The 288358-nt window shown below is 29.1% G+C and overlaps 6 protein-coding genes across 16 annotated transcripts; 4 read left to right on the top strand and 2 right to left on the bottom strand.

Moving 5' to 3' along the window:
* Positions 1-77447: 77447 nt before the first annotated feature.
* Positions 77448-81029, top strand: LOC123290569 (protein Star). The gene is made up of 5 exons (XM_044870808.1): positions 77448-77650; positions 77717-77982; positions 79005-79231; positions 79368-79565; positions 80255-81029. Exons 2-5 carry the CDS (start codon positions 77733-77735, stop codon positions 80630-80632), a joined length of 1053 nt encoding a protein of 350 aa, XP_044726743.1. The 5' UTR covers positions 77448-77650; positions 77717-77732; the 3' UTR covers positions 80633-81029.
* Positions 81030-84219: 3190 nt separating this feature from the next.
* Positions 84220-86136, bottom strand: LOC123290544 (WW domain-containing oxidoreductase-like). The gene is made up of 4 exons (XM_044870765.1): positions 85653-86136; positions 85401-85580; positions 84480-84738; positions 84220-84414 (listed from the first exon to the last, which is right to left on the bottom strand). The coding sequence occupies exons 1-4, from the start codon at positions 85982-85984 to the stop codon at positions 84220-84222; spliced, it is 966 nt and encodes a 321-aa protein (XP_044726700.1). The 5' UTR covers positions 85985-86136.
* A 1674-nt stretch (positions 86137-87810) lies between these two features.
* LOC123290540 (gastrula zinc finger protein XlCGF71.1-like) lies at positions 87811-88706 on the top strand. The gene is made up of 2 exons (XM_044870762.1): positions 87811-88456; positions 88690-88706. Exons 1-2 carry the CDS (start codon positions 87928-87930, stop codon positions 88704-88706), a joined length of 546 nt encoding a protein of 181 aa, XP_044726697.1. The 5' UTR covers positions 87811-87927.
* A 1556-nt stretch (positions 88707-90262) lies between these two features.
* LOC123290562 (anoctamin-10) lies at positions 90263-101990 on the bottom strand. Of its 5 annotated transcripts, none has more exons than XM_044870791.1 (11): positions 101872-101990; positions 98296-98400; positions 97301-97533; positions 96377-96773; positions 95267-95442; positions 95042-95200; positions 93970-94189; positions 93445-93665; positions 92420-92803; positions 91389-91637; positions 90263-90551 (listed from the first exon to the last, which is right to left on the bottom strand). In XM_044870791.1, exons 2-11 carry the CDS (start codon positions 98396-98398, stop codon positions 90468-90470), a joined length of 2226 nt encoding a protein of 741 aa, XP_044726726.1. In that variant the 5' UTR covers positions 98399-98400; positions 101872-101990; the 3' UTR covers positions 90263-90467. The 5 variants fall into 5 exon arrangements, with proteins under 5 accessions (XP_044726726.1, XP_044726728.1, XP_044726727.1 ...); XM_044870793.1 differs by having other exon boundaries at positions 98296-98403; positions 101872-101960; XM_044870792.1 differs by lacking the exon at positions 101872-101990 and adding an exon at positions 100675-100695.
* A 1054-nt stretch (positions 101991-103044) lies between these two features.
* LOC123290565 (kelch-like protein 40) lies at positions 103045-108478 on the top strand. 4 transcript variants are annotated; one of them, XR_006534885.1, is made up of 6 exons: positions 103045-103508; positions 103568-103772; positions 104294-104447; positions 105287-105867; positions 106553-106976; positions 107054-108478. XR_006534885.1 is itself a non-coding variant. In XM_044870799.1 (5 exons), the coding sequence occupies exons 1-5, from the start codon at positions 103243-103245 to the stop codon at positions 106904-106906; spliced, it is 1608 nt and encodes a 535-aa protein (XP_044726734.1). In that variant the 5' UTR covers positions 103046-103242; the 3' UTR covers positions 106907-107026. The 4 variants fall into 4 exon arrangements, 1 of the variants encoding a protein (XP_044726734.1); XR_006534884.1 differs by having other exon boundaries at positions 104294-104459; XR_006534883.1 differs by having other exon boundaries at positions 103046-103508; positions 104294-104495.
* Positions 108479-146445: 37967 nt separating this feature from the next.
* LOC123290561 (nuclear factor of activated T-cells 5) lies at positions 146446-283342 on the top strand. 4 transcript variants are annotated; one of them, XM_044870788.1, is made up of 8 exons: positions 211507-211599; positions 270086-270500; positions 272127-272445; positions 272626-272965; positions 273025-273227; positions 273827-273977; positions 278974-281490; positions 282793-283342. In XM_044870788.1, the coding sequence occupies exons 2-8, from the start codon at positions 270094-270096 to the stop codon at positions 282795-282797; spliced, it is 3942 nt and encodes a 1313-aa protein (XP_044726723.1). In that variant the 5' UTR covers positions 211507-211599; positions 270086-270093; the 3' UTR covers positions 282798-283342. The 4 variants fall into 4 exon arrangements, with proteins under 4 accessions (XP_044726722.1, XP_044726723.1, XP_044726724.1 ...); XM_044870789.1 differs by lacking the exon at positions 282793-283342 and having other exon boundaries at positions 278974-280202; positions 280455-282013; XM_044870787.1 differs by lacking the exons at positions 211507-211599; positions 282793-283342 and adding an exon at positions 146446-146477 and having other exon boundaries at positions 278974-282013.
* The last annotated feature ends 5016 nt before the right edge of the window (positions 283343-288358 follow it).

The following is a 288358-nucleotide window of genomic DNA, read 5'->3' as shown; positions in this document are numbered from 1 at the left end:
TCACTAAAATGATCTCTTAATCGTTAACTTTTTTACAAAACGTTATTAACAGTGAATTTTACTACTTGCATATAATTATGAAGAGCCAATTTTCAGCGCAATTATTATTATTTTTCTAAAAATTTTTACATAAAAATTAATTTTCAAAATAATTTTTAATTAAAATTTCATATTTTTTAGATAATTTTTTTCATATTTTCACGGTAATTGCAAAAAAATAATATCATAATTTCTAAACTTTTGTTAACAAATAAGCTATAGTTTTTCTTAGGAAGAAGTGTACTATCGGCATCTGAAAACTCGCAAAGAAGTTACCCGTTAGAATATAACGCACAATAGAAAGAAATCAGATGACGGATTTAGTAAATTTCATTTCTCTGAGTATGATTTTTTTCCTGTCTTGGATTACTTTGCTTGCTTATTGTTTTTCGTACACTTTTCATTTGACTCGATTGTCATTGAATGCCAAAGAAAATTTATGCCTATACACAGACCTGGAGCCAATTCTGAACCTCTTCTAAAAATAACTTTTGCCACAGATGAAACTTTTGTTCTTTAATCTATTTCTGCACAGTTCTAAGGAGCATATCATTATTTAATATTGCGCAAATACAGTTAAATCTATCTCCCTTAAGCCTCATTCTCGCCTCTTCTAAAGAATTATCAATTCCAAGCAAAGTTCATAAGACTTATAAACTTTGCTTTGAAAGGATTTTATCTTATTTTCTCTTGGAATATCTCTGAATTGAATGAAAATCATAAGACGCAATTAAAATTTATTACATTAACTTCAATGAAAAAAATATATACAGAAATATTGTTTGTCCGATGTGCGATATCCTTTATCCTTTGATATAGTGTCACAAGACCGAATTATACAAAAAGAAGTAGAAATCAGGAATAAAGCTGTGTGAAAAATGCTTATGACAGCTGTCAACTATTGGCATCCTGCATGAGTTTTATTTCAAGCTGTTTCCTTGGTAATCATAACCTACTTTATTACTATAATTGAATGGATGGACATATAAGTTTACATTGAAAATTTAATAATTAATTCACATATAATAAATGGTAAATTTGCAAAAATTTTATAATATAACAGCGCTGAGGTAGATTAAGCTGTCCTCTCCATCTACTGTGCCCCCTGCCAATATAGAATGTCTTGATTTTTAAAAGAATAAGCTATTTTTTTTTTAGATAATTTATTCATTCATTTTATTCAGCTGCTGAAGCCTAGTTTTAGCTTTTTATCACACCTTTATTTTCAGCCACCGGTCATTGGTAAAATGATTTTCCCAATAAGGTTATTCATGGATAAAAAAAGAGCAATCCCGTTGATTTTTCATCAGTTTTGTATGTCAGTTTCTTTTAAAATCCACGTCAATCATTTATAAATATTTCATATATTTATAAGACTTTGAATAAATAGTCATTAATAATTTTATAGACAATAATTTACATTCGCTAGTAAAACGAATAGTCAATAAGTGATTGGATAATAAACCAATAATAATTAGCATCAATGCTCAAGCAAATAATGTGTAATAAGTAATAAAAGAAACTTTATAAACATTGAATAATTGCAATTGTTTTACTTTTCATTTGCGTCACTATTCTGTCTGTGCGGTTTTAGCTAAATTGTAGCTAAAACCTACTATTTTTTTTATCTATAGATGCATATATGTAATACTATTTATAGATTTATCATGACTAGTGAACGTAAAGGATTTTCACTATCATAGGTACCATGTTCGAACGGGTGATTCCATGAAAAGTGCGCCTCAATTACTGTTTTCCAATTTTGATAAACCAAGTATGTAATCCTTCTAAATTTGAATCATACTTTTCAAATTTGTGATCACAATTAACTTAGTTTTAATAGGTTTCAAGAATGTGAGGTCCTGGTCCCGGAATAAAGCACATAAGTGATAATTAGCGAAAAACTGACATCACAACTGAGAAGTCTGACCCAAAATTAGTGAGGTTCAAAAAAAATTCCAAAAAGATCGGATCAAATTTGCCTGTGTTATCAAAAAAATTAAATGTTTGAACTTTATGACGTCATCAGAATCCAAAAAATGCAATTTTGCTCTATCACATCCAAATATTATCCAATTATGATAAATCAAGTATATTTTTCTACTAAATTTGGGTCATACTTTTCAAATTTGTGATCAAAATTAACCTAGCTCTAAAAGGTTTCAAATTTTTGCAGTCCTGGTTCGGAAATTGAGCCCAGTAATGAAAGTTTAGCGAAAAACTGTGAACGTAAACGATTTTCACTATCATAACTCGTTCAAACGGGTGATTCCATGAAATAGTTTCTGTTTCTGTTTTCCATGAAAAAGAATCTTTTTTTGATGATAAAATTTTTTCATTTCTGTTCCGAAGTGGCTGGTCAGATTTATCCAATAGTCAAATAAACGATTTAGACATTTTCATTACAGTCAAAATACTTAAATTTAAGGATGCATTTTTTAAAGTATGTTTAAATTATTGATTTCAAGAAAAAATTAATTATTTTGTTGCAGCAGAATTTAGTTCTTTAGTTAAAAATGAATAATTTAATCTAATCGTGATATTAATTGGTTTTTAATATTTAGGAAGGATTAAAATAAATAACTCCAATAAAATCGCAATGTCATGATGAAATAAATTCGCGGGTTTTGATAATTATATTATCAGAGTTAATTTTTTTATGTGATTCGGTTAGAATGAAACTGTAGACAACAAGACTCTATATAGCGAATATCTTTAATTATAGCGAATAAATCCATATCAATATTCTTTTAGTTTACTGCAACTTACTCGTTATTAACTTAAGAGAAATATTTGCCGGCAAATTTAATAGAGCTAGGTTAATTAGGTTAACCCTGTTAGAGCTAGGTTAATTTTGAGCAGAAATTTGAAAAATATGAACCAAATTTAGTAGGATTAAATACTTTGTTTATCAAAATTGGATAAAATTCGGATGTGATAGAGCAAAATTAAATTTTTTTGGATTCTGATGACGTCATAAAGTTCAAAAATTTAATTTTTTTGATAACACAGGCAAATTTGATCCGATCTTTTTGGAATTTTTTTTGAAGCCCACTAATTTTGGGTCATTCTTTTCAGCTGTGATGTCAGTTGTTCGCTAGCTATCACTTATGTACTTAATTCCGAGACCAGGACTCCACATTATTGAAACCTATTAGAACTAGGTTAATTTTTACCACAAATTTGAAAAATATGACCCAAATTTAGTAGGATTACATACTTTGTTTATCAAAATTGGATAAAATTCGGATGTGATAGAGCAAAATTAAATTTTTTTGGATTCTGATGACGTCATAAAGTTCAAAAAGTTAATTTTTTTGATAACACAGGCAAATTTGATTCGATCTTTTTGGAATTTTTTTCGAAACCCACTAATTTGGGGTCTTTCTTTTCAGCTATGATGTCAGTTGCTCGCTAGCTATCACTTATGTGCTTAATTCCAAGACCAGGACTCCACATTCTTGAAACCTATTAGAACTAGGTTAATTTTTATCACAAATTTGAAAAGTATGACCCAAATTTAGTAGGATTACACACTCGGTTTATCATAATTGGATAAAATTTGGGCATGATAGAGCAAAATTAAATTTTTTGGATTCTGATGACGTCATAAAGTTCAAAAATTTAATTTTTTTGATAACACAGGCAAATTTGATCCGATCTAATTAGAATTTTTTTTGGAATTCACTTATTTTGGGTCATTTTTTTCAGCTGTAAATTTAGTTTTTCGTAAGCTATATCTTATGAGCTTTATTCCAGGACCAGGACTCAAATTCTGGAAACAGAATAGAATTGATTAAAAATATTCTAATATTGTGGTTGCAATTGACAATTTTTTTAAATTTCATAATTATTTTTAAAATCAATTAAATTAATTGATTCGCAAACAAAACCAAACAAACCGTTTAAATATTTCAAAACAAATATTTTTTAATTTACCGAAATGTCCATTATTCTTAAAATACATAAAATTATAGTCAAAATTATACCAAAGAATGTTGTCAATCCCTTTACCCCGTCATAAAAATTTTGAATGGCACCATTGTAGACTACAGGATTAATTGATTTAATTTTTCTGTAAACAATAGGCCCACAAAATTCAAAATATATGAAAAAATTAAAATTAATAGATATTTTTTTTATTTAAATAATTACATCAAACATAAACGCGCAGTTACAACAGTACGTAAAAACATAAACTTTTTAAACAAAAATTATAATTGATTTCAAAAACACACTTAAAACCCAAAAAATTTAAAACCCAATCTGAATATTAGATCAGGCTGGAATGAAATAGGTGATCGGATTAAATTTTTTTTATCAATAAGATGAAGAATTCTCTCAAATGTGAAGTTGGTTTTTGAAAATCTTTACTAGTATACAAGATATGAACGTATAAAACTCCTACTTAAACAAAGAGGAAGATACCAGTGACTTCATAAATTGGTATCACAATGGAGATTCATTGCGGAGAAAATTCAGAATTCGGGCATAGTCGAACCAGAAGAAATTAAGAAACTCAGCACTAGGCAAATCCTGGATTTCAGTACATCAGTTGGTTTATAATAGCCACTGAAAAGCGTAGCGGGGATAGAGTGCAAGGGTCTATTTGGCGATGCTAGAGCATGGTCCGCTAACTTCCATACCCATACCCCATAGATGGAATGTGCCAATCACATTATTTTTCATAAACATTGGTTTGGCTGTTGATTTAGGGGCTTGCTCCAGGACTGCCAGATGGAATAATTGGATACAAAAAGGGAATAATTTTGTAATTCTCTGTATTCAGCTAGTAATAAATATAAAATAAAAATGATTGTTTTTAACAAAAGAAATTTAATATTTTTAATAAAAAGAATATTTATAATAATAATATTAAAAATTCAATAAACAACTTACTACCATGTTATATTATGTGGTTTATTTATTATTATATATAGTTAACGTTAACATAACTCCAGTTAGAGTTATTGGTACTGACTTACTGAGAGTATTGTAAAAAGACTATAGTATTCAATATTTATTATTAAATACTATTTTATTTTTACGGGATGCTGAATTTAGACTGGCAAGATGATTGTAAAATTAATGTAAATGAAAGAAAAAAGTTGATTAAATAAATAAAAGTAAAGAAAACGTATTTAAAAAAAATTAAGTTTTAAACTAAAAAATAAAATATAAAATAAAAAATAAAGAACACAATATAAAAACAAATTAAAAAAATAAAAATGTAAACGCAAAAATGAAAATGAAATACAACAACAACAAAATGAAAAAAAAAAAACTAAAATTAATTACAAAACATAATTTTAGAATATATTAATCATAATTAAATCGAAACAACTGAAAAAATTTATTTTTCTTCAAGCTAGGGGATGCAAGTGCTCCCTCTTGTATTCAATCATCCCGGTGCACATGAATTAAGAAGTTTTTTTTCAAAACGTCAATCAATAATGAATAGAAAACTCGAGAAAATTTAATAAGCTTTTAGTCTTGTAAAAATAGAAGTATCATCAACAGTAAACAAGCCATACAATCGCTGTACAAACTAAAAAATATTTCTAACAATGTCTACTTCGAATTATATATTCTTAAATTGAACAATGTACTTGCAACAGTAGAATAAAATAATAAATAACAATATAATATTTGATTTTACATAAAATAATTAACATATAAATTATAAATAGTGAATATGATGTAACCAAATCTGAAATAATAACAATATTATAATAAAAAATAAATAAATAAATAAATAAGTAAATAAACAATTGTTATACAATTATTATAAATGAATATTATTGATATTAACTTAACTGATAGAAAGTATTAATTTAAGAAATCAAATACTTGTTTTATTGTTTAAAGAATTAAGTATTAAGGCTACTATAGCCCTATGCTTGATTAAATAATTGTAATATTAGTTTAAAAAAGACGTACTTCTGATTTAGTAGTCAACCCAATATATGCGTACATTACCTTCACTTGATTTGATCAAAATATTTATTATGGCATATCATAAAATTTCCTTGTTCTTGTTTTAAATTATCTCTACTATGTTTAACTTCTTCTGATAACTCACAACTCATTTTTTTTTTTAATGAAAAACATAAACTTTGCACAAAAAAGTATTCTCAAAATTCATGGCAAGCTGAATTGATTATAACGTGCGATAAGGAACACAGTTCCAATTATAAAATTAGTCATCTACAATTCATGGTTATTTGAGATAATATCTGTTAAGAGTTTTGTATGATTCCGTATCACAATTGACTTGTATGGATCTGTGTGTATAAGCCTATAAGTGTACAACAATTTTTATCATAATTTTACAATGAATCAATAATTTACTCAAATAGAAAGCTATTGCATTGATCACTAAAAGTCAGATTCACTATGCCTTCAATATAATAAATATATTTTTATTAATATTTGTAATAATTGTTGTATGAAGAATAAAAACTATATTAAATAAGTTTGTAAGTTTATTTTAAATCCAAAGAAGTTTTGCACACCATTATTCTAATCATTGTATTACAATTACAAATTTTTAATTACAATTACATTTATTATTGATTGTTGCGTGGTACGTTTAAAAGTTATTGCAAATACATTTTGTATGTAAATGTGTTTACAAGATTTTTTTTTTATCCATTAAATATGAATTTAATGCCCTTTTGTTCTTATAATTACGATTAACGCATTAAATGAAGTTGCTTTATTCAACATATCAGTCCAGTTTCTTTTACTTCTCTTGAGAATATCATTTAGTTCCATTTTTTGTTAAATTCTACTTTCAACTTGCTTGAATTCAACTTTCAAGTTTTTTTCTCAATAATCCTGTTTTCAGTCTTATAGTTACGGTGCCCGCTCCTCACGCAGAAGGTCCTAAGGTCGAAACCCATTCAAGTCGATAGATTTTTTTTTAATTCTACTTTGTTAAATAGTTTTTGTTACTGTTCTAGTTTTTGATTACTGTTCATGGATAGCTATTGACATGACGCGACACTTGACTAAGTTCAGCCCATGATCATCATTTGCCAGGCATTATTAGTAGAAATTTTATCATCTTTTAATCATACATTTGTTTCCTTTTGAAAAATAAACCACATAATTGAAAAAAAAAAATGATAAAATGGATTTTTTATGACTATGAGGATATATTAAGTGCAACAAAAAAAAAGATCAAATTTGGATTTTATTTAAATACGTAAGGTTTGATAACAATTTGGTTTATCTTTATCCGTTAATGTTGTTATAGTTATGGATTTAGTTTACATGTACTTGGAATATCTAATAACTTTAAATATATTCAGCCCTTTCATCTTTTGCCGTCAGCTACAGTTAATACACTGACTATAATATGTAGGTATTTTAATATACTTACCTTGTAATATTAACACACTTTTATAAATAATATCAGTTATCAATCATAATCAAAATTAAATATTGACAAGAAATATTACAACTAATTTAGTAAACTTTTTAAATATCCTATGTATACTGAGTTATATTTTGAGTCATATCTTGAAATTTATTTTAAGAATACAATTTCTGTGTTCTTAACTTAATACTTTTAATTCATGTTTTTATTAGGAAGCGTCTACTCCAAAAACTTATTAAAATCTTCTAAAAGATTTATATAATTTGAATTAAAATCTTCTAATCTTTTTCATCTGCTAGTACGTGTATCTTAAGTTGATAGATTGAAATAAATAATTTATTTATGTGTTGGTGAAAAATGAAAAAAAGAACTTTATATATTTTTCTTTAAACCAGTAATCTCTGTTTCGAGGAAGCTTATATATATTTTTTGATGTATGTTATAAAATTTGTTCTTTTTTTATACTGTTTTCGTTAAATATAAATAGAAAAAGAGAGTCTTATTAAACTATAATGTAGACCTTTTCTCTTTCTTACACTTTGTATACTACACCGATGCAAATAAATACTCTATTGTTTAAATCAAATAATTTACACCCTTAGTATTTTCCATATTTCAATTATTATTTATATTCCATCGGTATTAGCTAGCGCTTGAATATAAAAAAAATTCATTTTCTTTATTTTCCATTTCCTATATTTCTTTTGATTAGAATGATGGATTTAAAATAAGGATTTTTTATTGTTCTTTATTATACTGAATTTGAACAAAAAAAAAAGTTGTCTTATAAAAGATGATCGAAAAATATTTTAAGGCAAAAACTAGATTCCGAGAACTAAAATTTTAGACGGAAATTAAGTGGAAAAAAGATAAATAGGCTTAAAATTAGCAAAGTAAGATAATTTGCTTAAAACTTGAATTTTACTGTATGATATCTACACAGGAACCTCGGACTTTTTCTAAATATAACATCTTACAACTTTTGGAAAATATTTTTCGGAAAGCAGAAATTTTATTCGGTAATTCAATTTAGTCACAATTACTTATCTTTTTGGACAAAATTGGCCATCTATGATAGTATGAGTTGATAACTGACATAAAGGCGTGGCCTAATAAATATGGCTGACTTTAGATTGCAAATATAAAGAAAAAACATTATTAATTTTCTGTGACGTCGTGCTTCGTTTAAAGTTGATTTCGTGTTAGACATATCAATTTGCAAGTTACCCGATGTTTGAAATATATTATCAATTTTATAAAAGGGCAATGAGCAAACTTTCATTCTGGGAAAAACAGACCTGGGAGAAATTTGAAAATAAGATCTTAATTTTCTAGGAAATGTACCACCACAGAACCTTACAGCAAAGATATGTCTTCCATGCAACTTCATTAAAGTTAGAATTTTAACCGTCATGACCAAAATTGTCAAGAAACATTATTTGATATTCAAAAAGCAAATAATTTGTAGGCATTACAAAAATGGTGTTGGCGCATGGAAATAAACTTATTTATCAAAGGATACTGATATCTGTAAATAATACTTTTAATAAACTAAATCATAAATTTCAGGGTAATTGTCGAAATGATGGCAGTGCTAAAATTACTTTTCTCGAAAAGGTTTGAAAGATATTTTTTGTAACAAGATGTAAAAAAAAAGTACGATTTGGATTAATTTTACAATGAATGTTTGTTCAAATATTTAAAATAAAGAATCCACCTGGACACCACAATTGACTAATTGTATCAATACTTGAAATGATTTATGGAATAAAACAATAAATGAATATCTTTTTTGTATTATTTGACTAATAAATTAATGTGGTATGTTTTATGTATTTTATGAATATATTTCCTTCTTTTATTAACAAAACAAACTAACAAAAAGATATATATTTTTTAACATATGTTTTTCTATACTCTTTAAACAGATTATAGAAATGTTTAACTTTAGCAGTCCGAAATATTCACAAAATATTAAAAATCGTTTATTCTAGTTGAAAACCTTAAATCAAGTAGCGTAGACTAAAAACATTAAATCCTCAAAAACAAAATTAAATTTGAGTACATGTCCATTGAAAAGTAAACTTTTTCGATTTTGAAAAGATTTCCAGCTAAGAAGAGTTTATATAGACGTTCTTATGTTAAACCAAAAAGATTCCAATCAAACCAATAACCAATTGAACCAATTCAAATCAACTCTTTTTTTAGAATAAAATTAAGGTGGTGTTTTGACATGACCATTATAAAAGCTTCTTTTTTTTCAAAATACTACTTTAATTATTTCCTGAAAAACAATTGACATATATTTCATACATAAAAATTGATCTAACAGCGAAAAAATGTTTTTTACTATACAATAATTCATTTTCTGCGAATTCACTTTTTTTGGACTAAACTTTTTTTTTAAAACAAGGACTTGCCATGAAAAGCATTTTTATAAGGTTTATTTATAAGAAAAGATCTGTCAGAAGTTAATTAACAAAAATTGTCAGCCAGACAAATTTTTTCAAAAGTGCTTCATTATTTACTAAAAATTATCTGGAGGGCTGAACATGTTTTTCAGCCATTTTCACCTTATAATTTTAAGGTGTTCGATGGATGCCATTTTCTTTTATACGCTCTTATACCATAAACTTTTCTTTATTTTAATCAACACTAAAATACAGTTTGACCCACTGTAAGGTAAGGCAGAATCAGAAAAGTGTGACATTCTAATCGGTCATTGGTCATTACGGACTCTTTTTCGGACCTCGATATTTCTATTTCACACATAATTCATACATTACATATGTAGTATATATAATGTGTAATATGTACATACTTAATATTTATGTTATTACTGATAAGATAAGAAAAGTTGTTGTTACCTTTTCAAAGTATATAAATATAAATATAAAGAACACACCTTATTTTTTATTTTTGAAGAAAAAAATGTTTTTTTTTTGTGTATGTGTGTATATTTAATGTATGTCTTTGATGTATGAAGTAGTTCTAAGGCCTGGCAAACTATTTGACTAGCCAAGCCGTATCATAACAACTTTTTCCTCTACAAAAATATCCGGGACTTTTCTCATAGGAAAGTTAATTAACAAAAATTCTTTGAAAAAATATCTGTTATCCGACTCTTATTCTTAAGGTGATTGTAAACCTACAGTATTGTAAAAAGTTTTGGTTTATTGCATGGTACATACATATAAATCAAATATATGCTTTGCAGTCAATTAATGAAGTATTTTTGGCTTTACAATACCACGCAGCTACAAAAATATATCATATATTGTATGCAAGTGATACTAATAAATTTGATAATATAGATATCTCTCTTCAATCATCAATACTCTAACTATGGTCGTCTCTGTTCATCAAATGATTCATCTTCGATAAATATAAACTAAAAAATTGTCTAAATATTTTAGATAGTTTTTTATCACACTTTCTAGATTTTTTGATATAGAAATATCCAATTGAAAAAGAAATCCAATATGATCCATAATTTTTTTCAGCCAACTTTGAACGATAAAATAATAATAAAAAGCCCGATGACCTAGGAATTTTTTATGATTTTTGGAAACTTTAGTAATCAAAAAATGTATTTATAAAGTTTTGTTGAAATGTCTAGTATTATTCAATTATCTTTGTATGTCTCCTTAATATCTTTATTTAGAGAAATATATTTTTCTTTTTCTAAGATATCGCGGTTCACACCCGATAGAAATACCTTGCAACTGCAATTTTCAATCTGTCGTACAAAATTATTACTTTTTAATTCAATTTTATTTCAATATCAATTATTGCTTCGCAGTTAAAAATTTTCGGATCCGCTGAAAGAGAAGTCACTGGCTAAGAAAATTTTCGTAGTTTAAGCAACAATCCCCTCATATTTCCAGCCGTGCGTTCTTGTTAAGCTATCAAATATAACGTCTGACCGTAGATGTATTATGTATGTATAAGTGTTGATGATTATGTTAACGTTCTTGTAACAAGTAAGCCGAACAACATACTTACATTATGTACACTTATGTTTGTACATAAAAAAAAAAACTAACATGAAATCACGGATTAATGCTCATCACAAGATAAACATTTATGATAATATAATAAATATTTAGAAAATATATATTTTTTTTGTGGTGTATTATATTATGACTGACTTTTTTTGTAATATTTCTTAAAAATGTTTATTTCATATATCTAGAATTTCTGAAATAGTAAACATCAATAAAATCAATCTAAATAGACCATGTATGCGGTGAAAATAAAACTTAGAAAAGTATCCAGAAAATAGAAAACAAGGTTAAATTTGTCATTAAGTTTCTTTCAATAACATGAGTATGAGTAATTAGTATGGAGGTTAGCGGGCCATGCTCGATCATCGGGCCTCGAAGCAATGGTTCAGAGCACTTAGTCAAATAGACCCTTGTACTCTATCCCCGCTACGCTTTTCAGTGGCTATCATAACCAACTGATGTATTGATACCCAGGATCTGCCTAGCGCTGAGTTTCCTAATTTCTTCTGGTTCGGCTATGGCCGGACCAAATCATTTCCTTTGCTGCTGTATGAACGCCGGGCAGTAACAGAGAAAGTGGATCGATGTTTCTTCTGAATTTTCTCCGCATCTATCACACGCGAGAGATTGTCTTTTTCCAATCTGATGTTGGAACTTGTTCAGGTTATCATGCCCTGTGAGTAACTCTACGATGACTCTTATATCAGCTCTGTTTAGTTTCAAGATCTCCTCAGCTCTATTACCGAGCGAGTTTCCTTCACCCAACAGGCTTTTGGCGCCCTCCCTCGTAGCTGGTCCATGCCTTTAATTGTTGGTTTTTCAGATTATCTCCTAATCGGTTACGACCTTCTTGGAATACTTTATTTAAATGTGAGCTATCATACGAACCAGGACATCATTGGTTCCACTACCTTACACTTTAGAGATTACTGCCTTTCTTATTTGCAGTTCTGTCAAAATACATTGCAACCAGTTGCAAGATCTAGATTTAACTCGATTAAGTGTGAAAGCAAAAAATTGTATAGCTTTTAACATTGACCACCCAGGTTTTTTATGGTTTCAAGATATTATAAATTGATCATCTATTATGTTATATTTCTTTCCAAAAAATGAACAAAAAAAGACCCAAAAATATTTGTAAATTAAACAAAGCTGAGGTATGTAATATATTATTTAAAAATAATATGATGTATACGTATTTAAATGAAGTTGTTAACAGCTTAATAAACATGACAAACTCATTAAAAAAACAAAATAAAATTTATTTTATACCGTCATAAATCTTTTAAATATTTAATCAGTTTCATATCACTAAATAATAATGCATGCGTTAAATTTCCTAATTTTAATATGTATAAATTTTGTGGTAAAAAATCTGCTGTTAATATATAATAAGTACAACCTCTATGTGATAAAAATTTCCTACGCTAAACTTGTTGGCATTAAACTGGAACCATTAAACCATTAAACTTTTAACAAAAGGGTATAAATATGATGTAAAACTAGACTTGATACCATGACAAAATTTGAGAGTGAAATTAAAATTGATTCAAAAACATGCATATTAATTTGTTTTGGAAAAGTTTTTTTTTATTTTGTGATTTTTAGTGACTACACTAACTAATTTGTTACTAAAAAAATAATCATCGAAATCGGTTGGCTTAATATTGAGTTATTCGTCCTCTTGTGATGCATTCTTTATGCAAATTTAAGACTTTTATGGTTTTCTCATGGATGCCGTTATCAGAACTAGACCAAAATGAAATGGGACTACACGGGAAGCACCAGCTTTCAAACAGATTAAGAATCATCAAAATCGGTTCACCCAGTCAAAAGTTCTGAGATAACAAGCATTAAAAAAAATACAGTCGAATTGATAACCTCCTCCGTTTTTGTTTGAAGTCGGTTAAAAAAACTGATATTTGATCTTAAATTATATGAATTTGATAAAATTGATTTGCTTAGCTTGACGCTCAAAGTTTTGTAAACAAAAACCTGTGGTTTTATCGAAGATAATGGTTAATATTTGTGACAGTATGGTGCTAAAATAGTTTATAAATAGTTTTTATTTTTTAATCTTTTTAGTTCATAAAATATCAGATAATCATAATTTTAATAATTTACGATCGGCTTTCATAAAGCTCTGATATCTATTGATTACATTTGAAGAATGGATGAAGTATAATAGTGACAATTAGTTTTAAACATTAATTGAAACTTTTGTTTAATTATTTAGCCTTCGTTTTTTCGAAAACCAAGGTAGATATCGAAAAATTATATTCTTATTTTTCGTCTTAATTCAAGAAGCTATAATGAAATTATTCTTCAAAGTTGAAAATAAGGTACAAATAATTTCAATCACAAGTCCAAACTTGGCGCTCGTTCTACCTTAGATCATTCAAACTTTTGTCTAATCATAATTTTTGTATTTTTCAACTAATATCATTGACGCATGAACAGTCTTAAATTATGATCACATCAGATTTTATGCTCAAAAAATCTGTAAATGTCTACGAAACAATCAAAAATTTGATAAAAAAACTCATTTATCAAAATTTTTTTACTCTAATATTTATAATAATTAAACAACAGTGCAATAAACTATTAAAGTATATCCTCTTTATCGTATCGCAATATTTTGAACCAGATGCGTATCGTATGAATGTCATATTAATTAACAAACATTTTGTATATAAAAACATTGTAATTAATGCCTAGCTAAAACAAAAAAAAAAGCTAACACTTCCGTTTAAATTTGTTTGTCAAGCGTAGACTTGAATAAATAAACACTCACTACTAAGTGTGAGTATCCAAAAAAAAAAAATTTAACTGATTATATTTCATGCAAATGTTTAAATATGTTCAGTTAGACAAAGTGTTCCAAAAGACTTAAAAAATGGTTTGTATCTTACATTAAATGCATCCTCATATCTACTGAAAAAGTTGAACAATAGGAAGAAACCGTAATTGCGAAATTTTTCAACATTACATGCCTATGGAAGCTCGGATCAAAAATTGAAGAGAGAAAGATGTTCACAGACAAAAAACTCTTAACTTATTAACCTTTACAATAACAAAAAAAGGAGTTTTTGCTCCCGCAGAAAAATGAGAAACAAAAACTCGTGTTTTACCCACTTCAAAAAATTACGAGGTGAATCAATTATATGCATTTTTTATATATGTTCTCCGAATTTTCTACCACTTGCGGACCTGATTTGGGAGAAAAATTTTCGACAAGGGATTACCTACTCTCGAGGTGGTCCCATAACTGTTTCGTTAAAATCGATTCAATAGTTTTTAAGATATGGAATACGTATAAAAAACTTTGTTTATTACGTACGAAGGTAGATTTAAGGTAGTACCTACACGAAAGTGATATTTCAAGAATTTCTCAAAACTCAGAATATAAAATATTTAATTCATAATACACATGCTGTTAAAATTAGAAGATAATTTACCATGTCATACATGAGATATTAGCAATTAAAAGTGACGCAATTTGTACGTGTACATGGGAGAAGCGTATAAAAGTACACAAATTTACAAATATTATATTTATTTATTAATGAATGACGTTCACCATCTCTATGAAAAACTAATATAATGTAGGCTATATTTAGAAAATATATAAAAAAAAATAAAAATTATTTACCATATAGTTTCGATAAAAAACTTAAATAAATAACTCGTTTTAGCGATGATTTTTTGTGGAGAGGATATAAAGACTAATGGTAAAGGTATATATCATAGTGTGTGTGTTTATACGTATAGGAGATACAGTACTGAGGAACTACTGTCTTGTGAAAATAATATATGGTATAGTCATAGTAGTCATAGCACAGTTAATGCGCTGAATGATAGTATTAGTCCAAAACTTTTTGACTGGACTGTCGCGGAGGAACTACCTTAAACTCTCTAAACAGTATAAAAAGAAATGTTTTCCCAAAAAATAGAACCGACTCCAATCAATAATTTCCTTGTGAACAATTATTAGGCTCTGTAGTCGTCGCTACCATATCGTTAGCCAAAAGTCGACTTCAAAGCACAATTGCTGACATGGAAATTATTGATTGGAATTGGTACTTATTTAAGTGCAGATTTTTGGTGTGTTTTTTTTTAATATAATCATCTTGGCTTGATCTTAACAACTATGCCAGCGGAATTCAAACATTTCTGAGCAAGCTCTTTAAAGATTAGAATAAATTAGATTTCCTATCAATTTTTATCTCAACAGTTGAGCGAGCTTTATTCATGCAAAAAAAAAAACCGAATAATTAAAAATCAAAAAACAAATTTCTTATTGATCATACTTTTTGATCTCACTGTATCAAAATGTCATATTATATCCTTTATTACATTTAAATATAATCAAATTTAATAAAATATATATTTTGTCGCATTTATAAAAAAAAAAAAAATTATTTTTATATTTCATATTAAATGAAGCAGATTAATATTTATGAATAAAACATAGCGAAGCGGGCCATCAGTCTGAATGTAATTAAAAATTAATCAGGAAGCTGTGTTGATGTAATCGACAACTTTATATTTTTATGCGTTGTTTTTCAAACGCAGACGGTTTTTTTTTTAACACGCTTTTATAAGTTTCATAAGTATGTTAGTATGTAACGGAAAATGTAGATAATAAATTTATTTTATGTGGAATAATTAATGTATCTTTGCATTAAACATTAAATTATATCAAAGTTTTAACAAAAATTCACCTAGTAGAGCTTTTTATTGTATCGTACTAACAAGGAGTAGAACATTTCAATATTTTAACCACTTTTCAAGATTTATAAGATAAATTTCACTCAACGATTACTGTCACCGAATAATTTACTCCATGAAAACACGCAGTCATTTTGAGAAAAGAATCGAAATGAGAGAATTAAAAATACTCACTCTAAACTTAAATGTAATTAAACGTAAAATATAAATGGTTGTTCGGAATTTTTTTTAAATTAAAATATATAGAATTAATATAATTTATCTAAAATAGTAATTTATTTCAAAATTGGCTACTTTTAATTTTTAATTTATTTGTAATTTTTAATTATTATTTAATTTTTATGTTATCAAAATTTATAGCGAATAATAATTTTTCAATTAATCGAAATATTTTTACATTTATAAACATGTTCCTAGTATGCACGAAAATATTCGACTGAATGCACTTTCAGGAGGAATTTTAATAAATCTTGTGGAATTCACAACAAAACTTGACTTAAAACCGTGCGAAATGTAAAATTTACATGGTAAAATATAGTTTGTTTTCGTAGAGTACTTTAAGCTGTGCATTTTTTTTTTTAATTTGTACATTCTAAAGCGCAAAGTAGTAATTTATCTTAACGATCAATAAAACTAAACTGTTAATTTGCTGTTCGCGATCTGTTATAGAATTTTAGCGGTTATATCCTAAAAGGTAAGTGAGCCCCCATAAAAACTAACATTTTATATTCGAAACAATTTTTTTTTTTTAAATCGTTCACTTTCGGAAAAATATGTCATTATCGCATTTTATCGAAAGAAAACACACTAGCAACAGAAAAATGCATTGGAAAAAAGTTGTCAGAGGTAATAGACATTCGTCTGTGTACATGACTGATCTGAAATTCTAGTTTCAAGGTCCTTTGATATTGATCTTCAATTAATCTTGAAAATTTACGTGGACTTAAAAGTTATAAGCATAGACGAATGGCTTTTGTTGTTAACTACAAAGAGAGCTATTAGCAAATTTAGCGAACTATAAGCTAATATATTGTTATATTGTTATGCAATATACAACATTGTAAACAACATTTCCTTTAAATATTATATATCTATTCGAGCTAACATATAGATAGTTCTTTCTTTTTCCGCCAGATAGAGTCTCTCTTAGCATTAAAGTCCCATAGATAATACATTGTTTGCACATGTTTTGCATTAGTCAAAATTGAAAGCGCATTAAAATTATGGGACTTCAAACCTTCAAGGATATAATGGTATGATAGTATGTATTTAAAAAAAAATCGAAATTGTTCACTGAAGCGATAAGTTCCACGTTTAATCTCTAAATTTTAAAACCTCACAAACAAACGATATTCATTCTTATATTTTACTTAAATATGATTAATTAAAAACAAGCATATTGTAATTTTAGTGAAAACTATTTTATAATTCTCTTAATTTATGATTATATTTGTTGATGATGTAACTGGAAGAAGAATAAGCAAGCATGTTAACGGAATGAGAGGAAGGAAGTATTACACCACTCTCTGAATGAGTTTCACTATTCTAAATATATTATTATGATTACGTATTTATACATAAAACGATAAATCCTTTCTATTGTTAAACGTGGTATAACGTTATATGGTAGCAGAGAATATCATGATGATGATATGTATAACAATCTATCATCAGGCATTATTGTTGCTTATTTGTTACAATATTATTCTGTGCTACAGTCTCATAACTGAACGGTGATGGATAATAACGCTTCTTGGATAATAACCATAACATTCGTATAACAATCACGGAACTGCAAGTTTTTAAAAAAAAAAATATCCAACAAAAATATCTAAGAATAAAAATTTTTGACATAATATTAAATTAAGTGTGATCAATTCGTTTGTGTCATCGTTAGCTCCCAAGCGAATGAACCGATTTTGACTGTTTTCTTGTAAAGTAATTTGATCGAAAGTATTCTTAGCTAAGTTTCAAGAAAATCTGCTCATCCATTAGAAAATAATCAGTTAAGTCGTACGGTTACACGATAACAAACTGGTGCCTTCTAAAATCTAAAATAGGTATATTGAAATACTTGAAATCTCTTATTAGTCTTATATTCTCAGCTTCCCGTTCCAACCGCAGAAAAATGTTCTAACTGAGGAACATTTTTAATTAGAGCGTTGTGTATCATGAAATACAGAAATTGCATGAAACACATACAAAGTTTGTCGACTGAGATATCCAAAAAGATATTCAAAAATAATACCTACAGAATTTCAGGTTTCATCCCTTCACTCTCAGTCATCTCAACTTTGAAATATCATATAGTACCCTCTACCCTGCGAGACCTCATTTAAAATGGCATAAAATTCTCCCTTCAACTATAATAAAAGAAAATGAAATCGATCGAAAGGTTCTTAAGAAAGGCCACATAGAAGATAAAAGTTATGAATTATGTGTGTTCTATCTTAAGAACCAAGCGATCGTTATCATAGTAAAAGGGAATATTTTATGCCCGTTCAAATTAGGTATAACAAGGGGGGGTGCTATATGACATTTTAATGATAGGGTGGTTGAAACAATTTCTCTAGATACCATTTTTTAACTTTCCCCCCCGATACTTAAATTGACGTTATGTCACTCAAAACAATAATCACAGCAGGTCAAGAGTTTTTAAGGGTGGTTACTTTTGAAATGTAAAGTGATTGTATAAGGAATAACTTTCTTGTTTAAAGAAGTTGCTTTATATCTTTCTGACCAAGTCTGACGAAGCCACTTTCAGTTGGCAAGACAACTAAAGCACAGCCAAGATTCTGCATGGATTAGCATGGTAGTTTTCATAGAAATTACCACCAACGACCGCAAATATACAAAAAAAGGAATAATTGAGAGAAAAAAATGTTGTACAACCTCCTATCGTTGGAAAACGTTTCACTATAATATAATACAGTTATCTAAGCAAACTGGGGAGAACACCAGACGTAGGGATTATAAATACAATTAACTTGGCATGACGCTGAAGATAATTCAAGCCACAAAATCGGAACCGAGATTATTATGAATATTAAGGAACTTAAAAGAGTTTCGTTTTAGACAGCAATGAGAGGAATGCGTTTAGCGGGCCAAACTGTTAACTAGCCCAGACCAAAGCCTTACCATACCTAGTTAAAACGTGAAGGTACATTTTCCAACACTAAAATCAATCATATATACATATATTTTGAATCCATCGCATCGTAATATAATAATATTATTCTCTGATGTAAAATATGAGAAGACCATCATGATATCTGTAGTTAGATGATATACTCAAACCAAAAACCAATGTCGTTTAGGTATTAGTTAGAGCAGCAAAACAATACTCATTCACTCATACGATACGATTGTTTCTCTCTAATACTTTTTTTTACATCATGTTTATTTACGCTACTGCTTGCTCTGTATGTGTTCAGTGTTTGCTCATCAAACTCTATTATTTTATTATATATTGTTATTATTATTAATTCAACAAGACATTCATTATATTATTATTATTATTTATACAAATTATCGTTCGCTAATTATGATTATTGTTTTTAATTCGGAAATAAATTATATGGATTTATAAATATGAAATACATATAAAGTATTACGAAAAGCTTATTAGCAGAATGTCTGCATTCACACCTGTGAAACAATGGTACTCGGGTTCAAATCCCATCCGTGTCATTTGAATTTTTTATTTGTATTAATGTCAAAACGAAGAGATTGAGAGAGTGCAACTGACATAAACCACCTTACGTCCAGATTTTTCTTCTGGAAAAATATTCGAAAAAAAAACAAAGGAATTTCAACAATATTTTCAAACTTTTACTTAATAATAATAATGGTGGTTTAATCTCCTTTTTTTTTGACATACGCCTTATCTTAGAGGCCACCCACATCATTATTTGTTAATCTTTATTTATACAATTACAAACATATTTACAATTACATTTTGGTGTGAGTGGAGTCGGTTACTTCGTTCTTATCCAAGCGACGACAATGTGATCAATTCTGCACTCCCATTAATTATAAGTTTCCACGCTCCCGCTGCCTGGATTCGATCGGTATTTGTAAACTGTTCCATGATACCTCTATATATTTAACACCCTACAAGAACAAAATATGCCATACATATAAATAAAAGTGTATATCTAATCATTATATGCACATGGAAGTAGAATCAAAAGAGAAAAAAATGAACAAGTCTAAGTATAAAATAATAGCACTAAAAGTACAGCCATCTTTGCTTTTTTTTATGAAATGCGTGATATTTTTTTCATAGATCATAAAATATTATTAACAATAAATGTAATAAAATTAAAACAATAAAATTGAATATAGTACTACAATACTACATCGTATATGATTAAGTATACATAAGTATTATATAACGATATCATATTTAATATAATGAAAGGAGATGTTTATATTATATTTATACCGTGTGCTTAAAAATAGGTGCAACCATCATGTAGAATACTGTATAAACCCATAACTGACTATCTTTCTTTTTAGAATACGGAATATCGATGATAATTTTTGTTCTCACTTCTTAACAAAATATGAAAATACGGATAAACAAAACCGAAAAGTGAAATTGAAATTAAAATCAGCCAAGAAATACGACAGATAAGAAAATGATCAAAAACTTTCAAAATATGTCTATTTTATTTCCTCATAAGAGCAATGTATTTTATATTGCATGGATATCTAAGCTAAAAATTTAAGTGCATATATTCTTTGAGTGAAAGAATACCTATAATTTTGAGCCGTTAAAATTGTCATGCTCATACACCCTGAATCAAATCTGTTTCAAATAAAGTCTGCAGCCCTAGACTCAATAAACTTGCTCGCCACTGTATTCAATCCACAATTTTTGAACACACTGTAGTATTGTATTATATACGTTGACAAATAAAACATATAATAGTAATAATATGATGTATGAAAACTATTTTCTTCATATATTCTATACTATATAATATTCATATAGTAATCATTTGCTTTCATTTCAATACAATAATAAATATTAATATAATATAATATAAATAATAATTCAATCTTATGATTGTATGATTTGTTAGATATAAGGCTAGCTACTTTTTTTAAGAACTTTTGTGGAAGTTATCTTTAGGACGTCTAACAACACTGAGAAAGTAGACCCACTTCGATGTTTCCGTTCGACCTGAAAAATGAGAATGTACATTTAAATCGAATGACAATGCAATTTTATGGTAATTATGATCTGATTTTCCCGTCGCTTCCACCATATTTGATATAAATACGTTTTTTAGTTTTAAATTAAAAATTTTAATAAAACATACTTTTTCAGCGACAAGCTTTCATTGCTTAAAGCATTCCAATCATCCTTGGCATTTTGAATTGAGTGCGCCAACTTTTACAAATAGTCATGTATAAGTGACTCGTTATTTTCTACTTTTTTGTACAATAAAAGCTTGTCCCTAAAAAAATATTTTTAATACAAATTTTATTTCAGTTCTGGACCAAGAAAATTTTTTTTTGAATCGCCATCGTAAAATTGATTAATATATGTCTTTTTCTTACTCAAATAAAAAGATAAATCAATAATAAAAATGTGTATCTCCCTCAATAATACCTTTGGCCAGTGTTGTTAAAACTATGATAGAACTTGTCTTGTTTAAACTCACTCCAAAAAAATACACCAGCTTTATACCTACGAATTACTATATTATAAAATAGATATAATATAAATATATGTATGTTATAACTCTTATTGTATTTATATTTCTGATTGATTACTATATTAATACCTTATATTTTAATATCGTCTGTTTAATCCAACTTGTAATCCATGAGAATAATTATTCAGAACAATTCTGAAACTCGAATAATTAATCAGAAACTACTAAAGAGAATAGTCATTATTTTAATTCATTTCTTTGTCACTAAAAGATCTTACTTCTTTGTGAGCACACGATCTAAGTAGTAATATTCGTAGTCATGGTAGGGACAATAAAATCGATGCCAGCGCTTCCAGTGAAAAATTTTGGCTTTAAAGGGCGCTGTTATTACTAATTTGCAGTTCTTTTCATGTTAATGTTATAGAAATGTCAAATTAAAATTATTGTAAAACACGAATTAATTAAACTTAATGCATTAAAAATTGTGAAAATAAGAAATCAAATTGCACAAATATTATTTTTCAAATGTAAATTATCATAATTATTTATTTAAATTTGTGAGAAAATAATATTAAATTTTCAATGTAAGTCTTAAATGCAATCCATGAATTATATATGCATCCATACAATTCTATAATTAAAGTAGTGTATCGTTACCATGGAAACGAAACTCACGCACGGAGCGAATACGTTTTTTACTGAACAGAAAATTTTTAATTTATATTTAACTTCACTTACATTTCTGAGTCGTTCATTTATACAGTAATAATCTCTAAATCGATTACTCGAATACTTTCGAAATCACACCGTAAAATATGGTGGAGGTTCTGTGAAGAATATATTAAAGAGGAAGCTTTGGAAGATTAAGGATGTAAGAGCATAACAACAATGTTTGATCTAAAGGCTCAAAATTTGTTTATAGGTGGACTTTTGCTCAAAAAATATGTGGTTAAAATTCTACTTAAGTATCCTTACAAAATTTAAGAACACGAAACAAATTCTAATGACCTAAAATGTCAAAAAAAATTCCCATATGCGACCCCATATAGGAATTAAAATTTTATACTTCTCACATAAAAAAATTTTTTTAGGACATTTAAGATTGACGAAAAATACTTTTTTCCCCCGTAATCATAACAATAATTGGTATCCCAAATCATAAAAAGAAAAAAATCTGTCATAAAATCATTTCTATGAAAAAAAAGGCACACACAATCATACTAAAATCTATGCTCTGGATCGTATCCAAATTTTTTTACTACCCTTCAAATAAATTTAAAAAAAACTTTTAACAAAAAGAAAACCGACTTTAAAAGAAAAACTTTTCCAAAACAAATTAATATGCACTAAAAAGTAAAAAAATAACGATAATATAATGTAGTTACAATTATTGTTATTTTTGGAGTCGGTGTCAGTCAAGGAAACAGCTCTGACAGAACAGTTTGCTACATTAGCTTGGCTGACACCGACTCCAAAAATAACAATAATTTTAACTACATTATATTATCGTTATTTTTTTACTTTTTAGTGCATTTTAATTTGTTTTGGAAAAGATTTTCTTTTGAAGTCGGTTTTCTTTTTGTTAAAAGTGTTTTTTTTAGTGATTTTTAGTGAATCTGAAGTACACTAACTAATTTGTCACTAAAAAAAGAATCATCGAAATTGGTTGGCGTGATATTGAGTTATTCATCCTCTTGTCATGCATACTTAATGCAAATTTAAGACTTTTATGATTTTCTCATTGATACCGTTATCATAACTCAACCAAAATGAAATGGGTTCACACGGAAAGCACTAGCTTTCAAATAGATAAAGAATTATCAAAATCGGTTCACCCAGTCGAAAGTTCTGAGGTAACAAACATAAAAAAAAAATACAGTCGAATTGATAACCTCTTCCTTTTTGTTTGAAGTCGGTTAAAAAAAAATTATACCCGGCAAGTAAAAAAAAATATATAAAACTTTATTAAAAATTAAAGAACGTACCATTTTTTTTTTCATCATAAAGAGGTTTCTGTCCTAACAATAAAATTATTTTAAAGCGTAATACAAGCATTAAAATGAGAGAATATGTTTGTTCGTCCGTCTGTGTGTGTGTTGTTGTAAATGCCTACAATATAATACAATAGCGGAAGGAAGGGGTTATGTTAATCCGGTAGAACAATCACACTTGTTAAACCCTGGAGGCGGTATTCTAATCCCAGCGGTGCAGTCTTGCCGCCTCATTGTGCTCGTGTGACATAATCCAACCCAAACCCAACCCCGGATATTAGGACATTAAGTAAGGTAATATACAGCTATTACACACTACATATGTTATAAATTTATTTTTTTTTTGTCGTTGTTATTTAAAAATCTCCCCTTCTTTTTCACTAACTACCCTTTTCATCATCGAGTTATTATTCATTTTATTTTAGTATAGAGGGTATTAGAAAGTTTACACGGAATATAAAGCATAAAGTTGTGGGGGAACGGAACCCTAAACTCGCATTTGAAACATATCTAAGAACACTCTGCAGTAAATTTCCTCTCAAACGAAAAAAAAAAATCAAAATCGATTTATCCGTTTAGCCGCTACGATGCCACAGACAGATACACACACACACACACACACACAGCCACTCACATAGCGGTCAAACTTATAGCACCGTATTTTTTAGTTCGGGGGTTAAGAATTACAACAAATTGCTCTGAAACATTGTGTTCATTTCTAAAATTTTTGAGGTTATTGTTGGACAAAATAAGTGCTAAAATTTTCGGACAGTATAGACACGTTGCGTGCAGGACCAAGTTTAGGCGTTCAGTGTGGAAATATTTTACATCTTTTCACAATATAATTAACTAGCTTGATACCCGCCCGTTTCACTGGGCTTAAAATTCAAAAACCACCGCTTTATAGTTTCCACCTCTCTTGATCTCACTTATCCCCCTTCCAGAGCACTCGAAGGTATTGTTTTACACAGCTAAAATATATATGCACAGTTTTCAATTTTCTTAAAGTATAAAATAGTCACAATTAATTGAGTATTTCAGAAAAGATGACCATGATTTGATATTTACTATTATCAATCAATCAATCTTTTTTTTAATCATTATATATTTCGAAGTAAACGTAAATCAGGCTTCGATTTGTTTCTCATTCTTCTTTGTGTGTGGTTTCACATTGTCTCTAAAGCCTCTATTTTTCAAAATATGTAACTCATTAGTTTTAATGATATTATAACATTTGCTCTTATTACTTGATCACACTGTACCAGAATATGTATAATAATATAATATGAACAAGTGAAAACAAACAATTGACTGAGTTAATTGTTGAAATACCATGCATAGTCAGTGTTGATTTCTTTATCACATTACATATACAAAAATGTGACACATACATAACTGATAATCAAGTATAGTACATATTATAAATTTCCGCCTAATTGGCGCCCTCACGGGTAAACAGTGATGTTTACAAAAAAATGTTTCAAATAAAAGTTGTTTAATTTTTGATAAGGAACATTTTTTACATTTAAACTTTTGTTCTATCTCTAACGGTTTACAAGATGGGTCCTAAGGACCCAATACCCAATTGACCTTTGATGCTCATTTACGAACTTGACCTCACTTTTTACGTCCTGAGTACGCTGTAAAAATTTCAGCTCGATATCTTTTTTCGTGTTTGAGTTATCGTGTCCACAGACGGGCGGACGGACAACCGGAAATGGACTAATTAGGTGATTTTATGAACACCTATGACAAAATTTTTTTCCTAGCATCATTATTTTTAAGCGTTACAAACTTGGGACTAAACTTAATATACTATGTATATTTCATATATACATGGTATAAAAAAAATTTTGAATATTATTCAAAAGACAGACAGACAGACGTACAAACAGACACAAGAGGGGTCCAACATGCTGGATGTTAGGTGTTAGATGTATAATATGAATGAATAAAGCACATATAATAATAATAATAATATAATATTATTGTGCTTTTTCAAAAATATTTCTTTGTGTTAAATAAAGCACAACTTTATTATAATATAATACATAATAATAAAAATAATTCTTTGTATTGTTTGTTATTGTGTTGGGTGGGTGCTTTGCTAATTATTGTTACGGATTACTAAAATTGTTTTGGTTTAATATTAATTATTATTATTTCTATATATATATTTTGTAGGAGGGTGTTTGAATGTTGTTTTTTTATATATTTGTTTACAGGTTTATATCTAAATTATAAAATATATTTATATGATAATATAAATTTACGAATGTCCTAACATGCAAACAAAAATTTAGGGTTTGATTGATTTTCAAAAATTGCAAGAAAATTACCTAAAATAATAACAGAAGGTGTCGTGGAACACCCAGTAGGAACTATGTTCCTTTCGTACCTTCGTACATTATAAATATAGTGTTTACTTTTTTATTTACAAGATATTTTTCTCAAAATTTAAAGTATTAATTTAAAAAGTCAAATACTTGTTATATTATTTAAATAATTCTATTTTATAACTACTTTAACTTTTTAATGTGTAAATTAATTATAATATTAGTTTAAAAAAGACATACTTCTGATTTAGTAGTCAACTCAATATGTGTGTTATCTACATTTAGTTTGATCAGACTATTTATTTTAGTTTGTTAATGGTTAAAATGGTTTTGAAGATTCTATTTTGTGTTCTGTAATATGAATTTCTAAGATTTCTTTTAAAATTCAACGCAAAATACAACTATTTTTCAATCCAAAGTGACGGTAGGGTCAGTCAAGATTTATTTTTCTAAAATACTTAAGTCCTTTAACTCATATATGACTATTATCCAATAATTTGTTTTATGTTATTCTTAGATAAAATTAAAAATCATAAATCCTGCATAGAGGAAGATATTCGAACTTTAAACGCACTCTCGAACGCGACTTCCTTTTGCGTGTAGGGTCAGTCACATTTGCATTTTGTTAAATCAATCATATATCATAAGGTTGTGTGAGCACTTTTTTCACTAAAGAAAGATAAATGTAGAATCAACCATAAAAAAATATAATTTGACGCAAAATAAAATGCATTTTGGGTCAATTGTAGTGTCAGTCACATATGAAATCACCCATATACCTTAACCTCATTACTGCACTAAAACCTTAACCCAATACTCTCTCAAGGTAAATAATATTATTCCATATTGTATAAAAACTATTTAAAATATTTATATTTAGGATGGGGTGACAATAAAATAAAAAATATAAAAATAAAAATAAAAAACATTTAAGTATTTATTCTGTTTTGCATGTTTTGAATTCATTTAATAAAAATATAAAAATGATATCTGTTTTAGTTTAAGTATGTAAACATTAAGTGACATATTTATTTGTATGATATAGATAGATATATAAATGTTAAAATGTATTTTAAAAACCACGAATTAACTAGTTTATAGATAGAAATGAAATTGTCTGAAAAAAATAAACTGATCCAAATTATATCTGTGTGTTGTCATAGACTTATAAAATTTACCAAATATATCGGCAGACGTAATATCTACATTTTTCCAAAATGTTCTTTCCTCCTTGTTTTAGTCAGTTTTGGGTAAAACTACCCTTCCATCTGGTCGCCCGTCAACATATACAATACTGTGTACTGTCCGATCAACCTGAAACATTATTATTTTTAAAACCTTACTTCTCCGGCTTGAAAATTTTAACTTTTAGTACATTGGTGGATTCGATGAAGTTGGTAAGTCGGTAAAAATAGGTTAAAGTTTTTTAAAATTTCAAAAAATTACTCCGACAATTAGCAACCCTAGTAGCTCAGTTGGCTAAGGCGTAATCAATTCCGTTCGCAGTATGCCAAGGGTTGGGGGTTCGATCCCCGCCGTTTAAACAACAATTAATTAAACTAATGTTTGAGATGACATAACACAATGGGTATCACAATGGGCTCTATAGAATAAATGTATCCTTCGTGGGCAACCAATAAAGTCTAACCTAACTTCGAAAATTTTGCTTCACATGAAAAAAATTGGATCACTGAATTGCCTACAATGAATATATCAATATTTTGTTAGTCTATTTGTTTTTTATAAGCAATATTTCGTTTATTATCATAAATAGAAAATTAAATAGCGCAAAAGAAAATTTAACAGAAAACAACAAAAATAAAAACAAACAAACAAACGAAAGCATTGAATTTTCTTTAATAACAAAACAAAATAAATGTCACACTTATTATAAACACTTTTCATTCCGTTTATTGTTTTTCATAATGCTATTTTATTGTTATTGTTATTATATCTTTATAGTTATAGCCCGTTTATTTTTTGGAAAATTTAAAAAAAAAAACAATATATACAACAGATTATAATACATATAAAATTTACTTTTCATATCTGTCTATTTCACTTGCGTATCACTAGTATTCGAGAAAATAGAGTGTCCCGTATTCTACAAGACCAGTCACAATCATAGAATGGTTATTAGTGACTGTCTTGGGATGGGACACACTTAGACCATAGAGTCCGTTGTGATACCGAAAGAGGGTTGGCCCATCCCCGGCTACTACTCCATGAACCATTTGTAGGTGTTTAGGAACACCAAGAGTGCTTCAACGTCAACGAACTTCAAGTCTGAGAGAACTTCAAAGAAAGGCTGGCTCAAGTGAGTCCACCTCCTCGTGACAAGAGCTGGGCAGTGACAGAGAGGATAAGACAACGATTCTGCCTCCTCCACGCTGTGACAGCACCTGTAAGGCCCCCGTAAAAGATAAATATGTGTCGAAATATTATCATCGAATTTTCGGGTGAAAAACTTTACCACTATATTATTACGTATATATAGAGAAAAAAATGTGAATTTTATTATGAAAATACAGTATATTTTACGTTAATTTACATTTGATAAAAAAATAATAATATGAAAAGTGAGGTTAAGTATATATAAATGTCAAAAATAAATAAAATGTATGTATTATTTATGATTCTAATATTTATTTCATATTATCTATGATTATTATAACAATAGGTACTGTTCTTTTTTTATTTTATATCAAATCATTTTTAGAATTGTATTTTTTTCGGCATTTTTTTAATGGATAAAATCAATATTTCGGCTTTTTTCAAAAGTATTCGTCAAGAATGAACAAAATCAATTGAAAATTAATGATATTGGTACCTTTCTAATATTGGCTGTACAAAACTAGTTGTTCAACAAAAAAAAACGAACTGTACAGTTTTCTGTACAATCATAGTCATCTTAGACTGGAAAGGAGCCAAAATTTCGCGGTTTTTGACTCCCAAAAGTTATACACACCTCCTGGGACTACATCCATTTAAGATTAAATTAAGGTAATAAAATGATTTCCAACTTGCTGGAAATTAATTCCTCAAAGCAAAAACCAAAACCGTTAATCAATAATTTTATAAATAAAATTATTAATAAATATTTAAAGCACTACATTCCATTTTAAATATAATAAATCTGTCATCAGTCATAAACATAATAAATAATATTTTCGATTTATTAATTAAATTTTGTCATAATATTTTAAATATCATTCATTTTGGTATTTGCTGTTTGAATATTATCCCATTACATCAATAAATTAAATTTTAATATTATTTAGTTATGTTTGTTGTTGTGTTTAAAAGCTGTGTTTAGTTTAGTTTTACTTCATCAATATACCTATCTACCTACTACAACGGGCGATGAATGAAACAAGTACAACCGTTTCATATTCAAAAACCATAAATATCAAATATTGTATCTCTATAAAGGCTATACTGTTCGATAAAACTGTACCGAATTCGATAAAAGTTAAAAATGTAACTCACTTCTGAAATACACAATCCACACTATCACTTTAGTCTAGATAAGTAATTTCCACATTTAGTCTAGATAAGTGAGGTCCACGATAATAGCGGTCTGTGAATCGTAAACGGAGGTCCACGATAGTCAATCTCCTTTAGGCAGGTTTCATGTCTGGAATAACACACACACACATAGTTAGTTTTTTGCCTAGTTTTTACCAGAAAACATAACAAATAGACCAACGAATTTTCCCAGTTTTCTTTTTTGTGACCGATAAACTGCCAAGAATTCTGCTTCGGTTTTTTTAATTTTTTTTCTCTCACGATAATGTTTGCATATCTGTGCATTGGTAAATCTGAAAATTTAAAGAATTAATTTAAGAAGTCAAATACTTAGTTTATTATTTATAAACTTAAATATTAAAGTTACTTTAACTTTATACTTTATGAATTAATTGTAATATTAAAAAAGATATAAGTACTTCTGATTTAGTAGTCAACCCAATATGTGCGTGCATTACCTTCATTTGGCTTGATCAAGAGATTTAATATGACATAATATAAAATTTTATTGTTCTTACTTTCAATTATCTCTATTATCTTTAACTTCTGATAACTCACAACTCATTTTTTTGTGAATGAAAAACACAAGTTTTGCATAAAAAATATAAATTGACAGATTATAAATTATTTTCAAAATATTTGTCAAAATTCATGGCAAGCTAAATCGATTAAAACAGTTTAAGTTTCCTAAGAAACATCGTCCAATTTTGGGCGATAAGGAACATAGTTGCAATTATGAAATTGGTCATCAGCTACAATTCATGGTAATTTGAGCTAATATCTTTCAAGAGTTTTGTATGATTTGTATCAGAATTGACTTACAATGTATCTGCGTTTATAATCATAAGTGTATAACAATTTTGAGCGTAATTTTTCTGATAACCGAACTAATAACCGATTCGACTTTCTATAATCGCTTCAGATGACTAACTTTTTTGCATTTTGTTACCTTTAGTGTACATGTTGAGTATACCTGTACAAGTGTTGTACATATATAAAATAATTATTGTTTTAGTTTTGTACTAACTGGGTTGTATGTAACGGGTGCATGTATTATCTATCCATTGAAATCCATTACCATCAATGAATTGAAAGGTAAAGCAAATAACATGGGCAATATAAAATAGTAATACTATATCTATACATATCTACACCACTGTATAATTTTAGGGTTGATCAAATCTAATCAAAAAAGGGGGAGACAAATTTTTACAATGTATAATTTCGTAATAGAAGAATATTGTTCCGGAATTTCCGCTAGGAACTTTTTATTTTCTAGATATTTTTCAAAGTGATTCCAAAATGGAAAGCGTGACAAAATCAAAAACAAGACCCGGTTTTCCAAGACCAGGACTGATATTATTTTTGATAGACTAAGATCGAGACCTAACTCTGCAAGATCAAGACTTGATTCTGCAAGACCAAGACATATTTTTCCAATACCAAGACTAAGACTACTAATGCAAGATCAATACCAAGGTCAAGATTACTATGATCTTGTTCTTGATCTTCGCTCATCAATAATTTCAGTAATAACAATCCAGAAATTTTGTTAATTCATGATTATTGAAATTATTCTCTTCCACGATGATCTATCTCCAAAACTAAGCAATGTATTCGCTCCGTGCGTGAGTTTCGTTTCCATGGTAACGATACACTACTTTAATTATTGAATTGTATGGATGCATATATAATTGTATGGATTGCATTTATGACTTACATTGAAAATTTAATATTATTATCTCACAAATTTAAATAAATAATTATGATCATTTACATTTGAAAAATAATATTTGTTCAATTTGATTTCTTATTTTCACAAATTTTAATGCATTAAGTTTAATTAATTCGTGTTTTTCAATAATTTTAATTTGACATTTCTATAACATTAACATGTAAAGAATTGCATAATTAGTAATAACAGACCCTTTAACTCCAAAATTTTTCACTGGAAGCGCTGGCATCGATTTTATTGTCCCTACCATGACTACGCACACAACGAATACATAACATGTACGAAGCAGATATATTAATAAGTAAAGTCCATAGCATCATCATTGATTGGCCTGCGATGAATAAACTAACACTACTTATTACTTCTAAGAAATACTAACGATTCTCATATCAATTTCAAAATTTTCCATGAAATCTTTCCCGATTATTTTGGTTTATTCAAGTGATATTAACTATTCTCACGGTTTCTAGCTTTTCCTAGAAATCTTTCCAAGCTCTGTTGATTTATTCTACTTTTATTGAAATCTTCGTCCGAAGAATATTATTGATAGAATCCCTTAATATTTGTAATATTTGATATAACAACCCTTGCTTGTTTAAAATACATAACTAGAATAATCTATAATAACAATACAATATGTATATGCAAAAGAAATCCCTTGACGATAATAACAAAAACATAGCCAACCCGTTGAGTATGAGACAACACATCAGTGTTAACCATAGTTAACCACTCTACGTCCAAGAGTTACGTATAGTTGTTCAGTTTGATCATCTATACAATGTTTTGTGTAATATTATATTGTACAAAATATATAATATTGCATCAACATATTATATTTTCAATATATAGAATATTTATGGGCGACGGTTATACCTTGGGTCACAATTTTATAATATACATATTAAAAGCTTTTATAGTATACAATACATATTTAAACGCTCTAGAAAAAGAATTTCTTTGCTCTCAAGAGGGTTCCCCGTTGATCTCCGTGGTGGCCTTCGGCTTTGGCTCCATGTCACCGAAAAAATCAACACATGAAAAAAAAAAGAGTGTGCTTTAGACCACACACTTCCTGCTTGCAAAGGGGTTCCCCGTTAATCTCCGTGGTTTTCTGATGTTTCAAGCAATTTGTCAGTCAGTCAGTCAAGGCTATATTGTATTTTAGATTATATTTTTATTGTATAAATATGTAATCCATTGTACAATAATAAAATGTACCATAGATCATATCATAGTGTATCTTGGATCACTGCCACCAAGTAAGTATCCTTTTTTCTACCATCTTTATAATATAATGTAGGAGATGCCATTATAGAATGTAGCTGTGTACGAATTCAGCTTATAATCATTCGGAGGATTATCTAATTAAACTCGGCTATAATTCAACATTAAAACCAAATATCCTGTACATATAACAATATCGGATACTGACGATAGATCCAAAAAACACTCGTCAAGGTACAAAAGTTTACCCTATATAGAAATATATACCTACACCAAAACTTACATTTATTATTGAATATATGTATTTATGTATAATATGCAAATTATTATTATACTCAAATAATTACATGAATGATTTCTTTTAATACTTGCATGGCTATTAATATTATTCTGCGGTAGAAATAGCCTGTTGAAAAAAATTTCTTTAATCCGTCAGCACTCGCATCAACCGTTGGAAATCTCTAGTCCTGTGATGACTAGAGAATCATAACCTCTACATAATTGTACATACATTTATTTTTGAATGCATTAGCTAATTAAAAATAGTTTATTGAATGACGTTTGAGAGTGAAAATATTAGAACAGAGAAATGATCTAAATATTTTAAGTAATTTTAAAGTAGTTCGGTCGTGTGAGTTCTTCCAGGGACTGTGTTAAAAATCTCAATTTTAAACTGAAATAATTCTCAATTATGCTCCCCCAAGAGGCTTTAAAACTGTGTTTATTGTGATCAAAGGACTTTGAACAATCATTTACCGCAAAAAAATGAACATTCATAGTATTTGCTCAAATAGCCGAACCACTTAAAAATAAATAATTTCACCATATTCTATCACAAGTTTTTTGTGATAATACTTATTTTGTACTTTTTAGTACATATTTCAATTGTTTGTTGTGTTTGAATTTTCCATGTATGAATTCTTTACAAATAATATTTTACTAGGCATGCCTTTTATTAACTACAGCGTCAACATAGTAGTATATGGACATATAATATAATATATCCCATGTATATGTAAAATTAATATTATTAAATAATAAATATATTTTAATTTTTTTAATTAATTCATACGCTTTATTATAAGTTAATATAAACAAATATTTATTACTTATGTATATCTATTTACGTATCGATATTGTTATTACTTATAAGTATTATAAAAATGTATTTGGTATCAATACGTATCAATAAAAAATATACTGAAAGTGATATCTGAAGAAAAAAAAACTGTAAACATTAAAATAAAAATAACAGATTTCAATCATAACAAAAAACATGTTATTATTATATTACATTTTATACCTTATGTATATTTATACCCTGTCCATGTCAAATACAGCTTATAAAAGGTTATCAAAAAAATTCTTTAACTTCATGACGTCATCAAAATCCAAAAAATTTAATTTTGCTCTATCTTTCCCAAATTTTACCCAATTTTGATTAACCAAGTATGGAATCCTACTAAATTTGGGTCATACTTTTCAAATTTGTTGTCAAAATTAACTTAGCTATAATAAATTTCAAGAATTTGGAGTCCTGGTCCCGAAATTAAACCCATAAATGATAGCTAGCAAAAAACTGACATCAAAACTGAAAAGTTCGACCCAAAATTAGTGGGTTTGAAAAAAATTTCAATAAGATCGGATCAAATAAGCCTGTGTTATCAAAAAAATTAAATTTTTTAACTTCATGACGTCATCAAAATCAAAAAAATTTAATTTTGCTCTATCTTTCTCAAATTTTACCCAATTTTGATAAACCAAGTATGTAATCCTACTAAATTTGAAACAACCACTCCCCAATACACTATATTTTAATACGTATCCAGTTGGGATCAACAATATATTATTACATGTGTTTCAATAATAAATTTTCTTAGAAATATACGAAACACACCCAAAAAAGAAACTTTTTTTGATAGTATATTTTGTATATTAATGACCAATGTTTAATATTCTTAATTCATTTCATTTTTCAAATTATCACCATCATATTCCTGTAATAAATAATAGTTGTTTGTTTTGTTATAAAAAAGTCAAATTTAACAAAAGTTAAAGCCGCCACGGCTACGGTGCACGGTTTAATCAAGAAAGTATGAGGTTTGTATACCTATAAACATGTTTAGATACTCTAAATATCAAATAAAAAGACTATCATGCAATTTAATTCCCTAATGATTGAAGATATTATAATTACTAAGTGGCTCGAATAAATGATAACAGTCGATCGAAACAAAGATAACTTTTTCTTAAGGTAGTTCGAGCACCAAGGCAATTTTAGATTTAGAGTTGAAATTATTTGTACCTTATTTTCAACTTTGATGATGAATTTTGTTATAACTTCATGAATGTAGATTAAAAATAAGAAACAAATTTTTCGATATCTGCCTTCATTATCGAAGTATCGAAAGCTAAATATTTAAACAAAATTTTCAGTTTTCAATGTTTTGAAAATTACTCCAGATATCGAAAAATTGTATTGTTACTTTTCATCTTATATTGTCAAATTATAACACATAATTCACCATCAAAATTGAAAATATATATTTTTTAAATTTGTGTCTCCACTACTTTACTTATAAATCCTAAAATAAAATGCTTTATTTCCCACAGTAAATGAAAATTCTAATCTTAAACTGCTAAAATTTTCTAATCCAAGATATATTTTATAATCCATTTAAATTATAATTTATTCAATAAAGTTGCTCCTTACATTGAAGCCCACTTAAAGACCATATGGTACTTCTATTCTAGATAACACAACAACCCTTCACCACGATATAAACATGAAAACGTATGTTTGTTTTAAACTTTATGTATGATGGTTGATGGTTTGATGATGCGTTGTCTATGATTGTTTGTTGGTTGGTAGGCCACAATTATTAACTAACTAACTCACCTTTTATACACATTTAATATTATTAGCTAACTAACTGTTTACTATAAAGCTTAGTTAATAGCTATTAAAACAATGTATAAACTAGTGAGTGGTTTATTATGATGCCAAACTATGATAATAATCGACCGTAAACCCATAATAAAGTGAAATTACATTAATTTTTTTCTATCTTCCATTATCAGATAAAGGTAAGTTTTCCAATAAAGGAATTTAGATCCAGAATCCAAAGACAGAAGTGAGGCGTCATTCACTTTATATTGAATCCAAATTTATCGGGTAGATGCCTGATATCGAACTTGCCACATTACTCATAAAAATGTAAAAGTAGACTTGATATCATAACAAAATTTGAATGTTAAATTTAAATTAATTAAAAAACGAAGAAGTTATAAGCATTCAAAAATTGTTGCCCATCTATTTCTTGCAAAACAGAGCTTTATCATATAACCTGTATGGACGAATTCCACAATGACGTCACTTTTAAAGAATTTTCCTATTTGTTAAATTAGAAGTTGAATTTAAACGTTCATAATTTGCATACTTCTAAAGATATTAAATCGTTAAGCCACAGTAAAAACCACAGTAAAATATTCTTTATTACCAAACTCACTTTTATTAATCCTCAAAAAAGACAAAAAGTCATATAAAAATTTCGCTTCATTATAGGCTCACGATCTATTATATTTTATAATGAAACAACACTAGATAGATTATCTTGATATCAAAAGTAAAATGACGTTACGTTAAAGTAATGAATCATTTCAGAAATGACATGAACAAAGTTCAGTTTTTAATTAATTTGATTTCTAATTTGATCAAAATGATATTTAATTTATGATAAAAATGTTGGTCTATATGCAAATAATGATTCAATGTGGACTTTGAGTGTGGGAGGAGTTTGAAATACCAAATAATATCGAGAGCAACAGAAAGTATACAAATATAGTTGAACATCGAATATAAAAAAATCATAAATAAGTTTTTCATAAATAATAATTTTTTTCCTATCGAATCGAGATTCTGATTGATGTCCAGCAGTTGTTAAAATCCCAACCAAAACATTTATATCCTACCCCTATAATAGGAACCTATTTTTGTCAATATAATATATAATATATAATATATAATATATAATATATAATATATAATATATAATATATAATATATAATATGTAATATATAATATATAATATATAATATATAATATATAATATATATTATATTATATATTATATTATATATTATATTATATATTATATTATATATTATATTATATATTATATTATATATTATATTATATATTATATTATATATTATATTATATATTATATTATATATTATATTATATATTATATTATATATTATATTATATATTATATTATATATTATATTATATATTATATTATATATTATATATTATATTATATATTATATTATATATTATATTATATATTATATTATATATTATATTATATATTATATTATATATTATATTATATATTATATTATATATTATATTATATATTATATTATATATTATATTATATATTATATTATATATTATATTATATATTATATTATATATTATATTATATATTAAATATATTATAAACATTTTGCAAGGTATTAAAATTACAATTACTGCAATTACACTTATTACAATTACTTTTTTTTATTTTTATTTATTATTTATTAGAAGTAAAATCAATTAAATAAAATTATAACATGATCAAATATAATAAAAATGATTGGTTGTTGCCGCAATCAATTTATCAATCTAATATCAAATATATCTTATACATGTTATGTACTGTATACATAAACAATACTTGTTATCTAACATATTTTACTATAACTGTCCGAATATCGGCTAAAGTTCTAGAAAACCTTAGAATAATTTCTAAAATGTTCGACATCTTTAGTAAAAGTCTTCTATAAATAGGTGGAACATACAAGTAGAATGCAGAATACACATTCGTAATCCAATGCCCATAATTCAAAAACGTTTGCGTTTGAATCGATGCTAGACTTTTGATTAGGATGCCCAGATCTTCAAAATCTCGCAATATGGTTTAAGGTTTTTCGATACAAAAACGAAAGTGTTGCCAAAAAACTGAAATTTTGGAATTAATGAGTGTTTAATACGCCTTCGGTGTAAATTTCAAGTCAATTCCCTATTAAAACAGCCCTTTTTACATGGTGGTATATGAAAAAGTCGTAATAAATGTTAGTTTTTTTGTCAATAAGTGTTTTTAAAAATGTTTTACCATTACTATAAAAACTTTTTAAAAATTCAATGTTTAAGCTTTAAAATCATACCAACATTAAGAACTGTGCATAAAAATGAAAAATTTCGGTAGAAACACTGACTTTGAAAAGTAATTTCTCTTAAATCGTACAGAGAATCGATACGAATTTTACCACAAAATTATCGTATAGGTGGATGATTAATAAAATAAGATTTTAAATCAAAAGTAGATTTAGTTGGTTTCATATAACATTTCGTACTTTTATTGTAAGAAATAAATATGAAAAATTACAATCAATAATATAAGTGTTTGTTTGAAAGATATAAGATGAAATACAGAACTAACTAAACAAACAAATAAACAAAAATTGTTATAACAAAAAAAAATATATATATATAAAAAGAATTATAATGTAATGTCGTCAAAACATTTATCAAAAATAAATTGTTATTAATTTTATTTACTACACTTTACTGCTTACTTGGTTTGTTTTGTTATGTCTTTAATTTTTATATTTATTATGATTGTAATAATTTTATATTTTTTTTATTGAAATTAATCAATATTAACTATACTTCGTAACAAATTAAAATGTTATAAAATTATCTCTTCATTTTATTTAAGTCTAATCTTTTTTTTACTTATACTTATTTCAATCTAGATTATGAAAATTTGATTTTTGACCATTGACTAGGTGGAAAATTTGTAAAATTTCTGGTAATTGGTAAAAGTAACCATAACTGAATTCCTTAACTTTAGAAACTCAGTACATCAATCAGATTTACTTTTTCTATTTTACTATCAAACGATAAAGTATTGATTTTCTATAATCAATTTTGGCTACCGTTCTACGCCTACCGTAAATGGTTCTTATCTGTCTCCTAAATGGTACTCCGATATTAAACATAATAAAACCCATAGATCTCCAAAATCAAACTTTTTCGTGTTGAGAATAAAAGAGAGTTAGTGTGGAAGTGTGGAAGTAAAACCAAGAAAATGTTAGGAAAAACCGACCATTTTTACCTAGGTCACCTAGGAAACTAACACTTTTTCAATCGATTCAGCTTGGTATGAATTTTGTGAATACTCAAAAATATTTTTATAATTTGTCAATTTGAATTTGTTGTCAAAATTTTATATTTTTTCGTAAAAAAAAATGACTTGTGAAAGTCAGTTATCAGAAGTTAAAGATAATAGAGATAACTTAAGAGTAAGTACAAGGAAATTTCATGGTATATCATCATAAATATCCTGAACAAACCAAATGGAATGTACGCACATATTGAACTGACAACTAAATCAAAAGTATGGTTTTTTAAACTAATATTAAAATTAATTCATACAGTAAAAAGAAAAATAGCTATAAAATTAAATTCTTTAAAGAATAAAACAATTTCCTTCTCAAATTAATACCTTAAATTTTCAGAAAAATATCTTCTATTCTTGCAGCAAGGGACATAGTTCCTACTGAGTTTCCCACAACACCACAGAAATTTAATTATACTTTTCAGCAACTCTGTATTGGTATTTTTGAAATCCTTATCAAATATAAAATGAAAGAACTACTTCCAGAATTTTTCTAGAAAGCAGACTGTCTCTTTAGTTACATTGTGGTAATAGTTTTTTTTAAATAAACCTGTGTGTCACTCTGTATAAAGTTAGCCCTTAATCTCCACACACACAGAGAGATAGCCCTTAATCTAAACACACAAATAAAACAAAAGATTATAATGGTCCACATACTATATAATTTGTGTTCCTTAAAAAAATTATATCCAATCTAACTGGAAAATATATCTGTAGTGTTATTATTGTGTGGTCTGCACCAGCAGCAGGTCATACAGTGTGGGAGAGCAGAGGGTGTTCGTTAACTTGGTAGAATGAGTGTAAACAATTTAATGAGACAATGTCGTTTGTATTTACGCAACATTAACCTGTTGGTAAAATGCAGAGTTAACCATTTATGTATTTCTATGTATCCATATTAGACCATTTGTTACTTCATATAATATACAAGTCGTGTACCAATGGTCTTTAGGGGTCATACCAATGCCTTCCTGATAAATTTATCTGATGTATTCATTCTAAAACAATTGGGATTTTGGGAAAAAATGAAAAGATTATATATAAGTTTTATAAAAAAACTGTTATACCATGTATATATGAATTATACATAGTATATTAAGTTTAGTTCCAAGTTTGTAACGCTTAAAAATAATGATGCTAGGAAAAAAATTTTGTCATAGGTGTTCATAAAATCACCTAATTAGTCCATTTCCGGTTGTCCGTCCGTCTGTGGGCACGATAACTCAAAAACGAAAAAAGATATCGAGCTGAAATTTTTACAGCGTACTCAGGACATAAAAGGTAAGGTCAAATGAACATCATAGGTCAATTGGGTCTTGTAAATCGTTAGAGATAGAACAAAATGTAAAAAATGTTCCTTATTAAAAATTAAACAACTTTTGTTTGAAATATTTTTCCGTAAACATCACTGTTTACCCGTGAGGGCGCCAATTAGGCGGAAATTTTATAATATGTACTAAACTTGATTATCAGTTATGTATGTGTCAAATGTTTGTATGTGTAATGTGATAAAGAAATCAACACTGACTATGCATGGTATTTCAACAATTAACTCAGTCAATTGTTTGTTTTCACTTGTTCTTGATAATTTTAAAGTTACAGGCAGTTTTAAAAGAACTTTTTAAAAACGAAACAAAAACATCCGACAAAAAAAATGTTCGTGAAAGATCGTGTAGCGTCATAATGTTAGTTAAGAATTGAATACAGTGTATAATATTCAATTAACATTATTACGTCACAACGATGTTTTACGAATATTTTTTTTGTCGGAGATTTCGTTTCTATTTTGAAAAGATTTTAAACTTTTAAAACTTAAAACTGTCTGTATCTATAAAATTATCATGAAAAAATAAAAATAATTTTGTTATAAAACTTATATGATCTTTCTATTTTTGTTAGAAAATCTTTTTTCACGCACTCCGAATTGACAACCAACCTAACGGAATTGACTACATATGGATCACACCAAATGTGAATAAAATTTGTTTGAGAATAACCATGCAACAAAAATTTAACGCCAGTTGCACTAAATATGACTTAAAAATTTTCATTTTTCGGGACAAAGACAATAGTTTTCTTTGAGAAGATTTAACAAGTAAGTAACATTCACACTAATATGTTGTTGGTTTGTGCAAAAACCATTACATGAAAGACCATAGAGAAGAGATAATACATATATACTAACCAAAAAACCTTACTACCATCGTATATGGGTTTGTTGTCAATGGTCTATGGGTTTTTAACATTATAAGAATTAAACTATATATATATACAAATATATACACATTCGTTTAAATACATATGTGAAAAATAAAGTTACAAATTTTATTTCAGTCATGTATTCAGGATAAATTAAAGTTTAAACTATTTTTGAATCTACTTACAAGTAAAAAAATATACGAAATATGGATTTTTTCGAGTTACATGCTTTTTTAGTTTTTAATGTTTCGGCTCCTAATCAGATTTTCAACAAAAAAAAATCATTCACACTATTCGAAAGTACATAAAAAGCATGCAATTTTTCAGGAAAATTCGCTTTTCTGAAAATTGAGGTTATGTATCGGGCTAAAATTTATCATACTCTTTTATAATCATAAGTTACAACTTTTTCCAGGATTTCAACTCAATTCCTTTATTTTTCGAAAAGTTATCAAAGAAAGTTGAAAATATGGGGTTACTGTGGTTTTCTTGAGATTTTGAGGTTATTATGTTCAGCGCTCGATAACAAGGAAGATCGATACAGAAATTCATAACAATCAATTCTTTTTTTTTATTCGTCTCAATCTGACCAAGTATTCAAGAAAACGTCACTAAAGAATACAATGTAGACATAAATTGTCCTAAAACCACGTGCAGAACGTCGTGCGGATGGTTCCGAAACTGGAAAACTCCTTTTTCGTTCTTTTTACAACGAAAGATATATTTTCCGAATTCATTATCAAAATCCGATAATTTTAACCAACTAATCAAATATATTGTGATTTGGAAAGTCATTGATTTTTTGTGGAATAATTTATGTACCTTTGCATTAAACATTAAAGAATATCGAAGTTTTCAAAGAATTCATCTAACAGTGTATTTATTTAATCGAACCTTCGGAAGAAAAACGTTTACAATATGTTTAAAAGCATGTATTTTCCCGTAATCCAATCCTGTATTTATAAATACACACAATAAGAATAAAATATGCTTCAATTTTCTTTATTATCTTAATTAAAAGCTTGTGCTTGTGTGTTTCATTTACGGCTGAAAGAATATTAACATCGCTGTTCAGTTCACCAAGTGATGTGATGTGTATTGTACTGATAAATATATTGTTACTGGTAACAAAATGTTAACTTTGTTTTATAAAAGATGACTCTTTATGCTGTGGCTGTATTTATTGCTTGCGATAAAGCTTTATAGAGTTAGTTAATAAATTAAGAATTTATAAAATAGTGAAGTGGGACTTAGTTTCAGAGGATCAGGCAATCATTCGATGAACTCAAACAAAATTATTTAAAAATAAATAAATGAATAGAAATTTTTACAAAACCTAAGGCGGTATTCTAGTCTAGAAATTTGAAGAAATCGACTTTTTTTGCATATTTTTAAATTTTAGACCCTTAAGAATATGCCCTTAAAAAATTTCTGGTAACAAGAGCTTGCAGAAATAACATTGCAAAACATTGCATATAAAGTAGAATAATATTATTATCCGAGTAACTCTGCCGAAATTGTCTGTCAAATTTAAAACACGTTTTTCTACATTTTTGGAGGTGTTTGACATGATATCTCAAGTTTTCCTCGGCCGAATCGTTTGAAATTTGGTGAGAATTTCCTTTATAAATCAAGCTATCCCCCTGAACCTTGGATATAAAAAAATTTCAATTTTGAGTATTTTTTAAAAATTACCCTCTTTATGCTACCTTAAATAGCTCTCTTCTGGGGTCTCGTATCTCTACTTCTTATTTCAATTACCATGTCAAAAAGCAAAGAAAATTATGTCGAATCAAATTCTGAAACCCATGAAAGGTGACTAAGCACTCATCGAAATACCGAGAGAAAAAAAAAAAATCGAGCCAATATTTGAAATACATTTTAGTTAAAAAAACATACTCAAATTAGGGTCCTATATTTCCCCAAAGAAAAACTGATAATCATAAAACGCTTGGATCTCATCACCCATTAAAATCAGACTGCCGAGAGTTCATACACCACCACTAGATTCAAAAACAATTTAATCAAAGTAAATATATAATTATGGTGGAAGCGCAATGAACAGTTTGTTTTATTATAAAATGGATATGACCAATGTACTTATCTGCGTTTCCACCATATATGAAAAAATACCTTTACTACTACTTTCAAAGCATAATATCAAGGCTGAACTAACATGATAACAACTTTGCAATATTATTCTTGTAATATTTTATAAATTCTCTGTACTAAAACTATAACATTATATTAGAATGATACATGAATGTATGAATATGTCGTCCATCTCTACTATAACTGTTACTTTATCATTGACTCATCATTTGTTAAAAGAAAAACATTTTAACAAGAACATATAGAAATTATATATTACTGACGTTAGTTTAAGTACGTTTTATAATGTCCACTCACTAGGTTAGCCAAAGCTACTACATTCGGGTAGATAGGTACTTAAATTAAACTGATATATATAAATGAATTTATTCTATTTTATACAAATTAGTATCTAACATTGTAATTCTATGTTTTAGACTACAGGACAGCTTTTATTTTATTTTATAAACGATTACATTTCGTTTTTGTATAAGTGTAGTTAGTTTTAAATGAACTTTAAAAAGCATCCTTTTATAAAAATTTCAATTTATTTTTAAATAAGTAACGTGGTTTTATTGACTTTGACTAAAGCTTTGTACAAGTAAATTTAATGATTCATTTATAGTAAGCTTTTTGAGAAAGAAATAACGGTATAATGTATATAAATAAAAAAACTTTTGACTTTATTTCAATTTTTGCCTATTTTGACTCGTTTTTCATCAAAAATTGTGGTATTATTTTTTAAAACAGGTTAAATTTGCAACAATTTGATAAAGACCGGCTTTCATAGAACCGATATTTTAAAACATATAGCTTTTCAAAGTTTGTATATTTTGTCAGGTTACACGATTTTACACAAAATTTCATCTTGTAAACTGATGGAGATAGAACAAATAATAAGTAGTATCTTCCAAACTTTCGGTCCGATAAAAACCAGTTGCAAATTTTTTTTTTAAATAAAATACTGCAGCTTTTGATGAAAAACCAGCCCTTCCAGTTCAAAATTGTTACCATTAAAGTTTCACAAAAGTTTGCCTCACCATCGGATGGCTAAAGGTCAATTTTATGCCGTCTCTTAGATCTAAATATGCTCTTCTGGTCAATTTAATCACTTTTTTGGTATGTAAGTCGCTGTGGTATTTTCAACCCCCCCCCCTATTTACACTATGAATCAATTGACATATAATACAATTGTACACAATCTTCTTTTATTGTAAAATTTAAAATATCTGGTGGACGTGCTTTCCAAATGTGCTTTGGAAAGAAATGTGCTTTTGGATTTCCTTTGTCTTGTTCTGTTGCTCTCAGCCAAGAAATAACACCAAGGTTTATATACCATGAGTTATAACATGCAGCCAGAAAAATTTGTATACGAAAAAAAAAATATTCAATTGTTTCCAACTGTTTTAATCGAACTGTTCCCAATTCAATACACAAAATAAACCTTTGCCAATTATTATTTAAGCCTAAAACCATAATTACAATAAACATTTTACTAAAAGCCCATCACTACAGCAGCTATTGTAAGGATAATAATGTCTACATCAAACACATAGTTTTATGAGGTTAGGAGTTGAATTGGAATGGTTTTAGAGAGAGTATTATCCTTGTAGGTGTAGGATAAAATAATGTTAAGTAGACTAAAGACTTCATGTAGAGAGTTTAGAGTGTATAGATGGGTGGATAATATAGAAATGATTACTTCAAATTTGAATCTGTATATAACATACAGAATATATTGGTTTATATAACCTGAGGTTGCTATTATATAATAATTATTTAAATGAATGTTATCTTACAATCTTCTTCAAAATGATTCTATACTGATCATATATATAAATGCTTTTATAACCAAACCTCTTCTGTTTCGGTACCCATTCTACATCCTATTATTACTTATTACTCCCTTTTCTATTTGTATTAATTCGATATGGATGTTGATACTTCTATGGCCAAAGTTTAATAATATTCTAGCTGTATGTCCTGGCTAATAAATCTGAAACGTTACGGAAAACAATGAGCCAGTGTACATACATTCAGTTCTTGTAAAAGATTTAACTTGGCTTCAGTAAAATTATATTATTTAAAAAAATAAAATAGAAACAAAATTAACAATTTATCACAGATTTGTAGTTATTTTTGTGGCTTACCATGGTGAGCTAACTGGTAGAAAACGTCACGTAACCGTGTGTGTGTCTGCTATATTCATGGCAACCACTCTATGTTCACCTATTTTACACTAACAAAATTCATTACTATTCTGTTTGTCAAACGAACAACAGTTTATAAACGTGAAGTATTTATAATAATAATAATAATAATAATAATAATAATAAAGAGGTTTAACCTCCGTTTCCTTGACATATATGCCTATAACAGAGGACGCCCACATCATTATTTCTCTATGTTTATTTATTAAACTATATCTATATATACAATTAAATTTATGATGTGGGTGGAGTCAGCTACTTCGTTCTTATCCAACGACGACAATGTGATCACTTCTATGGCCTCATTATTTACAATTGCTCACAGTGCCGCTTCTTGGATTCGAACCCGCATACTGAGTCTCAGTAGACAAACAGATAATCTTATATCTCTCTTATATCTTTATTTAGGTGAGCAATCAAAAACCGATTATTTGTATAATACATATTTAGAAAAGTAAGTATTTATTGAACTGTTTCATTTGCTTTTGTACAGATTGCCTAAGGAACTTCGTTTCTAAAGAAGTCCCACAACCGCAGTCTTTTTTAATCAAATGAGTAACGCCATCAAGTGTACTTAAACTGCACACTATGCATATTGCATGAGACATTTGTAAAACATCGAACGCTTTAGAATTATGAGCAGACACAAAGTTTCTAATAGAACATTAAAAACTATTATAAATAATTTGTGATCTTATAAATACATATGCACATTTATTGTTCACCCCTATTAGATACGCACATATTTTATTCAATTGCAATGAGGGGTAGAAAATCACCCCTTTTTTATTATTTTTTGTTAATAATATATTTTACATTACGACAATGGTTATAAATGTCAAAGCCTAAGGTTTTATTCTTTTGATTCATCATATTCCTTTACGTAAAATATGTTCCACTTGTTCTCGTAAACGGTGGTTTGCTGCTTGGCTGGTCCACAGAAAAATTGGCCGTGTAATTATGGTAGAAGTGTTAGGCACATTCGGATCAGAGCACTACTCCCTCAAATATAAAGATTTCTACAATAAGATGAATATTGATACAAACTTTAGCTAACTAGACCCCGCACGATTAGATAGGAAAATGGCTTTCTGTGAAACTTTTTCAAATCACCGCCAAAATGTTCTTCGGACCGTTTTGATCAAAAGCTATCACGACCACAATAATTTTTTACTAGTAGTTTTCGAGCTACGGGTGATCACAAAAAAGCTACGGGTGAGCTACGGGTGTATAATTTTTTTGTGTTGTGCTGTCTTGTTAGTTGGTGCTACGATGTATTATTATTAAGACGGTAATCATATACTATAACTATAACATATTTGTAGCTTTGATTACCCGTAACTCGAAAATAACTCTTTAAAGAAAATTGTGGACGCCCGAGCTTTTGATCAGAACGATACTAAGAATATTTTGGAGGCGGTTTGAAAAAATTTCGCAGAAAGACATTTTCCTATCTAATGGTGCGGAGTTCTTAAGTTCACCATTTGGGAAATGCCACTGACAAGCACATAAAAACAGATAAAAACTTCAAAAAAACAAAACTTATTCTTTGTTCGAGGTTCAAAAATGTAAGAAGAAAAATGAACCATGAAAAATAAAATTATACATCTTCATATACAAACTTTCACCAAAATATTTCACAATTTTTTAACTTTATTTATTTGTTAAATTGATTGAAAACAAAAAACTGAACAAATTTTTAAAGTTCAATTCAAAAGTTATGGTAGGTATATATTGCCAAACGGTGGTGAATAAGACCCGCATAAGGTCAAAATATTTAATTTTGCTCTATTACATCGAAATTTTATCCAATTTTGATAAACAAAGTATGTAATCCTACTAAATTTTCCATATTTTTCAAATTTATGATCAAAATTAACCTAGCTCTATTAGGTTTCAAGAATGTGGAGGTCTGGTTTCGGAATTAAGCACATAAGTGATAACTAGCGAAAAACTGACATCACAGCTGAAAAGAATGACCCAAAATTAGTGGGTTTCAAAAAAAATTCCAATAAGATCGGATCAAAATTGCCTGCGTTATTAAAAAAATCGAATTTTTGAACTTGATGACGTCATCAAAATTCAAAATATTTAATTTTGCTCTATTACATCGAAATTTTATCCAATTTTAATAAACAAAGTATGTAATCCTACTAAATTTGGGCCATATTTTTCAAATTTATGATCAAAAGTAACCTACCTCTATTAGGTTTCAAGAATGTGGAGGTCTGGTTTCGGAATTAAGCACATAAGTGATAACTAGCGAAAAACTGACATCACAGCTGAAAAGAATGACCCAAAATTAGTGGGTTTCAAAAAAAATTCCAATAAGATCGGATCAAAATTGCCTGTGTTATTAAAAAAATCGAATTTTTGAACTTGATGACGTCATCAAAATTCAAAATATTTAATTTTGCTCTATTACATCGAAATTTTATCCAATTTTGATAAACAAAGTATGTAATCCTACTAAATTTGGGCCATATTTTTCAAATTTATGATCAAAAGTAACCTACCTCTATTAGGTTTCAAGAATGTGGAGGTCTGGTTTCGGAATTAAGCACATAAGTGATAACTAGCGAAAAACTGACATCACAGCTGAAAAGAATGACCCAAAATTAGTGGGTTTCAAAAAAAATTCCAATAAGATCGGATCAAAATTGCCTGTGCTATTAAAAAAATCGAATTTTTGAACTTGATGACGTCATCAAAATTCAAAATATTTAATTTTGCTCTATTACATCGAAATTTTATCCAATTTTGATAAACAAAGTATGTAATCCTACTAAATTTGGGCCATATTTTTCAAATTTATGATCAAAAGTAACCTACCTCTATTAGGTTTCAAGAATGTGGAGGTCTGGTTTCGGAATTAAGCACATAAGTGATAACTAGCGAAAAACTGACATCACAGCTGAAAAGAATGACCCAAAATTAGTGGGTTTCAAAAAAATTCCAATAAGATCGGATCAAAATTGCCTGTGCTACCAAAAAAATCGAATTTATATACCGAAATTAGATATTTTTTAACTGTTGGGTTGGGTTGGGTTGGGTTTATGAAACTTCTTACATTAAACTAACAAAATATTCCCGATTATTTCTCGGGATGCAAGAAATGATCACAATTTCTGTGAGACTTCAAAAAAAATTTCTTTTAAACTGTGGATTAAAGTCTGAAGAATTTATAATTCGAAAATAGATAAAATTATAGCAAATCTCTCATCACGCGACTAAAGATTACCGAACTAAAGTTTACGCGAGTGCTGCAGGGTTATAGAAATTCGTTTTATATAGAATCTTAAAAACTATAAAATTCTTGATTTCGATATTTAAAATTAAAACAAAAACTTTCTATAGGAAATTTAAAAACGTATTTATTTAAGAACTAACAAATTTACATTCATATGTTGAATATCACAGAATTATTGTCGCATGATTATACAATATTATAGATATAGTAACTTCTTTCTCCCCCACGGGTAAAACAAAATATTATGAAAGAGTAAAACCATTTTAGAAAATCATCAAAGAGAATTTAAATCAGTTAAAAGTTTGAATTTTGATCAATAACCATTTTACATGCGAACAGACACACAAAATGAATAAAATATATTTTTATGAAATATTAAAATATAACGAATAAATGAAAATATTTATGCTATTTTCATATAAAACGATTTTCCGATTACATAAATCCATGCACACGGCAGCTGCAATATCAAACATGAAAATCAAACAAAATTTGTTGTGTATTTTTAAGGATTTTATTTGATTAAACTTGCAAAATACGCTTCAACCAGAGGAAATTAATGAACTGTCATCGAGAGAAATATTCTAACGCTTATCGAAATTAAAGGATTTCTGCAGCATCTTTGAAGGAAAGGCGTTACAATTGAATTTTATAGGTTTTGTCATGCTGTTGTAAGGAAGACAGGCATATTTCCTGCTTGAAAAATTTCTAGCAATCATAAATATGAAAGGCTCCTGCTTGTGGCTCACAGAAATGCAGTACAATCAACCCACCAAAAAGTCAAATAGAAAGATAAAAATGACCAAAAAGATAAAAAAATATAGCCAGTAAAAACTTAAAACTTTGCAATAACTGGCCTCGCCAATTATTGGAATATGCAAGGATTGAATAATACTAGGCATTTCAAAAAAACTTGATAAATACATTTTTTGATTCACAAAGTTTCCAAAAATCACAAAAAATTTCTAGAACATCTGGCTTTTTATTATTATTTTTTGTTCAAATTTGGCTGAAAAAATGATGAATCATATAGGTTATACTTTTCAATTGGATATTTCTATACCAAAAAATCTAGACAGATTGATAAAAAACTCTCGAAAATATTTAGACAATCTTGTAGTTTATAATAATACCATAAAAATATAAGATTGTCGATGATATAAAAACAAAATTTTAATTTAATCGAAGATCCATCATTTGATGAACAGAGACGACTATAGTTAGAGTATTGATGATTGATGAGCGATATCTATATTATCAAATTTATAAGCCTCATTCGCACACAATATATTATATATTTTTGTAGTTGCGTAGTATTGTAAAGCCAAAAATAACTTATTACTTGACTACAAAGCATGTATTTGGTTTATATGTATTTACCGTGCTAAAAAATCAAAACTTTTTTACAATACTGTAGGTTGACAATCACCTTAGTATACTCTCCGATCAACCTTAAGATTCATAGTTTTACTTTTGCCAGTGATACTTTTGTGAATATAAAATTATCAGAACCATAATAATAGCAATACCAATCTTCTCGGGTTGTAGATAATACGACCATCTTTAAATGTATAAAATTATGTAGACGATTTACACAATATGATCACCTTTGCTTTCCATTCCATTTGCAATGCAAAGTATATTCAATAACCGCAATTCGTAACAACCACACTTACTATAGGTATAGGTACTAAAATACTACAACTCGTGCATTATAGCGTAGACTATCTTACTTTCTATCATCATAATAAAAATTATTAAAATTAGTAAAAAGTTTGATACTTCTGTTAGAATAAAATCCGTTTAATAGAAGTGCTTTTATTGAAAGAGTTACCTGTTTTAAATATCCTGGTCAAATAAACATTTTATTGACAGGAGGTCATAAAAATGAGCTAAGTTGTTATTTTCTCCATCCAAATAAGCAAGTTTGATACTTCTCGTTTAATGGAAGTGCTTTTATTGAAAGAGTTACCTGTTTTAAATATCCTGGTCAAATAAACATTTTATTGACAGGAGGTCATAAAAATGAGCTAAGTTGTTATTTTCTCCATCCAAATAAGCAAGTTTGATACTTCTCGTTTAATGGAAGTGCTTTTATTGAAAGAGTTGCCTGTTTTAAATATCCTGGTCAAATAAACATTTTATTGACAAGGGGTCGTAAAAATGAATTAAGTTTTCATTTTTCTCGTTCAAAATAAGCTTGGAAAATTATTTTTATAAAATTAGATAACAAAAGTATTTGTCCTCAATTATAATAAAACTCATATTTTTAAGTCTTCTCTCAGAAATTATGAAAATCGACTTAAAAATTAGATTGGAACAGTAGTTTTAAAAATATTTCTGTTTTTAGGATTTCGAGCTCGAATTTATGGATCCGTAAGGGTTATACAGGCTGTAATTTAAAAACTTCAAACGTAGCATTAATTTAGATTGAATTTTCGTTTTGTTTAAGTTCAAATCTGCTTGGAAAATGATTTTTACAAAATTCGATAACAAAAACATCAGTCGATCTTTCGAATTTTTCAAAGGGGTGTATCTTTAAAAAAATCGAAAAATTCGAAAGAATTATTTAATAGCCAATTATCATGAAAAGAACATTTTTAGACCATTTTGGTCCAGTAATTGTGTAAATCCACTTAAAAAATTGACTGGAGCAATAGTTTTAAGAAAATTTCCGTTTTAATGTTTTCGATTTCGAATTCGAATTACAAGTATATAACACTTTCGGATCCGAAAGTGTGATATAGTTGTAAAATTTGGTGTATTTTAACATGTATCAATAGTACATCATGTTGTTTGATTCAAGGTACATTACCTTGCCTATCAGAAATTTTACCTCCTGCAAAGAAAACTTCAATTCACGATGTGGAAATTGTTATCCACGTAAATATATTCCACCTACACTGAATACAATCCCACCTAATACGATGATGATGATAATATGTTGATGGGCGTCGCGACGGAAGGCGTAGGAATGGAGCGTTATGAACATAGAAATACGCTACCGTAATATGGTAGGAATTGTTCATCTACATACATACAAACTAAAATGAAAACTCACATACACAGATATTACATATATTATTATATATATATAATGCTGCCATATCAGCAGTAAATGGTACCTTTGGGAAAACCAGAATCGGTTTTCCGGGTTTAGATTGAGTGAATTTTCCAACTAGTCGGTAGGGAAATTCATTTATAGGTATATACATATACATATATAAATATATGCATTCATATAATATTGGATCACAATAATGGTGGTAACACTTTTTTTTTATGATATAGTATGATTATAAAGTTTCTGTACTTCTTCAAATAATCGTTTCAACTATATTTATAGACAAAGGCATAGAAAAATAAGCACTAAAAACGAGTCAACTGTCAGTAGAGTAGTAAGACAGATTGGGATGCGATTTTTATACCATGTATACATGAAATATATCAAGGTATACTAAGTTTGGTCCCAATATGTGTGGTATAGGTGTTCATAAAATCACCTTATTAGTCCATTTTCGGTCTAATGTCTGTCTGTATGTTCGTCTGTCTATCAATACGATAGCTCAAAAACGAAAAAAGGATATCAAGCTGAAATTTTTATAGCGTGCTCAGGACATAAAAAGTGAGTTCGAGTTCGTAAATGAGCAACATATGCCAAGCGAGTCTCCGTATTTGTAAACCGTAAGAGATAGAACAAAACTTTAAATTTAAAAAATGTTATCATAAATATAATAAACAACTTTTGCTTGAAACATTTTTTCGAAAGCATCACTGTTTACCCGTGAGCGAGCAAACTCAGCGCAAATTATATAGTATGTATTAAATGTGAATATCAGTTAAGTGTGTGTGACATGTATGTATGTATGTTTGGTTATTTTTCTTTACTTATATGACGTAAATAAACAAACGATTGCGTAATCAACACTGTTTTTACAGGGTATTTCAACAATTACCTCAGTCAATTGTTTGTTTTCACTTATTTGACTTCGATTTGTGAGGGTGTCTACAAACTTTGTGAACAAAAATGATGAGGGAGAAATGAAAAACTGGATGGAAATCGATGGAAATGAGTCTAATTTTGTTACTCGGTGGTTTTTGGGTTCGCTGGTCTCGAATATCAAAACGAAAATGGACTTCGAGATACCTGATGCTCAGTGCTGGCAGTATGCACCTCGTACCATCATCAATACATAGTATAAAACAAAGTCGCTTTCTCTGTCCCTATGTCCCTATGTCCCTATGTCCTTTGTATGCTTAAATCTTTGAAACTACGCAACGGATTTTGATGCGGTTAATAGATAGAGTGATTCAAGAGGAAGGTTTTTATGTATAATACATCCATATTATAGTAGAGTAAGGTGTTGAAATAGGGGTTGAAAAGGATATGCTTCAAAAACTAAAAAAGTTGTGTATTGATTTAGCTCAAATATTGACACGATATACAACCAGCTTCAAAGATCTATTGTTTTTATCTACTTTTAACCTTCGGAGGGTAGAAAGGTGTAGCGAGAAAGTGGGAAGGAATTATCGAATATTTACAAATATACCTAAGTGGGGTATCAAATAAAAGAGCATGACGTGTACATTACAAAACTGTTATCCCACGCAAGGAAATGTGGAGGGAGGGGTGCAAGTGGGGATGTTGCCCAGCAAAGCGGGTAGTTCACAGCTAGTTTTTTAATAAACACTTAATTTCCATTCTTTCGAAATATTTTCGATGCTTTTTTGATAGAACAGAGGCAACAAAATACTTAAATATTTTCTCTGATCGGTTAGAAAAAACATCCTGTGTATAGAATATAAATATGTATATATGATATTATGAAATGATATGATATTGCTTTGCGCGTTTCCCATAATATAGTCAACGATATTATTAATTCAATTGAAATCTTTACGGCTGTTATAACATTATAGTTAGCTATATATGATACCACTGGTATTATTATAGTGGTATCAGACTGACTAGATGCAAAAATCTACGCTATAAATGCTAATATTCTGTCTATGAATAGATAGAAAACTGTAAAAAAAAATATATAAAAAATAACCAACCAAAATGTAAGTGAAAATGAGTGTACTGATATCCAATTTATATATTTCTTATGTTATTGTATAGTCAAATGTTGATTTACACAGTCAAAACCGGTTTTAATGACATCGGTTAATAAGTATGAGCCGGTTATAACAACAAAATTGAAATGTCCCGACTGAATTTCTATATAGCACATATATTAATGTTTCAGCTATAAGAACATCGGTTTTGACGACGTTTTATGTTATGTCAAAATGGATATCTTGATCAAACCGAATGAAGATAATGTATGCACATATTGGGTTGACTACTAAATCAGAAATATGTCTTTTTTAAACTAACATTCCAATTAATTCATCAAGTTTAGAGTTAAAGTAGCTATAATATTCTTTAAAAAATAAAACAAATACAAAGTGATATTTACAATTAAGGCTGTATGAGCATGACAACAATGTTTGATTTAAAGGCTCAAAATTTGTTTGTAGGTAGTCCTTTACTCAAAAAATATGTGGTTAAAATTTCAGCTTAGGTATCCGTGCAAATTTTTAAGAAAAAAGTCATTAAAAATCGATATAAAATACATTGGCTCTTATGGAGGAATCTCAAAAAACGACATATTTTGGAAGTTTTTGATAATTTTCATTTGGAATGAATGAAAACAAATTAAAAAAAACTTTTTAATAGAAAGTAAACATATTAGCAATGAATTAGAAAAGAAAAAAACTAAGTGTCACCGTCCATATAAGGGATGTAAGAGCAGGGTAGATTAAGGGTTGAAATTATTTTTATCTTATTTTCAACTTTGATGATGAATTTTGTTATAACTCATACTCTAATCGGTTTCCCTATGGAGGCAAGTTTTTCCTATTCTATAATTCAGGATTGAATATTTCTCCTCCTCCAGCCCAAAATTCAACTGACCTACGACAACAAAACGTATCAATCTCCGTCATCGAGAACAGTCATAATTATGTGTATTAAAAAAAAAAATATCAGCATTATTAAAATGGTGAGAATATATCTAGAAAAGTAAATAAAATTATTTTGCAATCAGTTTAAGTGGCAGCCAATTATTTCTAAAATCTGATATTTGATATTACATTTTGTTTTTTTTTTTTTTTTTTTAATCTGTAAAATGGAGTTATAAAACTGACATCATGTTGATAACAAGTAAGTATAAAATAATATATAAAATGCGATGAAAGTCAAATGGATTCGACCTAATAATATTCCATGTATTTAGTATGGTTTTTTATTATATTCTATTTCTATAACATTCTATAACCATATATATTCTAGATTTAAGTTTTTTTTTATCTTTAAGTTCGAATTCAATTAATTTTATAAAATATTGTATGAAGCACTGTGAAATCAATGAATATGCAGTTCATTTAGGTTTTAGGTGACGAAATGCTTTTACGGATGATCAGATATTATGAAATTAGAATAAAAACAAAACGGTATAAGATACCAAAATGATTTCATTTTAATTTTTTATCTTTGGATCATAGTATTTTTTACAAGCTTTTATTTAGTTTCACCTTTCCGTTTTTTGTAAACAAATCTTTTGATCTTCTGCCCGGTTTCCCATTTTTATGGTAGGTATGTTTTGATTTTCCCATCGCTTCTACCATAATTGATATACATACGTCTTTTAAGCTTAAATTAAAAATTTTAAATTTGTAATTTGAAGTACCTCCAAAGTTGCAATTTAAAGCTGTAAGTTTTTTTTGAGTGTTACCCTTATTAATCCAAAAACACGAAAATCTGATTGATTCTACACTTTAGTGATAAGTTACTGTGGTATTGTCTAGAAAAATTGCTCCGGAATATCCTACGTATACCATTTGAGGCGATATTTCAAAAACTACGCGCCCAAAGGTCAAAAGACTCCTAGCCCCGTATGTCTTCAAAAAATCGAGAAAAAAAAATTTTTCGATTTGTATACCGTACGAAAAATTGGTATTTGGGGGCGATTTCAAAAAATACATTTTTAATCATCGATGAAGTGGATTTTTTGGTGTTACATCCTATAAGGACCTTAAATAATCTATAAATACATAAATCTTGTTGATTTTGAACATGTTTCTAGGGTATTAACTGCAGGAACAGCTCCGAAAATGATACATTCCTTGTGTAAGAACTATTTTACAAATTTTCGTTATTTTTTTCAATTTTTAAGCAACCTTTAAAACAAACAGAAAAAATATCCAAAAACACATTTCAGGTATTCTGTTATAGGCTTGGCCTCTGGTCAAAATTTATTTTGTTAGTATAGTTTATTTCCTTAATCTTTATAGGAAATCTTTATACTGATTCCATATTTCTATTTCATATACTTTAACTATAATATAATATGTGAAACTTTGATGACTTGTAGCTCCAAAACTACTCGTTAAACAAATTTTGAAGTAGTGAGAGTTTTTGATCAGAACCATTCGAAGTATATATTGGGGACGGTTTCAAAAAGTTTCACAGAAAGCCGTTTTTCTATCTAACTGTGCGGTGCTCTTTGTCCCTGAATTGTATTTTTAAGATTTTGGCCAGTTATAGTACGAAAAGGGATTTCACCAATGGCTAAGAAAAAGTAAAAAATATCAGTGTATGATATAACTCTATGATTCTAAAAAAAATAAAAGTATATGATATTAACTTTCCAACCATACAACAGCATCGTATAATATCAGAAGGGACAACAAAATGATAATTAGGTTACCAGGAACCCTGATTCCTGATAATATCATGTATATTGAATATATCTTCTATACCAAAACGATGATAACATATATAAAACGTACTCCCTGATTACAAAAACTCACAGCTGGTACATTTTGGACTCAGGTGCACTTTGTAAACATATCAGGCTTTTATCATTCCATATCATACAAGCCATTGGTATGGTACGTATATACCTACAGTACGCTTAATTCTGGATTGTCTAGAGGTATTTATTACTTTTAACATAAATTTGATTTTCTTCCCCCAAAAAAGTTCCAAATTTTTATAGAAATTCTTTAAAACATTCTATTATGATAATCAGTACTAGCGAGATACAGCCACACTTGGCTGAGGGACAGTTGCATGGAAATAGATAAGAAGTATCTATATGAAATTTGATAAAACTCCAGATAAAACAACTCAACTTAAACACACAACTTAAACGGCTGAACTGATTTTCATGTAATTTACAGATTTTTAACCGACTACAAACAAAAAAGAAGGTTCTCAATACGACTGTTATTTTTATGTTTGTTACCTCAGAACTTTCGACTGGGTGAACCGATTTTAATAATTCTCTTTCATTTGAAAGCTGGTTCTTCTCGTGTGGTCCCATTTCAATTTGGTTTCAATTAACAAAACTATGTTAAATTCCCATACCTTTCACCATTTTAGTTGGCATTCTAATCCTTATAGCTAATCCTGAACTAAACATGTTGTGTATGAACCAAGCATAAGTTCATAAAACAAAAGGTTTTATTGAGAATGTATCAACATTTTGTGCGATGCTTTTTTTTATGTTAAAACAGATTTTTAATCATGATAAAACTTAAAAAAAATCTCCGTTAAAATTAAAATGACAAACAATATTTTAGTTAAGTTAAAACTTTTTTAAATTCTCCATCAACTTATTATTATAATTACTTATAATCATAACAATAAAAATTGGTGGATATGGCCAGTGGCGTGCATTACATACAGACAGAAAGGCACTACCTACTCTACATAATTTTGACAAATATGTATAATCTTGTTCAGATATCCAATATTATTTATTTACGAGCACTATCAATATGCACAAAATCTTAACGGATATCATCTATAATTGTATACGGCAGACGTTGAACTTTAAGTAACTTCACATTGCGCTGGACTAGCGCTGCTGAGTACCTCCAGCCAAAGACACGAACTATTCTTGCCTAAATGTTTATATGTGTGCACTCATAGTCATACGTGTGTACGTTCGTATAAATACAATAAAATGCCACACAAACGAACGCATGGAAAGACAGTGTCTTTTACAATACGACAAATTACGACATTTACCGAAGTAGCTTCGTTTCTTATTCATTTAAATACACCTACACTAAAAGTATTTGATTGATCAGTTGTGAGTTGATCTCTTAATTTATAACGATTAGTGATGAACACGCGAAAATCACTATTTCTTTTTCGTTTTATTGCTTTTAAACTGAATCGAGTTTTGGTTTGTTTGTGGTTATATTATCAGGTGTTTAAGATTTTACCGTTGATAATAGATAAAAATGGATTATAATTACTGCCAAACTTGTTCAGATAGTGTGTGTATAGAAAAATAATTTGACTCAGGAAACTACCCTATTTTAGATATCGGTTGTTTCGTCTTATTGCTTTTAAACTTAGTCGAGTCGAATATTGATTGTTTTGGAATTGATTTGTTTGAAAATACCCTATCTTAGATTTCGGTGATAAAACCATAAGTTTGTATCAGAAAGTTTAATAATAATTAATGGTTTAAATAAATATAATATTCACTTCATAATAATAATAATTTCTATTAAGATAAATGATAAATAGTGTTTTATTGTAAGTATAATAATTAGTTCAATTAATAAATAGTATGAAATCTTTTAAACTAAGTTCACTAGATTCGCACGCTCTTTAGCGTAGTCACCTCCCTCCAACTCCAAAAACTCCACCAACAACGAACTTAAAACTTTATAAAATTAATTTATATATATATTGCAACATATCCTTATATATTATAAATGTGAAAGTAAGAATGTTTGTTTGTTTGTTTGTTTGTTATTACGCTTTCACACAAAAACTAATGAATAGATTTGAATGAAACTGATCAACAATTTAGATCATACATCAGAATAACACATAAGCTATAATTTATTAAGATATATCTTTAAAATAAAATTAAAAAATAGTCATCACTTTGAACCATATATTAAAAATTTCTGTAAAATTTAAAATAGTAAATGTCAAACAATTCATGACCATCTTTTCTGAATGAATTATGACTATTTTACACTTTAAAAAATTGAAAACTGTATATATTTTAGCGGTGTAAAACAATCTCTTCGAGTGTTATGGAAGAGGGATAAGTGAGATCAAGAGAGGTGGAGGCTATAAAGCGGTGGTTTTTACTTTTAAGCGCAGTGAAGCGGGTGGGTATCAAGCTAGTATATTTATAAAGTTTAAAATGTTATGTTTATGTATTTTATTATATCACATCAAGTCAGATTAAGTCAAGTGATGATTCCCGTAATGACATCATCACAAGAAGTTTTCATCAATCACATAAAGTATTTCTGAGAGTATTGTTTTAATCGAATTATATTAAATAAGTATGAAATTATAAACTGCATAAAAAGTTATTCGGGGAGAAATGGCGTACAAATTTGTGGACAAGAGATCCTCCTTTGTTCTCTCTAGAAATTTTTGCTATTATAATCTAAACCTTAATCCTATCCCCGTGGCAGCACAAAAATTTACTCTAGATAATTCCTCTAGATTATACTCTTTGTTGCGCCTGCCTCATTCATCGACCATCCACAATTGAATCGTGCTGTACACAAAAAATGTAACGCATTTTTTATTTGTTTTGTTTATCAAGATTAACTTATTTATTTTCTTTATGTTTGTTTACTAAATTTTGTATACAAATTTTGAACGTCAAAGGCTTTCGATTATAATTAATGTTTTTTATGACGTAAACTATATAGACAAATAGCTTAATTAAAAAGAATTGATAAAAATACAAATATACCAGGACTTGAACTTCTTCTTTTGGGTTTATGCCTAGCGCCAACTCGTTCAAACGTGCTTTAGACTCAATGTGTAATTTTTTAAATCCAACGAATTTAAAAACCCAAAATGAAAACCAAAACAACGCTAAAGAAGTTTTACTTCAAAAAAAACAAAACAAAATTATATTTTTAATAAAAAAGCGGTCACCCATCCAAGTACTGATTGTGCTCAATGTTGCTTAACTTCGGTGATCGGACGCGAACCTGTGTTCTGACTGTGATATAGTCTTACGAATTTTCGATCAGGTCACTTGTCCTGTCGCCCTGTCGCGAGTTTAACATTTTTTACCCATTACAAAAAAAGTGTACAACGCCGCTAAAGAAGTTTTCACTTCAATAATATTTTGTTAAAATCATAAATAATAATTGTAAATAATTAAAATTATTTTACAAACACAATTGACCTAACCTTGTGATGCTGTGTGTGTGTGTGTGTGTGTGTGTGTGTGTGTGTGTGTGTGTGTGTGTGTGTGTGTGTGTGTGTGTGTGTGTGTGTGTGTGTGTGTGTAAAAGAATTAAGATTTGTGTAATTTTATGCTCTTTTATAATAAGTTTCACACGCCTGCTATAAGTCACTTGTATACTTGTGATTCTATTCTATGTCAATTAAAGTATACTTTATTTATACTGATTGTGATGAGAGTTAAAGATACTTTATTTAACAATGTTGACATGATCATTTAACTTAAAATAAATTAACTTTTATCAGAATGATGTTATTATATATATATATTGTTTTATATGTTTGATCTATCTATAAAGAAGTGGAAAAAAGAAATACCGCACAAATCATAATTCATTTTTTTAATCAAAAGATGATGTTGCGAAAAGACTTTGAAACATTACTAAAGTTTTCGGCGTTTCTACAGAAAAAGTTGAGCCATGATGAAAAATTATAAAAGATACAAATAAGGCGTTATTAAAAGTATGATAATGAATCAAATCAATCAATAATTCTTCGGTCTTCTTCCTGTTTAATTAGTACGAATTTTTATCGCCAGTTGGTGGATGCATCTGATTTGAATTTGAATATTTAGATTGGCTTTTAAAAATGCTTATATGGTATTGAAATCTGGTAGCCTTATTTCTACTAATGAAAACGATTTCTCTTCCTGTTATAATCAGTACGAATTATTATCGCCAATTGGCGGATGGCAAAAAACCATATTTTCAAAACAATTTAAAATAAATTGGTCGAAATTGAAATGAGTGAAGTAACAAATCTGCACTTGATCGTTTACAAAAGTTGGTCTTTGAGAATAAATGTTATTGTCTAGAGAAAATGTTTGAAAATAAACAAAGAAAAGCGTAATTTGGTCAAATTCGTTCAATCTGTAAATCACGTTCAAGTCGCAAGCAACGATAAGCGCATGAATCAATCAGTATTAGTTTATTTAACAACAAACAGCAGAAAATCAGAACTGTGCATTCCGAATGAAATATGTTTTGATTGGAAAAAAAAATAAACACTCGTTTTAAGGTGTTTGTTTCCTTAAAGTATTGTAAAAAAGTTTTGGTTTATTGTACGGTTAATACATATAAATCAAATACATGCTTTGTAGTCTATTAATGTGTTATTTATAGCTTTACAATACCACGCAACTACAAAAATATATAATATATTGTGTACAAATGCTGCTTATAAATTTGATAATATCGATATCGCTCTTCAATCAGCAATACTGTAAATATAGTCGTCTCTGTTATATATATATACTCGTCTCACACTCTCTAGATTTTTTGATATAGAAATATCCAATTGCAAAGAATAACCTGATGATTAATCATTTTCAGCCAACTTTGAACGATAAAAAAATAATAAAAAGCCCGATGACCTAGAAATATTGTATGATTTTTGGAAACTTTGTTAATCAAAAAATGTATTTATAAAGTTTTATTGAAATCTCTAGTATTATTCAATCCTTGCATATCTCCTTAAGTCAAATATAATAATTAATATTGATAATAATGAAAAACTTGCTATTAAATGATTTAATTTTAGTGGATATCCTTTAAAAAAATAATGAATAAATATATCTATGTAAAACTATGATGACTAATATTTTTTAATAATGTTTTGTTCGTTTTTATAACATAAATACAAAATGATGAAATGATATATCATCCAACAAACACATCCTACACGAGAATCTCAACAACATTGGATTCTCACGCCCGCGTTGCAAACGATTCTTCTCTAATTCTCTACAATCATTATTACATTAATTGCTAGTGGTGTAGTTTCAATTAACGCAAATTTTCAAATATACTAAAAATTTGATCTAGTTTTTTTTTTATATAATAAATTAAATATGATTATATTGTGTTGTTTACTACTTTATTACTCCTGTTAAGTAAGTGATTCATCCATTCATTCACGTCACTGAGTGTTCATTTAATGAAGTGAAAACTACTATAAACGATATGTAAAATTAAACGATAAACGATATGTTATATATAATAAATAATATGTAATATATAATAAATAATATTTGATTGGGTAAAATCTTGTGGTTTCGCGCCAGTAACATGCTGTGAATATAGCTACGGATATAACACGGTAATCTAGGAAACTAATAAAACTTTTTCCCATCGAAAAAACGCTATCTATGCAATAATACTTAAAGCTATGCAATTAACTATTAAGTAGGTAAATGATTCTGATCTTTGATAACTTCTGATTACTGTTTATAGATGGCGTTTGATATAAAAATTTGATTTTAATTATTCATACTATAATTAAATAAAGGATTTTCCAATAAGAGTTTTCATTTTGAATAGTTATTACAGTTATCATTTTTATTTATACCCAAAGTGTTTATACATACTTTGCATCTCGAAGTTTTCACGGAAACGATTGTTTAAAAAAAATTTAAAAAAGGGATGAGTCATATAACGGGTCTTCCAATAAGAGGTTTCATTTTGATAACCCCACTTTTGAAGCTGTTATCTTTCGACATTTAACAAGTAAAAACTACGCCATTACTGAAAATGTAACGATACACGCTTCAACAACGAATTGAAATTGTTAAAATTCACTACAAAAATGGTTTACAAAAAAATCACCACAAAAATTTTTATGACCTGAATTGGAAAACGGCGTTACGTGTCGTACAAGCAACGAAATCATCGAAATTTTGCAAGTTTTCTGACCGTTTTATTTCCACCGAGAACTTGTGATTTAACATCTTTAGACTTTTTCTTCGGCGTCACGTGAAAGATAAGGTCTATGCCAATGCTATACAATCGATTCAAGACCTTAAAGATGAAATTTGTGAAGTTATCGATAACATACAGACGCAAATGTGAGAATTGGCCATGGAAAATATCATGAAAAGGGTACGGGTACCTTCCTCTTTACAATGAAATAAACATCCATTGATTTCTCTTTAAAAATACTCGTTTTTTTATACCAAAATGAAACCTCTTATTGCAAAACTCCGTATAATCCAGTCATACCAAAGTTTTAAGTTTTTACTTCCGTCGACTGTCCCAATGACTGGCTATTTTTTTTTTTTTTTTTTTTTTGTTTAAAAATCTATATTTAGTCCATCAAAAATAAAGCTAATGACAGCCCCCTTTCTAGAGGAGGAAGAAAAGCCCGTGAAGTTGCCATGGAAATCATATTAGAATGTGTTTGAAAGAAGGATTTTAAGACGCCCAGTTGGTTTTTGAAGACATCTTAGTTAATTTATGAACCTATCCCATGTAGGTTCCAAGGATCTGCAGTTAAATGGAACACATCTAGTACGAAAAAATTGATTTTTTTAAAGTTGAAAAAACACGCCTTGAGATTCCTTGTTCTCAATACGCCCTTTTTTTGAATGTCGATTGTAGAAATACTTTTTATTACAATCAATAACATTTAAGTAAGTATGGCTACTTATAATAATTTATTTTTACTTCTTCAATAATGATTTTCTATGTTTATTGTAAAACTTATTATAATGTTTAAATATTGGCGCCAGTTAAACATATATTTGTAAATAGTATTTATTCTATATTATAAAAGTTTTTATCATACATACATAACCTATATAACATTATTTTATTCTTTAAAACAACAAAATTCGATTTATAAATTTTATAATTTTTGTGATCACAATAAATTGACCATGAAATTTTAAAAAGTATATGTATGGAATCAGTTTTTATCAAAATTCAATTTAATAATTAATTTATTGAGTTATGTTTGATAAATAACTGTCTCCTTCATTTTTAAATAAAAATAATGTACTATAGATTGTACTATGGTTTTTTTTTATATCTAATTTATGATTTAATGGATATTTTATTTATGATCAATTTATTCAAATCTATGAAAATCATAGATGGTATGGATGGATGTTTGATTTTTTCTCACCACGTTTCTACGAAATTTTTTGTTTATTGTTTTTAGCCACGTGTTTTGGTAACTACGAGAGCGGAATCCCGCAGTAGAGCTAATTTATGTTTAATGTAACAAGTACCTATTTACTGTACAACACTGCCCATGGACAGCAAATTTTTTTCCCGTTTTTGTGGCATCAAAGAAATTAGATATCATTATTCTCTGCTCTCGAATAATTAAAAATTTAATTAAAATTTTTTTTGTTTAAAGTTGATTGTACTTTAATTAAAATTATTATTAATTATAATGTTTACATGCTAGAATAATAATACTTCAATGAGATCTGATGCAGTGCTTCAGTTTTTATTCATTTAATTTTTTGTTTTTAAACAAATTTGCGTGTGTTAATTAATCACATCCGTTTTTGTTTGACTATTTTATACTTAAACATTTTATTATTACTCAGTTAAGTATGGATGTACTAGCTTGACTCGTGCGGATTACCACAGTGTGGTAATCATGGCTAAAAACAGTGATATGTCAACAGTAACTAACTTAATTTTTAATTTATAGGCAATTTTATTACAGATATGATATACAAATTACATAGTTTTTTTTTCCTTAACGGTACGTTTTTACACCGTTAGTATTTTATGTCACGATAAGCTTGAAAATGAGAGGTAAATCATGGAATTTGATAAAGCAATAAGGAATAAGGAAGATATCGAATGGACTGGAAAAAACAGGCTAAAGAAATGGAAACAATATACAATACAGGATCATCTCTCTATTTAAATAGGCTATTTCGTTAAATAAAATTATATTTATGATATTGGATGATATGCGTTGCCTAAATATATGACGTCATCTTAAAAAACTATAATATAGGGTGGACATAAAAAAGAGAGAATGATAAAAGATGAAAGAAATCACTCAAAAATGATATTGTTTGTTTGTATATAGATCTAAAATGATTCTAAAAATACAATATCGTATGGCCGGTGGGCCGTTTCATAACTGTAAACAAAATTCCTGTACATATTATCTAGTTTGGCCACTGATTTAATTTTGCTCTTACTTAAATAAATCTTACCATTTTAAAGTTAGATATTTCATGATATCAAAAAAGATTTTCTATACTAAAAATTATACAAACATGTAATGTATATTGCCTATAATTGATCAGAAACTTCACTACCTGCTACTACAAAATGAATACTAAACAGCCTGATAATTTTATATATACAACAATTTTACATGCATGTAATGTGTATTGCCTATAATCAACCAGAAACTCTAGAAATTACAAAAAGAAAACTTATCTATCTTCAACGGTTCTTCCTGGTTTTTGAAGGAGGTAAATGACCAGGCAGTAAAGGCCAGCCTGTAGAGAACGAACGGCACTTTTTAATATTTACAAACATGAATTAGTTGAATATAGGCGCCAACTCAATTGATAAAATGATAAAAGAATTATAATCCGTTTTAATTTTAATTTTTTTATATTGTGTTCATTCATTTATTTTGTTCGTATACTTACTGTATTTGGTCTAGAGCCAAACGTAGTATTTGACAAGCATTTCAAAACTGCTGAAAATTTCGAAGATTTTTGTCTCGAAACTGTATGGTAAGCTTAAAATGTATGAAAATTCATTGAGAACGATATTTACATAAATAAAATAACTGAATAAAAAATGTAAAACTCGCAATCAAGCCCCCTTTGAAATAGAAAAAAAGCCTTAATTAAACTCGGAATGCTTCAAGCAGAAACATCGGTGTGAGAACACGATATTTTGGAAAGAGAAAATATATATTTATCTAAATAGCAGTTGTATTAGTGCAGTAAATTTCTTTGTTTTTTTTTTGGTAAACTAAATAGTCAATTACATCCTATTTAGGCTCAAAGCATCCCTTATTTGTTTATTTTGTGCTTTTTCCAAATTTCTAGCTGTTCTGAAATTGGTATCAAATACGGCATCTGATCCCAAACTTATATGTATCATCACACCGATGACGCTGACAAATAACGACTAACTAAGTAACGTTAACTAACTCGATTAATGTTGACTTGAACTTTAATGTAATATTATGTGGGATATTTGTCAATAAAACACTGAGTGAGGATTTTTTAATTTTTATTAATTTGCTTTTTTTAAACGAAAAAGATTTCTCTTCATCAAGATAGTGTGGGAACACAATATTCAACATCTTCTCGATGAAGTGATATTTCTATCTCGAAGAGGGCTAGACTATTTCATTTTTGGGAAATTGTTTTTTCCATTTTTCATCTCATAAAACTTACTAACCCATTTCATACTTTCGATAAGTGATGCGCCTCGAGTCCGATATTTATTTGAGTGATTCCAGCGAGTTTATCAACGTGTCAACGTCTGAGGTAATTGCTTGGGTCAAATTCATCATGACAGCAAATGTCAAAACAAAGTTGTTGTCATACTTGTCATTTTAGATTCGTAAGAAAAAATGTAAAGTGATATGTGATAAGTATTTTTTTAAGCCAAAAGCGATAAAGTTCAGTGAAATCACGCTGTTTTATGTAAAACATTTTGTGATATGAAAATTTGACATTCAATAATGTATGTTTGTTTAATAAATAAACCTTAACTGACCCAAGGAGTTACCTCAGATGTTGGCACACCTCTGTACACTGTACGAAGAGATAGGCGATGCTCTATATACTTAATGGTCGAAAGTTTTTTCTCATCATTTCTACTATTAGAATATCTCGATTGTTTAAAATCGTCGTTAACGTATATCATAAGAGAGTTTAGATTCCATTCTCTTCATTTTTGTGTTTGAACTCCTGTATAAAAGTATAAATGTCATATCAAATAAAATAAATTTGATATCAAGATCATAAAAATTGTTTAAACCAAATTAAATGATTTGATTTTCTTTATTTGGGCACACGTACATACAAACACTTTATACACTTACACTTAACACTTACAACGCAAAAACTTATAATATAATTATTGTTAATAATTCCGGATGATCTCATTTATGTTCGACCATGTATTTTATTACCTTACAAGTCCGAAATATTGTCAGTCAAATTTAAGAAGTTTTAGTGAAGATATATTAACATAATTTTACTCAAAAAAAAAAAAAAAAAATTGTTTACAGCAGTTAAGGATGTATGAGCATGGTAGTGGGGGCACAAATTTAAAAATAGATATTTTCAATTTTGATGATAAATTTATATTATTACTTGACAATATAAGACGAAAAGTAAGAATAAAATTTTTCGATATCTGGCTTAATTTTCAAAATATCGAAAATTGAAAATTTTGTTTAATTATTTAGCTTTCGATATTTCGAAAACCAAGACACATATCGAAAAATTTTATTCTTATTTTTCGTCTACATTCATGAAGTTATAACAAAATTCATCATCAAATTTGAAAATAAGATAAAAATAATTTCAACCCTTAATCTACCCTGCTCTTACATCCCTTATATGGACGGTGACATTTAGTTTTTTTCTTTTCTAATTCATTGCTAATATGTTTACTTTCTATTAAAAAGTTTTTTTAAAATTTGTTTTCATTCATTCCAAATGAAAATGATCAAAAACTTCCAAAATATGTCGTTTTTTGAGATTCCTCCATAAGAGCCAATGTATTTTATATCGATTTTTAATGACTTTTTTCTTAAAAATTTGCACGGATAGCTAAGCTGAAATTTTAACCACATATTCTTTGAGTAAAAGACTACCTACAAACAAATTTTGAGCCTTTAAATCAAACATTGTTGTCATGCTCATACATCCTTAAACGATTGAGAATAGTGAAGTTGGTTATAAGGAATGTAAACTAAGCCTATTTCCCAACAACAACGTTGGAAAGTATTTTTGGTGGTTGGAAAAGAAATGGAAAATTGTATTATTGCGTTTTCTGACTAAAGTTGCGGTCAAAATGAAATGTGTTCAATGGCCTTACGGCGCTTTCCAAAAATAAAACATTGGTTTTTGAAACTTTTACGATATTCTTAGAGCGTTTTTTTACATTTAAGCCATACAAATTGCGGTGATACAAATCTGAATTTTTTACCAAGATGGTCCATACTTGACGTGAGTGGTCCAGACTTGTTACAGAAACATTAGGCTTCAAAAAACTCCATGGAAATAATCCAATAATGTTAAACTCGATGATTTGGGCGGTCTACAAAATCTTTCAGAATATTTTAACTTTTGATGAAATCACTATTTCAAACATAGTTTATACGAAAATTGCGAGCTGTAGCTGCTTAAACTTTACTATTTTTAAAACTTTTTTCCTTCAATTTAGAAAAACCTAAATTGCCAGCTGTCAAACTGTCTTTGCTTTTTCATTGTCAACACGTTACCACGCAAATCGGGCAAAGATTCAAATCTTTCATTAATTTTGATACACTCTATATAAAATTTACAACTTTCTTGTGAACTATTGAATTTAAATACAATGAATTAAAAAAAAAAATGATTTGATTATATTTTGACTTGTTAGAAATAATATAATCAATATTATTTATAATTTTATTATAGTATAATCAATATTCATTCAATACCTGCAGTGTGTAATCAATTAAACAGAATTTTATACAATAAAATAGATATGTCTACATAAACAAAGGTTTTTGTGTTAAAGTATTGAGTTTACTGGTACGAGATCCAGTAGCGTATCCACCCATATGGCCACGAGGGACATGCCCATCACTCTAATAGACTTAAATTAAAAAAATTAAAAAAAAAAAAAAACAATGAATTGCAGTCAAAAAGTTGTAGTCTATTGATTCTAGTTAATTAATTTTTGGGGAGAACATATTTTTTGTTTAAAAATTCGTTTCAAAGCATATAGATTCCAAAAATCCTAGAAAAATAAAAAAAATATGTCTCATCTGGTTATCAGATTAGAATATTAATGGTGATGTGAAAAGCACCGTAGGGTTGTTTTATGTTTACTGACTTTTGATTCATTCTGTATTTATATATTACTAGCTGTTAAACCCGCTTCGCTGGGTTGTTTTTGCACATTTAAATATCAAAATTGTTAAATGAAAGACTTTTTTTTTAATTCTCTCTGTGTGTACGGAACAGTAAGATTTTTTTGGCCGATCTCAATATTATGTCTACACTCTCTGTGTGTACGGAAAAGTAAGGGAAAGATCGATAGAAACCCATGGAACATTCCAGAATATTCGAGAAAGTTCTAGAAAATTCGATAGAAATCCATAGAACATTCCAGAATGTTCGAGAAAATTCTAGAAAATTCGATAGAAATCCATGGAACATTCCAGAATTTCCTATTGTACTATTAGAACTATTTTTTTAATCTATTTTCTATGAATTTCTAGATCATTTTTAATTCCACCCCCACCAAACTCCCTTATTCACAATGGGAGCCTAAGGGCTACCCAATGACATAATCCCCTACCGAAGGTCAATGGTTAGTTTTAGGGAAAATCGGGGACATACAAACAAACACTCTTTTTATATATATATATAGATTAGTTTAACCAAAGACAATATAATTTAGTAATGAAAGTCAATCATACCATTAAAATTAATTTTTATTTATTAAGCTAATACAGAGGGTTTGTTAATTAGTAATAATTGATTTTATTTTTATATCATTTAACAATCTGACAAGTTTTATGGCTATTTTATGATTCTCTTTCATCCATTATTATAGAATATATTTTTCTTGAAAGACGAGGACAATAAACCCATTGAAAAGTTAATGGTAATCTTTTTCGATATCAATTAGAATGATTGCATTATATACTTCCACCTAGTGAAAGGACTACATTTTGTTTTGTAAAACAACGTTTTTGTTGTCTCAGTGTATGGTAAACCTACAGTATTGCAAAAAAATTTTGGTTTATTGCACGGTACATACATATAAACCAAATACATGTTTTGTAGTCAAGTAATCAGTTATTTTTGACTTTACAATACCACGCAACTACAAAAATATATAATATATTGTGTGCAAGTGATGCTTTTAAATTTGATAATATAGATATCGCTCTTCAATCATCAATACTCTAACTATGGTCGTCTCTATTCATCAAATGATGGATCTTCGATGAACTCATAATTAAATAAAAATTTTGTTTTGATATCATCGACAATCTTATATTTTTATGGTATTATTATAAACTACAAGATTGTCTAAATATTTTAGATAGTTTTTTGTCACACTCTCTAGATTTTTTGATATAGAAATATGCAATTAAAAAGGATAACCTATATGATTCATCATTTTTTCAGCCAACTTTGAACGATAAAATAATAATAAAAAGCCCGATGACCTAAGAATTTTTTGTGATTTTTGGAAACTTTGTTAATCAAAAAAATGTATTTATAAAGTTTTATTGAAATCCCTACTATTATCCAATTCTTGCATATCTCCTTAAATACGGGAACACTGACCAGAGTTTATTCAAGATCTTCATGTAATCATATATAACATTATCAGATGATCAATTGACTATTATAAATATCCAGACACATATCACCACATTAATATATTTGGGAAAACAGTAGGGTTTTTAAGGCACTTTATTACAAATTAACACAATTAACTTAGTATTTTTAATTAAATTTTGGAATGGACGAAAAAAAAAACACACTAATTGTTAAATTGTTTTTGTATGAGGGAAGGATATTAATAATATTTATTATTTTTATATTATTAGTTCTTTTTTTTAGATTGTTTTTACGATAATGTAATAAAATTAATATTTATTGAATTTCATATAATATTGGTTATTTCATTCTTGTTATTAGTGTTAAATATTTGTATACCCTGTATATATGAAATGAATATCAAGGTCTACTAATATTTGTCGCCCTGTTAGCTCAGTTGGTTAAGACGTAACCAATTCCGTCCGCGGTATGCTAAGGGTTGCGGTTTCGATTCTCGCCGTCGCAACAAAATTTATTTAATTAATAGTTGTGATGGGCTGGTGTAGTGCATGGTATATGCATGAAAGAGGTGCACTCAGCCTCTGAAATTGAGGAGCTGATAAACGAAATTATCAGCGGTAAAACACATATATTGTATCACAATGGGCTCTATAGCCTAAGCGTGTCCTTCGTGGACAGCCAATATAAAACCTTACTTAATAATAAACTAATTTTAGTCCCAAGTTTGTAACGCTTAGAAATATTGATGATACGAACAAAATTTTAGTATAGGATGTTCATAAAACCAAGTAGTCCATTTCCGGTTGTAAGTCAGTGACCACGATAACTCAAAAACAAAAATATATCATACTGAAATTCTTATAGCGGTCTTAAGATGTAAAAAATGAGTTTGAGTTCGTGAAATAGTAAACATAGGTCAGTTGCGTCTTGGGTTCGTAGGACCCACCTTAGAGATAGGGAGAGAGACCGTTAGAGATAGAACAAAAGTTTAAATGTAAAAGATATTTCTTATAAAAAAATTAAGAACTTTTCTCTGGAACATTTTTTCGTAAATATCATTGTGTTTATCCGTGAGAGAGCAAATTAGGGCAAAACTTTATTGTCCATTTTTTTGAAAAAAATAAAAAATAGGAAATTGAAAATTTGCATGTAGCTTCAACTAGTGGTTTTGTAAAAGATTCTCGAAAAATTCATCACTTTTTTTTACAGGGTATTACAACCATTAACTCAGTCAATTTTTTATTTTCATTTGTTGAAGTATATATTAAAAGTTTTAATTTCTTTTTGACATTGAAAAAATGGTTATTATTATAATTAATAAAATCATTTTGGCTAATCAATCTTGTTATTCTTATTAATAGAAACAATAATCTTATTTATTATTTCTGTAGCCAGGTTTTTCCTGTCCGTGGGAGAAAATTCCATGATTTTCTCCTCATTTTAAAACGGGTACTGAAGAAAAGTAGACTCACGGAAAAAAAAGGCTAAAGCAATTTATTAGGATTTAATTTTGTTGTTATGCAATTTTTACGTCATATCTGTAATAAAATTGCCTATAAATAAAAAAAGTAAATTACTTATGTGTTTTTAAAGAAAATTTCTTTAACGAAGTTAGAGGGGCGTACCAAGAAATTGATTCAAGGAACCGAAGAGGAACCAGTATGTTTTGATCTAGAAGAGGGAAAATCAGAAATTTTGGCACCCCGTTGGGTCACGACATACAATTTGAAAAACATTGTTATAGGCGAAAGTATGTATTCACTGGAACCAAAAAAAAAGTATGTATAATTTGTATGAAATCGTTAATGATGCTGCTAGTAACCGCTGTAGCTGGTTTAAAATAAATTAAAATTAATACAGTCTTGCTATTATTTTGGACATATCTATGAATCATTCTAGAAAAGAGGAACACACTGCTATTATACATTGCATACGAAAAAAAAATTTATAAAAACAATGATACTTCAGGAATGATAGATAAAAACGACTATGCGTCCCTATGATCTATAGTCATAATCACAATATAATAGATTATTCTAGTTCAGAATCAGGACCGAATTAAGGAGATATGTAAGTTCCTAGGTCATCAGGCTTTTTATTATTATTTTATCGTTCAAAGTTGGTTGAAAAAATTATGAATCATATTGGTTATCCTTCTCAATTGGATATTTTTATATCAAAAAATCTAGAGAGTGTGATAAAAAACTATCTAAAAATATTTAGACAAACTTGTAGTTTATAATAATACCATAAAAATATAAGGTTGTCGATGATATAAAAACAAAATTTTAATTTAATTATGAGTTCATCGAAGATCCATCATTTGATGAACAGAGACGACTATAGTTATAGTATTGATGATTGAAGAGAGATATCTATATTATCAAATTTATAAGCACCTGCACACAATATATTTATTATATATTTTTGTAGTTGCGTGGTATTGTAAAACTAAAAATAACACATTATTTGACTACAAAGCATGTATTTGGTTTATATGTGCATATGTACCGGGCAATAAACCAAAACCTTTATATAATACTCAGAGAAAAGAGAATATCTCGTTTATTGATGAATCCAGCCCTGCTTACATTTTACTAAACTGTTTACACGCTCTCGTCTGTTCGGTTGTTACTCAATAACATAGAAAAACAACAACTACAACAAAAAAAGGAATAAACGAACGAACATGAGAGTTGTACGTGTTTCGTCTGCCTGTCTGCCTGCCTGCCTTTTATTTGATGGCAAAATTTCATAACGAAAATGTGCAGCAATACACAACAAATTTGCTGTTTAGTATAAAACGAAGTGAAGTAATATATAAATCGGACCCTCATGACATAAATTCATTGTTTTTTTTTTCTAGTTAAAAAACAGCAGTTTTTTAATTTAGTTTTTTTGTTTTTGGGCGAATTTCCTCTTCAAGCAAAATTAGAGCTATTGGTTTTAGTTTTCGATAATGGAGCTGCGTTAATTATAGTTTTTAATTTTTCCATTAATGTTGATAATATGGGAACAAAGGATTTCAATAAAACTTAATAAATACATTTTTTGATTAACAAAGTTTCCAAAAACCACAAAAAGTTCCAAAGTCACCGGGTTTTTTATTATTATTTTATCGTTCAAACTTGGCTGAAAAAATGATGAATCATATAAGTTATACTTTTTAATTGGATATTTCTATATCAAAAAATCTAGAGAGTGTGATAAGAAACTATCTAAAACATTTAGACAATCTTGTAGTTTATAATAATACCATAAAAATATAATGTTATCGATGATATAAAAACAAAATTTTAATTTAATTATGAGTTCATCGAAGATCCATCATTTGATGAACAGAGAAGACTAAAGTTAGAGTATTGATGATTGAAGAGAGATATCTATATTATCAAAGTTATAAGGAACACTTGCACACAATATATTATATATTTTTGTAGTTGCGTGGTATTGTAAAGCCAAAAATAACTCATTACTTGACTACAAAGCATGTATTTGGTTTATATGTATCTACCGTGCAAAAAACCAAAACTTTTTTACAAAACTGTAGGTTTACAATCACCTCAGTAGGTTTGTAAACCTACAGTATTGGTTTATTGCACTAAACCAAATGATGCATTGTAGTGAAGTAATAAGTTATTTTAAGCTTTACAATACCACGAAACTACAAAAATATGTAATATATTGTGTGCAAGTGCTGCTTATAAATTTGACAATATAGATATCTCTCCTCTGTTCATCAAATAATGAATCTTCGATGAACTAATAATTAAATTAAAATTTTGTTTTTATATCATCGACAACCTTATATTTTTATGGTATTATTATAAACTACAAGATTGTCTAAATATTTTAGATAATTTTTCATCACACCTTAAGCCTACTATCAAGAAGAAAATTCGTTTAGTTTCCACAGCTGTAGCGTAACGTATTTCGTTTTGCTTATTATAATATGTGTAGTATAACAACTCGTTTAAATTTGTTTTAATTATAGTCCCAGTGAGAGTCGCATTGCAGCTCCAAATTACAATGTACAGTATTAATAGTTAATACAATAGTGACTCCGTCCGACGTAGTGTGTCTCCATTTATTTGTCTCCATAATGTGTCATCCATTATACTTTACTCTAAAAAACAAAACAAAACAAAAAAAAAAAAAAACAAACATTAAACTATTATTTTTATCTAGTTTTCAAAACTTTTTTTGTATTTCGTTTTGTACCACTGTTTGTTGTTAGTTAGTGTGTTATTTATTACTAAGTATAAATTTTATTAAATTAATTGTAAAAAGAATTTTATATTTTATTTACAAATTGTTACTCTTCACAGTCAATAACGTTTTAATATTTATTTTGTACAAAATAGCGAGGAAATAAAACTGTTATAAGTTTGAATAAGAAGGAGATTTATCACATATTAGTTTTTAACCGCGTTTTTGCCCTTAAATAACTGGCAAAGCTCATTAAATATCCAAAAAATAATAATATGAAACAAACAGGGTGGTAAAGATACAATTTATGGACATCTATTCAACCAAGGTTATCAGATATATTTGTTCCAAAAAATTAATTTGTTTAGAAACATATTAACAAAAATGGAAATTAACTGCGATATTCACCAATAGATGTCAGGAATAGTCGTATTTTGCAGTTTGTTTCAGTTTTCCATGAAAATACGGGTAAAACGAAATTTTTTAAAAATGAAACTAGCTCGATCGATTTTTCGTAGTTTGTCTGGTAACTATGGTTAAACAGATGTCCGTAAATTATATCTCCTTCACCCTGTTTTATGAATTGTCAAAACAATAAATATAATTTTTTTTAAATATTTCTTTATAAATTATAGCTCGTGTGTTAATCTGATGAATGAGCTATATTATTGTAATATTTCATTCAAATTCATTCAGTGGTTTTTGCGTGAAAGTGTAACAAACAAACAATCTTACTTTCACATTTATAAGGTACTAGGTTGATACTGGGCCGCTTCGCTGGGCTTAAAACTAAAGACTTCCGCGTTATAGCATCGACCTCTCTTGCTCTCGCTTATCCCCTTCCATAACACTCGAAATAGAGGTATGGACTGTTTTACATAGGTAAAATATATGTACTGAATTCAATTTTTTTTCAGAACAGGTGGCCATGAATTGTATATCGTTCACAATTTTACCCAAATATTTATTTTGTTAGGAAAGAGACAAGCAAATTTTGATAAAATATTGCGATGATTCAAAAATCGATTCTGTAAATATGTCAGAAACAAATCGATGTACGGCATGTAGATTTTACTTATAAATACTTAGAAATAATCTTGAATTACTGAATCAGTCTCTATATTCGAGCGTCTATTTTGACACGAGCCTTAGCTTTCGCAATTCCATGTCGTAAACATCGCCGATTTCGGTCCCGATTTAGGAAATTTTTCTGAACTCTTCTCCAGCGTTTTCTCTTCTTTCAATCAAAATTTACCAAAAAAAGCATTTACAGTAACATTCGGAGGTCCATATGCATGACCTATACGACACGAGTCTACACCGGTGCACTATTACAAGACCTTATGTCCTCCTATCATATCATTTCAAAAATTAGTCAACCAAATGTTTTTTTTTTCGTAACATTATCTTCAAAGAAAGTTTTTAAAAAAAAACAGGTGCATATTTTACCTGTTGTTAATTAAGCATGAAAGAACTATGACTTAAAAAAAATAATAATTATACATTTAAATATGACGACGTTGTTTTTAAAAGAAAGAATAAAAAAATAGCCTTCCAAAAAATTATAATTTCTGTCAATTATATATATCATAATTTATGGCTTATGAGAAATCAAAATTTGCCTATGATTAGTAAAGAGAAAGAAAAAAGTTTAACACAATAGAAATAAAGGTAAAGATATAGGTATTTTAAGTCCCTTTTTGTTCAATGTAGTTCTGCAGAAAAGTGAAAAAAATTCACTTAATTATAACAGTAATTCTATTTTTTCTTAAGGTTAACCGGAAATTAAGAAAATGTTTAAGCTACAGGAAAAGGCAGAGTAATCAGTAGCGGATCCACCCATACGGGCATGATGGGCATGTCCATAACCTAGATAGACCAATGATTTAATAAAATTAAAAACAAATGAATCGCTTTAAATAGTTAGTCTATTGTTCCTAATTGCATACAAAACCCCCATCTGATAATTTTTGGAGGAAAGATTTTTTTACATTCAAAATTGAAAAAAAAAAAAATAATAGCAAAATCGGTGGAAGAGTACTTTCGGAAGTCAATTTACATACCCGTATATTAGATTCCGTTATCAATGAACCAAAGGTTGGTGTCATGTACTTCAAAATCGATATCCAGATATTGAAAAAAAGTGGCCAAATGGAAAACAGAATGTGAAAATAATTCCGCCATACCTTGAGTCGGTAGCTTATCTCATTGAAGCGTGCGACCAAGATTTGGATAGCGTAACTCTTCTGGCCAGCGTAGCTACCGCATAGAGATCATTTTCTACACTTCACGGGGTAAAATTTTAGTTGCTTGCCTCAATGGGATAGGAAAGATTATTCGGGCTTGCTTTCCTAAACATTTGATTTGAAGTTTTGAAGTAAAAATTTCATCAAAATTGGTTCAGTAGTTTAAAGTCTAAATGTGACACTCTGACACAAACGGACATTTACCTTTGTATTTTTTGTGAGCGAACAAACAAATATTTTACAGATTTATTAATTTACAAATCCACTGTACAAAATCTTGGTCATGGCGTCATATATTTTGTCAAAATCTCCTTTGTAGGAATGCACTATATCGATCATGAGAGAGTTCATACTCCGATTCGTATTTGGCCGATTTTCGGGTGCTCTGCCGTGCTCATCACCTTTTTTGTGGACTGGGTCCACGCTTGCCCTAACCCAGTGAAAATGTAGTTTATTTCACCTATCTGAACTATTCATCAGCGAGTTCATACTCCGATTCGCTTTTGTCGATTTTCGAGTGCTGTGCCGTGCCCGTGACCTTTTTTGTAGACTGGATCCACGCTTGCCCTAACCCAGTGAAAAAGAGGAGCCTGTTTTGATATAAATATAAAAGGTAGTATCAAAAATGTATTTTATTTCAGCTATCTGCAGAACTATTTTAGTTAGATTGTAAAATGACTCATAAACTTTATCGTTAGTAGACACCTGCGCTGTAGACACAGCATTTTACATCCTATTCAATTCTTTTTGTTGACAATGTAAGAAACACATACAGGCTTGGAGCAAGCATATCGTAAAACGTAATGGTTGAAATGTAAATACATGCATTCATTGCCTCCCAGTGCATAAGACAAATAAATACTAAATACATGACATTCCAAGAATCTTTTAAAAAAAGTTATGTCTCTGTGAAAAAGTTTACGAATTAAATTTTATTTTCGTTTAATATTTTAGTTTATTTTTTTTGAAATGTAAGTACCATTAATTTATTTAATATCAAAGTAATATAAAACCATGTAACATGAATTTATTTACAGTAGCAATGAGAAGAAAATGACTGATTTAACAAATCGACCTGGTGTTACAATAAATGTACCAACAACACAACAACAAAATAATTCAACACCACAAATTACAAATAAATCATCGGCAACAACAGTAAATACGACAATATCGTCAACAATTTGTACAAAAATGGCAGCTAGTGAACCAAAAATTGTCCGGAAATTGTTACCATTTGCCGCATTCTTAATAACATTTGCAACGGTTATGACTATATTAATTGTTTATATGGATACAACAGGTAAAAAAAAATTTATTTACTTACTTTTTATTAGTATTAAATAAAAGACTGATAAAAAAAAAACAGTGTCGTATAACTAGGTGGCTACGGTTCAAACACTCGAATGTAAATGAAAACTAATGAATTGAATCCCTATTTTTAAGAGTTTTATTCAAACTTTATGTAGTTTTGGACATTTTACTCACTAGGGAATCACCTTTACATTTTTCATTCCCAAATATTTTCATTTTAACAGGATTTTTTGCCGATATTTGGTACTGTTTCAGACAGTTGTCAAAAAAGCTGTTCAAGTAAAGAAAATACATGTATTTTACCTTTTATCAAAAAGCGCTTCTTGACAAAGATAATAGACATGTGACATGTCTTTACTTGAACAGTTTTTAACTGACTTCAAACTAAAAAGGAGGAGGTTATCAATTCGGCTGTATTTTTTTTTTATGTTTGTCACCTCAGAACTTTCGACTGGGTGAACCAATTTTGATAATTCTTTATCTATTTGAAAGCTGGTGCTTCCCGTGTGGTCCCATTTTAAACCTTTTTTAAACTGTTAAAAACGCGGGCATCCAATTTGATGACGTCATATGGGTATCACTATACGAAATAACACAAATATATTTGACAGATATATTCATAGACATCTGACTATAATCAATATAAATACTTATTATCTATGAATATATTATATCCAACTGTCTACACTGACCTAACTGATGGTCTATGACTCATACCGATATGACATCACAGCAAGGCTTACTCGCGTTTTAGGTCACGTGATTTACAGTTTAAAAATTACGATTTTTAATTTTAATATTTTAAAAGAAAAATGTGCTTTTATGACTCGAAATCAGAATATTTAAGTAAATTTTAACATAAATTTTAACTTTTTTCAAATTTCATGATTTATTTTTGACTAACGATAATACCCTATTCTTCTCCTGAAGTGTTTAAAAAAAACTTTCAAGTCACTTTAGAGAATGGGAATCATTTTAAATGATTGTTAATGAATCGAATTTAATTTCTAGCAATGAGACATCATCAATTTCAAATCAACATGACGCAAGATTATGATATTGGTGTTGCACAAGATAATGAAAAATTAATATTATTCATTCGAGAATTTTGTATACGTCCAGCAATCGATTCGTCAATGAGTCACAAGAGTTTTGATGTGATGCATCAAAAGCAATCAGAAAAAACTATTGAACCTACAGAAAAAGAAAAATTTGTTGCTGATTTACTTGACAATAAGGTAAAATTATCGAAGTAACATTTTTGTCGATTAAATTTCGAATTTCAAGCACATATGTCAACTTAAAAAAGAAGCACCCTGTATAACCAAAATGATTTTTTTCAGTATAAAATTGTAAGCTATTTTATAATTTTAGAAATATGGAACGTTTATTGAAGCTGGTGCATATCGACACGATCGTATTTCAGACACTGAATGGTTGGAACGAAATCTTTCATGGACTGGTCTTTTAATACAAACATATTCGAAAGATTTATTTAGTTTATTAAAACGTGGCCGAGCTAAATCCAAATATATTCATGCGTGTTTAAGTACTCAACCACATCCAAAAGAGGTAAATATATTTTTAAATCTCTTCCACTGTAATAAAATCTGGCATATTACATATTCTGAGATATTTTTCCCCTGGTGAAGATCCTTTGGCGACAGCCTAGGCTACTTATCAGTGTTCATTTCAACGAATTTTCATCCCACGATGTGTAGGGCTCTCTAAAATCCTCATTTTTTTGACCATCGGACACAAGCATCACTAGGCGTCTGCGAGCTTCCTTTGCGAATGGCAAGCTGTTCTTGAATGAAGACATCTTAAGAAAAGCTAGTCTAAGATGGAGGCTCACTGCAAAGGCTTATTACAGAAAATTGGCTCGGTGGCAGGCACGCTAAACGACTGAGCCTGCAAGTGCATCACGATTATTGCCGGAATTGTCCCAGTGGGGAAGAGAAGCAACGATGTCTCATCTTCTCTGTCACTGTCTATCTCTTGTCATGAGGAGATGGACTCATCTGAATCCGCCTTTCTTTTTATAATCACTCCAATCTGAAACCCTTTAACGTCGAAGCAGTCTTTTCTCTGTTTTTAAGCAGCTCCAAATGGTTCATTTAGTAGTGATCGGATTCGGGTCACGGTCAACCCACTTTTCGGTATCACAACAGGCTCTATGGTCTGAGCATTTATCAACCCCCTCCCCAACTTTCTTCTTGTATCAAGAATTGAAAAACTTAATTTAATTTTTTTCATTTTAGATTACTATACCTCAAGAAACACAAGATGGCGTTAAAATTAACAGTGTTCAAGCAAACAGTGTATTCTCCGACGAATCCGAATGGTTTAATACACGTATCAAATGTTTCCCCCTCTATTCGTTGATATTAGCAATGAATGCAACGACAAACTTAGATTTTCTTAGTTTAGAAACGGATTGTAATGAATTTGAAATATTATCAACGTTACCATTCGATCGTGTTAAAATTAAAGTAATCTCAATACATTTTCCACCGTGCAATTTATTTGCGGCACAACAGAAACCCACAATTAGTAGTTTAAAACGATTTTTTGCATCGAATAAATATAATTATGTGAAGCATTTTGGTGATGATTATATATTTGTAGCGAAAGTATGAAAAAGACATGGGAGATTTTTTGTTTTGTTTTGCAAACAATGTTCCTTAGGGATTTTCTCTTTCTCTCTCAATTTTCAACTGAAAATTACGCTTTAGTAAGTGAGTGTAAAGAAAAATTTAGTTAAGTGAGATTTCAAAAGATTTTCGATGTAAATTTCATTGAATTGTTGTCCAGATTTGTAGCTTCAAGCCTAATTTACAATGGGAATCACGAGGTACTTACCAAATCGATTAGGTTTTATTACCGTCGTTGAATGATTATGTTTTGGTAATTTTTAATTCAAAAAACTAAAACTTCAGAATTGTTCTTCACAAAACATTCTGTGGTATTCCTGAAAATGAATCATACAAGGATGTTCTATAACTGGCTGCAGACCTTTCGCTTCCTGAATAAGCTAAGAAAATGAAGAAGAAAATGTTCTTTTCTTCACACTATAATAAAACGGATCCTCTGTTTAAGTAGTGTTTTATTGGAAGAATGTATTTTTGATTGATTTGGTTAAACTTGCCATGCGGCGCGAGTTTATTAATCCGATATTCTAGGCGTATACAGGGTGGTCCGTTTTAATCTATTATTGACCTCTATCCACTTATATATCATTAAGATTTTGTGCTCGCCAAGAGAGTTTAAATTGATTTTCTTTTCAAATCTCACTTAACCAAATTATAATCAAAATTCGAAAGAGGTAAGATCTCATTACAATTATATTTTGTAAAATAAATTTCCAATTATTACAAAACACTGTGCATTTAAAATTAGAATAGGATACTAATAAAAAATTTATTAGATTAATTAAAATACAGAATGTGGCGTAAGTGAATGTACAGTTGTATTAAGAAATTATAATTATGTAGAATAGCGTCTAGTAAACGAACATGTTTTTAGAAAAAATATGGGTCAATGACACGGGTACTACAAAACTCGCACCAAACTGTCATTCGTTGTGGATGGAGAGGTTATTCGACTATTTTCCTTGAGTTTTCAGAGCCACTTGAAGTCTTGTAGTCTATAACACTTCTTGTTGAAAGATCCATATAACAGCCATCGTAACGAGCAATAATTTTCACAAGAAATTGATTCAAATAACTATTTCAACTGTATATTCACTTACAACTCACTCTGTATATAATAATTTAGTGTGACAAACTCACCCGGTGATATATAAACAACAGAAAATCTTCTCACAAGAACAGATTTTTTTCTTCTAGTACTTAAAAATTATTTTTGTAGTTTAATTCGTTCGAATTTTTTTTTCATTGTTTTCATATTATGTAAGTAAAATTTCATTTCTTTTAAATATATCTTAGGTTTAAAGTTTAGGAAATTTAGGACCGTAGAATACGGCGGCTATTTTTGGGTAGTGCGTCGTATTGTGTAAAAGACCTTACTTGTTACCATTTTGTTTTCTTTATCTGAAATAAATTAACCTAGGGTCGTAATTTTTTTTTGAATACATTACACCTTACCTTATTAATAATCTCATAGACTTAATTCACAAATAAAAATATGGCGGCCTCACTCAGAGAATGTATATCCAGTTGCGAGTCGTCAATCATCAATCCGCGGGGACCCTGTATTAAGATCCGACTAATCTTGAAGTCCTTTGGCAATCGTTTATAAATTTGGAGATTAGATCTCTATGGTAAACTACTTTCTATTTGATCAGATTCGTTGAATATCCGTGACTAATCGTAAATCTTCCTGCGTGGGAAAATCGTATTGTATTTGAGTGAGGCTTTTATAAGATATTTTAAAAAAAGTCTAAAACATTGATTGAAATAGTGAGGCTTTATCTCGAAGCCTGTGAGTCTCAAATGTTATCCTAAATGGATTGTACCGCTTAATTTATTAACCAGAGATCTACTAATAATAATCTCGGAAATAAAATCGAAGGAAAAATACAAAAACCAAGATTATTTGGCCAAATTTTCTAAAATATTAGTGAAAATGATAAAATTAAAATGAGAAATGTAGAATTATTAGGGAAATTTAAGCTGATTATTGTGGCCACCATTAAAAAAATAATTCCACTATAAAAAATTTAAATTTATAAAAAAAAAAAAGTTTACACAGAAGCCGAGACTCGAACCCCGGACCCCTAGATGTCAGGTCTAGTACGTAACCAACTCCATTATTCCAGTTCTGTGAGAGGTACTCAAATTATTCTATTTGCATGTTTGTGTGTACAGAACGTGATACAAATTACATATTTTATAAGGACGCGAAGAAGTTACATATAATTTGCATCACTTACAAAGAACAGAATTGACGGAATTAGTTACGTCCTAGACGTGATATCTAGAGGACACTCGAGTCTCGGCTGTGTAAAATTTTCGTTTCTTTCTATTTTATTCAAGTTAAAAGTGTAATAAATTTCACTGGAAAATCGAGAAAAGAGAAATTTAAGATAATTCTTGTGGCCACCATTAAAAAAAATTCCAGAAAAAAAATAAAATAATAAAATTAATATTATTTACAAAAAAGGCTGAATTTTTTATGAATATTGGATTTGAAAATTTTGATGAATAGACTTTTTTTATAGTAAAATGGGGAATTTTTCATTTCATCCAATTAATTCCATGACTTAAATTTACAGTATTTTTAGTTATTAATTAATATATATTTATTTGACCAAAGGTTTTATTTTTTGCATTTTGTTCATATAACTTGTATTAGTGATTGTTTTTAAATTTATTAATTAATTAAGTTTTAATTAACAATTTTTTTTTTATTTTACACAATCTAATATAAAAATACTTTAAAAGCAATTTATATATTTGACAATATAGGTATACCAATTTTTTTTTTTTTATATTTTTATGTATTTGCATTCGTAAATTAATTAAAATAAATATTATTTTTTTCAAAAAAATTTCTTTTTAATTAGAACAACCACAACCACAAATTTCATTAATATTAATCATTCTCTTCTTGAAAAATTGCACAAAGGGTATGTATTGCTATATTATTTTTAAAATTTGTCACTTTATGTCAGCCATGTTTTTTTAGCCCCGTCCATATGTCAGATCCCAATAGATAAATGGTAAGTAACCTAGTGGTCTAAATTGAAAGAACTGAACATTGCTCGATCCAGGGGCAAAATATCTAAATCGATTTGAATTTGAATATTTTTATTGGCCGTTAAAAATGGTAAGTACAAGTATTGCCATCTGGTAATCTAAATTGGAACCACTAAAAACAGGTCCACTTTCTGTTTTAATTAGTACGAATTATTTTCGCCAGTTGGTGGGGTTGCAACTTCCAAGTTATCAATATTAGGAGAGAAAATTTTGTAATTTTCCTTGAAGGGCCCCTAAATAAGAAATCGAAGTCAGGCTGAAGCGTCACCCTAACAAAACTTTAATTTTCATGAAAACCACGAACAGGAATGACTTCATATTTGGGTAGGAATTTTATTATATCAATTATTTATATAATAAAATTCCAGCCAAAATAATTGATTGTCAATTTTTGGAAAATTTGTCATTAAATAGAATTTTTTTCACAACAACCATAAAATTTTATTTAGTAAAAATATATGTATAAAAAATTAACAAAATATTTATAAAAAAATATATATATATATTTATTCTAAGCAAGATTCTGCACCAACTTTTGCTTTAATCATATCGTTACTAATTTCCCATAAAGCTTTTGCTAATTCACTATCTTTAGCATTAGCGGTTACATCACAAACAGAACAATTATTAAAATATAATCCAGATGAACTAGATAATTCCGGTACCGTTGCACAATAAATAGTTGTACTAGCACCTTGTTGCTGAAAAATAAAAAACATAATTACGTAATTTGGAATCAAACATTTATTTAAAAGTCGCAAATTACCAAAGATTTAGTAAACGGTCGAACAATAAAAAAAATCAGCTTCCAACCCCACCAATAGCGACTCAAATCTGTTGCTATCAAATTACCAGGATGTACTGCAAACACAGATATTCCACGATTTTCCCACAAACGGGCTAGTTCCTTTGCAAACAAAATGTTACATAATTTTGAATTATTATACGCCATCATACTCCAATATTTATTTTTTGGAGGTGATAATTTTTCAGCAGAAATATTATTCTTGTTTAAATTTGCTTGTCTGTAAATTTTTAAGAAACAATTTTTAAGCCCATTTTTCGATCAATTTGATCCGTCAGTGTAAAAAAAATACTAATTCTAATACTTTCTGGAAAACAATTGTTATTAGGCGAGCGAAGCGAGCCTCTACTAGATTAAAATGTAATTTTTTGGTGGTAAACTTTACAAAAAAATACAAAAGATTTAGACATGAAATGAAATGTTGTAGTTCCATATTTATGTCTAGATGTGTTATCAATCATTATTTTTAGAAAAAATTATATAAATAATAAAAAACAACATTATTTTTTATTTATTACATGTATGTATATATCTATATATATGAAGATACAGTGGCACCATCTATGAGCTACATCTAATACTAATATATAATTGGTTGCATTTACTATGACCATCAGTAAATCATATGTACATCTCTCTAACTAGAATAAGTTTGATAAGAAACAATAAAATGAACCTTACTGAGAGCAATTATTTTATTTTAATATTTTCGATATAGAAACTTATCGAATATTCGATATAAGGCCAATATCGAGACTTGTATAATGTTGGTACGCGTGCCAACGAAATAAGCGGGAAATTCAATTCCCACGAAGTTTTCAAAGTCCCTCTGCCTGTATGGTAAATCCAGACCTGGATGTAATCTTTCAGTAACATACATACCTATGTGACTCTGACGATAAAACCATGACTCGGGATTTTTCCCCTAAAAGTTTCGAAAGTAATCGAGTCAAATAATAATGACTCAAATGATTTACTTGAAATGTAATTTCATAACCATCTTCGGTTGTAGAATAATCCATGCCAAATACTCCAGCATTCAAAATGAGCATGTCAATGCGGCTAAAAGACCAATTAAAATAAGTAAATATTCAAAAATTTGATTCACAATACTTGCCAATGAAAGTTACAAACCTATATTTTCCAATAACTGCTTCTGCAAAACTTTGAACTTCACTTAACGACGATAAATTTAAACGTATACAATCACAATTCTTTGCCGCATCGGATTTCTCTTCAGCAATTCGTTTTACAGCCGCTTCAGCTGCATCCGTGTTTCGACATGCAAATATTACTTTGCAACCATGTAGCACTAAAGATCGTGCTGTTTCAAAGCCAATACCAGTATTTCCACCGGTAACTAAAGCCACTTGCCCTGATAAATCTTTTCCTTCCAAAATTTGCAAGGCTGTTGAAGATCCATCAAATTTTTGTTGTAAATCATGTTGTTTTTCTTCAGTAGCCATTATTTTAATCGTACAATATAAAAGAAACTACGTATTAGAGTGCACCGCCCCAGGCTCCTTTCTATGGAAAATCTAAAACTAAATAATTTTGACAACTCACTGTCAGTCACCAGTCAACAAACGTGAATTTGACAGAATATTGATGGTCTCTATCACAGACCTATATATTAGTCTTTGAAAATATACTAACCAGAACTGGCAACAGTGTGAAAACCACCTCTCCAAGGTGATTGAGAAGGGTAATAAATGACGAAGCATAATTAATATATAATATAATACTTGGCGCGTATTTACAACATAATAATTACCGCTTAATAAATATTATTATACCATGCATATATGTAATATGCAAGGTATACTAAGTTTAGTCCCAAGTTTGTAACGCTTAAAAATATTGATGCCACCAACAAAATTTTGATATAGAGTTTATAAAATCACCTAATTAGTCCATTTCCGGCTGTTCGTCCATCTGTGGGCACGATAACTCAAAAACGAAAAAAGATATCAAGTTGAGCGTACTCAGGACGTAAAAAGTGAGGTTGAGTTCGAAAATGAGCAACATAGGTCAATTGGATCTTGACCTATGGGTCCATAGGACCCATCTTGTAAACCGTTAGAGATAGAACAAAAAATTAAATGTAAAAAATGTTCCTTATAAAAAATAACCAACTTTTGTTTGAAACATTTTTTCGTAAACATCACTATTTACCCGTTAGACATTAGGCGTTAATTTGTATAGTATGTATTATATAAATTGCATATGTATGTTCAATGTGATAGAGTAATCAACACTATTTATGCATGGTATTTCAACAATTAACTCAGTCAATTGTTTGTTTTCACTTGTTTAATAATTAAACTTTACTAACTTGTGATACATGTCTACTTTAAAATATTCCTTGCAAATAAAACGACACCTAACCATTTTTTTAGTTATAGTTTATTTATTATATAGTTTATTTTTAATGGACTTATACGACGGACCCTTTTACGCTAATGAATCCGTCCGGAATTCCGCTCCCGTTGCTACCGTAACCCATGGCTACTTTGTATTCGTGAAAACAACAACAAATTTCGTAGAAAACTGGTGAAAAAAAATCAAAAGCTATTAAATTAATATTACGAGAATATGTTTTAAAAATAGTTTCATTTGAAATATCTTTACAAATTATTTACTTGTCTAGCCTGTTTTTTCTTAAGCGGTACAACTTTAGTTCATGAGGATATTTTTCGTCAGAAGCCAACATGATAATCTTGAAACTGAGGAGTGAAACATGGAATTTGATAAAGGAATAAGGAAGATAAGGGTAAGCCAGAATATATAAGGATTAATTAAGTTAATAAATTAGAATTTGTGAGCGCTTCATTTGAAAGTTAACATTCGCATTCGCGAATATTAGAAATAAACATTCGCGTTCGCGAATGTATAAAATTCAACATTCGCCCCATCACTACTTGGTACATGATGGGCCTATCTAGTAATATATGATCTAAGATATTAGTACAGGAAGAGGAGGTTCATAATTTAAAAAAAATAGCCCGTCAGCTTTTCAACGCGATAATTAGGAGATAATCGAAAAAATACTTTAAAAATCGCAGTGTATTTTTGTACGTACGGATCTTCTGGGTTATCCCGTGGATTATGCTAGATTTCGGTTAAGCCACGGTGGAAGATGTTCCTGCTTTAGTAAGTTTGTGTGATACACTTATAAGGGGATATGGCAAATAATTTATTTCAAAATGTAAATAATCATTCGATCAAACTAAGAGAAGAATTAAATACAGAAATTATTAAAAATGAAATAATTGATGAAAGTAATATAATTGAACATATTTCAATTAAAGAAGAAATACTAGAAGAAACTGTTACAACCGAACGTAACGCAGAAAATGATACATTAGAACATAAACCAATTAAAGAAGAAATATTGGAGGAAACGGTTATGATCGAGCATAATAACCTCGAAGAACAATTAAATACAGAATTTTTAATTAAGGATGAAATCTCAGATGAAAATATTTTAGAAGATCAATCAATTCATCATAATGAAGACAAACGTTTTTCATGTAACGAATGTAATAAAACATTTACTTGGAAACATAATTTAACTAAACATCGACAAATTCATTCGGAAGAAAAACCATTTGTTTGTGATCTTTGTGAGAAAAGTTTTACTAGACAAGATAGTTTAATTAGTCATCAACGGATACACACCGGAGAAAGACCATTTTCATGTGACGTTTGTGATGGGAAATTTACTTTGAAAAAGAGTTTAATTCAACATAAACTAATTCACACGATAGAAAAACCATTTTCATGTGACATTTGTGATCGAACATTTACTCAACAAAGTAATTTAGTGCGACATCAAAGAACTCACACGGGTGAAAAACCGTTTCAATGTGAACTCTGTGATAAGAAATTTTCTCAACAAAGTAATTTAATTAAACATAAACGATGTCATACCGGAGAAAAACCGTTTTCGTGTGAAATTTGTGAGAAAACATTTTCCCAACAAGGTAATTTAATTCAACATAAACTTATTCATGGAGAAAATCCGTTTAAATGTGAGTTTTGTGATAAAAAATTTAGTTTTAAAAGTAATTTAATTCGACATAAATTAATTCATAGTCAAGAAAAACGAATACCTATAGAAAAACCGTTTTCATGTGAAAATTGTGATCGAAAATTTTCACTAAAACAGAATTTAATTCAGCATAAACGGATTCATACGAAAGATAAACCTTTTTCGTGTGAATTTTGTGAGAAAATGTTTATTCAACAAAGTCATTTAATTCAACATAAACGAATTCATACCGGAGAAAAACCATTTTCATGTGATGTGTGTGATAAAACATTTAGTCAACAAAGTAGTTTTAATTTACATAAACGAACTCATTCGGGTGAAAAATGTTTTTCATGTGATGTTTGTGAGAAAAAATTTAGTCAAAAACATAGTTTAATTAGACATCGTAAGCAAATTCATTCGTAGAACGATCGCAAGATTGTCCAGGGGCTGTTGTTTCGTTTGTAAACAAAAGTTTGTAAAAAATAAAATTGGTGTAGCTTGAAATGTAAATAAAAACATTAAAACTTATACAAAATTGGATTTTTGTACCTAATTCATGCTCCTTCTGGTCCACATCATAAACTTCACAGATAATAACTAGTACCTGGATGCCCGAGCTTTACTCGGTAATTTTTAAGTTAAAAAGTCCTCCTTATTTAAATACCTTCACAGAAATAGCAATTTTTCAGAAATAGAAAAAACGACGCTTTCTAAAAATAAAAACCTAGCTAGATCGATTTTGAGACCCAAAAACCCTCTAACATACTAATTTTTAAGAAAATCGTTGTAGCCGTTTCCGAGATTGTTGATAATTATATATACAAGAATTGTTCGTTTAAATATATAAGATTAATGTTATAATTATTATATTTTTATAATCGCCGTGTAGCGTTGTAACAGCTGTTCTCAAATACTGTTGTCTTTTAGTCCTCGAATAAATTTAGTACGTAGAAAGATATCTGCGATGGATATCTTACAGTGGCATGGAGATTCATAACCTCTGATTTCATTACGTAGAGCGGCAGCGAAATCCGAGATTGACTGCTGCTCGGTTTGTTGAATTGATAAAAATTGATGCTACGCGATAAGAACGTTCCTTTTGGGCGCTAGATGAGCTAAGAGTTTAACCAACTTCTTGTAAGACATTCCCCCGGGCTCCTTGGGCGCGGAGAGTGCTACCACGGTATTGAAATTCACGGCCCCGATAGACTTTAAAAGTATTTTACCGCAATATGGTTGATTTGTGATCACGTTTTTCATTTCCAGATAATTTTTGAATCGTTGTATAGAATTTTTGAATGATTCTTTCTTTTGATCATTTGGTCTAAGTGTGTCCCACCCCAGGGCAACCTTCTTAACCCAACCTAAAAACAGGGCACTGTATCAAAGAGGTTATATATATAACATAGAGGCTTAAAAGCATAGAAAACGCAATAAGTGAATTATTGACCGTTAAAAAAAGGACCGCCTTCCCTTTTTGTCCCTCAGCCTGACACTGTACCGAGGTTTCAAGACCCAAATATCTTAAAAATACAATCGACAGGAAGTTTTAACAATGTGGCAGAAGTGTAGTGTGTCGTGGGGTATTATATCTAGGGAATGAAACACAAAATATTTTTATTTCAAAAATAAATCAATTATATTTTTTTAAGTACTTTCAAAAAAGACATTAATTACTTTTTCAAAAATTGGACGATAAAAAATATGATTATAAATCATAAAAATGGTTTTACTTTTTTACTTGTTAACTTTGCATTCATCTTGAATGTGTCCACAATTATACAACTTGTTGGGGCATTTCGTATAAAATGCGGTTTAAAACAGCTATCGCCATTATTATTAAATAAATAATTTAATAAAACAAATAATTTAAATAAATTAGTTAAGTAATATTTTATTATTTGGAATTCTAGCTAAATACTATGTTCATGAAGTCGTTTTTTCGTATGTTCTGTGTTAAACTTCCGTACAAGAATTCGTCTACTTTTAGAAGCTCTCTAAAATAAAAATTCGAATACATTAATAATAAACAAAAATTTAAGATTCAGTATCAGTGTTTTTCTTAGTCGCACTTCTAAAACAATTTACTCAAAGGCAGCGACAAGGGACAAATGTTGTCCACACAGGGTACTCATTTTAATCTATCATCGCCAGCATTTAGTCATACATCGATCCTAACCCGGTACGTTAACTCACTTTCATCATTAGGTTCATGGAGACTAGAGGAAGAGAACGAGCTCCATGTAAACAAAAGCTTGCCACGAATAAGATGCCAGTAGTGTTCCTTTTGCACCGGGATCGTGGAACGAGTTTAAGGCATGAGTTTGATTGAAAAAATATGACGTACTTATGTATTATTTCTATGGAGGGTAAAAGATAAGGAGAATCGTCTCTGTATATAAAAAGTGTCTACGATAAGCAGAAAAGTGGTGGCGTTGCTGTAGCAAAAGTGTACGCTTTAGAAGAAAGTAAAAAGAGAAATATATAGATCTAAACAAGTTTTTAGAGAAGGATAAAGAAGTTCACATCAAACACAAAGTAATAAGAGTAAGATAAAGATCTAAACAAGTTGTTAGAGAAGGATAGAGAAGTTCACATCAAACATCTTTTGCTGTTTTCAGGTGGACACTTTTTTACTTTGGCTCTATTTATGATTATCTTTTTACCTCCTTGCCAAATATAGAGTTTCTAGTTCCCCTTCGAATTTTTATTCATTGGGAACTCTTCTAGCGAAACTTAATGCTTTGGCGGTGATCGATTAAAATTGACTTGCTCAAGTAAGATTTTGTTATAATTGCTATTGATATGAAAATAAAAAATTAATTTTGTTTTACCTCATGTTTTAACGCTTGTTTAGATTCATAATTTCGTCTGGCCAATGCAACTCGTACCCATTCTGGTTTATCAGGTATTACAAGATGAATAATATATTGAATTAAAAGTAATAAATGTTCCAAAAATACAAAAAATAATATCCATTGTACATTCATCTCAATTTTTGTATGACTTTTATTTTTTAAATTAATTGCAATTAGACCACAATTTGTAACTATGGATAAGGCACCCAATACTTCAAATGCTTTCTAGAAAAAAAACAGTCGGAACGTTTTATTTAAAAGGTTTCCCCAAAATAAGAACTATTTGGAGCTTTATGACAACAAGTTTGAAGCGGAAGCCATGATAGCTGCCTATCGAATTAGGAGTTGCAGACAGTGGCACTGTAGAACAAACACAGATCGATATTCATAACATGGGGATCTTTGATAATGAGGACGACGAAACTTATATAGACTTGCAGAAATCTGCAGGGCGTTTGACTTTTAATGTTTGTGTAAAATTTATTCATCAATTCTGTGATTCCTGGGAGAAATCCCGGAGGAGAAGCGGTGGGCTTTCTGAGAGATGTCTTGCCTCGACAGAATTTTATACCTTCATCAGCTTAAAATATAATCTCTTAGCGGGAGACGTCGCAGCTTCGGGTGAGAGGTTGTTTGCAAGGAGGGCACAAAGAACTCTGGGTTTATTCTAGATGCTAGAGATCCATTTATGGTGACCTATTATGTCAACAAGTCCGCAACCATTCACGAGGTAGTTAAGAGTTGTATCAAAAAAATTCAGTCACGTTTAAGCAAAATGTCGAGGAAAATTTCGACAAATTGTTCAAATTTTTCATCAAATATTTGAAGTTTTATCCGATAGCCTATAAAATTTACCGGATATGCTTTTCCATACATAGCCCTACACTTTTGGAATCCATAAAAAATTTGCAAACTTTCAATTATAAATTTGTTTTTTCTATAAAAATTACTTCTTGCGTTCATTTTGGGACACCCTTTATAATAAATTTTAAAAACAGGTTACCTACCTGAAAAGCTCCTATGTCTTTAACTTTCCGACTCAGAGGTCGTTGATAAACCATACACAATTTAAATGCATCCGCACGTATTTCAAAAATATTATTTAATATGGCCCAAAATGCAGCCAACGGATAAACCGATGAGAATAGAACGACATAACCAAATTGCATAAACATTTCTAGATAATCATCGTATGTTCCTTCATAACTTTCCATTTTACCTTCTGCATTTGCAGCTTGTATTCGTGAATCATCTACATGCAATGTTTGAATATAATCAAATTGATCTTCATGTATTCCATCGCCCATTGAATTACGATCTGTTTTTGTTTTACTCAATGATCCAAAAGCATCTTGTACTTGTTTTTTTAAGTATCTTTTTAAATTTTTCACCTGAAACAATCCAAAAACACACGCATTGCTTGGAGGGATTTTATATTTCAGAAGACGGAATGTAGGTGGATTCTAATTCACGACTGAATCTCATAAAATCCGTCTGAAAGCAGCCTAAATGCATGCCCCCAAACTGTAGGGGTGTAAAAAAACTTCAATTTGACGCATTTAAATGCGTACGGCTACATTTCTGCAGATAACTGTGATAATTCTAATTCTAATACATCGACCAGAGATGGAAGGAATGCTATTATTAGATCAAAACCAATCGGTGTAAATTTTAATTTTGTGGCTCTGAACAACTTTAAGCTGATCGCACGGTCTCGTACCGGCAACGCAACTTTCAAATGCCTGCCTTCAACTGTAGGTTCTGCGCCTACCACATGGTTGTAACGGGTAACGGTGAATCAGGGTTCAATTCCGGACAGGTAATCTGAGAAATGACTACCATATCCAAGGAAGAAATGGTTACCACATCCAAAAGTGGGTCACTTATTTTACGGGGCGGCATATATATCGATATTTTGACCGAAGATCATCACTCACATATGATTCGTAAATTCAATGCCTAGATTTTCGAACTATCGTCTCTTGAACCTAGTCATTTGGGGTCCATTTCGAAGCAATTCAGTTTTACTTACCTTTTCTACATAAATTCGAACAATTAACGGTAGTATAGCTTCTTGGAAATTATTAATGATTTGTAAAATAATTAACATAATGACTAATTGATTTTGTAGCATTTCAATATCTTGAATAACAAATGCAATATAAAATAATGCCATAAAATTATTAACAAATTCGAAAAGTAATAATTTTGTAACACGATGACGATCATATTGTGATTGAGTTCGATGATTTTCTAAAAGAAATTAAAACATATATTAAAGTATTTTCTAATAGGGAATATTCGTGTATTTTTTTAATATTTTTAATTCATTATTTACACCGTTATAACAAAGTAAAAAAATATAAATACTGCTTAAAAATGCTGTATTTAAGTGTAAAAAAATATTTAAAATACATTATAATTTTGAGATATTTAAACGCAGTTTTTTGGTGCTCTCTGTTGATGACGTATATGTACGTTAAATTTCATGAATATTCCCTATTAGTAATATCATTAAAAAAAGCAGGTTGTAGTGTATTGATTTAAAAAAAATTACCCCATTCAGTCAGTCTTGTTGCCAATTTTCGATAATAAAAGTTCATAACATAAACCAGAGCCGCATAAATAACACTTGGTAAATAAACTAAGTACATTCGATACTCGTTTAATGGCGATACTTTCGTTTTTATATAATCCTCAACCCAAAATGATACTAACATGATACCAAATCCAATTGACATGCAAAATATTACAATTGGCAGCGAAATACAATACATCTGAAACCGAAAAGAAAACAATTTAAGATTTTCCTTATTATATTTATATGGGTCTTATTGTCTTATTTTTTAAAAACTTTGATAAACCAAATATGTAATTCTACTAAATTTGGGTCATACTTTCCAAATTTGTGATCAAAATTAATCTAGCTTTAATAGGTTTCCAGAATGTGGAGACCTGGTCCCGAAATTAAGTATATAAGTGATAGCTAGCGAAAAACTGACATCACTGCTAAAAAGAATGACCCAAAATTAGTGGATTTCAAAAAAAATTCCAAAAAGATCGGATCAAATTTGCCTGTGTTATCAAAAAAGTCTAATTTTTTAACTTGATGACGTCATCAGAATCCAAAAAATTTAATTTTGCTCTATCACATCCGAATTTTATCCAATTTTGATAAACAAGGTATGTAATCCTACTAAATTTGGGTCATACTTTTCAAATTTGTGATCAAAATTAACCTAACTTTAACAGGTTTCCAGAATGTGGAGACCTGGTCCCCAAATTAAGCATATATGTGAAAGCTAGCGAAAAACTGACATCACAGCTGAAAAGAATGACCCAAAATTAGTGGGTTTCAAAAAAAATTCCAAAAAGATCGGATCAAATTTGCCTGTGAAAAAAAGTCGAATTTTTCAACTTGATGACGTCACCAAAATCCAAAAAATTTAATTTTGCTCTATTTGAGAGATAATGAGACATTCTTCACTCTGCTCCATTTTGTTGGCAGTAGATACTTTGTTTTATATATTTTGCATGGGGCAGAGTGAGAGTGACAATGAAACCCTCTTTCAGTTTCGTAACAACCTTAATTTCACCCTATTTCTCGAATAAAAAAAAAATATTTTTACTTTTGTATAAGTTTTCCAGCGTGGATACTGTGGTGTCACTCTTCCTGATACCGGATCTTTAATCATTTGACCATAATAACTGGCACGCGGTTCATCTAAACTTGTCATACCAATAGTACCCCATTTATAAGCGTATTCACTGCATTTTCGTTTCCAAACCTTAAGTTGGAAAATTTGCAATTAACATTATTTGACAAGATTTTGGATAAAATATTAATTTTTTACCTCTAAAAACACTGTTGCCCAAATAACATTAAAAATGCAAAAGAATGGAAGCGTTTCAGATGATAAAAATGTTTGGATAATACCTAGTGCCGTTGGTAAAATTAATGCCATTGTATAAAAACCCAAAAATATAAAATATAATGCAATTGCTTCGCCAAAATATGTTCGGATATTTTCTAAAAATAAAAATTTTCTCATGAAATCAATTGCTTTATGGAAGTTTTGAAAATTGTTTATTTAGAATTCATATTCCGAAAATTCCAGTAAATTATAATGTATTCAGGTTCTTCTAGTAGCGGAAATCTTGAATGCTGGCGTTAAGATAATGATGTATTAGGCTTTTTGCTAAGCATACCTAAATCGCCCCCTCATTAGAGTCTGTTATTCTTAATTAGAAGCAAAGGAGAAACCCGGAATACATCTTGGCCAAGAGTTTTAACTGTGCTCTAGAAGGTATTTTAAGTTGCTGATTACGAATCCGATGTCAGATTACACGGATTTTTCCACGTTTTCCGAAAATCGTCACATTCTTGGTCAAGAAATTCATTTTTTGGCACAAAAACAGCAAACTTAGAATTTATCGTCCAAACTGTGCTTTAAAGGATATTTTATCGGATTCGGATTCGTAATCAGCGGCCAAAAATACTTTCTAGAGCGAAGTTTGGACGATAAATACTTAGATTGCCGTATTTGTGCCAAAGAAGTGCAATTTTTGGCAAAAAATGGCACATATTTCGGAATATGTGACAAAATCCGTTAATCTGACATTAGATGCGAAATTAGCGGCCAAAAATTCTTCATAAATAACAGTTTGGACGATAAATACTTAGTTTTCGGTTTTTGTGTTAAAAAGTGGAAGTTCGGGTCAAAAATGATACGATTTTGGAATACATGACATAATTCGTGTAATCTGACATCGAATTCGTATTCTGGCCTCGACAGAATTATACAGCTTCCTCTGCTTAAAATAGTATTTCTTACGCGGAGACCTTTCACCTTTGAGTTACTGGTTGTTCTCAAAGAAGACTCCTTAGTCTAGATGCTAGGAACCCTTTTGCGATACCCCCTCTTATGTAGTATTATTATTATTGAGAAATAAGAGAAACTTACCGAATGGTTGCTGTTTTAAAACTAATGGCTTGTACCAAATTGAGCCTAATTTTTTTAATTCTTCCAGATCGTGTAACGGATAAATTAACTCAATTAAACCAACTTGCACACATAATTCAATAATTGATTGTCCTTCGTACAATTTATATAAAACGTAACCAGGTATGTGAACATCTTCGACTAGTGCACGTAAATTATCTAATTCGTGTTTAACAATTGTTTGACGTTCAGATGTGGTAAGAAAATCATCAACATGCATGCCAGGCTCCAAGAAATCTTCTAATTGATCAACAGTAAATTCACGCATTACACCAAAACGATCTTGTTTAACAATTTCCATTTCTTCTGCTAATTCTAAGAATTTGATTTTTGTAGCCGAAATATGTAGTATGAGACCCTAAAACAATATTTTAACCTATATTACAGGATATTGGCTAGGCGGCAGGCACGCTGAACGGCTGTCGATAACAGTGCATCACGATTATTGCAGGAGTTGTCACAATGGGTAGAAGGAGAAAAAGATGTCTTATTTTCTTTGTCACTGCCCAGCTCTTGCCATGAGGAGGTGGACTCACTTGATCCAGCCTTTATTTGACGATTTCTTCGGTCTGAAGTCCTGTGTGATTATAACGAGTGGAGAGGGTAACAGGAAAAAAGACGCCTATCCTTGTCTTTTTCAATCAATTAAAAGTGCAATACAAGGGGCAAGCTGAAGATGTGACCTCAGTATACGGGGTCAGGTTTTATGTAAGACAGTAGTTCACTAATGCATCAACAGATGGCAATTGTTGATATAGAAAATCTCATACTTATCGACTTCTTTCACTTATACAACAACAGATGGCGTTAGTGCATTTAAAAAAAAAAACTATTACAAAGGAAAACATGGAAGTATCCACGTCAAAAGTATATTCTTGTAAATACCTCATTTTTATCGTAAGGCTGTTTTTGAATAAGCAATTCAGCACCCCCATTTCGTTTATTCCCTTTAATTTTATCCACAATCCATTTCAGGGTGGTTTTATTGACATTTTCCGCAAATTTTATAACAATGTATGTTTGAGGATACGTTTGTGACTCGTCTGATGATTCTGGTTCTGATATCGATTCCATAATTTCATTTTCAATTAATGGCTGTTGGTATTGCGTCATACGACCTGTTTAAAATAAATTATTGCAATTTTAGTTGACTAAATCTAAATCAATTCTGAAAATTCTAGGCAGGGGTGGCCGAATTTTCCCTAAAACTAAGTGAATTTTAAACGGCTTGGTGAAAAATGTAGGGGAATCTCGGTGGAAAAAATCTAGTATTCAAATCTAATTTTAAGGGGATTTGCGCTGTTGAAGTTTTCAAATTTTGTTCATGAGAAGCGGATAAAATAAGCCGCAATTAAGAACGATTAAAAGTCGTTTGTATTGTTTTCGCCAGGTTTTAAATAGACTAAAATTTTCGATTCAAAAATTACTAAAATCAATTTATTTCAATGTATTGCCTGTTTATTTCTATCCTATTGGGCACTATGGACAATTGTCCAGTAACCCATGATCCAAGCGGCCTCATAATTGTTGCCAAATCAGATGAAGATTACCTGTTAAAAAATGGCACCACGTATGAGACAGAATGAACCACAAAAAAGTTCCCGGTTAATGATGTTGAAAAAGTTCACCATCAATAGGTCATGGCGGTTGTTCTACAGCTATATCAAAGGAACTCGATGAGCCAAAGCGCCCAAGATAAATAATTAATTATAATAAATTCAGTTCTCAGGACCCATAAAATCATTGCTCCGAACGTACAGAAATAAGATAGAAATACTCTTAAAGGAAAAACTGTTTGATTTCCTTTTGGGAATCTCTGCTCTAATAAATAAATGACTTCCTAAAAAAAACTTAAAAAAAAAAAACTTAAAATTAATTACCCCGAATATTCTCTAAACGTTCGTGTATTCCCCATAATTTTTGAATTGTTACTGGTTTGTTGCCTACATCAAAACATGATTTCGAACGCCGAATATCTCCCATTTCTTCTTGTTATAAAAAAGCAAATTTGCAAGCACACATGAAATAGAAGCCATTAAATTAGTTTGCAAAGTTAGTAAATAAAACCATTTTTTAATAAGCAATAGCTGTAAAATAAAACTGTTAATTAACTTGTTAATAAGTTTAGATTTGTTTAACAATACTTACACTGCAATTTTTTTTAACAATATGTTAATTACTTCATTATCTATTGATGAATCATTTTTGTTTAATAAACTTTTGTCCCCAATTTTTGTTCAATAAAAATTTTGTTTCTTTATTTTTATATGAATTTTATTTCAGTGACATAATATTTATCTTAATTTTTCATAATTATAAATCGAAATAAGTCGAATGTTGTCACAGTTAATAATCGGAATAATATATTTCAAGCAGAGTTAAATTTAGCTACATCTAAATATGAAAATTTATTTATGTTATATAGTGTGGTGTAAATAAAAATATACAAATGATATTACGAAAATGCAATAATAAATAAATCATGGTTAGTGTTCCGTACCAAAAACGTCCGGGTGGCAGAGAATTAAGAGGGCCTATCATCTTTGGATACTTCATTTTTTGCACGTTTGCCTTTGAAGATATCAAAAAGTGTTTAGGGATTTGTGAAGAAAAAGCGTGGCTGACGCGTAAGAATTTCAAGAATAAATTCGTCTTCCAATATTCAGGACCCTGATTTTACTAGGTCATTTGCAGACATATCAATTCGACTGTACACTTTGTCTTGCAGAAAATTATGTTTCTTTAGAAAATCAAATCTATATTTCTAAATTAGAAGAGTAAAAGTATAGTTTTAGAGAGTAAAAATATTCATCACATCTTTTCCGTGATAAAATTTTTCGAAAATTCAACTTCGGTAAAAATCCAAAAAGGTCCGCGTAATTTATAACGTCTGTAGCCTCACAGGTAGCCCTTTTAGTACCCAGGTTTACATGAACTTTTTGTAATGCTTTGGTGTCAAGAATCTGCACTTTCAATGGGGGATACTTATTATAAACCACATTGTATATCTCCTACTTAGAACCAGATTGATTTTCATTTTAATTAAGTAGAGACTGTAAGTTGGTGTTACGCCAATGTTGCTTATTTATCGCCTTTGTTTCGGTAGTGGCTTTGCTTTGTTTTCGGAAAACGATAGAAAAAATAGTTGAGTTAAAGATCTGATTTTCAAAGGAAACAAGGTCTTTTCGGCGTTTTATAAGTATTTAAAAATCGAGCAATCGATAATATGAAAACTACCATGAGCCCCACAAATTTTTTTGTCCTAATAAAGTTTGAGATCTTTAAGTGTGAGCAAATAAAATTAAGGACCCGGTGCCTTCATGCGCTTTCTTCCTATTTGGCACTATAGACAAGTGCCGCAACCCAAGAAACACCCTCGTGGATATTTTATAACATACTAGCTGTGAACTACCCGCTTAACTGGGAAACTTCAATTTTAAATACAAAGATTATTGTATTACAATTCCTAAACTTCATTTGCCGGCACTTACCCTCCTTTTGTTCACAATTTCATTTAATCTCTAAAATTATCAGTATTTCTCTACTATAATATGCATGTATTATACATTAAAACCTTCCTCTTGAATCACTCTATCTATTAGATAAAACCGCAACAAAATCCGTTTCAAAAACCGCATCAAAATCAGGAAGCGACTTTGTTTTATACTATGTATTGATTGATTGAACATAATTTTCTGTTAATATTAAAACATGTTAAAAATGTCCTAATACCCCCCCTCCCAGTATTGAACCCTTTAAAACCTCTCCCTCTGTCTAAATCATTTATCTAACAGAACTCAAAGTGCGATATTTTGGCGAACTTGTATGCATATCCACAATAGAATCTGATTGTTAGATATTATCAGGCCCCACTTTCTCAATGAGCACTGTGTGAAAATGTCCAGGGTATTCATTCCGCCTCTAAATTGTAGCGAAAAAAGTCCACGCGGATTGTAGATTAACTCGGCCGATCAAAAAAGACTCCTATAGTGTGAAGATTGTATTCATAGAGACCCCATGATAAAAAAGTGAAGTGAGAAAATGAGGACCCAAATCAGTCACTATCTTACGATCTAAAAAGTTCACCCAGTATTCAAACTAAAAAAAATGTCGCACGTCTGCTATACTTAAAATATATGTTTCATAAATTTTTCAAACACAGTTGGTTCTTTTGTATCGACTTATTTGTGAAAAATAAAGCATGTTTTTAGTGTTTCCAATACATACTAATTAGTTAAATGCATAATTTCAATCATTACCTCCTCGTCAGTTTGATTTTTTTTTTATCAAATAAAAACAATTTTTCCAAGTGAAATATGTAAAAAATTTTTAATAAAACAGCATTCCTTACTTATATTTATGTTTCAAACTGACAAGAATTATTCATTTATTTATTTATAATGCGAAAATTTTAAATTATTGTTACTTGATTCTAATTCAGTTAAATTAATACAGAGAGTTCTCAAAATATTGGAGAAATAAAGAAAATGACATGTAAACACAATAGAATCTCGGTAATCGGAATAGTCGATAAGCGAAAACTTTCATAGTCCAATTAACCTTCCAAAACTGTAGAAAAATATAAAAGGTCATTAGATAAGAGCCATAATTTTTTAAATTGATAAGAATTTCATTGATATGAATAATACATTTAGTGTTTTTATACTCTGTATATATGAAATATATATAGCAAGGTATACTAATTTTAGTCCTAAGTTTGTAACACTAAGAAATATTGATGATACGAACCAGATTTTGGTAAAGGTGTTCATAAAATCACCTAATTAGTTCATTTCCAGTTGTATATCTGTCCGTCCGTCATCACGATAACTCAAAAACGAAAAGAGATATCAAGTTGAAAATTATCATTGACCGTTAGAGATAGAACAAAAGTTTAAATACCACTGTTTAACTGTGAGGGGGCAAATTAGGACAAAACTTTAGTGTATATTTAACATAACAGCGATGAGACTTTTTTGGGTCTAAGCTATCTCCAATCCGCAGAAACTTTTCCAAAATAATCCTCGATTTTCAATATTTTTACTGAGAGGAGAACAGATCTCCAGACCCTACAATTATCTTGTAAAAGCCGATGAGCCCGTCTAAGGTATAGTTTTCTTATGACAACCAGAGTAAAAGTCATGGTATATTATCATCTATAAAAATATCATGGGAAATCATTTTATTATATGCGAGTATCGTACAAAAACTATCGAAGATATCGAGATATGGTTTATTCAATTTGTTTATAATACTTTAAAAGTATAGTGGTCATTTTAAAATTTATATTTAATGACATCAATTCATTGAACAGATCAATATCTATCATTAATGATATTGATTATACACAAAAGGTTAATGAACCATAAGATTAGTGATTAGAGAATATGTATTATAAAAACTAAAATTAATACTTTTTAAAAAGTTAATTAATATGAATAATTTATAATTCTAACCTTGAGAAATACGACTGAATTTTATATTCCTTATCACATTTTAGCTTCATTAAATAATTAATTAAAGGCACTAGAATGACACAGGTTTTTAGGACATACTTAAGTATAATAATTCTAAGAATAAATAAAGACATCAAAACATGCAGAAAGTCGTTTATGAAAGTATGATATATGATCTACGGCATGAGCCATGTTTAAAAAGATTTAACTTCTATTTAATTAAAACAATTTTGTTGTAATTCATACAAATTCTACAAATTATTCTAATATAAAACTGTCGCTTTCTTTTAGTCGTTCAGAAAATTTATTATAGTTTCCATTTTCAAAAGTTTTGAAAATGAGATTAGTTCAAAATTCAAACGTCAGATAGCGTTGAAAATCAAATGTCAAAACTGATGTTTGTTGACAATCGCATGTTACCGGATTACTTCGTTTATTTATATGAATAGGGTGATCGCACACATGATGGACATTTAGACATTTAACAGAATGATAGTTTTCTTTAACTTAATTCTCTAAAAATTTAGTTTTTATTTGATTTATATAACAAAATTATATTTATATCTTGTATATATGTAATATATATCAAGGTATACTAAGTTTAGTCCCAAGTTTCTAACGCCTAAAAATATTGATGCTACGAACAAAATTTTGACATAGGTTTTCCTAAAATCACCTAATTAGTCCATTTCCGGTTTCTGTCTGTCCGTCTGTTAACACGATAGCTCAAAAACGGAAAGAGATATTTTTATAGCGTGCTAAGGATGTAAAAAGTGAGGTCGAGTTCGTAAATGAGCAGCATAGGTCAATTGGGACCCATCTTGTAAACCGTTAGAGATAAAAAGAAAGTTTAAATGTAAAATATAAAAAATGTTCCTTATAAAAAATTAAACAACTTTTGTTTGAAGCATTTTTTCGTAAATGTCACTGTTTATCCGTGAAGTAACAAATTAGAACAAAACTTTAGTGTCCATTTTCCAAAACTTTCTTGAAAATTGAGGAAAAAGGGTAAAGTAAAATGAATTCTATTTACTTTGCGAAAATCTTGAAAGTTATCAAAACAAAAATACAATTTTTATCCATTCAACAATTACTTAAGTGTCTTGGAATATGTTCAACAGTTGGAAGGGCCACCCTATCGTCATCAGACAGAAAAAGCAAACAATACTTGAAGGTTGGGTTGACGCTTGAAATAGAAAATAGAAATAGATTTCGATGAGAGCATACGTATAAATAGTGACGTTTAAATTACAAAATAAATTTATCACGTAATTAAATGATCTAAATATTAATTAACACAAATAAAGTTATATACAAAGTTATAAGTGCATTTCAGCGAAATATTTTTGTATTTGCTCTAATCAATCGAAAATGAGCGCTACACCTTTGGATTGGCAAATCAACAAGAAAAAAGTTAAACAAAGGGGACAACATCTCCTGGAAACTGGATTATGGAGTGATTGTAGTTTTGTTGTGGGTGTCGAACCGAATAGTCAAGTATTCAATGGGCACAAATTATTCTTGGCTATGTCTAGTCCCGTATTTGAAGCAATGTTTTTCGGACGAATGGCAGAAAAGAATGACACACCAATACCAATTTTAGATGTTCAACCGGAAGCTTTTAAAGCTTTATTAGAGTACGTCTTGTGGAAATTTTTATAAATATTTTTGTGACCTAAATTTTCTTTGATTTTAGGTATATTTATACCGATAAAATCAATTTGAATTCTTTTGATCAAGCTTGTGAGTTATGCTATGGAGCGAAAAAGTATATGTTACCACATTTAGTTGAGGAATGTACTAATTATTTATGGTCGGATTTGTATCCAAGAAATGCTTGTCGAGCCTACGAATTTGCTAAGCTGTTTGAGGAACCAGTTTTAATGGAGAAATGTTTACAGGTTAGTTGATACGATACAAATTTTATTTTTACGATTTTTACGGGATCGGACGCAAGCTGTTCGTACGAGGGCCTGTTAATTTGTATTTACAAGTTCGTACGTGAACCTAGCTGTAATTAGATGACGCACAATTGGAGTTTACTCTTTAACTGATGTATAGTGTGCTGTGTTCGACATGTTATTGTCAGTTTCAAACAATAGAGGCTTTGTCTGTTTTCCGTACTATGCAGTATAATTTATATATTGTAACCCGAAAAAACCCGAAGGCATACGATGTACGTTGGCTATGTAGCTATGTATTCATTCTGTATCGGTGGGCAACAACTACATTATGTTCCGTGTCCGTCATGTTATTGTTAGTTTCAAACAATAGATGCTTTGTTGATATAGATTGCGCACCACAAAACGTAATGAAGTCATTCGATCACTAGATTTTACTCCTCATATTTTTTTCATGTCGAAAATCGATTCTTAAGGAGTAAACTCCAAGAAATAATTTGTAAACTTTTGTTTTTATTTAGATCATTTGTATGCAAACACAAGAAGTTTTGAACGATAACAGTTTCGAGGATGTTGAATTGTGTACATTATTAACGATTTATTCGCAAGAACATTTAGCAATTGATTCCGAATTAGATTTATTCAATGCGTTGGTGAAATATGCAGCGAAACATGGTAACAACTCAGGTGTGAGTGCAAAAAGACCTAGATTAGAAAGTAACGGTAATTTATCTAATCAAGTTTTCGTTGATTGTTTTTTTTTATTGCTATGTACTAACATTTACTAACCTGAAATTTTTGTATATACACTGATCCGACAAAGAAAGTGTTTCTATTTTCTGTGTTTCTAAGTGTATTTGTGTGTAAAAATAAGATGGACTCTCAGTAATTAAATCTAAACGACCATTAGCATTCCTGTCGAACTTTTTCAATTTGTGGACACTCTGTACATTTGATGACAAATAAACATATCATTCCAAGGGCCTTTGTTCGCAAAGTTGTTGCGGCTATCACAGGACACTGGCTGGGCGGCAAGCATGCTGAACGCTTAGGCCTGGCAGTGTATCACGACTACTGCAGGAGCTGTCACAGTGGTGACGAGGAGGAAACAATGTCTCATCTTCTCTGCCACTGCCCAGCTCTTTTCATGAGGAGATGGCCTTACTTGAGCCAGCCTCTCTTTGACGACCTCTCCGACCTAAAGTCCGTCGACGTCAAAGCCCTCCTGCTGTTCTTGAACAGCTTCAAATGGTTCATGGAGTAGTGGCCGGGGATGGGCCAACCCATTAACGGTATCACAACGGACCCTATGGTCTAAGTGTGTCCCACCCCAGGACAGCCACTCTAACCTAACCTAAACTATCCAAATAAAGTAGCACCCTGTATATTTCATTCAGATCCAATCATTTGATATATTTGTTTGAAATTTCGAGAAGTGTGCCTTTTTATTATTGAGAGTCTGTTATTTGTTAAGTTTTTAACTTCGTCTCGGTTAATCTAGAATAAAATTTTAGGAACTAATGAAGAATCGCCAGCAAATAGTGAATCAAACACACCAGCAAATGAGGTCCCAACAATCCGCGATGTATTAAAGAAAATCCGATTTTTAACATTAACACCACAACAATTTGCCGATGGACCTGCACTCTCGGATTTACTAACACAAAGTGAAAAATTCGATATATTTATGAATATTTCATCACAGTTACATAGTACACCAATGCCACCGGGGTTTTCTACATCGACGAAAGATCGTAAGAAAAATTGTGGTCGATACTTGAATACACCGCTTCATCAACCTGAAGCGGATCCACCGCATTATCTGAATCCATCGTGTAGTACTGGTGTACGTTTGAGTGATCGATTTGCTTCGTTAGATAATCGAGGTCGTGGATTACCTAGTAGCAGTATATTAATTGTTGATGATATTACGAATACTGGATCATTTAATCGGGAAGAAGATCATGCACGAAATATGCCGAAGTATTATTGTACAAGAACGTTGGTACAGAAAACTGATTGTTTAAATAGTTCAGTTATTGATTGTTCCGTTACGTTTTCCGTGGATAAAAATATTTGTATTTTGGGTATACAGGTAAATATAATTTTCTTTCTTCTTTCTCTTTAATTTTTCCATTATTAAATAGATGAGGTTACAATAAAACGAATTTTTAATTTTTGTGGTTTTTGGACTTAAATTAGTCAGAGATTTTTATCCGATCCTGATATTTGTGCGGGACACAGGGACATTCCAGGAAATTGTGAAGCCGATGAGCTTGCCAGAAATGGCACGATGCTGCCGGACACAAGCATCAATAAATACCCGGGAGTTCCATTTGCGAACTGCAAGTTACTCCTGAAAGAGAATATTCTGAAAAAGGCCAATCTTAGATGGAGGGAAGACCGTACTTGTGGTACTACAAGACAGATATGGTCTGAGTACAATCGCAGGCGTTCCGAAGTTCTCATATCACTTCCAAGGGCCTCTGTTCGCAAAGTTGTTGCGGCTATCACAGGACACTGCCTGGGCGGCAAGCATGCTGAACGGTTAGTCCTGGCAGTGTATAACGACTACTGCTCGAGCTGTCACATTCATGACGAGGAGAAGACAATGTCTCATCTTCTCTGTCACTGCCCAGCTCTCTTTGACGACCTCTCCGATCTAAAGTCAGTTGACGTCAAAGCCCTCCTGCTGTTCTTAAACAGCTCCAGCCAAAAAATTCATGGCTTCTTTAATTTCGTTATAAATGATTTTAGCTTGACCACATTCCTTTTTTTAGGTTCCAGCACAAATTCTATGCGATATTGGTGATCAATCATCATCTGGTACAATGAATCATGGAATGTATTCCGAATTACTATACGCACATCTCGTGGATGCGGACGGTTCACGTTTAACATATTTACATTACACAGCTCGTGTTGATTATCGTTCAATAATCGAGTTAATGTTTTATCGACCTGTCTACATACAACGTAACAAAGATTATAAAGTCGGTGTTGTTTTTAATCGTAACGGATGGTATCCGATTGGTACATGTACACCACAAACGACGGTAGCATCTGTAACATTTTCATTTAGTAATGATACCGTACGTGATGGTTTAATACGATCGATTATATTCTCGTATTAAGTCTTTAAAAAAACGAAAAAACCGTTCAATTTCGATGTTTTCTTTCTCTTAAGGATGTACGAGCACCGAGGTAATTTTAAATAAAAAGTTTGCTTTTTTTTTTCATATGAAGTTGGACTAAGTCTAAATCATTTCTGAAAATTTTAGAAGGGGGGTTGCCCGATTATTTTAATAAATCAATGACTTCAAAAGTAGAAATATTTAATGCTGGTTTTATTGGATTTGTCGCTCGTACTACCTTTCGAATCGTGGCATTTAATTTGTATCATTTTTGTAAATATTATATTAATATAGGAAGTCTAGGATCATGCGTAGTATTTGACTGCTATTTTAGAACTTCTGGGAAGGTGAGTGTAGAATTTTTATACGGATTGTTTTTTTTTCTTTCGACTAAATGGGCTGAAAATTGGAAGCTATTCTCCATACGAATTCTACAATCTCCTTTCCAGTCGTTCTAAAATTAAACTCAAATGCTACACCCGATCCTAGTACTAACACTTTTAATCAAAATTCACATAAAGGAAGAGGGAATCTGGGATATCGGAACTATGCAATAATGTTTCAAAATCATGATGATTAAATTATTTACATCTATTTGTTAAATAATTTGTTTCCGCTCTGTTTACGAGCGCATGTCTGTTACAAAAAGCTTCAATTCTTAATAATTTTTGCTCAAAAATAGTAGGCAGCTTTCATAGTTCTGAATAATACTCCAATAATCGAGGAGAAAAAAAGAGGAAATCTCTAAATTTTGACCTAAAGCACCGATTTCGATGAAAATTTGGGATTAAGTTTTGTTCAACCTCTAGATCAAAATTTATATGGTACCTAGTGATGCTTTTATTCAGGGGCTGGTAACCAACCCGTCTAGGGGATAGAATAACACATGTTGAAAATGACAATGGAAATCTATAGAGCCATGAAATCTAAGCAAAAAGTGTCATTTAAGTATATTTCGAAAAGTCAATACTTTCCTAGTTATTTTCAATATATATATATACCACTCCCTAGAAGGAGTGGTCATAGAGTGGTTATATACCACTCCCTAGAAGGAGTGGTTATCATCCCCTGGGCAAAAGCACCACAAGGCATTATTTAACTTTTGATCTAGAGGGTGGACAAAGCTTAATCCCAAATTTTCATCGAAATCGCTACTTTAAGAAAGAATTTAAAGGTTTAAGCCTCGTTTTCTGGAGTATAAAATTGTCTGTGAGTTTTGATGATTGTAAATATTTATTTCTTTTTTTGTGCATAACCAAAAAGTTTTGGAAATTCAAATAAACGAACCGCAGAATTTTTATAGGGAATGGCTTCGAGGTACGAATTTCGATGATTTTACAGATATAGCATAATTACCGGAAATTTTATTGCAAGCTATTTCCCAAAAGGTTCGTCAACGGATTTTCCTATAACTTGTGTGTTCTAATTAAACAATGTTCTCGCTTTTTAATAATTATATATAAATGATACTTTAAAATTTATTTAAACGAAGAAAATACGACTTTAGAAACAGTATTAAAAGTAGATACTTGCAAACAAAGCTTTATCGTTTCATAATATTTCAAAACTCGAATTTTCAGATTTTTTTTGTTTAAAACACTATTATTAAAAAATTTTTGGGACTAAAAAGTTTAAAAAGTCTGATAAAAACTATTTTAACTTAATTATAATATATTAACATCACGTAAAATGTAATAATTAAATCGATTATTGTAAATAAAAATTCTTTTTCTTTTGGAAATTTAATGTTTGTAATTATTTGTAAAGCCCTTTTTAGAATAAATTGAACTTTTAGGCAATTTTGATTACAATAATCGAGTGGCTATATGTTCGAAATTATTTGGAAATATTGAGAAAATCAGGAAAGTATTTAAGTATTCAAAAAAATCTTAAAAACTTTAATAAAACTAGCTTGTACTCGCGGCTCTACCCGCTTTTTTGTCCGTAAATAACTGGCAAGATGTAAAAAGTGAATAAAATAGTTTGAAATTTCTTCTTTTTTTTTTTAAAAGGTGGCATAGAATTGGAAAAGGCCATAAATTGTATCTTTTTTTAAATATAAAAAGTATGTTTGATAAACCTTATATGGACAGATGTCCTTAAGTTGTCTCCTTCACCCTGATTTATGAAATATTAAAAAAATAAATTTAATTTTTGCAAATATATCTTTATAAATTATAGCTCATGTGTTATTCTGATGTTTGAGCTATATTTTTGTATAGTTTCATTCAAATCCATTGGGTAGTTGTGGCGTAAAAGCGTAACAAACAAACAAACATCCTTACTATCACATTTATAATATATAGGGATGGTTTTTTGAAACATTTATTCTCCCCAATTTGTGTAAGGTAATTTTTTAACTAAACCATTCAGAATCCCATACGAAGGCTGAAGAAATATTTCTTGAATCGATTTCAAGCAATACTCTAGAAAAATATTTTTTTGAAAATATAATAGCCATTTTCTACCGAAATTTCGTGAAGAGTTCTTTTGGTGGTTTAATGTATACTTTCTGAGATATTCGAATAAGGAGATCGAGTTCTAAATTTATTTCAGAATTTACAAAAGAATAAAATCACAGAGAGCGATTTATGATTCTAGTCTCTATATTCTATAGTCTCGATAGGATGAATTACGTGATATGACGTAGTAAAACGTAATTTTACATTAATTTTCGACGAATTTCTAGGTATTAAGATTACATAACGCAAGTCTTGTTATGTAGCTAGTAATGTTTTGAATAAACATAACCAAAATCTACATGTGATTATGACGTTCTAAGTGACGATACTTTAGTTGTCAATTTTTAATAAATATTTTCATTGAAAAAATATTAAATATTTATTTTTAAATGTTTTAAAACAATAATATTGTGTTAAATTAAATGCCTTATCACTGTTAAATGTTAATTTTTTATAGAAATACGAAAAAAAATTCAATAAAATGCCTCAACGTGAAACGCGATCATCTGATAAAAAATCGAAAAATAATGGAAATCAAAATAAAAATGTTTCTACAAAGAATACCGGTAAGTAAATTATTAGAAAATTTTTTATTTATTACATACAATTAAAATATAGTGAGTTTAAAATGTTTAATACTTTAAAAATATTATTGTTTTGTTTTTAAAATTTACATGAATGGAAGAACATTTTATTGTTTTTCTACGGCAACAGATTGTTTTGGTACCACTACCAACTGATAGATTACGGTCACAGACTTATTATTTAATATAAGTCTATCATTATTGCATACAAATTTAAAATAAATGAAAGTAAAAACATAAGTTTTAAACAAGTGAACATAAAAATTAACTGAGTTAATTATTTAAATATTTTAAAAAGAAATACTTATTTTTGTAACTTTTCATATATATACGGCAACAGATTGTTTTGGTACCAACTGATAGATGACGTTCATAGACTTATTATTTAATATAAGTCTATGATTATGGCGTATATATTTAAAACAAATGAAAGTAAAAACAAGTGAACATAAAAATTAACTGAGTTAATCATTTAAATATTTCACAAAAAAAAAGATTACTTATTTTTGTAACTTTTAATATATTTCTGCATATAAAGTTGCCTATCAATATTTATATACAAGCAGGGCCAGATCTGACTATTTAGCCGCTCCGGACAAAAATAATATTTGCCGCCCTTTACACTCATACCATATACAGGGTAGAATTTTTAAGTTTACATATTCTTGAAACTCGATAAATAAATTTAATCGAGGGCAATGCTTCAAACAAAAATATTATTTTCAAAGGGACACATCTTATACCGGCATCGAATTCGAGCTAAGTTTTCAGGTTCAATTAAAACCTCACCCTGATTCATAACTGACAAACAATAGATGAACGCTTTAAATAAGAAAGTTGTTCTTTATAAATACTGCAAACATTTTTTGTTTGAAATATTTTTTTGTAAACCGAATAGTTTAGACAGTAATTGATATCAAAAATCTAGCTTTTTGTGCGTTTATTCATTCAATTTGAACTAAAATGGTCTTTTTAGAAAAACGAATCACTTTTATTGGATTTATTTGAAGAGTTTCGACGGTTTGCGGAAAAATATTTCGAACAAAAAATGTTAGTTTTTTAATCAATACAAACTTTCTAATTTAAAGTGTTCATCTGTAGATTATCAGTTATGGAGTAGAGTGAGCTTGAAAACCCAGGTTAAGTTTAATGTCTACGTAAGATGTGCACCTCCACTTTTTGCTTTCATCTTTTTTATCGATAAAACTTACTTTTCGAGCTTCAAGCATTTGTCAGCTTAAAAAAGATACTCTGTATACAGGTTATATGTCTTATTTGTACAGTTTCGCTTAAATACATAGATTCCAATGGTGTCCGGCGGTTGCCCCATTAGCCCTCCCCCTCCCTGGATTGGGCCATGCTAACACATTTTTTTAAAAAGATAAGGTTTATGTGTTCCCTTAATTATTTTAACTTCAACAGAGATCGTAGAAATGTTATTAAAAAATGATTACAATTTGTATGATAGGCAACCGTTAATACAAATCGTTAATTATATTGCTTGTATTGCTTGTATTACAGTGGACTCGAATTATTTTTTTAACCAGAAGCTAAAGTTTTAATCTGTAAATTAGATATTTAAATTTAAATAATACCTAACCAGTAATAGGATTTATTAAATTATTTAATTACTGAAAATAATAATTACTTGTCTTTTGAGATTAAATTTTCGTGAAGACAGACTAATTTAACGTAATGTATGAGATTTAATTTATAAAAGTAGAAGTTTTTTAATCTATAGAAAGTAGAGCAACATTATCGAAAAAAAAAATTTCAATCTTTGATGATTAATTACAATAAAACCCTTCATCAGATTTTTTTAAAATTATTTGATACGTATGAGTTTGCAATTTAATAACCATATAAAAAAATTCAGATTTTTATCTATAAATTGCGTTAATAATATCCGATCAATCTTTTAAATTATAATTAAATAAAATAATTTCATTTTATTTATATCCTTGAAATGTGTGAAATCAAAATATTTATAAACATGTATTTTATAGTACGTTTTACCGGTTTCATTGTTGCGATGTGGAAAAGACGATCAGAGGTGGTGGATATCATCAATTGACGTCAATGTATAACAAAGATAATGTAATATTAATAAAAGATAACACGAACGTGTTCTAATAAGGTGGAAGTAAGTTAGACACTTTTAACCTCTAGAATTATCTGTCGTCCATGCAGAATATTTGTCATATTGGGTTATCCAGCTGATAGCGTTTTTAATTGTTATTCCTGTTAAATTGTTATTAACTGTTATTCCTTAGCAACTTTTGTCTCCAAAAACGTCTTGTTTGTAGTAAGTTCCAAATGGCTCGTGATAGCCATTTTATTATACAGAATTAGCCGAGGAAATATTGGCCTCGACACCATACCCATAAAGTGACATGCGCCCTGGAAAATTAAAAAAAGACTCAAAAACTGAAAAACTGAGATATTTAGAGAATCGCAATGCTTAAGCTTGGTTTTTAGAGACATGCTTTTTATATGCAATGTATAAATTGAGAGGGGGTTTTTCTGGATTTTATTTCTTAAGAAAGTGCTCAATTTACTTCCAACCTTTATCAATTGTATCCTATTCAATATGTGTAAATTCGTCTACATATGGTTTTTCTTCACTATCTCGATGAAAAATCGTGTACAACTTCTTCCAATAAATTTGGTTCTGTTTTCTTCGATTTAAGAAAATTATTTTGATAAGTTTTTTCATAGATTGTACCTAATTTTTGAACACGACAGTACATTTAATTATTTCTTTACATAAAAACAAAGTTTTTCTAGAATCAACAAAGTTTAGGTTTTCTTGGGTTTTATTACTCGAGAAATGTAAAAGTTTTGTTGGAAATTATTAAAGTTATATTTCAAGCAAGTATCGTTTTTCATATAAAGAAAATAAATAATTCTTAGATGTTTCAGAGTATGTTCCAAAGTTTAAAAGGTCTCAAGTTCAATCGTGCAGTCTTATTTACTGTCAACGGGCTGTTTCTCATAAAACATAATTATTGTTATACCATGCATATGTGAAATATACATAGTATATTAAGTTTCGTCCCAAGTTTGTAACGCTTAAAAATAATGATGCTAGGAAAAAAATTTTGTCATAGGTGTTCATAAAATCACCTAATTAGTCCATTTCCAGTTGCCCGTCCGTCCGTCTGTGGACACGATAACTCAAAAACGAAAAAAGATATCAAGCTGAAATTTTTACAGCGTACTCAGGACGTAAAAAGTGAGGTCAAGTTCGTAAATGAGCATCATAGGTCAATTGGGTCTTGGGTCCGTAGGACCCATCTTGTAAACCGTTAGAGACAGAACAAAAGTTTAAATGTAAAAAATGTTCCTTATCAAAAATTAAACAACTTTTGTTTGAAACATTTTTTCGTAAACACCACTGTTTACCCGTGAGGCCGCCAATTAAGCGGAAATTTTATAATATGTACTATACTTGATTATCAGTTATGTATGTGTCACATGTTTGTATGTGTAATGTGATAAAGAAATCAACACTGACTATGCATGGTATTTCAACAATTAACTCAGTCAATTGTTTGGTTTTACTTGTTTTTATTTACGATTGAAAATAACGATTCATTCATTCAAATAATATATAAATTTTGATTTTGATTGAATTTTATTTGCGAACATCAAAGTATCTTAATAAAAATAAATATAAATTTTCATTTGAATGACAGACATATTTATTTTAGAAAGAATTTCTTTTTAGAAAATAAACATTTTTAAAATGGGCCATCGTATTTTCTAAGAAAACTAAAATTTCTTAGTACCTACTTGAGGTAATTCTATTTGGATAAAACGGTCAAATTTTTTTTAACTCCCAGTAAAACCTTCTTTATCCGAGGTAATGTGAGAAGGAGGAATCTCTAATAAGTCTCGCACCGTGCGCGAGTTTCGTTTCTATGACAACGATACACTACTTTAACTATAGAATTGTATGGATGCATATATAATTGTATGGATTGCATTTATGACTTACATTGAAAATTTAATATTATTGTCTAACAAATTTAAATAAATAATTGTGATAATTTACATTTGAAAAATAATATTTGTGCAATTTGATTTCTTATTTTCACAATTTTTAATGCATTAAGTTTAATTAATTAGTGTTTTTCAATAATTTTAATTTGACATTTTCTATAACATTAACATGTAAAGAACTGCAAATTAGTAATAACAGCCCCCTTTAACGCCAAAATTTTTCACTGGAAGCGCTGGCATCGATTTTATTGTCCCTACCATGATTACGCACACAACGAATAAGAAACAAAGTAAATTTTGAAGAAGTTGCCGCTGAAGGCCGGATAAACGTAATAAAAGTTTAACTGTAATCTGTTTTGAAAGATAAAATTCAATTTTTGGGGTAATAATCTGCATCAAATACATTTGAATTGCTGGTATCAAGTTGTTTTTTAGTAAATTCCACCTATCAAAAAAATGTCAGATAATAATTTTTAGAAATGCAGGTCATAGCTATAGGATTTTCCACCAAAATATTTTTCCAAAATTTATTTTTGTTGATAATATTAAATTTTGGTATTATTTTCATTAGATATATGTTTCAATTTAATATTGATATATTACTCAGACAATTACTCAGACAAAATAGGGTATTAAATAAAACAATATAATCAATTTGAATTCCTATTTACAATAATTTAGAGCATTATAAATAATTAATTATTTATTCAAATGATAAAATTTGTTTTTAAATTCAGGCAGAGTAAATAAATAATCACTTTCCGCATTTTTGTTTCAGTTTTTCGTTGCTACAAATAGTTAAGGATGTAGAATGCACTAGGGCAATTTCAAAAAAAATATTATACGTTTTAAATCAATTCTGAAAATTTTAGGGAGATTTGACCGATTTCTAAGATTTCAAATAAATTTGTGATGAAATTTTAAAGATTGATTTGTTATAAATATAAAATTTTGTTTAACATGAATTTATTTTATTTTCGGTTAGGTTATTTATAATGGCTTTCCACGAAGGACACACTTAGACTATAGGACCCATTGTGATACCATATATGTGTTTTACCATCTTTTCCGATGATAATTTGATTTATCAGCTCCTCAATTTCAGAGGCTGCGTGCACCTCCTTCATGCATATATCATGTACTACACCAGCCCATCACAACTATTACTTAAATTTAAATTTTGGGGTGACGGCGGGAATCGAACCCGCTAACCTCGATATACCGCGAACGGAATTATTTACGCCTTAACCAACTGAGCTACTAGGGTTTACTTATTTTGTATTATGACATAAAAAATAAAAAATGAACACAAAAAATTTGATTAACGGCGCCATTTCATTTACCTACTGTACATAAACTCATAAAACTCATGCTATATAATATAATCATATTTTAATAATATATTTATTAAAAAAAAATAGATATATTAAATCGTGATAATTAAATCATCAATTAGAAAATATTTTTTTATCTCATTATAATGATTACATTAATTTTTATGATTGAAGGACATTCAAATACTACTTGTTACTTATTACGAGTCAATTCGAGTGACTTTTTTCAAATGTATTTATTATATAATTATTTATACACTAAGTTTCATGAGAGTTTACCAATACAGGGTGAATCATTGAATCTATTATGACTAATATCTCATTTTGTAGCTAACCAATCAAAAAATAACTCGGACAAAAAATGCAGAGTTTGATAGGAGACATCATGTTCTGGACCTAGTTCTCTGGGTTTAGATAGAATGACACTTTAACTAGAAAGTTGATCCTCAAAAAAGGCCCTGAACTGAGCGCCATGAGCGTCCAGTGCTGGAATCTCAAACTTTCTGTCCGTGTGACGTATACCATTTTCTTTATTTTCGGCCGAAAGTACGTCTTTGCTGATTCTGTTGGGAAGATGATAATATGGTATCAAAGCAAAAATTTTGGACTTTCAGCCGCCCAAAGTTAGTTTTACTCGCTTTTAAAATAAGCATACAATTAAAATTAAATGCATACTTAAATATTCTAGAAGAATATTATTAATAATAAAATAATGTTTAATTGTTTTTAATGATTAGTTAATAATCAATCAATAAACACTATATTTTAATATTATTGGTATTATCTATAGTTGATTCATATTTACCAACATAATTTATCATTGACAAACTATTGGCTTTAAAAATTACGAGTAGTACGAACACCAAGGCAATTTTAGACTTAGTTAGAATTTATTTTTATTTAGAAAAAAATCAGGCTTTTTATTTAAAATCGCTCGTGGTGCTCGTACATTCTTAAACTATAAAATATATCAAAGTTTCCAAAGATTTATTCTAATGGTGTGTTTCTATTGTATCGAATCTATATAAAAACGATACAATATCCATTGTTTAAAGTGATTCGGCTGTTTGAGCAAGCACGTTGAATGTTCATTTTTTTTGTGGCGGAAAATGATAGTTCAAAGTCTCTTGATCACAATAAACAGAGTTTTAGGGCCTCTTAAGGATGTATGAGCATGACAACAATGTTTGATTTAAAGGCTCAAAATTTGTTTGTAGGTAGTCTTTTACTCAAAGAATATGTGGTTAAAATTTCAGCTTAGGTAACCGTGCAAATTTTTAAGAAAAAAGTCATTAAAAATCGATATAAAATACATTGGCTCTTATGGAGGAATCTCAAAAAACGACATATTTTGGAAGTTTTTGATAATTTTCATTTGGAATGAATGAAAACAAATTTTATAAAAACTTTTTAATAGAAAGTAAACATATTAGCAATGACGTAGAAAAGAAAAAAACTAAGTGTCACCGTCCATATAAGGGATGTAAGAGCAGAGTAGATTAAGGGTTGAAATTATTTTTATCTTATTTTCAACTTTGATGATGAATTTTGTTATAACTTCATGAATGTAGACGAAAAATAAGAATAAAATTTTTCGATATGTGTCTTGGTTTTCGAAATATCGAAAGCTAAATAATTAAACAAAATTTTCAATTTTCGATATTTTGAAAATTAAGCCAGATATCGAAAAATTTTATTCTTACTTTTCGTGTTATATCGTCAAGTAATAATAAAAATTTATCATCAAAATTGAAAATATCTATTTTTAAATTTGTGCCCCCACTACCATGCTCATACATCCTTAAGGGGCAATTTTTTGAATTCTTTCTTTTTAAAATTGTGATTTTTAACATAGTACCTTATATACAAGAACTCACAATAATGTTATCTGTGCAAAAATTAATCTGTGAATGAGCTTAAAAAAAAAGTATTTTCTTACAATTTCGTTTTACAAATTGCCTAGATAACTAGTCACGTGACAGCTGAACCACTTTAAAGAATCTGTTGTTATTTTTGAATCAACTATATCCATATACACACATCTATACACATAGTGATGTGATGCATGTATATTTATTGTGATATTGATTATATTAAGACTTATATACTACTTATTGTTCGTACAAAAAGAATATAATCAATAAATTATTATTTAAAGTTCATTGAACTAAATTATATTAATAATAATGATTATGATTAGTAACATAACATAACATTGTAAATGTTTTTATATCTCATATAACACACAAGAGTATACTACAGAGTACAGTACAGAGTCATGTATTATAATATTAATATACCGGGTGTTGTTATAAAAATGAGGGAAGACTGTGTAGTATCCAGCCCAGGTTCCTAAACCCATTCTTTCAAAAGTTTTTTAACTTGTATACTAATATTTCTTTATCTTTAGAAAAGTACCAAATATTATACTGTGTATTCATTTCAAAAGTATCTACCTTTAATTACTATTGACCTGATATGATTATTGTTTTGTGTGAAAACATGTCCATTTAGATATCGAGGGGGAAGTTCAAAATTGGTACCTATTGTTTTTTAATTTAAACAAATAATATTGCGCATTTTATGATATTCTTTTTAACCTGTCAACACTCGCTTTATGATCATTTTGCTCACGCTCGATTTAAAACATTATATAATTTTATTTTCCAAATGATTTACGTGGTTGGCACTTTTTCTATCTTTATAAAATTTTATCTATTTTAAAATTATTATAATAAAACATATAGTCGTTAAACCGACATGTTTAAGGCGTAGGTCTGAGAAAACGGCTCATGAAATTTGTGGGCCTACAGTGAGAGCATTCAATTTTACTAATTTTTATTAAATATTTCTGTAAAAATTAGCCGGTTGTTGATCAATTTTCATACCCTCGCTTTTCCGACATATTGGGAGTGAAGGTCAAGTCAAACGGTCCAAAATTTTGTAGGGTAAAAGTAAACGGTTGGTCAACAAATTTGGGTCAAATTTTTCAGTCCGTTTTTGATTAAACTGTACGGTTTGCGGAAAAATATTTCGAACAACAAATGTTACTTTCTTAATCAATAACATCTTTCTAATTTAATTTGTTCATCTGCAGATTACCAGTTATAGAGTCGAGTGAGCTTTTCATTGAGTTTGAAAATCTAGGTCAAGTTTAATGTCTGCGTAAGATGTGCTACATTGAAAACGTCCCAATTTCAAAAGTTTTCGTAAATGTAAACGTTGTGGGTTACACTGAAATGAAGCCACTCACGCAGTTTCGTAAGAGTGTTATTCACGAAACCATACTCCCTCTACTGTAGACTATTATTCAACATAACAATATTTTTATTAGATAATCAAAATAATTGTTTTTCTTTATTCAATTTTCTAGAGAATTTTATTGAAACATTCTGTATATATTTAATATCAATAATATTTTCACTATCACTATGTGTATATAATAATACTGTAATAGACTTTATAGCGAACTGCTAGCTGGTAGCAACGATATGAATATGATATAGATAGATATATACTAAAATATTTACAATTGATATTTAAAATCATTCTAATAGCACTTATTTATTTATTTATTTGTTACATATAGAGTGTTTTATTTCAATCACCCTTTTGTCACATCAGACTCTATTTATGATTTGTCTACTAGTTAGTTCAGCTAGCTACAAAAGTGTATTTTGTAGTTTTTAAAAGATTATTTATTAATATTATGAAATGTTATTTGCGCTTCCACTAGCAAAAATTTTTTGGTAATGTTTAATCCTGAAGATAATCAAACCTATAAATAATAATTTAAATTATTGTATTATCATCGGTTTTTGATTAGTGTGCAAAGTTTCAATTCAACCTAACGTTTTGAAGTGGGGGAAAATTACGTTCGAAGATTCCATTACATAGATACCTACATAGCAAGCTAATAAAAAAAGCTTGTTTTCATTTATTTAAGGATGTATGAGCATGGTAGTGGGGGCACAAATTTAAAAATAGATATTTTCAATTTTGATGATAATTTTATATTATTACTTGACGATATAAGACGAAAAGTAAGAATAAAATTTTCCGATATCTGGCTTAATTTTCAAAATATCGAAAATTGAAAATTTTGTTTAATTATTTAGCTTTCGATATTTCGAAAACCAAGACACATATCGAAAAATTTTATTCTTATTTTTCGTCTACATTCATGAAGTTATAACAAAATTCATCATCATAGTTGTAAATAAGATGAAAATAATTTCAACCCTTAATCTACCCTGCTCTTACATCCCTTATATGGACGGTGACACTTAGTTTTTTTCTTTTCTATGTCATTGCTAATATGTTTACTTTCTATTAAAAAGTTTTTTTTTAAATTTGTTTTCATTCATTCTAAATGAAAATTATCAAAAACTTCCAAAATATGTCGTTTTTTGAGATTCCTCCATAAGAGCCAATGTATTTTATATCGATTTTTAATGACTTTTTTCTTAAAAATTTGCACGGATACCTAAGCTGAAATTTTAACCACATATTCTTTGCGTAAAAGACTACCTACAAACAAATTTTGAGCCTTTAAATCAAACATTGTTGTCATGCTCATACATCCTTAAACTATTATTTATTAATATTATGAAATGTTAGTTAGGCTTCCACTATCAAAGATTTTTTGGTAATGTTTAATCCTGAAGATAATCAAACCTATAAATAATATCCGTTACATAGATACATAGCAAGCTACAAAAAAAGCTTCTTTTCATTCATTTAAAAAAAAATTAAAGTTAGGAAGCTCAATTTGGATCATCCTTTACAAGGGAGTAAAAATATTGTTTTTATTGGTAAAAAACGATTTCTCAGAATCAAACATGCAATAAATAGTATGAGCAATTATTTTTTCATGGAAGAAATATGCAATTTTAATAAAATTTCTTAATAAATAATTAAAAAATTTTTTTTTAATGAATGATTTCAACGAATATATTGTTCAAACTAAAATGAGACTTTCATTTGGTCTCATTTTAGTTTTAAACGATCTATATATATATAAATAAATATGAATCACCTGTATATGATATTTAGTATTAAAATAAAATTAAAACTCTTAATTTAAAGCACATTATTTGCAACGTGCTTGCATTCATCGTATCGTAACATTATAAAATTATTATGATTATGTTTATTATGAATTACCTACCTATCTCTACCTAGCTATGGGTAATATGTATATAGTTCAATTCAATTGGATTCATTACCTAATTGTTTAATTTTTATTTAATTCAATTCATTTAATAATATTTAAAGATTTTGGACAATATTATTTAATTAGTTTAGTCATACATTATTGGAATAACAACAAAATTTATTAAGTTCATCACCAAAATTGGGCCAATTTTTGAGGGTATCAGGTGTGTTTGAAACATCCCCGTTTTACCTTAACAGATTAGGAGATAATCTGAAAAACCAACAATTAAAGGCATGGACCAGCTACGAGGGAGGACGAATCGCCCAAAGCCTGTTGGGTGAAGGAAACTCGCTCGGTAACAGAGCCGAGGAGATCTTGAAACTAAACAGAGCTGATATTAGAGTTACTCACAGGGCATGATAACCTGAACAAGTTCCAACATCAGATTGAAAAAAGACAATCTCCCGCGTGTGACAGATGCGGAGAAAATTCAGAAGAAACATCGATCCACTTTCTCTGTTACTGCCCGGCGCAGTTTTTTTCTGAGTACATTTTGATAATCATTGTACTGGAAATATTTTAGGATAAATGGCCATGAGTGTTTTTCGACGGATTTGAGACATTGTTGAGACATATCGCTGTTTATCACTCATTTCAATAGAACCAAAACGTTAATAATATACCATCTAGCTTAAATGTAAAACTGCTCATCGATTCTAAGGCATTCCCGGTTAGTACGAATAGAAAGAAGAATTTGAAAAAAAATCGAACCATCTGTACATAAACTAAAATGCCTTGGAATCGGCGGACTTTTATGTTTTCAATTTAGACGATAATTAATTAACATTGAACATATATATTTTTTATCTTTCGTAGAGATTTGGCACCCTGCGCTTCGAATAAATGCCTTAGGGGTAATTAATAAGCAAGGTTTAAAAATAATAATAATAATAGTGCAAAAAAGGGGATACCACAAGGTCCATAGTATCTAGACCAAGGGGCCCTTCTCAACTGTATTCTAGCCATTTTTTGGCAAGACATATTTTTGTAGCCACTCCTACTAACAAAGGTCATGAAAATTCCTCTTGACCTAGCTCAGTAATATTCTGCTTGACCGATTTCCGGTAATATTATCTGCAGTTTACCATAAAGATTCCAGATTTTTCTCCAGAAGTATCTATTTCGACTATCCTTTCACATTTATTTTTTTAGTTTAACTAAAAAATCAAATGCTATCCAAAAAAATTTTCTCACCGACACTAATCGACATTAAGTATAAAATAATATAGGATTAAATATGATTAATGTTTTGACAAATTTTTTATAATCAAAATAGACTGAAAATATATTTTTTTTTTTGAGTGCATAATAATTTTATATTTAAGACAACCTTGACATAAATAAATCTTGTGATGATAGATAACATTTCGTAGATGATAATAATTTTATTCATACAGATTTTAATAAAAATCATTTATTTTTATTATTCACAAATTACGAATATTAGACATTATGTGAAAAGAAAAAATATAATTATAAAAATTTGGCTATGAAATTAAAGTAGATTCTTTCAAAGACCTGTTCTAACTATAATATGAATTTCTAAAATAATGGTTTATGATCTCAAAAAATATCTGTAACAAATCTTTCTTTCAAATAATTTCACGCAAAGTACAAATACATATCGATAAAACAACAAGTGCAAACAAACAATTGACTGAGTTCATTGTTGAAATGCCATGCATAGTCAGTGTTGATTTCTTTATCACATAACACATACAAACATGTGACACAAATATAACTGATAATCAAGTATAGTACATATCATAAAATTTCCGCCTAATTGGCGCTCTCACGGGTAAACAGTGATGTTTACGAAAAAATGTTTCAAACCAAAGTTGTTTAATTTTTGATAAGGAACATTTTTTACATTTAAACTTTTGTTCTATCTCTAACGGTTTACAAGATGGGTCCTACGGATCCAAGACCCAATTGACCTATGATGCTCATTTACGAACTTGACCTCACTTTTTACGTCCTGAGTACGCTATGTATATTTCACATATACATGGTATAAAAAGAGGAATCGAATCGAGATACTTACTGCTTTAAAAGTTAATATACTTGGTGGGAGCGCAAATAAATGTATATTATATAATAAGTATTGATATGCTATATAATTTTTTTGCGTTTCTACCATTTATTTACTAAATCTAGAAAAAATATTTAATCGTTTTAAATTTTTAAAAGCTTACATCTAAAAAAGTTTTGTATTTGTGTAAAAATATAAACAATTTGAAAGTAATAAATTTTCAATCTAATTTTCATATATTTCTTTTGATTAAAGTTTTAATATATTAATAGAGTATTAATATATAAATCAAAGAATAATTTATCTTAAGTAATAGTATCTTTAAGTAATTTTTTTAAAAATTAATAATTGCATTTTTTTTATTAATTATTAATAAAAAATGGTTATATTTTTGAATAAAAAAAAGCTTTTAATTGGTTGTGACGTCTTTTTATTGGTTGAGGCTAGGAATCAATCGGATTCACGATAAATTCACATTTTTCGGCTTGTTTCTATGGAAAATTATGTTAAAATATTGTAAAACAAGTTGACAGACAAACCATTTATAATCCTGAATTTTATTTCATCCTCAAGTCCATTCTGTTCGATACATAACATATAGATATGGTATATAATTGACTATTATTAAAATTTGTTTTTTTTAAACATTATAGTTATTTGATTTTGTTTATACATACATTCAAATTATCTATAATTAAAAGAAATTTACTTAAATTAAGTAAATCGTTTTAGAATAAACAATAAGTCAAGTTTATTGAACTATTGTTTGATACAATTATATTATACATACAAAAACAACACACTTTAAAATACAACGTGCGTATGATTTATGCGTTTGTATATCAACGTCAAAAAAATATTGGGTCATCTTTAACTGAATTGTTTTTAATTTTGCTTTTTTGTGTCACATGAAATTTCCACGAATTTGTCTATGAATATTTATTTCAGTACATATTTACAATTCTTTATATGTTATATAAAATATCAAATTAAAATTATTGAAAAACACTATTTAATTAAACTTAATGCATTAAAAATTGTGGAAAAAAAGAAATTAAATTGAACAAATATTATTTTTTAAATGTAAATTATCATAATTATTTATTTAAATATGCTAGACAATAATATTAAATTTTCAATGTTAGTCATAAATGCAATCCATGCAATTATATATGCATCCACATAATTCTATAATTAAAGTAGTGTATCGTTACTATGGAAACGCCTCCAATAAAGCTCACGCACGGTGCGAATATGTGAAAGTAAGGCTGTTTGTTGTCGCCCTGGTAGCTCAGTTGGTTAAGGCGTGACCAATTCCGTCCGCAGTATGCCCAGGAGAGCGAGTTAGATTCCCGCCGTCACAACAAAAATTAATTTAATTAAAGAGAATTGAAAAAAATACACTCGAACCAGGACTCGAACCCGGACTTCTTGGATTCATGTCAAGCGCCCTACCAATTAGGCTATTCGAGTTCTAGACACGAATGCATAGCCTAATTGGTAGGGCGCTTGACATGAATCCAAGAAGTCCGGGTTCGAGTCCTGGTTCGAGTGTATTTTTTTCAATTCTCTTTAATTAAGATTGCTAGACAAGACATTTGTCAATAATTAGTTTACGATTGAATTTAACATATTATATATCAAAATTAGTCGAAAGACCATGATGTAAATATTGTGTGCATAATTAAATGTGAACAACAATAATAAGTAATAAAATTAATTTAATTAATAGTTGTGATGGGCTGGTGTAGTGCATCCTCTGAAATTGAGGAGCTGATAAATGAAATTATCAACGGAAAAGGTGGTAAAACACATATAGCTTAAGTGTGTTCTTCGTGGACAGCCAATATAACCGAACCTAACCTAAGAATGTTTGTTTGTTTGTTTGTTATGTTTTCCCACAAAACCTAGCGAATGAATTTTAATGAAACTGTACAACATTATAGCTCGTATAAATAATTTTTAATAACTTGCTAATATTTATGAAATATTAATATAGTTAAATTTATATTAAATTTAGAATATTTATTTTTAAAAATATACCTATGTATGATCTTTATGTGTGTAGGTATATGATTAAATTAATTACTAAATCAATATGTGACGTCAATCAAACCAAATAACAGTAGATTCATTTTTAATAGCAAACTAAATGAAGCTATTTTACATTTTCATCATTTTATATATCCGATAAATATCATAAATTTTATTTTTATATACAGTAAAACTTTAATAAACGATCCTTAGATTGTAAAATACTAAATAGTAACGCATATGTTTTGTAATATTTCTTTGTTAAACAGTAAAATATATCAAAGTTTCAAAGAATTTGTTGGTGTATTAATTGTACTGAGCATACGGATAATCGTTGGACTATTTTAGTAATAATCGTTAGTACTAAATATCACGAGGGACGTATTTGTCAGTTATTAATGAACTTTATAATATATATCTTTCAAATCACACCAAAAGAAAAAATAGTGCCTCAGAAAAGAGGAAAATTTTACAATTTTGACTTAATTTTGGCAAGAAATTAATAAATAATTAGTTTTCTACACTTTTATCAATATTTTTCTTTATACTTTTATCAATATGAGGTTTCTTCTATCAATATGAGCGAGGTTTGACTGTAAAAATGAGACAATTTTTTTTTTTCGTATTTACATAACTCTAAACAAATAATTACAATTATTTTATAAAAATCTGTGTTGCATCATTTTTTTATTATTTATTTTGGAGGATTATAAAATAATTCAATTTGTTACTAATTTGTCTTTAATTAAGACTATGAGGTATTTAAAATTCTTATATTTATGACACTTTTTTTTAATTACATTGAAGTATTTGAAAACTGCGAGAAGTAGAAATAAGTAATAAAATTCGAGTGGAATTTGATGAACACATTCAATTAAGATGGTGAAATTAAGTATTTCTATTAAAATTTAATCAAAATGACTTAGAGATAGTCCTAAAGTATATTTCTATTGAAATCTAATAATAATAATGATGGGGTTTAACCTTCGTTTCTCTAACATTTACGCCTATAACAGAGGCCACCCACATCATTATTTGTTTATCTTTAATTACAAATATATTTACAATTACATTTTGATGTGGGTGGAGTCGATTACTTCCTTCGTATCCAAGCGACGACAATGTGATCAATTCTGCACTCCCATTAATTATAAATTGTTCACACTGCCGCTGTCTGGATTCGAACCCGCAATCTAAGTTTAAATGAAGAAACAGTCGAAGTCAAACGCCTTAGACTGCTCGGCCATTTAGGCTCTGGTTTAGAAACAAATCAAGTGGTGGCACTGTGTATACATAGTGTATCGCGAAACGATCCCTATTATAAACGAAAACATAGAAAGACTATATCCAGATATGATCAGGCAGAGCTGACTATCTTCGGTTCTTGGACCATAAACTTTTTTCTTTACTATATAAACATTAATAATAATAATAATAATAAAATGTACACAAATATCGCACACTTCGATACAAACGATGTCTATTACTAAATTTAGAATAACCTTGTGACCACCATAACACACCATCAACAATATTAGATATTTTCTACTTCTACCAGTACAGCTTGTTGCTGTTTCTGTCAACTATGTGTCCGTTCCGTTGTCCGTCATCAATGAAGATATAATATATTATTAGTTGTAATCTTATTGTTAAAAGCTTTTTATTCTATTAGACCATTCATTCCTCCCAAAGTGGTCGATATCGGTCTTCAGAGTTCGATTCTGGGACGCAAGGGAAAATAAAAATAGGGTGAATTACGAGAAGTAAGTTGGTATGGATAAGACAAAATTTTTCGTACATCCTAAGATTCTGGGTTGCCGTGGGTTAAAAGTTAGATGGGTCCATAATAATGTCACCGCGTATCATGATTGAGCAGGAGGTCACAGTAGTTGTATCCTCGATACAACACCTGTAAGTTTTACGTGGATACGCCTATGTACTGTTTAAAAAAAGGTATACTTAATTCATTACTTAATGCTTTTTTCGTCCATTGCTAATTGTCGATATAGTAGATCTCATACTTACCGACTTCGTTTACTTATGTTCCAATAGATGGCCTTGTCGATACAGTAAATCTCATTGTTACCGACTCCGTTCACTGATGGCGAAAACAGAGACGTATCATTTTCAGGACTATTTTGAGAACTATCTGATCCCACAATGAAGCAAAAGTTTTCTGATTGATTTTAATCCTCGGAGCTGCGGAGGGTGAAGATGATATTCAGATAAGAAGAAAATTAACATCCAAATGAAAAAATTATTTTGTTCGACTCTTGAAAGGACAGGATTGTTAAGAGTTAATTTTACGGGACATTCTGAATGATTAGAAGCTAGCTTAACGATAACTTCCGCAGAGGAAAAAGTTATTGATACAATCCTGAAAATATCTAAGAGCAAAGTGCAAATACTTATTTTTCATTTGTTACTTTGGACTCACTATTTATTATTTTCCCTATATAAAAATACTCTTTGGAGCCATTTAAAGAGGTATTATAATGAATAGGATTTGATAGTATAACTTTTACAAATACCTACATGACATAAACATAAGGAGGTGGAGAAGAAAGCATGTGTTTAAACACTAAAAACACTAAACATACAGACGCACTTTATTACAAAATATGTATATGTTGCAGCTAACTAGCTTAATTAGCGAATTTTTACTAAACAATGCCATTCAATTAGCGACCTGACAGATATTCAACCGTTGTGTCCAATACAACATTTAATGACCTGGCTAATTGATGCTTAGGCCATTCATACAATAGGGTGATCATTTGCCAAATAAAGATGAAATCTCTGACATTAGAAATTGTCAGAATCAAAGTTCACATGTAAATAATTAAAATATTATTTGCTAACGCAAGATAAGCTTTCATGGCATTTGGATCTGCAAAGGACTCCGTTACAGAATCCGCGACATTGATTCATAACAAGCTTAAAACTATAGTTTTGGAATGCCTGATCATCAAAAAGTGACTGACTTGCCATAAACTCTCTCAAAAACTTTGATTTTCTCAAATTTCGTGGACATAGTTTGTATCTCGAGTACTGCAACTCTTGCCATGAAAACCAGTTTTTAATAGTACCATAGTAGGTAGTTCCAACTTTTTGTCACTAAACTGTGAGAATAACCAACAATATTGTTGCTTGCCGGCGCCATATTAACAGTCTGTGGGTTTCAGCGCCAGGTGGCAGAAGGTGGAACTAAATTACATGTCTAAGCTAGGCAAGTAATTAAAAGTTATCCACCCAAGTCATTTGCTTACCTGTTTGATTCAATTGCTGAATCAGGTTGCTAGTTGAAGGCTAGACTGTTAATTGAACGGCTAATTAAGCCAGTTGGCTGTGACATGTATTTATACATATAATGTCTTGTTTATATAATATTGAATGAGTAATAATAATAATAATGTTACTTTAGGGGTCAAATCTTTATGACTTAAATGCAAATAAAATTAAATATTAAGTATGTTTATACAAAAACAATACGATAAAACTGTTTTTAGCGAAATTTTGAAAAATAAAAATTTAACTATTTACTGAATGTTGTACTAGGTCTAGAAGTACACCTTTTATGCGTTTAAGAAGTTTTTCTTCTATTAATAATTTTCGGAATAAATTAATTTAATTAATAGTTGTGATGGGCTGGTATAGTGCTTGGTATATTCATGAAGGTGGTGCACTCAGCCTCTGAAATTGAGGAGCTGATAACAGGTTTTAAATTGTATCTAATCTCTCTGAATTCGTTTAAATTTATTTTTACACATTTTGATAAATTTAAATTTTACCACTCAAATGAGCAAACATTTCAATCTTGCGTTAATTTTGGGACACTCTTTATTTAAACGATTTAAAGATGATCTTAAAAAAACACGATTTTAGATTTAAGTCGTTTACTACATCGAAGCACAAACTTTCAATGTCTAAAAAAAAATAAATTTGTTCTTAGAATGATATCTCAGATCTTCTTGAAAAAAAAAACTTTAGACATCAAATCAGGATGGAGACATTAATAATATCGTATTTCCTCCTTCGTGATGTACGTCTGGTCATTCGCATGTAAGTGTTAAAATCATAAGTAAAAAAAGTTAACAATGATTTCCTTTATTTGTTGGCAAAAAGTAATAAATAGATTTGAAAACAGAATTCTGTATTGTTAAACGATTTTTTTAGAAAAAATATTTACAATATCTATTTGTATATTTCTAGAATTATTTTTAACACTTTACTGATACTTGTTGAAAACTTAACAGCACAAATTTTCTCAAACAGAATTTAAAAATTGGATATCAATTTCGGGATTAAAATATTATCGTTTTGAGGATGCATGTTATCAAAAATTTTCGAACGTTCCTTTCTTAATATACTTCAGCTTTTTTTGTATTCAGTTTTTCCTACTGCCGATTTCAATTACTGTTGTAACCAATCGAGTCTTATGAATTATATTACTTAACTCCGCCGTTCGTCCATTTGCATAGGTGTCAGCAGGGTGTAATAAAATTGCAGGAAACAGTTAGACAGCTGAAATTTCGACAGAGTATGTATTATTTTTGCCGCTATAATAAAAAATAAAACATCGGTTAAGTGATAGTTAAGGGTTCTGTTCCTGAAGGGTAAATATCTTGAAAAAGTACATAGTGTTATATCTTGTATGATGGTATGGGACCCATCGTGTGCGAGTCTGACACGAAGGGCATTCGTATTTCTTCGTATTTGACCCTTGACTGAATTTTAAATGCTTCATTCCCAGTTTAAACCTTTTCGATTTACCTCTATCCAAATTTCTACTTTGTACTCTTCGAAGAATATCGAATATCGGACAGAGGGTATACAAGAAAATTATATACATAGATTTTTGAGAGACTTTTTTGTAGACACATCAATTTATATCAAGGTTAGAAATAATTAACAAAAAAAAAAAACGAGTATTTAAGAAAATTCAATCATTGTTTACTTGTTTTAAAATGACATTGATTAACCTTTATGGAGATTTACATCGAAACTATAATAAACAAGTGAAAATAAACAATTGAATGAGTTAATTGTTTAAATACCATGTACAGACAGTGTTAATTACACTGTCACATTACACATACATAACTGATATTCCTATATAAAACATACTATATAGTTTGCGCCCAATTTATGCCCTCACGGGTAAACAGTGATGTTTACGAGGAAATGTTTCAAATAAAAGTAGTTTATTTTATAAGGAACATTTTTTACTTTTGTTCTATTTATAACGGTTTACAAGATGGGTTCTGTGGACCCAACACCCAATTGATTTATGGTGCTCATTTACGAACTCGACCTTACTTTTTACGTCTTGAGCACGCTATAAAAATTTCAGCTTGATATTTTTTTTCGTTTTTGAGTTATCATGTATACAGACAGACAACCGGAAATGGATGAATTATGTGATTTTATGAACACCTATATCAAAATTTCGTTCGTAGCATCAATATTTTTAAGCGTTACAAACTTGAGACAAAACTTATTATACCTTGATATATATTACGTATATACATGGTATAAAGATGTAGGGATCAGCGTCAAAAAACTGTAAAGATTTTAAGAGATTAACTACAAAATTATTATCGACATGCAATTTAGTAGTTCTTGGATATTTCTATCTTGCTGGATTATTGATCATCACGAATACACTGCAGATGACATTCGTACCTCGCGGCAACGTTGGCTTCTAGCTTCCATATTATGTGATAGCTTTTACGGATTTTTCACAGGTTTCCATTTAAACATACTATTTAAAAGTATTTTAAAATATACTTCAAATCAAACGCGTATTTCAACTGTTGCATAATTTGTTTGGCTTAGTGCAAAGTCTAATAAAACAGTCAACAAACACACAAAAAATTACTACAAACACAAAAAAAATTCTGTTTGTAAAATGTTTCTTGAAGGTTTTTAAAATGTAAGTCGGTGGCATTTACATTTACACGCTACGCTGCAACTAATTTGTGTATTTATTTACACGTTCAAATTGTTATTCGTATTCATTCTATTTGAGTAACAGAATAACTATTTCGCGTGGTTTTGTGTTATTAAAATAATCAAATCTTGAGTAGATAATCAATTAGAGTTTGGTTAATTTTGATCACAAATTTGAAAAGTATGACCCAAATTTAGTAGGAATTTAGTAGGATTACATACTTGGTTTATCAAAATTGGATAAAATTTGAATGTGATAGAGCAAAATTAAATTTTTTGGATTCTGATGACGTCATACAGTTCAAAAATTAGTTTTTTTTTATGACACAGGCTAATTTGATCCGATTTTATTGGAATTTTTTTTGAAACCCACTAATTTTGGGTCATTCTTTTCAGCTGTGATGTCACTTTTTCGCCAGCTATCACTTATGTGCTTCATTCCGGGGCCAAGACTCCACATTCTTAAAACCTGTTATAGCTTGGTTAATTTTGACCACAAATTTGAAAAGTATGACCCAAATTTAGTAGGATTACATACTTGGTTTATCAAAATTGGATAAAATTTGGATGTGATAGAGCAAAATTAAATTTTTTGGATTCTGATGACGTCATACAGTTCAAAAATTAGTTTTTTTTTATGACACAGGCTAATTTGATCCGATTTTATTGGAATTTTTTTTGAAACCCACTAATTTTGGGCCATTCTTTTCAGCTGTGATGTCACTTTTTCGCCAGCTATCACTTATGTGCTTCATTCCGGGGCCAAGACTCCACATTCTTAAAACCTGTTATAGCTTGGTTAATTTTGACCACAAATTTGAAAAGTATGACCCAAATTTAGTAGGATTACATACTTGGTTTATCAAAATTGGATAAAATTTGGATGTGATAGAGCAAAATTAAATTTTTTGGATTCTGATGACGTCATACAGTTCAAAAATTAGTTTTTTTTTATGACACAGGCTAATTTGATCCGATTTTATTGGAATTTTTTTTGAAACCCACTAATTTTGGGTCATTCTTTTCAGCTGTGATGTCACTTTTTCGCCAGCTATCACTTATGTGCTTCATTCCGGGGCCAAGACTCCACATTCTTAAAACCTGTTATAGCTTGGTTAATTTTGACCACAAATTTGAAAAGTATGACCCAAATTTAGTAGGATTACATACTTGGTTGATCAAAATTGGATAAAATTTGGATGTGATAGAGCAAAATTAAATTTTTTGAATTCTGATGACGTCATAAAGTTCAAAAATTTGATATTTTTGATAACACAAGCAAATTTAAACCGATTTTACTGGAATTTTTTTTGAAATCCACTAATTTTGGGTCATTCTTTTCAGCTGTGATGTCAGTTTTTCACTAACTATCACTTAAGTGCTTCATTCCGGGACCAGGACTCTAAAATCTTAAAATCTATTAGAGCTAGGTTAATTTTGATAGTAAAACTGAAAAATATGACCCAGATTTAGTAGGATTACATACTTGGTTTATCAAAATTGGATAAAATTTGTACGTGATAAAGTAAAATTAAATTTTTTGGATTCGGATGACGTCATAAAGTTAAAAATTTCGATTTTTTTATAACACAGGCAAATTTGGTCCGATCTTATTGGAATTTTTTTTGAAACCCACTAATTTTGGGTCATTCTTTTCAGCTGTGATACCAGTTTTTCGCTAGCTATCTCGCCTGTGCTACATTCCGGGACCAGTACTACCAATTCTTGAAACCTATCATAGCTAGGTTAATTTTGATCACAAATTTGAAAAGTATGACCCAAATTAAGTAGAATTACATACTTGGTTTATCAAAATTGTATTAAATTTGGATGTGATAGACTAACTCAAATCTAATCAACACTACATGTTAATTTTTTTATGTCCACGCTAGCATGTAAATGCACATAGCGTTAAATGTTGAACCCCATAGCAAAATAAGTGTGCAGGGGGTCAATGAAAACATAGTGAGCACACACGACATTTTATATTTTATAAAATACAATTTTTACTACAGACATGGAAGCCTGATGATTAATTATAATTGCGACTGAACAATTTTTTTTTTATACATAAATATTTATTTATTTATTTTGTGTGTTAAATCCTTACACTTTTTTAACACTAAATCCACATGGCAGGCAACGTGACTGTATTTTCTTTCTTTAAAAAAAAAAATATAATCTAATACTAGCGGACCCAACAGACGTTGTCCTGTGGAAACGTAACTACAATTCATTAATACCTATACTACGTTTAGCCTGTCTGCTACACTCATCCCGCTAAACCCCAATTTAACTCCCATTTATTGGACCGGCCTGAGCTTCGACCTTTGGCCTGGCCTTCGGCAGTGGAGCTCGCTGCGCTCGCATATGGCTCTAATAAATGCCTATTGACAATAAAAAATACATAGTACACATAGTAAGTTGTAATATAATGTGATATGATTTATATGCGCTCCCACCATTTAATGAGATTTAACTTTTTTGGTGTGGAACCCTTAAAAACAGTTGTAGTGGACCGAATGGTAAATCTAAACCATTCTCCAATCCCCTTGAACTCACACAAAAAATTTCATCGAAATCGGTCCAGCCTTCTAGGAGGAGTTCAGTCACATACACACGCACACAAGAAATATATATATTAAGATAATTATTTTACTGAAATATTCAACCTTTTTATTATCTTTGTTTAATTTTTTTCATCTGTATTGACAAAATATGTCACAAATAGTGGTCCTTCAATGATTGTAGAAGATCATTTCAAAGTTATAAATGAATTTTACTGCCCTAGGTTCCTTTTTGATTAACTTGTAACTAGCTCTATAGTAAAAGTTTTTTGATTCTAATAACAAGTGAAATTTACAAAATTTAAGAAACCCTTGACAAATTTTTCGGGTACGGAACCCTAAACTCACATTTGAAACATATCTAAGAACACTTTCCATTAAATTTCCTTTTTCCAATAAGCTTTTTCCACACTGATCTGATTTTGAAGATCATCACTAATTTTTTAGTTTTTTTTTGAGTTCGGAACCCTAAACTCGACTTAAAACATAGCTAAAAACACTCTCCATTAAATTAACTTTCAAACGAAACAAAAAAAAAATCGGTTCATCGGTTTAGGTGCTACGGTGTCACAGACAGACACACACACCTAGCGGTCAAATTTATTACACTCCTTTTTGTAATTCGGAGGTTAAAAATAGCCATTTTGACTATTTCTGATGTCTCTTCTTTTGACGATCCATTTTAAATTGATTTTGACAAGTGTCCATATTATATTTGTTTTCGCTGAAGATCGAACAAGCAAAAACATTCAGTGTCATTTTTTGTGGCAGTCTCAAGCTATGAAAAACTAATTTATGCTAGTTTTTATTTACTAAGTTACCTTCTATAGCAAAAAAGTGTCCGAAAAACGTTTAAAAATTTCTCCTCTTCAGAGGCGGTCAATGTTTCTACCATTTTTTTTACAACTAAACGTCGAAAACTACCTCTTGGCACAATTTTGTGCAAAACTTCTTTTAGTATCATGTCGTTAGAAATATCTTAATCGAAATCTTTCTTACTACAGAAATACTGCCCAAACTTGACTATGTAAACGATGTACGAAAGTTCAGTTCCGAAAAAAACTGATGTTTTTCAAAGTGCAATTGCATAAATACATTTGTGGAAATTGCATGAGCGTGTATGCCTGGCATTAGTAATAAAAATAAAGTTCATTTTATTTCTAGACAGTTTTATCATCTAATAGCAAACAAGTATTAAAATGTAATTAGATGTAACATATTTCGTGGTTTAGAGGTTTGTTTATTTATAAATTCTGAAATTCTTGTGGTGTTTTTTTGGTAGGTTATTACCTAACAAATATTTGGGTGATGTCAAGGCTAAATTCTTTTATTCTTGTCTATAGAAAGAATGTACATATACTGTAGTGAAAATAATTTTACTATAAACTCACAAATCACAGCTAAAAAATAAGTCCAATAATGAAATTAGGGTTTGCAGAAGATTCTCATTAAAATTTATATTAATCCGAAATTATTACGAAGAATTAATAAAGACTCGGCAGATAGATACAGGGTAGGCCACTTAAAAAAATTTCAGAGTTTTATGGGAGACATCATGTTCCGACATCAGACTGGACCTAGTTCTCCGGGTTTATTTAATAGTCAATGTAGATTCTAAATGGTAAAAGTTGAATCAAAGTTGATCCCTATAAGCAAACTAACATTGTTTATGCAAACATTTTTTTCGAAAATAGAGGATTGATTTTGATCTAAAATACTTGTTTCAAGGCCATTCAATGTTGATCTTCAAATTATCTTGGAATTTTATCTGGGCTTAAAAGTTATTAACACAGACAAATGAACTTTATTGTCTTAGATTACTTTTGTCTAAAATATTCTTCTAAAACTAGCGCATTTTTTTTCGATTAAATGCAATAATGACATAATTTTTAAATCGTATATCCTCCGAAAGCTAACGAATTCTGAAAAAATATTTGGAATAAAGAATGTTTACTTTTTTCATGAGGATCAACAGTGCTATCTCTTACTTTTTAGGATCTACATTCACTATTAAAGCAACCCGGAGAACTAGACCCAGACCCAATCTGATGTAAGAGCTTGTTGTTATTCATCGTCATTCCTCAAACTCTGCAACTATTGTAAAAGTTATTTTTTGGTTGGTAAAATACAAAACCAGGTATTATCCATAATTGATTAAAAAGTTCCAACCTGTATATTCCTATACAGGATACTAGTAAAATGGAAATACATGTGTATTAATCTGAATTTTTGTTGAACTTAAAGAAAATTATACATGTAGGAGTAAAAAGTAAATGAGTTTCAGATTAAATAATATTGATAATACCAGGAAATATTGTTTTTCTTTAACTAATTATTATTTAATACGTACATATTGAAACTTACGGGGAGATTAGAGAAGATTGATTGTGGCAGAGTAGTATATAAATATACGCAGTAATGTTATAAAATGATAACTTTGAATAAAATTTAACATAAATCCGATCGAGCGCTATACAAATTCATTTATTTTAGAGGACAATAGCAGCTATTGCGTATCGGTGGTTAAATTTAACCGAGCTGTTTTCTCATTAATGGTGGTTTTTTAGGCGAAATCTAATGGTTTGATTTTTATAATGTACCAAGTTTTCTAAATAGTATCAATAGAGTGTTTCTCTAGACGGTCTCTTCTTGCTGCAAGCTTTCCTTTACATCTCCGTGGCTGGAAATCCAACGAAAATTGGCTTAGCGTCGCGTATTCAGGAGATCGTTGTCTATTTTTCAAGTTAGCCGATTTTACGCAAAATTTCATCATAAATTCGCGTTCGATTGCAATAACTCAAGTTTTAATAGAGATAGAGCAAAAGTTTAAATGTAAAGAATCCTTATAAAAAAATAAACAACTTTTGTTTGAAACATTTTTTTGTAAAACATCACTGTTTATCCGTGTAAGCGCAAATTAGGTGCAAATTGTATAGTATGTTTTATATGGGAATATCAGTTATATATGTGCGACATGTATGTATGTGTAATGTGATCAACACTGTCTATACATGGTATTTTAACAATTTTCTCTCAGTCAATTGTATGTTTTCACTTGTTTTTCTAATGAAATTGATTCTAAAAGACCAAGGCTCTTTTTACCATTTTCTAATAATTTGTTTTATGTAAGAATGCGACTTTTTTTTTGCATATAGTGTCAGTCACAGTTTTAAGAACAAATTTTTTGTGCAATATAAAACGTAAAACTATACTAAAACCGTCAAATGTAGTGTCAGTCACATATAGAATCACCCAGACATACACAATATTAATTAAGTTTTTATCAAATACTAGCTGTGAACTACCCGCTTTGCTGGGCAACATCCCTACTTGCACCCCTCCCTCCACATTTCCTTGCGTGGGATAACAGTTTTGTAATGTACACGTCATGCTCTTTTATTTGATACCCCACTTAGGTATATTTGTAAATATTCGATAATTCCTTCCCACTTTCTCGCTACACCTTTCTACCCTCCGAAGGTTAAAAGTAGATAAAAACAATAGATCTTTGAAGCTGGTTGTATATCGTGTCAATATTTGAGCTTAATCTATGCACAACTTTTTTAGTTTTTGAAGCATATCCCTTTCAACCCCTATTTCAACCCCTTACTCTACTATAATATGGATGTATTATACATAAAAACCTTCCTCTTGAATCACTCTATCTATTAAAAACAGCATCAAAATCCGTTGCGTAGTTTCAAAGATTTAAGCATACAAAGGGGCATAGGGACATAGGGACAGAGAAAGCGACTTTGTTTTATAATATGTATTGATTTAATAATGACTGACTATTAATCATTTAAAATCACTTACATTCTTTTTGATATTATTATTATTATTATGATTTATAAAAATTAATATGTCATAACATATAATTTGAAATGTGAACTTTGTGTATTAAAAATATAGATATAGAGATACAGATAGATATTTAGAATATTGTGTGTTGCGTTGGATATCCTGTGATTTTCACGTGAACATTAACAACTAAGTAGTGTTTTTATTTATTATTTATTTATTATTATATTATTATCATAATTATTAGTATTATTTTTCATAAGTATTTCAAATATCAATTAGGAACCGGTAATATCTGCTTGTACTGTTCTGTTCATAATTAATTTATTGATTTTGATAATGTTTTTTTGTTAATTACATTTATTATAGTACTAGCTGTTACCAAACCGCTTCGCTGGACATAATAAGCTTATCGGGTGTTGAATAAGAGCCACCCACATAAGATTTCTCGAACCTCTACCCTCCCCCATCTTACGTAAGATTCAATCTCGGTTTTGCAGAATAATAAAACTCGCTCACGCTGTGTATAGAAGAATGTTTTGTACAAATGTTCCTTAAGTTACGTAAGTGTACACTAAGATCCGAAGGATTTTCGGAAATTAATCCCTTCAATGAGTGTCGCATTGTTTTGGTCTTTAAGGTTTACCTTTTTAAAAATATAGAAAAACGTCAAAAAAAATTCCAAAACAATTTTGTTTTGGAATTTGATGCAACTCGGTGGATGGGGTAATTTTGATCCGAAAAGTATAAAAATCAGGTTAATTTAATGATTGGATGCAAAGTTTCCGAGATATTGCAAAATTTGGATCGAATTTAGTTCGTATCTCAAAAACTATTCGACCAGTCATCAAATGCACCCGATTTTTGTACTTTTTGGGTCAAAATTACCTTATAAACTGAGTTTTATCGAAATTGAAGATATCAAAAATTTTTCGATTTTTTGCAATTTTTTTAAGGGGCACCCCTTTGAAAAAATCGAGAAAATCGGAAAAAAATTTTGGTTTTGGAATTTGATGAAACTTTCTGGATGGGATAATTTTGATCCAAAAAGTATAAAAATCGGGTTAATTTAATGATAGGATGCAGAGTTTTTGAGATATCGTAAAATTTGGATCTATTTTAGTCCGTATCTCAAAAACTATTCGACCAGTCATCAAATGCACCCGATTTTTGTACTTTTTGGGTCAAAATTACCTTATATACTGAGTTTTATCGAAATTAGAGATATCAAAAATTTCTCGATTTTTTGCAATTTTTTTAAGGGGTACCCCTTTGAAAAAATCGAAAAAAACCCAAAAAAAAAATTGTTTTGGAATTTGATGAAACTCGGTGGATGGGGTAATTTTGATCCATAGAGTATAAAAATCAGGTTAATTTAATGATTGGATGTAGAGTTTCTGAGATATTGCAAAATTTGGATCGATTTTAGTCCGTATCTCAAAAACTATTCGACCAGTCATTAAATGCACCCGATTTTTGTACTTTTTGGGTCAAAATTACCTTATAAACTGAGTTTTATCGAAATTGGAGATAAGAAAAATTTCTCGATTTGAAAAACCCCTTTGAAAAAATCGAGAAAATCGGAAAAAATTTTTATTCTGGAATTTGATAAAATTCAGTGGATGGGGTAATTTTTTGATCCAAAAGATATAAAAACCAGGTTAATTTAATGATTGGACCTGACCTATAGAAAGTTACAATGTCAGCGTTTTTCATGGACAAAACTTCATTTTCATAAAAAATTAAATATAACGTGATAGTCTTTGTTTTCAAAGGAGAAATTGCCTAGCAAAGTGGGTGGGTATCTGCTATTACAGGACAAAAATTAAACTTGTAAATAAAATTTGACATGCTTATTCCCTAACATCTTGTACAAGATATATAATGTAAACTATTCAAAGTAAAAAAAAAATCAATCAAACATTGCTTTAATAAAACTATTGACCTTTAAAGATGGCCAATCATTAAAATCAAATACTTATTTCTTTTGTTTTCATTTGATTATGCAATAAAATGTATTAATCATTCAAGAGAGTTAGTTGTTGATTTGATAAAAATCAATAAAAACAAGTGAAAACAAACAACTGACTGAGTTAATTGTGGAAATAACATGTATAGACAGTGTTGATTACTCTGTCACATTACACATACATAAATGTCACACATATATAACTGATATAGCCATAACATACATACTATACAATTTGCGCATAATTTACGCTCTCACGGGTAAACAGCGATGTTTACGGAAAAATGTTTCAAACAAAAGTTGTTTATTTTTTATAAGAAACAATTTTTTACATTTAAACTTTTGTTCTATCTCTAACGGTTTACAAGATAGGTCCTATGAACCCGAGACCCAATTGACCTATGTTGCTCATTTACGAACTTGACCTCACTTTTTATGTCCTTGATATCTCTTTTCGTTTTTGAGTAATCGTGATGACAGACGGACAGACAGACGACAGACGACAGACGACAGACAGAAAATGGACCGAAATGGTCTAATTAGGTGATTTTATGAACACCTATACCAAAATTTTGTTCATATTATCAATATTTTTAAGTGTTACAAGCTTAGGACTAAACTTAATATACCTTGCATATTACATATATATGCATGGTATAAAAATCAAGTGAAAACAAACAATTGATTGAGTTACTTGTTGAAATACCATGTATAGACAATTTTGATTACTCTGTCATATTACACATACATACATGTCACAAATATACAACTAATATTCCCATATAATACATACTACACAATGTGTGTCTAATTTGCACTCTCACGAGTAAACAGTGATGTTAACGAAAAAATGTTCCAAACAAAAGTTTATTTTTTCATAAGGAACATTTTTTACATTTAAACTTTTGTTTTATCTTTAACGGTTTACAAGATGGGTCCTATGGGCCCAAGACCCAATTGGCTTAAGTTGCTCATTTACGTCCTAAGTACGCAATTTTTTTACGTCCTAAGTACGCTATGAAAATTTCAGCTCGATATCTCCTTTCGTTTTTGAGTTATCGTGGTGACAGATGGTCAGACAGTCAGTCGGAAATGGACTAATAAGGTGATTTTATGAATACATATACCAAAATTATGTTGGCAGCATCCATATTTTTAAGCGTTACAAACTTGGGATTAAACTTAGTATACCTTGATATATTTTATAATATACATGGTATAAATATTTGATGACTAACACGCTCACTTTACTGTGACTGTCAATAATAATAATTACTATTGATTATTTTGTTTTTATTAATTTAAGCAATACTTAAATTAAGACGTTAAGTTTATGCTGTTAAACACAACACAACAGTTTTAGGCCAAGGATACATTTGCTATTATGAAGTCGTTGAATAGAATTATTGCTAAGTCACATTAAGAATATACGAACACCAAGGCAATTTTCGATAATAGGCTTGATTTTTTAGATAGAAAGTTAAACTAAGTTTACAATAATGTATTCTAGGCAGAGCTGGTAGCCATCATGAGATGTGCTGACCACCTCCAATTGGCCAATTGGAAGGATGATGTGATTAGTATCTGAACAGACAGTCAAGCAGCACTCAAAGCGCTATATAACTGTACAGTGTCATCGCAACTCGTCAAGGAGACTAGAAACAGTCTAAACAACCTGGCGAGGCACAATAAAGTCAATATTACTTGGATCCCCGGACACTCTGGTTGGAACGGTAATGAGAGAGCAGACAAGCTGGCCAAACTGGGAACCACCATGGCTCCCACTCAAGAAAAGCTTGCGAGGATGCCATACCAAGAAGGTCTTAACAGATTAGGAGATAATCTGAAAAACCAACAATTAAAGGCATGAACCAGCTACGAGGGAGGGCGAATCGCCAAAAGCCTGTTGGGTGAAGGAAACTCACTCGGTAGCAGAGCCGAGGAGATCTTGAAACTAAACAGAGCTGATATTAGAGTCATCGTAGAGTTACTCACAGGGCATGATAACCTGAACAAGTTCCAACATCAGATTGGAAAAAGACAATCTCCCGCGTGTGACAGATGCGGAGAAAATTCAGAAGAAACATCGATCCACTTTCTCTGTTACTGCCCGGCGCTCATACAGCAGCGAAGGAAATGGTTTGGTCCGGCCATAGTCGAACCAGAAGAAATAAGGAAACTCAGCGCTAGGCAGATCCTGGGTTTCAGTACATCAGTTGGTTATAATAACCACTGAACGTAGCGGGGATAGAGTACAAGGGTCTATTTGGCTAGGTGCTCGGAACCATTGCTTCGAGGCCCGATGCATCGAGCAGATATTCAAATTTTTTTCGTCATATCATAATTCGTCATCAAAGTAAGTAGCAAGTTTGTTCTCGGTCCATTTTGTGACTTGGAAAATTTTATTAGAAATATTAAGTAAACAAAATTTATAAGTAATTTGAAACAAGCGAATCCCTTGATTAAAGTTTTCTTGAAGTTATTTTTTTTTTGACCTTAAACAATGAGAAAACATGTCGTTTTTGCTAATGAATCACTTCAGAATACTATGAATAAAAATGCTTAATTTAACTACTTAAATTTTAATGTATTTAAAAATTTTCGCTTAGAACGTCTAGACCACTTAAATTCGGTTTTGAAAACAAATTTAACAGGATATGATAATTTATAAAATAATTTTAATCAATCGATTAATATAATTTATTTTATTAAAATTACAATCAATCAAATTCATCGTTTATTTTAAACTGTTTGGTAAGTAAGTAATACAATATATAAGTTGGTCTAAGAGCCAGTCTATTGAAAAAAAATTACTTAATTCTATCCTGTCTTTAGGTCAACTTAGATCAACATTTTCTATTATGTCAAAAAAAAAAAATTGCAGCCATTTTGTTAGGGCTAAAACAATGCAACAAGTATTTTCTTGTTTTTACAACCGTTATAGCCACTTTTAGGTATTTGAGTTTCTTTGCTAAAGAAATGGTTAAATTTTGCTCCTAATTATCTCTAATTACTTTTGACCTAATTATCTGAACGATCAAAAATTCGGGATCTCACAGCTAACAGTATTTTGATCCAGTGTAAAAAAATAGGCCAAATCTGTGAAAAAAAACCGAGAGGTGTCGTGGGACACCAGGTAGGAACTATGTTTTTTTCGTATCTTCGTTCATTAAAAATGTAGCGCTTACTTTTTTATTTACAAGATATTTTTCTGAAGGCTTTTTCTGAAGGAATTTAGTTTTATAGTAACTTACTTTTTACTATATAAATTAAATGTAATATTATATTTAAAAAAGACATACTTCTGATTTAGTAGTCAACCTAATATGTGCGTACATTACCTACCGTTGATTTGATCAGGATATTTATTATGACATAACATAAAATTTCCTTGTACTTACTTTAAATTATTTCTGTTATCTTTAACTTCTGATAACTCACTTTCTCATTTTTTTTTTAATAAATACAAATTGACAAATTAAAAAGATCATTGGTTTTTGATGTCGTTGTTTTGTTTTGTTTTTTTCAAATCAGAACGATAACGTGCGATGAGGAACCAACGCACGGTAGGTACCAACGTGTGGGTACCACCGTACCCACAAACCAGACTTATTAAGAACAGGCTCTCAAAATATATTTGATTATTAATCGTTAATACTAATGTAGTTTTAGTAATTGATATGATAAATTAATATTAATTGTCATTTATTTATTATTTGTGTATAAATATTTTTTTAATAAAATATAATATTAATGCTAGACGAGCCCTCACTGACGTCAATAATATACAGTAAGCATCTAGTTGCTCCATTTAAATATATAGTATATATATTTATAAATATAATACTTTTTAGGTGACGAATATGAAAAAACCTTGCAAATTTAAACTTTTTGTGGACAATGTACAAAGTCAAAAATAAATTAAATTAATTATTAAAGTCGATAAGATTAAAGTTATTAAAATAGTTATGATTTAGGAATTTTTTATTAAAACAAGCTTGAAATCACTTCGATTTTTAACCTTCGAAGTTTGACAGATATGTGAGTGTGTCTGTCTGTCTATCTATGGCATCGTAGCGCCTAAACGAATGAACCGATTTTGATTTTTTTATTTCGTTTGAAAGGCTTTTTAATGCAGAGTGTTCTTAGCTATGTTTGAAGTTCAAGTTTAGGGATCCGTACCCGAAACAACTTACTATAAGCGATGATCTTCAAAATAGGTTCAATTTGCCGAAGGCTCTAAGCAAAAAGGTAGTTTAATGGAGAGCGGTTCTTAGATATACTTCTCTAGTGCGAGCTTAGGGTTCTGTACCCGAAAAATTTGTCAGGGATTTTTAAATTTTGTAAATTTCACTTAGTACGGATATAAATTTGTAGATGTATATTGTTTTATCCTTTTCAAGCTTAACATTTGTACTTTAAAGGTGTTTACTACAATGTGTTACAAAAGTAACTACAATAATTTCTTCAATACACATTACATAGCTCTAATCAAACTTTCTGTAAGTTAGTAACAACAATCTTCATGTAGTTGTCACAATCATATTTGGACTAGACATGGCAGGTATGCGTTTGTAATAACCAGATCCCATGTTTAAAGCAAACTCAAAGAAATTTTCTTTTAATTCATCGATTCGCTTTATTTACACGAATATATATTCCAACTAAGTACAATTTTATTTTCCATCAATCAAATGCATGATTTAAAACTAAAATCAATCTCTTTCATAAAAGTAATGATTTTGTTTATTTAACTTCCATGATTTTGTATCAATGAATTCATATTTTAAATTTAATCCCATTTTATTGCAAATACAAATATTTAGCTGTACTTGTTACAATCATAATGAAATTGTTTGAAAGTATTTTTACTTTATTTCAGTATGAGACAGCCAACTTCGGGATGAGGTTGTCATTCTTTTAATTTCTTTTCAATGTATAAAACAGATTTAGCTCAAAACTTTTTTGATAAACTGTTTCAATTTAATTATTTTTTCTAAAGAATGCCCTTCTTGTATTGTATAATATTTGAAATTATTTAAAACTTAAAGAGCCATATTAATTAACTATTTATGGCCATATTTTTATAGGTATCTGTCTGTAATCACTATCACTACATAGTATAAAATAAAGTCGCTTTTTCTGTCCCTATGTCCCTATGTCCCTATGTACGCTTAAATCTTTGAAATTACGCAACGGATTTTGATGCGGTTTTTAATAGATAGAGTGATTCAAGAGGAAGGTTTTTATGTATAATACATCCATATTATAGTAGAGTAAGGGGTTGAAATAGGGGTTGAAAGGGATATGCTTCAAAAACTAAAAAAGTTGTGCATCGATTAAGCTCAAATATTGACACGATATACAACCAGCTTCAAAGATCTATTGTTTTTATCTACTTTTAACCTTCGGAGGGTAGAAAGGTGTAGCGAGAAAGTGGGAAGGAATTATCAAATATTTACAAATATACCTAAGTGGGGTATATCAAATAAAAGAGCATGACGTGTACATTACAAAACTGTTATCCCACGCAAGGAAATGTGGAGGGAGGGGTGCAAGTGGGGATGTTGCCCAGCAAAGCGGGTAGTTTACAGCTAGTAAGAAGTAATTTGTAAAACATAAAAATGGTAGTTTATAATAAATTTTAATATGCTTTTAATTATATATGATATGATAATCACACAAGACAAACAAACATACAACATATTATATTTTTAATGTCAATAAACGTAAAAGTGATAATTATTGTCAAAGTAAGTAAATTATAAAAAAGATGTGATGATCATATGTGTATGTATGATATGTATCATACAAGTATGTATACAATTTTAAAAGTTATGTATCTTTTACAAGGTTAATTTGTTTACAATCATTATCTTTGTTTAACAAATTTTATTTATTTTTTTTGTTATAAAGTCTGTTCCATATATTCCTTTTTCTTCCTACCCTATGTTGCGTCACATTTTATACAACCTTCGTAACAAATTTAACGTCAAAATTTCTAGAATCAAAAATATTTAATACATTCCCAGTGGCAATGAATTGCAACTATCACGTTTCCTTGGGCACACTCTTCTTGCTGTCCCATTTCGTCATGCAAAAAACATTTTTTATTTTCTCTTGTTTGCGTAACGTATTTTAGGCATGCAAGTTTAAAGCTTGTCAATTTTTAAATCACAGTTGTGATGGGAAACTTCACGCTCAGAAGGTAAACCTGAATTTGCCACTATTTGCTGTGAAATGTGCAATTCTAGGAAATAGTAGGTATCACAATATATTTACTACAGTGCAACCTTAATATAACGAACCTCAATATAACGAATTCCTCGATTTAACAAATTTTTCGCAATCCCCTTGAATTATCCATAAGAGTCAATATAAAATATACCTCTACATTTCGAATATTTTTTGCGAACAGTCTCTTTATAACGAATTTTCAACTATAATAAAAAATTTAAATACCTCTAAATAACGAAATTCGTCAATTCAAAACCTTTATATAACGTATAAAGTCCCACCAATATATGACAGTAAGTATGCTCCATAGTATGTAATTCACGTCGAGAGAGGTTCCGACACTTTTTTCCTCTTTATACCGAATTTTAGACCAACTTAACCTCAATATTACGAACCTCAGTTTAATGAATTACTTGATATAACGAATATTTACTGATTCCCTTCAGATTTGTTATATCGAGGTTGCACTGTATATAAGGTTACTGCAACTGTAAGTATATCTGTGTAATATTGTATCTCGCGTTATTATTAGTCATCAGCGGTTTTTGGTTCAAAGTTACATGTGGATCAGGCATATAATATTTGCCATACTATTAATTTTATATTTATTTTTCAATTTTTCATATGTATTTTTTTTTGGTAATTCTCTAATTATATTTTAAAACAATGCGTTCTAAGATTGACTTTGAAAAATAACACAAATATAATTTATAAAACGATTTAATTTTATATTTATTTTAATTTTGATAACAGAAAAAATTTTTTTGTGTGTATTCTAAAAAAACTAAAAATGTGTAAAATATTATTATTATACTTTCATATAATTTAATATTACGGGACCGGGGACATTAACGAATCAAATTTTGCGTATAATTAATTGTATTCCAGTGTGACAATTAATTATAAATTGATTATTGTGCAAAAATCAAAGTTTTTTTAATTTTTTTTTTGTGTAACCACTTTTATTGACAATTTTTTGTTTTGGATTTTTTTAAATAAGAATTTTTTTTGTTTCAAGTAGTGTTTCTTTTAAAAGACATGATAATTGTGGAACTTAATTTTAAATTATTATTTTATCAAATTGTATTATATAAAGAAAAATATTTTTGGTATTTATTATTATACAAAAACAGATAAAAAAAAAGTCGTGCCATTTTATGCGCGGGATTTTTCAAAGTGCATTAATTTTTTTTCTACAAGAATTTTGTGTTTTGTGAACGAATTTGAAATAAAATACAAAAAGTTGATCAAAATGAATTATATTGTTCAAACACCACGTCCGGTAGCGTATAATAATTGTGGAGTTAATTATTATGGTTTAATCGATAGTGGTTATATGTCAATGAAGAGATATCTGAATGAAGAATCATATCAGGGTATTTACTCAATTATTTTCAAATTATATTTTTTAAGTGGTTCGGTTGTCACGTGAATAGTCAACTAGGCATTTGTATGATGTAAATGTAAGAAAAGGCTCTAAAAATATCGTAAAATAGGCAAACTGTATGACGCAAATGCAAAAAAATGGTCTAAAAATATCGAAAAAGCGTCAAAAATCAAAGTATTTTTATGTTTTGCTAAGCGTTAGAAACTAGGGCATAAAAAAATTAGTATGCAACTCACGGCCAGAATGTTGAATGGTCTGGTACCACGCCAGAAAATCCAACTTTCTGGCCTAGACTCCACAATACTGAGCTGACCTCTACTGGCATCAAAAGGCAATTCCTTCTAATTGGCTTACGAATTTGAGTATATATTCTATGATTTTTTGTTTGTTTATACCATGAAGATATATGTTTATATCCTCTTCAAGTGCCATTACAAAGCTTCTTGCAGTTTTTTGGAGTCGTAAATTGTTTTACAAAATATATCTTCTCTAAAATTAGTTTCACGCTAAAACTTTGGCAACATATGTAGCGTTAATGATTGAGAAATGAAGTAATACGCAGTAGAATTACTCAGTTTCTAAGTGATTTCAAATAATTGTACAACAAAATTTTGTTACTAAGTGTTGTATAAGCTTAACAAATAAAGTGCTCGTATATAACATGAGATTATTCATAATTTATAATCATAATTTTACTCATTATAATTATATATGTATCAGAAAACTCAGAGACAACATAATCTCACACTAAAATACTATCAATATATTACGTAAATACTAAAAGGACATTAGCAAATGTCATATGATTAGAAAAATATATCTCATAAATATTTAGAGATTACATGATTTCTATAGATATAGATTACCTTTTTGAAAAAAAATAGATTGTTTAAATAAAAATATCGGAAATTTTGAGTTTAGAGAAAAATTTAAAATAAAAAATACTTTTTAGGGATACGCTTTTATTGTAGCAAAAAGTAGAAAATAAGTTTTCTTATAAATTTTAAATATCAAAGATGATTCGAAACACCTCAAACTATTACAAATAGCCCTGTTTGAGTGATTTATAAGAAAATTGTGTTTCTGATTTTAAATAGAGAAAGATTTTAAGTAAATTTTTTCAGCTAAAAGGATACGAAAGATTTTAAGGTTGAAATTCACGCATTGGGTAACCAGATGAGACATATTTTTAATCAAATATTGAGTTTGGAAAACCATGATTGGAGTGTTTAAGAATCAACAAAATTTCATAAAAAGTCTCATCTGGTTATCAGATGGGTGAAGTTCGACCTTATATCGTCTGTTAGGTCATGACAAGGATGTTCGATTCGAAATTTGAAGAGATATCATATAAAAGTATATCGTGTGAATTTATTTTTAGGAAACGATGAGTAGATACGTTTTAAATATCAGTTTCTCATTAATTGATAATGAAATCAATAATTGAAATAAAATTGATAATGAAATCAAAACATTCCCACGACCTAGCTAATGTTACTACGTAAAGGGTGTTTTCTTAGTCATTTATCAACGTACACTCACTGTCAGAAAAAGTGCCACAGTTAAAACATTCTAAGCGTACGCATCATATGTTATGTTATAATAGTAACACTTAGAATGTTTTAAAACGAGCATTTTTTGTGACATTGAGTATACCTTGACAGATTTTAGTTTTACGTATTTACATAATAACCGTAATACTATATTTTTTCAAATTCGAATCTTACAAGCGTGAATTTAGGTACGGCATCCTACAATAAGCACCGCGTTTAATAATATAAATCTTCGATTCAAATTAATTTAAATCAATAAATAATTCAAGTTAGTATTTACAATGGATAAATGTTTGATGTAATGAAAATTTATGAAGATTGACTTCTTGCTAATATCCAACACATTACAAATACTATCTCATCTACCATTTAGTTCGAAAATATTCATTATTAAGGTTGTTCTTAAGGTTTTAAACCTATGATTTAAACATAAACATATGAATGCTAAACCAATAAAAGAGTTGGCTATTCTTTGTCTGATAGTTTTAAACACTATTGCTATAAATTACTATGATTTCTTAATATGCATCTATTTAATAGTAATTTTTCCAATAATCGTAATATTAAAGCTCCAAAATGAGTAAATTGATTTTAAACTACACTTTTTCTACCAAGAACTTATACTAATACGTCTAACTTATGGTACCAACACTACCTTGAGTATTTTAGTGTTTAAGCTTAAAGTATGTAAGTATATATCAGTATATATGCGTGATATATGTATGTGTAATGTGATAGAGTAATCAACACTTTCTATACATGGTATTTCCACAATTAACTCAATCAATTGCTTGTCTATTCTTAACTTATAATATCAAGTCTACCTTAATGACTTAGTGTTTAAATTTTAAACGTTCTCATATTAAAGAATAACAGTATAAGTATATAGTATATAAGTAATGCAATACAAGAGATTGTTTCGTTATCAACATTAATACAATATTATAAATAAAATAAAATATTATACTTAATCAAATATGACCTTGATTTTAAAATTATTGTATTGATTATTTTAAATTATTACAATAATTGTCTTGTAATAATAATATAGGACTATAGTATATAGTACAGTAAAAGATCTTACAGAAATAGGCTAATGCAGGAAAATGAATGAAACCGCTCGCTTTTTGTTAAAACCTCATGGAATGTGTTTCTGTGAACAGCATAAGATATTATAGGACCACAGTTCCAGCCGGGTGTCCCACGATACCTCTAGTTTATTTTAGTTTATCCATTATAATTCCTTTTATAGACAAACTTTTGACATCTTGGGTTATATGATTGTAATTTTCGCATAAAAATATATCTCTCCTATAGATTTTTGAAGACAAAATGGCAGTTCACTTCGACACACAGGTCTGATTTTCCGTTTTTTAATTATTTCATACCTACCCTTTCATATTCTACCTTTTTTTCTGGCAACACTGGACACTTAACTTTTTTTACTCCCGAACAAAAAAAAGGGTCTTATAAATTTGACCGTTATGTGTGTCTGTCTGCGACTACTAAAAAATAGGCGATAATCCTCAGAATTGGTTTGGAGAAGGCTCTAAGGAGAAAGGTACTTTAATGGAGTGTTACTAGATACGTTTCAAGTGGGAGTTTAGGGTTCCGTACTCGAAAAATTTTTCGGTTTTTTTAAATTTTATAAATTTCACATGTTATGACATTTCATTCCTAGATTTTTTCCACTTTTCAAGCCAAAATAGAACAAATGTCTACAATTATTCTTAGCATTGATAATCCTGTTAATATACCTTATCGATTTTCCATTTTAAAAAACCATTCCTAACGAATATAAACAAATATGTTTATATTAAAAATAATATTTTAATGTAAATAATCTTGCTTAAGACATATTATAATTTTTTTATTTGAAATTGAATGCTTTTAATAACAATTTATTATTACCACATGTGGGGTAAATCTATGACGTCAAATATTTAAAATATAAATTATTCTGGTTGAAATGGTGCAAGAGCTGATAAAAAAACATAATATGGCTTGATAAAATTGAAAAGACATTTGTTTTAAGGAAATACGAGCGCCAAGGCAAGTTTAGGCTTGTGCCTGAAATTATGTGTACCTTATTATAATAAATAATGGGGGTTTAACCTCCGTATTTGTGACATATGCCTAATCACAGAGGCCACCCACACCATTATTTGTTAATCTTTATTTATTTAATTACAAACATATTTACAATTACATTTTTGATGTGGGTGGAGTCGGTTACTTCGTTCTTATCCAAGCGAAGACAATGTGATCAATTCTGCACTTCCATTGATTATAAATTGTTCAGGTATTTTCGTTTCCACGATTCTGAAACATAAAATTAGGAATATCTTTCGAATGAAATGGAAATATTTATCACGAACAAATCTCTAGATAATAATTTATACATTTACTAATTATATTTACTCTTTGAAATTCAAACCACATAGCAAAATAAATAATCGACTTTTCTTTAAAAAAAAAAAAATTGATATTTTTCAATAAAATAAAATTGACATATTTATTGTGCGGTTAAAATATTACCAATTAATTAATATTCCTTAGATTCTAGAATATACAAGGCAAAAAAAAAAAAAATATTTCTCACTTGCTTTATTAAATTAAAAAAAAAGTAAATGGACTTGTTTTCATTTGCGACATTTTTATTAAATTGCTTTATTCATTAGGTTGGTTAAACTGGGTAAATCCAATTCATAATATTTGTTATATCGGATTAAACACTGTCTTAAACTTACCTAATTGACTAAGTGGCTAATTGAAATGGTCATTAAAATTATAAACTTTAATCTATTAAGTAATTCGTACGTAAGTCTCATTAATTATTAAAGTCTGCTGTGTTTAGTTTTTAACTTGTAAGAGTACCTAATTGAAATTTAGTTAAATTGTCATTTGACTAAATATTAAAGTGAAACGCTCAACTATCAAAAACGAAACACTAAAGGTGAATTGCTAAAAATAGGTGAATTCATCACAATGGAATTTTACGAATTTTAATATCAACCGATATAAAGTTGTCTCATTCTCATCGCGAGAGCAAATACGGCCAATGGGGCTACGAATGTGATACAACTACCGTACGGGATTGAGTGGTGAAGTTGACACAAGCGCATGAGTTGTTTGTATGAAAGTGATAAACCGTCTAACAAATATTGTTGTTTTGAAATGCAACATAGTTTGAAACAATCTTTTTTTGATTTGTCCTATCACTTATTAATATTATAATAAAATACTGATGTGATTGATACAACCACATGAGCTGGTTTATTAGGTTTATTTGAAAAAATAACTAACTGTGTGTCTTAACTCCACCACTGTACCAACTGGGCTACGGCTGGTTGATATTTATGTAAAAAATTTGTTATATATTATAAATATGATCAATTAGTTTATTTGAAACTCACTGTAAATTAGTAACAACATTCTTCATGTAGTTGACTCAACCTCACATTGGCTAGGCATAGAAAGAATGTTTTTTTAATTCGTCTATTCGACTTATTTACTTGATTATATATTCCTATTAAATACAATTTTATTTTCTATCAATAAAATGCATGACTTTAAACTAAAATCAATCTCTTTCATAGAAGTAATGATTTTGTTTATTTAACTTCAATGATTTTGTATCAATGAATTCATATTTTAAATTCAATCCCATTCTATTGTAAATATAACTATTTAGCTGTACTTGTTCCAATCATTAGGAAATTGTTTGAAATTATTTTTACTTTATTTCAATTTGAAACGGCCAACTTCGAGATGAGACTATCATTATTCTATTTTTTTGTCTATACTACGATTTTATCGACTTTCTATTGGTAATAAGCAGAATCGAAAAATGATAAGAAATAGGAGTTGCATGTTGCAAAAGGATTTAAATTCAAAGATTTCTACTAATCGAAAATATGTAATTGAAGTGGAAAATGATTTTTCGATATGTTTACTAGTGGTTTATTTGCATAGTTTAGTTAACTTTGAAATACTGTCCAGAAGTGTCACTAACCGATTCATGAACATAAACATGCAAGCGCGTGTACAAAATAATCAATCAATCTATAAAATATTTATGATAATAATCAAAAATTGATTGCACAAGATGTTTTTGTTTGTTTATGTTGATATTTATTTTTTAATTTATTTAAATGCAGACAGTTTAGTTTAGTTCAGTTGGCTTGGTTTTAATAATATATTTATATTAAAAAATAAAAAATTCAAAACAAAAACATATTTAGAATAATAAAATCTGGGTAAACTTAATATGGACCAATTGGTTAGTGTATATAAATAATTTGTTCTTTTTACATCGGTGCACTACACCATAGGTGGGTACCGGTTACTCTATTTACTCAGTAAACTCTGCAGGTAGTTCAGTCGTATCCTCCAATGAGAGTAAGCAAGAGCGATATGTTCTGAGGTGAAACTCACTCAGTGTAAATACAGAATATCCTATCAATTATTTTTTGATGGGGTAATTTTGATCCAAAAAGTATAAAAATCCGGTTAATTTAATGATTGGATGCAGAGTTTCTGAGATATCGCAATATTTGGATCGATTTTAGTCCGTGTCTCAAAAACTATTCGACCAGTCATCAAATGTAAACGATTTTTGTAATTTTTGGGTCAAAATTACCTTATAAGATGAGTTTTATGGAAATTGGAGATTAAAAAAATTTCTCGATTTTTTGCAATTTTTTCAAGGGGTTTGAAAAAATCGAGAAAAACGGAAAAACAAATTTTGTTTTGGAATTTGATGAAACTCGGTGGATGGGGTAATTTTGATCCAAAAAGTATAAAAATCACGTTAATTTAATGATTCGATGCAGAGTTGCTGAGATATCCCAATATTTGGACCGATTTTAGTCCGTATCTCAAAAACTATTCGACTAGTCATCAAATGCACCCGATTTTTGTAATTTTTGGGTCAAAATTACCTTATATACTGAGTTTTATCGAAATTGGAGATTAAAAAAATTTCTCGATTTTTTGCAATTTTTTTAAGGGGTACCCCTTTGAAAAAATCGAGAAAAGCGGAAAAAAATTTTTGTTTTGGAATTTGATGAAACTCGGTGGATGGGGTTATTTTGATCCAAAAAGTATAAAAATTAGGTTTATTTAATTATTGGATGCATAGTTTATGAGATATCACAATATTTGTATCGATTTTAGTCCGTATCTCAAAAACTATTCGACCAGTCGTCAAATGAACTCGATTTTTGTACTTTTTGGGTAAAAATTACCTTATATACTGAGTTTTATCGAAATTGGAGATTTAAAAAATTTCTCGATTTTTTGCAATTTTTTCAAGGGGTACCCCTTTGGAAAAATCTTGAAAAACGCAAAAAAATTTTAAATTTATTATTTTTTTTAACATTAAAACATTTATCTGAGAAAAACTATAATAATGTAATATAAATTTAATTCTTTTCCATTATTAAAATCATTTTTATACCATGTATATATGAAATATACATATTATATTAAGTTAAGTCCCAAGTTTGTAACGCTTAAAAATAATGATGCTAGGAAACAAATTTTGTCATAGGTGTTCATAAAATCACCTAATTAGTCCATTTCCGGTTGTCCGTCCGTCCGCCCGTCCGTCTGTGGACACGATAACTCAAAAACGAAAAAACATATCGAGCTGAAATTTTACAGCGTACTCAGGACGTAAAAAGTGAGGTCAAGTTCGTAAATGAGCATCATAGGTCAATTGGGTCTTGGGTCCGTAGGACCCATCTCTTAAACCGTTAGAGATAGAACAAAAATTTAAATGTAAAAAATGTTTCTTATCAAAAATTAAACAACTTTTGTTTGAAACATTTTTTCGTAAACATTTCTTGTAAAAGCGCCATAGAGAGTAAACCAAAGTCAAAGCCTGTCCAGCTATATGTACTACACTAAGTAGAAAAAGATTTTGTTAATATAGGTGTAAAAAATGTATACAAAAAGAACATAAAAAATGATTGCGTTAAGTTATTAGTAAGTTGTTTCAGTTGAAGCTGAGGCCAGTATACTTGAACAGGGTCGCAAATGACGTCAATTAAAAAAAAATATATAATAATTAATAGATGTGTGTTTGTTTGTATATATAGTGGCCAGCCAGTCAATAAATATAATTAATATATTGGGTTTGTTTATACGCTAGCATGGAAGTTATTTCCAAATTATTTACACGATAAAATTATTACTTGTATTAGTGTAACAAGAGCCTAAATGGCCGAGCGGTCTAAGGCGCTATTCTTAGAACGTTAGACTATTTAGTCTTAGGTTGCGGGTTCGAATCCAGGCAGCGGCAGTGTGAACAAATAATGGGCGTGCAGAATTGATCACATTGTCGTCGCTTGGATAAGATCGAAGTAACCGACTCCACCCACATCAAAAATGTTATTGTAAATATATTTGTAATTGTAAAAACGAGGAGGGGAGGTTTAACCCCCATTATTATATTATTATTACTAGTGTAACAACTACACGGTAATAAATTTCTTGTCAATACTGTATAATTTTAGTAGTTGCTATAATTTTTAATTGCTACAAAATTTTAAACATAGATGATTTTATCATTACTATATCAAAACATGAGCAACAATTAGGGCGCATGAGCCATTGTCAGTATGCGTGTCAGATTCATACTGACTGAGTGATATCCACAATACTTCTGGCAAGTAGTAATCGTTAACATTGTAATGTCACTGATGCTACTAATGGCATACGAGCAATATTTATTCAACTGACGATAAATAGGTTAAGAATAATATAGTGATGAACAGTGTGACAACAAACATAGTGCTTACATCTATACTGAATAGAATCGTAGTTCAATAATGCGTATTGATAAATCGTATCGGGAAAAACAAAGTAACATTGCGACATCTGCAATGTAGTAGAAACTCAAGACCATACTGTCGATTTACTAATGTAAGTGGCGCCAAAGGTTTTATACCATACAGTAATACAAATAAGACCATAGTTATGGATCTTACAGATATCATTTTGAGTATCTTATCAGATACATTTTGAGTATCTTTCCCTATACCATACCAGCATTGTAATAAACGCCATGCATTACTTACCGTATGCTAATTATTAACACGCTTTTATTAGCTTCACTGTTAACTTACTAACTAATTAATATAAAAAATTTAATTTTATCCTACTTCTAATTATCCAATTAACTGCAATGTTAGCAAATGGTAGAAGCGCATAGAAATGCATAGTATTTTGAATTTGTTAGCGTGTAACTGGACATGGCGTTATAATATATACATATATACATTTTTAAATAGTTGTTGCCATAATTTATTATTTACTTGTTGTATGGGTATATAAATATTTTGTTGTTGTTTTTTTATTTTAAATAAAAATATTTACATACAATCACTTTCTGATTGGTTCTTGATCGAATTTTATATAAAACTAACTCGACCCGTGCCGGATTCTGCAGTGCGGTACTCGTGGCTAACAACTGACTTGAGAAATAATAATATATAAGTGATAAATTACAATAGTAATTTACTCTCTTTTTATTTATAGGCAATTTTATTACATATATGATGTACAAATTACATAATGAACAGAAATAAATCTTAATATTATGTCTCTTGCTTGTTTTTTCCTAAGCGGTTCATTTTTAGACCATGAGCCGCCACGGTAAGCTTGAAAATGTCTGATAAATCATTGAATTTGATTGATAAAGGAATTAAGAAGATCGCGCTTGAAGAACACTGATTCAAGCTGCCTTGGAAACGCATCCTTTACTGGGTTGTAACCACTACTCGACGTTAGGACTAAGTTGGACTAACGTCTGAAACATCTAAACCATTTTCCGAACCTTCATCCAAACCAATCGTATCTCCAATCATCCCACAAAAATCTCTTCCCCGCAATCAACGAATTGCGGAAATTTGATTCGAGTACGTTGCTTTCCAGGAAAAGATACTGCATGCCACATGATGCCGACCACAACTGATTCGGTGTAAACTAAATTGTAAATATTTTTCCTTAAAATCTAGTTTTAGGAACGGCTTACCCGTCAAACTTAGGTTAAGTTTTGATATATGCTTTTTTTTATAAGATTTTCATTTTATTTCGATGTATTTATTTAATAAGATGATGTATTATAGAAAAAGTGTAGGTTAGGCATTATAGATTCTAAGATGTATTGGGTTTTAACTTTGTAAACTGTTAATAATAATTAATAATTTTGAACTTGAACTGATTCTAACTTTTTTTAATATTATATATACATATTGAATTCCCGCGGAACATTTCATTTTATTGTAAAGCTTTCATTATGCGATAAAATGACTCGTCAATTTGGTATTGCCATCAGTTTGATCAGATACGAATACTAAACACGATATTCAATCGCTGTACGTGGATTCAAAGTCGTATCTAAAATATATATAATTCTACCTTTAGTTTTTAATGAACACTTTGTCTTATTGTGCATAGCTAATCCATATATTGCATATTATTTTTCTTTTACCTTGTATTTTATACAAAATTAAAGCTTCTATAATTTTTTATTTCAATCAATTTACATATTATATTGTTTTAAAAATAATAAAACAAAAATGTTAAAAAAATGAAAAAAAAAAAAAAAAAACTTTAATTAATTTGCATTTAATAAGTCGATATAATTAAAGAGATTAATTTTAATAATTATGTAAACTATTAATTAAAGTTTATTAAAAGTCTATAAATTATCTATGTATGTTACAGGAAAAATGCAGTCATATCAGATAGAATCTCGATTTATAACAACTTAATTAGTCAAACTTATATAATCAAATGATGTAAATTGTACACTGAAAAAAAAAATTAAAATAATGACAACATCATCCCGAAGTTGACCGTTTCATGTTGAAATAAAGTAAAAATACTTTCAAACAATTGTCTAACGATTGGAACAAGTACAGGTAAATATTTGTATTTACAAAAGAATGGGATTGAATTTAAAATATGAATTCATTGATACAAAATCACTGAAGTTAAATAAACAAAATCATTACTTTTATGAAAGAGATTGATTTTAGTTTAAAGTCATGCATTTTATTGATGGAAAATAAAATTGTACTTAGTTGGAATATACAGTAGAATCTCGATAACTTAAACCTCGGTAACATAAAAACCTCTGTTACTTCAAAAAATACTATGTTCCCTTCCCATCAGAGCCCAAAACCTCTATAACTTAAAATACGCAACCTCTATAACTTAAATAAATAATCTCTGTTTAGGCCCTCAGTAACTACATAGAAACATGTACATACCTCTATATTAACTAGGGTACATAGAAACCTCTATATTAACCTTTACCTAACATAGACCCTTGATAACTTAAAACCTCTATAACTTAAAATATTTTGTGTTTCCCTTGGACTTTAACTTATCGAGGTTCTACTGTATAATCGTGTAAATAAAGCGAATCGATTAATTAAAAGAAAAATTATTTGCGTTTGCTTTAAATAGAGTATTTTATAATTATAATCGCATATCTATCATGTCTTTTCCATATGTGATTGTGTCAACTTCATGAAGATTGTTGTTACCAGTCAGACTTAGGACACTAAAATCAATAGTAATCCAATCAATAGATAAATTTTACTCATAATTTTCATCCTATTTTCCCAAGCTCTAACAAAATCCACCCTCTAAATTTGAAACGTAAGTTTCAAATATTTTCATACACTCCTCAAATAATACTCAAATATAACTAATTATAACGAAATACAAAGTTCTAAGTTTAGTTACGTTAATCAAAAATTTATTTTTAGCTCTGTTTAATTGCGTAGAACTATAAAAAAAAAATTTACACACAATTTTTTATGCGTATAACAAATAATAAATGTGAGTACAATTAATTATTATTTTTTATTAGATAACATTTTATCTAGAGTTAATGCCATATAACTTGATCCTTCTAAATATATCCAGTTTGTTGAATTTGCTGATTTTTTTTAAATTAAAAGGTCAATCATGTGTTGTATTAAAACAAGAGTTTAAATTTATTGTATGATAATTTTATTTACTGTAGTCTTTATTTAAATGTTTGATTTATTTATTTTCTATTTTGGTTTTTAGTACTATTTTAAGACAATCGATGAATTAATGTCACGGGTCTAAATCACATTGAAAAATGTGAATTATTCATCATCAATGATTTAATAACACCTCTCACACTGTAAAATGTAAAAGGCGTAATTTCAAGAAATTGGTTCAACATATTTCCCAAGCATTTCCAATAAATCCTCATACTAATTTTCTTTTTTGTACAGGGTGTCTCGTGACTCGATGGACAGCTTAAGTGCCTACTCTTTGGAAGTTTTAGTCCAAAGTGGTCAAAATGGGAAACGTAGGCATAATAATCTCGTGTTTTAAACGGTCAAAATTTCTGGAACTTTGGAATTGAATATTAAGCACTATTAAAGCCCTGTCGAGAATTTTTTTATCATAGCTTTGGCATAGGAACTGCAAATACCATGTTGGAAATACCTTAAAGTATATCATTTTCTTATCTTTTTTACAAACCTTTACCTACTTAATTACTACTCACTTATCTTACATAGTTTTGTACTTACACATTTCAATACTTACTTAACTTTTAATTTATTGTTCTGAAGGTTTTAAAAGGTACAGATTAACATATCCATTATTATTAATAAAGTCTAACGGATTGCGTCACTTGTGAGACCTCTGTAACTTAAACTAAAGTGGGCTGAAATTAACAAAGATATCAAGAACATATATATTAAGGATATGAAACCTGCTATGCTGAGCTATAAGCGGCCATGGCTGAATTTAAGGCGCCTATCTGGGTAGGGTCCAGTCATTGATAGTTCCGTACTTTGTACTACGCATCAGGCTGCCTAAGTGATTCAAAATAATTTAAATTGTTCAATTGATGAAGACAAAAGACAGATTAATACGCAGTACAAACCTGCTATCTCTTTCCTCCTACCCTCTCCACTCTAGTTTTACGTCCTTAATATAAATGTTCTTGAAAGACATCCTTTCTAACAGTCTAAAAGTTCGAGTAAAATTTTTACAAGGTCTCTAGATGGGAGGGAATAACACATCCGGACTGAGGGACTAACTATCTAAAAAGGGCTGGGAAATATATTTCATTATTTATTAAATTGCGCACATTTTTGCTCCGCGTGATCCGAGTGTAACACTTTTTGAAAGTTTTCTTCCATATTTCGAACCTGGCTTCAACTTTTCTTCTTTTTAGTTTCCTCTAAAAGTAAAAAAAAAAAACCTTTCCTACGGTCAAAAAGAGCCAAAACTTTTTTCATAAAAAAATCTTTTTATAGTGTATGAAAAAAATGACATTCAATTTACGCGTATAAGGGTTACAGTTCATGAAATCTTCCCTATCATATAAAATTTTTATAGATGATAAAATTCAAAAATTAATAGTTGGAAATTCTTGTTACAACCGAATTTTTTGTGTTAAAATTTGTAGTAAACATTTTAAATTACAGTTTAAACAATTATTAAAAGAATTGTGTTTTAATTTAACAATATATGTTAAAATTAAAGTAAAGATTCTTGATAACCTTGGCCTCTCAAAACACATTATACATCATGTCCTTCATTTAAATCTTACACGGGCAGGCAAAAAAAAAATTTGTTTACAAACACTCTTTGATATCAAATACAAATAAATAGCGAAATAAACAGGTGATTCAAATGTCCTGTTTCACCTGTGTGTAAATCACTAAGTGATCAAATAGTCATTATACATGTATAAAGTGGATTTTTTTACACTATTTTCACCCTTAATTAAAGAGAATTGGGATTTTGAACCAAATTTTTTTTTGACCGAAATGGGAGGATCACATAAGTTTTATAGCAAAACTGTCTTTAATTTTTATTTTTTCATGAAAGTTTTAAAGTTACAGGCAATTTTAAAAGAACATCCGACAATAAAAATGTTCGTGAAACATCGTTGTGACGTAATAATGTTCATTGAATAGTATACACTGTATAAATTATTAATTAACATTATGACGTTACACGATCTTTTACAAACATTTTTTAATGTCGGGCATTTTCGTTGCCTGAAAAACTGAAACTTCCAGAAACTTTAAAAACAGTTTTGCTATAAAACTTTTATGTGATCTTTCAGTTTTTGTAAGAAAAAAGAAAATAAATTTTTTTTCTAAATCCCAACTTAAAAAAATATAGTTGCAACAGGGTTTGAACCCGGACCTCTTGGATTCATACCAAGTCACTTACAAATTTGTTTACTTAGTACGACTTATACTAAACTGACGATAGTACACGAACAGGCTCGAAAATTTCCTCTCGTGATGATTTTTACGTAATGATTGATCCTCTCGTGCTTTACTCTCGTGATGAAAGAATTTCTCACAATTCTTGAAGGGCTAAAAAAAATTATATTTAAAAAAAAAGTAGATAGGTTGAACAAATCTGAAAAATTCATAATTCGAAAAAAGAATGATAAAAGGTAATTATGTTTTAAATCAACCGTGAGCAAAATGCTCTTGATGCGAGTGCTGGCAGGTTAAAACTTTAAGGTTGATTTTGTAATCACCTGTAGATTAACTATAATTTATATTACCTGTCCTATGCTAGGCCATCGGCTGTTCTCGGCGTTTGTCTAGTAGTCAAGTATTTATAATTTTTTATTCAAACAGATACATACACTACGCGCTATTAATATTTAGTCCAGTAAAAGATGTTACAAATAAAGGAAAATGAAAGAAATCGCCAAAATTTTGCTAAAATGGAATTTGCTCATGGAATGTGTTTAGTATGTGTCAAATATCATTATTAAGCCATGCGTTAGTGGTGTAAATGTTTGTATTTGTTAATAAACAATAAATTTTTAATTCAATGAAACGATCAATGTTATAGGTGACTTACATAATTAATAAATAGGCAACTTTAATTACGTATACGTTATAAATGCTTAAAAGTTTTCGAATATTTGACAAACACTTAAGATTGACATTATACAAGTTGCTCTATTTACAAATATTTATACCATGTATATATGAAATATACATAGTATATTAACTTTAGTCCCAAGTTTGTAACGCTTAAAAATAATGATGCTAGGAAAAAAATTTTGTCATAGGTATTCATAAAATCATCTAATTAGTCCATTTCCGCTTGTCCGTCCGTCCGTCCGTCCGTCAGTGGACACGATAACTCAAAAACGAAAAAAGATATCTAGCTGAAATTTTTACAGCGTACTCAGGACGTAAAAAGTGAGGTCAAGTAGGGCCCATCTTGTAAACCGTTAGAGATAGAACAAAAGTTTAAATGTAAAAAATGTTCCTTATCAAAAATTAAACAACTTTTGTTTGAAACATTTTTTCGTCATCACTGTTTACCCGTGAGGGCGCCAATTAGGCGGAAATTTTATAATATGTACTATACTTGATGATCAGTTATGTATGTGTCACATGTTTGTATGTGTAATGTGATAAAGAAATCAACACTGACTATGCATGGTATTTCAACAACTAACTCAATCAATTGTTTGTTTTCACTTGTTTAAATGAACTTTAACATTGATCGTTTCATTGAATTAAAAATTTATTATTTATTTCCAAAAAGAAACATTTGCGCCACTAACTCATGCCTTACTTATGATATTTGACAGCTAAGAAACACATTCCATGAGGTTTACAATGTGAGCGATTACTTTCATTTTCTTTTATTAGCCGATTTTTGTAACATCTTTTACTGTACTAATACTGCTTTAAGTAAAATTTATTTTATAAAAACTATTTAAGCTAGTTTTTGTTCAAAATGAATCAGCAACCATGACAAGTTATAAATGTTGTGGGATTAAGTAACTTTGAACTGTCTTAAATCTGATACGAAATGTGTTTTTTTGTTTATAGGTATAGTAAAGTTGTAGTATTTTGCATGCTATAATAAAATTTTTGATATCCTTTACAAGTTCAAGGTCTACTTTTTTATTGAGTTTTGAAATACGAAAAAAATAAAATAAAATGTTGTGATTGTATCTGAAATACTGATGAAACTTAAAAAAGTAAAAGAACCTATAAATTTCTATAAAGTTTCAAAATTTAGACAATAGTCCCCACAAATATGTTTGGAAAATTCAAATTCGTTCTCGCGTATAAGGTAAATTGAGCGAATAATCATGGTTGATCACGGTTCGGCCATCAAAATCGTGGTGTATACAAAAAGAGGGCAATAAAGTAAAAACGAGAAACACAATTTTGAGAATTAGTTTGTTTTATCAGGCGAGCGGAGCGAGCCTCTACTAGGTTAAAATTTAACTTTTTGGTGGTAAACTTTTCAAAAAAATACAAAAGATTTAGACATGAAATGAAATGTTGTAGTTTCATATTTTGTCCAGATGTGTTATCAATCATTAGTTTTAGAAAAAATTATATAAATAATAAATAATAAAAAACAACAGTATTTTTTATTTATTACATGTATGTACATATATCTATATATATGCAGAGACAGTGGCACCATCTGTGAGCTACATCTAATACTAATATATAATTGGTTACATTTAATATTAATTTTAATTGAGTGGTTATCTGTAGATTCTTTCAAGTATTAAAAAATTTCATAATGAAAAATACAAAAAACGTGATAACAAAACATAAACAATTAACTTTTGCAATTCTACAGTAGAATAACTTAAAAAGTTAAATGATATTAATACAAGTAATGAAAATTTTAATTATAGTTATTATAATTTTAAAGTTATTTATTAACTAATTGTAATTTAAGCTATAAAATGCCACGACGTCGTACGGTGACAGGTCGTAAAGAGCGTGATCGTAATCGATCATTAATGCATGATCATCGGAAACGACGCAAACAAGATCAAGAAGAATTATATCGTTATCAAGATGATATTAATTTTAAAATGTATGCAGAAAATTTTGAGATTGCTCCAAAGAATTTGAATTTTGAAGTATGTAATGTATGTGATCGTCGTTGGTTTGATTTACAAATTAATAAAGATGGGTTTTGTTGTATTTGTCATAAATTTAAAATCAGAAATGAATTGAATATTTTCACAGCGGATAATAACATGGATCACGGATTTACAACCTCATGTTTTAAAGAAATTAACGTTTAATGAGGAACAATTAAAAAAAAAATGTTTGTCAATAATTGAAGTATAATTTTATTTTAGTAATATATATTTTATATGATACCATTCGCGAGCCATTACAAAGTTATGCTTTTAGCTAGTATAATTTCAAAATGATAATAGCATGTAAAATGTAGTTTCTACTCCCTTTCAAATAAGCCGTTCAAATAACATACCAAAAAACAGTTTTACATTGCGTTTTACTGGCGTAAATCTTAAGGTAGTACCTACACGAAAGTGATGTTTCAAGAATTTCTCAAAACTCAGAATATAAAATATTTAATTCATAATACACATGCTGTTAAAATTAGAAGATGATTTACCATGTCATACATGAGATATTAGCAATTAAAAGTGACGCAATTTGTACGTGTACATGGGAGAAGCGTATAAAAATACACAAATTTACAAATATTATATTTATTTATCAATGAATGACGTTCACCATCTCTATGAAAAACTAATATAATGTAGAATACTATATTTAGAAAATATATAAAAAAAAAAAAAAATTATTTACCATATAGTTTCGATAAAAAACTTAAATAAATAACTCGTTTTAGCGATTATTTTTTGTGGAGAGGATATAAAGACTAATGGTAAAGGTATATATCATAGTGTGTGTGTGTATACGTATAGGAGATACAGTAGTGAGGAACTACAGTCTTGTGAAAATAATATATGGTATATGTATAATAGTCATAGCACAGTTAATGCGCTGAATGATAGTATTAGTCCAAAACTTTTTGACTGGACTGTCGCGGAGGAACTACCTTAAAGGTCCAAATTGTTTAAATGTCAACATCTAATAATCATCCTCCAAATTGTCTTTCAATGACCTTTTGGCTACTAAAACATTACTGTTATAAAATACACAATACAATAGTTTGTTCCTATAGTATATATATTATATGCATATAAGTTATTTATACTTACTGAGTTACCTACCTATACAAGTCAAAGTCTTAAGGTTAATTAATTTTAATATACCTATGTATGTTTTTTTGTTGTTGTTGTATGTTTTATCCATTAATTTTAATATTTTTATAGTAAATTCCACCTTGAAAATAAAATTATAACTACTTAGGTAGTAGTTATAGATAGTTAGTTACACTTGTTGTTCGTTTGTTAGTAAGTAGTATCTAACTGCTATTGTCAATCTATGTATGCTACCACATTACTAATCTAATTTTAACATTGTATATATTTATACATACATATTAATTATTAATAACTAATAATATAGTATATTCCATATAATATGAACCTATTTTGTAGGTGGTCTAGTCGATAAGTTCAAATTGATGAAATATAGAAATACTGATCGCAACAAGTGAAATATAACAAAATTTAAAAAACTTCGGACAAATGCGATTTATTCCTTGTAAACCGATTTTTATAAATAAATGCTCTCAATCGAGTCGGTTCGTCCGTTTAGGAGCTACGATGCCACTGAAAAACACACAGACGCACAGATAAACACTTGAAACTTCTTCTTCTTAAATCAATATCAAAGTGATGGTCAAAGAAATCAGATGAGATGAAAAGAATACTTAAGGATGTATGAGCATGACAACAATGTTTGATTTAAAGGCTCAAAATTTGTTTGTAGGTAGTCTTTTACTCAAAGAATATGTGATTAAAATTTCAGCTTAGGTATCCGTGCAAATTTAAAAAAAAAAAGTCATTAAAAATCGGTATAAAATACATTGGCTCTTATGGAGGAATCTCAAAAAACGACGAAGTTTTTGATAATTTTCATTTGGAATGAATGAAAACAAATTTAAAAAAAACTTTTTAATAGAAAGTAAACACATATTAGCAATGAATTAGAAAAGAAAAAAACTAAGTGTCACCGTCCATATAAGGGATGTAAGAGCAGGGTAGATTAAGGGTTGAAATTATTTTTATCTTATTTTCAACTTTGATGATGAAGTTTGTTATAACTTCATGAATGTAGACGAAAAATAAGAATAAAATTTTTCGATATGTGTCTTGGTTTTCGAAATATCGAAAGCTAAATAATTAAACAAAATTTTCAATTTTCGATATTTTGAAAATTAAGCCAGATATCGAAAAAATTTTATTCTTACTTTTCGTCTTGTATCGTCAAGTAATAATATAAATTTATCATCAAAATTGAAAATATCTATTTTTAAATTTGTGCCCCCACTACCATGCTCATACATCCTTAAAGAGCTATCTTTTTTTGAGACACATTTTTGGAAATATTTTTATTGAAATTGAAATATTTGAGTTGACTTTTTCTTTTGAATTATTGTTTTGAATTACCTTATTATTTTACCATTTTACTTTTCGAAATGAATTGAACCAGGTTTATTTGAACATTCATTTCCATAGTAACTATTTATATGTCATGCTTTTTCCAAACTGAATCGATTTTGAAGATCATCGCCAATTTTTTAGTTTTTTCGGGTACGTAAACCTGAGGTCGTACTTGAAACATTGAAAGCTAATCCTTTCAGGCGCTACGATGACAAAGACAGCCAAACACACAGACACACACACACATAGCGGTCAAACTTGTAACACCCCTTTTTTAGTTCGGGGGCTAAAATTACGCGTGATCGATCGTGTGAACGAAAAAAACTTTAGACACTAAAACCAGTAGAAATACATATGTCGCTGGTTCAAATCCTACTCAAAGAAATCTAACTTTTTTTAAAAATAAACCTAATTACTCTGCCCATGCGGTTGTGTCAATCACATCAATATTTTGTTATAATATTTATGAGTAATCAAAAAAAGTTGTTTTCAAACTATGTTGCATTTCAAAACAAAAATATTTGATTTGATTTTCGACCGGATTAAAATTCTGGTGTTTCCGTTTATATGGAATATTGCATATTGCAATATATTATATATATATATTTTTATATTGATTTTATATTTTTTTTATTGATTTAAATTGATTAAATTCAATGTAATGTGTATTTTTTTATTTGTGTAATAATTATGTAAACAAATGCGTAGTTTACATAAATTATAAAATAATTTTCATTAAATTTCAAGGACAACATTCATCAGTAATTTCTACATAGCGATATATATATGTTCTAGAATCTAGGTACAATCTTTTTATAAAGATATCAGAAATTTCGAACACACTTTATAAATGTAAGAAAGTTTGTAAATAAATCTAGAAAGTTAATTTTTTAGTTCCTTATTAAGGGTAGTACGAACATCAAGCTAATTTTAGATTTAGGCTTAAAATTATTTTTACCTTCTTTTCAACTTTGATTATGACTTATGTTATAACTTCATGAATGTAGATGAAAAATATGAATCAAATTTTTTGATATCTGCCTTGGTTTTCGAAATATTTAAAGCTAAATAATTAAACAAAATTTTCAATTTTCGATATTTTGAAAATGACTCCGGATATCGAAAAATTTTATTCTTACTTTTCGTCTAATATTGCCAAATAATAACATAATTCACCATCCAAGTTAAAAACATATTTTTTTTTTAAATTTGTGTCCCCACTACCGTGCTCATAAGTCCTTAAGGTATTTCCAGCATGGTATTTGCAGTTTCTATGTTAAAGCAATGGTACAATTTTTTTTTCGACAGAATTTAACGAAAAATTAAATTTAAGAATTTAATAATGCTTACTATTAATTCCCAAAGTTTCAGAAATTTTGACCGTTTAAAATGGGAAATAATTATGCCAACGTCCCAATTTCGATCAATTTACGTCAAAATTAATATCTCGAAAGTGAAAATTAATTTCTAAATTTTTTTTTTAGAATTTTATTGTATAAACATTTTTTTCTACTTTTTCTTCAATATATAATAATATCATAAAAAATAGTTGGAGAGACCGGACATTTTACATGCTTTAAATGGGACATGACCCTCAAAATCGCGAACTTTGTCTTTAAATATCTCGCAATCTAAACGGTCAAAAATTATGAAATTTTAGGAATTCATAAATAAAGCTATTATAAACCCGAGAAAAAAAATTCGGCCAAATCTGTCGAAAAGTGATTTCATGCTGGTACTACCTTAATTAGTCGAGCCCAATAGTTTTTTTAACAAAGGTTTTAACTTTAATTTAAATAGTTTTTTTTAATTTCCACCGACTAGTTTTGAAGAAATCTATGAAAATATATCATCCATCTAATGTCTTACCATAAAACCAATGTTAAATATGCTTAGTTTTGAACTATAAAAGTCTCAGAATTGATTTAGGCTTAGTCCAACTTCATATAAAAAACAAGTGAAAACAAACAGTTGACTGAGTTAATTGTTGAAATACCATGCATAGTCAGTGTTGATTTCTTTATCACATTACACATACAAACATGTGACACATACATAACTGATCATCAAGTATAGTACATATTATAAAATTTCCGCCTAATTGGCGCCCTCACGGGTAAACAGTGATGACGAAAAAATGTTTCAAACAAAAGTTGTTTAATTTTTGATAAGGAACATTTTTTACATTTAAACTTTTGTTCTATCTCTAACGGTTTACAAGATGGGTCCTACGGACCCAAGACCCAATTGACCTATGATGCTCATTTACGAACTTGACCTCACTTTTTACGTCCTGAGTACGCTGTAAAAATTTCAGCTCGATATGTTTTTCGTTTTTGAGTTATCGTGTCCACAGACGGACGGACGGACAACCGGAAATGGACTAATTAGGTGATTTTATGAACACCTATGACAAAATTTTTTTCCTAGCATCATTATTTTTAAGCGTTACAAACTTTGGACTAAACTTAATATACTATGTATATTTCATATATACATGGTATAAAAATCAAGCTTTTTATTTACAATTGCCTTAGTGCTCGTATATGTACATCCTTAATTAAATTATTAAATTAATTAATTTATTTATTTTTATAAAAAAATAAAAGTGTACCTATAAATATTAATTCGATCGACTTACCTACGTGCTTAATCATATTTTAGCACATATTTGTATAATAATTAAGGTCGTGGTCTCGTATAGCTATGTGTTAATATTAATATTCGTTGTGTGCGTAGTCATGGTAGGGACAATAAAATCGATGCCAGCGCTTCCAGTGAACAATTTTGGCGTTAAAGGGGGCTGTTATTACTAATTTGCAGTTCTTTACATGTTAATGTTATAGAAAATGTCAAATTAAAATTATTGTAAAACACGAATTAATTAAACTTAATGCATTAAAAATTGTGAAAATAAGAAATCAAATTGCACAAATATTATTTTTTCAATGTAAATTATCATAATTATTTATTTAAATTTGTGAGACAATAATAATAAATTTTCAATGTAAGTCTTAAATGCAATCCATACAATTATATATGCATCCATACAATTCTATAATTAAAGTAGTGTATCGTTACCATGGAAACGAAACTCACGCACGGAGCGAATAGCAGCAGTGTTTGCGACATTTAAAATATTTCATGTGAGAATTTATATTAATTTTATGAATTGTCAATTATCATCCTTTGTATATTGTATGATATTTATTTTTTTTACATAAAAATAAATTTTTGAACTTTATAATTTACGTTAATCAATTTTGTAAATAAAAATAAAATCCACACTTAATAAAAATCAATTGTTTTTTTTTCTTTGCTCCATTTATTAATATTGTGATGTGCTGGACTTTCAACTTTCATGATTTTTGGTCTTTTACTTTGGCTAGTAGAACTAGACTGAAAAAAATTCTTAGTATCAAACTTATGAGGTTGTCTCCACCCCATCGCGAGATAAAATATGGCGAATGGGGTGAGGAATGTGATATAACTACCGTACGGGGTTGAGTGATGAAGTTGACAAAAACGCATGAGTTGTTTGTATGAAAGTAATATACTGTCTAACAAATTTCATATATTGCTGTTTTGAAATGCAACTAAGTTTTAAATAATCTTTTTTTGATTTGTTCAACCACTTAAAAATATTATAACAAAATATTAATGTGATACAAGTCGGATTTGAACCAGCGACATTTGGATTCCTATCGATGTTAGTGTCTTAAGTTCACTGCTGTACAGAAATATGATATTAATATAAAAATGATCAATGAGTTTATTTCAATCTCACTGTAAGTTAGTAACAACAATCTTTATGTAGTTGACACAATCACATATGGACTAGACATGACTACTATGTGTTCGTAATAACCAAATCCTATATTTAAAAAAAACGCAAAAAAATTCTCTTAATTAATCGATTCGCTTTATTTACACGATTATATATTCCAACTAATAACAATTTTATTTTCCATCAATAAAATGCATGACTTGCTCAGATTCTGATTGTTTTAAGACCATTTTACTAAATTTTTTTCAAATTTTGCATCAATTTGAACGATTTTAAGAGGAGTGTTTTTTTCAAAGGAAGTATTATATATATGGTAATGTAATTTATAAGATATAATGTCTTTTTACTCTATCATTTATTATTTTTATTATAATTTTATTAAAATTTTAATTATTAATAAATCATATCAAAAAATTATAATTATTACCTGGTTATAATTTATTTATATTATGTTGATCAAAAATACTATAATTTTAAACTATTAAGAGAATAAATAAATTATATTTTATATAGAAGCTTATTAATTTATTAGGTTTTTAATTCTTATTTACAATAGACACAAAATTTTGATGGTTTTACAATAATTAGGCAAAACAAAATTGGTTACAAAAACGAAAAAACTTTTTATTATGAGTGAAAACACGTTATAGTGCGATATCCGTGGCTAAAAAGAAGCTAGAGAAATGAATATCAACAGTAATTTACTTTTTGTTTATTTATAGGCAATTTTTTTACAGATATGATGTACAAATTACATAATGAACAAAATTAAATCTTAATATTATTTCTCTAGCCTGTGTTTTCCTAAGCGGTTCATTTTTAGACCTTGAATCTATTTTCGTCGTCACTAGCCACCACAATATGCTTTAAAGCAATTTTAAAATGAGGGGTCATGAAAATTGATAAAGATATAAGGAGATTTCGAGATTTGACAGAAAAAAAGACGAAATGATAAAGGGTTTTTTTTATAGTTTAGCTTAAAGAATTGTTCTAATTAATTTTTAGTTAAAAATTATATAATCTATTCCAAAAAACAAATTAAAAATCATAAACTAATTGATAGCTAAATTATAATTATTTTAATTAAGTCGATGGCCTTAAACCCGTGTATGCAAATTACTAATTTTGGATAATTGAGTAGGTAATTTATTCAAGCACGTGGATTTTTTGGGAATTTTATTAAGTCACAGTTCACTTGTAAACTTATTTTTTTTTTTAGCAAAGATATTTTTTTGTTTCAATTATTAATTTCAGTTAAAAAAATTATTCGTGTTGATTAACATACCAACTATTTTAAGGACGAACAAAAATTTGTTTAGCACAAAATCGGCTTGAGTGGTAAGCAATTGATTAATCAAAGAAAGAATAATATTTGTAATTATATAGAATTAATATTATTTACATTAAAAATATTTATTTTGGCCAAATTATATATTTTTACGTTGAAATATTAATAAAATTTTAATATTTTATCATAAAATTTATATTAAAAAAAATTAAATTATATAAAAAATGAATTTTTATTTATTTTTAAATATCACCTTCGATTATTCATTTTAACGACTTCCTATCAATAATTTTTTCATCATAGTCGAATTATTATTTAATTGTGTACTATTTTTAACGATTCTGTGACCACCTATTCAACTTTTGAGAGACATTTTCGCAAAAACGGTACTGTACTCCGGACGGGAGTTAAGTTCGCTATACCACTGCATTCACTGCTGAAAGTCGCCGACGTAGTTATTTTTTGCCAAGTAATTTTCTATACGCTTACCTGAAACTTTCAAGCGTATAATACGAATGATAAACGTCCTTCTACCGTAAGTAATACTTTGTCATTTTTGTATCAAAACCTTACCAACAAATTCTGTGATGATATTTATAGTATGACGTAAATAGGTAAACCTATTGTTTATTTTGTAACATTATATTTTTATAAATAATAATTAATTATTTTTATAATAAATATTATGGTTTAAACTATTTTTTTTTTTATAATTTAATTTTTATTGTTTATTATTATATTATCTCATCGATCTCTGTAGTTAATTATAGTATTTTTTTTAATTATTTCTATTTTTACTATTTAGATATTATTAATAATTTTAAGTGAGTTACTGAAGCGAAATAATTATTAAAAACATCTTTCGCTGAATAGAGGAATATTGCATTAATTTTTTAATTTCAATATTGCTAAGACCACTCTCTATTAAATTGCCATCCGTTTAGGCGCTACGATGCTACAGACAGACAGACAGGCACACACACACAGCGATCAAAGTTAAATAACACCCCTTTTTTGTGAAATCTTCGCTGCATTACGAGTACATGGTCAGTTTGAGAAATAAGACATTAATTCATAATCAAAGTAGTAACAAAATAAAATTTGACACGATACCTAAAAAGAACGCATGATAAAACAATAGATAAAAAGATTTTAAAAATTAATTTTACAATCATGTATATACAATTGGTCATATAATATTATATTTTCAATGAGTTTTTAATATGCATTGTTAGTTATCGATATTTATCAATTAAAATAATGAGCTATTAAACATTTACTACACACAATAAAATAAAATATATTACAAAAAAAGTACATAGAAATTTTTAATAAAACACAACTTCAGTTTAACAATTGTTTAACAACTCAGTTAAATGAATGTATACCCTGTGTAAACGGTAACATAAATTTGGGTATCGCTTTTTTACGATAATATTATTTTTTTTTTAAATTTAAAGACATTATTTTCTACCTTTTAGTTCAGCTAGTTACAAAAGCGTGTTTTTTAATTTTTATACCATGCCTATATGTAATATGCAAGGTATACTAAGTTTAGTTCCAAGTTTGTAACGCTTAAAAATATTGAAGTAACGAAAAAAAATTTTGGTATAGGTGTTCATAGAATCACCTAATTAGTCATTTCCGGTTGTCTGTCCGTTTGTCCGTGAGTCTGCCAACACGATAACTCAAAAACGAAAAGAGATATCAAGATGAAATTTTTACAGCGTACTTAGGACGTAAAAAGTGAGGTCGAGTTCGTAAATGAGCAACATAGGTCAATTGGGTCCGTATGACCCATCTTGCAAATCGTTAAAGATAGAACAAAAGTTTAAATGTAAAAAATGTTCCTTATAAAAAACAAAACAACTTTTGTTTGATACATTCGTAAACATCACTGTTTACCCGTGAGGGCACAAATTAAGCGTAAATTGTAAAGTATTTATTATATATGGGAATATCAGTTATATTAGTTATGTAAGTGTGACATGTATGTATGTGTAATGTGATAGAGTAATCAACACTGTTTTTGCATGATATTTCAACAATTAACTCAGTCAATTGTTTGTAATCACTTTTTTAAAATATTATTTTTGTCTTATAATCCTATACTTATTCTTCACTTTGAGTCAGTCTTGAAAACCAATCCTATTGTTTTTATACCCTTCACACACAGGGTACATTTAATAAAATTAACATATATTTCATATAAAATTAATAAAAATTAATTTTCATATCACATAATAATTTTGACAATATAATAAATTATTTTTAATGTAAAACAAAGTAGCATTTTAAATCTTTCAAAAAATAAATACCAATCACGTTTATCCAATAAAATTACAATATTATGGATATTTGAACGAAGAATGAAAGGTAACTCAACTACCACCAAAACACACATGCATGAATATATACAAAATATTATTTATTTAAAATATCAATTGTTTATTTATAATCTGTTCTTTTTGCTTTAGTACAGTAAAAGATGTTACAAAAAAACTCATGGAATGTGTTTCTTAGGGGTCCAATACCATTAATAAGGCATGAGCCAGTGAAGTTAATTCAATGAAGCACCAATGTTAAAGTTGACTTAAAAAATTAGTTAATAAGCAACTTGTGTAACGTAAATGTTAAGTGTTTGCCTATTTATTAATTTTGCAAGTCAACTTTAACATTGATCGTTTTATTGATTTAACAATTTATTGTTTATTAACAAATAGAAACATTTGCAGTACCAACTCATGTGCTTTTATGACTCAAAATCAGAATATTTAATTATATTTCTACATAAATATATCTTAATTTATTTTTCACTACCGAAAGTGCAGCAAAGATTAGATTACCAAGGTACAAAAATTACTTAAAAAGACATTCTAAATAATATTTGATCAATTTTGGGTAGGGTTGATGGGGGCTGACCACTTTTGACGATCCTTCCGACAGCTCCAGTGGGAGGGGTCCCAGAGAGGAGTTATATCAAACCTAGGACCTTGTTGATATAAACTCTGATACGAAGTTTCACTGCTGTCCCCTCATCCATTCCCTAGAAAATACCATTTTCCTGCATTTAACATTTTCTCGAATTTTCCCGGATATGTGGCTTATACCAATTATAGGAACACTTTAAGGTCTAGCCTTGTACCAAGTTTAATCGAAATCGTTAGAGCCATTTTTGAGAAAATCTCAAAAATCCTGTTTTGGTCTCGAGAAGTATCTTTGAAAAAGGCCATAGAGAAAAAATTGAAAAAAATCGTCTGGAATTATGACCAAACTGAACCTATGTACCGAGTTTGAAAAAAATCGGTTGAAAATTGAAGGCTCCAGCTTGGTAACAGACGACATACCGACATACCGATGGACGCAACATTTTTTAAAAATCACTTTTGTGGAATCAGGGACCCTCAAAACGTGTATTTCCGTTGAAACCCCGATATCGATTTTTTTTTCGATCACAATACTTTATTGTATTTATAATATAATAATAAAGTAAAAAAGAACATATTTAATAATATTTTAAGAATTCATTTCATGTAATTGAAATAATTGTAGGCGGTACCATAAACATTTATGTTCTTAATGTTGATTGGGTACATGTATTTATTATTACTTATGAAATTAAATATAAAAGGCTTTTTTAAAATGAATAAATAAATAAAACACGCTTCAATCAATCAATCAATACCAACCAATATGTGTTGTAATTTGATTTTATTATTATTTTATTTTGCATAATGGCAACTTTGAAATTAAAAAAGATGAAACACTATAGTAATAAAAAAAAAATGGAAACATGAGCTGAACAAAAACAATCAGATATTAAATGCTAATATATTTTTTATATTTTTTTAAATAATTTATCGAAACAGTGAAATAAAATACTTTTATAGTTAAAGATTTGAAATACGTTTTTTTATTTACTTTTGTCCATCTATGGGTCAGACGATAGCTCTTAAACAAAAACAAACATAAACAAAATATAGGTAAAATTATCTAAATATAGAATGCATTTTCCAAAATAAAACTCTTTGTCAGAAAAATTCGTTTTTCCCAAAACTGAGGTTTGTTCTCGTATGTATCGGGCTAATTTACCATACTTTTTAATAAATAAGTCATCATCTTTTTACAGAAATTCAACTCAATTCTTTCATTTTTCGAAAAGTTATCAAAGTTGAAAATATGAGATTACTCCGGTTTTTTTGAAGTTTTCAAGATATCTTACTATATTCGATAGAAGGCAAGGCCTCAATCCAAGCAATAACAGCAGAGATATTCAAGAAAACGACACCAAAGAAAACATAGTAGAGATAAATTGTCCCAAAATCGGGTGCAGATGGTCTTCTTTTCTCTGCTGTTTACATCGAAAACAATGAAAAAAAAATTAGCCTTCTCCCAAAATTTTCCGAATTGATTAACAAAATCCGGTAGATTTATTTTCAGGGATCCGCTTTTTACAGAGAAGTTCTTTACTTCGAATAAATTAATTTATCGACAAAAATTATTTTAACCTTCTATTATTATTTTTGCAATAATTAATTGAGAAAATTAGTATTGTCCAAGAAAATGTCTAAAAAGTGATTGCAATGTATATAAGTTGTTAAAAATTTAATTTCTTCGATTTGATCTTAATTGCTTATCTCGAAAATCTATTCGAATTTTGATTGATTTATTTAAAATTAATATAATTTTTTTTGTCTGTTACAGGTATGTAATATTTTATCTTCAAACCATTCGATGCCCTCGCAAGTATATTGAAATTTTTTATATATTTTAAAAAACAAAATTTAATAAAAAGGATAAAAAAATGTTCGAGTCGATTTTCGTTTTCGTTATATATCATACAGTTTCCTCATTTTCTCCAAAAACAAGGATTTTTGTAAATTGAAACTGAAATTTTTTCATCTTATGGTCTAAGAGACGGTATTGAATCGATCTTCACCCATCTGATAACCAGATGGGTGAAGATCGATATTTTTTATAGAATTTTATTGATTTTAAACATGGCTATCATAGTTTTTCTATCAATAAGTGTTCATGGCTATTTTTAATTTAATTAGTTAACAGATTGGTGAAGTTACCTCATAAAGTATGAATAGATAAGTCAATATAAGTAACTACAGCGATCTGTTAGCCAATCAAAATTGGTATCAGAAGAAAGATAATTAATTTTATAACCAAAATAATGGTATAAGTTTGTCTGAAAAAAACTGTCCATGGAGAAAATAAAATATAATTAATACAATTAAAAACAACCATGAACACTTTTCGATAGAAAAAATATGTTAAGCATGTTTAAAAATCAATAAAATTTCATAAAAAATATGTCTCAACTGGTTATCAAATGGGTGAAGATCGGCCTTGTACTATTATATGAACTCCTTAGATTAACAATGCTTAATAAACAAATTTTACTAGCAAGTAAAGTATTTTATTTAATAAATGTTTAAAATTCATTTACCTATATAATTATTTAATGTTTATTTTCGTAGCAGACACAGGAAAATTACAAATAAAAAAATAAAAAAAATGATACATACATAAATATTTTTAAAATATTAATTTTTTTTTTTTTGTTCGGTTAATAATTCATAGTATTTAATAATAATAATAAAATTAATTGATTATTAATTTATAAGTGATGGTTTTTAAAATTACAAATGTTTGTATATATTTTTTATATATAGATATTTTTACCAATATTAATTTTTTTTTTTTTTTTTGCTTTCGGCTTTGACTTATAACCGTGAATTTTTAATTATTTTATGAAAGAGTAAATTGTTCTGTTGATAATAATTATTATAGGTTTAGGGTCAGATGTAATGTTTGAAAGTCATTCCAGAATAGCTGAAGATTTGATTATTGTCGTGGTTATGTGTAAAGGATTAAAAAAACGAGAGGTGTCGTGGAATATCCGATAGGAACTATTTTCCTTTCATTATAAATGTAGCGCATATTTTTTTATTTACAGGATGTTTTTCTGAAAATTTAATGTATTAATTTTAGAAGTCAAATACTTGTTTTATTCTTTAACGAATTTAATTTTCTAGCTACTTTAACTTTTTATACCATCTATATATGAAATATACATAGTATATTAAGTTTAGTCCCAAGTTTGTAACGCTTAAAAATAGTGATGCTAGGAAAAAAATTTTGTCATAGGTGTTCATAAAATCACCTAATTAGTCCATTTCCGGTTGTCCGTCCGTCCGTCTGTACGTCCGTCCGTCCGTCTGTGGACACGATAACTCAAAAACGAAAAAAGATATCGAGCTGAAATTTTTACAGCGTACTTAGGACGTAAAAAGTGAGGTCAAGTTCGTAAATGAGCATCATAGGTCAATTGGGTCTTGGGTCCGTAGGACCCATCTTGTAAACCGTTAGAGATAGAACAAAAGTTTAAATGTAAAAAATGTTGCTTATCAAAAACTAAACAACTTTTGTTTGAAACATTTTTTCGTAAACATCACTGTTTACCCGTGAGGGCGCCAATTAGGCGGAAATTTTATAATATGTACTATACTTGATTATCAGTTATGTATGTGTCACATGTTTGTATGTGTAATGTAATAAAGAAATCAACACTGACTATGCATGGTATTTCAACAATTAACTCAGTCAATTGTTTGTTTTCACTTGTTACTGTATGAATTACTTGTAATATTAGTTTAAAAAAGACATACTTCTGATTTAGTAGTCAACCTAATTTTTGCGTAAATTACCTACATTTGGTTTGATCAGGATATTTATTATGACTTAACATAAAATTTCCTTGTACTTACTTTAAATTATCTTTATTATCTTTAACTTCTGATAACTCACTTTCACAACTCTAATGAAAAAACATAAAATTTGGCCAAAAGGTACATATTTACATTATAAAAACACTTTTTTAAGTGAAAATGGTTGGTTTTTAGTGTCCATTTTTTTTATACAGTTTTTTTTGGTTTTTCCTCCCAACCAAAAAAATCAGAACGATAACGAGCGAAAAGGAACGTAGTTCCAAAACTTAATTGGCTGTATCCTTGATACAGTTTGATCTGACCGACCAAATAAAGGTTTCTATAACTAATTATAGAAACCTTTGTTGAGACTGATTAATTTATGATAAGAACGGTATTTGCCTTTCTTTACATTATTTTATGAGACTGATAATTAATTAATTAATTAGGTAATCATGCATTACTAACTACAATATAAAAAATCGCAATAAAATTTTAATTAAGTCTTCAGAATGTTGTGATTGTAAACGCAATTAAAATTATAATTTTCAATTAATGAGATTTTTCCTTTATAATGTTGATTATTGACAAAATTTTGCCTCATGAAATATTTATGAGCCCGTCAGAAATTGCGTATTGACCATTTTGCTCACAAGTTTTACGTGGATATGTCTTTTCGCCCACAAATAATTTTCGATATAGTAGATCTAATACTTATCGACTTCGTTCACGTATGCGCCAACAGATGGCGTTAGTTCGTCAAAAGTATCAAAAAACAAAATTTCTATCCGTTCTGAAATGACTGACTCCGTTCTCAAGTTCAACAATTGGTCCTAGTCCCAGTCCTATTAAGCGCTATATTCATAAAAGGGTTTTTTTGTGCGTATTATTATTGTACGTAGAAAAATTATGGCGCCAATTATCCTGAAGGTAAATTTTATGAAATACCTATATTAAATATTCGAATATGTAATTCCAAATAATTCCCCCGTAGATTTAATTATAGAATTACACAGAACAAGAAATGATACTTTTTTTTACCAAAGATTTGCTGAGAAATGCATAAAAGTATAATAACTGTGAGAGTTAATTACTTAAATATCCTGTGTATAGTGTGTTCAACTATATTTTTTGCATTTTTATAAATCATATAATAACATCAGTGTTTTCAATACCTGTTATGAAGCAATATTTTGGGTAAATGACCCACATTTTGGGTCAGAAAACTCTGGAAATCTAGTTTTGGATCTTTTAACCTCGAAAGATTGTTTTTAACGCTAAATTTTTAGAAAATATTTATAAAATTTGAGCAAAGTTGTTTTAACGTTGAAATATAGCCTCAGAAAATAGATTAAATTTTAATCTCAACTTATAATGATCGGATATCTGATACATATTTTGATCGTGAAATTTTGCAAAGAGATAGATTAGTCTGAAATAGGTTTCTTTTTATCCCGCTCAAATGTATCGTTCCCGTGGGATAGATTTGTTTTAATTTTGTACAGGGAAAAGGATCGACATGATTTTTTGCACAGGTGATAGTGATAGATTAGAGGTCAGAAATTGAAATAGGTTAATTATTTTCCCCAGAAAAGTGCACGGTTCCTATGGGATAGTATACAGGAACCGTGTTTTTAAAAGTGTTTTGTTTAAGTTTGTGAAATAAATTTTTAGAGAATTTTTCTCAAGAAGGCTTGATTAATTTACATAGTAACGATAAAAACTCTCAAAATTTCTTTTAATCGCGGGTAGCAACACTCTCTTCTAATCGTGGGTAACATCGCGTTGAATGTAACTCATATATGTATCCTCATTTCAAGAAACATTTCGGGACTTCATATCTTCTGAGATTGTTATAAAATATTAAAGAATTGGGATCAAAATGCCTTAAATTTTTAATGAAAATAATTTAATGGTTCGAATTTAACAATTTCGAATTTTTAATACGTAAAAAAAGTACTTTTTATTTTTTAATTAAAATTAATTAATTTAATTATGCAAGAATTCATTGGGAATTTTTTGTCATATAAATCAAATTTTTTTGTCATAAACACAAGATAATTTATGTAAAAACGCCAATGCGTTTGACGTCATAAAATTCAACTTCAACTCTAAACAAGTTGTTAAATTTTAATATTTATAAATTCATTAAATTATAAATAAATAATAAAAAAATTGTTAAACGTAGTAAACAAAATTCACTACCTAAGCAGCAAAAAAAGGTAAAAAAGAAAAACAGAGAAACAACAACTTTAGATAAGTATTTTCTATTTTATTTATATATAAATTTTTATTTATAAACACGCCAATCGAATTGGTTTTATTTTAATAACAATATATAACCTTCATGCTTGAAGTTAAGTAGTTTAATTTAGAAAAAAAATTTATATATTCATATTTACCAGGTGTTAACTGAATCTCTAAAGCTTATCTGAATATTGATTTTTTCAATTTTTGAATTGAAAGCTTCTCTAGGCGTGTTGAGATCTTTTGGGATGAGGAAAAGACACTGAACTCAAGTGACCGTCTTGCTAAACGTGTTAAATACAATATGAAAAGAAAGAAATTCAGTAGTTTTCATAGCGACTTCGGGACTTATTATTGAAAGATTTGAGCCTGTCTAGATTTTAATCCGACTGTAGACGATCACTATTTAAACTGCTGTATTTATTTCAGATTTTATTTAACGTTTTTAGGTTTTATTTTAGGCTTTTTAGTGTACGGGAACTAAAAAAACCTTCTTATTCTACTAAATGAATACTTTTTAACTCCAGAACTAAATAAGAGAGGTGTTAGAAATTTGAGTGTTTTATGTATGTGTGTGTCTGTCTGTCTGTTTGTGGCATCGTGACACCTAAACAGATGAACCGATCAAATTTTTTTCCGAAAAATTTATCGGGTTTTTTTTTAATTTTGTAAATTTAACTTGTTAAGGATGTATGAGCACGGTAGTGGGGGCACAACTTTAAAAAATATACATTTTCAATTTTGATGATAAATTATATTATAACTTGACGATATAAGACCAAAAGTAAGAATAAAATTTTTCAATACCTGGCGTAATTTTCAAAATATCGAAAATTGAAAATTTTGTTTAATTATTTAGCTTTCGATATTTCGAAAACCAAGACACATATCGAAAAATTTGATTCTTATTTTTCGTCTACATTCATGAAGTTATAACAAAATTCATCATCAAAGTTGAAAATAAGATAAAAATAATTTCAACCCTTAATCTACCCTGCTCTTACATCCCTTATATGGACGGAGACACTTAGTTTTTTTCTTTTCTATGTCATTGCTAATATGTTTACTTTCTATTAAAAAGTTTTTTTTTTAATTTGTTTTCATTCATTCCAAATGAAAATTATCAAAAACTTCCAAAATATGTCGTTTTTTGAGATTCCTCCATAAGAGCTAATGTATTTTATATCGATTTTCAATGACTTTTTTCTTAAAAATTTGCACGGATACCTAAGCTGAAATTTTAACCACATATTCTTTGAGTAAAAGTCTACCTATAAAAAAATTTTGAGCCTTTAAATCAAACATTGTTGTCATGCTCATACATCCTTAAATCAATTGAATTGAACATACAACTTTTCGATATTTTTTTAATTTCCTTTATTTTACTACCCTACTCGATAGGCTTGCTTAATGTTTTTTAATTAACGTTTTACTATTTCGCTCATATTTTGATTTTGCTACGAATATAACGATATCTTAAATGTCGAAATTCATTGAGTTATAAACATAACTACTCCTTGACAGTCGGGTAAAAATTCAATCTGAATTCAACGTGCCTAGTGGATCACTGGTATCGTTGCTGGACTACCATTTAAAAAAACCTGTGTTCGAAACCCTACTCCAATATTTTATTAATTATTTATAATTCAAAAAAAGACACAGTTATTTCAAAGTTTTAAGTTTTCGACTTCTGTCATTTTTTTTTTTAATAATTTTTGGATGGGTAAAATCGAGTGCCAAGAAATGAAAAAAAAAGATTTCAACTAATTGCTCTGAGAATCGAACCCGGGTTCTTCACGTGAGAGTCTAATGCCAAACCAACTGAGCCCTAAACATCGTCCATTGACAAATCATGTAATTGTACTTTGAAGTTGAATCGACCTTAATTTACAAATTTTAATTTTTGATTGTGCAATAATTAGAAAAATGGTTAAATCGAACTTACAAAATTTGTAAGTTTTCCTTCAAAATATCAAAGCTTGAAAAAAGCGATATTTCTAGCTGCAATAAAAATAAATTATGGGCATTCGTATTGATTTCCTTGATACCCTGTATAACATTGTTAATTTATGGTGACTCCCTGGGATATTCCCGATTGCATTGAAGATTGTTGTTGACAACAATCTGATCTTGAAAATTAAGTAAGGTCAGTTTCTTCAAAAAATTTCCGTTCGTGGAAATTGTAGTTATGTTAATTGAAATTTACACATAACAGACAGCTATAATATACACAGAAATAATGGTTTTCTTTGCCGATAGAGAATGAAAAATTTTTCTTGCCCCAATGAATTTTCCTTACCAAAATTAAATTTTTTTTGCCTCCAGGAATGTTTTATGTTTTCTATGATTCTAAAATCTAACTTCACCGTCTCTGAAAATTCTTGCCTAGTAAATAAAATAGTAATATTTGACTGATTTCTGAAAACCATCTAAGCTTATTAGATAGTTTAGAGCCCATAAAAAGTATTTAGTTTGAATTATTTTACGGATAAATTCACCAAATAACAAGTAAAAATACTCGATTTAAATACTGTTAAAACCACAGCCGATCCAAATCGTTTTTCATAATGTGAAAACAGTTTAATAAATTTTTTTTAAAGTTCAACACCGTGGCTTGCGAGGGTGAGAAAACTGCTACAAAAAAATCATCATACAAGAAAATTAAGTATGCTGAATGTGTGCCAATAAATTTTATTGGATTAAGATTGGACTAAGAAATTATAGATCCATCGAATTGAAGTTTTTATTTATATGTAGTTAGTCTCTTTTATAAGTCAAAGTACCATGTAGAAAACACCTATAAATTAAGTAGTATTTCTAACTCTCTAACTTACTCTCTTTTTTTTTTAAAATAATGCTTAAAAACAATGATGTGGGTGGCCTCTGTTTTAGATGTCTGAAGAATGAATCTTAAGCCCCATTATACTTTTTATAATAATGCAGTAGTTTTGGTCAGATTGCAGAAAAATGAGTTTAAATCTCATAGTTTACGCAGACATCACAGAGTCTATTATTATACTCCGATGTTAAATTATTTGTACGTATAATTTATGACTAAGCTTTAATTGGTATTTTTTTGAGTTAAAAAGGCACAAATTTTTTCACTAATATAAGAACCATTAAAAATGTCTCCACATAAATTTGAATGTCTCGGTGATGTACTTTATTTTGTCACCAATAAATGTCACGAAGAGTCATATTTTTCAGTCAATGTTTCAGTTTTCCTGAAAACATGGATAAAACGACGTGTTCTAAAAGTAAAACCTGGCTAGATCCCCTCCCTCTCAAATATTTCGCCCAAAAAACTTTTAGTGGACAAGCGAGTAAAGGCGCAATTGTCTTTAATCGTTTGATTTATGACTGGGACTTACTGTTGCGTTATATATTTAATTGTATATTCGAATATGGGTGGCCTGTGTTATAGATGTAAGCCTGGAAAACGCAGGTTAAACTCCATTTTTATTATTATTATTAGCTTGTAGGTATATTTGAATAGACCATAGCTACCCATCGCTGTTTATGTAATTATTAAAAATTATAATTTTACACATTCTGTTTATGTTATTTTTTTATGCCTGTAAATTACAATTTTATTCTAGTAAACAAATATCAATTGTAATATCTACAATATCAATTAAAAAATTATTTTTATTATCATTATTAAACAATAGACTTGGAGCCAGTGACAGTATAAAACTGCATTTACACGTATTTCGAAATTTCGCAAATAAATCAATACTATTTAACGATAGGTACATTATGGACTAAGAGTGCCAGGATTTTTTTATTTTTACTGGTGTGGCATATATTTTGATCAAGTTTTGAGCTGTCACACCGAGGTATTTCGAAAGTAAAACTCAAAACGAACGAAGTAATTCTGCAATAAGGGTAAAATTTTATGGGCTTTATATTTTAAAAATCGGTGTGACAGACCTTTCTATACCACGATAAGAGCTTTTACATCAAATTTTCTTGAAAATAGATAAAATTTGCAATAAAATGGTCTCTTTGAAATTAATTTCCATGAAAGTGCAAAATACTTGTAATTATTAAAAATATAAAAAATATTTCTGCCAAGATAAACCCTAGTCCATACCATTTGTCCATACTTGTACCTATCGTTAAATAGTATTGATTCATATGCGAAATTTCGAAATTTCGTGTTATTCTAATTTTACTGTGACGGGCTCCCCGTTTACAAGTTATATAACACAGAAATAAAACATATTAAAATAAAATTATTAAGATGAGTGCATCCATTAATCGAGGAAAAATATATAATTCTAATTAAAAAAAGAATTGTAAATCTATAAATAAAACTAGTACCTTGCAGCTTTCAGTTACTAAACACGTGAGCTTTCAGTGACTACATATATCTGTGAGTGATTTATATTTATAACGAATGAATATTTTAAAAGAGGATTCTAGATTATGTAATAATGTCACTCATATAGATATTTAACTCCTTATACCTCCCGATGTGCCACTTTTTACAAACTCTTATTAAACTTGCAATGCATATTCGTTAGGGTTAAATTTTGCAACTGAATTTTAAAGCAGGTATTCTCAACTTTTTGAGCTGAAATTTTTCATACACGTCTAGTTTGGATGACAATTTATGATTAGGTAAGGGATGCCATTCTATAAATCCAATATGGCGAATATCCACTGTCCATGATATGGGTATTAAGGAGATATGCAAGGATTGAATAATACTAGGGATTTCAATAAAACTTTATAAATACATTTTTTGATTAACAAAGTTTCGAAAAGTCACAAAAAATTCCTAGGTCACCGAGCTTTTTCTTATTATTTTATCGTTCAAAGTTGGCTGAAAAAATGATGAATCATATAGGTTATCCCTTTCATTTGGATATTTCTATATAAAAAATCTAGAGAGTGTGATAAAAAACTATTTAAAATATTTAGACAATATAGTTTATAATAATACCATAAAGGTGAAAGGTTGTCGATGATATAAAAACAAAATTTTAATTTAATTATTAATTATTAGAAGATCCATCATTTGATGAACAGAAACGACTATAGTTAGAGTATTGATGATTGAAGAGCGATACCTATAGTATCAAATTTATAAACAGCACTTCTACACAATATATTATATATTTTTGTAGTTGTGTGGTATTCTAAAGTCAAAAATAACTCATTACTTGACAACAAAGCATGCATTTGGTTTATATGTATCTACCGTGCGAAAAATCAAAACTTTTTTACAATACTGTAGGTTAACAATCACCTTAAAATGGACATTAATGAGAATGCATATACACGATTTAAAGATGATCCTAAGAAAACGTGATTTTTTTGTCGTTTCCGAGGAACGTCGTTAAATTTAAAAATTAAATGATCTAAATATGTGTGTGTGTGATATAATATTATTCAAAATTAATAACAATAATTTTCCATGAAACAATTATTATATAATTATTATCTACAAATTGAAATAATTACTAAATAACAATTTTTGGGATTTTCCAAAATAGACGAATTAGAAAACAGTGGCGGTAGCTATTCTTTTCTTCTTTACATTGAAACAAAAATATTCAAAAGAATAATGAATGCTGGCACAAGTCACAGAATTAATCATGTAAGTGGTAATAAAAATTGAGAATAAAAACTTTTATTGCCAATTTTATTTCGAGTATCGTGGTATTTATTTCATTAATTATGTCTCAACTCGAAGTCAACAGAATTTAATTCTTACTCTAACACGTGCTTTTCAAATGTTTATTATACCATGTATATATGAAATATACATAGTATATTAAGTTTAGTCCCAAGTTTGTAACGCTTAAAAATATTGATGCAAAAAAATTTTGGTATAGGTGTTTTTAGAATCATCTAATTGGTCCATTTTCGATTATCCGTCCGTCTGTCAACACCATAACTTAAAAACGAAAAAAACATATCAAGCTGAAATTATTACAGCGCTCTCAGGACGTTAAAAGTGAGGTCAAGTTCGTAAATAAGCAACATAGGTCAATTGGGTCTTGGGTCCGTAATACCCATCTTGTAAACCGTTAGAGATAGAACAAAATTTTAATTATAAAAAATGTTCCTTATCAAAAAATAAACAACTTTTGCTTGAAACATTTTTTCGTAAACATAACTGTTTACTCACGAGGTGACACATTAAATGCAAATTTTATAGTATGTATTAATATGAGATTACCAGTTATGTATGTGTGCCATATGTGTGCCTTAAATTCCCAACCATTACTGAAACCTTAGAGGCCCTACGGCCCCCACGAGATAATAGGACATAAATATATATATATGTGTACCACTTATAGGTATATGTGTAATGTTATAGAGTAATCAACACTGTCTATACATGGTATTTAAACAATTAACTCAGTCAATTTCACTTGTTAATGTTTATTAATTCAATTGTATGTAAACTATTTTTGATATAAATTAGTCAAATGAAGGTATATAGGATTTTGTAAATAAATCTATTATATTTATTTACACGTCATGTCATGCTAACTAACTAACAACATTGTCATATATTGACATATTTAGGTCAATAAATAAATACACAAACAAAACTAATTCCTCTGACTCATCAAAATACAATTCAAGTTCAAAGTTACACTAAAGTTTTAAAATAATCATGGAACACACACAGAATATGTATGTATTATTTATAATAATAGAAGAATAATTACAATAATAATAAAAATATTGACCTTTTACTTTGTTATAGTTTATCAAATTTACATATAAGTATTGATAATACTTACTAGGGTAATGTATAGTACCTTGGATATAATGTACTTTGAATATAATTTATATTGTAACAAGTGAAAACAAACAATTGACTGAGTTAATTGTTGAAATACCATGCATAGTCAGTGTTGATTTCTTTATCACATTATACATACAAACATGTGACACATACATAACTGATAATCAAGTAATAGTACATATTATAAAATTTCCGAATAATTGGCGCAATCACGGGTAAACAGTGACGTTTACGAAAAAATGTTTCAAACAACAGTTGTTTAATTTTTGATAAGGAACATTTTTTCATTTAAACTTTTGTTCTATTTCTAACGGTTTACAAGATGAGTCCTACGGACCCAAGACCCAATTGACCTATGATGATCATTTACGAACTTGACCTCACTAAAAATTTCAACTCGATATCTTTTTTCGTTTTTGAGTTATCGTGTCCACAGACGGACGGACAACCGGAAATGGACTAATTAGGTGATTTTATGAACACCTATGACAAAATTTTTTTCCTAGCATCATTATTTTTAAGCGTTACAAACTTGGGACTAAACTTAATATATGTATATTTCATATATACATGGTATAATTACGGTGTTCCGATATCAAAACGAAAATGTTACCAAAACTGAAATTTTGTGTGTCGATTAGTTAGTATTTAATACGCCTTCTGTATAAATTTCATGTCGATTATATGACGAAGTCGTAATAAATGTTGGTTTTTTCGTCAATATAAGCGCTTTTAAAAATGTTTAACAATTTACTTAAAAAACTTTTATCAATATTCCTCAAGTTTGAAGCTTTAAAATCATGCAAAAATTAAGAACTGTGCATAAAAATGAAAAACTTTTTTATATATATTTGCTCCTAAACCCTTCAGAGGGCGTTTTTACGGTATCGAATTACCTTATGGAAAGTAGAATCGTAATGATTTGAGTTGTATTTTTATATTTGTGAGAAAATATATTTTTTAAGGTTGATAGGACATATGGATAAAATAAAAAGTAAATTTTTGGGCGGTTAATGTGACTGACACTACATGCAAAAAGAAGTGACTTTAAAGAGTGATTTTATACTTCGAATATCTACTTCTAGACAGGATTTATGATTTTAAATTATATCTGAGGCCAAATTACTTAAAACAAATTATTGGAAAATGGTATAGAAAAGAACCTTAGTATTTTAGAATCGAATTAAGTAGCAAAATATATTGTGACTGGCACTACCGGCATTTCGGATTACAAAAAAGTGACACCTTAGGAATTAATATTACAGGACATAAGATAGAAACTTTAAAGATAAATAAAATGTGCTACGTTCTTCTAAATACATAAAAGTTAATTTTAATACTTGGTACTACAATCTCCCTAAAAATTGCTTCCATTTTCAAGCTATTGTTTTCAATAATTTTAAATCAATTGTTTGAAAATGTAAAATGAAATGTTATTTTTAGTACAATGTTAAAATTGTATAAATAATATCAATAAAATTTATAATAGAAATATTTATTTCAACGTGACGTGGATTATAACCGTCCTAAAAGAGTAAGTATAGCTTTGCTAAGAGGGTCTTATACTTATCTAAGTGTACGGCAGAAAATCACCACATAATAAGATATGTTAAATTGTACACTCAATTTTCGTTGAGATATTTCAAGATTCAATTTCAAAATTTGAATCCTCAAAGAATTGAAAAAATTAATTATTGTTCTTAAAGTTGATCAGCAAAAATCTAGAAAAATTATAAATATTCTCTTAATGACGTCAGTCAATATGGCAGTCAAAAGCTAGCTTGCGTTAGCTCGAATATTGTATTTTTAATTTTTCAAGAATTTTTATTTCGAAAACTAAGCTTCTACAGAAAAAAAAAGAGTACTTTTTTGTTTAAAACTGATAAATATCAAAAATATTTTTTATTTTGAAAAATTCAAAATGTTGTACCTACTTTGCGGACCCCACACCCCTTGTTTGTCGGTCAATTTTTCTCATTAACGTACTTGACCTTTCATATACCAAAACCCTTCTTGATACCAAATTTTATTCAAATCGGACTTAAATTGCGACCGGTAGAAAAGTTTACAGACACATAAACGTATTAGCTCCGTGCGTGAGTTTCGTTTCCATGGTAACGATACACTACTTTAATTATAGAATTGTATGGATGCATATATAATTGTATGGATTGCATTTAAGACTTACATTTAAAATTTAATATTATTGTCTCACAAATTTAATTAAATAATTATGATAATTTACATTTGAAAAATAATATTTGTGCAATTTGATTTCTTATTTTCACAATTTTTAATGCATTAAGTTTAATTAAATAGTGTTTTACAATAATTTTAATTTGACATTTCTATAACATTAACATGTAAAGAACTGCAAATTAGTCATAACAGCCCCCTTTAACGACAAAATTTTTCACTGGAAGCGCTAGCATCGATTTTATTGTCCCTACCATGATTACGCACACAACGAATAGATACATATACATATACATAATATGTATATATTTAGCGAGTCGGTCGACACGCTAGATCTGTAATCTGTAACTTCTCAATTAAATTTGTTTTTTTTATAAAGGTAATAAATCAATAAAATAATTTAATCGTGTTGTTTATTACATTGAATTTTTCTTAGTAAATAATAATTACTAATTTCATATGATATGTAAACACTTTATAGATGTAATCTCTTAAGCTTATACCTCCATATATAATGTACGACCGCCAGAATTTTCGAAAAATAAAAGTACCCAGTGCAGGTAGAATATGAATAAAGTTTCAAGCCAATCAAAGAATGTTCACGCCAATCCAAAACTTGTACATAACAACCTGAAGACGATAAAGAATAGTTCCCTGGAAAATTATTTAGCAATTTCACTTCGCTGGAATTACTTCGAAAATACTTCGCTGGAACATTATTAAGCAATTTCACTTCTTCTACAATTTTCTTCACTTCCATAGCGTATGCGTATATAGACGTTATTTGACGATCTATAACTGTTCACACTAAATTTAACAAACTAAATTATTTAAGCTACACATTTTAACTAACTTACTGATTATAAAAGAATTTACCTATTTTAATTATTAATTATAATCAATTTGTTCCTCTTGATTTTTTAAACTTTGTTTTTATTTTGATTTGTTTATTGCTTGTTAAACAAACTAACACTTACATAATTTTTATTACCTGTAATACATACTATATTACAATTAAAATAATAAAAAATAATTTTATTATTGGACTACAAGTTACCATGACTCCCACTCAAGAAAAGCTTGCGAGGATGCCATACCAAGAAGGTCTTAACAGATTAGGAGATAATCTGAAAAACCAACAATTAAAGGCATGGACCCTCTACGAGGGAGGGCGAATCGCCAAAAGCCTGTTGGGTGAAGGAAACTCGCTCGGTAACAGAGCCGAGGAGATCTTGAAACTAAACAGAGCTGATATTAGAGTCATCGTAGAGTTACTCACAGGGTATGATAACCTGAACAACTTCCAACATCAGATTGGAAAAAGACAATCTCCCGCGTGTGACAGATGCGGAGAAAATTCAGAAGAAACATCGATCCACTTTCTCTGTTACTGCCCGGCGCTCATACAGCAGCGAAGCAAATGGTTTGGTCCGGCCATAGTCGAACCAGAAGAAATTAGGAAACTCAGCGCTAGACAAATCCTGGGTTTCAGTACATCAGTTGATTATAATAGCCACTGAAAAGTGTAGTGAGGATAGAGTACAAGGGTCTATTTGGCTAGGTGCTCTGAACCATTGCTTCGAGGCCCGATGCTCGAGCATGGCCCGCTAACCTCCATACCCATGACTACAAATTTTATTATTTTATCTAAAATTTTTCGAACTTTCGTTCATTCTCAAGAGATTAAATTAAATTCTGTCGCGATATTCGTGTTCAGCGACTCCAAAGGCCTTCCAGTAAAGAGTTTGGACCGATTATATAACGAATTTCCCAAAAACTCCGGGACACGACAGAGATACCGTTTACCCTGCGGGCACCAGGTACCTTGGAGACCAATTTTGCGATATTCGTGTTCAGTGACCCCGAAACACCCCGACCCAACAAGTTTGGAACCATTTTCATTACTATTAACCGAATTATAAAATGCATATTATTTTGCAAATTGCATATTTTTAATTTCTTATAAATCAATTTAGGTCACGAAATTTCCAGACACTCGAATGAATGCCGAATGCCGAAAACCGCATACAAATCCGACCTACTGTTCAAATTTTTCGTATTTTACCGTTTTTAGTGTTTCGTTTCTGCGACTATATCATCATTTTAAACACACACAGCATGCTAACGCTCTTTGGGAAAAGTGTATTTACTAATTTTCAATCAACTATTACTAATGTTTTTAGTAAGAGTTTACTCTGCCTAGGTGAAAAGTCAACTCTTACTAACAATCGAAGTATAAGTATATGTTTCAGACCCCATTTTTATGAACTTGACTGTAATGAACATTCTACTTAAAGATAAAATTCATATTTAGGCAATATCATTAATAATTCCCATAAAAAAATAGCAAAATTTTCCAAACGATTGCTTGAGAAGGTGTATTTTAAATTAAAATTTATAGTTTTTACACCCTGAGGTAATGCCATAATTAAATTTATGCTGTGGTTTAAGTACATAAATAACATTTTTCCAAAATAACCCCAGATTTCAAATAATAAATGGAATACAGCAATTTGTTTTTTTTTTAGTATTAAGTTAATAATTATGAGACAAAGTGCGTCAATTTAACGTCGCCAATGAAAAATAATATGTTGAACGTTATTGAGACGGCCTTAATTTATAATGAAATATATGAATATGGTTTGGAAAAACCAAACCATAGATTTCAAATTTTAGCAAAAACATGGAAATGTTGATTTGATGTATGGACATACATCATGTAACTTCCATAGTATATGTAAATTATAAATAAATCTAGAATGAGATGACGTAAAATATATACTGAAACAGTAGTGTATATAAAGACAGTGGGCTTGTACTTCTTATGTAAAATTAAGTAAAAAGTATTCAGTAACTTTTTTGGATTTATCCTTAGCTGAGTCGTATTACAATAATTTTTTTACGCTATTTTGTTGTTTTTAAACACTGGAAATTTCTTCTTTTAAGACAAAGATTTTTTTTCAATGAACTAACATTTTTTCACTTTAAGCGCTAGGAGCGAAACGAAAAAGTTAATTTCAAGACAATTGGATGTTGGATATTTCTTTTATTATTGAAACTAGGTAGGGATGTACGCCCAGCTGATGAGATAGGTTGCGTTTACAGCCTTTACTAACGTGTATTCCCGGAAAAAGATAAAAAAATTCTAGATTTTAAAATCCTTTAAAAATAATTTTTTCAATCTCCAGGATTTCAATTATTTAAAATCAATTTTTTAAGATTCTAGCCAGATTGGCTGACGCGTTATGCATATTCGTAAAATATATCGCACGTTAAATATTCTTTAACTTTGTAAATCATAACCTCTACATAATTTTTAAAAATTTATTTTTTTAATGCAGTAGCTAATTAAAAATAGTTTCATTACGTGATTATTGAATGATGTTTGAGGTTGAAAATATTAGAGCAGAGAAATAAATCTAAATAATTAAATTCATTTTTAACTAATTTCATCATTTTTCTATCACAAGATTTTTCTTTTTAATTTACTGAGTACGACTTATATTAAACTAGCAAAAGTACACGAGGAAATCCGATAATTTCCGAAGTTAATATTTTTTTGCTTACATCTTTACTCTCATGGTGAGAGAAATACTCACAATTTTTTGAAAGACTTAAAAAAAGGAATATTTTAATAAAACTGTAGATAGAATGAAAAAATTTGAAAAATAAAAGTCATTTGGGTTTTAAATCGAGCTTGAGTAAAATGATCATAACGCAAGGGGTGACGAGTTAAATCATACCTTAATTACTATGGAAGTTTTAAGTAGATATTACGAATATTTATTATTAAAAAAAAATTAATTCTATATCAAAAATAAACTTATTATAGAAATATTTTAATCATATTGTTGACTCACTTCCTTCAGTAATTAATTTATATCTTACATCTCTTTTATAATTCTTGGTATTTGAAATGTTTTTATATATTAATAAATATATTAATACTACCTACTAGCTACAGGTTTATATCAAGGTTTTTATTATATATTGTACAAATTGGTTCACAAAAAGGTTTCTATCTTACCAGATACTTATAACAGGTACACTTATTAACCATATAAGAAATATAAATATTTTTTAATGGAAAGGTTAAGTGAAGATTTATAATTTTTAAAGTTTTATTTTTTAAACGAAAGCGCCAGAAAAGAAATCTCTCAAAATAATATAAAATCCTTAAAAATACAAAAACTTTATACGGGGTGTAAGTTGGCTACTAATAGAAAACTTTTTTATTATAAGGTTTACGAATAAAAGTTATTCTTCATAAAAATCTCTACTTTCAAAAAAATTAACATTCAGCTTTTCACTTTTGATATCGAATGGGTGCCACCACAAATTGAAAAAGTTCGATAGGAATGTTAATGGTTTTTTAGAATTGTCGACCATTTAGATCAGATAATAGAGGAAACCGTTCAAGAAATCACTCTCGAGATATGTAGGAGAGATATTTAAAGAATTTTGTAAAAAAACAATTACGTTGAGTCTAAAACGGGTTGAAACACACTGGAAAATTTGATAATTTAATGGTGTTATGTATTCAAATATTTCAATAAACTTAATAATTTTGAGTGCAGACCAAAATGGGTAAAAAAAGAATATTCTTAGCAATTTTTTCGATATTTCTAACCATCTCCGACAAAATATTAAGAAGGGACCATAATTTTTCAATTTATAGTACGTTGAGTTTAAAGTTCTTATTTCGTTAGGATCTTAAAAAATTTGACCCATCATCCTGTCTGACACTGTATATCAAAAATTCAGATTTTTATCTACACATTGCCTTAATGTCCAATGAACCTTAAATCGTAAAATAAATGTAATAATTTTCATTTTGGTACTTTTTTAAGAGCCATTTGGTATTTTGTTGATACTTAGAAGAATTATTTAGTAATTATACCAGTTGTTATAATAAAAAAAAGACTATGAAATCGGACTTTGAAATCAAAAGTAAAAAATACTTGATATGTAGGAACATATAGGACCATGATTCATATCTTTACTAAGAAAAACTTGTATAGGGCCCATGTGAGTAGGAGTCATAGGACTGATGCCTATTTTACATAATGGAATTCCCTTAGGTTTTACGTAGTTTTATTACTTATTTGCGTGGCATTTAAGAAATTTTTTTCATATACTTAATTAAAAAATTAATACAAATCGTAAACAATTTTTTTTTTTTCGATTTTCTAACGACTTTTGTGACGACAAGTTCTAGAAATTACTCACTCTACCCCGTGGGTTTATTACATACCTAGTCTCGGGTTTTAAAAAAAACTCAGTAAAGAAATTCGCCTGTGGCATCGTAATTTTGATAAAAAATCATTAAATTATGAGTTAGTCACTTTTAGATAGCCACAGTCGTGGATATAAAACAAGGCATAACTGATATTCCACTATAATCCATACTATATAATGTTCTAACTTTATTTGGGCCCTCACGGGTAAACAGTGATTTGCGAAAAATTATTCCAAACAAAAGTTGTTTATTTGTTATAAGGGACATTTTTTACATTTAAAATTTTGTTCAATCTATAATGGTTTACAAGATGGGTCTTACGGACCCAAGACTCATGACTTGTGTTGTTCATTTACGAACTAAAACTCACTTTTACGTTCTGAGAACGCTTTAAAAATTTCAACTTGATATCTCTTTTCGTTTTTTATTTGTCGTGATGGCAGATGTACGAACATTCAGACGGACAACTGGAAGTAAATTTTATGAGCATCTATGCAAGAAACGATGAAGAAAAACTCCTAAATTTGACTCACTAATTCAAAAATTGATTTTATATGCTTCAACGCGTGGAGAAACGACAGTTGCGTTTCTCTCGTCATGTCAGTTATCTGGAATGACACTAATTTAGTATTACCTACAACGAAGTTAAATTAAAATCAATACTAATTAAGTTATTAAATTAAAAGCATAATAAACATGTTTTTCATAATTATGAAAATTTCACTCAATGTATAATTAATATAATATTTCCTGACTAATTAATAATAGTATATAAGAAGCATAATATATTTTTAGGAGCGTAGAATTTTAATTTATAGTACCTAATTATCTCTATCTCTATATATCATAAATGCGAAAGTAAGCATGTTTGTTTGCTTGTTACTCTTTCACGCTAAAACCAGCGAATGGTTTTTAATGAAACTGTACAGCATTATAGCTCATACTTCAGAATAACCCATGAGATATAATTTATAAAGATATATTAATAAAAAATTTAAAAAAAATTAAAAATTAATTTAATTTGACATTACCATAAATTACAGATTTCTATAAAAATAGTCAATATAAAATATTTCACGGCCATCTTTTCTGATATACTCAATGAATAATTACGACTATTATACATTTAAAAAAATAGAAAACCATACATATATTTTACCTGTGTAAAACAATCCTTACCATTATTTCGAGTGTTTTAGATAGGGGATAAGCGAGAGCAATTTTTATCAATCTTTACTTTTAAACCCAGCGAAGCGGGTGGGTATCACTCTAGTTAACTAATGAGACGTTTTGAAATTTTTTTTTTACCTTTGAAAAACATTTTTCTTATTTCTAATTTTCCTCATAGATAAAGATAGCAAAGAATGGTATAATTCTGATTTTTATATCCTGTGAAGGTCGAAGGGCATGTAGGCACGTTATCAATTGATCGTTCTCTACATAATTTAAAACAAAATGTATTTTTATTATAACCACTTATCGGGCGATAGTTTCATTGCAACTCACGTAGTAAAAAATAAAATTATCATAGCTAAGAATTTTTTGAATTATGTTCCTTCTCACACCAAGTGTAACAGAGGAAACGACCCCAAAAACCGACCATTTTCACCTTGATCCCCTAGGAACTTTAAGAATATGTGAAAATATTTTTATAACTTATCAATTTGTATTTACCGTTGAAGTTTTATGTTCTTTCATTTAAAAAAATGAGTTGTGAAAGTGAGTTATCAGAAGTTAAAGATAATAGAGATAAAGTAAAAACAATGAAATTTTATGGTATGTCATAGTAAATATCTTGATCAAACCAAATGTTCTAACGTGAATTTTAAGGCATTCAATCTTTTATCCAAACCATCTTCTAAAAGCAGTTCACATCATAATCTGTATATATAAAAATAAATTGCTGTGCGTTAGTCTCGCTAAAACTCAAAAACGGCTGGACCGATTGTCAAAATTTTTTTTGTTTTGTTCGTTATAGTTCAGGGATGGTTTAGAAAAAAAAATCATTTTCATTTTAAAAATTGATTGATTACCTTTTGTTTCGGACAGTTTCTTAAAAAACTAATGTAATAAAATGAATAACAAATACCTTGGGTCTTCCAACTTATTACTGTGTGTCCGATACAGTAATGAATCGTAATTGAAATGAAAAGGACAATTTCGGAATAATTAGATTCAATGCGGAATAATTTCAGAGACTGAACGGAATGAAAATGTTGGCTCTACAGTCAGTTTCATAAAATATCTCGAAAATTACTCATTTAATGGTCAAATAAACACGATTTTTGTAATTTTCGGGTCAAAATTACCTTATAAACTTAGTTTTATCGAAATCGGAAACAAAAACTTTTTTTACACTTTTTGCAATTTGTAAAAATCGAAAAAATCATAAAAAATTCAAAAAAACACAATTTTTGTAATTTTTGGTTGGGTTGGGTTGGGTTGGGTTAGGTTGGGTTAGGTTGGGTTAGGTTGGGTTGGGTTGGGTTAGGTTGGGTTAGGTTGGGTTAGGCTGGGTTAGGCTGGGTTAGGTTGAGTCGGGTTGAGTATGGGTGTGGGTGTGGGTGTGGGTGTTGGTGTGGGTGTGGGTGTGGGTGTGGGTGTTGGTGTGGGTGTGGGTGTGGGTGTGGGTGTGGGTGTGGGTGTGGGTGTGGGTGTGGGTGTGGGTGTGGGTGTGGGTGTGGGTTGAGTTGGTTTTTTTTTTCAATTTTATTGATCTGTATATATAAAAATAAACCGATTGTTAAATTCATTAGTTTATTTGTAACTTTATTAAGTCATACTATCTTAAGATATTTTATTAGTTGTGAGAATATTACCCTTTTAACCTTAAAACAGGTAGAATGTGTAATTTTTTTTTAAAATTAATTTTTATAATTTTTATTAATAATAATTAATCATAAAGTAATAATTATTTAATTGATGGATCAAATTTTTTGCCAATAACAGGAAATATTAAATTATAATTAGATTTAATATAAAGTGCATGATTATACAGCGTGTTAAAATAAATATATTTCCTTCTAGTAAAAATATTGTGCTGTTTAAAAAGTTCCTAAAACGTTTTTCTTTTTATAATCCAAACTTCCAAGAAAAACTTTATATAGTTAAAAAGAGATGCTATAAGATACAGCAACAAACAAATTTTTAATTTGAAAATTATTTGGAAAAATGAAAATTGCTTGTTTTGAATTCCCAACCACAGTGATTTGAAAGAAAGAGAAACATAGACTGGCAAGATAAGCGCAGCGGGAAAGGATTTTTGCAGATTTTGGACTTAAGACTCAGGACTATCACCAATTAGGGAGTAAAAGAATCATTAAGAGGTAAAGAATTCGAACAAAAGCAGAAAAAGATATGAAAATTGTAGCCGAAGATTGCTAGCAGTGCGATCGATTGACTAATTAAGGTAATTCCAGAATGAAAGCACTTGTCGACAGATTTGGCCTATTTCTTTTTCACAGACTCAGAATAATGTTAATTGTGAGAGCCTGAAGTTGCAGCATTTTTGGTCATTTAGATCGCAAGATAATTAGCTACAAAGTTGGCGACTTCGAGGATCCATGTATGTAAACTTCCTCTCAGTTATTTCTTACGATCGTAAAAAATTCTCTCGACTACAAAAAAAGTAGGAGAGTTGAAACAAATGTTTTTAGAATAAAAAAAAATAGTTTCCCGTCGTTTTGTTTTCGAGATATTAATTTGGACGTAAATTGATCAAAATGAAAACTTAGGCATTAATAATATCGTGTTTTAAACGGTCAAAATTTCTGAAACTTTGGGATTTAATAGTGAGCTCTTTTGTTAGCCTGAGAAAAAAAATTCGTTAAATTCTGTCAAAAAGTGGGTTTTACCATAGTTTATTAAGGTAGTACCAGCATGAAATCACTTTTCGACAGATTTGGCCGAATTTTTTTTCTCGGGTTTATAATAGCTTTATTTATGAATTCCTAAAATTTCATAATTTTTGACCGTTTAGATCGCGAGATATTTAAAGACAAAGTTCGCGATTTTGAGGGTCATGTCCCATTTAAAGCATGTAAAATGTCCGGTCTCTCCAACTATTTTTTATGATATTATTATATATTGAAGAAAAAGTAGAAAAAAATGTTTATACAATACAATTCTAAAAAAAAAATTTAGAAATTAATTTTCACTTTCGAGATATTAATTTTGACGTAAATTGATCGAAATTGGGACGTTGGCATAATTATTTCCCATTTTAAACGGTCAAAATTTCTGAAACTTTGGGAATTAATAGTAAGCATTATTAAATTCTTAAATTTAATTTTTCGTTAAATTATGTCGAAAAAAAAATTGTACCATTGCTTTAACATAGAAACTGCAAATACCATGCTGGAACATCCTTAAGTATAAACAGAGCTTAAGTAAGTTATTTCCTATACTGTTGGGAGCACTCTCATTGATCGTAGAGACCTGAAATTTGAAGGGTGTGTTCTTTGTATGGCGTAGGTATCCGATAAGAAAGGATTTTCCGAAAGTCTACCCCAAAAGGGATGATAAACGGGAACAAATTTTTATGGGACAACGTGATTCCTTGATTCAATCTACTTAAAATTTTGCATAAACATTCTTTGACAGTTGCTCAGCGAAGGAGGTAGTTCACAGCTTATAGTTTCACTTCCGTCCTGTGTCCCGAGGTCCAGTCTATTTTTAAATACAGGGGAGTCTATTGAACCATCTGAGTGACTACCAGCTCTCTTGAACGAGGCTTTACCTATAGCCGTATTCATAACAATGTTTTAAAACGTGAACTTCTCTTCTGCAACACAACTGCAACGATCCCATGAAGGTTATAAGAAGGAGAACGATCGCTATAGAAAATATTGTCCCCGAAATATGGATAAAATAAGTGAGGCGCTGCGATCGCTAAGTAGTATCAATAAAAGCGGGCTGTTGTGCGCTAATTTGAAATGATATATCAATTTGTACATTATGCAACTAACTTCATCTACTTGTACTCATAAACAGCTAACTTCGCAGATACTACTGCTTGATGACAGCGCGGCTGGCGGCTGAAAAATGAACTATAAATTCTACAAATTTTCAGGGACAGGCGCGCTAATGCTTTAACACGTAGCGATCGTGCTCCTTCTTTATAACCTTCATGAACGATCCCACAGATAATGGAATGCAGTGTACTCAATCCTGATACTTCTTGTATATTTAATGCGTTCTCCTATCAGTTGGTATCTATTAAATATAGATTTAATAATAATAATAGGTATAATATAGTTAAGTTTTTCACATTTTTATTAAAATAAATTATTCAATACTTATTTTTTTGCTTAATAATTTGCACATTTCTGCTACATATGTTTATAACTCTTGTATAAGAATTTTACGTTATGTACACACATAATTTGTTTTATAGAATTATTATAAATTGATAATAATTGTTATAATGTGTTATAATTTGTGTTACATTATTATTATGATTCGAAAGTCGAGCTTAGTAAGCTCTTTTTAATAACTATTTAAAGCTTTTTTCTCGCCAGAGGTTGGCAGAACTGACTGAATAGGGAATATCGACGATTTAATATGTTTCTAAAAATGTTTCTTTTCTATGTCATTGCTAATATGTTTACATTCTATTAATACATTTTTTTTTCTAAATTTGTTTTCATTTGTTCCAGAAAATTTCAAAATAAGAGCAATGTATTTTATATCGATTTTCGATGATTTTTATACCATTTATATATGAAGGAGGTATACTAAGTTTAGTCCCAAGTTTGTAACGCTTAAAAATATTGATGCTAGGAATAAAATTTTGGTATAGGTGTTTATAAAATCAACTAATTAGTCCATTTTCGCTTGTCTGTCTGTCTGTCTGTCAACACGATATCTCAAAAATGAGAAAAAGATATCAAGCTGAAATTTTTATAGCGTGCTGAGGACGTAAAAAGTGAGGTCGAGTTCGTAAATGAGCAAAATCAATTATTACTAAATCAATTATTATAAATTTTGGGGAGTGTCTAATAGAATCGATTCGCCTATTAAACCAATAAATGGAATATAATGAATAAATTGTGTTACATTACATTATATAACGAGTATATAATAGTTATACAATCAATTCAATCGATTATATTTGTTATGTAAAATTATTATTATCAAATAATAATCGTACCAAAAATTATAAACAACGAAATTGGGCACGAAAGCGGAAATAAGTGATGGCAAATGAAGTGAAGTTTATAACAAAATATTCTTTATATTTAGAATTGCAATTGTCCAGCGAAGCGGGTGGGTATAGTTTCTAAGATATCACAATATTTGGATCGATTTTAGTTCGTATCTCAAAAATTATTCGACCAGTCATAAAATGCACCCGATTTTTGTACTTTTTGGGTCAAAATTACCTTATATACTGAGTTTCATCGAAATTGGAGATACAAAAAATTTTTCGATTTTTTGCAATTTTTTTAAGGGGTACCCCTTTGAAAAAATCGAGAAAAACGCAAAAAATAATTTTGTTTTGGAATTTGATGAAACTCGGTGTGTGGGGTTATTTTGATCCAAAAGGTATAAAAATCCGGTTAATTTAATGATTGGATGCAGAGAGAATCCGATTTTTGTACTTTTTTTGACAAAAGTAACTGTTTTTTGATTAGTGAAGAAAGAACTATTCGATTACGATTACAGTCACCGATCTAGTTTGATCAAATATGAAAACTTTTATTCTACCTTCAATATTTAAAGGCCACTTTGTATTTGATATTATTTTATTATAAAAATAATAAATCGAAACATAAAGCATATATTTCAATAACAAATTATTTATTATTTTATTTTTCAATATTGTAAATAATTTCATATTCTTTTCAAGTTTCAAGTTTTTCATATTAAATTCAAATTGAAAAAAGTGAAAACAAACAATTGACTGAGTTAATTGTTGAAATACCATGCATAGTCAGTGTTGATTTCTTTATCTAAATACACATACAAACATGTGACACATACATAACTGATAATCAAGTATAGTACATATTATAAAATTTCCGTCTAATTGGCGCCCTCACGGGTAAACAGTGATGTTTACGAAAAAATGTTTCAAACAAAAGTTGTTTAATTTTTGATAAGGAACATTTTTTACATTTTTTACATTTAAACTTTTGTTCTATCTCTAACGGTTTACAAGATGGGTCCTACGGAGAGACCCAATTGACCTATGATGCTCATTTACGAACTTGACACTTTTTACGTCCTGAGTACGCTGTAAAAATTTCAGCTCGATATCTTTTTTCGTTTTTGAATTATCGTGTCCACAGACGGACGGACGGACAACCGGAAATAGACTAATTAGGTGATTTTATGAAGACCTATGACAAAATTTTTTTCCTAGCATCATTATTTTTAAGCGTTACAAACTTGGGACTAAACTTAATATACTATGTATATTTCATATATGCATGGTATAATCATTACATCCATACATGTTATATGTAATAAAATTATTACATGTAAAGAAAAATTTTGAAAAATAAAAAAAAATTAAAAAATTTTCAAGGTAGATGCGAAATAGAGATAAACTTGATTTGTTTATGTTGTTTTTAGTTGCACATATTATTGCAGTGATGATTATTAAAATAATGGTAATGATTAATTTTTTTTTTTTTTTACAATAGTATACTTTACTATTTGTTTTCAATTATTTTATTTGAGTTATTAAATAATTAGTTATTAATATTAAATTAGTTCATGATAAGCAAATTATTGTGCATGTCTAATCCACAATAGGTATTGGGATTGTATCACTAATGACGTCAAACAGTGAATTAGTCGATTATAAGCAAGCTTAAATCTTAAAAAAAATTCAGCAATGGTCGGTCAATCTGGAATAAAGCAAATTTCTTAATATGAACCGATATGAGGTTGTCTCAAACTCATCGCGATATCAATTATGGCGGGGTTGAGTAGTGAAGTTGACACAACCGCATGAGTTGTTTGTAAGAAAGTAATATACTGTCTAACTATTGTTATTTTGAAATGCAACATAGTTTTAAACAATCTCTTTTTAATTGGTTCTACCACTCATAAATATTAAAACAAAATACTGATGTGATTGACACAACCACATGAGCAGGTTTATTAGGTTTATTTAAAAAAATTGATTTCTGCGAGTTGGACTTGAACCAACGACCTATGGATTACTATTGATTTTACTAAGCTACCGATTATTGTTATATGTATTAAAATGATAAATATGATCAATAAGTTTATTTCATACTCTCATTAAATTAGGAACAACAATCTTCATGTAGTTGACACAATCACATATTTACTAGACATGACTGATATGTGTTCGTAATAACCAAATCCTATATTTAAAGGCAACGTAAAGATACGTTTCTTAAATTCGTCGATTCGCTTTATTTACACGATTATATATTCGAACTAAGTACAATTTTATTTTCCATCAATAAAATGCATGACTTTAAACTAAAATCAATTTCTTTCATAGAAGTAATGATTTTGTTTATTTAACTTCAGTGATTTTGTATCAATGAATTCATATTTTAAATTCAATCCCATTCTATTGTAAATATAAATATTTAGCTGTACTTGACATTTGAAACAAGTGGAAAGTATTCACTGCATTATAATTTACAGAATTGCAAAAATAGGAAATTGAAATTGGGTCATCCTTTAGAAAGTTATTGGTATGCGAAACTTTTTGCCAACCAATTGTAATTATATTAGGAATTGATTCTCTTAGATTGCCCATCAAACCTGGGTGCAGCCAAGGACAGTTTTAGGGAAAAAGACACAAAATTTGGAATTTCTCGTAAAATATCAAGCGGAAAATTTTTTGTTTTTTTGTAATTTACTAATTTACCATCAGAAAACGTGTCTTACATTTACGTGGTGATTTAAATATTTAAATTTTTAGGGGAACTACACAAACCTTTTTTATTGTTTTCCCTAATTTTTCCTTATATGCTAATTCAAGTTTATAATTCAATGCGTAGCAAATAAATAACTGAATATTTAAATGATTTATTTTAAATTAAATTTGAATAATTAATTATAGTTCATCAATTTTGGACATTTCAAGTTTGAATTTTTCTGTCAATTATAAAAAATTCAAATATTTATCATTGGAATTCTAAAAAAAAAAACTAGGCTACACTATGCCTTTTGTTAAAATATATCCGTTTCAGGACTCGATTGGCAATCCTCTTCAATAGTATAAAGCCTTAAAATTATAGTCAAAATAAGATAAAGTTCAGTAAAATATAATTAACCATTTATGTTTCGCGAACTCAACTGTTTTTCGAGCATGCGGGGATGTTGGAGTAAGAACTAATACATGAAAATTTTGGAAATACCTTTTCCATTAAACAATTGCTTGAATGAGATATGTCATTCTATTTGAGATATGTCCCACTTATATATTGGGATCATTTTGTTATGCGACAAGTGGCTTTCAGCAAATGTTGGATATATAGATGGATATTAAGAAAACAAAGTAATTTACAACAATACTGCAAAACATGTATGAATAAATTGTCTAATAAAAAATAGCCTCCCTATGACTGCTTGTTACTACATAATATATGTCAGGCATTACAATCAATAGATATATGTTATTAACAGACAAAAACAAAATAATTTTTTTACAATTACTTCTTTATAAATGATAATTATTGAATAATGATAATTAGTGTATGTATTTGTCCGTGAGCCCATAATGCAACGAAGTATTTATGATTCTTTTTATCTGTCTTTTTGACGATTGATAAATGTAACTTCACAGCATGATAACGCCATATTTAAGCTAAGGGCCTGAAAAACATAACAAGGAAACTTGTCAAACACTATGACCACTTGATAACATTAATAATTATTAAACAATTCAGCAAAAGTGAACCATGTATCTATTCAAAAACAAAAATACCTATTTACGGCATGTTCGAGGTAATAGCCAAGCTCATCGGTGCAGTTTTTTGTCGGACAAAATATAGTCTTTTATTCGCTCCGTGCGTGAGTTTCGTTTCCATGGTAACGCTACACTACTTTAATTATAGAATTGTATGGATGCATATATAATTGTATGGTTTGTATTTAAGACTTACATTGAAAATTTAATATTATTGTCTCACAAATTTAAATAAATAATTATGAAAAATTACATTTGAAAAATAATATTTGTGCAATTTGATTTCTTATTTTCACAATTTTTAATGCATTAAGTTTAATTAATTCGTGTTTTACAATAATTTTAATTTGACATTTCTATTACATTAACATGTAAAGAATTGCAAATTAGTAATAACAGCCCCCTTTAACGACAAAATTTTTCACTGGAAGCGCTGGCATCGATTTTATTGTCCCTACCATGACTACGCACACAACGAATATAGTCATAGTGTCCGATAAATTCCTTCCCTGCTCATTTGAAAACGCAGCACTTTCGAAAAAATGGTGGAGAGAAGTTTGGTAGATTCAACAAAAGGAAGCCATTCATAAATCATTTTAAAAAGCTTCGTTTTTGTCCCACGGTCTAGATAATAGCGTAATGAAAATTTCGCTTCAATATGAGCTTACGGTCTAACTTTGTATATATGTGTTTTAAGTATTTTTGATTACTCATGTTATATTAAACTGAATTTTGTATCAGGTAAACACTAAAACACGTTGTATTAATAATTCATCTTTGTATTTAAACTTGTTTTTTTTTTTATACAAATACCTGTACTTACTTATTGATTGTTTTTATAGTTTTGTTATTACGCCTCTGGCGAAAATTGTTAATCAGCAATTATCTTTATATTTTATGAAAAAAAATATATATATTTGATACTAATTTATTGTAGAATTGATTTTTGAAAGTGGCGCCAATTTTAATTAATATAAATAAGTGCATGTACTATATTAATGGTTCCTAGATTTTAACACTTAATGGTCACTCAAAAAAAACCGATCAAGTATGAGTAGGATTCGTATATAAGGGGTTCCGTACCATCGTATAAGATGTAATTCTATGTGCTTTTTAAATACTTTTGTTAAATAAACACGAGAGAGCGCTATAACAATATGTAATCATTAATCTAAAGTAATATAAATGTTTAGTTATGCAACATATACTACAAGTATGCATTGTAAGTAAGCTACCATATACAGGATGGACCGTTTCAACCTATTATGGTTAATAGTCCGTTTTGTAGTAAACGAATCAAAAAATAATTTTAACAAGTTGCAGAGTTTGTTGGAGACCATCATGTTCTGACATCAGATTAGACCTAGCTCTGCGGGTTGTTTTAATCATCAATTTAGATTCCAAAAGAAAGTTGATCCTCATAAAAAAATGAACAATTTTTCGAAAATCGTTAGCTTTCGGAGGACATGCAACTTAAAAATTTATCCTTATTACATTTAATCGAAAGAAACAGACTAGTTACAGAAAAAAGCTTTAACCAAAAGTTGTCAAGAACATTAGAGGTTATACGGGGATGGGCCAATCCTTTTTGGCTATCACAACGGACCCTATGGTCTAAGTGTGTCCCACCCAAGGACAGCCACTTTAACCTAACCTTACCTATTTTATGGCCTTACAAAAATTAAAAATGTAAGTGATATTAAAAACTGCGCAATATTTGCTTTGATTTTCTGATATCTGTCAAGTCATTAATAAGATAATGATAACAAGTCATTAATAAGAAATTAATGAAATTTTATTTTTAAGAAAATGTTTTACAAGGTATCAAATAGTACAATTTTATCAGAATTTTAGATTTCCATTTCCCACAGAAAAATAAAAGTAACTATTTAGAATTTTACAAATAATTTCATTGTATTTTCTAGAATCTAGTCAATTTTTTTAAAAATAATTTTGACTGCTCAAAAAAAGTTTATACCTACATTTTTTGAATACATTGTATTTCAAAAATGATTTCAATATACACATTTAAATTAAATCAATCATATGGTCTAAATTAAAGTTTTATTAATAAGTTGAAATTTATTAATAGATAACCAAAACCTTTGATCTTTTATTTAGAATATATATATCAAAAATTAGGTTTTTGCTTAATGTTTTTAAGTAATAAAATACGTATCAATCAACTTTTAAAATTCAAAACATATTAATTACGCAATTTTCAATATAAATGTTTTCTATGTTTTACACATAACCCAGAAAAATAAAATAATTAAACAGCCGATCCTTTTAAAAAATCCAAGTTTTTTCACCGGGATTGTTTTTATTTGGATGCAAGTAATGAACCTGTGAAAAGTCCGTTGCTGTGTTACTATTAAGTTTATGGCAGTTTTAGATATTCGCACCGTGTGTGAGTTTTTTTGGAGGCGTTTCCATGGTAACGATACATTACTTTAATTATAGAATTGTATGGATGCATATATAATTGTGTGGATTGCATTTATGACTTACATTGAATATTTAATATTATTGTCTCACAAATTTAAATAAATAATTATAATTTACATTTGAAAAATAGTATTTATGCAATTTGATTTCTTATTTTCACAATTTTTATGCATTAAGTTTAATTAATTAGTATTTTTCAATAATTTTAATTTGACATTTTCTATAACATTAACATGTAAAGAATTACAAATTAGTCATAACAGCCTCCTTTAACGCCAAAATTTGTCACTGGAAGGGCTGGCATCGATTTTATTGTCCCTACCATGACTACGCACACAACGAATACACAAAATTTGTTTGTGAGTTAATTTTACGTAAAAACGTTCTTGTTCAATAAGGAAAGCTCGAGCCACAGAACTGTCTCGAACATCCAACTTTTGTGATTTCGAATTTGTTCATTCATGAATTGATATGCCTTTTTTTATCTTTTTAGAGAGCATTTTTCGAGTTGACTTCTTCTCAAATATAGGAAGGAAATGAATTGAGTGCAATTATATACTCCGTTAGAGAATTATCTTTTACTTTGGCATTGGGATTGAAATATTTTTGTCCTTGTAAAGGAATTTAATCGCAAATGAACTTGAAATTAAGTTTTTTTTTATCTCGTTAATGCACCTCTCAAATTCTATTCGCCGATATAATTTATATTATATAATAGAAATTAATCGTAATTTAAATTGAAAATCTACGCAAGTTTTTATTAAATAATCTCTCATACAAGAAGATACCAGGAATTTTAAACTGTTTGAATTTAATTCCTACAGACAATCTAAATTATTTGTTAAATACAATCAGATTACTTTTATAATAAAGGTGACCATATATACACGGTAGCTAAAAAGGAGATACTTATCTTTCTTTTGCGAACATGTTTTTTTCGCGCAAAATTGCAGACAAACGTTGAATTAAAGTTCCCTTATCACTACAACAGCGAATTGACAACGGGCAATTGTTTATTTATTAAAAGTTTTATAAATGAAAAAATAAATTTTCTGAGCTTGAATGTGTATGGGTTGTCAATTGACTAACGTAATATGTTATGATAAAATTGATAATAATCACATATAATCAATTTATACAGCTCAAATAATGATAGCATGGATAATCTTGAATTAAAATGCCTGTTAACAACCAATTTGATCCTGGGAAATGAATGATAGATCGATACAACATTTGCATGGGTTATAATATTAGTAAAAGTTGAAGAGCTTAAATGGCCGAGCGGTCTAAGGCGTTTAACTTTGGCTGTTTGTTCATTTAGACTTAGGTTGCGGATTCGAATCCAGGCAGCGGCAGTGTGAACAATTTATAAATAATGGTTGTGCAGAATTGATCACATTGTCGTCGCTTGGATAAGAACGAGAAGTAACCGACTCCACCCACATCAACAAAATGTAATTGTAAATATGTTTGTAATTAAATAAATAAAGATTAACAATTAATGATGTGGGTGGCCTCTGTTATATGCGTATATGTCAGAGAAACGGAGGTTAAACCCCATTATTATTATTATTTACCCCCACTTAACGTAATTCGCCGACTTGTATTATTTTTCTTATTCACAATTTGGCGTCTGGTTGTAGTCATATTGAATTTGCATTACTTCTATGTCTTTAATGTTACTCTAACAGTTAAGACGCATCTAACGAGACCTCTCATGCTAAAATTCAACCAGCCGTTTAGGCTACAGACGATGACAAAGAAATATACATACATGGGTGGTATGTAGTACACATATCCCACCTTCGGATAATCATATTTTGATAATTTATTTTTATCTTTAAGGTTTTAAGTAATTCTACTGAAGAGGGTTGCCAAAGCAATCGAAACTGGTCTAGCTAAATAAAAATAATTGTTTAATCTACCTATTTTTATTGTGGGCCTTGAAGGGGATATATTTTTACAAAATGTAAAATGAATATGGTTGTAGGTTCTTCAGGTCAGTATATCCAAGTATATTATAATATTTCATGTCTAATAAGTACCTAGTGCTTTTCAAAACGCTCTAACGAATCAAATGCTGAAAATCCCATTCGAATCCGTCTAATTGTTCAAGTTTTACGAACTTTGACTGTTTTTAGTGTTTCGTTTCCGCGACTATCTATAGAAATTCCTTTGTTAGAAATTAAAATCTTTAGTACTTTAGAATTGCCTTGGGTTTAAAGAATTTTGAAAGACATGCATTTCTTCCTCCGAGCTGGATAGATTCTTTGCTGGACGAAGCTGATGGTATCTTGCTAATAACTTGCTAATAACTTGCTTTTTCGCCTAGGCATCCTACTAAAATATTTGATGTACACACACATACTCCATGGATTTTCATATAATTCGCTTAAGTACGTGAAGTGATAATCATAAATGTGTGTATATCGCGTCAAATACAATATCATCATCATCATCATCATACCAGGCAAGTAAACAATAAAGTAATTTTATTTGCTTTAAACGTATGTTAGTGATTATGAATTATTTGTTGTTGTATTTAATCTTCAATCAAGTTGCCGATCTATTGAATGCACCAGAAATCAATTCTTCATCTTTAAAAAAATCACAATCTTATTCCTCTGCTGCAATTACCAAATATTTATTTTATCTCCATTTTTTCTCTTTTCCTTTCTGTATAGCTCAAGAGTTTCAAAATTAAATAGCCTTCAATTTTTAGAAATCAGTACGCTGCGCCAGTTGCCTGATGTCGAATTTGCCATATTTCTCTTTAACATGTTAAACTAGATTTGATACCATAACAAAATTTGAAAGTGAAATTAAAAAACGAAGAAGTTTTAACCTTGACGTCACTAACCTATATCTTCCTCTTTGTTCAATTACGAATTTTAAACGTTCACTTCACTTTTCTGTCCGTGCAGTGAGAATTCTTCACCTGATGTGATAAAAAATGCCTATTCCCTATAATCATTTGCCTCTACTGCAGTTTGCAAATATTATATTATTTCCATTTTGGTCTCTTTCCCGATTCGTTTTTGTCGTAAGAGTTCGGGTCGATGTGCCACTTCTTATTTTTGGAAGGAAATTGCAAAGTTAACAATTGAAAGTTCTCTCATTTCTAGTTTTCGATTTTAGGGAACTAATTGCAGCAAATTTTTGCATATAATCGGTTGACAAAATTGGCATATTTATTAAGCACATATACTGTTTGTATAAGCGTTAAGGAGAACCGGCTATTGTTCGTAAATAATTTAGCTTTTGCGTTTCAGTCGCTGCTAGACCATGACTCATTCGAGTTCGTGTTTATAATCGAATTCAAACTATGCTTTAGTCACGTTGACATGGTCAGGAAAATTTTATTTACTTGCATTACTTAGTATTATAAAATACTTAAATCTTGAGTGGGGATAATTGTCACGTTGTTGACTTGGTCAGGAACATAGTGCATGCTTTTTTGTTATGTAATAATTGTATTCGAGTGGGGATATAATAGCTTAAGTTGAGTTTGCACAAATGTTTTTAAAAAAATAAATATAGGGTGCTTTGAGTTGGTTTTAATAAAAACTTCGACGATTAATTGCCGTATTTATTGCTTTTGTAAAGTATACTCTTTATTAAGCGTAATTTGTTTTACATCAAATCATACTCTTGTCTATTTTCTTGAGAGAACACAGTTTTAGTAAGAAACCCGAGAGAGTCGTTCAGGCTTTGAAAATCATCTTTCTCAGTTCCCAAAAAGAATAAATTAGACTTTTCATACATATTTGAATGGCTCGTAATGTTCTGTCATTTTATAATCTTATTTTCTGAGCGATTCTACTTATATCTATAATTCAGAATCAGTCATTTAATTTTTTCCAGTGGATGTTTTCCAAACGATTCCTTAGATGTGTCTTGTAAGGTGCTCGTGAGAAAATCTAAATGAAGTACTTTTTCTGAAGCTCATACCTGATCTGAATGCTTTCTAAGGCAAGTGTTTGATAAATAAGATTAAGGTATTGAAACTTTTTACAATTCCTCGTTCATTTTTTTCCCTCGATTTATGTTCTCAACAAAATTGTTAATACGCCCACGCTCGGTCATTCTAATCTCTCTTTTCTTAAACTATTACTTAACAGCGAGCATTAGTCTAGGTGAAGTTAAACTACCTTTGAAAAATAAGACTAATCTGCAAGAGCAAGATAAAAGCACAAAACTCAGTTTTCAAAGACAAAGACAGCTAAACGAGGGTCTTAGTTTTATTTTTGCTCATCACTAATTCTAATTTGAGTTCCATCTTCGTATATCTTGAAGAACATTTTTAATCTGTTTAAGTTCTTCTTTTCTTCGTTGATAGTGTCATGCATTTTGACAAATAAAACGTAGCTTGCAGAATTGTGACAGACAGGTACTTCCTGCATCTGCGCAGCGGCCGAAAATGCAAAATTGTGAATAATAGACAAGGAATTATTCTATTTGAGTTCTGCCATAGTATTATTTATGTCATTTCATAAACTCTCTGTATATTTTTATAATAAACACCATGAAATGGTGGCTGATAAACTTGGCGCACATCTTTTTATAAGTGAAGTAATCATAACAAACAAACACATCATCACGATCACCAGCAGCACCACCACAACTATATACGACGAATACGACATACACAAATAAATTGTATGAGTGAACATTGATACATACCTACTTCAAGCCCCACTCTTTTACGACACTAAAATAGTACAAGTCACATTCTGAACATAACAGAACAGATACACCACATATTATATTCAAACATTGTAGCAAGCAAGTTGAGTTTGTATCATCATCAAAAACATATTTTAACATTTCAAATTCAAAAATAAATAACAATCGAACTTTTTTTAAACACAAACAATAACAATAACAGTTGTGTGTTATTTTGAACAAACGGTTTTTTTTTTTTAAAAACATTTTTACACAAACAAAGTGTGTTATAAGAGTGTGCTTTTCTTTCTTTCGTTTTTCCGATTTTCAAAATTCAAATGTGTTCATAGTTGTTCAATTTATATTTGATTGCAAAAAATTATTATAAATGTATTCTCGGGTCAGATTCAAACTACCTTTTTTACAATATTTATTAAGAATTTTCATCAATTGTTTGAACTGTTAAAAGAAGCTTAACTACACCGTTTTTTTGAATGTGTCGTTAAATTGTGCTAAGTTTGTGTGATTTTAACTCGAATTTCGTTTTTTTTTCTAATTAAACAAAAAAAAAGTGTTCCTAGTCACAAAGAACTTTGTTCACAAAACCAAGTGTAAAAAATACTGTGATTTCTGTTACAAAAAAAAAATATTATAATTGTTATTACAAAAGAAAAATTAAAGGCTGTGATTTGTTACAAAAAAAATTATATTAAGACTTTTTACAAATTTTTGTGTGGTGTTCGCTTTAAGAATAAGATTTTTTTTCGTTTTTTTTTTATTATTTTTTAACTTTTTTTATTTTTACCAACAAATTTTTTACCTAATACGTAACGCATCTGTGATAATATCATTTCTGTTTATAAGTAAGGTAAGTTTCGTTTAATCTTGCATCATTTATAAAATAAGAGTAAATGTTTTTTTAAATTTAGCGATAATTTGATCGGTTTTATCTGCAGATATGATATTTGCTAGAGTAATTCTAAACTTACTCTTACGACCTTAAGGCCATTCTCGATTAATCGAAAGGAGGCGGTTATATGTAAAACTCTTTTATTTATCGCCAACGTTTCGTTAACTTTGTTGACTTCCTCAGGGTTACTACTTTATTATTATATTCATTTAGAGAAGGAACCGGCTTATGTTTATATATTGTTTAGCTTACCAATCTTCATGAATTAAAGTATACATATATTTACAAGAACAACTTTTAAATTTAACAAACCTACACTTTCCAGAATTAGTCGATTCTTTGTTAAGGAAAGTAGATGAAAGTTTTAGTTTTGCTTTTAACGGTTTGATAATTATTGACGTGTAACTTTATGCTGAGACTCCTTTCATGATAGCGTGCAACTAGAAATAATCGGTCTTATTTTAATCAATTCAATTCAATAAAATCGTATGATTAATATAATAAATTGTATTGGTGTTATTTGATTGAGATAGAAATTATGTAAATATTATTGCCAACACTTAATTATTTCGTAGTGTTATGAAATAAAAAATTCTAAACATTAGGTTGTTGTGACAAAACTATTTCTTCCGATTCATCAAATCGATTTATTCCTTATAGACCGTGGGATAAAAAGGGAGCTTTTGGCGAGTCTACCAAAATTTTCTCGATTACTTTTTCCGAAAGTGCTGCGTTTTCAAATGAGCATGATAACGTTATATATAAGATATCGATCAAAAAAAACGCAGCAGGAAATTTGCCGGACACTATGACCCCTTGATAACATTATTAATTATTAAATACGACGTTATCATGTTCATTTGAAAACGCAGCACTTTCGAAAAAAGTCGTAGAGAGACGGAAAAAATCACATTATTAAAGTTTTGGTCTTAATAACTTTTGGAAGACTTTAAGACTTCGTTACTCGTTAAAAAAAATGGGCTATACAGTTTTCCGAGAATACATGCACTCAGATCGAAAATTATCTAAAGGCAGGTTTCTTTGCCCTTTCATATGATTTTCTTCCTAATTACTAATTAAAATCTAACATGGTTTAAAAATTATATAAATAATCATTAAAACAGCTTAGTCCAAACAAATTTGAAGTCTTTAAATGAAAGTTGTGTTACTAATTATTCATAAACTAATAATTAAGTTGTTAAAAGCCTTGGAGGACACAGACAGTATACTTTATAGTTTGTGGCGTGTTAATTAATGTTATGTAACTGCTTCTTTTTTTTTTAATGATAAATAATTTATAAGTTAAGTCTTCAACTTTTAAGGAACTAATAACGGCCAATTTTTGACTGCGCATATCAGTTGAATAAAATTGGTAAATTCTGCTTGTATAATCGTTAAGAAAAACCGGCTAATGTTTGTTAATCATGTAGCTTTTGCTTTTTCATATAATTTTACTTCTCTCACCCTCATTAGAATATAGTTTGGCCTTCAATCGCTGTTAGGTCGCGACGCATTAGTTCGTGTTTAAAATAGAATTCAAACTATGTTTTGAAAAGTCAGGTTGACTTGGTCAGGAATCGTTTATATACTTATCATTATATAATGTTTATAAATCTGAGTGGGGATAAAAGTCACGTTGTTGAGCTGGTCAGGAACAGTATATATAATGCATTATATACTTATGTAATAGTTGTATTAGAGTGGGGATAATAGCTTAAGTTGTGTTTGCTTAAATGGAATTTAATAAATATCAGGTGCTTTCAAGCTTGTTCAATTATGTTATCAGTAGTTAGTTTTAATTAAGACAATGAAATTGCATTAAGTAGTTTATGTCTCACTTGTCAGGTATTTATTCAGAAACATATTAAACTTAATACAAATAGACATTGTCTAGATGATATATTCCTTTAAAAGAGAGGATTTCGGCCATTAGGTAAAGCATATATCAGCTGCGACATCTTTCTGTTAAAGGAGATTAAACGAGAAAGACCAATTTATATAATTTTATCCCTTTTAGTTTGTGTAAGACTTCTCTAACCCTCTCCTCTTTGATACATTATTATACAAATTGAATTTGTGGTCTTTGTGCGTGTTATTAAAAAGCTTGAAAAGATATCGAGATGCCACAGGATAAAGAGAAGTGTTTTCTGTCTAAAGTCTGCTGTAAATTCTACTAGAATTGAATAAAAGCAAGTTTTTAGTAGATGCGTTTCAGCCCTTCGAGCTTATGTAAGACTTTTCTAACACTCTTTTCTTTGATATATTATTATACGAACTAAATTGTGGTCTTTGTGCATGTTATTCAAAAACTTGGAAAGATATCGGGAAGGCACAGAAAAGAGAAAAAGTGTTTTCTGTCTAGAGTCTGTATATTCTATTAGAAAAGTATGAATGCATTTGGATATACTTGGAACTTAACCTCAAAATTCTATATAAAAACAAACAGATGTTCTATATTTTGGATATTGAATTGAAAATCGTTGTCAATAATGATTATGTATATATAACTGATCATTAAATTCAATTTTTGCTTGCTGTTAAGTTCATGGTCACCACTCATATATTTTGATAAGACGCCAAAAATATTTTTGTAACTTTAAAATTATTACTTATAGTGTTTTATTGTATCCTTGTATCAAATAAGATTATTACATACCTCGGTATACATCCTACAGTTTTATTATGGTATATTTATTATCTGTGACCATTGTTTTGAGACGTTTACGGCGATTTATTCAAAGTACTTTATATCGCTCTTCTTTTCCGAGTCAATCTATTGAAACAACAAAATGGTTAATTTAACTGACTTGGCTCGGATTATTTCTTTCAAACGTAAAAGGTTTTGTCATCATACAAAGTGGATCTATACCTGTCTGTGTTCTGTAAATCCACGCCAATGCCTCTGATTGACGTTTCTGGTATCTCTTTTCCAGTTCTAAGTAAAAAACATGTGGTAATACGAATTTCCCCAAGGCTTCTGTTTTTAAATTGGATAACATACTTCCAATGTTGTCTCTAACATATAAATTCCTTTGATGTCCTACTGTAGTTCGTTGGTGAACAAGAGATTAAAAGAGCTTGAAGTATACCAGAGATCTACATGATAACTGCAAGCTATTAACTAGATTAATGTCTTTCAAGTAGTTTACATTTTAAATCTGTTCTTAGGAATTTGCGTCTTGAACCAGTTCAATCAATATTATAACCATTTTATTTTAAGAGACTCGAAAAGAAGTTGTTATGACGTCAATCCTTTTCACTTACTTACAGAGGTCGTGTGAGAGTTTCATAAAACTTTTTTGTTCACTTACATTAAATTCTTATAAACTATATTTATTTATATAAATAAATAAATAATTATTTTAAATTAATTTGAATTGACGTAGGTTAAATATTACAATTATACGATGATTTAAAACTTTTTTTATTTATTTATTTATTTCAATTGTTTGTAATTTTGTTTACAAAATAATAAATAAATTACACAAATTTTACATTCTTTGTTAAACTTTTTTTAAATACCCACAAAATATTCGAAACATTTTTTTGAATTTTTCATTTTATTATTGTTTTGCATAAGTAAAATATTACTATGATAACAAAATTGATTCGTATATTTCCATAACCAAATTCTAAGTATAGAATTTTCTTACATTCTCATAATTCTTTGTTCACGAGTATGTCAAATGGCTTTTCCCAGGCTACTGCTGCGTGTGCAGAATGTTTTATGTTTCTCTAAAAGTTTGACAGTGAATAACTCTTTGCTCTCTCACTTTTAAGGCGAGATCTAAAAGAATACCAACACTTCAGTGCTTACTTTTGCAATGCTTTTGTTCTTCCAGAAAATGGAAAATATGACCATTTGATTTGCGATAGCTTTTAGCCATCTTTCCCTGTTAATCGACAGAATCAGGATATGTCATGTCGTCATCTGAAATAGTTTTGAGTATCAATACCAGAACAAAGTTAATTTCACAGTCTTTATCTTACACACTCAGGCTTGAACTTTGCTCTGTGCTTTGCAGATTGGTCTTGGTCCTTTTGTAATTAACTGCTTCTGTCTAGCATACTTCATATTGTACTTTAATTTTGCTCTTACACATACACAAGACCAAACAAGACTTGAAAGAGCAAGACCTATGAGTAAGACAAAGATGCTAGAGCTATAACATAAAATTCGTTATACAAAGATAGTCAAATACAGTCTTAGGATTGGTCTTGGTCTGCCTTAATCTGAAATAGGATGCCTTTAAATATATATTTAGAGTCTGATCAATCGTTCATCAATGATTGTGTTTTTTGCAAATTAGCCAAAACGAAGTTTCCATAGTTCTAAGATACAGATAATATATTATTTTTCGAATGTCTTCTGTTAAGAACAAGATTCTATTAACACAGATGAAAGCCCGATATTAATAAAGGGGTGGACTGTCGAGAATAAACATGAGGTTTAAAAATGATTATCACTCATAGCAATAACGAACAACAGTTATTATTAGACAAGCGTTTATATAATCTATAAATATAAATATAATATGATTATATCATATTATATTATAATGCATGTTAATATTTGTATACATTATGATATAATAAATATGTTTTATATGTTCTTAAAAATCGATAATATTAAATAACTTTATATATACATAACTGGTATAGGGAGATTTAACTTGTTCGATCCACGAGGCTGTGTTGGATAATTCTATGTGTCAAACTTTGTGAAAGCGGTGGAAATACTGATTAAGGAGAAATGTTTCATCGAAGGTTTAAGGGAGTTTAATCGATGGTTCGTAGGACAGAAAGGGTGCTTTGTAAACTGTTTAATACATACTTGAAACTTCGTGAGTGGCTTCCTTTGGGCGAATCAATCGCGAAAGTTCAAGTATGTATACTGTCCGACGGTATAAGATACTGTTTATCGCATTTTTCTTTCGTCTTCCAAACCTTTCAGCCTGGAGAATAGTCGTATATTAAGGATTATCCACCGCTCTTCCCATTTTCTTTCTTGAGCTTTAAATCGATCAGTTTTGCCAACATTTTCTTCTGAATTTCTTCTTTTGATTAAATAATAACAAAAATAGAATTATGATAAGTCCTGTCTTAAGTAACTTACTGATGGACAAGCATTGGGATGAAGAGAAGAAATTACCTATAGGTTAGGTGATATTAGTTGTCCACGTGAGACACACTTAGGCTTTAGAGCCCATTGTGATACCATGTATGTGTTTTACCACCTTTTCCGCTGATAATTTCATTTATCAGCTCCTCAATTATTTTTAGAGGCTGAGTACACCCTCTTCATGCATATACCATGCACTACACCTAATTTTTGTTGTGATGGCGAGAATCGAAGCCGCTACCCTAGGCATTCCGCGAACAGAATGAGTTACTCCTTAACCAACTGAGTTACTTGACAAAATTACCTCTATAATGGAGTAACGACATGGCAATTGCAATTCAATTTGTTGTTTTCATTCAGAAAAAAGTATCGGAAACCGAAATTCATATTATTCTTAGTTCGTTTCCAGACACTTTTTTTTCTTTGGCCCGGGGAGGCAATGTAACGACATTGCAATTGCGTTTTAATCGAATGTATGTTGTACATTCGATAGATAATACTTTGCTTTGCAGACAAATATTACCTAAGCTACGCCTGTTGTTTTTACTCCATATAATTGCGGAATAAATTATCAAACATAGTTAGTTCTTTGATTTTACTTCGTATTTTAGATATCAGCATTTTCAGATGTATGAGCAAACTCTTACATATTCTTGTTAAATGAGAAGTTTTTATAAGTGTGATTTGAAATAATTTGTATCCATTTGAATTTTGAAAGGATTGTCGCCCGGTAAAGAGTAATGTTTCTATTTGTTACAATCTATATATTTATTAAAGGTGATGTAAATGTATTTTAAGTTGTTCGGTTGGTTGTTGTCTTATATTATATAGTTATTATAATGAATTGTTTACATTTTTTATTATATATTCAATGTATGTAGTAAGAGTTTAATATTAGTTTACTACCTATTCGTAATATAAGTATATAAAGACACACAACACAATATATCCTTGAAAGTATTTTTGTTAGTATTATATGTATTAGAGAAAAACTATAACAAAATCAATAAAGTTTTATTTTCTTATTTTCTTTTTGAAGTTTTATTTATATAAAATTTGTACAAATTTTATTTGCCAGAGAGAACTTTTACACCGGATATTTAAAATTAGAATGTTTCGGTGAATGTTTTTTCAGCCTTCAACTTTTATTATTAAAAATTCTAGATCATTGTCATGGAGATTATCAATGCTTTAGAACTTTTATTAGTTCTAAAATATTTGCCAGATTTGGTTCGAAAATGGATGATGTTGGAACAACTCAAACTTGATTGTGAAATCAGAGGGATCATTCCGATTATGAAAAACTTCTGTATCTGTTTTGTACAAAAGCCAGACCAATGACTAATGGCCTCACTTCCTAATGGAAAAGAAGTCCTTTCTAAAGAAGAAAAACTTCTTTCTAAAGAAGAAGCACTCCTTTTGTAAAGAAGAAGATCTTTTTTCTAAAAAAGAATAATATCTTTCTAAAAAAGAATAACTTCTTTCTAAAGAGGTAGAACTCCGTTTGTAAAGAATAAGAAGATCTCCTTTATAAAGAAGAATAACTTCTTTGTAAAAAAGAACAACTTCTTTCTAAAGAAGAAGACCTCCTTTCCAAAGAAGAAAATACTTTTTAAGAGAAGAATACCTTCTTTCTAAAGAAAAAGAATTCCTTTTGTAAAGAGGAACTTCTTTCTTAAGAATAATAACTCCTTTCTAATGAAGAACTTCTTTCTAAAGAAGAAGAACTCCTTTCCAAAGAAAAAGAACTTCTTTCTAAAGAAGGAGAATTATTTAAAAAAAAAGAATAATTCCTTTCTATAGAAAAAGAACTGTTTTCTAAAGAAGAAGAACTTCTGTCTAAAGAAGAAGAACTCCTTTCTAAACAAGAAGAATTCTTTTTTAATGAAGAATAACTCCGGTTTATAGAAGACAGGATTTCGTTCATTTTGAATTTAGTTTTGATTATGAAAGCTAGAGGTTGTAGATTTCATTTCTGTTCTATTGTACTTTCTTTCATATTCAGATACCATTAATGTCAAAAACGATGATTCAGGCATTGCTTAATGTCAAATTAAATGTTGACACCGGTTTCAATTAAGCTGATGATGTCATAAGATATTTTATCATTAAATTTGAATAAATTATCTTCGACTTTCTGTATCAATTTTTGAAGACAATTCTTTCAGCTTTAGAGTTATTATTTTTAAAATTTTTGTAACCAAGTTTATTCCAAAAAATCACATCGCATTGACAATATTCTAAGGATCAACCCTTAAATCCTTTTATTTCTTACCTGTATAAATTACATCATCATAAAAGTACTTAACAAAATTAAACCAGTATATAAGTTATTAATATTATCAATTTTTAAAATCTTTTGGTAAAACCATAATATTTTCGAATTAATAACAAGATTTTTATGATAAATGTAAAAATAAACAAAAATATTAACGATATTTTATTTATTTATTTTTAATATTATTGTTTAAAAACAAACTAAGTAGTTTTAACATTTTATTATAAATATATTGTAAATAAACAAAAACATTTATGTATGATTACTCCATATTTATTATTATTATTATTATGGGTTAGTTAATGTGTCCATAAATTATTTTTAACTACTATCTGTATTATCGAGTTTTATCATTATTATATGAATCACTAATAAACAAATATTAAGGATGTACGAGCGCCAGGGAGAATGGCTTGCTTTTTTTTTAAAATATGAAGTTGGATTAAGTCTGTATCAATTCTGAAAATTTTAGGGAGTTGCCCGATTATTTAAATAAATAAATGACTTCAAAAGTAGGTATATTTAAAATTGGTCTTATGGGAAAACGGTGGATGGATTATATGTTTTCATAGATTTCTCCAAAACTAGTTGCTGGGAAAGAAAATATTTAGATTAAAGTTAAAACCTTAAGAAATTATTGAAAACAAAAAAAAACCCGCTGTGCCCGAGTAATTAAGAATGTATGAGTATGTAGTTGGGTGAATTAATTGATGGTGAATTATGTTATAACTTAACAATATAAGACAAAATTCATCATCAAAGTTGTAAATAAGGTACTAATAATTTCAGCCATAAATCTAAACTTGTCTTGGCGCTCGTACTACCTTAAGTTGAGATTTTTATGTAAATATGTTTTAATACCATGCGTACAACTGACTGCTGGTCTTTTACAAATACACACTCAGGAGTTGACGCTTTAAGTAAGTATTTACCAAATCAATTATCAAAATATATTTAGATATTTCTTAGAAACTACTTACGCCAAGTGTTTAACAATTTGGAAGGAATTTGTTCGTAGAAATTGTTTTATTGAAGATTATTTGTCTGTGAGATAATGCAGTTTTGAATCCTGAAACGAATGGTTTAGTTGAGAGATCTTTATAACTTTGGGGTACATCAGGTCTTCTTTTCAAGTATCTGCGGGATAAAAAAACCGTGATTCATTTTAAAAAATTGTAGCGAGGTTTTAGAATTTTTCTTGAAAAGAAAAATGTTCTTTCAAATAGAAGTTACTTGAGGTTCTAGGTAAAAAAAAGTAATGAAGTTTTAGTTAATGCATGATATACTATAAAAATACATAGTAATTAAAACGATATCTCCTTATGGAACCAAATATTCGTTTGACTTTTCGATTAAATATAAAAAAATAGATAAATTTTTCATATACAGGATGAGTCAATTTAATTTTAATCCTGTATATGCATGCATTCTCATTAATGCCTTTTTTAAGCAGGTTAATTATTAAATACTCCTTACGATGTTTAACTTATAGATTTGTGCTATTATAGTTTGCGTTGAACTGTTAAAAGGCTAATTTTCTTAAGAAAAATTTTGAAAACTAACATTCATTAGTTAGGTTAGGTTAGGTTATATTGGCTGTCTACGAAGGACACACTTAGGCTATAGAGCCCATTGTGATACCATATATGTGTTTTATCACCTTTTCCGCTGATAATTAAATTTATCATCTTATCAAAATTTCAGAGGCTGAGTGCACCTTTTTAATGCATATACTATGCACTACAATCTAGCCCATCACAACTATTCATTAAATTAATTTTGTTGCGACGGCGGGAATCGAACCCGCTTCTCCAAGCATACCGCGAACGGAATTGGTTACGCCTTAGCATTTGTGTGTTATTTCTTCTCTAAGTGTTAGTTTTCTAAATCTTTAGGCATCATCAATATTTCATAAACTATGGTGTTTATGGAAAAATTTGACTTTTAACTTTCGTCTAATTTTCCCAAGTTCTAACAAGAATTTGTAAATTAAATTCGAAACAGAAGTCTCAAGTATGATCATACTTTCACTTTTTAAGGAACTATCGATTTTTTACCCATTCCTGCTTCATATTTTCGACCCAAACAGTATTACTTTGTATTTTATACCCCAATACCAAAAATGTCATAAAATTTTAATCAAGTTATTTCTACATATGAGCATTTTCAATACATGAAGAAAAGTAATAAGATGTTATTTCTGATTTAAAAATGAAATTAACATATTCAAAATAATTAATAATAATACTTAATATTAAATAAATATATAAAAAAAACACAGTATTTTATTTGTTAATTAGTAAATTGTTAAATGAAATGCAGTCACACAAGGTTATCAAGTCATAAATTTTATACTAAAAATGGGGGCACACAACATGTCAGTTTTTACAGTCATTTTAAAACTAAAGTTATATGTACTTCTCTTAAAAATGTGTTATCACTAATAATATACTCAATAATACTATTTTGAATTATAAATAAGAATAATTATTTAATTTTTTACTTAATTAGAAATTTATTTATAATGTATACTAGCTGGCCGGCCACGCGTTGTTGTGGCTCAGTTATAATATATTAAATTTATATTAAAATTAATTATTTAGTACAATTAATTTTAGTATAAATTATTAAAATACCATCGTGACAAGAGGGTCTTAACAGATTAGGAGATAATCTGAAAAACCAACAATTAAAAGCATAGACCAGCTACGAGGGAGGGCGAATTGCCAAAAGCCTGTTGGGTGAAGGAAACTCGCTCGGTAACAGAGCCGAGGAGATCTTGAAACTCAACAGAGCTGATATTAGAGTCATCGTAGAGTTACTCACAGGGCATGATAACCTGAACAAGTTCCAACATCAGATTGGAAAAAGACAATCTCCCGCGTGTGACAGATGCAGAGAAAATTCAGAAGAAACATTGATCCACTTTCTCTGTTACTGCCCGACGCTCATACACCAGCGAAGGAAATGGTTTGGTCCGGCCATAGTCGAACTAGAAGAAATTAGGAAACTCAGCGCTAGCAGATCCCGTGTTTCAGTACATCAGTTGGTTATAATAGCCACTGAAAAGCGTAACGGGGATAGAGTACAAGGGTCTATTTGGCTAGGTGCTCTGAACCATTGCTTCGAGGCCCGATGCTCGAGCATAGCCCCCTAACCTCCATACCCATACCCATCGTGACAAGAGATTTTTTTATTAGTCGATAGTTGAAGTTACATACAAATTTTCAAAGGAGGAAATAGATACCAAAGTTTTGTTCTAATTTTTGCTCTCACGGGTTAACAGTGTATCAGCAAGCATTGAATGAATAGATTAAAAAACCATAGTAATTTACTACAATACTGTTCAAATGTACAAATAAATTGCCATTCCATAGACCCTGTTGTTTTCTTTTTTAAAGGTTCAAGACTTTTTAGTTTGACTTGATTAATAATTTTCCTAGTTTAAAATTTCAGTTGATGATTTCATTGTCTTTTTTGCTCGACTGTCAAGGAGTGGCTATGTTTTTCGCACGTATCTTATATGTATGTGTGTATATTTGTTTGTAAATTTCTTTATTACCTCGTATTTTCCAAATGGCTCGATGGATTTCGATATCGACAGGTATCGTTATATTCGTCTTAAAAACCCGAGTGTCTTAAATCTGAAAAGAGAGAAACAAGTCCAGCAGTTTACTTATAGCGACTAAAACAGTCGGGGCCAATAAGAGATTTGAGATTTGAGCCATTTTTAATTATTTATTTTTTGCTCGTTTAGACAAAAATGATTGAAAAAGACTTGAGCTTGAAAGAGAAGACAATGAATTATAATTATTTATTCATTGAAAAAAATCTAGGCAGGTGTTAATTAAAAATATATAAACTGAATATCGAACAAAGAATATTAAAACAATCACGTAAAAACTATTGGGTATAAATAAGAAGATACATTTATACGCATGTTTCTAATGTTCAAGTGTCATCTGATGAACACGTAGCACGTAACAATGTTCATATTGTGATTTGCATTGAATAATATCTTATATATTATTTACTCTAGCAAGTTTTTTTCTGTCCCCTCTTTATCTTTCTTATTTCTTTATCAAATTCCATGATTCACCACTCATTTTCATGCTTATTATGCCATAGTTTTGATGAAAAATATACTCACGGTCTAAAAATGTACCGCTTAGGAAAAAATACACGAGACAAATAATTTGAACGAAAAAATATCATAAATTTAAATAATAAGTTTATAAGGCAAACATATTAGTTTTTACAGATGCTCTCCTAATACTCTAAACATATAATACTCAAAACATTATTAGGCAAACATGCTAGTTTTTACAAATGCTCTCCTAATACTCACTATTCTTAACCACTTTTTGTTCACCACTTTTCTACGAAATTGTTTGTTTGTTGCTTTTATCTACGGGTTACGGTAACTACAGGAGCGGAATTCCCGCACGGGTAGAGCTAGTTTTTATTATTTTATCAGTGTACTTTATTTTAAAATTACCTGAACATTTGCCAAAATGTCTGTTAAAACATTTTATAATGAATGTGATTTAAACATTAATGTGCACCGTGTTATGCTGGCTGCCGTGTGATGAAATTGTATAATTAGGTTGCTAAATAATTTAAGTCTTAAAAATTTAAAACAAAAAAAATACAAAACTTATTTTAATCTAAACTATTTTGTAGTTAAAGTCCTTGTAAATGGATTATAATATTTACGTATTCATAGACAAAAAAAATAAAGAATTTATGATATTTTTTGTATTTGAATGAATCATTGTTTTGCAAATATTTGGATCCAAATAAACACTAAGTTATGTAGAAGATTAAGGTAGTTGGACCGCCATGGCAAGTCTAAGTTCAGAGTTAAGATTTGTTGTTGAATTTATTTATACCTTATTTTCAATTTTTGTGATCATTTTGTTATAACTTCATGAATGTAGACGAAAAATAAGAATAAAATAACTTTTTCGATATTTGCCTTGGTTTTTCAAAATATCGCAAGCTAAATAACTATAGAAATTTTTCAATTTTCGATATCTTGAAAATTACTCCAAATATTTGGTACTTTTCGTCTTATATTGTCAAGTTATAACATAATTCACCCTAAAATTTAAAAAAAAATATTTTTTTAAATTTGTGTCCCCACTACCGTGCTTATACATCCTTAATTTCCGGACACAGCGGGTTGTTTTTTGTTTAAATAGTTTTTTTTTTTAATTTCCACCGAATAGTTTTGGAGAAATATGTGAAAACATATCATCCATCTACCGTTTTCCCATAACACCAATGTTAAATATGCCTACTTTTGAAGTCATTTATTTATTTAAATAATCGAGCAACCCCCCCTAAAATTTGCAGAATTGATTCAAACTTAGTCCAACTTCATCTAAAAAACAAGTGAAAACAAACAATTGACTGAATTAATTGTTGAAATACCATGCATAGTCAGTGTTGATTTCTTTATCGCATAACACAAACATACATGTGACACATACATAACTGATATTCAGGTATGGTACATACTATAAAATTTCCGCTTAATTGGCGCCCTCACGAGTAAACAGTGACGTTTACGAAAAAATGTTTTAAGCAAAAAATGTTTATTTTTTGATAAGAAACATTTTTTACATTTAAACTTTTGTTCTATCTCTAACGGTTTACAAGATGGATCCTACGGAGCCAAGACCCAATTGACCTATGATGCTCATTTACGAACTCGACCTCAATTTTTACGTCCTGAGTACGCTGTAAAAATTTCAGCTCGATATCTTTTTTCGTTTTTGAGTTATCGTGTCCACAGACGGACGGACGGACGGACAACCGGAAATGGACTAATTAGATGTATGCATAGTATAAAAATTATGCAGTAGAAATATTTTGGCGTAGAAAAATAAAAAACTAAAATTCTTTTTTGACTATTTTGTCCAACATATTAATTAAAAAAAATAAAGCAAGTCATTAAACAACAAAAGTAGAATTTAATTTTAATTATTATTTTATTTTTTTTGTATCATTATATTTCATAAATTTTTAATATACAAATCTAATTTTAATTTATAATTTTCTGATAGGAATTAAATATACATTTTGTATATATAAAATTCAAGTTAAATCAATAAATTATGTTAAATTTTTCACGTGAAATATACACGTGTATAAAAAATATCACGTATGCACTTTCAAGTGTTTTTGATTTAATGATCGTTAAATATTTATAATCGAATGTATTTTTTTTTTTATTTCTTTGTAGGATATTAAACTTAAATAACCTATTGACCACTCTCTTTTAATAAAAGTTGAATGTTCATTGATTAGGTCGATACTTACATAGTATACTCGCTTTATGAGCATTTAGCTCATGCTTGATTTAAAGCATTACTTTTATTTTTCAAATGGTATATGTGCGAACAGCAATTTGCACCTCAAAGAGGGTATCTTTCTTGCGGTACAACAAGAAAGATATGGTCTGAGTACAATACTAGGCGTCCCGAAGATCTCATATCACTTCCAATGGCCTCCATTAGCAAAGTAGTTGCGACTAATACAGGGGATACAGGATAATGGTGGCAGGTAAGTTGAACGCCTGGACCTGACGGTGTATAATGATTGTTGCAAGAGCTGTCATAATGAGAAAGAGGAGGAATCGATGTTTCAATTCCGCTGTCACTGTCCAGCTCTTGCCACGAGGAGGTGTACTCACTTGAGCCAGCTTTTCTTTGACGATCTCTCCGACCTGAAGTCCTTTGACATCAAAACACTCCTACTGTTCTTAAACAGCTCCAAATAGTTCATGGAATAGTGGCCGGGGATAGACCAACCTCTTTTTTCGGTATCAAAACTGAGCATTTCGCGCATGCTCGATTTAAAGCAAAAATTACTTTTATTTCATAGAATTTTATCTATTTTTGAATTATGAATTTTTCAGATTATTTTCAACCTATCTACAGTTTCTTTAAATATATATATTTTTTGATTCCTTGAGAAATTATGAGAATTTCTCTCATCACGAGATTTATATAAAATTATGTAGTGGTTTTGATTTACAAAGTTAAAGAATATTGAACGCAAGAGATATTTGACTATAAATTAGACTTGAAAGCTTGACTATGATCGATAGTCTGTCTAAATCGATGATCCAAATTTATAGAAAAAATTGAATTAAGGAAAAAAATTTTGTTTAGTATAAAAAAATATTTGAATGTTTTTACAAATTTTTTTAAAATAATTTTATTTTATTTATTCCAAATCCATCAACATGATAAAAAAAAAATTGTTATATAAAAGATACAACGACCTTGATAAAGATCAAAATATTTATTTAAAACAAACACATAGCAAATGTACTAAATCTAAATCCTACAGCATAGCTGGGCAGGCTTTGCCTTTGTTATACTCTTTATGGCTTTTGACAAGAAATGCATGTTCCGAAGTGTTGAAAATAATTTAAATACAACAGAGTGTCTGCCGGTTTAGAATCTAAAGCAGGCATGGGCAAACGTGGTTTAGAAAAGTCACTCAGACTTCTGTATCTAAAACACGAGTAAGACAGTGACAACCTAACCAGTGACAACCAAAAATACGATTAAGACAAAGAGACAACATTTTTGATCTCTTATAGTAATGAGATAGGTATCATTACTATAAGAGGAACTGAGATAGGTAGAAGAGTCGTATTAGCGTCTGGCTTCCTTCTCTACACACATTAAGTTTTTGGCACACAATAAAGCTATAACAATGGTGACTTCGACTTAAAATAACTCGCCCTTGCCTGATCAAAAGTCTTAACAGATTTTTTCCCCATTAAAAAAAATAATTGCTAGGATACTCTGTATTTACACTGAGTGAGTCTAACCTCAGAAAATGCCTCTCTTGCTTACTCTCATTGGAGGATACGAAACCTATCTGCAGAGCTTACTGAGTAAATAGAGTAACCGATGCCCACCGATTCGTACAGGACGCCTGATAATCATAAAATACACTTACATTACACCTGTGTAGGTGTATCATAGTAGAGCAAATATTGTTGACTAGACATTGTCTTTTTATAAAAATTTGTTTTCACTAAAACATTTGTGTAATAATAAAAAAAAAAAAAATGTGTATATATTTTTTAATCTTTTTAATAGATTAGAAATATATTATTATCAAAACAACAAAACATTTTTAATAAATGATTTTATTAGTTTTAAGTGGTTTAAATGATCCGTAGGGAATTTAAGAGCATCATATTTGATAGTTTAAATATAATCCAAATCTGGATTAACACAAATGGTTCAAGTTTGTTAAAAAAATGTATTTTTTCGAGTCTTTCAGAAATTGTGAGATTTTCTCTCATCACGAGACTAAAAGTGTAAGCGAAAAATAAATCGAGCTCAGTAAATTAAAAACTTGTGATACAAATATGGTGTAATTAGTTAAAATGAATTTAATTATTTAGATTATTTCTCTGGGAATTGAGTACAATCCTTCTAAATATCCTACCTATAGTGCTTAATATCTCTACCACTATTGGTGATTAACTGTAGATGTTTTCTTTTGATTTTGATTGTGACTTCCCGTACACTTTGTCTTGCTTTGACTATTAATGTTAAATGGCATTGCTATGGAAATATGGAAATAGAACATTTATCTATTATCGCTACTTTTGAGGAAATCCAAAAAGGCTTCGCAAAAAGTGAATTCCAAATTTTAAATTTCAATATCCCATCGCTAATAATTTTTGAGCTTTTATTTTTTTCTCATTAAAACCTTCTAAAACATTTTGTTTCTAATTTAAAACCTGTTGAATCTCAGCAAGTGTGGTAGATTCATGCTTTCTAGTTTAATTTTTTTCTAATTAATTATTATGTAGTACAAATTTATGTTTAATTTTATTTTTTTCATTCAGCCTTGAAACAGCACAAAATAATGTAGCTTAGACTTTTTAGTAACTATGTTACAGAATTTTATATATTGTACTTAATTGATAAGTTTGAGTACAATTTAAACTACTTAACTGATTTTGTAAAACGAACATCACATTTTTTTTTTAAATTACAGAAAAAAACTACAAATTGACAATTAGGGTCGATTCTTTATATTTTGTCTAGCGTCAGAGATGGTTAAGAGAGAGATGGTTAAATAAATTACTAGAAAAGATGCTTAGAAAATTATTTCGAGTATATTGAAATATTTGAAAACATAACACTATTAAATTATCGATTTGTCCAGTTTTTACATTCCATAGCAGTCTAGTTATAAAAGTTTATTTTTTAATTTTATACTAGTGTGCTGTGGAGTGTAAAAACTGGACAAACTGATAATTTGATAGTGTTTTGTACTCAAGTATTTCAATAAACTTGTAATAATTTTGAGTAAAGAAGTAACTTTTTTAAAAATCTATAACCATCTCTAATGCTAGGCAAAATATTAATAATCGGCTCTATTTGTCAATTTGTAGTAGGCTGAGTTTAAGGTTCAGATTTCGATTAAGTATCTCGAAAAATGTGACCAAAGTTTCAAATCGATATTCCTATAAATAACGAAAATATGAAGGATGTCTTCATCTTAAATGCGACACACTGTATAATCTATCGGTTGTAGGATTTTTGCTGGCTCGAAAATCAAAGCTGATTGGTTAGTTATTTAATTTTCCTGACCTGCGCAAGAAAAACAATGTTCTATGAACATTTGTATCAATAATTACCACGGGAGCAATTATTTCTGTATACGCCTATTTGTATAGAAAAAATTTCGTCATGCCTCAATATAAAAAGTATTGTCATAATTAGTGATAGCATGCATAGATTATGGGATTTTTAAAATCTACTTATTATCTAGTTATTTATCTAAAAAAACCCGGGAAATTGTTTTTATATGTTGTCACGTGATTGAAAACGATTTGAATTGGCTGTCATTATGACGAAATAAATAGTCTTGAAATATTAGAAGTGCTAAGGGGAGAGCTAAGTGTCAATACAATTTAAGTTTTGGTTTCTATTCGTTGTGTGCGTAGTCATGGTAGGGACAATAAAATCGATGCCAGCGCTTCCAGTGAAAAATTTTGGAGTTAAAGGGGGCTGTTATGACTAATTTGCAGTTCTTTACATGTTAATGTTATAGAAATGTCAAATTAAAATTATTGAAAAACACTAATTAATTAAACTTAATGCATTAAAAATTATGAAAATAAGCAATCAAATTGAACAAATATTATTTTTCCAATGTAAATTATCATAATTATTTATTTGTGAGACAATAATATTAAATTTTCAATGTAAGTCTTAAATGCAATCCATACAATTATATATGCATCCATACAATTATATAATTCAAGTAGTGTATCGTTACCATGGAAACGAAACTCATGCACGGAGCGTTGACTGAAAAGTACAGCCATTGTCTTAAAATTCCTGGGTTACAAATAACTTTTGATGGATTATTTAAATTAAAACACTTTTTATGGGCTCTATTAATACCATCTTAATAATCTGAGACTGTTTTCAGAAAGCGTTTTGCATCAAACACTAGGTTAGTATAAAAGCTTATACAAAAGATAAAGGCTATCTTTGCGTTCGATATATCAATTATAAAAACATCTTGCATATTAAAGAGAATTTAACAAAAACACCCTCGAACCCGGATCCCTTGGATTCCTGCCAAGCCCTTTAGACAATTTGGCTTATCTCTTTAAATAAAGATTGATTGAAAACGTCAATTTTAATCGAGAAATAAAAAAAAAATTCACTCACTTCAGGATTCGACCCGGGATGACTTGCCTAACTGCGCTTGGTATGAATCCAAGAGGTTCGTATTCGAATCCTGGTGTGAGTGTATTTTTTTCAATTCTGTTTAATTAATAATTTGACTAGACAAGATATTTGTCTATATATAGTTTACACTATTTGTATCATAATAAAAGCTTCAATTTTAATCGAGAGACTTGGAGGCGGTAGATAAAAATTTATTTTACACCTTGTAAAAGTTACATCAAGAGTTAATTTACTGTTAACATATAAGAATTAATATTGCAAATGCATTTGTTAACTTGAGTTAGAAATATGTTAGTTAAGTACAAGGTTAAATGTTTTTGTAATAGAATAAAAAAAATTAAATAGATATTTTATTTACATAATGTCAAACGTGATTGCCATTACAAAATTTTATGTAATTTTTTTACATAAACTTGTTAATTTTACTAATAATAATAATAATAAAAAATTTCGTAGCGCAAGAGAAACTGCGTTAGCTAAGCGAAATCCCTCAGATATTCAAAAAATAACACATTTTTCTTCAAATCGAACTTGCATTTTTATTTTTTCAATATTTTTTTATTTCGAAAACTAAGAGACTACAGAAAAAATCAGAGTGTCTTTTTGCTTAAAACTGATCAAAAAATAAAAAAAAAATTTTGTACTTTGTTCTTAAATTTTTGTTATGACGGCAGGAATGGAACCCGTTACCCTAGGCACACTGCGTACGAAATTGGATACGCTTTAACCAACTGAGCTACTAGGGTTAAAAAGATTTATATGATATGGAAGTTTAGAAAAAAAAATTAATTTTTAAACGAAAGACACAATGTCTGTAAATTAACATTATTTAAAATATTTAACGTCCAAATTAAATTTAAATTTAACTTTTCAATTCAAAGAATTTTAATAATTAAAAAAAAATTGCCCCATTACTTCATTATAAATTTTGAAACATATATATTTAAAAATAGATTTAAAACACCTACATTTGGGAACTTGGGACAATATAATAAAAATATTTTAGTACTGTGTGCCAAAAATTTTACGAAAATTTACTTAAAATAATGTATCATTTGTTTTGTCATACATAAATAAAATATACGGAAGTCGATGAAAAATTAAATTGTGCTTATCCTTCGTTTAAAAAATAAAAACAGAAAATATTTTTAGTTAAAAAACTAAACATCTGTCGAAGTCTTTGTCGGTTGTTATTTGTAAAGAAAATGTGGACTGTTTTTGTTGACTTGTTTTGTAAAATCAATATAAACGTACAATAAAAACACAGCTTGATGAATCGTTTGAAAACTTTGATATATTTTAATGTTTACTACAAAGATATCTTTCAGACAATAAAATTTTAATACGATTAGAGTAATACCCACCCGCTTCGCTGGGTTTAAAAGTAAAGATTGCTCTCGCTTATCCACTTTCTATAACATTCGAAATAATGGTAAGCATTGTTTTATACAGGTAAAATATATGTATGATTTTCTAATTTTTTTAAATGTATTCGTAATTATTCATTGACTATATCAAAAAAGATCGCCGTGAAATATGACTACTTTTACAGAAATTTGTAATTTATGGTAATGTCAAAATAAATTAATTTTTGATTTTTTTATTTTTTTTAGTAATATATCCTTATAAATTATATCTCATGTGTTATTCTGAAGTATGAGCTATATTGCTGTACAGTTTCATTAAAAACCATTCACTAGTTTTAGCGTGAAAGCGTAACAAACAAACAGACAAACAAAAATGCTTACTTTCGCATTTATTTCGCCTTCGTCATGCTCATACATTCTTATAAATATTTACTTCAGGACACTTGCCTAATTATTCAGTGTTTTTTTATAGATTCTTGCAAATTTTTGTAGCTTCAATGGTTCATTTTTCTTTCTCTGTTACTGCCCGGCGCTCATACAGCAGCGAAGGAAATGGTTTGGTCCGGCCATAGTCGAACCAGAAGAAGTTAGGAAACACAGCGCTAGGCAAATCCTGGGTTTCAGTACATCAGTTTGTTATAATAGCCACTGAAAAGCGTAGCGGGGATAGAGTACAAGGGTCTATTTGGCTAGGTGCTCTGAACCATTGCTTCGAGGTCCGATGCTCGAGCATATCCCGCTAACCTCCATACCCCTACCCATACCCATGGTTCATTTTAACAAGAATCTCCATGTTATTGCAAAAACTATATATATAATATTCTTCAAATTCTGTAAATTCATTGACTCTGTTTCCACCCATCCCAACAATCTTATAATTATCTATCATTAAAAATGATTTATAATGTCAATACCAACCAAAATAAAAAATACAAGATCGCAAACAGATAGAAATCTATGCTAATACAATTCTGTACATAAAATTCATACATGTATATATTTTTTTTATTTATTTTTAGATAATATCTTTTGCATGTTGGATTATTATACATTATTTTGACTTTGACATTGAAAAATAATGTCATTGTGTAAACGATAATTATTGTTTGAATAATACCGCGCTGGCTGCGGCCATGTTGTTTTAATGTCAAGAGTTTTTTTGTTTTGTTTTTTTTATTTATTTTGTATTTATTTCATAACATCATTTTATTTGTTCATTTGGAATTATTTTTATTAACCCATCATCACTTGCGTTATAAGCATTTAGCTCACGCTCGATTTAAGGTAGTACGAGTGTCAAGGCAAGTTTCGACTTGTGGTTGAAATTTTTTGTACCTTTTTTTCAACTGTGATGATGAAGTTTGTTATAACTTCATGAATGTAGACGAAAAATTGGAATAAAATTTTTCGATATCTGACTTGGTTTTCGAAATATCGAAAGCTAAATATTTAAACAAAATTTGCAATTTTCGATATTTTGAAAATTACTCCAGATATCGAAAACTTTTATTCTTGCTTTTCGTCTTATATTATCAAGTTATAACATAATTCACCATCAAAATTTAAAATCGATACCCACCCCCCTCCACAAATGTATAATGTATGCATGATTAAATAACCAATAGGAATGAAGCTATCGTAATATTTTCATTTTAACATAAATAATAATAATAATAGAATTTATGATAAAACCATATTCGTGACATAAATGAAACTTGCAAGATAAAATAACTAATGCTTAAAATACTTTAAAATTATATAACATACATAAATCTTCATTCAGTGAACAACAACAGCGCAGCGTTATGGACGAAGAAATATTATTAGAACAACGATTGTTTAATAATCCTTGTATTGTATTTTCATATAATATTGAAGGATTGAAAAATATTGAAGGTAGAATGAAGAATTCTTCCTTCACGAATAAAAAAGTGAAGTTGGATGTTAAAAATCTTAACTAGAATGCATGATATGAACTTTTATAGTCCTAATTAAACAAAGAGGAAGATATGTACTAGTCACGTCATACGTGAGGATTGGCATAGAGACTACATACCAAACTTTGTTTTGCTAAAAAAAGATGGATAACCTAGTTTTAAATATCTATGGGTAATATGGTCAATTCGACATCACGATTATCCTCTTTTTTCTATTCTCACATTCGCTAACAATTACTACAATTAGCCTTCGAAACGGAATTACGATCAATATTATTCGTTCATATATTGATCGTACGCTGGTTGTCTTTTTATATAGGCGGGTCGCATAGCTGTACTTTAGTACGATAGTCTAACGAATTAGGGTCCATGATAAGACTTCTAGTTCTCCACGTCTTCAGATTTTTCTAACGCCATGAGTTTTTGGCATATAAACAAACTAGGGATGTTTTGCGCCTAAATAGAGAAAAACAATGAACAAAGATTACTTTTTGACGAATATTTAGTGAATGGTGCAAGCAGCAACGTTGTACAATTCACTTTTGAATGTGCGTTCTAGCGTTGCCAGATTTATTGTGTCAATACAATTCTATTTAAACGAATTCTTCTGTTTTTCTAAAATATCTTGTTCTTCGTAACTCCATTAGAAATACCCTAAAAATGATGATTCTATCTAAAATATCATTTGAATACTCTGTATTTTAATATAAAAGCAATAAATCCTTTTATATCTATGATTGGTACCAATTATATTTCTATTTATAAATATATTTATAAACTAATCAATTATTGTATACTGAATTAAAACTAATATTAGTTTTATTTTACAATAAAATTGTTTTGAAACTCAAATATAAAACAAGCTTGTATATAAAACGGTATATAACATGTTATATTCTGTATTATACTACTCCAAAACTTTTCTACTTAAGGATGTATGAGCATGACAACAATGTTTGTTTTAAAGGCTCAAAATTTGTTTGTAGGTAGTCTTTTACTCAAAGAATATGTGGTTAAAATTTCAGCTTAGGTAACCGTGTAAATTTTTAAGAAAAAAGTCATTAAAAATCGATATAAAATACATTGGCTCTTATGGAGGAATCTCAAAAAACGACATATTTTGGAAGTTTTTGATAATTTTCATTTGGAATGAATGAAAACAAATTAAAAAAAAACTTTTTAATAGAAAGTAAACATATTAGCAATAAATTAGAAAAGAAAAAAACTAAGTGTCACCGTCCATATAAGGGATGTAAGAGCAGGGTAGATTAAGGGTTGAAATTATTTTTATCTTATTTTCAACTTTGATGATGAATTTTGTTATAACTTCATGAATGTAGACGAAAAGAATAAAAAGAATAAAATTTTTCGATATGTGTCTTGGTTTTCGAAATATCGAAAGCTAAATAATTAAACAAAATTTTCAATTTTCGATATTTTGAAAATTAAGCCAGATATCGAAAATTTTTATTCTTACTTAGTCTTATATCGTCAAGTAATAATATAAATTTATCATCAAAATTGAAAAAATCTATTTTTAAATTTGTGCCTCCACTACCATGCTCATACATCCTTAAATAAAAATACTTTAAATTATTTTTACGTTTAAATTTCAATATCTTTCCATTCCACTATATATCGAATTTTTTGAAAATTATATACTTTTATTAAATTATACTTTTAAATAACCAATCTGATTGAGTATTTTTGTACTCCATAATAATTCTGCATTCAAAGATTTATGCTTTTTAAATATCTCTGCTTGTAAAAATTTTTCATAAGTAAAATATAATTTACATTTACAAGAAACGAACAACTATAAACTTCTATAATTTTTAAGATCATAAAAAGATAAAATGAAAATTTATTTAACAATTACGTCATAATTGTACAATCATTGAAATTAAATGAAAAACATATGTTTCAGAAAAGAAAAATATATAAATTATCCACTGATTTTCCTCAAAATCATTATAATATGGACTAGCTCGATTTGTGAGGAATTCTGCTCGCGTAGGTATCGTAAACCCCAAAAAATTTCGTAGAAAAAAGGTGAATAAAATCAAAAGTTACTAGCGGTACTTTTTTAGACATGAGTATATTTTTCGTCAAACCTAGACATAAATAAGCTTGAAAATGAGAGGTGAATTATGGAATTTGATAAAGCAATAAGGAAGATAAATTTTTAAGCCTTTAAATTGTTGCCATGATCATATATCCTTAAACTAGCACGATTTTGATAATTTCCATTTATCATTGTGTTAAAAAATTGAATTTTTTTTTTAAAGAAATATGTTGTTAATTTATTCAACCTTCAAAAATAAGAATTCAACAAAAGTTTCATGTAAAGAATGCTATATAAAATTTCAGGTAAAGTCTGAAACAAATTTGGGACGTGAAACCAAGAAATGTTAACTGAACCCGTACCTCTGAAATCTATCAGGCTTTATGACACGCTCTAACGTTAAACTTCGTAGTATTTAAAGAAAAATTTATGAAACATAATATTTTTTCTATAAAAATTTACTTAGCCGGGTTTTGAACCCAAGACCTGTGTAATTCGAGTCGGACTCGCTATACACTATGCCATACGTTAAGAGCCTAAATGTCCATTTAGACTTAGGTTGCGGGTTCGAATCCAAACAGCGGCAGTGTGAACAATTTATAATTAATGGGAGTGCAGAATTGATCACATTATCGTCGCTTGGATTAGAAGGAAGTAACCGACTCCACCGACATCAAAATGTAATTGTAAATTTGTTTGTAACTAAATAAATAAAGATTAACAAATAATTATGTGGGTGGCTTCTGTTATAGGCGTATATGTCAGACAAACGGAGGTTAAACCCCATTATTATTATTATTATTACTATAAAAATTTAATGCCAGTCCCAAATGGTTGACTCTATAACATAAATAATGCCATAAATATTGGACTGGTTTGACCTGCAAAACAAGTTTCAATGAATAAGTGTGTAATTTAAAAATGTTAATAATTTTCAATAAATTTTTTAGTTATTAAAAAAAAATAAGATGTATCTTATTTCTCTTTATTAAGCGTATTATTGGTATTTTATTCAAAATTTCTATTGATTTTATAATTTAAAATTTAAGAAAAAAATTAGTAAAGTCATTAGCCCCATTTCACCCACACAAGAATTATTGTTTTTTATTGAAATTTTTTCTACTCTGTTGACATAAAAATTTGTTTGGAATAAATAATCAGCTGAACATGCTTAAACTTTATTTTTTAAGGTTATTCAATCTCAAATATTGGTATTATTTTGGCATGTGGTTTTAAACAGGTTTAAAACATCGTTGTGACGTAATAATGTTAATTGAATAGTATACACTATATACAATTATGAATTAACATTATGACGTTACGCGATGTTTTACGAATATTTTTCTTGTCGGGTGTTTATGTTTCTCTTTTGAAAATTTCTTTTAAAACTATCTGTAACTTTAAAATTGTCATAAAAAAATAAAATATCAAAATTTTCAAAGAAAACTTTTAACAAAGTGAAACATTTCAAGGACTTTTTTCTTGAAAAATAATTTCTTGAACCCGGTGTAGTGTCATTATCTTTATTATATGAGCAGGTAAATAATGACTATTTTTTCTTTTACGAAAAATAACATATTAAGGTTATTCGGTCACTACCGTTTTATTTAACATGTATGATGGAATATCAATGATTTATTTCTTGCTTAAGGTAGTCTGAGTGCCAAGGCAAGGACTGGTGATTGAAATTATTTTAACCGACCTTATTTTCAACTTTGATGATGAATTTTGGGGAAAAATAAGAATAAAGTAATGTGTAATTTTCTTGATGATCAAAATAAACTTGAAAATGACTATCTATTGTGTTTCATCATCATCACTACATATTATAAAACAAAGTCGCTTTTTCTGTCCCTATGTCCCTATGTACGCTTAAATCTTTGAAACTACGTTTTTTTTAATAGATAGAATGATTCAAGAGGAAGGTTTTTATGTATAATACATCCATATTATAGTAGAGTAAGGGGTTGAAATAGGGGTCGAAAGGGATATGCTTCAAAAACTAAAAAAGTTGTGCATAGATTAAGCTCAAATATTGACACGATATACAACCAACTTAAAAGATCTATTGTTTTTATCTACTTTTAACCTTCGGAGGGTAGAAAGGTGTAGCGAGAAAGTGGGAAGGAATTATCGAATATTTACAAATATACCTAAGTGGGGTATCAAATAAAAGAGCATGACGTGTACATTACAAAACTGTTATCCCACGCAAGGAAATGTGGAGGGAGGGGTGCAAGTGGGGATGTTGCCCAGCAAAGCGGGTAGTTCACAGCTAGTAAACAATAAAACATGAAAAGATTAAATAAAAGAATGCATTAAAATGTATAACAAGTTTACTTAAAAAAATAAATCATGATTTTAAAGTGTTTTCCGTCAATTTATATACTCAGTCATGTTTTCTCAACATTAAATTGATTAATTACGACGGAAGATGATTTTATTGAGGTTTCATGCTAATTAATAAATATACACAGAAATATAATATTCTAATGTAAAATAATTATCCAAGGTCGTTCGATGACAGACTACACAAATTCTAGTAACCGAGCCGGTGGTTTTGAATATTGTGTTTTATGTGTGTCTGTGTGTGACAAAGTAATACTATTGAAAACCACAAATCCGGTAAACGGAAATAATGATAATGTAAAATCTTTAAAAAATTTAAGACTATTTTCTATTGGTAGTTTTGAAGCAAATAAGATTAACATTTAATAACCCCCCTTAAATCCCGAAATTTTTTGAAAAAGAATACTATTCCGATAAATTTAATATCAAAGTGATAAGACTTCAATCATTTTTTAACTTCAAAGCATTCATGTTTTTGTCTGATTACATGAGGTGCGGAACATCAATCCACTTTCTCTGTTACTGCCCGGCGCTCATACAGCAGCGAAGGAAATGGTTTGATCCGGCCATAGTCGAACCAGAAGAAATTAGGAAACTCAGCGCTAGGCAAATCCGGGGTTTCAGTACATCAGTTGATTATAATAGCCACTGAAAAGCGTAGCGGAGATAGAGTACAAGGGTCTATTTGGCTAGGTGCTCTGAACCATTGCCTCGAGGTGCGATGCTCGAGCATGGCCCGCTAACCTCCATACCATACCATACCATGGGGTGCGAAATTAGACCGAGGCCGGATTACTGTGGTTCTATTGTAGAACTGATCCTTATCTTACAAGTGTTGCTAAATAGGCAAAGTATCCGAATAAATCTGTTCCAAAAAAATATATTATTGTTTTTTTATTATTTAACAACGGAAGAATATATAAAATAATAATTTAATGTGGACACACATGGCCCCAAGAAATAACAGCTCTATAATTCAATATTTTTTGTATATACAGTCAAACCTGCTTAAGCGAGCATTGAAGGGACCATGCTTTTTTTTTCGCTTAGTCGTTGTGTGCGTAGTCATGGTGGGGACAATAAAATCGATGCCAGCTCTTCCAGTGAAAAATTTTGGCGTTAAAGGTGGCTGTTATTACTAATTTGCAGTTCTTTACATGTTAATGTTATAGCAAATGTAAAATTAAAATTATTGTAAAACACGAATTAATTAAACTTAATGCATTAAAAATTGTGAAAATAAGAATTCAAATTGCACAAATATTATTTTTCAAATGTAAATTATCATAATTATTTATTTAAATTTGTGAGACAATAATATTAAATTTTAAATGTAAGTCATAAATGCAATCCATACAATTATATATGCATCCATACAATTCTATAATTAAAGTAGTGTATCGTTACCATGGAAACGAACCTCACGCACGGAGCGAATAGAGGTTTCTTACGAGTTTCTAGCTTGTAGAGGTACATGAGAAGTCTGTCTCACTTAAAGAAGTCTTCGAACTACAAAAACAAAATAACCCAATCCAAAACGCATGCAGTTCCTGAAAAATAAAAAATGAGTCATACATAGTAAATGTTGAATTGTTGTCGCTTATATAGAGATTCAGGCAAGAGAGACTCTCAGTTATAGAAGTCAGGGTAGGAAAATCGACTGTCACTTATACAGGTTTTTGTTTAGAAGTTTTTGAGAGATCCGGGATCTGAGAAATAATATCGCTTTTCTCGCTTATCCAGGTTTGACTGTATTTATGTTTTGATAAAAAAAGGTCTATAATTATAATCTTAGATGTATGTATTAATAAAAATAAAAAATTGTTTATAATTAAAATGCAAATATAATGTTTATTACTAAGAGAGGAATCATCAACATAAGTAATATACAACAATAATAAAATAATTGTAAATTATATGTATTTTTTTTTTTTATATGCAACTCAACAATGATTACATTTACAAACAAACTCATACATTTTTAAAAAACAACTTTCTAGACCAGTTCAAGATATTCAGGTACTTATTTGTGTGTTTAAATGTTTTTCATTAAATTTCAAATTGTAAATGCTTATTAAATCTTTAGTTTTTGGTTTAAATGTAATGCTTAGAGTGGCATTTTGTAATATAGCCGGAAGGATAGGCTGAGTGCACTAATCACGAGCATTATATTTTCATTTGTAGGGCATAGGCCTCTCCCCGTGAACTGGAATGTATATCGGACATAGCCCAATTACTCACTGACTTCCATAAAAATGATGTAATTTAAAGAATCCCCGACAAAGTTTTTGGGTATAGAACCCTAAACTAGCACTTGAAACACATCTAAAAGTACTTTCCATTAAATTGCGGTTTTTCCTTAAAGCCTTTTCCAAACCTATTTGGAAGATCATCGCCAAGTTTTAGCTTTTTCGGGTACGGAACCCTAAATTATCACTTGAAACATAGCTAAGACACACTCTACATTAAATTTCTTTCAAACAAAACCAAAAAAATCAAAATCGGTTCATTCGTTTAGGCTCTACGTTGCCACAGACAGACACACCTCTTTTTTTTAGTTCGGGTTCTAAAAAAAGGAATTATTTTCCCTGAATCGTATTTCTTCCTTAAATTTGGTCTTACATTCTATTGCTAATTTTCATGCTTACGCTCTTAGCTGAATGTGGACCGGTAGCGGATTATCTACCAGAACTGCTGATATAAATTTTGCTTTTAATAAAACAGAATAAATAGATTCTTGTACTTAGTTAATTAGTTCAACGTTTAAAATGTCGTTGACTTCTGAATTTAAGGTTGAAATAAAATTTCTCTATTACTTTCTCTCATCTACCAGCATCTTAAAAAATGTAACAGATAAGAGCGATCGGAAAATCAATTCATTCCATAGAAATGCATTGTCATTCGATTTATGGAATTTCAGCTCAATCAGAAAGCAGGAAGTGGGCCAAATTAAACTTGGAAGATTTGATTACAAATAACGGAAAAGGGAAACTAAAGAAAACCTTTCAAAAATTATAGTAATCTTCTTAAATACCTATTTTACGAATTGAGATATTTTCTTTATCGCATAACCGTTAAATATAAAATTTAAACATCTAACCAAAATTTATTTCAACATAAAAAAAAATTTATAAAAATATGTTTGTGGAAGAAAAAAAAAACCGATGTAAATAAAACATTTAAAATAATTGATTTGATGAGATTTTTGACCATTAATGTTTAAATATTTCAGGTCGAGTAACTTATATATATAAATTTAGAGAAAGACTTTCACCATAAATGAGTGAATACAATTTTTTTTCTTTCTAAATTTAGTACAGTTAAAGTAAGATTAATTTTAATTAACCTAATCTTTTTTTTTTATTTATTTACAGGTATGTCAAATTTTTCATGTCTTCATTTTATTGGATAAATTAGTTAGTTAAAGTTATTTTAAAAAGAAAATTAAAAAAACACAAAACAATTCAAAAATTGAAGCAGTTGCATTCAAGGCAAATGTCTTCATCACTTCACCAAATGCGAAAATGGTCAAGTTCCAAATGAATAGTATACAATAACACATCGAAAACTGTTACAAAGAGAGTTCCCCAAGGCTCAATTATAGGACCATTATTTTTATAATTATATATAAATGATATCCTATATTATCATTGATTTACATTTTTAAAGAATACACAATTAACTTGCATAATTTTTCGTAATTATTTTACAGAAAATTAAAAATTATGTAAATCTAAATTAATTACAATTAAATCCAAAAATAGAATATTACATCCAATTACTTGAATTAGATATTATTAATATCTAACGTTATTTAATTAATTTTTAATCAAATTCACATAAATATTTCAATAGTATCTATAATAGATATATATTTATTATATTTTTATTTATATTATATTTTAGTAATTTGATAAATTTTTGGCCTATTATGGTATCTATAATTATAATTTATTGTTCTAAGAATTTAGTGCAACAATAATTATTTGCCATTCATATAAATATTATAAACATAGTCCTGACAGCTGTTAAAAAAATCATATAAAGGATAAAGGGCCTGGTATTGAACCTTGAGGAACTCCTTTTACAACCATTTTGATTTTGAGTTATTTTTAACTGTTTACATTAATTAAAATCAAGAAAAAATTTAACATTCATTGTACAAAAAAAAGTTTAATTGGTCATTATTATTAACTAGCAGTTTCCCACCCGCTTCGCTAAGTGGGATAAAACTTCAATTACCGCCCTAGTTATAGATTTCAGTTTCCTGGCTCTCACTTATTCCCATTTTTGTTCATATCTTCAAGGGTTTTGATTTGGAACCCTTAGTTTTTGAAAATAGATCACAACCCATGATACTCGGGGTAAATGTAGCTTTCAATAGGTGAGAGATTTATTAAAATTGTTCCAGTAGTTTTTGACTTTATTCATTACAAACAAACAAAAAATCTTATCTTTTCTCTTTATATAATTAGTGTAGATTTATGTAGCTAGATGAATAATTTTAAAAAAAATAGAGCCTAGAGTTGAACCTTGGGGAGTTGAACCACTATAATCGTTTTCCACTCCACTAAAAACTTAAGGTTGAAGAAAGATAAATTGAAGTAAATTAGGAGCAATTTCGAGAATAAAATAGCTAAAAGTTTCGACCAAACTGTAGTTTCACTCTGTACGAATACAGGGTATAATTAAAAACGCCAACACCAATACAAATATTTATTAAAAAGAAAAAAAAATGGAAAAATAATTTAATTACTGCTCTATTATTATTTTTTTTACAAACAAACCTAGATACAAACATGAGTAGCTTACTGAGCTAGAAATTGTAATAATACTATGACCAGTAATCAAGTATTATTATTATTATTAAACAAGTGAAAACAAACAATTGACTGAGTTAATTGTTGAAATACCATGTATAGTCAGTGTTGATTTATTTATCACATAACACATACAAACATGTGACACATACATAACTGATAATCAAGTATAGTACATATTATAAAATTTCCGCCTAATTGGCGCCCTCACGGGTAAACAGTGATGTTAACGAAAAAATGTTTCAAACAAAAGTTGTTTAATTTTTAATAAGGAACATTTTTTACATTTAAACTTTTGTTCTATCTCTAACGGTTTACAAGGTGGGTCCTACGGACCCAAGACCCAATTGACCTATGATGCTCATTTACGAATTTGACCTCACTTTTTACGTCCTGAGTACGCTGTAAAAATTTCAGCTCGATATATTTTTTCGTTTTTGAGTTATCGTGTCCACAGACGGACGGACAGACGGACGAACAACCGGAAATGGACTAATTAGGTGATTTTATGAACACCTATGACAAAATTCTTTTCCTAGCATCATTATTTTTGAGCGTTACAAACTTGGGACTAATCTTAATATACTATGTATATTTCATATATACATGGTATAATATAAGGGTACTCTTCGCATTGGTATGCAATGGGTATCTACACTTCCTTTCATAAGTAGCATCAAGTATCTATCTCTAAAACAAATAGTGATGGTATAATTAAACGTTAATTATATAATCAATATTATATTCAACATTTTTTATATAATTTATGTTTCATTTGATGTATACAGAAAGTCTCAGAAACTGAAATACTCTCGGATTCGGTAAAATTTTACAAATCAAAGCTTTTAAATAAGTTCTGTTTAACTACAGTGTCAGATCTTTACAAAATTAGGAAAGGACTAATGATACCTAAAATGAGACCGGTAAGTCGTCTATTGCTTTGTCATTGCTTCGCCTGGAAGTTACAACGCTCTGACAGATGCATAAACCGACTTACTAGACTTAAATTAATGTTTTCAAGTGGTTATGGTTTCCGAAAAATTCCCTGCTGCGTTGTTCAGACTGATCTAGCTCATTTAAAAACGCAGTACTTCGGAAAAACGTCATAGAGAAAAGTTTGGTAGACTCGCCAAAAGGAAGCCACTCACAAAGTTTTACGAAGGACCCTTTCGGACCCACGGTCAATACTCTGTGTCGACTTCTTAGCTAAGACTTTTCATACAATCGTAAAAAAAATCTATTGAACCATTCGGTACTCAAAACAGGCATTCCAGGAAAAACATGGCACAAGTTTGATATTAATTTAAATTCTTTGTTTAATTAATATAAATTATACAATTGCGTTAGTATATAATACAACATAACCTGTTATTATGTATTAGCAAAACGTAAAGACCTTGAATCTCAATTCTAAATATTCGCAAAGTTATTTTTAGATGCGAATATTATTTATTATATGATATAAAAATACAGTGTGATAATTGTCACCTGGGTCAGCTGAATAGTATTTTAAGAGTAAAGAGAACTCAACAGAATTTTAATGTTGTTGTAAAATGGGTCTATTTTCGAAAGGCATTTCGAAAACTTTCTTTCCTACAGGGAGATCCGTGTCACTTCAACAAAACGATTCCTGAAATTCTCAACTAATTCTAACTGAATCCCTGCTTGAACACATACACCGACTGTAACTGGTTGATTAAAAAAATTGTAACTGGAGTATTTTTGAAACGTAAATCTTTCCTTACTTTATGAATGCTTACACTATTATGTATGAATAAAAATCATAATGAAGCAAAATTAAATCATACAAATTGAATTACATATTTATTGAATAATAAATATAATTATTATTATTAATAATTTTTCTCTTCTTTATTTTACAATAATTCCAATATGTATGAAAAATGTTATTAATTACTTCATAATACAAATTTCATCATAATAATATATGTAAATTTTATTTGATCTACGCTCGTGAGATAAGAACGATTTAGTTTACTCATTTTGCGTTGGGTATATTGTCAAATTAATCAAATTTCCGTCAAAATGTGTGTGCGTTAATCATGCTCTTAACCATCTTGTTTCTCCGTAAATAACTATTGTAATACATGATGCTACTAGATTCGGCTCGAAGTAACATTCTTTATAGACCCTTATTTGGTAATCCAGAATAACCTGTGTTAAAAAAAAAAACCCTATGTTGGGTGAAATACATTGAATATATTTCCGGTTCAATTTTCAATTCGTGAAGAAAGCCTTATTTCAAAATATCAGATCAGATATTCTCAAAGAGATGATGTACGCAAGATCATCTTGCCGTTCTCATTTCGTATGACTTGTAGTGGGGTTTATTCTTTTCATTTGGGATGTTCCATTTTATGAGGTTCATTCCAAAAATACGATTTTTCATGGTTGCATTGTACTGCCGTCAAATTTCGAGGTATGACCGTATTTCCATTCATAATTCCACCCTTTATTATCCTCGATAGTGTTTTTTCTGGTTGCAGTGACGTGTCGTATTTTTTTCTCCTAGATAGACTTGTTTTTTCGTGCTTAACACTTCTGTAGTAGATCTAAAGGATCTTTACTAATGTGCATCCAGAACAGCGGTTCCTGTCTATATACCCATTATATTAAGTTTTGCGAAATATAGAATTGATAACTGTCGCCATTGCTACTGTTGTGCGAGACAATAACATCTTATTTTTCGTCTTGTCTCGGCTATATTTCCAACTTTCGCCTTGACTTTGTACAATTTTATTTTAATTTATCTCGTAGTTCTTGCCTACATATATTTTTGGGAATATCATAAAACATAGAACCATTTATTCAAAAAAACATTAGAAATCACATTTATATTTGCGGCAAGTGGTTTATATTAATTTGATAAAAAACTAGACGTTAATGAATTTATTTATTTATTGAAAGTGTAATGAATTCTGTATGGACTTTGTGCTAATTAATTATAAATCATATTTAAATAAAACCGCTTACAATCATTTTATTGATATCAAAATATATATTTTTTTCTATAATTTCAATTTATCTCATTTAAAACTGTCTGTTCCTCTTCACTGATCTAATGAGGTTATGATCTATATACCCATAGGCACATATCCCGAATCTGGCCTCAGATCGAAATTTGGTAAAGAGCTTTTTTGTTCGTCTTTATGAGCTTATTCTGTAGGCCAACGATCTGCAGTTAATAACAGAACGCCCTGTATATATTCAATTTTGATGGTGAATTATGTTTTAACTTGGCAATATAAGACGAAAAGTATTTACAAAATTTTTCGATATCTGAAGTAATTTTCAAAATATCAAAAATTGAAAATTTTATTTAATTATTTAACTTTCGATATTTCGAAAACCAAAGCAGATATCGAAAAATTGTATTCTTATTTTTCGTCTACTTTCATGAAGTTATAACAAAATCCATCATGAAAGTTGAAAATAAGGTACAAATAATTTCAAACACAAGTCAAAACTTATCTTGGCGCTTGAACTACCTTAAAGATTGTGCGGATAGACAACATATACGCATCTAATTTCATTCAGTGCATTCGACATATTTATATGAATGAGACTTTCTTCGTGAAAGTCCTTTTTTTCAAAATATCAGCACTGTGTCAAACTCTAAACTATACAGAATGTTCGATTTACATCTAGGCATATAAATATCACGAGTATGCGTTAAGCAATGCATCTAAGTGAGAGGTATTATAGGTGTTATATGAATTTGCAAAAGTGACTTGTATCGCGGCTTATCTGTTGTAGTTCATCTATTCAACTAAGAAACTCCCACTCTCCAAGAGTCTTACAACTATCTCAACGCATATCGCAGCTTTAACACATTTGTATAATACCTCTCACTTAGATGCATTGCTCAATGCATGTATTCTGTCATACTCGTGGTATTTATATGCCTAGATGTAAATCGAACATTCTGTATATCAGCAATTCATTAAAAGTGATTTATTTATTTGAGGAGACAAAAGACAAGCAGTTTAAAAGTATATATACATATAATAAAAGTACAACTTCAAGGAACTTGATAAGATATACGAATAAATAAATTATTATTTGATATTTGTAAAATATTGAATAGTTTTGATAAAATCACATTATTATTATAAAAACATTTTAATATATTAACTAAAACTTATTATCATATTCATATATTATTATTTATTATTTATTAATATTTATTATTAATAGTCATTTATTAGAGAGAATTATTACACTGAAAAAAGCATTCTTAATATCAACCGATATGAGGTCGTCTCAATCTCATCGCGGGATCAAATATGGCGAATGGGGTGACGAATTGGGACAGGGTTGAGTGGTGAAGTTGACACAAGTGCATGAGTTGTTTGTATGAAAATAATATACTCTCTAACAAATTTCAAATATTATTGTTTTAAAATGCAACATAGTTTTAAACAATCTTTTTTTGATTGGTTCTACCACTTATAAATGTTATAACAAAATACTGATGTGATTGTCACAACCACATTCGAGTTGGATTTGAAGAAGTGACATATGGATTACTATTGAAGAGTTGAGCGCTGTACCAACTGCTACGGATGGTTGTTATATATGTACACAAATATGCTATATATTATAAAAATCACCAATAAGTTTATAACAAACTCTCTGTAAGTTAGTAAAAACATTCTTCATGTAGTTGACACAATCATATATAAACTAGGCATGACAGGTTTGTGTTCGTAATAACCAAATCCTATTTAAAGTAAACGCGAAGAAATTTTCTTTTAATTTATCGATTCGCTTTATTTCCACGATTATATATTCCAACTAAGTAAAATTTTATTTTCCATCAATGAAATACATGACTTTAAACTAAAATCCATCTATTTCATAGAAGTAATGATTTTGTTTATTTAACTTCATTGATTTTGTATCAATGATATTTTAAATTCAATCCCATTCTATTGTAAATACAAATATTTAGCTGTGATTATTCCAATCATTAGGAAATTGTTTGACATTACAAGTATTTTTGACATTATTTCAATATGAAACGGCTAACTTCGGGGATGAGGTTGTCATTATTTTAACCTTTTTTTTCAGTGTACATTTTGAAATTCTATTTTATTTGTTCAATATATATAAATTATATTATTTACAAATATCATATTGATAATTGAAGGTTATATATTATTTTATTAATTATTTAAAACAATATTTGTTTAATATTAACAATACTGGTATTGTATAATAATATGTAATACATGCTTCTAACAATAGACGAATTCGAAGGTTTTCTAACAAGTGTATTTTGACATCTTAACGCGGTCGTGATAATAAAACAACGGGGCTGGCAACAAACTCAATTAAGAAAGACATTTTTTAAAGTCCAGAAAACATAACATTAATCTTTGATTACACTGAAAAAAATTAAAATCTTGAAAACCTCATCCCGAAGTTGGCCGTTTCATATTGAAATAAAGTATAAATACTTTTAAACAATTTCCTAATGATTGACACAAGAGCAGCTAAATATTTGTATTTATAAAAGAATGGTATTGAATTTAAAATATGAATTCATTGATACAAAATCACTGAAGTTAAATAAACAAAATCATTACTTCTAGGAAAGAGATTGATTTTAGTTTAAAGTCATGCATTTTATTTTAAATATAGGATTTGGTTAGTACGAACACATACTTGTTATGTCTAACCAGTGTGGGGTTGTGCCAACCACATGAAGATTGTTGTTACTAATAGTCGAAGAGTTTGAAATAAACTTATTTTTCCTATTTCCACAATTATATAACTAACAGGAGAAGATAAGTCTTTAAATTGTCGTCAAATTTTTTTAAAATTAAAATTGCTTTCAGTGTTTATACCACCCAGTTTTACACATTATAATAAAATAATCTTACACTTTTTATCAACGCCATTAATCTTGAAAATAACAAAATATTGTAGACATAAATATGTCAAAATACTCATTTAATAAATATATTTTATTTGTAATCTAATTTATTTATTTTAGTTATCTTGTTACAAAATATTAATTTTTTTTTTGAAAATATATTCAAAATTTACCCCTTAGAGCTTAGAGCCCTCCAGAGGTTTTTTTGTGAATTCAAAACATTTTTCTGTCATTCGATCCCAAAGAATGTGAATAAATTTTACTTACTATTATTAGTCTCCAATCAAATTGGAATCGCTAATACCTTAGTGGTATAAATAGCATTTTTATGTTTGTGAGAATTTAAAGAAAATCCCTAATTAAGTTGTAAGAAAATTAATTTGTTTAACTTTTAAAAGAAATTAGTTTTTAAAATCTATTATTTATCCTTGCTTATTAAATTTTGTGTACAAATTTTAAACGTTAAAGTCTTTCGATTTTAATTGATGTTCTTTTATGATACAATAGCGTAAAATATAAACTCAAATAGCTTGTCTAGTCAATATCTGAATAAAATATAATTGAAAAAAATACACACATTGGTTCAAGAACAATTTTCAATTTTCGCTGAAACCTCGAAAATTGCTCAACATTGCAGTCAACTTTGAAAAAATTATCAGGTTTCCCCGAGTCAAAAACGTTTTACCACACGGCAATTTTTCAATTCCCATGTTGGCCAATTAGCTTCGATTTTCAATGAATATTTTATTTCCAAATTAAATTTATTTAAAATTTAAATATTAAGAAATCAAATTTATAATCATTGGACGAATTTTAAAATTTCACCTTGAATTTATTACTGTCTAGAGACCAAAATACTTTATTCTTTTGTAAAATTGATTTGATTGGTTAAATATTGTTTTATTATTCCAACAAACACAAAAGCGCATACATTATTAATTTATATATAGTCGTAATTACAATAATAAGTAAGCCCTAGCAGACAATACTTTGAAAAAAAATATATATATATATATTATAATCAATGATAAACTTTAACCGCATATTATTTAGACCTAAAAGGTCATTGTTATTTGATGATTCTATATTGAGCAATCAATTATTGTGTTTCTCATTTATTTTATGTTAATTAGATAATGAAAAATTTTTGAAATTCTTTTATTTCAATAATTATTAATTTTTTTCAAAAATATATTACACACAAAAGTTAATGAACAAATAATTGACGGTGGTAGAACTAAAGTGATCCAAGTATTATTTATCTTAAAACTAGCGACCCGCCCCGGCTTCGCACGGGTGCAATGCTGTTACTAAATATACTACAGAAAAACTGTGAACGTTGTATATAAAAACATAGCGGCCCGCTCTGGCTTCGCACGGGTATAAAATATATAGCCTATGTGATTAAAATCGATCCAGTAGTTTTGATTTATTCATTACTGCCCGTGGCCCGCACGCGTTAAATTTGGAGTAAAACAATCCCCCTTTCCCTATACCATGAAGATTTCCTGCTATCTTTGGAATATCTAAATTCATACTTTACGACATTATTTACGACATCACATTAGAAACCTCAAAAATAGCAGTACTTCTCCATTATTTAATGGATGTTATTATACATATAAACCTTCCTCTTGAATCACTCTATCTATTAAAAAAAACCGCATCAAAATCCGTTGCGTAGTTTCAAAGATTTAAGCATACAAAGGGACATAGGGACAGAGAAAGCGACTTTGTTTTATACTATGTAGTGATAAGGATTTTGGTATATGGGTACGAGAAAAACGATCATGATTCCTCCAATTGTAATTTTTATCAAGAAACTTCATAAAACTTCATAAAAAATTGATTTTTTAATGAGTAAAAAACGAATAATATATATTTTCATATAGTTTACGGTATTGTATCGTAAAAAACATCAATTATAATCGAAAGACTCTAACGTTTAAAATTTGTATACAAAATTTAGTAAACAAACATAAAAAAATAAATAGATTATAAATAAATTTCTTTGAAATCAAAATAGCATACTTATTGACAGGTACACTTTAATTTCTTGACCAATAAATTAGTAAAAGAATATTTTTTGTCGTAACAAATTTTGTGTAATAAATCAAGAGTAATAAAAAATTTATTTGTGTTATTTTGGTTAAAATCGTGGTCATTGAACTCTTTGTAAGATATTTCAATTTTTATTTTTATTGCATATAAACAAAACAATACAGGGTGGCTTCTTCTTTTTTAAGTAGACATATACTTGAAACTCGATAATTGAAAAAAGCTTCAAACGAAAACATCTTATACCGGCATTGAATTCGATCTAAGTTTTCCGATTCAACTAAAATTTGACTCTAATTCATTAAGGACAAACATTAGATGAACGCTTTAAATTAGAAAGTTGTTCTTTATCAATACGCAAACATTTATTTGCTTGAAACGTTTTTTTGCAATTCGAATAGTTTAGACAGTAATTAATGTCAAAAATGTAGACTTTTAGTACGTTTGTTTTCGAAGAATACTTAGATTTCGCAGAAACAGTTATACGAAATAACAATTTTAATATAAAAAAAAACAATTTTGGTAAAAACTTTTCAGTCCATTTTTGCCTAAACTGTACGATTTGCGGGAAAATGTTACGAAAAAAAAAGTAACAATATTTCTTATTTAAAGTGTTCAACTATCAATTACCAGTAATGAAGTAGAGTGAGCTTTTCATTGAGCTTGGAAGCCTATGTCAAGGTCGGCGTATACGTAAGATGTGCGTTTGTGCACCCAACATTTTTAACTTCCCGCTAAGAAAATAGGGAAGTTATTGTTTTCACCCCGTTTTGCCAAAATCGGGAAGTTACAGGGATGACCTGCAGGGTCACCCGTTTTCCAAATTTTTTTTGCTTGCATTCAAACTAATTTCAACATAAAAAGCCGTCCTGTATACACGTATGTAAATAAATTGTAACTCTTATAAGTGATTATTGTTTAGTTATTGGAGAGCTTGCAAGGATTCCTAAATAAACTTTCCGATTTAAGAGAGTGTATCTACCACTCCCCCCCCCCTCTCAACACAAAGTGCTCACTAATCAATATTATGGCTACAAATAGTAGAGAAAGTGTAAAGTATTAAAATGGTAGTCGAATGAATAAAAAATATGTAAAGCTTCAGAAACATTCATCTATGTTAAATCAACAAGTAGACACTTTTATACTTCTATACGAAACACGCTTCTCTTTAATGTAGAATTAAGGTTGATGGGACATTAAAGTTGTTTTGAATAATGCATAAATTGAAATAATTTCAATTTGCAGATTAAAATTTGGAATTTTTTTAAAAAAATTCGTAACGCTAGAGCTGCGTTAGCTAATCGAATTTCCTCAGAGACTGAAAAAGGAATACATTTTTCTTAGTCGAATATTGCATTTTTAATTTTTCAAGAACTTTTATTTCCAACTTTCTGGCTTAAAACTAATCAAAAGATATTTTTTATTTTGAAAAAATTCAAAATTTTAAACTTTGCGCTTACACCCTCCCCTCATCCCTTATTTAGCTATCGATTTTTCTCTTTAACGAACTTGATCTTTCAAATACCAAAACCCTTCTTTATACTAAATTTTATTTAAATCGGACTTAAATTGCCACCACCACTGGAGAAGGTACAAACACATATATCAAAGATGCATATATATATACAGGGTGTCCCGTAAGTACCGCACGCTTTTCTGGCATCAGGTAGAAAATAAAATTCTAAGACGAAAAGTCATCTTCCATTTTTTTGATCCGATGCACGGATATTTAGCTATTAATTAAAGTAGGAACCCAATCAGAAGCATTGTAACATTGTAAATTAAAACCACTCGAATTTTATTTTATACCTGATGTATTAAAAGCGTATGGTACTTACGGGACATCATTTAACGATGGTCATTTTTGACATCTATTAAGGACGATCGATGAACATTTGAAGAAATTTTTTCGAAAATCAATACAAAAGTAATAGCTCCATTTCTGTGCCTACTGCGTAAAATTGTAAAATTTTCGAACTACTTTTAAGTAGAGCTGTCATATTCAGACAAATAACTAGACAAATAAATAGAATAATTTTTTTCAAATTGTAATTATAGCCTAGAGCTAACAACATGGCTGACTAGTCAGCATAAATTTTTATATATTTATTTTTCTGATCAATATTTATAATTTAGATAAAAATATTCAATACAGCAAGTTGTAATACTGTTAACATGTTCTTTTTTACTATAGTGTAATACACTATTTACACTAAGTATAAGTTAAAAAAGATAATCTTCTTATTACATTTTTAATAGCACTATCTTTATATACTTACACTAAAATGTACTACACAGTCGATGTAAAAAGAACAACTGATAGTACTCTATCTAGTAAACAGTTGCTATGTAATTTAATGATAATTTTATCTCTTCTGTGTGTATTATATGTATATGATAATAGTGTTACTTTCTACTTCCATTATTTCATATATTATATAAAAATTATAAACTTCGTCATTATTATATAAAAAGATCATACACTTGGGAGGAAGTGTGTAAAAACACCGAAATTATTTTGGTTAAGATAGTAGAGTTGGTTTATTTTATGTTGGACCTTAACAAACAAAGAGACAACATAAAATAAACCAACTCTAAGAGCACTAAAGCATTTTTTGATTTAGTGTTGAAATTATTTGTATAATACTTTCAACTTTGAAGATAAATTTTGTAATAACTTCATGAATGTAGACGAAAAATAAGAATAAAATTTTTCGATAACTTCCTTCATTTTCGAAATATCGAAAGTTAACTAATTAAACAAAATTTTCAATTATAGATATTTTGAAAATTAATCCAGATATCGAAAAATTTTATTTTTACTTTTCGTCTTATATTATCAAGTTATAACTAGTTCACCAACAAAATTAATAATATATATGTTTTAAAATTTTTGTCCACACTACCGTGCTCATACATCCTTAATTAGTTGGGCACAACGTTTTTTTTTTAATTTCCTTCGACTAGTTTTGGAGAAATCCATGAAAACATATCATCCATCTACCGTTTTGCCATAAAACCAATGTTAAAATTCCTACTTTTGAAGTCATTTATTTATTTATATAATCGTACAACCCTCCCCTAAAATTTGCAGAATTGATTAAGAGTAAGAAAATCAAGCTTTTTTATTTGAAATTGTCTTAGTGCTTGTACATCCTTAATAATTATTAAAGAAAATTCAAAACCCGGCAAGAAAATTTTTTTTTAATATATCCTGCAATTTTTTCAGTTTATTAAATCACATAAAACCGGGTTTAGTTTTATGAATTTGTAAAAAATCAGAGAAAACTATAATAAACTTCATTGGAAAATCGTGAATAAAATCCTTTCTTGATTCTTACGATCTTTCTGTTTTGAAATAAGATACGAATAAATAAGTTTTGAAATAAGATATGAAATAAGGTATTTCACATATTTTTGGATATCTTGCATCACAGAAAGTGTTTTCAACGAATGTACATAATACGATGACATATCGTCTGGTATTCTGTTTGAAATAGGAAAATGAAGTAAAACTTTCGAAAGAAAACTTTTGATAAATAAATTTGAATATTTTAGAAATAAATAATGGTAGTTGCATTCATTGACGACACGCTATATGCATATGTATTATATTTAATTTAAAAAAAAAATGTCGCTGATACAACAGTAATTTGTTTATTTAATTTAGTAATAATTACTTTTAAATAGATATCTGAGAGTTTTTTTAATAAAGCTATATTCAAGGTGGAATAATAGGTCGTAATTTAAAAGGAAATCTAGTTATATTTCAGAATTGAAAAAACTGCAATTGACTGAGTTAATCTTTATAAAAGTTTTGGAGAAAATGGATACCAAAGTTTTGTCCTAATTTGCGCCCTTATCGAGTAAACAATGATATTTACGAAAAAATTTTCAAACAAAAGTTGTGTATTTTTTTATTAGAATTATTTTCTATCTCAAACCTTTTGTAATATGGGTCCTAAAGCCTCAAGACTCAGACAAAATTTGTTGCTCATTTACGAACAATTAAACTCACTTTTTATGTCCTGAAAATGCTATAAAAATTTCATTTTGATATCTCTTTTCGTTTTTTGAGTTAGAACGCCTGGGCGCGACAGTGTATCACGACTACTGCAGGAGCTGTTAAAGTGAGGAGAAAGAGGAGACAATGTCTCATCTTCTCTGTCTCTGCCCAGCTCTTGTCATGAGGAGATGGACTTACTTGAGCCAGCCTCTCTTTGACGATCTCTGCGACCTAAAATCCGTCGACGTCAGAGTACTCATGCCGTTCTTAAATAGCACCAAATGGTTCATGGAGTGAGTAGTGACCGGGGATGGGACAACCCTTTTTCGGTATCACAGCGAACCCTATGGTCTTAGTGTTTCCCACTCCAGGTCAGCCATTGTAACCTAACCTATGTCAGCATTAATTATCCCACGGAAACATATTATCGAGATAAAATATGCTATGTGTTAATCCAAGTTATAAACTATCTGTGTTCCAAATTTTATCAAAATCCGTTCAGTAGTTTTTGCGTGAAAGAGTAGCAAACATCCAGACACCTAGACATCCTCACAAATTTTCACGAGTATAATATTAATAGAATTTTTCCAGCCTGTTTTTAGCCACGGGTACCGCACTACGTAATTCTGCACGGCTCGAGCTAGTTCTAGCTTAATTCTTGTGCAGTAGGTAACCTTTTTAAAATTGCATTTATTATGCCTAGAAAATATACGGAACACATTATAAAGTATAAAGTTATTGACATTTTAAAAAATGGACAATAAAATACTGCGCGGGGTTTAGTATGACCTCAACATTATCCTAATAAATTATTAAATTTTTATAACAAAGAAAAACAAGTCTCCCTTGAATATTAAATTCAATTTGTATAATCTGAACTATTTGAAACTAGTTATAGAATTATTTTGATATTGGAGTCAAAATTTGGATTTAAAATTTGGATCCAAAATTAATAAAACTTTTTTTTATATGAAATTTTTTGAAAGGTCACGCAAAGTATTATTTGCACCGTGCATGAGTTTTATTTCAGGCGTTGCCATGATAACAATATACTACTTTATTAATATGAATTGTATGGATGGACATATAAGTCTATGGATTGTATATATAGTTTCCATTGAAAATTTAATATTGTTTTCTAACAATAAAACAAATAACACTTAAAAAATATCATTTTTACAAATTCTAATGCAGCAAATTTAATTAATTGTTTCATTAATTTTAATTTGACATTTACTACACCATTTACATGTAAAGAATTGAAAATTAATCATATCAGCACTTTTTAATGTCATAACTATCCTCTGGAAGCGTTAGCGTCAATTTGATTGTCCTTACCATGACTACGATGCACCCACTAAATTTTATACCTACAAAATTTGAAAAGGCTTTAAGAAAAAAAATGGCATTTGACCCAATGATGAGTTTATATATACATAACCTCAAAACACAATCATTTCATTACAATAGATTTTGGATGTCAATTAATTTGACTATTAAAAAAAAGATAAAATATGTTGATCTATGTTAAGGTAATCAACTTTAATCACAAAAATTTTCAATGCTAATCACCTTAATTAATTTTTTTTACTATTTAATGCGTTTTACTATTTGTTTACGTTTTGAAATGTTTTTGTTTCAGACGGAACTATTTATCTAATCTAATTCAATTCGTAGTCGGAGCTCAAAGTTTAGTCTGAGTCTTCAGTACAAAATCTAAGATTGTGATTAAATCAATTAACCACAGAAACGTTTAAGAAAAAACCAGTTCATATTAAATTTGATTTGGAAATGTCTGCTTTGAGTCAATAAATGATTCAAATTTTCTTGGATTTTAGACCATTTTGAGGGATTTTGAGAATTTTTATTGAAACCAGATTATAGAGTATAAAACCGCACAAAAACCGAAACTAGAAATGAATATATTGGTTTTTGTTAGATTTGCTTACGACAAATTGTTAAAAGCGATCTTTAATATTCTTTTCACAGCCACAGATGATAGCGTTGCCAAAACGTAAGGACGAGCTAAAATTTTAATAACGCCTTCCATTGCTTCAAAAGGATTTCTAGGTGAAACGAGCAAAATCGATCTCTTGGTAGAAGTGAAGTTCAAAAGACACAAATTTTTTGAAACTTTTGACCGAATTGTTTGTCCTAACTCTTCTCTTGGTTTGAGATAAAAAGCTATTTAATTTCAGTTAGTTTTTAAGCTACAACTTTGATATAAATAAATCATAAACGAGAGGTTTGGTATGGTATGATATGGAAGTTAGCGGGCCGTGCTCGAGCATCGTGCCTCGAAGCAATGGTTCAGAGCACCTAGCCAAAAAGAACCCTTGTACTCTATCCCCGCTACACTTTTCAGTGGCTATTATAACCAACTGATGTACTGAAACCCAGGATTTGCTTAGCGCCGAGTTTCCTAATTTCTTCTGGTTCGACTATGACCGGACCAAACCATTTCCTTCGCTGCTGTATGAGCGCCGGGCAGTAACAGAGAAAGTGGATCGATGTTTCTTCTGAATTTTCTCCGCATCTGTCACACGCGGGAGATTGTCTTTTTCCAATCTCATGTTGAAACTTGTTCAGGTTATCATGCGCTGTGAGTAACTCTACGATGACTCTAATATCAGCTCTGTTTAGTTTCAAGATCTCCTCGGCTCTGTTACCGAGCGAGTTTCCTTCACCCAACAGGCTTTTGGCGATTCGCCCTCCCTCGTAGCTGGTCCATGTCTTTAATTGTTGGTTTTTCAGATTATCTCCTAATCTGTTAAGACCTTCTTAGTATGGCATCATCGCAAGCTTTTCTTGAGTGGGAGCCATGGTGGTTCCCAGTTTGGCCAGCTTATCTGCTCTATCATTACCGTTCCAACCAGAGTGTCCGGGGATCCAGGTAATATTGACTTTATTGTGCCTCGCCAGGTTGTTTAGACTGTTTCTAGTCTTCTTGACGAGTCGCGATGACACTGTACAGTTTGATACTAATCACATCATCCTTCAAATTGGCGAATTGGAGGTGGTCAGCTCATCTCATGATGGCTACCAGCTCTTGCTCATACATCCTTAAAATATGCTCTGATGGAAAAAAAGACTTTACATTATAAAATTTACGTAATATGACAGTTTTTAAATGTCATGGTAGTATGTAGGTATATATATAATGATGCTGTATTGAACAGAATAAAACATATTCTAACATCTACACAATATAATAATAATGGCGCCAACATAACTCTTTGCTTTTCATCATACATAAATACATTCTAATAATAATTATACAAACACCCAATAATACATGTTGGTACTACCTAACTCCTGACTCTGCGATTCTGTGAGCTTAATGAAATTCAAATGTTATTTTTCTGCTTGATGAAACAAAATGAAATTATTACATTTACTTGCTTGTATATATGTATACACATTTTTAATGATTTTATTATATTTATTTACATTTTTTATTTTATTTACATAATCATAATTAATTGTTTATTTACTTAATTATTATTTTCAATGTCTAATTTAAAACAATAGACATGGCATAATAGAAAATTATACTTGAATCTAGTTATTATTTACTTGATTCAAAAATAGTAAAACGAAACAGAAAAGTTCTAGCGCAGTTTTATAGCATTTATTCACTTCTGATACATAATTTAAGGATATATGAAAACATGAAAGTTATCAATGATTTTCAAACGCCTGTCTAAGATTTTTAGTCGTTAAATTATGAGAAAAAGTAATTATGAGAATATATAAGTATCTCAGAGATCATTCAACGCTTCTATAATTTTATAATTAACCGGATACCGTTTATTATTATTATTACTATTTGAAGATATCAGATATTTTTATCATATTTAAAACGACCATGTAAATAATGATTAAACGAATAAAAATTATAATAAATTCGTGATCAATGTTTTAAAAAAAAATAAATAACGCTTCCTTAATTGAGATCTTACTAAAGATTTTTATAATTTAATGATTAATAATAAAACTAAATTAAAAAATGTGCAACATATTAATTGTATATGTTGTTACGAAAACACCTTTTTAATTGTATGTCTGTTAGTTTTAATTATTTTATATATCTTTTTATTTATTTATTACATTTTAACTATAAACTAAGAACTACTGTTTTGGTGCATGCCTAATTATTTCATTTGATTGTTTCAAACATTTATCAAATGAAGTTAAAAAACAAAACACACAGAAAAAAATTAAAATAGTGACAACCTCATCCCAAAGTTGGCTGTTTCATATCGAAATAAAGTAAAAATAATTCAAACAATTTTCTAACGATTAGAACAAATACAGCTAAATATTTGTATTTATAATAGAATGTGATAGAATTTAAAATATGAATTCATTGATACAAAATCACTGAAGTTAAATAAACAAAATCATTACTTCTATGAAAGAGCTTGATTTTAGTTTAAAGTCATGCATTTTATTGATGGAAAATAAAATTGTACTTAGTTGGAATCGTGTAAATAAAGCGAATTGATGAATTAAAAGAAAATTTCTTTGCGATTGCTTTAATTATAGGATTTGGTTATTACGAACACATACCTGTCATGTATAGTCTATACGTGATTGTGTCAACTACATGAAGAATATTGTTACCAACTTGCAGAGAGTTTGAAATAAACTAAGTGATCATTTTTATAATATATAGCATATATTTGCTGATGGGTTAAGATGTAGGGAAGTCTTTTTATTTATTTCAAAACATCTTTCATAGTTTACTACAGATTTTACAGTCATCTGAAGAAGAATATAAATTTAACATTAATTACAAAGAATTTATATTTTATAAATTAGGTTAAATAAGATTGATATTAATTTACACTTTTAAAACAAAACCATTACGCTAAATAAAGTATATGGTCTACCTACGCTACGCTATTGTAGCATCCATAGCAACCAACCACATAGTGTGATAAGAATCAATTTGTAACCCAAATCTTGTTGTCTTCATAAATACATAATATTAACATATGAAAATAAACAATCAACTGAGTTAATCGTTGAAATACTATGCATTATTTTTAATGATTTAAAAAAGTTATTAGCTAGTTATTATTATTAAAAAGCAAACCCATTTATGACGACCTACTGGACGTCATTTGTTCTAGTTTTGATAATTCTGAAAATTTTTCGAAGTATTTTGTAGAAAAGTTGTTTTTTGTATTTCAGAAATCTTTTTCGAGGCTCACTAGTGTTATCTTCAAATTTTCGTAACTGTATCTGATTTACAAGACCCAATTGATCTATGTTGCTCATTTACGAACTCAAATTCACTTTTTACGTCGTGACCACAGCTCTTTCAGCTTGATATCTCTTTTCGTTTTTGAGTTACCATGTTTACGGACAAACGGAAATGAGCAAATTAATTGATTTTATGAACACCTATACCAAAATTTTAAGCGTTACACATTGGGACTAAAATTAGTATACCTTGATGTATATTTCATATATACATGGTATAAAATAAATAAAACCGGTCATACTGGATAGAATGGCAACATACTCAACCCAAACATATCACTTGAAAAGTATATTAAACAGTATGAATAGTTTCTAAAATTATAAAGGTGAGTTGATCCAATTAGAACCTACATTGCTCCCTGGCTCTTTTTACACAATTTTTATATTCAGCCAAGAAAAAATCGTTTCGGCGTGCCCTAACATTTGTATGTCGTTTGTATGTCGCCAAAACTCAAAACCATAGATTGTTGAAATTTTGGATACAAGACTATTCTAATAATTTCGCTTCCTTTTTGTACTTTCTTATAACGATCGCAAAATATCGTTTTCAGAAATTGAGAGAATAATTCTTGACAAAGGCTAGAATTCCCAAGCTAAAGACATTCTCATACTTTGGTTATTTATAGGAATATCGACTTGAAATTTTACACAGTCATACTTTTATGAGTCAGATTTTTAACATATTAAACCGAAATCAGAACTTTAAACTCAGCCAACTACAAATTTACAAATAAGGCCGATTCTTAATATTTTGTCTAGCCTCAGAGATGGTTAGAGATATCGTAAATACTTAAAATATTATATCGATTTTCATGACAAAATTCGCATTTTTAATTTTTTCCTTATTTTGACCCACGCTCATAATTATTACAAGTTTGTTGAAATATTTGAATACATAATAGCACTATTAAAATATCAATTTGTCCAGTTTTTACATTCCATATCACGCACTAGTTATAAAATTAAAATATGAAGGTGTCTTCATCTTAATATATATAAAAAATAATTAGATTAATATCCATTTTGAATACATTTTCCCAATCTTGATAGTATATGTCAATGGTCTCAGCTTATAAAGTAATTCCTCGTTCAACTATTAAAGAACTTTCTGTATTTTAACACCTATAACATATTTATTTTTATTTATCTATCAGATCAATAAGAAGGTCGAACGAATTCCACACACTTCAACTCCAATAAATGATGGTTATTAATTTACTTTTTATTTGAAAATAATTATGTTAAATTTATTTTATTTTGTTTTATTCAGATTTTAATAAAATTTCTACACGCGTAGCGAATATCTTGATATTTTGATGAACCTGATTTTATTTCTTTGTATTATTTCAATTTTTCAAGGTTATACATGTATTTCTCAGTAATCGCTTAAGTTTTTTTTTTTTTTGATGTTGAAATGTCCATAAAGCGAAGAATTAATTTTCAATTCAATTATTTCTGAATAAATTTTCAAAATTTTGTTTATTTTAAATCATTTTGTAAGAACACCTGCTTAAGTTAAATATTCAAACATCCTCGAGACTTAAATATCAAAATAGCCCTGGATTCCGTGATATAAAACTGCACTTACCTACAGAGATTTCGAAATTTCGAAATTTCGCATTTGAATCAATACTATTTAACGATAGGTACAATATGGATTAGATGTGCCAGGGTTTATTCTGGCAGAAATATTTTTTGCCTCGATTTTTTTATTTTTTACTGGTGTGAGAGATATACATTTAGGCTTTCTTATTAAATATAAATATTTTATAATTATTAATAGCTACTGCATTTCTGCATATTTAATTATCCATACGCAAAGTTAAAATAAAAATCACTTTTAATTAGCTAGAAACAAGTTGCTTGCAGATTTTGTTGCTATAGTCAATAATATAAGATTGGCCAAGTTTCTTTCTAATTATAAATCAATTTATTGAATCTATAATAAAAATAAATAATATAAAGTTATGTAATAATAATCATTTCCATAATAAATTCATTAATTTGCACGCAGAAAAATAATTCATCAACAAGTTAACAACAAACACAGTTGAAACTAGTTACTAGTCAATTAAATGGCAGTGATGAGTATGAAACGTGTGATATGTACAATAATGCTCAGAAAAATTGGATTTTCTCAGCTATGAAATACTCCATCGACACGAAAAAAAATTAAAATAATGATAACCTTATCCCGAAGTTGACCATTCATATTGAAATAAAGTAAAAATACTTTCAAACAATTGCCTAATGATTGGAACAAGTACAGCTAAATATTTGTATTTATAATATAATGAAATTGAATTTAAAATATGAATTCATTGATACAAAATCACTGAAGTTAAATAAACAAAATGATTACTTCTATGAAAGAGATTGATTTTAGTTTAAAGTCATGCATTTTATTGATGCAAAATAAAATTGTACTTAATTAGAATATATAATCGTGTAAATAAAGCGAATCGATGAATTAAAAGAAGATTTCTTCGCGTTTGCTTTAAATATAGGATTTGGTTATAACAAACACATACCTGTCATGTCTAGTCCATATGTGGTTGTGTCAAATACATGAAAATTCTTGTTACCAACTTACAGTGAGTTTTATAAAATAAACCTTATTGATCATTTTTATAATTGTCTCTCATCACAATTCATTTTAGAGTGATTCAATTTTTTCTTAATCACATCGTACTTAAAGATTGTATGCTAATTGATTTATGTATTCAGATTTACATAATAAATTCATTTTTTATTCATTGATTTAAGTGCAATTTTTATTTAAAACAAGCATCATGCATTATTATATATATTTTATATTTTATTTGTAAATATAAAAATAAATTTAATATACAAGCAAATTTATTTATTATTTTTATAAAATGAATGTGTGATTGCCTTGAAATTTTGATTTCCGCATCACTTTGGATTAAAGTTTAGACGACGAACAAATATAAACCGAATGGAGAATGTACGGCGGCGGCTTGACCGAACTTAAACATAAGTTACTTCTCTCATGTTGTAACATAATTTTGATTCGTGTGTCATGTAATACTATGTAATAATGTTTTACATTTTTGACCTTCAATTATCTCTTATAAAATCACTATGCACACATAACTGCTAGACTGTATAATTTTATACGGTGTGCCAATTAAAACGGCACCATATGGGAAATGTTTTTTTAACACCCGACCTAAAAAAAAGGGTGTTATATAAGTTTCACCGCTATGTGTGTGTGTTTGCCTGTCTATCTGTGGCATCGCAGCGCCTAACCGGATGAACAGATTTTGAATTTTTTTGTTTTGTTTGAAATGCAATTTAATGAAGAGTGTTCTTAGCTATGTTTCAAGTACGCCTTTACGGTTCCGTACCTGAAATATTTGTCGGGGATTTTTTAAATTTTGTAAATTTCACTTGTTTTTATTTGTTTAAGGCGATATAAAATAATAAGATTATTTGCATTCATAATGGGTGGACCATTTTTAATAAGAATAACTTTTTTTTCACAAAACAAATAATAAAACAATTTTTCATATCATACCGACTTAATTTTGGACACACTGTATAAATGAAAATATATATTACAATATTTTTATTCTGAAATATTGCAATTTTATAAGGTGAAAAACGTTGGAAAATCAATAATGAAACTTTATGTTTCTTGGAATAGAAAATATCAATTTGGAAAAAATATATATTTCGTATAAATAAATAGGTCCTGGATTGCCGAGTTTTGGAGACGTTTTCTTGAAATGGAACCTAGCTAAATCAATTTTTCGTCTCAAAAACTCCCTGCATACTAATCGTTTAACAACGCCATCTATTGAAATCTATCTTTAATGTTTCAGTGTCGGTAAAATAAATCACGCATAAAAACCAAGAAGTTTTGAGAAAACTACTCGATAAAATTGAAATACCGGCACGCAATAGGCTACTCTTCCCTCTTCCCTAAACGCCTGTAACATAAAATAGGGCTGCATGGATTCAATATTTTTAAACATTTTTAACCGACTTCCAACAAAAACGTAGTAGGTTATCAATTCGACTGTATTTTTTTTTTCAATGTTTGTTACCTGAGAACTTTTGACTGGGTGAACCGATTTTGATGATTCTTTATCTGTCTGAACGCTGATGCTTTCCGTTTGATCCAGTTCTAACAACGGCGTCCATGAGAAAACCATAAAAGTATTAAATTTGCATTAAGTATGCACACGGCAAGAGAACGAATAACTCAATATCACTTCGATGATTCTTTTTTTTTAGTGACAAATTAGTTAGTGTACTCACTAAAAGTCACAAAATAAAAAAAACTTTTAACAAAAAGAAAACCTACTTCAAAAGAAAAACTTTTCCAAAATAAATTAAAATGCACTAAAAAGTAAAAATATAACGATAATATAATGTAGTTAAAATTATTGTTATTTTTGGAGTCGGTGTCAGCCAAGGAAACAACTCTGGCAGAACAGTTTGCTACATTAGCTTGGCTGACACCGACTCCAAAAATAACAATAATTTTAACTACATTATATTATCGTTATATTTTTACTTTTTAGTGCATTTTAATTTATTTTGGAAAAGTTTTTCTTTGGAAGTCGGTTTTCTTTTTGTTAAAAGTTTTTTTGTACGCATGTATTCTAATTAAAGGTATCAAATTCATAGACAAAATACATCAAACTGTTTATATTAAAGTATATGACAATTCTTCTTGTATATTATTTAATTAAGTTTCAATATTTACTTAAAATACTTTGATTTTAATTTAAACAGGTGAATCAATTAAATGTTATGTAACAACATTTTAAAATAAACATTTTGCAAAATTGAATTTACTATATAAATAAATTTTATTTAAATTATTTTAAATTTTGATTATATCTTCATTTCCGTTAATTTCCCACATATTTCTTCAAAGTTTTCATATAATGTCAAATATTTTTGTAAATATATTTTGCATTAAAAAACATTAGAGCCTAAATAGCCGAACGGTTTAAGGCGTTTTGCCTCCGACTGTTTGTCCATTTAGACGTAGGTTGCGGGTTCGAATCCAGGCAGCGGCAGTGTGAACAATTTATATTTAATGAGTGCAGAATTGATCACATTGTTGTCGCTTAGATAAGAACGAAGTAACCGACTCCATCCACATCAAAATGTAATTGTAAGATATGTTTTTATTTAAATAAATAAAGATTAACAAATAATGATGTGGGTGGCCTCTGTTATAGGCGTATATGTCAGAGAAACGGAGGTTAAACCCTATTATTATTATATTTTTGTAAATTATATTTTGCATTAAAAAATATTTTACTGTTTTTTTTATCAAAATAATTTTTAAATTTGAACAAAAATTAAAATTATGTTTAGTTTTGGAATAAAAAGTCAAGGATATTCAAATCAAATAATTTAGTACATCTGAGTTAACCTACTAATCCAAATCCACTTTCGTTTCGATAAGCAAAAAAAAAAATTATTTTTTAACAATCATATAAAAACAACGCGGAAAATAATTTTGATTTAAAAAAAAAGTAGAAATTAGTAAAATATTGATATGCCAATTCAAAGAATGCTAACCTAAACCATAGTAATTTATAACAACACTGATGAAATTATGAATGAACTTTTTAATGGTCTAGACATTAGATATTCCACTGCAGCTTTTTTTTTTTAAAGATTTAAGCGTACTTATAACTGCCATATTGGCTGCTTTTGACGTCATTATTGATTTTCTCGATAAAAACTGTTTATTTCTGTTCGAGTTTATTATAATATTAAAAAACTATATACTTATTTATATTCTATAAACTGAAATATTTTAATAAATGATAATCAGTGTATCTAACGATCCATAACACACCATAATACATTAAATTACTGATAAATCACTTTTTTATAAATATCACAAATTCATGTAAGTCTAATAAATAATATGTTTTCAAAATCAAGATATCAAACATTTTATGATTTTAATAATATCTATGTTCAGTTCACTTCCGGAAATGTTAATTAACTTTAAAAAAAAAAAAAACATTTAATTTTTATCAATCTTTAATTAAATTTAGATAAATTCTCTATTTTTAAAATTATATTGATATTTTATTTGTGATTTTATTTATAGTTTTTAAATTATTTAATCGCCTTGTTACCAGGCCGATACTTCCCGGCGGTACCCGTACAAATCATTGAATTTAAACATCGTTTTAAAAATTATTATTTTCTTATAATAAAACGAAAATGGAAAGCGTGGCTTAATCACACCAAATAACAATAACAGAAGGCTTATAAAATACTAATTAATTGACACACAAAATTTAAGTTTTTTGGTAATAATTTCGTTTTGGTACCGAAACACCTTAACTTGAAGAGTTCTTAAAGTATATATATCCTAATTATACCATGCATATATGTAATATGCAAGGTATACTAAGTTTAGTCCCAAGTTTGTAACGCTTAAAAATATTGATGCTACGAACAAAATTTTGGTATAGGTGTTAATAAAATCACCTAATTAGTCCATTTCCGGTTATCCGTCCGTCTGTGGGCACGATAACTCAAAAACGAAAAAAAATATCAAGCTGAAATTTTTACAGCGTACTCAGCACGTAAAAAGTGAGGTCGAGCAACACAGGTCAATTGGGTCTTGACCTATGGGTCCATAGGATCCATCTTGTAAACCGTTAGAGATAGAACAAAAATTTAAATATAAGAAATGTTGGTTATCAAAAAATAAACACTTTTTGTTTGAAACATTTTTTCGTTAACATCACTGTTTACTCGTGAGGGCGCAAATTAGGCGTAAATTGTATAGTATGTATTATAAAAGTTGTATATGTATAATCAATGTGATACAGTAATCAATACTATTTATGCATGGTATTTCAACAATTAGCTCAGTCAATTGTTTGTTTTCACTTGTTTTTAAAATAATTTTTGAATATTTTAATATTATTTTAAAATAGTTAAGACTAATTAAAAATATATTGTTATATCATAATAATTATTTTAATAGAATAATAAAAATAATAATAATAATAAAATCTAATTTAATTTTTTTAATTTTATCCATGTTTTTTTAAATTACCACTTTACATTTATCACGGAAATATTTTAATTGTTTTTAAAAACGAATCTTACCTACTTAGAAATAATGTAGTTTTTATATTTGATTTCGAAATTATTTGTCGATCTTTCGTGCAAGAATGGAACAGATTGACCTGCAAATCCTAAAAAGGACATATCATATTCTTTACGAACAAATATTTTCAACTTTCTAGTAAACTTTTAGATTTTTAATCTGTTTAAAATTCTTTAAGGTAGTACTATCGGTAATAGACTTTGCATTCAGAATTTAATGAAACTTGGCACAGTTGTCCATTATTATATCATAATTAACCAGTTAAATTTTTAAGGGCCTTCAGAGGACTGAAAATCTGATCGTCCAGTTTTGTAAAATAAAATAAAATCTGTGATTTTACATAAGGATCAATGTTAAAATATCTTTTTTTCAGTTCTCTGAAGGTCCCTAAAAATTTAACTGGTTAATTATGATATAATAATGGACAACTATTCCAAGTTTCATTAAATTTTGAATGCAAAGTCTATTACCGATAGTACTACCTTAACTCTCTTACTCATTATAGTTAAGATTATCGAAAATCGTTAGTTTTCGGAGTAAGTGTGACTTACATAAGTATGCCATTATTGCATTTACTCGACACTTAAAGTTTATCGATAATTGTAGATTAAAGAATGTTCTTTATCCATATTAGATTAAAATAGTCCAATCTGTATGTTAATGCGAGTGAAGCTGCGAATTAATTTTTACTTGCCAATGTATAATAAATAATAATATACACTAAACAAAAAAACTGATAGAATGGAATGATAAATTATGGTTTTGTTAAAATAAGTTTGTTGTTACAATGAAATGCATTTTTCTCGGCACAAACATTCTACAAATGGTTGCCAGCTAAATTCTAATTGCATGTATGTGTGTCATTTGTGTTATATCATTATCAAAATAGACTGTTCTATTTTCTGACATAGTTACAAAATACAGATTTTATTGTGTATAGAAAAACTTTTAAACTATATTTAATTGTTTCTCTTTTTTGTATCCATACTAGAAGCAAAAGAAATCTTTTTTTCGATTAATGAAAATCGTATTTTTACATTCAGGAACCAAAAATAATAGGGGATTAGGCTGATGTCGGATTGGTAAAACTAGATTTGGGTATGGGTAGGTATGGGTATGGAGGTTAGCGGGCCATGCTCGAGCATCGGGCCTCGAAGCAATGGTTCAGAGCATCTAGCCAAATAGACCCTTGTACTCTATCCCCGCTACGCTTTTCAGTGGCTATTATAACCAACTGATGTACTGAAACCCAGGATTTGCCTAGCGCTGAGTTTCCTAATTTCTTCTGGTTCGACTATGACCGGACCAAACCATTTCCTTCGCTGCTGTTTGAGCGCCGGGCAGTAACAGTAAAACTAGACTTGAGATACCATGACAAAATTTTAAGAGTAAAATTAAAATTGATTAAAAAACGAAGAAGTTATAAGCATTCAAAGATTGCATTCAAAAGTTGTCCATCTCCTTTTAGCAAAACAAAGTTTTATCTGTAATCTCTATGAGGATACCCACATATGACGTCACTAGTGGGTATCTTCCTCTTTGTTTAATTAAGAATTTTAAACGTTCATATCTAGCATACTAGTAAAGATTTTTTAAAACCAACTTCACTTTTTTACTCGTGAAGGTAGAATTCTTCATTTGAAGTGATAAAAAATTTAATCCGATACCCTATTATTGATTTTATCGTCTTTTCATTATTATTTTATCGTTCAAAGTTGGCTGAAAAAATGATGAATCATATAGATTATCCTTTTCAATTGGATATTTCTATATCAAAAAATCTAGAGAGTGTGATAAAAAACTATCTAAAATATTTAGATAATCTTGTAATTTATAATAATACCATAAAAATATAAGGTTGTCGATGATATAAAAACAAAATTTTAATTTAATTATGAGTTCATCGAAGATCCATCATTTGATGAACTTAGACGACTGAAGTTAGAGTATTGATGATTAATAGATGACTAATAGAATTTCGAAACAGTAAAATTTGATGGTCTTTGTGGGAAAAATAACGTCCAATTGAAACGATAAAGATTAAATCAATCTTTAAATTATAATTTTTACAAAATTTAAAAAACAAAAAAATAATTGTCTCGTTTACCTCAATTACCTGACATGTTATGTGCCAAAAAAAAATTATGAAAAAGTGTATTGAACTCAACTAAAAAAAAAAAAAAAAACTTTAAAATAACAAATATTACTTGTTCATAAAAATAAAATAAGTTTTTATCAATGTTTTGTACTCATTTTTGTTAATAGACCATATTTTAACTAATTAGTAGCAGAATTGACTGACTATGTTATTAAAAATAATGATATATGTTTGACATATTTTTTAGTTTCTAATAAAAATATTTGTTTTAAAAAGTGTTTTAAATGTATTAATATTTTAGATGAAATGAAAGTTGCGCAATTTATCAAAATTAAAATTAAAAAGAAATATTCTTTGATCAATTTTTTTTCTCCAATTAAAACAATTATTAAACGTTTTATTCACGATATTTCGCAATCTATTTAGACAAATCCCTTGTATTTATAATTTGAACTGGATCAAAAATGACGAAAATTAGGGAAAACTTCTTGATTTGTTGAATTTCAAACTTAGGAAAATGTCATATATTGATAATTGTCCCCCCAATCGTCAAAGGTATTAAATTATTATGTTTCTTGAATCCTTAATTATATCTTAAGCTTTCATCCAAATCCAAGACAAAGCAATTTCAACCAATTTTGCTCTGCTTTCGTGGATATTCCTCGCCTTAACACAGTCGAATTTTTATGATTCGAAATTCTCCAACAGTTTTTAAACTTGCCTTTGTATCAGAAGGTAAAAAGGTCCAAATTTTTTGGGGCCTTTGTTTATTTGTTTGTTTCTTACGCTTTCACGCAAAAACTACTAAACGGACTTAATGAAACTGTGCAAAAATATGGCGCATACATCCGAATAACACATGAGCTATAATTTATAAAGATATATGTATAAAAAAAAGTTTTTAAATTTTAATTTAATCTGATGTTTTACTGCGCCATCTATGGGCATCATTTTGAACCATAAATGAAAGATTTCTGTAAAGATGGTAAAAACTCATGGCCATTTTTTCTGATATACTCAATAAATTATGACTATTTTACATTATAAAAAATTAAAAACTGTACATATATTTTACCTGTGCAAAACAATCCCTACCCCTATTTGGGATGTTGTGGAAGGGGTATAATTGAGAGCAAGGGAGGTGAAGGCTATAACGCGGTCTTTACTTTTAAACTAAAAATCGATATTTTACATATCGATATTTTTGGAATTCACTTGATCAAAAAAATTATAGCTTAGAATTTTCTAGCATTTACCGAAGTTATTAATAATTATGTTTTATTTGTTACAGGGAATACAATGAAGATGACTATGTCAACGGCGTCAACATTGGCGCCGCGTGTACACCGTAAGGTGTTACGTGTCGCAACCAAACGACTGAACAATAATAATCATCATAATCGTAATTTTTCAATTGGAAAAGGACGAGCGAGTATGATACGTGGCAATGGTGGGGGTGCCATTAATAGTGTTGATCCATGTGAGAATTCCAATGATAGTGGCTTGGGATTCGATCATCACATGGATTATCCGTTAGTACCACGGAATAAATATCAACGTGGTGAATACCCTAATAACTGGTCAAATAACAATAATGAACGTAACGAATCGAAAAAATGTAAAATGGAAATTAAAATGGAATCGGATGATTCGAATGATAATTATTCGTTTCCAGAAAATACCACCAACTGCAAGGAAACTACATCGTAAGTTTGTTTTTTCTGGTTTTCATTGAATTTTTCTAAACACAAAATGTAGATCATTACTCGAGGTGATCCTGAAAATAACTATTTTTTCTTTTTCTGGAGTTGAAAATCAAAATGCCTCGAGAAATCAATTTCAAAAGAAGTACTGTGCGTTTGCGTAAAATGTATAATTTTATTAAAAACCCATAGTTTTTAATTAATTGTAATTATATAACTCAAACATTTTTATTGGAGTGTCTTTCTTTTTTTTTTTAAGTCCAGACGCCATCTTTAATCTTTGACGAAATGCGATGAACTACTTGTAGTACCACTAATATACCGATTGTAAGCTATCTCATAAGCCATACAAAAGATATGAAGTATGAAAAGTTTTTATAGACGTTCTTATGTATGAAACAAAGAAAGAAGGTATACTATGTGTTATGGTTATGTGTTACTGTGTGTAATTAGTATTGTATGTGTACAACTTCAAGTGATGAGTCTGACCGCCTGTGTTCAAGTATACACATATCTCTTCCTCTTTATTTTATACATAAAAACTCTTCTTTATTCATGTAATGTAAATGGCTAACGATATGGTTTACAAACTGTAAAAATAAATAACTAAAGCATAAATTTATAATTTTAATACAATCATTCTCACTTTGATATAAATTGATCAGTTCAACGAGAATACATAAGATGTAATCAAACCATATGGACAACGAAACTTTAAGAAGGTCATCTTGTTGTCCTTTGTAAAAAAACGATAAATATATCGATAATCATCTAATAAATACTAAAGCATGGATTTATAAATTCAATATTAATTTATCAATAAAACGAAACACGTAAGCTAATGGATGCGCCTCATCTTTTATGTCGGAATATAAATATTGAAAAACTTTGGAAAAATAAACTGATTTCTGTATATGAGGTATTTTTATTCAATTTAGTCCTTTGCAATTTATGTGGACTATTTTTTGAATACAACATCAATGTACCCTTCTTGCTGCGTTTTGGCCCAAACGGTCATTTTTTGGGCATGTAATGGCGTTTCATGGATCTTATATGGATTCATCGTTAACCAAATGGGGTAATTTTGCTTATTAACGCCGTGACAGAGTGTGAAATACCTCTGAAATGCCTCGTCAGTCATCAAAATTTATACCCAAACACAAATTTAACACCAAACGACGACTATTGCTGGTGCCTGTTGACCATGATATTTCCGACCCTATGCATGTTGAGTTAACACGACTGGACGACTTTTTTCAACATGCATCGTCATTTTAGCGCCACGATTGATCAACTCAATCGGTTGAAATGTCAAAGTTATCCAATATTTAAATACCGACATAAAATATGGCACACCTCGTATTTAAGAGAGCATAATTTTACAATTGAAACTATATATATATAAATACTATTTCCCCACAAAGCGAAGAATCTTGTATAAAAGACCTTACACGATATGATAGGCAAATAGCTTTCTATGAAACTTCTCCAAATCGCCCCCAAAACATTCTTTGGATCGTTCTAATCACGGTCACGAATTAGTAATTTTAGCTTATTCATCACTCTCCCATTTATCACTTCAACTATTACGTGATATATCTTAACGCATCCTATAATAATTGATTTTAGACTAATTCGTACTGCTCCAGCATCAATGATTCCATCATTAGGACGTACCGCAAATCATAATCCTACCCAGACACGTGCAGTTCCTCGTTGTCTTCCGCTTACAAATCGAAGATCTCCCACCGGCCCGATAACACTCACAACACAACTCGGTAATATTTCACGTAACAATAAAGTGCAACTTCAAATTATTTGTCAACCTGAACAACAACATCGTGCTAGATACCAAACAGAAGGAAGTCGTGGTGCTGTTAAAGATCGAACTGGAAATGGTTTCCCAATTGTTAAACTTATCGGCTATGATAAACCAGCAACATTACAGGTAATTTATCTACAAATTTTTTAGTAAAGGACGGAAGAATTGTACTCTGGTCGCTGTGGGTTCGACTCCCACTCGAGAATAGATAAATTCTAATCACCTCCATTAGTAAAGTACAACCTTGTATTTACTTACAATGGATGCTTAGACTAGATAAACTAATTTGTTTTCTGATTGGTCCAGGTTTTTATTGGTACCGATATGGGACGAGTAGCACCACATATGTTTTATCAAGCATGCCGCGTAAGTGGGAAAAATTCAACACCATGTGTTGAGAAAAAGATTGAAGGTACAATTGTGATTGAAGTTGAATTGGATCCAACGAAAGAAATGATGGTCACATGCGATTGTGTTGGCATTTTAAAAGAGCGTAATGTCGATGTAGAACATCGATTTCCGGATCAATCCGGTCCACGAAGTAAAAAGAAATCAACCCGATGTCGAATGGTATTTCGAACAACAATTACACATGATGATGGCAGTACTGAAACTTTACAAACATCATCGCAGCCAATTGTTTGCAGTAAGTCAAAATTTAACCACTTGATTTCGTAGGTTTTTAAATTGTATATTTTGTTACAGCTCAACCACCTGGTGTTCCAGAAATTTGTAAAAAGTCATTAAGTATGTGTCCGACGACTGGAAATGTTGAATTATTTATATTAGGTAAAAATTTCCTGAAAGATACACGAGTGATATTCCAACAAACCAAACATGAAGTTAATGGAGATCGAGATTTATTATGGGAGGAAACTGTTACTCCCGACAAAGAATATTTACAACAGGTGAGTTTTACGATGATTTATTTCTTGAGATTACTATCTTGCAAAGGAATACTTGGAACTAAAATTTTGATCTCGCAAATTTTACCCTATCTATGCTCTGTAGAACTTAATAATAATAATACATAAAAAGGATACCTCAAATGTGTCCCTAGAACCCAGACCAAGGGGTTCATTGTGCCCTCCTTTGAACCAGCAATCTGTCACCCGAAGACGAGACGTCTCTGGATAGGAGATACTATTTTTAGCAAATGAAGCTATAGGATTCTGTCGAGATCAGGTGCCACGCAGAAACACTCCATTCTGGAGGTTTCATTATCCTTCATACAGGCCCTACAAGCGGGGTCATCAGAGATCCTCGTGTTATGAAGATGGTAGTTCAATCGACAGTATCCTGTCAAGAGCCCCACCACCTTTTTCAACGAGCTTCAGGCGAAAAGAGTTGAATGGCTTAGCCGTGGTTATACACAAGTTGACCTGTTTCCTTTCTTGCCCATTGGCATTTCATTCAAACGATTTTCCGAATACACTTTTCCAAAATTCTAAATATTCCTCCTACTTCGTTTCGATGTATTTTAAATTCAATAAATTTTTTGTTTCAGACACATTTGGTATGTATTGTGCCGCCGTATATCAGGCACAATATAACAGATCCGGTGGCAGTGAGCCTATTTGTTGTATCTAGCGGTAAAACCAGCGAGCCACATCAATTTATGTATACTCCTTCTTCCCCTCCTAGTACATCAGCAACTGGTAAGATCGCCGCAGACTGTTGGACTAATGTAGTTAAGGTCATGGAATTTGTCAGTTGTATTTGTCACATTTAGACAAAATATTTAAACTCATTTTTTTATTTATCTTTACACGTTTCAAAATGAAACATTTTTGTTTTCAATTATCACGTTACAATAGTTAACGTTAAAAATAATGAATAGTTTAAATAGATACCAAAACTAAAATTTATTCCTTTTTTGATATTGAAAGAATTGAAAATCTGAACAACAAGAGCAATTTCCGGATATTTAAAAATATCTATTTGGTGTTAAACTGTTCTGAGGGAAATATTTCTCTAAAAAAAACTATTGAAAGTGTTGATCCATCGATTACCAGTTTTGGACTAGAGTGAGCTTTTTATTGAGCTTGAAAATTTAGGTCAAGTTTAATATCGGCGTAAGATGTGCACCTACACAACCAAACTTTTTTGGTTGAAGCATTTTTATCGATAAAAATTATTCTTCGGGTTTAAAGTATATGTCAAATTCAAAAAGACACCCTGTATACATAAAACTTCAACATATCTTTAGTGAGAGGAGCACAAAAGTTGATTTCCTCTCAATACAAATATGTCGAAGTCTTATGTATACAGAGTGGCTTTTTTAAGTCAACATAACTCGAAAAATAACTTCCAGCGATATAAATGCTTAAAGCAAAGAATGTTGGGTGTGTATGCTCACATCTTGGGTTTTTTTTTTTTTTTTTTTATAAATGTGTCTGGTCTTTTATTTTTAGAATTTATTGAAAAACTCGGAAAAAAAGTCAAAACACTCAGGGAATGTTTGACTAATTTAGAGTTTATTAGAACTTTTTCACACTTTCTTTTAGTTTTTCAAAGAAAAAATGTATGAGTTTTTAAAAATTATTCTTAGATTTAGAGTTTTTTCAGAGGAATATTTCCACCCGAAACCAGGATGGGCACAGATATTGAATTTGTATAGTCAGAAAAATTGTGATTGAATCGTTGATTTCTCAACTGTTTTCTTTTAAATTATAAACATGTGACAAATATTGTGAAATACAAAAAACGTATTTCAATAAATTGGCAAACTTCATTCTAGTTTATAAAAAATTTGCATGCAGTGTGAGAGACAAGAATGAATGACATTTTGTTTGGCTAAAAATAGTTTTGCAGTCTATAATGCACTTGAATTATTGGTTAATTCCATTCTGCAAAATTATTATTAGTAAGTTTTTCAAATACCAAGAACGCACTTAAATTCAAAAAATATGGCTAAAATAGTCTTGATTTTATTAAACTCGAATTTCGTTTCGAAGTAAAGTGCTTTCCTTGTATGAAAATGAATTTTTTGTGTCTTTTAACATTTCTCTGGCATTATTCACACTATTGTTGTATGATTTTAAAAAAAATATCGACAATTAATAAAAAACATTTTTGTTTTCATGCTTGAATGTTTGTACGAATGAAATTAGGGAAGGATTATGCGGCAGTTGCGGACGACGTTTGAATGAGTTTTGTTGTATCGCGAGTAAATGTGTTCAACATTGAGAATGTACGACCGAATAAATGTTTAGTGTGAAAATTGCCATACATCGAAAAATAAATATTCAATGTTATTTTTATAAAAATTTGTTTAAAAGTTTATTTATAAACATTTATTACAAAATAAATATTTAACTAAATAAAATTAGTAAGAATTTTCTTTTGAAATACAAAAATAAAAGGCATTGAGTATTTAAACGATTGTATTACTTAATACGGTTTTATAATTATTTATTTTTTAATAATTTTTATAACATATTTTTTATAAAAACAATTTTTATATAAGATTTTCTCTATGCGTTTGCTTTTTCCCCTTTGTCCCAAACAGCGAACAGGTTAGTCGAGCATGAGCACAAATGCTCGCGCGGGGAGGACCCGTGCTACCGCCATCTATCCCGCTGCGCCGGCTAGAGTGGCCGTCTGCGCTTGCGCTAGCTCTCAGCACCCGTCACGCGTCATAAAGGTTCTCGCTCGCATCACGGGTACTTAAAAAAAACATAATACACATACATAATTATATACACAACACCAAAATATTACACTCAAATATTTTTATTCTATTATTTTATTTATTATTACATTACATTATTTTATCATTATACAAAACAAATAGGGTCTTACACTGACTTTAACGCTGCGCGCTGTGGATCAACATTCGAATCCATTGTTTTCTTTCATTTGTAAATATTTAATAAATCAAATTTTAGCAAATAAAACTATCAAAATTTTACATTAACATAAATATAAAATACACAAAATCAAATGAGAGTGACGTCACGAAGCTATGAGCATTGTTATTCCGTTGTTTTTAACTAGTAATTAGGTTAGGTTAAGCTAGATTGGAGTGAATATCCCGGGGTGGGACACACTTATACCAAAGGGTTCGTTTTGATATCGAAAAAGGATTGCTACATTCTCGACTACTACTCCGTGAACAATTTAGAGCTGTTTGAGCACATAAGGTTGGAGAGGTCGTCAAAGAAACGTTGGCTTAAATGACTCCATCTCTTCATGGCAAGAGCTAAACAATAACAGAAAAGATAAGATACTTCCTCCTTCCTTCTGTGATAACTGCTGCAATAATGGTAATACACTGATTGGGCCATGCGTTCAGCATGTTTGTCGCCTAAATCGACCAAAACTGTCTTGTATTACCACAAACGCGTTCCTCTTTCCAACTAAGATTGGCCTTTTTTATGATATCCTCATTCAACAGCTTGCGTTTTGCAAACTAGTTATTATTTTGGGTCAAAAATTGAAATAACTTTGCTAGGAATTAGCTTAATTACGACTGAGACCATTAATATTGATTTTTAATTAATTAGAATTATAGATAATTCGAGTTTTAAAAACAGTTTGACCTTTCGTTACTTTTCGATTTGTTTGAAACCGCTCCCGCGCAAATTTGGTTCAGAAATTGGTTTACCGATAGTTTTCCGAATTGGTTTAACGAATTTTCTTTAAAAACCCACTTCATTCTAGTCTAATTTAATTATTTAATATGAATCTGGCTTTTCGTAACGAAATACCGAATTGAGTCACGAATAATGAAATTATGAGCTGATATTTTTGTGGTTCATCCAACAACCAGTCATTCTAGATCTAATAAAATCAAGATCTTCGATAAAATCAAGTTTGCCGATAGAAGCAACTTTATGACAAAAATACCACCTTAAGAGATCTAATTTTTAAATACTACCGCAGACTTTTCAAATTGCAAATCATGGCAATTTTTTGTTAGATTATCTTTCTAGAATTTCCTCTACTTTTTAGAATTGTAGTGATACATCAAATCAAAAAACTTCTAAGAATATTTCTATTTAGAATTTGGTTCTATATCACTACGTTGAAATTTAGTATCCGAACTAGTTGGTATTTATATTTCGGTTATTCTAAGATCACAATACCAAAAGCAAGCTTCTAGCTTCGTTACATCACGCAATAATGTTCGGTACATAATCTATTTTTGATTAAAATTATTTGATATAAAATTTCAAATCACTCTTAATTTCTGGTTATTTAAAAAAATTATAAATATGTATTTCGACTAGTTAATAGACTATACTCGAAGTAAGTATTTATAACATAAATTTTGTCTAGGAATTAGGACGAATTTCAAATTTTATTTTTGATAACTTTTTGCTGTGGAAGACCCTATTACACAACATTACATATAAATACTTACTACACATGCGTATAACATTTGCGCATAACATGACCTTTTTTTTGACACACACAACACAAAATTACACAAATTACAAAACTGAACGTACAATTAAACACAAACAAAATTATACATTTTTACAAAAATCAACGATTAAACATTTTATAATATTTTTTTTATATTTATTTGACTATTAATTTTTATAAATATATATTTTTAATTAATTAATTAATTCATAAATTTTTCATAAAAGTTTAAAAAAGCAAGCTTTAGAATATTTTTTTTATATACATAATTTATTTAAAAGAAATAGAATCATAATTTTTTTTTACAATTATTACAATATTCATATTAATTTTTTAAATTATTAATAGTAAAATTTTTGTTTAATTTTATATTAATTGAAGAATTGCTTGCTTCAAAGAAAATATTATTTAATATTTTGGTTCAATTTTTAAATATCATAATTTATTTATTTTATTTTTTCTTTGATTTATTTTTCATTAAATTTAAAATAAAGTGAATTTTATAAATACGTTGGTGTTTATATATATATTTTCTCTCTAAATTCAGCTGATGGAGTGCTTTCCAATCCATGGAGACATGTGACATGCTATGTCACACACATAATGGATACAAAATTTTTTTTCAGGTGCATATTAGCCGAAGCAGAATTAACCTTGTACAATTAGGCCACACTGTTTGCGCAGTAAAAATGTTTTATAAATGATTGATACATCCGCATAATATACTCATTACGCCTTTATGTGGTTAAGGGAATAAATGCTTGTTGCAGTCTTTAGTCCTTTTTTTAAAGATTTTTTTTTAATTTTTCCAAAAATTTTTAGTCCTTTGAAATTATAAATTGATATTGAAGAAAATTTAATTTGAGTTTATTTTTTTTCTTAAAAATTTTAATTAAATATTCAATTTAGAATCCTTTTTTTCCCTAGTATTTCTTATTTTGCATATTAACTTATCCCATTTTCAAATATTCCATAGTGTGATTGTTTTTTTATGTTTGTTCTCAGTTGTCCTTAAATGAGGGACCTCTGTAAATTGTACAAGAGAGGCGCATACACTGTGAGCCTTGTCGCTCTGGTACATTTTTCAAAATTTTTGATGTTTTTTTTGTTTATTTATTATAAAATTATAAATTTTTTATTTGTTTTTTCTTTCTTGTACTGGAGCGACACCTAAATCTCTCCCTTTTTGTTCCAGCGGCTTCATATCGAATTTTTTAGTTTATAAGTTATATTTTAAGAAGTTTCGAATTCATGGGTGCTAATAGTTGTTCTGAATTACAGTGACATCCCCGGCATTCATGGCCGCCAGAGACGAAATACGTCCTGTTATGCTCTGGCAAACAATGTCAGACATCACACCAAAAGCTGAAATGGATGTTGGTATGATGCCACCTCCAACTTCATTGATGCCATTATCACAGCGAAGACCTTCCACCAACATGAATATGATTGTTCCTGATTCATTAAAAACTGAAATGATGGATGACAACAGTTCTAATTCCGATATTACAGTCGCTCGTTACAATGAAAATTCCATGGATGTACATCCGAGTGATAGTAACATGGGATCAATGAGCGATAATAGTATGGACGGAAGTACAATGATGCAACGAACAAGCATGCTAGCTACTAGTTCGATGTCTGTCCTACACAGTGAACCCGAAACGATCACACTCAAAAAAGAAAATATGGACAGACGAGGTTCTATAAATCTCACTGGACCTACAGAAAATATGGTGCTAGGAATGGCGCTCCAAAATGAGAACAGTATGGATGTAAGCATTCCACCATTGCCTGTCTCGTTAGAAAAAAACTTAGAAAATTCACTGAGACCACCTCATGTAGTACACGACGCAAACAGTATAAACGCAATTCGATGTACTGAGCCAAACCCAACATTACCAATCGCTGTAAATGAGGGTAATATTGGGGCAATGCGATTGAGTGAAACTAGTGTAGCCATGCCAAATTTAAGATCTGATCCATCAGACGTAATGATTGCGCGAGACGAATTAAAAGGTATCGATTTACGAATGAAAGGTCCTATTGTAACTGTAGCGGATCTAATAAATACACAATCACCATCATTGGCAACCTTACGTCATTTTGGTGTATCAGAAGCGAATGCTGGACCATTGCCAGCACAAAGTGGACAAAGTGTTGAAAATTATTTAACAACAATTGAATCAGGTCAAACGAAATTAATCAATAATCAAACAACAATTTTATCGAATGACATGAATAATCAAAAAATGCTTTTAACTGATTCAACAAAACTTGATATTACATCCGCAACCATATTTAATTCACAAGCATCTGTTAATAATCCATTATTCGCACAAACAAATACATCCACACAATCTACGATGAATCCGTTAAATGGGTTAATGCCACCGCCAGTGATAACCGGAGACCAATCGAATATTATGGAAAATGGAACAGCGACAAAAGCGTTATTCACCGAGGCAGCAGAATTAACAACAACACAATCAATAACAAATGATATTTTGGTTAGTACCAATTTATCCAATTCTAATATTAGTCACACTAATATCCCACCACCCATTGAATCTCATTTAAATACAATTCCATTCTCCCAACCTTCGACTGAACTTAGTTTACCAACTGTTGCACCACCAACCTTAATCCCAAACAATTCCTTAATCTACACACCTCAAACCAAATCTGATACCACTCTTGCAATGATATCTCAAAGTACGAACAATGAACTCACTGTGATAACCAACCACTTGTTGTCACAGGTCCAAGCGCAGCAGACAACCTTAGCTGTTGCTCAATCAGCTGTACGTTTAGATGCATTGGTTGCCACAGCAATGGAAACCAATATATTAAAACCTACAGCCGCAACAGTTAAATTGGATGCTTTGGTCAATTCAACGGTTGAAACACACATGGGAAGTCCACCGTCAATGTCAATGTCAACTTCATCGGAACCTGCCGCAACGTATTTATCATCTCCGCCTGCGTCACAAAATATCGCTTCGCCACAAAACCAAACATCTTCGTCGCCTATTATTTGTCCTCAATCAACAGTTTCAACTCATCCATTATCACCCACTGCTGTCTCAAAACGAGAAATCATTAATACACCATCACTTAAACCACCAGATTTAATTTTAAACTCAAATTTAATGTGCCCGAATAACACGACTCAAGAGAATCTTATGTTAAATAACATATGTCAAGCAACGTCACCGTGTCAACCATGTCAAATCATTCCACCAACCCAAGAACCAGTATTAAGTCCAACACGTAAAGTTCCTCCAGTCGCAATTAAAAATTTAATATTAAGTGCAACAAATATCATGGATTCAGAAAGTCAACTTCGTGCACAACAAACCATTCAATCAATTCTCCAAGAACAATCACTTGAGAATGCAGCAGTACAAGCTACGTCAACGGCAACATCAACAATTATCGATCAACAATTGAATACAATGTTTCCAACGGACGGAGCAAATAATTCCGGTGTTGATACACCGCCATTACTTACCAACGAACCAAACACAACAAATACCGCAACACATTTCATTACACAATCATCATTTAACACAACTCATAATACCTCATCACAAAATGTTGTTACGACAGAAAATAGTCCGGTCATTCCAGTGCCAGTCAAAGAAATGGTGAATTCTGATACAACGGTGCCATCAATAAATACTACTAACACGGGAAATACAACGGTGGGAAAAGAACGATTAATTACGCAAGAAATTACAAGCATGTCCGATACTGATCTCCTTAGTTACATAAATACCAGCTGCTTTGATCAAGGTACATTAAATCAATAAAACAATCCTTTCAACATTCTTTTAGTGCTTTCTTTTTTTCTTGAAGTAAAATCAATTTCGTCAAACGTCAAAAATTTTGTCGTTGAAAGAAGATCGTCTAAAATTCATATGACGAAAACACAAGTCTGTTCGCCCCAATTCTGATAAACGTTTGTCGTTTCCGAATTGAAATAGCACCTTTAACTATACAAAAACTATTTTTTTAAGCCCTAATTTGTTTAAGAGTACAAATTTCATCAAAGAATTAATGATTTTAATGAATAAATTGGGATTAATGATAATTTATTAAAAAAGAAAGCACTATTATGCAATCACAGTTTAAAGAAAGAAAGTATTCTCACATATAAATAAAATATTTTGGCATGTGTTTCACTAGTGACCATTTGTTTCGCAATAATTACTCTTCTGATGAGAGAAAATCTCACGCTGTTATGCCGCCATCTTGAGTGAGAATACTGTATTTATTTATACTGTGGCCATCATAACCTTATATTTTTCATACAAAAGTACTGTGTAAGAATTTTAAAAAAACAACTCGAATGTGTTTATGTTTTTAAAAGTATCGTTTGAAAATGATTTTCTTATTTTGTTTCAAATAAATTAGTAACGAAATGTAGGTTAAAAATTTATAATTCTTAACGAGCCATTTTTTTAAAAATAAACTGAAGCGTTATAAATTTTTAATCCATTTTCATACCGATCATTTCTAAAACTTAATACATTATTTTTGTATGCTATTTGGGGGCCATCAAACTTTGGAAAAGGCGGAATTCATTATTTGTGCAAAACTGAAAGGGTATGGAACACACTAAAAGCTTTTTATCAGATACGTCATAATATAATATTTACGTCACAAATCTTACGTAATATTGGCATAATTTTGAAAAATTTTTACTAAGTAACAGTCAAAATCCGATAAAAAACTAGTAAAAGCGTGTCGATTACCCTTTTAACTCGTCAACACTCACGTTAACCGTTCAGTAATCTTTAGTCGCGTGATGAGAGATTTGCTAACGCGTTCTGCACATGCGTTAAATATTCTTTATAACACAAGTGCTGACGGGTTAATACATTGTCTAGTTTTTTATGTGGCCCATATATTTTTTGTTCATGTTTTTTTGGGAAAATCATCCATCAAAAAAAATATATTAAGCATGCCGCTTTGTAATGTGAACTCATTACGCAATTTTCAAATATTCAGAAAGGCATGTTGTTAAAAAATAAAATAAAAATTTGTTTGTTATAATTTATTAAGCAATATTAAAATATGCGTAATTTGTTCCAGTTTAAAACTAAAAAAAAAAAGAAAATTTGAACATGGTGGAGGCTATAAAATGAAACACACACACACAACGGGGGCGATTCATAATTTTATCATCATATATATATGCTTCACAGCTTTATCCACAATCCACAATCCACAAACCCCCCCCAGTATCATAGTATTTTTTTTATATTAAAAAAATTTCATTCGCTAAAAAGGAAAATAATAATTTCATTCGTAGTCATTTTCTTTTATCATCCTGCTTATCATTTTTTTTAACACACGAAAAGTGTTATTTTATATTAAATTGGAAAATCAAAAAAATTTATCGAATGATGATCAAAAAATATTTTGTGTAGAAAACAATTCTTAAATTTTTTTTATTCGAGCGAGTAGATCTGGCGGGGGCAGACGTAGAACTAAACAGAGATTTCATAGTCTGGTCAACAAGTTCAAATTGGAGAAAAAATACTGGTCGTGGAAATCGTATCTATCGGATCTCCTGAGGAAAAAGGCTAATTAAAGCATTATATTTTTTAAATAATATTAATAAAAATTTTTAACTAACTACGTAAGACAAATTATAACCATTATCATTAAATTTAATTATTATCATTAAATCCGGACATACAATTATTAATAATTCCAGACAGTTTCGGTAATGGCTAATTAAAGAATAGTCATTACCGACTGTCATTTTCAAAAAGGTTTGGTTTTGTGGGTAGACACTTTTAAAAAAAAGCTAATGACACATTCAGGCTTCCGTATAAAAACGCTTTTAGCACATTTTTCTAGACAATTTTTCCGAATCCAACAAGCTATTTCACGTATTTTTACGACCAGTATTTTTAAATTTCACCAATTTTGAACTTGTGGCTTAGACTACATCAGCAGTGCCTAGCAAAAATTACTAGTTAAATACTACGTCTGACTCTTGACCTAGATTAATTTATATATTTGCTTTATATTTATTTTCTAATTCGAAACATTTTACACAAAATATTTTTTAAATTATCATTAATTTTTTTTATATTAAAACTATCGTTGTTTTTATTATTAAGTAAATTAAATATATATACCGGGTGTTTGTTAATTCGATGATACCCTGTGTATATATATATCTATATATATATATATATATACAGATATAAATACTGCTTTATATGTACATATTATTACTAAATGTTATTATTATTATTATTATTATTGAAAACAAATCTCTTTTTAAAAATAAATTGTTGTTTTTTCTGTAATTTTTTTTCTTTTTTCGTTTAGTTATTAGGTTTTTAAATTAAAAAATCTCAAAGAAAATTTATATAACGAAAAACTTGAAAGTGCTAAATTTTTTTTAAAATATAAGTTTGTTCTTCTTCTGATAAATCACAAAAAATCCTTTTTTATGAAACAACGCAGTAATTTCCATTTCACATCTTAGTTAAGGATGTACGTGCGCCAGAGCAATTTTGGATAAAAGGCTTGATTTTTCCATAATATGAAGTTGGACTAAGTCTAAATCAATTCTAATCAATTTAGGGGGAGAAAGTATTAATTACTGCGTTGTTTTATTAATTACGATTGAAATAAACCGAAACGCCCGTTAAGTGAAAGAAGAAAGTTTAATTAATCACAATTCATGGAGGTAATACTGAAGTACATTGAAGATTTTGAATTTTCGTACATTAAATGAGCGCTTTCGTGTTTGGGCTTAAGAAGTTTAGTCCAAGATTATTAAGTTAGAATTTCATTAAAGAGGAAAATTGACTGGATACAGTATATACTCGCAGTCATAATATTTCTTTATGCGCTTGTACTTGAAAAGTTGTAGTCATACCATTGCTAGTAGATACTCCAAACGAAAAAAACTTTATAATTTGAAAACTTGGCTTAGAAAAAACTGTAGGAGTAGCGTCAACTTTAATGGAATTCTAGCTTTAACAAAACGGATGTTTATACTTAAACTATTCAGTTAATAAAATGTTTGGGAAGCAGGGCAGTAAAAATTCTAAAAGCTACTTGATTCTAAAAACTGTTGAAATGAAATTGCCTACACAATTTATCCCTTTCAGACTGGTCATCTTTCGTATCAAAATCATTATTTTTTTGATTGATTTGATTGCACAAGCGCCAAGAGCTTAATGTCAAACTTTCTTTACAATATGTTTTTAGGTTACATATGTTTACGTGTGAAATACATTAATTCACATGGAAGAATAGTATATTCAATTTACTTCTTAAATGTTCTGGATAGATAATGTCACTTTCATTTGTTATTAAAGACATCGTTCGATCTACGTCGATAGCCGAAATATAACGAAGCCATTTGAATTGCGTTTTTTTAACCGACTTAACGGAAGTGATGAGAAAAACTCTCACTGCTATTAATAAATGTTCTAAAGAGCTAAATTGTTTTTAAATTTGAGCCAATTGTGCAACTTCCCAGTTTTCCATGAAATTGGGAGGGAAATAGAATAGGAAAATTAGTTTTAGTATAAACAACTGTGTTTGAAACGAATTTAATCTGAAAAAAGACTGAAATGCGTAATATGGAGAATATACATTCAATTTTCTGAAACATTAGGACACAAGATACATCACAAATATGGTCAAACATTCACCCTTTTTCCCCTACCAAATAAAAAGGACAAACTTTATCAAAAACAAATGTAAATATTTATTATTCACTAATTTGCTCAACCTGAAAATTTTTATTTGCCAAAAAAAAATAAACCAAGTATTATTTTCGAATACTTGAAATTGTGCTATTTTCGAAGATGCCAGAAGATACGAATTTTTGATTCAAATTAAAAACGGAGTTATTTTATTATTTTAAAAAAAACATAAGATTCTATCGCCTTTTACAAATTTTATTCTAGGAAAAAATCTGATGTCTAAGTTCAATGTAGGTAAAATTATACTTAAGTGTTGTAAATTAGATGATCGAACATTTTTTGATCGTAAATTTGAATCATAAATATAATTTGATTTAAGTTTTTAAAATTTTTTTTTTGTTACGAAGAAAAATGGAAACCTAGGTGCCGATTAAATTTTATAATATTATATAAAATATATATAATGATTACTCAGAATTACGCTTTTATGTACATTATTATATAAAACTATTTTTAAACGATATATATTATTAAAAAAATATTATTATATTAAAAATTTAAAAACAAAAATACATTAAAAAATGAAGATTATATAAAATTATTCCGACTGATGTAAAATATTATATTTTTTGCATGAATATTATTATAAATAAAAATATATTTCTAAATGTTGAATATTTTGTGTCTTTTTATTTGTAATATTCCAAAAACAAAAATATAGAAGATGTCAAATTTAAAGAAAAATCCACCACATGCTAGCCTTTAACCCACTTGCCCTCGCTTAGCCCACTCCCTAAACACCAAATTTTATTCCATCCCTTAGACAATCAGATAGGGGGCATTCTAGCGTGAATAGAATTAAAAGAATAGTTTTAGGAGTTTTTTCCCAATTTTCCTCTATTTTCACTCCCTGCAAGTTTTATTTTCGCGACAAAAAGTACTCTATGTCTTTTCCCAAAGTACCATCTATCTCTAAACCGAAAATCATCAAAATTTATTTAGTGATTTAGGAGTGAAATCGTAACAGACAGACAGACAGAGTTACTTTCACATTTATAATATTACTTAGGTTTTTTAAAAACGTAAAAAACAGTGATTTTTCAAAATAATGAATAGAGATCAGGCAGAGATCTACTCCGAAATATTATGAGTACAGTATATAGCCGTACAGATGGCCTTAGTGTTATTTGCTTTGTATTTTGGACACTAGATGAATGAACGAGATATCTCCTATAGCATAGCTTCTATTATTTGTAGAATTATGTCCGTAATTTTCAAAAATCTGATAATTTTGAAACAAACAGGCTATAAATATTTGAATTTTCATTATTAATGTTAATATTTCAATATAATTGTTTATACAATTCTGCCCAGATGTTAAAAATGTAAGATACATTTAAATGTATGCTGCCGATAGATGGCAATATATGTATAGTACATAAAACGCGGGAAAATTAAAAAAAAATTTGAGCGATTTTCAAAAACGTAATCATCCTGCTTAGTAAATAAATTTTAGGAAGACCGCAATCTACTTTTATACTTTTTGGAATAAAAGCAGAATTCAGAAGAACTGATTTTGAAAATTCTTAATTATTTTGGATTAAAGAAATGGAATTAATTTAACAACGCTTCTTTTACAACTTGGTTAAATGACTATAATTAAATTATTTTCATTAATTTCGTTTTCAAAAGAGGAAAACAACACATGTAATTCAAAACTTAACACATAGAGAAATCAACTCGAAAAATTACCCAACATCATCATTGATAATACATAAAACGTACACTTAAACATATACTGAACATGCTCACTATACGATATACAGATTGGCGTGCCAAAAATTGAAAGAAAAACAAACCCGTTTTGGGATACGAAGCATTAGAAGGTAAGTAAGGTATTTAAGGCAAAGTCTCTCAAAAGACTGTCCCATTATTAGTGCAGTTTTCGAGGTAATATCAAGACTCAATTGACCTATGTTGCTCATTTACGAACTCTTTTCGTTTTTTAGTTATCTGGTGACAGACAGACAGACGGACAACCGAAAATGGACTACTGAGGTGATTTTATGAACACCTATACCAAAGTTTTGTTCGTAGTATCAATATTTTTAAGCGTTATATACTTGGGACTAAACTTAGTATATCTAGATATTCATTCTACCTTACAGTGGACCCACGCTTTTTTGACAGAAATGGACCCACGCCCATTGAACAAGCAACGAAGGGTTTTACAACGCTTCCACCATACTTATATTATTTTTTAAATGTAATTATATTGTAATTATCATCCGATTTACACTTGTTCTGTGATTTTTCACCTCTCTTTTAGTTTTATAAAAAAAGACACACGTAAAAAACGAGTTATTAAAAAATACGGTTTGATTTATGGTGAGGGACCCGCCCTGTATATTCTCCATAGTACAGTCGCCCGTAAAAAAAGAACTTGTCTTGTATATTATAACAGTGTTATATACAGTCAACAGTGGTTGTGGGGATGGTCTTTGGTAAAATGGCAGTCGAATACTCAGTGTATTGGTTGGTGTCTAAGGTGAATGTTCTCATATTATAGAGAGTATTATATGAGTGGTGTACACATTTTTTGAAGTGAGTGTGTTGTTTTGTGACTAAAAAATATTTCATAGATTTTAAATAAAACAATTTTTATGAAATTAATTTCAAGTTCAAAGTGTATTTCAACGAATTTTTATTGTGATTGTTGGTATTTTTTGTGTGTTTTTTATTAAGAAAATTGAATAAAACTTAACCAACGAGACATTGTTATTAAAATAGCAGGTGTGTTTATAGCATGCTTCTTATAGCATAATACAAACAATCTCATTCTACTACTTGTAAGATAGTTTTTTAAAAAGATGTAGACATACAACTTTTGTTTCTTCTTTTTTTTGTTTTAAATAAAATGTTTTTATCATTTTATCTTGTTCTTCCTTCTGTTTAATCTCGAGGGAAAAAATTTTTAA

The sequence above is a fragment of the Chrysoperla carnea genome, chromosome 1 (genome assembly GCF_905475395.1).
Source record: "Chrysoperla carnea chromosome 1, inChrCarn1.1, whole genome shotgun sequence".
Classification (NCBI taxonomy): Eukaryota; Metazoa; Arthropoda; class Insecta; order Neuroptera; family Chrysopidae; genus Chrysoperla; species Chrysoperla carnea.
This window is presented reverse-complemented; position numbering and strand designations above follow the sequence as displayed.

Bases quoted from the DNA above. Each gene is read 5' to 3' on its own strand.
- LOC123290569 (XM_044870808.1), top strand. From the start codon at position 77,733: ATGACTGATTTAACAAATCGACCTGGTGTTACAATAAATGTACCAACA. The intron at 77,983-79,004 runs GTAAAAAAAAAT...TTTAATTTCTAG, and splicing joins TGTTTATATGGATACAACAG to CAATGAGACATCATCAATTT. The intron at 79,232-79,367 runs GTAAAATTATCG...TTATAATTTTAG, and splicing joins CTGATTTACTTGACAATAAG to AAATATGGAACGTTTATTGA.
- LOC123290544 (XM_044870765.1), bottom strand. From the start codon at position 85,984: ATGGCTACTGAAGAAAAACAACATGATTTACAACAAAAATTTGATGGA. The intron at 85,581-85,652 runs GTTTGTAACTTT...TTGGTCTTTTAG, and splicing joins GCAGTTATTGGAAAATATAG to CCGCATTGACATGCTCATTT. The intron at 84,739-85,400 runs GTATGTATGTTA...AAAAATTTACAG, and splicing joins TTATCGTCAGAGTCACATAG to ACAAGCAAATTTAAACAAGA.
- LOC123290540 (XM_044870762.1), top strand. From the start codon at position 87,928: ATGATCGAGCATAATAACCTCGAAGAACAATTAAATACAGAATTTTTA.
- LOC123290562 (XM_044870791.1), bottom strand. From the start codon at position 98,398: ATGGGAGATATTCGGCGTTCGAAATCATGTTTTGATGTAGGCAACAAA. The intron at 97,534-98,295 runs GTAATTAATTTT...TATTTTAAACAG, and splicing joins ACGTTTAGAGAATATTCGGG to GTCGTATGACGCAATACCAA. The intron at 93,666-93,969 runs GTAATTTTTTTT...AATTTCTTTTAG, and splicing joins AACAAGACTGACTGAATGGG to AAAATCATCGAACTCAATCA.
- LOC123290565 (XM_044870799.1), top strand. From the start codon at position 103,243: ATGAGCGCTACACCTTTGGATTGGCAAATCAACAAGAAAAAAGTTAAA. The intron at 103,773-104,293 runs GTTAGTTGATAC...GTTTTTATTTAG, and splicing joins TAATGGAGAAATGTTTACAG to ATCATTTGTATGCAAACACA. The intron at 104,496-105,286 runs GTAATTTATCTA...ATAAAATTTTAG, and splicing joins ACCTAGATTAGAAAGTAACG to GAACTAATGAAGAATCGCCA.
- LOC123290561 (XM_044870787.1), top strand. From the start codon at position 270,094: ATGAAGATGACTATGTCAACGGCGTCAACATTGGCGCCGCGTGTACAC. The intron at 272,966-273,024 runs GTAAGTCAAAAT...ATTTTGTTACAG, and splicing joins ATCGCAGCCAATTGTTTGCA to CTCAACCACCTGGTGTTCCA. The intron at 273,228-273,826 runs GTGAGTTTTACG...TTTTTGTTTCAG, and splicing joins ACAAAGAATATTTACAACAG to ACACATTTGGTATGTATTGT.